This window comes from Paralichthys olivaceus, chromosome 14, assembly GCF_024713975.1.
Source record: "Paralichthys olivaceus isolate ysfri-2021 chromosome 14, ASM2471397v2, whole genome shotgun sequence".
In the NCBI taxonomy this organism is placed as follows: Eukaryota; Metazoa; Chordata; class Actinopteri; order Pleuronectiformes; family Paralichthyidae; genus Paralichthys; species Paralichthys olivaceus.
In genome coordinates, this window is record NC_091106.1 from 16,631,384 (window position 1) to 16,893,764 (window position 262,381).

General features: G+C 41.7%; 9 protein-coding genes and 1 long non-coding RNA gene across 25 annotated transcripts; 6 read left to right on the plus strand and 4 right to left on the minus strand.

Annotated features, from left to right (window-relative positions):
- Positions 1 to 11,320: 11,320 nt before the first annotated feature.
- Positions 11,321 to 87,104, plus strand: adam12b (ADAM metallopeptidase domain 12b). Of its 2 annotated transcripts, none has more exons than XM_069538972.1 (23): positions 11,321 to 11,720; positions 29,271 to 29,389; positions 32,414 to 32,487; positions 49,051 to 49,129; positions 52,171 to 52,247; positions 53,446 to 53,632; positions 54,512 to 54,577; positions 55,356 to 55,427; positions 56,591 to 56,760; positions 57,514 to 57,598; positions 60,400 to 60,548; positions 69,756 to 69,933; positions 72,204 to 72,293; positions 73,503 to 73,698; positions 73,791 to 73,899; positions 74,348 to 74,546; positions 75,828 to 75,905; positions 77,513 to 77,621; positions 78,145 to 78,331; positions 79,238 to 79,346; positions 81,257 to 81,508; positions 85,473 to 85,651; positions 86,921 to 87,104. In XM_069538972.1, exons 1-23 carry the CDS (start codon positions 11,618 to 11,620, stop codon positions 86,970 to 86,972), a joined length of 2,919 nt encoding a protein of 972 aa, XP_069395073.1. In that variant the 5' UTR covers positions 11,321 to 11,617; the 3' UTR covers positions 86,973 to 87,104. The 2 variants fall into 2 exon arrangements, with proteins under 2 accessions (XP_069395073.1, XP_069395074.1); XM_069538973.1 differs by having other exon boundaries at positions 78,193 to 78,331.
- A 4,118-nt stretch (positions 87,105 to 91,222) lies between these two features.
- dhx32b (DEAH (Asp-Glu-Ala-His) box polypeptide 32b) lies at positions 91,223 to 97,660 on the plus strand. The gene is made up of 11 exons (XM_020089884.2): positions 91,223 to 91,524; positions 91,627 to 91,820; positions 92,344 to 92,719; positions 92,805 to 93,041; positions 93,875 to 93,968; positions 94,049 to 94,198; positions 94,913 to 95,104; positions 95,192 to 95,332; positions 95,548 to 95,738; positions 96,064 to 96,254; positions 96,746 to 97,660. Exons 1-11 carry the CDS (start codon positions 91,249 to 91,251, stop codon positions 96,918 to 96,920), a joined length of 2,217 nt encoding a protein of 738 aa, XP_019945443.2. The 5' UTR covers positions 91,223 to 91,248; the 3' UTR covers positions 96,921 to 97,660.
- A 437-nt stretch (positions 97,661 to 98,097) lies between these two features.
- Positions 98,098 to 106,939, minus strand: edrf1 (erythroid differentiation regulatory factor 1). Of its 4 annotated transcripts, none has more exons than XM_020096874.2 (25): positions 106,807 to 106,939; positions 106,294 to 106,502; positions 105,714 to 105,780; positions 105,503 to 105,628; positions 105,245 to 105,369; positions 104,993 to 105,140; positions 104,683 to 104,784; positions 104,467 to 104,588; positions 104,154 to 104,265; positions 103,817 to 103,964; positions 103,617 to 103,728; positions 103,026 to 103,137; positions 102,630 to 102,908; positions 102,457 to 102,528; positions 102,211 to 102,358; positions 101,878 to 102,069; positions 101,412 to 101,612; positions 101,060 to 101,278; positions 100,635 to 100,861; positions 100,390 to 100,548; positions 100,110 to 100,259; positions 99,722 to 99,875; positions 99,364 to 99,479; positions 99,067 to 99,239; positions 98,098 to 98,971 (listed from the first exon to the last, which is right to left on the minus strand). In XM_020096874.2, exons 1-25 carry the CDS (start codon positions 106,888 to 106,890, stop codon positions 98,809 to 98,811), a joined length of 3,720 nt encoding a protein of 1,239 aa, XP_019952433.1. In that variant the 5' UTR covers positions 106,891 to 106,939; the 3' UTR covers positions 98,098 to 98,808. The 4 variants fall into 4 exon arrangements, with proteins under 4 accessions (XP_019952433.1, XP_019952424.1, XP_069395249.1 ...); XM_020096865.2 differs by having other exon boundaries at positions 101,051 to 101,278; XM_069539148.1 differs by having other exon boundaries at positions 101,878 to 102,072.
- On the plus strand, positions 106,842 to 110,707 carry LOC109635591 (autophagy-related protein 16-1). 4 transcript variants are annotated; one of them, XM_069539153.1, is made up of 7 exons: positions 106,842 to 106,996; positions 108,581 to 108,745; positions 108,824 to 108,887; positions 108,966 to 109,050; positions 109,299 to 109,372; positions 109,953 to 110,204; positions 110,315 to 110,707. In XM_069539153.1, exons 2-7 carry the CDS (start codon positions 108,646 to 108,648, stop codon positions 110,397 to 110,399), a joined length of 660 nt encoding a protein of 219 aa, XP_069395254.1. In that variant the 5' UTR covers positions 106,842 to 106,996; positions 108,581 to 108,645; the 3' UTR covers positions 110,400 to 110,707. The 4 variants fall into 4 exon arrangements, with proteins under 4 accessions (XP_069395254.1, XP_069395255.1, XP_019952454.2 ...); XM_069539154.1 differs by lacking the exon at positions 106,842 to 106,996 and having other exon boundaries at positions 108,099 to 108,745; positions 109,953 to 110,175; XM_020096895.2 differs by lacking the exon at positions 106,842 to 106,996 and having other exon boundaries at positions 108,110 to 108,745; positions 108,947 to 109,050.
- A 1,440-nt stretch (positions 110,708 to 112,147) lies between these two features.
- On the minus strand, positions 112,148 to 121,423 carry LOC109634683 (uncharacterized). The gene is made up of 4 exons (XR_011246130.1): positions 121,296 to 121,423; positions 119,392 to 119,480; positions 114,939 to 115,004; positions 112,148 to 114,199 (listed from the first exon to the last, which is right to left on the minus strand). It is a non-coding gene; the product is annotated as an uncharacterized lncRNA (long non-coding RNA).
- LOC109634656 (C-terminal-binding protein 2-like) lies at positions 121,342 to 182,439 on the plus strand. Of its 5 annotated transcripts, none has more exons than XM_020095342.2 (10): positions 121,342 to 121,689; positions 140,860 to 141,022; positions 171,798 to 171,952; positions 175,855 to 175,999; positions 176,726 to 176,932; positions 177,502 to 177,716; positions 178,705 to 178,835; positions 179,033 to 179,160; positions 179,257 to 179,380; positions 180,747 to 182,439. In XM_020095342.2, the coding sequence occupies exons 2-10, from the start codon at positions 140,965 to 140,967 to the stop codon at positions 180,928 to 180,930; spliced, it is 1,347 nt and encodes a 448-aa protein (XP_019950901.1). In that variant the 5' UTR covers positions 121,342 to 121,689; positions 140,860 to 140,964; the 3' UTR covers positions 180,931 to 182,439. The 5 variants fall into 5 exon arrangements, with proteins under 5 accessions (XP_019950901.1, XP_069395251.1, XP_069395250.1 ...); XM_069539150.1 differs by lacking the exon at positions 121,342 to 121,689 and adding an exon at positions 136,707 to 136,809; XM_069539149.1 differs by lacking the exons at positions 121,342 to 121,689; positions 140,860 to 141,022 and adding exons at positions 150,052 to 152,764; positions 179,649 to 179,726.
- A 1,159-nt stretch (positions 182,440 to 183,598) lies between these two features.
- On the minus strand, positions 183,599 to 201,448 carry LOC109635796 (ubiquitin thioesterase Zranb1-like). 4 transcript variants are annotated; one of them, XM_020097179.2, is made up of 10 exons: positions 200,890 to 201,448; positions 198,505 to 199,566; positions 193,281 to 193,468; positions 191,723 to 191,876; positions 190,837 to 190,908; positions 188,919 to 189,117; positions 188,107 to 188,227; positions 187,615 to 187,744; positions 185,802 to 186,031; positions 183,599 to 185,402 (listed from the first exon to the last, which is right to left on the minus strand). In XM_020097179.2, the coding sequence occupies exons 2-10, from the start codon at positions 199,475 to 199,477 to the stop codon at positions 185,184 to 185,186; spliced, it is 2,286 nt and encodes a 761-aa protein (XP_019952738.1). In that variant the 5' UTR covers positions 199,478 to 199,566; positions 200,890 to 201,448; the 3' UTR covers positions 183,599 to 185,183. The 4 variants fall into 4 exon arrangements, with proteins under 4 accessions (XP_019952738.1, XP_019952745.1, XP_019952755.1 ...); XM_020097186.2 differs by having other exon boundaries at positions 200,685 to 201,448; XM_020097196.2 differs by lacking the exon at positions 200,890 to 201,448 and adding an exon at positions 200,382 to 200,657.
- A 370-nt stretch (positions 201,449 to 201,818) lies between these two features.
- On the minus strand, positions 201,819 to 210,389 carry abraxas2 (abraxas 2, BRISC complex subunit). 2 transcript variants are annotated; one of them, XM_020094460.2, is made up of 9 exons: positions 210,252 to 210,389; positions 208,829 to 208,919; positions 207,958 to 207,994; positions 207,452 to 207,518; positions 207,068 to 207,258; positions 206,428 to 206,547; positions 205,633 to 205,717; positions 205,407 to 205,524; positions 201,819 to 205,102 (listed from the first exon to the last, which is right to left on the minus strand). In XM_020094460.2, the coding sequence occupies exons 1-9, from the start codon at positions 210,321 to 210,323 to the stop codon at positions 204,543 to 204,545; spliced, it is 1,341 nt and encodes a 446-aa protein (XP_019950019.2). In that variant the 5' UTR covers positions 210,324 to 210,389; the 3' UTR covers positions 201,819 to 204,542. The 2 variants fall into 2 exon arrangements, with proteins under 2 accessions (XP_019950019.2, XP_019950012.2); XM_020094453.2 differs by having other exon boundaries at positions 206,428 to 206,550.
- On the plus strand, positions 210,385 to 216,004 carry eef1akmt2 (EEF1A lysine methyltransferase 2). The gene is made up of 6 exons (XM_020094472.2): positions 210,385 to 210,520; positions 210,811 to 210,876; positions 211,642 to 211,756; positions 212,105 to 212,212; positions 213,682 to 213,898; positions 214,609 to 216,004. Exons 1-6 carry the CDS (start codon positions 210,426 to 210,428, stop codon positions 214,704 to 214,706), a joined length of 699 nt encoding a protein of 232 aa, XP_019950031.1. The 5' UTR covers positions 210,385 to 210,425; the 3' UTR covers positions 214,707 to 216,004.
- Positions 216,005 to 217,909: 1,905 nt separating this feature from the next.
- On the plus strand, positions 217,910 to 239,505 carry LOC109636260 (protein FAM53B-like). The gene is made up of 5 exons (XM_020097884.2): positions 217,910 to 218,332; positions 228,708 to 228,979; positions 230,721 to 230,775; positions 232,249 to 233,120; positions 238,294 to 239,505. The coding sequence occupies exons 2-5, from the start codon at positions 228,899 to 228,901 to the stop codon at positions 238,648 to 238,650; spliced, it is 1,365 nt and encodes a 454-aa protein (XP_019953443.1). The 5' UTR covers positions 217,910 to 218,332; positions 228,708 to 228,898; the 3' UTR covers positions 238,651 to 239,505.
- The last annotated feature ends 22,876 nt before the right edge of the window (positions 239,506 to 262,381 follow it).

Sequence of the window (262,381 nt, forward strand, 5' to 3'; positions counted from 1 at the left end):
AATTTTGAATAACTTTTTTTCTGAATGTCGTAGAGACTCTGGCATTTCACACATAATAAATGGGAGACAGCCACGCACCCACACCAAATTTCAGCACGTTTCGAAAAAGCAGTGCAGAGTTATTCACCCTAAGGTGAATAGGGTTAGGGCTGAAATTAGGGTTAGGGTTAGGGTTAGGGTTGCAATTAGGGTTAGGGTTGCAGCCAGGGTTAGGGTTAGGGTTGGGGATGGAAACCCATTGGAGATTGAAGATTTTCTTGAATAACTTTTGTTCCGAAGGTCATAGAGACTTGGAAGTTGGTTCCTTTTAAACTAATGTGGGGATGCCCGATCCATTGGTACCATCTACAAGCTTCTATGACCTCCGCAAGGGGTCAAACCACCAAATCTCAACAAAAAAGTACAAGCTAATTTTGAATAACTTTTTTTCTGAATGTCGTAGAGACTCTGTCATTTCACACATAATAAATGGGAGACAGCCACGCACCCACACCAAATTTCAGCACGTTTCGAAAAAGCAGTGCAGAGTTATTCACCCTAAGGTGAATAGGGTTAGGGCTGAAATTAGGGTTAGGGTTAGGGTTAGGGTTGCAATTAGGGTTAGGGTTGCAGCCAGGGTTAGGGTTAGGGTTGGGGATGGAAACCCATTGGAGATTGAAGATTTTCTTGAATAACTTTTGTTCCGAAGGTCATAGAGACTTGGAAGTTGGTTCCTTCTAAACTAATGTGGGGATGCCCGATCCATTGGTACCATCTACGAGCTTCTACGACCTCCACAAGGGGTCAAACCACCAAATCTCAACAAAAAAGTACAAGATATTTTTGAATAACTTTTTTTCTGAATGTCGTAGAGACTCTGGCATTTCACACATAATAAATGGGAGACAGCCACGCACCCACACCAAATTTCAGCACGTTTCGAAAAAGCAGTGCAGAGTTATTCACCCTAAGGTGAATAGGGTTAGGGCTGAAATTAGGGTTAGGGTTAGGGTTAGGGTTGCAATTAGGGTTAGGGTTGCAGCCAGGGTTAGGGTTAGGGTTGGGGATGGAAACCCATTGGAGATGGAAGATTTTCTTGAATAACTTTTGTTCTGAAGGTCATAGAGACTTGGAAGTTGATTCCATCTGAACTAATGTGGGGATGCCCGATCCATTGGTACCATCTACGAGCTTCTACGACCTCCACAAGGGGTCAAACCACCAAATCTCAACGAAAAAGTACAAGATATTTTTGAATAACTTTATTTCTGAATGTCGTAGAGACTCGGGCATTTCACACATAATAAATGGGAGACAGCCACGCACCCACGCCAAATTTCAGCACGTTTCGAAAAAGCAGTGCAGAGTTATTCACCCTAAGGTGAATAGGGTTAGGGCTGAAATTAGGGTTAGGGTTAGGGTTAGGGTTGCAATTAGGGTTAGGGTTGCAGCCAGGGTTAGGGTTAGGGTTGGGGATGGAAACCCATTGGAGATTGAAGATTTTCTTGAATAACTTTTGTTCCGAAGGTCATAGAGACTTGGAAGTTGGTTCCTTCTAAACTAATGTGGGGATGCCCGATCCATTGGTACCATCTACGAGCTTCTACGACCTCCACAAGGGGTCAAACCACCAAATCTCAACGAAAAAGTACAAGCTAATTTTGAATAACTTTTTTTCTGAATGTCGTAGAGACTCGGGCATTTCACACATAATAAATGGGAGACAGCCACGCACCCACACCAAATTTCAGCACGTTTCAAAAAAGCAGTGCAGAGTTATTCACCCTAAGGTGAATAGGGTTAGGGCTGAAATTAGGGTTAGGGTTAGGGTTGCAATTAGGGTTAGGGTTGCAGCCAGGGTTAGGGTTAGGGTTGGGGATGGAAACCCATTGGAGATTGAAGATTTTCTTGAATAACTTTTGTTCCGAAGGTCATAGAGACTTGGAAGTTGGTTCCTTCTAAACTAATGTGGGGATGCCCGATCCATTGGTACCATCTACGAGCTTCTATGACCTCCGCAAGGGGTCAAACCACCAAATCTCATCAAAAAAGTACAAGCTAATTTTGAATAACTTTTTTTCTGAATGTCGTAGAGACTCGGGCATTTCACACATAATAAATGGGAGACAGCCACGCACCCACACCAAATTTCAGCACGTTTCGAAAAAGCAGTGCAGAGTTATTCACCCTAAGGTGAATAGGGTTAGGGCTGAAATTAGGGTTAGGGTTAGGGTTAGGGTTGCAATTAGGGTTAGGGTTGCAGTCAGGGTTAGGGTTAGGGTTGGGGATGGAAACCCATTGGAGATGGAAGATTTTCTTGAATAACTTTTGTTCTGAAGGTCATAGAGACTTGGAAGTTGATTCCATCTGAACTAATGTGGGGATGCCCGATCCATTGGTACCATCTACGAGCTTCTACGACCTCCACAAGGGGTCAAACCACCAAATCTCAACGAAAAAGTACAAGATATTTTTGAATAACTTTATTTCTGAATGTCGTAGAGACTCGGGCATTTCACACATAATAAATGGGAGACAGCCACGCACCCACGCCAAATTTCAGCACGTTTCGAAAAAGCAGTGCAGAGTTATTCACCCTAAGGTGAATAGGGTTAGGGCTGAAATTAGGGTTAGGGTTAGGGTTAGGGTTGCAATTAGGGTTAGGGTTGCAGCCAGGGTTAGGGTTAGGGTTGGGGATGGAAACCCATTGGAGATTGAAGATTTTCTTGAATAACTTTTGTTCTGAAGGTCATAGAGACTTGGAAGTTGGTTCCTTCTAAACTAATGTGGGGATGCCCGATCCATTGGTACCATCTACGAGCTTCTACGACCTCCACAAGGGGTCAAACCACCAAATCTCAACGAAAAAGTACAAGCTAATTTTGAATAACTTTTTTTCTGAATGTCGTAGAGACTCGGGCATTTCACACATAATAAATGGGAGACAGCCACGCACCCACACCAAATTTCAGCACGTTTCAAAAAAGCAGTGCAGAGTTATTCACCCTAAGGTGAATAGGGTTAGGGCTGAAATTAGGGTTAGGGTTAGGGTTGCAATTAGGGTTAGGGTTGCAGCCAGGGTTAGGGTTAGGGTTGGGGATGGAAACCCATTGGAGATTGAAGATTTTCTTGAATAACTTTTGTTCCGAAGGTCATAGAGACTTGGAAGTTGGTTCCTTCTAAACTAATGTGGGGATGCCCGATCCATTGGTACCATCTACGAGCTTCTATGACCTCCGCAAGGGGTCAAACCACCAAATCTCAACAAAAAAGTACAAGCTAATTTTGAATAACTTTTTTTCTGAATGTCATAGAGACTCGGGCATTTCACACATAATAAATGGGAGACAGCCACGCACCCACACCAAATTTCAGCACGTTTCAAAAAAGCAGTGCAGAGTTATTCACCCTAAGGTGAATAGGGTTAGGGCTGAAATTAGGGTTAGGGTTAGGGTTAGGGTTACAATTAGGGTTAGGGTTAGGGTTGCAATTAGGGTTAGGGTTAGGGTTAGGGTTGCAATTAGGGTTAGGGTTGCAGCCAGGGTTAGGGTTAGGGTTGGGGATGGAAACCCATTGGAGATTGAAGATTTTCTTGAATAACTTTTGTTCCGAAGGTCATAGAGACTTGGAAGTTGGTTCCTTCTAAACTAATGTGGGGATGCCCGATCCATTGGTACCATCTACAAGCTTCTATGACCTCCGCAAGGGGTCAAACCACCAAATCTCAACAAAAAAGTACAAGCTAATTTTGAATAACTTTTTTTCTGAATGTCGTAGAGACTCTGGCATTTCACACATAATAAATGGGAGACAGCCACGCACCCACACCAAATTTCAGCACGTTTCGAAAAAGCAGTGCAGAGTTATTCACCCTAAGGTGAATAGGGTTAGGGCTGAAATTAGGGTTAGGGTTAGGGTTAGGGTTGCAATTAGGGTTAGGGTTGCAGCCAGGGTTAGGGTTAGGGTTGGGGATGGAAACCCATTGGAGATTGAAGATTTTCTTGAATAACTTTTGTTCCGAAGGTCATAGAGACTTGGAAGTTGGTTCCTTTTAAACTAATGTGGGGATGCCCGATCCATTGGTACCATCTACAAGCTTCTATGACCTCCGCAAGGGGTCAAACCACCAAATCTCAACAAAAAAGTACAAGCTAATTTTGAATAACTTTTTTTCTGAATGTCGTAGAGACTCTGTCATTTCACACATAATAAATGGGAGACAGCCACGCACCCACACCAAATTTCAGCACGTTTCGAAAAAGCAGTGCAGAGTTATTCACCCTAAGGTGAATAGGGTTAGGGCTGAAATTAGGGTTAGGGTTAGGGTTAGGGTTGCAATTAGGGTTAGGGTTGCAGCCAGGGTTAGGGTTAGGGTTGGGGATGGAAACCCATTGGAGATTGAAGATTTTCTTGAATAACTTTTGTTCCGAAGGTCATAGAGACTTGGAAGTTGGTTCCTTCTAAACTAATGTGGGGATGCCCGATCCATTGGTACCATCTACGAGCTTCTACGACCTCCACAAGGGGTCAAACCACCAAATCTCAACAAAAAAGTACAAGATATTTTTGAATAACTTTTTTTCTGAATGTCGTAGAGACTCTGGCATTTCACACATAATAAATGGGAGACAGCCACGCACCCACACCAAATTTCAGCACGTTTCGAAAAAGCAGTGCAGAGTTATTCACCCTAAGGTGAATAGGGTTAGGGCTGAAATTAGGGTTAGGGTTAGGGTTAGGGTTGCAATTAGGGTTAGGGTTGCAGCCAGGGTTAGGGTTAGGGTTGGGGATGGAAACCCATTGGAGATGGAAGATTTTCTTGAATAACTTTTGTTCTGAAGGTCATAGAGACTTGGAAGTTGATTCCATCTGAACTAATGTGGGGATGCCCGATCCATTGGTACCATCTACGAGCTTCTACGACCTCCACAAGGGGTCAAACCACCAAATCTCAACGAAAAAGTACAAGATATTTTTGAATAACTTTATTTCTGAATGTCGTAGAGACTCGGGCATTTCACACATAATAAATGGGAGACAGCCACGCACCCACGCCAAATTTCAGCACGTTTCGAAAAAGCAGTGCAGAGTTATTCACCCTAAGGTGAATAGGGTTAGGGCTGAAATTAGGGTTAGGGTTAGGGTTAGGGTTGCAATTAGGGTTAGGGTTGCAGCCAGGGTTAGGGTTAGGGTTGGGGATGGAAACCCATTGGAGATTGAAGATTTTCTTGAATAACTTTTGTTCCGAAGGTCATAGAGACTTGGAAGTTGGTTCCTTCTAAACTAATGTGGGGATGCCCGATCCATTGGTACCATCTACGAGCTTCTACGACCTCCACAAGGGGTCAAACCACCAAATCTCAACGAAAAAGTACAAGCTAATTTTGAATAACTTTTTTTCTGAATGTCGTAGAGACTCGGGCATTTCACACATAATAAATGGGAGACAGCCACGCACCCACACCAAATTTCAGCACGTTTCAAAAAAGCAGTGCAGAGTTATTCACCCTAAGGTGAATAGGGTTAGGGCTGAAATTAGGGTTAGGGTTAGGGTTAGGGTTGCAATTAGGGTTAGGGTTGCAGCCAGGGTTAGGGTTAGGGTTGGGGATGGAAACCCATTGGAGATTGAAGATTTTCTTGAATAACTTTTGTTCCGAAGGTCATAGAGACTTGGAAGTTGGTTCCTTCTAAACTAATGTGGGGATGCCCGATCCATTGGTACCATCTACGAGCTTCTACGACCTCCACAAGGGGTCAAACCACCAAATCTCAACGAAAAAGTACAAGCTAATTTTGAATAACTTTTTTTCTGAATGTCGTAGAGACTCGGGCATTTCACACATAATAAATGGGAGACAGCCACGCACCCACACCAAATTTCAGCACGTTTCAAAAAAGCAGTGCAGAGTTATTCACCCTAAGGTGAATAGGGTTAGGGCTGAAATTAGGGTTAGGGTTAGGGTTGCAATTAGGGTTAGGGTTGCAGCCAGGGTTAGGGTTAGGGTTGGGGATGGAAACCCATTGGAGATTGAAGATTTTCTTGAATAACTTTTGTTCCGAAGGTCATAGAGACTTGGAAGTTGGTTCCTTCTAAACTAATGTGGGGATGCCCGATCCATTGGTACCATCTACGAGCTTCTATGACCTCCGCAAGGGGTCAAACCACCAAATCTCAACAAAAAAGTACAAGCTAATTTTGAATAACTTTTTTTCTGAATGTCATAGAGACTCTGGCATTTCACACATAATAAATGGGAGACAGCCACGCACCCACACCAAATTTCAGCACGTTTCGAAAAAGCAGTGCAGAGTTATTCACCCTAAGGTGAATAGGGTTAGGGCTGAAATTAGGGTTAGGGTTAGGGTTGCAATTAGGGTTAGGGTTGCAGCCAGGGTTAGGGTTAGGGTTGGGGATGGAAACCCATTGGAGATTGAAGATTTTCTTGAATAACTTTTGTTCCGAAGGTCATAGAGACTTGGAAGTTGGTTCCTTCTGAACTAATGTGGGGATGCCCGATCCATTGGTATCATCTACGAGCTTCTATGACCTCCGCAAGGGGTCAAACCACCAAATCTCAACAAAAAAGTACAAGCTAATTTTGAATAACTTTTTTTCTGAATGTCATAGAGACTCGGGCATTTCACACATAATAAATGGGAGACAGCCACGCACCCACACCAAATTTCAGCACGTTTCAAAAAAGCAGTGCAGAGTTATTCACCCTAAGGTGAATAGGGTTAGGTCTGAAATTAGGGTTAGGGTTAGGGTTGCAATTAGGGTTAGGGTTGCAGCCAGGGTTAGGGTTAGGGTTGGGGATGGAAACCCATTGGAGATTGAAGATTTTCTTGAATAACTTTTGTTCCGAAGGTCATAGAGACTTGGAAGTTGGTTCCTTCTAAACTAATGTGGGGATGCCCGATCCATTGGTACCATCTACGAGCTTCTATGACCTCCGCAAGGGGTCAAACCACCAAATCTCAACAAAAAAGTACAAGCTAATTTTGAATAACTTTTTTTCTGAATGTCATAGAGACTCTGGCATTTCACACATAATAAATGGGAGACAGCCACGCACCCACACCAAATTTCAGCCCGTTTCGGAAAAGCAGTGCAGAGTTATTCACCCTAAGGTGAATAGGGTTAGGGTTGAAATTAGGGTTAGGGTTAGGGTTAGGGTTGCAATTAGGGTTAGGGTTGCAGCCAGGGTTAGGGTTAGGGTTGGGGATGGAAACCCATTGGAGATTGAAGATTTTCTTGAATAACTTTTGTTCCGAAGGTCATAGAGACTTGGAAGTTGATTCCATCTGAACTAATGTGGGGATGCCCGATCCATTGGTACCATCTACGAGCTCCTACGACCTCCGCAAGGGTTCAAACCACCAAATCTCAACAAAAAAGTACAAGATATTTTTTGAATAACTTTTTTTCTGAATGTCGTAGAGACTCGGGCATTTCACACATAATAAATGGGAGGCAGGCACACACCCACACCAAATTTCAGCACGTTTCCAAAAAGGAGTGCAGAGTTATTCACCCTAAGGTGAATAGGGTTAGGGCTGAAATTAGGGTTAGGGTTAGGGTTAGGGTTAGGGTTGCAATTAGGGTTAGGGTTGCAGCCAGGGTTAGGGTTAGGGTTAGGGTTGCAATTAGGGTTAGGGTTGCAGCCAGGGTTAGGGTTAGGGTTGGGGATGGAAACCCATTGGAGATTGAAGATTTTCTTGAATAACTTTTGTTCCGAAGGTCATAGAGACTTGAAAGTTGGTTCCTTCTAAACTAATGTGGGGATGCCCGATCCATTGGTACCATCTACGAGCTTCTATGACCTCCGCAAGGGGTCAAACCACCAAATCTCAACAAAAAAGTACAAGCTAATTTTGAATAACTTTTTTTCTGAATGTCGTAGAGACTCGGGCATTTCACACCTAATAAATGGGAGACAGCCACGCACCCACACCAAATTTCAGCACGTTTCGAAAAAGCAGTGCAGAGTTATTCACCCTAAGGTGAATAGGGTTAGGGCTGAAATTAGGGTTAGGGTTGCAATTAGGGTTAGGGTTGCAATTAGGGTTAGGGTTGCAGCCAGGGTTAGGGTTAGGGTTGGGGATGGAAACCCATTGGAGATTGAAGATTTTCTTGAATAACTTTTGTTCCGAAGGTCATAGAGACTTGGAAGTTGATTCCATCTGAACTAATGTGGGGATGCCCGATCCATTGGTACCATCTACAAGCTTCTACGACCTTCACAAGGGGTCAAACCACCAAATCTCAACGAAAAAGTACAAGATATTTTTGAATAACTTTTTTTCTGAATGTCGTAGAGACTCGGGCATTTCACACATAATAAATGGGAGACAGCCACGCACCCAAGCCAAATTTCAGCACGTTTCAAAAAAGCAGTGCAGAGTTATTCACCCTAAGGTGAATAGGGTTAGGGCTGAAATTAGGGTTAGGGTTGCAATTAGGGTTAGGGTTGCAGCCAGGGTTAGGATTAGGGTTGGGGATGGAAACCCATTGGAGATTGAAGATTTTCTTGAATAACTTTTGTTCTGAAGGTCATAGAGACTTGGAAGTTGATTCCATCTTCACTAATATGGGGATGCCCGATCCATTGGTACCATCTACGAGCTTCTATGACAGGGGTCACCAACCTTTTTGAAACTGAGAGCTACTTCATGGGTACTGAGTCATACAAAGGGCTACCAGTTTGATACACTCTTCTGAAATAACAAATTTGATCAGTTTGCCTTTAGTTATATATTATTATTAATGACAAATTATATTCATCTATGTGAAGACACTGATCCTTACATTAATGATTACTCACAATAATTATCAACAATGACATAACAAGGTGGGAAACAGATAATATCAATAGTCATACTTTATTTCTATTAATCTCAGCAATTGTTTAAATTTTCAGATGATCACTTCTACAACATTTCATAAGAAAAATGTCCCATTGACCAACCCTTTAATATGACTTCAATATGAGAATACAAATTTGACAATATAAAAAGTAAGTAATTACATTTAATTAGAAATGCATAATACATTTTAGACACAGCTCACTGGTGAGTTGTGTTACTTTTGGAACAGCTACTCATGTGGTCCTTGGGAGGCTACCTGGTGCCCGCTGGCACCGTGTTGGTGACCCCTGCTCCAGATGATCAGCGCAGTCTGACAGGCAGTTATACAAGGAGAGCGAGTCCTGTCAATCAGCCTCTCTCGCTCTCGCTCTGAGGCATCGTGTATGTCACATTGCTATCTCTGCATAATGTGGACTGTGCTGTGAGGCCCCTCGACCGCCTCCCCGATGGCCATGACTGACTCAGACCCCCCCGAAGGTGAGACTGATAGTTCTGCGTCAGAGAGGAGAGCAGTAGCTGAGCTTATTGTCTGATTGTACTGAGTCCAAGCAGAGCCACTGTTCTATCTGAACATCTCGTCTCATGGCCAACAGTGGCTCTGTGATTGTAGTCTTCCCAATGAATTAATGAATTTGGCATCATCAGTCAAGAAAAGCCAGGAAGGGGGGGGGCTTACAAGAGACAACCATAAAATAGTTTTGAGGGTGTAATATTTTAATAAAACTCCTCAGAAAGAAAATGGAAATACACGTGTGGGTGACATTATGACTGTCGGGTATTAAGGAAATTTCTCAATCACAGTCCTCTCAGGTAAAGTACAGCATTTCTTTTCCATCTTCTTGCAGTTTGTAGCCTCAGTGGAAATGTGGAGTGAACTGACACCTGCACAGACATCTGTGCCTCTGTAGCCTGCAGCATACACACACTGAGAAAGATTACGACTAAACCAGACCAGGTATCCTGGGTGAGAACAGTCGTGTGTGTGTGTTTGTCTGGGGACTTGAGTGAGAAAGTGGAAACGATGAGGGATGAAGCACAATTCTGATTTTTGGATATTGTTTTAAATATACAATATTGGTGTTGAAATGGGGTAATGAAGAGCTTTAACCTCAACATGAGTCACACCAAGGTTTTGTTGTACAGTTTGTTTTAAATTGTAGTTCAAAGTTTTCCCTTGGAACTGTTTGACAGGAGTTTAATGTTGACCAGATGAAAGTTTAATCATTTATTTTAATTCGACACACATAGTGTCTCACTCTATAATTTCCACAAAATGACCTCCCAAACAATATCATAGTCCAAAGTAAACACATTTAGGGCTTTGGCCTTTTCAGAGCTTTGTTTTCACCTTGTGTGGATGTTCATCCACCACAGTTTAGAAAGAGGGAGTTAGAGGAGGAGTCAATCGTCTTAATCCACTGATCAACCAGATCAGTTGAGACAACAGGGGCAGAAACAAGATGAGATATATCAATGAGATATCGATGAGATATAAATACATTCAACAGATTGTTATATCTACTATTGACATCATTCTAAGCCTCATTAATACACCATCATCCTCTGTGGTTGGAAAAGAGATGGGTTGTTATGGTTTCCCCTCTATTTAATTCAAATGCTAAAACTGAATTGTCTCAGGCACAAATGTACAAAGTAAAAAAAAGTACAAAATTATTAAAAGGTCAAACCAGACCTCACCCCTGTTGTTGAATATTTCGATAAGATATAATGGCTTTGGCTTGCTGTGATTTTATCTGCACACTTTCGTTCTGTTGTTTGTCATGTAACCTTGTTGTTTCAATAAAGTTTGGCTTTCAATTGAGGTCTGAGCTCAGCCCTCGGAATCCTTTACCTCATTTATCAGTAGCCAGACTTCAGCTGGTCCAGAAAGCTGCTGCGAGGCTATTAACCAAAACTAGTCACAGCCATTCTCTCCTCAGTTCACTGGCTTCCAGTGAAATCCAGAATTTAGTTTAAAATTGGATTAATCACACAAGGCCTTGCACGACCTGGACACCGCTTAAACTGTTGAGCCCCTTCTGGTGACCAAGCGTTTGTTACTGTTGCTCCCAAACTTTGGAACATTCTTCCATAATCCATCAGATCATCTGAATCTACTGTTTGCAGCTGTTGAAAACTAATTTCTATAGATTTCTTTTCTGGTAGGTATGCATGTTTGTATCTATACCTATGGATTTGTGTATAGCTTATTATGTGTGTTTTACCTGTTATGTGTAACTCTGTGTTTTACAAAGTGAAAAGCTTCCTGTCTTCGATTTAAAGTTTATTTATTAAAGATTTATTTGTAAGACAACAGATTTACATGAACGTGTCCAGCTCTAGGACCCAGCGCGGTGTGGTGCGCACATGGCACAGTGTGGCTGCTCTGCTACGATTCCTCTCCTCCTCCTCTCCTCCTCCTCTCTCTCTCTCTGCCTGCTCCACCGCTCCCTCACACTCACACCATCACATGAGCGACACCTCCACACACCGACACCCGTCTGACACATGCGTTTGTCCGCGGCTCCCCTTTGGCCGACCCCGGTCACGCGTCCTCCGGTGTGGTGGTGGAAAACTTTCTGACAGCTTCGTCCTCGGAGTGACAGCCCGTCGCATCCCACTGGAGTCCCGCTGTGGAGCCTGGTTCTCGGGTTGTTGAGTCCTCCCTCTCTGCGCGTTTACCACCGTGAAGTTGCCCGGTGTCCATCCCGTGAGAGGTGTCCGGTCCCGGTGCTTTAACAAAGCGGTCTCACCCCGATCCAGCAGCATCATGGGAGGCTGGAGGCGGCAGAGGAACTTTGCCTTTCTGGTCCTCGCCCTCCGCCTCTGGTGCCTGTCCACGGCCACGGGGAATGCTGACAACCCACAGGAAGGTGAGTGAAGCTGAACACAACTGTTCTAACATTTACTGTCATTGATTTGTTTCATGTGATGCTGCAGATGTGGAGCAACATTTGGTCAAGTAACCCTGGTGTTTGAAAGGGTTAGAGGTGACTTTCTATTTTATTTCTCCACAACCTGAGCAGCCCTTTGTTTTGGTTCAGTTGCTGGAAGACAAGGCCAGAAATTAAAGATCACTTGATATTGATAAATATCCCAATACATGTCACATTATTTCTTGTGGTTAATAAATTAATCTGAAGTCCATCAATCATCAACAACATATTTCTATATTTGGAATCTTTGTTGTATAGCTGTGAATGAAGATGATATTGTGATACGTTATTTACATTGCATTATCTCAGAATTACCTTGTATTTAGAAATATTTCAGTGAGTTTAAGCACTAATCTCCCTCATTTTCATACATTGACTCAGTGCAAAAGATTATGCACCATTTTAGACATTGCTTTGGGAGAAACATTCATGTGCACGAAGACTTTAAAAGCTCATCTATGCTCAAGGTTGGTTACTTATCAGAAACAAACAGGGCTTTCTGTCTGTACTCTGCGTTCATTTTATTCATATTTTTGCACATTCTGTGAAAACGTATGGCTTTTAACAAAACAGACAAAATGGAGTAGTACCACTGGAAACCTTGAGGGGGCAGTGTAGCCAATCGTTCAAGTGAGAAGATTGTTTTAACAATGGCACAACGTTTTGAGGAGAGACCTCGCTGTTTGTAGGAAACTACAGACATTTAAAGATGTTACTCCGCCCTGGCACAGGGACAAACAGCCACTCCTGCCTTCTTGTTAAGAGCTACATCATCGCAAGTTCCACCTGTTGTTGTCTGAAACTTTTAAATCTGTGCTGCCCCCTAGTGACACATTGTGTTTCAACCATGCTAACATAATAGACGAATGGAAGTATGTGGGCATTGTTTGAAATGGATGTTTCTCTCTTTGTATGTAAAAGCAGCAAAAAAGAGCTATAAGCCGGCTAAAATATATATATGCTGATGTTATCACTAATAATCACAGATAGGCTGTCAATATCTGCTTGGAAAAATCTGTGAAAATAAAATAGTTGTTATGTTGTTCATAGATTTTTGGACCTGATATATACTTTAATTAAAATATATAATGATTTGCTTTGGATCCCACATATCTAGACGGTATTCACTAATTGTGTCAATCAAAATGTCCAGTGTTTGTCCATTTATGTGGATCAAACAACAACAGTCCTTTTTTCTGAGCATCCATTTGAAAACATGAAAGTACAAACTGTTTCTGAGCTTTGAATGAGATTTTTTTGTCCGGGGCCTTCAATGGCTGCTTTTAGTACTGTTTAAACTGGTTGCTTTTGTATGGTGCACTCACATGATTGATTTAAAATTTGGATATTCGTCTGCAGAACAAGCAGTTTCAGAGACGTCGGTAGCTGCAGGCAATTTGAGTTTCACCAGGTTCAGTCTGGCCCTAACACAATCAAATATGAGTCACTATTGCTGAACAGCAATCTTCACTATAACATCCAAGCGGCTATTTATCTGCGGCTGTACTGTATTTCTACTAGTGGAGGCTGGGAACCCAACCCACAGATTTAACCGTAACAAAAGCCATCAGCCGTCATTGTTTGTGGTTAGAAATGGGAGAGGCTGCAGAGAAAGCTGCCAGGGCCGGAGGGAGCTGCTGCCTGCTACAGGGGCTGTGGTGGCTGCTGGGTGAATTCGGACTGTTAGCAACCCTGTGTCCTCTCACAGCTCCTGGCATCACACTGTGTCAAGGCTCGCTGTTTGTTTCTTATTATATGGGGACAAAATCAGTTTTTGCCTCTCAGTCTATCTTCCTGTCATCTTGTGAGGATGGTGGAGAGATGTTCATCACAGATGAGGAAGTACACTACGTCAGTCTTTCACCATGTGGTCAGGCAACTGCTGGTGAATAAACTTTGGACAGGAACAGCTCCTGCTGGTAGGATCTATAGGGACCTATGGGAGAATCATCTCTTGCTGCATTCACTTGCAATCAGACATCAGATTTCCCTACAAAATGCTGACCTTTTACATTTATAATTTTGAGTTAGTTTGTCCAAAACTGGGATGGCAAGGCAAATTCACCCCAAGCCACCTCAGAAGATCTTTCTGTGATTTCTCTTGTCTGACACATTGTCATTCTGTGCATTTCACACTTGTGGCAAACAGAGAGGAAGAAGAGTTTGTGTTTTTTTCACATCCATCTCTCCGCTCAAATAGAACAATAAAGGGAAGTCAGACTGTTGTTGGGATGGACAGATAAGTTTAACATGGAGGAGGATACAGCTTTATCTTTGGATTGTTAACATAAACCGGATGTTTTTTTTGTTCAGTTACTAAATTTAATCTGCAGAATAAGCCACTGATAACAGGGTATTGTGTGTTACAGGCAGAGCATGTTTGTATTTATTTGTGTAATTGTGTGTGTGTGTATAGTAGTAGCAAGAGAAAAAGGCAATGATGAAGACAGAAAACAAAAATCTGTCTTTACAGATCCACCAAAAGTTGAGATCCACCAAGCTCCAAATATCAAATAGATTAAAAACCATCTTTTAATCTCATAAACCCATCATCACAGTTAGAGGGCACCATGAGTCAACAAACGTTAAAGTTTTGAGAAGAGAAGATGTCATGTTAAGGTAAAAAAAAAGATGTTAAACTGTCAGATCATGACCCAAAATAAATCCAATCTTTTTCCTGCACTTACCGTTTATTGTTTCAGATTTTGTTCTAACAAACATGTAGAGCTGAGGGTGCATCGTAAATTGTTTTTACACAAATTATAGCAAAGCTTCCCTGAAAAACTCCATGACAGGTAGAAAGTGATGTTTACCACGCACATCATCTCAGTGCGGGGTCATTAAAGCTCTCACTCAGAGGCTTCGCTGATATATGAAGGCAGGGAGTAAAAATAGTTTTATGGGGTGTGAATATTGAAATAGGGCGGTATGTACCAGCTCTTTGATGTCAGCAGGATATTGACTTTAGCGTCTCTCTGAAATGTTTGTCACAGTCTCCATCCACCTTGGCGGAGACCACACTACAGCATCTCCTAAAATTTTCTTTGGTTCTTACTATGTATAAATATATATATAAATAAAAGTAATTATTTTTCTTCCCAAATTCGGTTCTTATTTTTTAATGAGCTAACAGGAGCTGTACATAAAAAAAAGTTGTCCCAGCAAGGCATATTGAGTTGTGCTTTTATAGTAGTCGAGCTTTTAATGTAAACTTAGTATGTTGGGTTTGTATAACATTTCTTTTTAAGAAACCAATTTTTTAACCAATGATTTGTTTTAAACCCAAATCATGTTCTTTCTGTAATCCTAACCAGGCTGTTTTTTGTCAGAACCTGTCCAAACCACAATCTAACAAGATAAGAAAACAATGATTTCATCCTGCAGACAAGGGGCATCATATCAGAAAACATTCCCTGCAAATATTCAAGGGATTGTTACCTAATTTTAAGTAATAAATCAAGTAGAAATATAACAGAAAGATAGATTTAAAGCTAAACATAACAGAAGAGAGTAACAGGCAGTCCAGGGTGTATGCTGGGTGCAAAGCCAAGTGTAGCTTGGCTGAATAGTGGCCTAAATCCGGCACAACTGGTCGCCTGACTTTAGCCAGATTTGTGGGGAAAGCAGTGCCAGAATCAGACTTACTTGGGCCAGTGCCTTGATCTGATGCATGCCCAAAGTTAGCATGAGTGCTGCTAACTGAAACACATTCTCAGTGCGAATCTGCCCAAGTTTGCACACTCAGAAACTCCCAATCTGGCAGCCGTCTATGGACAAGAGCCAACTGACATTCAGTCCTCCGATGCCACCAGACTTTTGAGTGTGCCAGCACTCAGTTGCAATTGGGTACCTGGATAAAATTCAAAAATTGTGCTGTGTTAGCAGTATCTAAAGTAAGTGATGAATCAGATTAAAGGAACTTCGTCTGGAAGGATTTTAAAAGTCTCACAATGAGTATATCCTGGTGCTGCAGCCAGTAATTCCACATTACTGATTATATCCTCAAGACAGTTAGGTTGGTTTCAGAGGCAAATGAAATTGTTCTCATAGACTAAACATCATTGTAACATCCATCTGTGCCTAATGATTTTTTTACTCCATTTCCTAATTGCCTTAACCTTGAAATGTCAAATGTTGCTTAGTCCCTGATATGTGTTATTTAAAAAAACATCCAGTTTTCTAAAGGTTGACTGAGAGTATCTTGAGTGATTCTTGGAAAAGTAACACAATTCTTGTTCTGTGTAAAAATGTTGATGCACTATCAGTTTGTAAAAACAGAATATGATATAATCATTCAAGGTAAAGAACAGTGATCAGTACTTAGATTGGCCATCTGCTTCTTAGGTCTCAATTTATGACTGGACTTCAGGGTTGTGGTGATCGTGTGTGATCTTGGTGATCATCGGTTTTCAGAGCGATTGCCAAAAGCTCAATGTGAAGATTATATATTCCTCGTTTTCCTATAAATTATTCTAATGAGGTCCTTTCATTTGCCCCAATATAGTTTCACGTCTGTATCTGTCAGTAGGTTTCTAAGCCTTCTTCCTTTTCATTTTTGTGGCCATGAATAAAACTTCCGACGTTAATTCCAAGTGAATGGACAGTCAACAAGAGATAGTGAGAGATCGCCGCAAGCCATAAACAGCTGTTTCCCTGCGCCACCCCAGAGAGAGTCAGACAGACGAGTTTGACTCAGCATGTAGTGTAACACCCCCCATCGCATCAGCTATTAACCATGGTGACATAGGATGATCCGACTATAGAGAACATCTGCCAAGACAAGACTGGACTATTGAGTGCATCTGACCAAACATCTGGGAATTCTCAAATGAAGTGTTATCACCCTTCAGATTGTATTCTAATCTTATAGAGTAAAAATTAAAGAAGTCCTATAAGAACAACAATCAACACAAATGAGTAAAGCATTACTGTGGCTCTCTCTGCCTGTCTCTCTTTGGCTACATCTGCGCTAATACGTCTGAGCTTTAAAATGCTGTTTTCTCGATCCATATAAGCATGTTAGCTTTGTATTAGATATAATCGCACCTCACATGACCATTAATGTGCACTGGGCATACATGTGTAAACAGGAAGTAGACTGTCTGCAGTTAGTAGCTTAGTTGCAGAAAATGCTGTGAAGGAGAAATAAACAAGGAATTGCTCAAAGAAAGAGCAAGAATTTATTTTGCTGTATTGACAATGGGGTGGAACTGTTGCTGAAGGTAAGTGTTCTAAGGCTTTGCACTCATCAACAGTAGCAGAGTCATGATTGATGAGACACTCAGGATGCGAGTGCCAGTGACTGCGTCTCTGCCCATTTCTGTCCATGTAGACTAAAATGCAAACAATCACAACACGGTCAGCAGTATTTCCAAAGTTCTCTGTTTTAGGAGCTCAAAAATGTAGCAGAGATGATGCATTTTGGTTTAAAATGCCTAAGTGCAAATGTGGCCTTTGTCTCTCTTCTGCATATCAACTGTTTCTGGATCTGAACTTTTTTTTCAGGGCAGAGGAAACTCAATAAATAATTACAGACAGAGGCAAATGACCTGGATTCGATTTGAGGATATGATCTGGTCAGACCGCAGTATCAGACAGAATTAATTAGAAAGATTAGAATGTCTGTGTTGTCTAAACAAACTGGCGGAGAGGAGAATAAAACCTGCCCTCACTGCCCTTAAACACAAAGAAATTCACACACATACACTTTCTTGGGTCTCTGAGGAGCATCACCCACCTCTCAGCATATTTTTCTGGGGTGTAACTCATACTCCAGTCTGATGTATGGCTGAGTAAAACAACTCCTCTCTAAAAAAGCCATTTAGGAAAGAACCTCACTCTGGTCTGTCTTTCAACCCCCCCAGGGTGACTGTCGCTTTGACATTTTGCGGACAGGCTTGGATTGTTTTGTTGGCAACAAGGGAACAACAGACACAGTTAGAAACGTCTCACCCTATTAAGCACCACTGGTCATTATAGCATCAGTTTGATTTAGCTTCCTCTTGCTCACAACGTGCCGCTCTGCCCGAGGATGTCAGGACTGCGGATATAATAGTTAAGCCGATGTTATGAGATGTGCACTAGAGGTCCATACTGCTGTGTGATAATCTGAGAAACTATCACATGGAATAATGCTGTAATTCCAGATAATCATGAGTGAGACAAGGTAGACTAGAAAGAGGACAAAGGAAAGACAGTATAGCTGCTTTCAGTCATGCACTGAAGCTCTGACATGTTCCTGAAGTTTATGTTTTGAACGCAATGAACGAAAAAAAAATAAAACAATATCTCTGGTTGTATAAGAGGAGCCATACATGTAAAAGAAACCAGTAACGATGTCAATCAGGAGAGACATGGAGAGTTTTTGTCAACAAAACAAAAATACATGATTTCTGCAGATGCCACCCGTCGTTTAAATGTTCTGGACATTTTCCTGTTGTGAACAAGTGTGACCCAAAAATCTCCTGCTGTGTTCCTCAAATGCAAAAGACAAACTCTGGAAAATGTCAGAAAATGGGTTATGTGAGAGATGTATTGTAAAACTGAGAAAAGAAATCTGGGTGTTGGACTTGCAGCCCAGTCAGACAGTAGTTGGTGTGATAGATGCGGGTGGTTGCCTTTCTCCCCCCAATCTGCATCATCCTTCATAGAACAAAGAGAAACGGAGACAGGTGCGAAGGCAGTCACCCACCTCCCATCCATTTACAGCCAGTGATTGAATGTGTCATACTTCCTGTGAAGCACAGATATTTTTGTGGGACAGACAATTTTCTGTGAGATGAAGGAAAAAATATTGCTTTTCTTGTGGCGCGAAGAGCCGAAGAAAGTAATAATGAATAGATGTAGAGTCTCTCTGCTCTCACAACTTATTTGTGAACAGCAAGCTGTTGATATATATGCTACAGCGCAGAATGCAGGCAGATATTTGATTTGCATTACATTTAAAATGAATGAGGGGTTTCAGGTGTAGCAGAATAAATTGGGCATATTTTGCAGGGGAGAGACAGGGATTCTAGGAGAAGGATTGCTTGCTTGTTTTTCTTTGACAGAGCCCCATTCTCAAGAAATGTTAGGATTCACTTCGATTAGAGCGAGGAGAGAACAAGAAAGTGGACTGATGCAACAACATGATTTGGGTTTCACACACACAGCTGCACAGCAGGCTGAAGCACCGGGTCGTCCTACATCACTGATTTCACAACAGAAAGGTCATCACACCTCTGTGTTGGAGTATTTACGGTGAGACATTGTTGACTGCAGTCCAGGCATGCTCTTAATCCGTCAGCCTTTATGGTTTATGGAAGCTTTTGATTGAGGGAATAGAAGCTGTTTTCAGAGAATATTATATCAAGTGAGCTGCTTTTGTAAAGAAGGACCTGTGAGGCAGAGGTTGCTTGTGCTGTGCCTGCAGCAATTTGGGACCTCTTGATCTTTAAGTGTGTTAGTGGGTGTGTGTAAAGCTCTTTCGGACATGGACTGGACTCTGCAGTTCCCCCATATTTTCTCCGGCAATGTCTGCAAATGTGAGAAGCTCTGCACTTTCTGCGGAGCTTCTCTGCCTGGCTTCCTGCCATAAAGCCCGTAGAATTCAGGAGAATTTGATGTGTGATGATGCAGGGGATCCCTCGCTGGATTCACCGAGAGCGAGTGTGGGAGTTTAAATCAACCATCCATTTAATCATTGTGTGAGACATGTCATCATCTAGTAACCCATCCAGTACTTGTTGGGTCAGGACTGACTGACATTGGCATCCACAGTTCTGTGCTATTAGCTTGGTTATAAATCCATATTCGTTGAACCCTGTGTCCCTCACCGACGGCGTTAGGTGGCCAAGCAAGTGTGATAAGTTCCTTTAAATCCCCAAATCCTACAAAACGCAGTCCCTGGAGCTCTGAAACATGATGCCCAAATCTGCACTGGACAAGATGGGAATTGGCTTTTCCACTGTTGCTCCCACAGGATAGAAATGGGACTCAAGCAAATCTCACCACCCCATCCAGAGAAGACTCCTATTACCATTATTCCACTTTGAGCCACTGACCTTAGAGCTTACACTTTAAGACCAATAACGGGCTCCTCTGTCAGGAATGGATTTGGGGGGTTCCCACATCAAGGATTAACACCTTCTCAATTTAAGCGCTAATTAGTCCAGTGTGTCATCACAGGGGAAAGTCAGCGATGAGGAAGTTGATAAAGGAGGGATTGTTGAAATGAGGCAATGAGGGCACTTAAATTCTGAACTCCTGCAAAGGGCTCTGGGACTCTTTGTTTCTTATTCTGATCTCATCCACTGTGAATAATAAGCTATCTCTAGATTTGGACAACTTTATACCAGATTGCAGGGCTGGAAAAATACTGTGCAGAGTAAAGATGCTGAATCTAGATGTTCGTTGTTGAAATGTTATGTTATACTTTGAGAAGAAGCAACACACAATCATAGTAAAATGCTTTGTTAAAGATGTGTTTGGAAAGAATTACATTTCCTACAGAAATAACAAATTTAGTCTATTTGATCAAGAGTGTAACTCTTTTTGGCCTCATGGGAGTTTGTTGTTCTGTTTGTGGGTCAACAACTCTAATATTTGGAATATTTGTAAAAAAAAAACAAACATTATCCTGGTCACAGTAGGATGAATTCTGACCTTTGTTCTAACCTCCACCAAGAGGGTTACACTTTAGCTTGTCTGTTGCTTTCTTTCTTTGGTCGGTTGGTTGGCATCAGGATTATGCAAAAACTACACAACAAATTTCCATGAAACTTTCTGATATCTGAGTGTGTGGCTCGATTAAATTTAAGTGGACCTTAGTGCTTTCTACTGATTGCCATTCTGGTTTTGTTTTATTTTGTTTTCATATGAAATGCCTTGACAGCTGTTTATTTAATTCCCATAAAGTTTGCTTCACATATCTGTGGTGCCCAGAAGATGAAGTATTCTAATTAAATTAGTGATCTTATGACTTTTCTTCTGGCGACACACCAGAAGGTGAAATAAGTTGTCATGAAATACAGTATAAACTGATAGCATGGTTGTAGACTTACAATCTTGATAACAATATGATTTATTGTAGGCACAGCTCTGCCAGATCTTCTATTTTCTATTACGATACGCAGATATTGCCACTTGAGTCTCACACTGTTTCACATCTTGCAGTGAAAGTTTTTATTGAAAAGTATCTTTTGAAAAAAAAAACAACACTTATTTTACAAAATACAAAAATAGGGCAAGAACTAAACACCGAAATAATCCATTCATTGAGTCAGGGTGAAGAAAAATTTCATAGTTTCCCCTCCGATTTTGTCTCTTAATCAATTTCCATAAAATGTAATATCATTAGTGAAGAGGCCTTTCACACCTTTGAACATTGAATATATAAATATATACATTTAATTCCATCTCATTGCCGCAGAACATGAACACGAACATGACACCATGTTGTTCAAGACAGTTCATTATACCACTCAAGATGAGACGCAGTGATGCATACATTTACTCTCTGCAGAGAAAAAACACTTGTACATTTTTCACTGGATGATTTATTTGAAATATGTTGTCAGTTGAAAGATTCTCTTCTTTGAAGTTGCTTTTAATATCTTCACTTTTGCAAGTTTATTTGTCTAAGAACACCATATTTGAGATGAACTACACTATGTCAGCAGGAGAATGAATCAATCAAAGGATTCACCAGGAGAACGTGAGTAATTGTAAACTAAAGGGTTTGATGTGCTGGAGGAAAGTGCTTGTTATGAAAGGGAACCCCAGGCTAAGGCCCAGTCTCACTGAAACACTGTATATACTCTTTTTTATTATTGTGATGTCTTTCTGTTTGTCTGGGTGACTTACACTTCTTGCTAATGAAATAAATGTCAGCACAGCCTCAACGGTCTTGCTGTTGATTTGATGTTGCAGGAGTAGTTCGATTCCATTCTGAATTCCAGGAACGGCTCTGTTGAGATAGTCATGACTGCCTCATTCACCATTCTCGATGCTACAGGCTCCTTCTAAGGGAACAATGTAGGTGAAGCATGAATGATGATTAATGATTAAAAGCCCATACTGCTGGAGTCATTATAAAGTTTAAGAATCACAGACATTACAAACAAAATAATGTCCAAGGGATTATAGTCTTAAAACACAGGATAAAGAACTGAACAATAAGAAGAGAGCAAGCCAAGACAATACCAGCAGCCTTTAAGTGGCTAATGAATAGCAGGTCTTGGGGTAGTGGTGTCAACATTCAGTCTTTTCTTGGTCCCAGTAGTACTTTTCTTTAAGGGCACTTAAAATATGCTCTGTGACACACTCAGTTTCCAATTTGTGGGCAGATTATTCCACTACTGCTGTACTGTATAGAGCCCAATAGGCTAGTGAATTAAAAAAGGGCATGAAATATCTCAAGCTATAAGTGGCTATTATTGTCTCCCAGCATTGAGGAATCTATTCCATATCTTTTAACTAGAATACTCAGTAGAGTGCATATCTCTGCCAAGGCCAACTAAAATTTCACACACCCATAGATATCAGTTCCCTGAATATGATTAAGTTTCTTCCATCGAGAGCCATGAATTATTCTTTGGGAAATCAGTGAAAATGGGTTTTACTACCTGATTCAGATCTGCAACAAAATCTAATGGATCCTTCCCACTAACTTTGGCGGAAATCCGTTCAGTAGTTTTTGCTTAATCTTGTTTACAAACAAAGACAAAGGGGCAGAGCTGAAAACATGTTCTAATGGAACAACATCTTAATGTATTGTCTTCTTTTTTCATCATCCACTGCTCCATGTTGGTCCCTGTTGTTTTCATACAGAATCAGTAATTGGATGAGTACAGAAAACTCTATAAGGTGATTGCTGAGGTCCTTTTTTCCACTTGGACCTACAAGATGAAAACCTTTGAACAACTTGAATCCTCAGATTTCTTAGGTAAGAGAATTTGGAACCTGGGGCATCTGAACTATGAAAACACCAAAGTCAGTAAGATCCTCACTGGATCAGAGCGCTTGTACGTCATTTTTCCTAATTCTTCTCTTTCCCAGATGGTTGTCTCATGTGCAACCCCAGGGATTAAATGTAAGGTGCAGAAAACCCTGCTTGTTTCATCATGACTATGTTCAATGTCTGAAATTTTCCAAAATGGAATATTAGATGTTGTTGTTGGTACGGATTAACAAAGACCCCTTTTCTCAGAGAGTAATAACTTTTAATTTCATCGAAAGCTGAAATCAGCCAAACATGTACTTTTGTTCTTACACATACAAAAGAACAAATACGAAAGCACAGAATTTACTTGGCTGGCATCCTTCAAGTGAAGATAATGCTAAAAGAGGTCATTGTGCACTGGCGAAGAAAGAGTCCCATACATTGTGTTGTTCAATGAATTCCTTAACATGTTGTTTAACAATCTGAGTCCACTAACAATTAGTTCATTTGTTGGTGGCTCAAGGCTAACACTTTATATTTTACAGACAGATATTGAGAGTGGTTTCAACCTTCTGTTCCAAGTTTAAGGACATTTATATTCCAACATGTTGAACTATTCCTTTCAGATTTTTGTAATTGAAAAGCCTTTCCATAAATATATGAACATCCTAGAATGTTAAACAATCGAACACTCGATAATAAGCAAGACATTTGAAAAGCTTTGTATCTGTAAGTTAAGATTTTAAGATGTTAATTAAAATATGTAATAGGTGACTCAAAACCTCTCTTCAAGCCTTTCTCAACATTTTACACATACAAGTAGAAAACAATGCAGAAGTTTCCCCTATTTTGTATTTCTTGTGTCTTTGATAAGTTCGGTAAATCTTAAAAGCATATACATGAAAGAGCAAACCTGTCCACAATGATAATAACACCTATCGCTCATCTATGCAGGGGTGTCATACACCTTGAGCTGGGATCGATACCTTGTCTTTTTGTGATCAATATGTACGATCAGTATAATAGGCACTCCCATAAATGGTTCTGGGATATATCCAGATTTCAAATCAAATCCCGCTGCAACAGATGGACTCACCTCCGCCGTGTGATGCTTGTCAGCATTTTTTGAAAGACATTCGTCCTTCATCTTGTGTTTCTTTGCTTTTTCACTAAATCACTTTTGGCAGAGATTCACCTTTCGAGGGCATTCGCAGATTCATCTTAGGGATTTGATTAGAGGCTGGGGGGGATATACGTATGCAGCTGCAGTGCAGGTTTTGAACATTAATCTCCACCATTACCGAATCCATAATCAGGATTTTATCGTCTGATCCGCTGTTATTAAAGGTCTGTTCTCTGTGTTGAGAAACTGAAAAGTCACGTCTCCAGGGCCCTGTTGTGTTTCCCTGTATTTATATTTGACCTTAGTTGAAAGCTGTTGAGACCAGGCCTGTGTGGTTAAGATCAAGTCTGGTCTTAGAGGTCATCTGGCTGTTTGCAGCATGAAACATCTGACTTTGACAATGTTAAATAGAGGCATTTGACAGTGTTATAATTTAATATTCAGAAAGCATCAACATCATAAAACTTCTTCAGCTATTTCACCAGTTGTCTTCTGCCCTTGGCTGCTTTTCAGAAATTGATTCTGCATCTATCATGATTATAGAATAGTCTTTTAGTCTGTTTTTTTTTTTTTTTTTTTTTGCCAAAGTGTTAAACATTCTGCTCTTCTTGCTTCTCAAATGTGAACATTTTCAGTTTTTTTACTCCTTGATGAATGAAAAGTCAAAACATTTCAAAATTAGCATTTTGAAAGCTTGGTCTTGATCAGCATTTTTCTTCTAATTTAATAGGTCAAATGATTAGTCACTGAAGTGAGAAAATGATCATCAACTTCAGTTAATAGCATTTTAAGTAGATCATTTCAAAGTGAAACTATTATTGACGAAGTAATCTGACCATTCGATCTATTAAGCAGCTTGTCTGGAGCTTTCCATTACAGCCTATAAATTCACAAGCAGATGGACTTTTCTCAGTTGTCATGGACCAATAGAGGTAAATATTTTGCGAGCAATTTCTGGACTTTTCTTTCGTATCGGTCTAAAAATTGAGTTTTAAAGTTCATCCTTGATCTGTGAAACAGCCTTTAAACAAAAATGTGACATTTAGAAGCTGTTTTGAAACATTTGATTGCATGTTGGGATTAGATTGTTTTTTCTTTCTTATGTCAAGAGCGAATATTTATATTAAATTTAAATAAATGTTTTTATTCTTCTCTCTGTGGTCAACCAAACAAAATCTGGACAACTGAAATTTTTCCTACTCTTCAACCATTTAAATGTTTGTGGGGAAAAACAGTGATGACTTCTTTGATATGAGGTCAATTAGTTTGGAGCCGAGGTTCCATAAACACTGAATCACTCCGACCCAGCTGTCGCCATTAACATATTGACATCAACAATCCTTTTTGGGTTCCATGAACTATACATTATGTTGTACAGCGTTTATATGCAAATGTTATTTAATTATATTCATATTGCAGCAGGTCTCATTACTGTAGGGTTAACTGTCTCTAAACAGCTTGCCTATAGAATAGCACGTCCTTCATCCGCCTGCTTTAACCTTGCTTACATTCTTTACTCTCTGGTGCATCTTAAGAGAGGGACTCAGTGGTTATGTTGCTGATTGAGCAGACACATTATTATGTGTGAAGGCAAGGCAGCATATTCTGTTTCTACTACAGGCTAAAAGAAATGCAGATGACGATGGAGTTTCCACGCTTTAATTACAACATGTTCACTGTATGTTCAACCTTCTCTAAATAATATGCAAATAAATGTGAAAGTCCTCAGGAAATCAGTGTGGTGCAGCAGGTAACATACTGTTCACATAATGAGGTCGATATTTGTCCTGAGTTCAACAGTGCCCTCCCTTTGACAGTAGTAATTGCAGCTCATTGTGTTTGTTTATAGTGTCGTGTCATTTCCCTGCTGAGCAAAGTGGACCTCAGGTCCGGTTTGAATTCACATTACCAACCGGTTAATTAGCAGTAGAGCTCATGCTCGGGATGGAATGCAAAAATGTCAGGAAGAAAAAAAAAAACTGCCGATGTCAGATCATCAAAATGGAGAAGGCTTTAAAAGAGAGCTGGTTTGTGAGGCTATTTTAAGAGAGAGAGAGTGTAGGGAAAGATGTCTTTGTCTGCCAAGTAGAACTTGTGTTTTTTTACGACCCGCAGCTGATGCTCCCCTGTGTCCAATATGAGGATACAACTGTGGTTGGCTTAGCAATCAAGATACTCTCCAGAAAACAAATGGCATTAACCCAGTTTTAATCTGAATTTCAAAGACTCCCAAAGAGGAGGAAGCCCATGAGAATGATCATGAACGTCTTTGCTGTTTGAAGGCAGTACTTGTTTGTAGGGTACAGCAATGACAGATTTTTAGGGACAGATGTTGCTCAAAAACTTTTATCTCTGTCCAAGTTAATTCTGAGGCACAAACACACATGATTTACACACTAAAGGGGTCAGTAGGCTTCAAACAAAATGCTTGTTGGGCTGTGGAATGATTGAGGCTGGGAGGGCGCTGCTCCAACAATATACAGTGGAATCTTTCAGACACGATCCCCATCCACACAATTGGGTCCAGACATTTGTTGGACTTTCACATATGAAGAATGCAGCAGGAGAGTGACCGAGTAAGACACAACAGGAAAATGTCCGGGAGGCAGGACATGATGCAACACATCCACACCAATCTGTTCTTAAAAAAAAAAAAAAGCTCTCGAATCTCGTTGTCTCTCTAAGTTGACATCTTCGTCTGCATCTTCTTTATGCATGAAACCTCTTTTCATCCTGAGATATTTGTATTATATCAGTTTTCTTCACTTAAGGATCCTTAACTTGTTCAAAACATCAACATGCCCACTCGCTCGGAGTGATAGGAAACATTTTGGAAAGTGTACGGCGTGACTCAGACCTTTGTGCTCTCACTTACAAGCCTCTACGGCACATTTTAAGTAAATATCCGAACTTATAACAAGCTTACCCACACATGCCGGAGATGAGAGATTATGCAGAAATTGAGCTTTGCTCTTGAATTTTTACCGTCACACTACTTGCATTGATTTCCATGTGAACAAACAACTGTGGCTTTTCAGAACAGCTATAAACAGCGTTTTCGTTCAGATGTGGTCGGAGGACATGTCTATTGAACTAGTTTGTTTTTCAGGCACAGTGTTCTCCCTGAATCGGTTTTGTTTAATTAGCTCAAGCTCATTCAGTATCTGAGAGATCTAAATGAAGTGCGAAGGACACCATTGGAAGTGCAGAAGTCTTTTATTAACAAGATGTCTGCCTCACTTTTCTTTTTACAGCTCCTTTTTAAAGGCACTTTAGCCTCAGCCTGTGGTCTCAGTCATGCTGCTCCGTCTGTCTAACGCGGTTTTCATGCACCACTAAAACCAACAAACCCCCGTCGGCACATGTTCAAATACCCCATTAAATGTAGGAGGTCCCTTTTATGCCCTTGTTAGCTTATTATGCACTGTGGATAAATGGAGAGTCTGGGCCATGCTGAGAGCACGGGGCAAACTGCCGTCACAGGCTGTTTGAAGTTGTAAGAAATGCAGTGGTGGTGGCGGCGCTGGAGTCGTGGCTGGATTTCATCTTCAAAGAAAGGAAACATCAGAGCGCTTAAAAAATGAAGACATCTCTCGCCAGAAAGAAGAGTAAACAAAATGTGTGGTATCGCTATGTTGCTGCTGCTCAGCGAACCGCTGAACTCTCATTGTACCCTTCATGATGACACACACACGCACATGCAGACACTGATGCTTTACGTGCAAGTCTCGGGGGATTAGGGGACAGGCCCGGCAGGACATGCACAGCAAACAGGCGCTCGACAACTCTGTATTTTCCTCTGGTGATAGCAAGGGTGCGGAAAACCTCAAACAACCTCTCCCCTTCCTCTGCGCTCCATCTCCGCTGCTCCTCTCTGGGTGTGTAGCATTTATTGGGCTTCACAGGATGCCTGCTGGGCCTGCTACAGTACAGACATGCTGAGTAGGACCGTGGGAGTAGGGACAGCCTCAGCTGTGTGTTGGGAGAAGCAGTGAGAGAGACTGAGGGCGCAGAGGGAGTTGTGGTTGTAATTCCCACATTCTGCTTGAAGCTAGAGACCCACCGATACAACTGTTTCCCAGTATATGTTGTTTGATATGAAATAATATGAACATTTAGTTTTACAGAATATAATGTAAAAACATATGCTTGGAGTGATTTCAAAATGGTACATACATTAATTTTAAAATGTTATTTACCCAATTTAGCTTTGAGATATTTTTCTTTTGGTATTGAAATTTGCAGTTATCACCTCTACAAAGGAGGTTATGTTTTCGCCCCTGTCTGCTGGTTGGTTGGTTTGTTCGTCAGCAGGGTTGCACAAACACTATTGAACAGATTTTCTCGAAACTTGGTGGAAGGATCACACACAGGCCAAGAAAGAACCCATAAAAGTTATGTGCTGATCCAGGAAATGTCGTATCACTTCATCACTATTTCCAACACATTTGTTTGACATTTTCTCAGATTTTGTGGGAAAAATCTTGATAAACTGATGTTTATGAGTCAGTGAAATTTGTTGCAGCTTGACAAAAAGTAGTTTTATTAAGAGACTGTTGGGTGTTGGCAGAGGTGTGAGCTCTACTGAGTTCCATTGATTATACATCAACACTAACTTCTATAAATTATTTTTAGTCGAGGACATTTAATCTTTGTGACATGACACACACGAGACTAACAGCTAACCCAAGTGCCAGATTTGCCAAATAAATGATCTCCAACGAGTTTGGCAAATGAAAATAAATCTGAGCCGTATTTCAACTGCTAGAATGTGCAGCTCTCTCTTCTGTGTTTGATGTTAGGGCAGCCTGCATGCTAATGGATTTTAATTTTACCTAAGTAGGAGTTTAAAAGAGCAGTAAAATGATCAATGTATAAAAGTGGAAAACAGAAGGAAATGGGAAAGCACCAGACTGCGATGGCCGCATCTGACCTACAATACACAGTAAACAAAAGAGGCAAAGATAGAAGCAGGACTGCAAAAGACATTTCCATCGTGCTGGTTGTTGTGTTTTTTTAAAACTCCATTCCTGTCTGGACATATCATAAAGTTCTTTATAAAGTTGGTGAGAGCATCTATTATTGATGCTCTGTCTGTGGCTGTGGTCCTATTGCAGAAGCCCTTTGGGGGACAGCATACTCGTCTTCCACAGGAACTAGAGTGAGCTTTTACCCGTCCTCAGCAGCACAGTGCACAATCTTTAACAGTGCTGTGTCGTGTTTCTGAAGCTCCCCTGTCTTTGTTGTGGGATTTTTTCTTTGTATGAAACATTATTGGAGTGTTTGAATTATTGAGGACATCACAGAACTGTTTTGACTCATGTCGCTGACGTCTTTGTTTTCAGGCTATTTAAACAAAATCCACTGAATCTGTAAATTGTGTCTGTGTTGTTTGATTTCATCATTCGTGTCATATTAATGTGTGCTGATGATCCTCTGACAGGAAGTCCAGAGAAGGCCAAACAGCGAGGGGAGGCAAACAAACAAGAGCGCCGTGGGACCACCGTACCACTGCTGCTGAAGGGGAAGGAGCGCAGACCTCTCCACCAGCTTATAGCCGGGGTAAATACTCGCAAGGTCACTCAGCAGCACTACTAGCTTATTGGCAGTTAAGCTGCCTCAGCCAAGTACAGATGTCTGACTCTTTGTTTGACATAACCGCAGTGTATGATTTCCTCCCATGTTGCCTGCTCCTCCCATTGCTTGATTTTCTTTTATTTCCATTCCTCAGCTCTTTTTCTCCTCTCTGTTGTGGTCCTGCTCCCTCTCCTTTGTTCTGAGCATGTCCACTGTTGTTTGTCGAATGAGATTCTGCCCCGTGGGTGATACATAGTATGAAATTATTCCTGAAAACTCCTCAGCCTTTCAACAAACACACAAGTCAGAACATTATACCAACGGGACACTGAAAGAGTGGTTTGGATTGTGTTGTTTCTTTCCTGTGCTATTAGACAGTGATTACCAAACTAGGGATTTGTGATCCGCAGGGGGAACCGTGATATACAGAGGGTGCAGGATGAAACACAGAACTCAATTAGAATTTAAAAACAATGCTCAGTATCATATTTTAGCCATAATTGTTTCAAATGCCAGTGGTGGATCTTGGATGATTCTAAATAGGGGGTCATAAAGGGGCCAAAATCTACACAGTCCAGTGTCCAACGTCCATGCACAAGTCCTGATTTAGTAAAGTGGTAGTAAGTAAGTAGTCATTCCTTATTTATGGTTAGCTCTATATTTTTGAGCAAGGCCACACATCATTAAATATATTTTGAAAATTATTTGAAAACGTAATTTTGATTTTTACAAAAATGTTTTATACTTTCTTTTTTTAAATTGTTAGTAAGTGACAATTTTTTTAAAGACTACTGATAGAAGAGGGGTACTTAAGTGACCAATCAGATTTGAGCTCCGGCCAGTGACCCCTCTGCCCTGGATCCACCCCTGCCAAAAGCCAAATCATAGTTAAATTTGAAATTAAATTATGCAAATGAAAGTGTATGTATTTTTCTCCATGTGACTCATGAGGTGTTTTTGCAGCAGTAAGTACATTTACAGCATCACAAGAAACAAATGAACAAAAAGCAAACAAAAAGTATTTTTGTGAACTTGTTCAAATCAATATTCTTTGGGAAAATGTGTTTTCACAGCAGAAAAGTTTGGGAACCATAAGATATATCTTTTACCACTATAATATATATGGTAAATTAAACATTATGCAGCATGTACAGTCAAACCAGCCCTTCCCAGGGAGTCCTACTTTGTGTTCTCAGACAGGGAAATCCAGTCTCTCCCACCGACCACAGCTGGAAAAGAGCATGTTTGAAATTTGGCATCCCTCACCACAACTTAAAGCAGCTTTTCCAGAGAAGGGAAATGTGTAGGTGTTGTAAAACCTCATGAGAAATCAACCGTTTTTTTTCCTCATGCAAGGAAAACACCATCTGAGAGGTTTTTTTTTTCTTTTCTTTTTTTATTCCAGCCGTAAGCTCATTTCTCAAAGTCATTGAGTCAGTAGGGGAAGGGCAGTGATGTTAATTACATTAAGTGTTTATCGCAAACATGTCACATAGGCATGAGGGACATTAAAGTTGTAGTTTAATTATAGAGTTAATTATGCAGCTTATTATTTCACGTGCATCGGACATGTTTATCCATCATACGCTGCTGACACAAGGCGTTTTATCTGACGGGATACAGAGGTTTTACGGGGGGCTATCTATAAAACGACCCCTCCAAAATTAAACTGACCGCCAGGGCAGCCGGTGATTGTCTTATCAGAGACTGCATTGACTTAGACCTCCCCTGGATAGCGGATTTATATAGCTGCTGCTCATGCCAATGGAAGGTTATCAAGGAGTCATAAAGCACTGCAGAGTCATTACTTACAGTCTTTGCTGGACCTGTGATTTGACATCAGCTCTCCACACACACATACTCACAGCCACAAACACAGACTCTCCGATGAGGCCGCAGGCCGTCTGCCATGAAGAAGTGTTGGCCTTAGGGCTTCGGTCAGCAGACATAAGAAATGTCACTGGGAAAAGAACACAGTATGTCTGAAATATCAAGTGATGATACATAAATTCCTCACTGTGCACCTCTGACAAATTCTTTCGGTCTGCTGGCTACGATACATGAATCTGCTGCAAAGGCGCCGCTTCACTCGGATGACTCTTTTGTGAAAAGTCGTCTTAAAGCAATTCCACGGGGGATGGCCATTTTGAGATTTGATTTAGGTTTAAATCTTGGAAATGTCTCAAAACTTGACAACAAAGTCTCTTGCATCACCTTCACAACCTTCTTGCAACCATGAATCACTGTTCCTGCATTCATATATGATTTTCCTATCAAACAATACCCAGTGAATTGTAACAATTCCTTAAACTAAAAATGTGTTGTTTAAAATAGTGATCTTTTGTCCCGGCTGTGTTGGCCACACTGATGTTTTTTGTGTTAACATCAAGAAGCATTTGAGGTTCGATACTACAATAAACACTAATGTAGCAGCTGATGAATCTGTTCACAATGCAGCAGAACACATCATTTGAATAAAGAAGTCAGTCAGCGGTTAGTATTTTGCATCATACATGACATTTCATCAATTACTGTTGTCTAGTTTCGGTAATATATCTCATGCAACAGCTATAGAGAGGGTTTGTGTAAAGGATGCACCAAACAACACAGAGCAAAGGAAGGTAATAAATAAATGTAAATTTGATGAATGACTGATGCAGAGTAAAAGGGATCAATCAGATTGTATGTAGGATAAGAAACTAAAAATCCTCTATATAATATTGAAAATTTTATTTCATGAAAATCTCTTGAGTGGTTGGTTGGTAAAGTTTTGAAACTAGTTCAATGTTCCTAATTTTGCCTCATACAGACTTGGGAAGTGTAGGATGTGGAAGCTTTCTTCCTGTTCCTCTAACACCATTGTGCCTGGCCGCATCCTGCCGTGTGCAAAGCCTGTGTTTGTGTGTGTGGGGGGGGGGGGGAAGCTTGACACACATGCTGATCCATACAGGCAGGATGGGTGAGATCCGGGCACCACCTCAACGCCCCTCTCATCTTTTTGTGTTTCAGAGTTTCCCTGCGTCACTACAGCTGCTGGTACGTGCGGAAGGTGAACAGCTGATCCTGTTGCTGGAGAAAAATGAGTGAGTTTTCCTTTGATCCATTTTCATTCTCTTCTCACACTCATCGTTGGCATGGAGGAAACTAGATATTTATTATGGTAATCATACACAGCCAACAGATAAACCCAAGCTCTCAGCTATGGCTGGCTGGAGTTCTATGTGAAAGAGGAGGAGATGTTGTATGGGCCTGGGCTATGATATAGTGTATTCAAGGAGGGAGAAAATAATATGTCCCCTAGTGATTGGACTCTTTTATGGTTCAGTCTCTCTGAAGGGCCAAGAGATGAAAGCTGATAAAGAATAAGGCAGAAGAGAGCTCTGAGGACATACTTGTCCTTCCCTCCTTTTGCTCTCTCTCCTCTCATCACTCCTCTCCCCTCCAGACTGCGGAAAATAACACAGTGAACTGTGAAACGAGGGGTGGGTGTCATGTGGAGTTCATAAACATTTAGACGCACACTCGAGCACAAACTATTTTTGTGAAGATTGCTGGAAAGCAGGTGTAAAGGCCGAGTTACATGTGAGGGGAAATTTACAATCACAAGAATGATGGTATCACTGACCAGGGTTGGCATGGTAGTAAAACCCTTTGTCACATATTAGCGTTGGTGCCCATGTTCATCAAATTATTCCAAATTTATAAAATTCTAGTCTGATGATGAATTGTAAACTACAAGTGTCTGCTTGGGAGGTGGAAGAGGGAGTTTGAAAATACAAAAAGTGTCTATGAAGACTCATAGATTCATCCTTGTTTGCCAGTGTCTGTCCAGCTGCCTCCCACAGTCCAAAGACATGCAGGCAAGGTTAGCTGGACACTCTCAAATGTCCTTAGGTGTGAATGGCTGTTTGTCTCTGTATGTTGACACTGGACACGGCCCGTCGAAGGTGGACCCTGCCTCTTGCTCAATGTTGGTTGGGATTGGCTCCAGCTCCCCATAGCCTTAAAGGACGACTGATATAGGGGACGGACTGATGGAGGGAGGGACGGATGGATGGATGGATTTGAAACCACTATCAGAAAGATTTAAAGAGGCTATTTCAACAAACTATCTTTATAAGCAGACGGACAAATAACTCACTAACACAGTCCACATGGACCCCTCCATTCCCCATTCTCCGTTTGACCTCTAGTGACCTCAGCATCAGCTGTGAGTCATCCGTCACCAGCTGGAGGTTCAGGAGCGTGCTGCCATTCCCACCCGGCCTGTTCCCTGTCAGGCCAGATGTGTCCTCTGATATTGCTCCACCAGTTGAGGCAGCTCGGAACAGGTGGTCTCTGACCTCTGTGTGTCTGTTCATCCATTCTGTTTGGAAAGACATAGAGATTTCTCTGAATAATTTACAGTAATACTTTATATCTGGAAACACTCAGGTGTGGGACGCAAATGTATTTTTTTATTTTTACCCATCTACACTCACTTCATTGAATATTCCTCATAGCGGCATCTTATTTTTTTGTCTTGTGCATTAGAAATGCCTCGGCTCTGTTAATGTACAGCTCCTTTTCAGCCTCACAAATATCTCAAGTCATTGTGATGTTTCAAGGAGTTAAGCAGTGTTCAGATCCTCAAAGTCCTTCAATGTAGTCCAGATCTTGAAGTTTCTTAACATTAAATTACATGGAAAATGAATATTATATCCAAAACACATGTCATTTTCAAAATAGCATCTAAAGTTTTTATATATTAGTCAACGTAAATAGACTGGAAGTTATTTAACTTTCTTAGAGAGAAAGGTGGTGAAAAAAATGCTGAATCAGTGTAAATAAGAACAAACAACCATTAAATGTTGTGGTTGTGAAAGTGAGTAGATTTGAACTCGAGCTCTCAGTAAGTGCTGCCTCTTTATGCTGAGTTACGGCAGGTTTTTATGAGAAAGCTCATCTTTTTTTTCCCGCTTAAATCCGCTGACCTGGTGTAGTTGGCTCATTTGGCACATTTGGCACTGCTGCAGAGCACACCTGCTCCAAGGCCGATGTGAAATTATCTTGGTCCTCACCAATAAATACGCTTCCAGATCCAATTAATAAGCTTCTGTTTGTTAGCTGCTTGGCCCAGTCCCAGGAAAAACTTGGCTCCAGCAAGACAAGTGCAGATCCGCCGGGGAGCGAAATCAGCAGGGGTCCACTGTCAGTGTGCGTGTATGTGTGAGGGGAAAGATCCTATAGGTAACATACAGTACACAAAAAGTGAATGTATTCCCAGTTTAAATAACGTGTACATGTAAGAGAGTCTGTTTGCTTGGACTGAATTTGATTCCCCCGGCTGGTAGAGGCCACTTCTTCTGTGTCATTTCCATCCAATGTGATGAAACTGTCTGAATGAAAATAATATAGTGTACACAGTGAGTGAAGTGCTTCTGTATTTCACGGACATTTTGTCCCAAGTTCAAGCTCAATGGAAAGTTACCTAGATCATGGTTGAAATGGAAAAAAATCTTTTTCAGGTCTATGCTTTGTTTTCTTTTTACCAATGTTATGGCCGTGTCACCTGCAATATTTAAGGCTTTACTGGTTGTACAGTGCAAACAGAGCTGGACAGACATGCAGACCTGTGCTAGCAGCGAACGCTTTGATGTATAGCATTGATCAATGGCACAGTAGGCCAGCTTCAAGTGATTAATGGGGGGCGTATGGGACATTCCACATTAGTCTTGATTAAAGACTTCAATAGCACTGTCTGGGGGACCAATGTGCACACGTGTACGTATAAGTGTGACTGTGTGTGTGTGTGTGTGAGTGAGAGGAAGAGGAGACTGTTTTCTGTATTTATTGTGCAATATCGGATTTCTAAGCCCAGTATCGTTTGAATTTGTACTCATTTATACTGTATATACCTTTTAATGAACACTGTGGTCACAATATGGGATATTTGTATGTGATTTGGTACAACATAGATAATTTATATAATAATACATAATATGCTAGAATATGTTAAACGTGTATACTTCAGTTTAAAAAATAGAGTCAGTTCTTTAAGCTATGCAAAAATGTTTGTTCCTAAATTTTGCTTCGATAGCTACAAGCCCCTATCCACTGGTACAGATGATAAGTTCACCTTGCCTCTTCAAGATGAATCTGTTATTCCTTCTTTCAAAAGTAATGGATTTCTGCCTGAAAAAATCAAGCCGAAGTACTTAAATGAAACATTCGGTGAAAAGCATCAGTTTTATGTAATGCAGCAAAATCAACATGATGCCTGTGTGGCCACTCTAACCTCTTAATATATCAGCTGAAATGAAAACCAAGACCCCATGTTCACCTGGAATTAAAATCATATTGTTATCCAGAATAGGATTTTAACCTCATAACATTTACACTGGTTGAAGATCTGATTGTTCTATCCAGCTTCACAGTAAATCCTCCTCTCGTTTGCATGTATCTATGAAAATAACAAAAACGGAAATAATAACAGAAAAGAAGAATAGGAGAAAGTGGAAGCTGAGTTACTGTGTTTGCTTGCTTTTCAATTGGTGTCGTTGTCACTCCATCCATGGGTGTCTTGAATGACATGAGGACAAATCCACTGTTGTATGTGTATTATCAGGGCAATAGCATTTACACTTGTTGACATTTGTTACACTTGTTGTGTGATGAATGCGGTCACAATGTGTGTCTGACCACCTCTGTAGGTGGTTTGCTTGATTGGATCACAATCAGTCCTCAACACCTCTTTGGTGGATATACACCTGTACTTTCCAGTAGTCAAGGGCTATTTGATTACAGTACAATCACAAAAAGGCCTTTAGTAGGTCTTAGTAAATGGTTTGTGATCACCACTTGCAGACAATGCAGGCAGCGTGTCCATGGTGACGTGGAGCAGAATATAGATTTCTTTAAGGCTTACAAGATGTATTGTCATCATTTGCCACTTCAGTCCTATTCAAGTGTTCTGCTTTGATTATAATACCATTATTGCAGATTTTCTCCTTGAAACACAAAGAGCTAGATGTGCTCATACAGTAACTAGCTCACTGAACAAGACCATGCATTTCCCTGTGAGAACATTTCCTTTCATTCTTCTGTGACAGGAAAGAAAAGAGGAAAGAGCCACTTTGAAACACATGGGCACATCTAAACAACATCATTTTGTTTTTTTTGATAAGAGAAATCCCCATAGAAACATCCTCAGTGTGTTTTCTATAGGGAAGAAGATTCACCCTTTGTCATTAACAAAGCTGACAATGCCAAGATCTCGCTCAGTGCGTTGTTCCACAGAGGAGGTGTATTATCACCAAGTCCGTTCAGTCAGCAGCGTCTCAGACCAGACAAAGAGAGATCCCAGGTTTCCTTTAGAATATAATCTGTCAAGTGTTTGAGATTAGTTGAACTGTATGTGGCTCTGTTTCTCAGCAGCATATTTATGTGGAAAAGAATTGGCTGCTACAGCTTGTTCGGCTGTCAACTGAAGATGCCTAATCCGGGTTGGGAAACAAACTTTTATGAGTAACTGGTCAGTAATGATGGGTTTTCATGCTGTTTAAATAAAGCTGTGCTGACCCAATGAACTGCAGGAGGTCGTGAACTTGATGAATGCTGCAGCAAACTCCACAGCTGGGCACTTTGGCAGTCTTACCCTCTTACAGCATCTCACACCAGCTCTACCACCAATCTCACTTCCTCTTCCCACGTCTCTATGATCAATTTGTTGTCATTCTCTCTTGCTGTCACTGCTTTTCTGTCTGCAAGTCTTTTTTCCCCCTCCTATCTCTTGCTGTTTCTTCCTTCCTTCTACAGTACATTTGTTGTCACAATAAATCCAGCTTTATTGCAAGTTTTAACCACAGTCATGTACAAGCAAAGGGTTTCAATTAGCTGTTTCACTGCACTTTGCTTTATCATGTAAGCCAATTATTCTCCTGGTTTGATGCAGTGTACCTGAAAAAAGTGATCCAGCACAAGAAGATTATGTACCTCAGGCTGTGTGCAGACAGAAGAAATTGGTTCAGGTAACTGTGGCTCAGGAAGTAGAGCGGGTCAACCACTAATCAGAAGGTCAGTCTGTAGCTCCTCCTGTCATCATGCTGAAGTGTCTTTGGGGAAGATAATGAATCCTAAATTGTGCTCTACCAGTGTGTGAATGGTGTGTATAGATGTGATGCATGGATGTGTGCAAATGGGTGAATGTGACTTGGAGTATTGCGCTTTGGTTGGTCAATAAGATAAGAAGAGCACTATATAAGTGGAATCCATTCATTTTTTTTCATTCCCCCCCATGCCTATGACAGTCAGTGGCCTAGGCATTATGTTTTCAGGTTGTGTGTCTGTACCATTCTTTTGAGCAGGAAAGCTCAAGAATTGTTTGAAATGTTGGACTCAAGCATGAACTGATTTGATTTTTGTAGGCCAAAGTTTAAGGTGGCTGTGACTCTACAAAACAGGTTTTTTTGTCTCACAGTAAATTCTCAGACTTGACTTGATTAAAGTTGGGTGGTCAAAGGGCAGAACACTTTAGCCTCACACAAAATGTGTTTGGCCGTTTGAACTTGATATTTCAAGTCTGCCTTTAGGGAATTTCTTCTTCACTAGGACTCAAACATTAACTGATTTGATTTCATCAGTCAAAGGCTAAGGTCACTGTGACCTCATGACCTCAGCACTAGTTTTGTGTGTAATAATTCCTGTGAATGTTGTTCTAGACAGTACCAGGATTGTGTTTCCCTGTTAACAGTCTTTGTGCGAAGCTCTGTCTTTACTGTGTTAAGAGTATTCTCATCTGTCTGCTACAAAAAAACAAACGATAAAATTCAAGGCCATCGAGCAAATGAATTCAACCTCACTCACCTTTTGCTACAATGCAATCCTTGGCACTGTATTGGCCAAAGTTCAGCACATGCCCCCATTTGTGGCAGATTCATTTGTAACCTGAGCAGTGTATTTTCACAGTTTTCTTGGTGATTGTCGCAGCCAAGAATAAAATGCTGTGACAATTTTCCAGAGTCGTAAAGTTCTTCATAGTTTACTAAACCATTGTGCAGGATTTTGATGTCTGATAATCCTTCCAACACATGGACCTATCGTTGAAATCGTCCATGGATCATATTTTATCGTCTCAGTGGTATCTGACATAAATCCTCCCGCCACCATAAACCAAGATTTGGAGGTTAACTGCAGCGGCTTCAAGTCCTTTACCTGCTGCTGTAGCTTTTGGCCATTTCAGGTTGAGAGAAAAAATACTTTAATACTACATCCAGATCTGCAAGTCTCCTTTTCATGCATGTGCAGTGTCAACTATCCCAAAACACACATTTTGTCTGATTGAGTATTGATCACACTGTGAATTGTACCTATTTTCACTAATGACATTGTAGTTGTAGTTTTCTTGTGTGTAGAGCACACCCTAATCACATTGTGCCTCCTGCCATCTTTAATTAGTTGGCTAAAGAGTTTGTGGATAATGCAGGGCGCCCTTGGGAAAGTTGGCCAGATCTCGAAGGACACTAAGAAAAAAAAAAAGAGAGGGCGGTCTTAGGTGTTGCTTAGTGGTAGTTTTTTGACTGGTGGGGACAGTGCCAAGCATCAGAGCCAAGCTTCCTCTTTAGTCTCTCTTATAGTCTTTGTTTTTTCCTCTTTAATTCTCCCCATATCTTAAATTGTTTTCCTCCATCATTATAATAAAAGTGTGATTGATTTTTCAGATTTAAAGATCTCTTGGAAAGATCAGTGCAAAGTAATTTTTTTACAACTACCACTAAAATCAACATCTTTGTCGTACAAATACACTGCTAATGACTAAATTCTGGTCTGTTGGTTTGATGGTAGAAATGATATATCTGTTATATCAGATGTTTGTGTGATTATGTGGCTGTAACCACCTTGTTTATTACAACACAGATAACTAAAGCGGAACACTCAGCAGATAAATTCAAGAATTTCCAGGAATAATTTGCCAGAATTAGATGCGTTCCAGTTAATGCTGTAATTACACTAAATGCATTAATGCACTAATGCTGAATGTCAGCATATGACATCATCTGTTTTGTACCTCACTACAGACCTATTTTTAGGGGCCTGCAGCGGTAGAGAGAATGGTGAGGGTGGGGTCGCAGCACTAAACCAATGTGGTCAGGTTGTGTTTTGTGTTTCTGTGCATGTCTCTCTCTCTCTCTCTCTCTCTCTCTCTCTCTCTCTCACTCTCTCTCTCTCTCTCTCTCTCTCTCTCTCTCTCTCAGTAGATGTTCATTTCTCATTCATGCAAAGGAACAAAGTGGAACATCTCCCATTTTCTTCTGCTTCTACCCTTGCATACAGTATATTGTACGTAGACTGAGTCACCTGTCATGGGCGAGAAGAACTATTAGGATCCTGTGAGCAGTTTTCTGTTTCGTTTTTCTAAGCACTTTGCAGAGAGTTAGAGCCTCCAGATGCACAGAGGGGAGGAGCGCAGAGGTGATGCATCTGCAGCCTCGTTCAAAAAACGCTATGTTCTTATAAATTACCATCTGTGAGTCAGTCAGTACGGTGTCAGTTGGAGTGAACTATTACCTTGGTGTAGGTGAAAGGGAAATGTATTATCTGCGTTGGAGTTTTTGACAGGGTGTAATGGGCCTACAGATGTTGATTAGCCATAATATCCATATTTATCCCAGGCATCATTTGTCTGCATCAGCAGGAAACACATCCTGTGTAGAGTGTCGTAAATGAGTGATGACATTACTTTGCTGCACGTAAATAGATTACTCAAGAAAATAAAATGCATGTGTGCAATATAATGCACTTTCATGCATTTGTCTATGACAGGAAATGGCCATTAGTGTACGATTTGTCACCAAATTACAGTTCCCTGGCCATGGAATCAGCTTGCAGTACACTGTATTATAATTACGTTTCAGACAGAACCTTTTTGCTGCTTTCAAAACCCTTGGCCATAAAAGCTTGATATAAAAGCTTTAATGAGAAATCCTTGTCAAAGTAGAAATTGCTTTGTGTGTGATTCACATTCTCATCAGTATCTCAGCATAGCACACAGAATGGCTCTTTTGTATGGGGCCCATGAGGAATAAGGGCGATTCTACCTGAGACAGTGCAGCTCAGCAGCTGTTTGGTTTATCTGATATGGTTGCTGCCGGCAATATCGCTCACCATGCCATCTGCCCGTTCAGGTGATAGAAGATACAGATTACAGGGATTATTGAAATTGCTGCTGATGCTCTTGAAGTAAAACCACTGGTCGGCAGAAATTTATATGGATGTGTATGTTGCAGATCCAGTCAGATGACAGCTTGTCTCACTGAAATCACATATGTGTTTCAACTTGACATATAAAAATATCAATTTGCTTGTATAACAGTGCATACACAGCTGCCATTCAGATTTCTGCAAGAAGGACATACACACACAAACACACCAGATAGATGTGTGCACACAAGAAGGAAGTGTTTGTTCACAATAAATCCAGATGTGCCGCAGAAAACAAGGTAGAGAGGAAGTGCGTTGCTTGACATCACTGATAGAGGGGAAGTTTTTGCTGGGTTGAACTTGATAACACAGGGTCAGCAGCACCATTCATCCACAATTTGTATAAACACAGAAGCCAGAGGGGACTATACAGAAAATACAGAAACATTTACTGTCTCAGATTTGTTTGAGAAAGAAATTTGCAGAGATGTAGATGAATGTATACTGAAAATGATAAATATGGAACAGAAACAGGAAATGTACAAGAATTCAGTAATCAAACATATTTTTAATCCACAACTGTGTCTTCATACAGTTAAACTGAGTGTTGGAGGTAGAGTCTCAAGGGTCATTTCAGTCGGCTCTGCTTAACGTAAAGGCACTTTAATGTTTTACCACCCGTAGCCGTTCAATAATTGACATGTCCCGCTCAATACCCACAAGTCATATTGATTCATGTTACACAGCCTCAGAACCAGTGACAAATTGCTCACCCTGATCCTTATGTTAAATATGATACATCAGTGCCAAGTGAAAGTTTCCATCTCCGCCATGTTCACAGGGTAATGGGGTGGAGAATGACAAATTATATGCTATTATCTCATTTGAAAATCAGCGCAGCATCCATGAAGGTGTTAAGAGTGGGTTTAATGATGTGAGACGTTTTTTAGGAGGAAAGAGGGATGCTTCACGGGTCCAGGGACTGGAGAGAGCTGATGGTCTGGGATGTGTGCAGTCAGTGGAGAGACAAAGTGTTTTATTAAAGCAGCTGTCTTATGCAGCACAAGTGTGCCTCGCTGCTTGAAGTTTTTCCAAGTTAAATTGTGTGTCTGTTGACTTTTAGGATTTCAGAAAAGGAACAAATGCGTTGATGGCACGCAAGTGCGGGGGAGCAGGGGATGATTCATATCGATACACACCAGTTGTTTCATATTTTTTGGGAATAAGAAAGTAGCAAGAAAGACAAGAGAATAAAAGGGAAGAAAAATGAAAGACAAAAAAAATCTTTAATATTTTTTCCTGCTCAGCTCTTAATTGCATATTTCCCCTCAAGACAAAAAAGTATAGCTGAACAATGAGGCTGCCCAGGGGAGCCACCATAGATTAATTGGACAGATAGGAACCCTCTGACATTAACATTTATGCATTTGTTTACTCTTTTTCAATGAATAATAATAGACCACCTCCCTTGAAGATCCCTAGTCACTCATTAGTTCCGGTGTGTAGCTTGTTATGGATGGGAATATAGGAGCAGCAAAAGAAGAAGAACAAACATGTCTCATCTCTGTACTGGGCAGGCATTCAGAAACTTTTTCCAGAGGTTGTTTTGAATACTTTTTTCTCACAAACTTTTAATGAAGATGTGATGGTCGTACACCCGCTTGTTTTTCATATATTATTATCAGTATTATATAAGGATATTTTTATTCTACGCTCGCAAATAATCAAGCTAGCTGAGAAAATACTGCCAAAGATACAATTAACTGTATGATATTGTCCATTCTGGCCAGAAGATTTACCAATTTTGTGATTATATTTTACTTGCTCGTGGCTTCACACCATTTATGTTACAGATTATGTTCAATGTTTGTTTGGATCCAGCAGGAAAATGAAAATAATCAGCTAATAGCCACAGTGATATGTTTGCAAACTTTTTACTTTTTATTCTATTTTACAGATAATCATTTTTTTCTTCCAAATGTAGTATTGATGTGATATAAAGGATTAAAATGATGTACCTTTATTCCCTCACATGAACATGTACAATTTTGCAATTTACTTATAGTTTGTGTTTCTGTATGTGAGTAATTCAGAAATGTACTACGTCAACCTCTGTGATCTTGGTTTTGTTGTGTTGTATGTTTTGCCCCAAAACCGAATGGTAATAAACCCAACAACATTAGCCGTTCTCCCATCGCTGCAGTGGCGTCTCTATCCATCTGTATAACGAATGCATTACTGTGCTTTGAACACTAATGGGTAGAGTTCTTACGAAACAGAATTACGGACATGAAACTACATTGTGTGGAATCGAGGAGCCAAGAGGAAGTTGATGGGTTTGGACTCTTCTTCAGTCATTGGTAAACAAAGATAATCGGCGCAAGATGTAAAACTGTGGACTAATGTTTAGTTGTAAGAGCTTGGAGCGTTAATTACAGCCTCTGTAGTGCAATATGTGTGAGGTTACTAACACCAGCAGCTAATCCTGCGTAAAATGGACTGGTTAAACTCTGCAGTGTAGCAGCTTACTGTGCCCAGAGAGAAGTCGGATGATTTGTCTGTATTCACACACACAGCTCCCTCTTTCTCCTATTCTGCCGTGTATGAGCACATTTTTCCCTCCCACGGATTTGACAAACTATTCCCTTTAAAGGGTGCACAGGGAATATGACATCACGCTCCTTGTACAGTTATGAGGAAAAATATGTTGAGTGTCAGAATCGTTTTTGGGAGTTGAATATTCCGGACGTTGAGGCCAGCAGCTATGAAGCAGTTCATTCTTTAGCTGCGCTGCGTTACTTCACTGCTGCTGGCTGCGTTAGTTCACAACTGAAAAGAAATCGCCGTGCAGGTTGCAATGTTTCACACCCAGACTGGCGTACACGTGCTCTCATTAAAGTCATAAAAAGGCTTTTGGGCATGACATTAACAGCATTTTTAATCTTTGTTTTGCACCTGCGGGCTGCATTTTACACAAACTCTCAAGACTTTGTAAGGCTTTATGCTTGTAAAAAGGCAGCGGCAATAAAAAAGCTCTGGAAGGGGCAAAAGAAGAAATATCTAAAAGCATAAAAGATACAGTTACTATTGCCATGCTATCAAAGAAAATAGAGCCCTTTGGAGATGGTTTGTGAAAAGATATGGCAGAAAGAGAAGACAAATCTAGAGGAGAGAAAGTGACAATCAATGCAGACTCCAAGGCTGTAGATACCTACACTTATCTGACAGCATTCATCATACACAGTAATACAGTCACCTTTCACTGGAGTGCTTCAAAGTGATCAGGAGAGTGCATCAATCCAATATAGGTACCTGCTGCGCTCCAGCATTTTCAAGATGTCTCCTGTAAGATATGTGCTTTCTATTTGACAACAGTAACTGATCATCACCAGTGTCCTACTCCCCAAGGAGAAGAATCACATGACCTCACTGTCACTTGCTATCATTACAACTTATTACTTTCTGTCACTTGTGCTTCACAGAGCTTATATTCTTCAATAAGTCAAGAATGCATGAAAAAAATCATATGGCCAGTGATGTAGATCAAACAGGAAAATGTCATTTGAATATATTATCAGGCATATGTATTTCACCATGAATGGAGAGTACTGTGTCACTACCCATGATTCATCATTCACCTTCACTTTCCAGTGTAGCGAGCCTTGTTTCCCTCTGCGTTTTATTTTTTTATTTTTTACTGATGTGATGACTTCACCCGCCTCCGGCACCACATCACATAGAAAATGTTGTTCGATTGAGTGTACTCCCTTGGTGATTGCACGGCAAAAGGTTTTTATCATTTGTATCTGAACTGAATATCTACAATGAAGTGGGTGCAAGTTGTAACACTACTTACTCATCACTGTAGTTAGTATGCTCTGGGTTTTGAATTCTCGTTGGTCTGAGTCATTGGTGCACAAGAACCTTCAGGGTCTTTCTGTGTCTTTAATCTGTAGAAACAACATGGCAGAAATCAGTTGTCTCTATTGGTTTTCCACACAGTTGACCAGAACTGTCTTTTAAGATCTGCTCCCTTTGTGATCCACTGCAGAATGATTTTAAACGTGAACAAGCTGCTGTCTCCGTGACTTGAAATAAGCAGAGAGGGATCTAAACTCATTAAAGTGCTATATCTTTGCTTTGGTCAGTCAATATTCAAATAGGCTTGGCCCATCTGCTGCCTGCTGGAGCGTTTATATCGGAAAATTCTACTCAGCTCCATAAATGTGACTTTTTAGACTCGGAAGCTTGGTCAGTGTCGAGCCACGAAAATAGTCCGAACTGAAGAATCTTTACATGTGGATTAGCACAAAACATTCCTGGCCCCAGAGGATTTGATGAGTTTGATGATCCAAGCAGGCTAAACTAAGAAGGGCTGCGGCTAAAGATTAGTTTCATCATGGTTTTATCTACTGATTTCTTTTTTCAATTAACAGGGTTGAAACTGTGTCTAAAAAGGAATCACAACTTTACATAGCTGAATGTAATGTGTTCAGATGATTATATTTAGTTAAAACACCTGTAAAAGAAAAGATTTAGTATGTTAGCATTGTAACTGAGCATGTTAACATCCTCACGTTAGCATTCAGTTCAAGGTAGTGCTTTGCAGAAATATGTAAATGGTACAAAGCTTTGGACGGATCCATCGGGAACAGCCTAGTCGCACCGTTGTGATGTTATTGGTCTAAAAATGTGTCTTATGAAGGATGCGGCCGCCAAATGAAGACACAGCTACAGTCTTTCAAAGCTGCAAGTTCCACTTCTAGCATGCTAGCATTTCAGTAAGTAAACATAGTTGAACATTCATTTTTGGACCAAACTGTAATACAAGCCTGCTACCAAACTGATAGATGTTTAGTGACGTTAAGTTGACACCTGTAAAGAACAAAGTCAGGTTGGGACTTTTTTGCAAGCTTCAGTATTGTGCTTGTTTTCCAGAGAAGTTTTAATGTACATGATTAATCTTGTATGAAGCCAGAGAAGTAAAGGAGAACACTCTTTTATTTCTGCAGTTCAGGGTATTTTTCAGTTCCCTCGTCTCCGTCTCTCCCTGGTTGTTGTACGCTCCAGTGCACTCGCCACAGCCAAGCCTAAGCTGAAGGGACACTGAGCTCTATGTAAATCAATTTGGGATGCAGCCATATGTGGAAATAGAATTAGACTTGTTAACCACACCTCTTTAGTTCCTCTTCTCTTCATCTCTTCCTCGTTCTGTAGTCGTCTGCTCTTTTTTGACTCAGGCGTACAGTATTATAAGCAGCAGCTATAGGAAGGCTTAGGGTTAGGCTTGTGGGGGAGAGGGGATTAAAAGAAATCACTGAAGTTAGCAGTCTTCAAAGGAAGCAGAGAGACTCAGAGAGGAGCCACATTTCTCTCAAACAGTTTCATGCTCAAGGGGCTTTGTATGATGGCAAATTATTACATGAGGCATGGAGTCGCGTATATGTAAATGAGGCTCGGTGCTTTAAATTTGCACAGAACGTTGCACTCTCTGGACGCCTGAGAAAAAGATGATATTAAAAACAGCTATTCATGTAAACAACGTGTGACACATCCAGCTTCGGCTACATTGATTATGTTGTTGAAGCGAGTGTGTGGCTGCTAGGTTTGATTTGTTCTTTTCAAACAAAACTCGTAAAAAACGTGAGTGTGGTGCAGCAGCAACAATCGTTCTATCTGCCATAATTTCCGATATGACAGAAAGTTGTACCTGAAAAAGAAAAAAAGGTTGTTTTTTGTGGGGGCCACTGTAACGAGTTTCCCTGCCGTGTCCTTGTCGTTATTGTCCCTGCGTTCCAGTCATATCCCTGGCTGACATTCATTTATTATTGTAGAGGATACGGTATATGTCAGTAATCCATTTATGAGATGAAAAAAAAAAAAGTTTATTGCAGTAACATGATGAATGTTCCTAGAAAACATACATGAGCGTCTTTGATTTAGAAGCACTTGAATGTCTTTTCCGACTTTTACCTCCCACTCATCAGGGGTATAAAGCATGGACAGCACACTTGCCTCCATAGTAAGAAAAATCAAATTAACTAAAAAGAAAATTGTATGATGGTGGATAAAAAATGAAGGTTAGATTGTTTTTTAAAACATATTGTACTGCTCAAGTAGGTGCTATTATAGAACTCCTCATTCATCACAATTAACCTGTGCGACCATTAGTGCAGTGAATCATTAATAAGATGTTAGACTGTGTCTAATGAATCGTAAACACACACTTAGGAGCACTCAATCAATCCGTACTCACTGGAGCAATTAAAGGAGATTGATAAGTTTGATAACGGAACATACAAAAAGAAAATCAGCTTATTGTATGGTTCAAGTAGTAGAGAAACGTCAGAAACTCTGCATTTCTGATTCCATTCATAAATTACGCCCACCTGCCTTTTATAAATGTAGCTGAAAAATTGAAAATTCAAAGCACCACTTGAAGAATTCACACTGGTGAGAACTGCAGCCATTTTCACATTAATTCTCATCTGCCAATTTCCATTTAAATTGCAGTTCATTTCATTTTGTTCCTCTTGACAGAAATGGGGATGGAGTTGGGTTTCCTTAACAAAAGAGGTTGTAATCACTTGAAAGAATTGGGGTATTCAGAGAGAAACCGCAGCGTCCCTCTCCTCCATCACTGTGGCTCAAAATGAACCTGACCGCCACATCATGGCTGCGAAAATACTCACATTTTTTGTGAGTACACATGCGCCGAGGAGATTGAAAAGGTTGTTGCGGCTCCGACAGCTTAGATTTATTTCTCTGTACTGTGCTTCTGATCATCATTGAGTTCGTTTTCAGATGCATGAGATAAACAACCCAGCACCACAGAGCTGAATGGAAACCGGCGAGGGCAGAACACACAGTTAACGTTCGTGGACTAAATAAACTCTGTGTGCTCTTGCCAAGGAGTTGATTACAGGCAGATTCCACCGTGTAAAAGCCTCGGCTTTACTACCGTGGTGTCGTAGCATCAGGGGCCACGCTCGCCGTAAGCTGGCTTTCCCAAACGTGCCACCAAAATGTAGCACAGGAGCTTTTGCAGGGAATTACCACTCACATGACATTAATCCCATCTTCACTGCAAATGCATCCTTTATTTGAGCATTTTGGTTTTTATTTTTCAACAAAAACATCTGTATCTGTTGTGGCTGGTTATCACTTTTTAAACGCTGCATCTGTTAAGTAGGAGCACATATATCTTGTGATTCTCTTTTTTATTAAGCGCACACTATCCTGTGATGTGTCATCCGTTTTAATGAGACACACCGGCCTCTTTAAAGTGATTACAGGCTGCTGGATTATCAGATTTGGTTTAGAGCGTGCTAATGGCATGATAAGGCACGTTAAAGAGATAATAAGTATTTAATGAAGTTAAACGTGCTCAGGCCTGGGCTACAGAGGATTGATCCTTTTTTTAACACATCATAAAAAATGAATGCCCGGATAAGACATGAAAGATAATATATATATAATGTATATAAAAAATACCATATAGGCTTAATCTTAAAGAGTCAAATTCTGTTTTATATGTGCATGCTGTGTGGGACCGTGCTGCATTGTGGGATATGAATGATTCCCTTTGTGATTTTGACAAACATCATGTTCCAGTTTTTTAAAATCCTGTCAATCTCCTCTTTGAACACAAAACACAGCACAGAAACCATAGCAGCTTGAGGTGGTAATTTTGCTCTAAATTTCGATTTTCAAACACACATGCACATTCATTGTCCACGGTGCCGTGAGTCGACGTATTTGGGACAAAAAATCTTGAGTCATGTCAAAGACAGAGTTGTTGATGTAAACTGTCACTTTTCTGCATCTTGCGCTCACTGTTAGCTTCTCGCTAAGCTTCCGCTCTCTCTCTTGCACTCTGTGTGGCCTCTCTTTCACACGCACACATGCATGCATTCACACACATTCGCACACATCCTGAGATCATCCCGCCTGATGTCAGTGTGATTATGCAGCTGCAAAAAGATGGGTGTTCCAACTGCTCATTTGCCAATGCTCGGGGTGGGACTCACTGTGTCCATCTGTTAGTGGCCCGAGGAGGAAAACACTCACACACACACACACACACACAAAGACACACAGAGACACACACTGACATGCAGTTTAAAATATGTCTACAAATACACACACAGATATGCGCTTGACACCAATGCACAAAATAATTACCTCAGCAGGGATTCTACTCAGTCGTGTTCAATGCCAGGGAATTCAAGGACACGTACAAATCACCTAATACATTCATGAATTAAATGAATCTCCTTGCCCCAAAACACTGATCATTTTCAATTTCAATGAAATCCTCACAAGCAACATGGAATGTATACGAAAAGTCAACTAAGGGTCAAGTTTTCATTGTCGTCAGTTTTCGTTTGAGTCACAGCTGTGATAAAACTACCTGAGTGTTTCATGTGTCTTCTTCCTCTTTTGTCTTTTTTTTGTTCTCTTCTCAGGGGTCTGTTTGCGAGCCATTACACTGAGACACATTACCGAGACGATGGAAGAGCAGTCACTGGTGCTCACAACTTCACGGTACGGTGGCACTGGAGTGCTTTTGATATTTATGGTGAGGTTGACGTGCGGTGATTGTCTGCAAGTGCTCTGCAAAACAGACGCTGACCTTTGTCTTTGTTTTATTTACTTATGGAGGTTCAGCATTTCAGATGATAGTCAACACTGTATCTAATGAATTCATTAAAAAGTGTAAGGATGTGAAATTAGCTTGTGTGCAATTGTTTAGATTTTAATTTGTTTTATCTCTGAAGTTATGTTTGTTTGTTAGTTAAATAAGATTAAGCACAAACTACTCTATTGATTGCCAGGGTTAGGGTTAGGGTTATTTTGTGTTGGGGTAGGGCATGACCCATGGTGCGGACCTGGATCAGGGGGATTTTTCTTTTTTCTTTTTCTTCATCCTCGGGTTATAGGGCGTTTTTAGAGATTTTGTTGATTTTTCAGAGAAAATGTTTTTGATATGTTAGGGGAAGTGATATTTATGACTTTTGTGCAGAACCTAATAAAATGTGCTCTTCGTGCTTTCATAGTTATTCTTTCTTTTGGTACGGTGTGTATTTGAAAGCCTCTGGCTGTTGCTGAGCAGAACAGCTATCCTTTGGCCTTTTTGATGATAAGCCTTGTTTTATGCCAGCTGTTTTTAAGCCAATAGTTCCATCAGGATTTTATTATGGAATCCCCTCCTAGAGGCTGATCTATTCTTTTTTTTTTTTTTTATTCTATTCTGTCAGCTTGCTATCAAAGAGCCTGCTCCTCTGAAAATCAGAATAAAGATTAATGATCATTTTGATTTTCTTTTACTTATCAAGGCTAGAATGGCAGAAGTCAGTTTACATGGCTCATAAACAAAAATAGATTTTTCATTTCACGAAGGTTTTTTTAGTTGAACTCAGGTAAACACAAGGTTTGGCATCAGGTAAATATTTCAGTAGCCCCAGGGATAACTATTCTGTGTGGTTGCACATACTGTACCTGTGATGTGTGACTTTGAAAAGCTTTCTCTCTGGTTTATATGGTAGCTCACCGTCTCCTGCCTCTTTGATTGAAACCACTGTTAAATTGAGCTGCAACAGTCTGTCAGGTCACTTACAGCTCGGAGGAGAAATGTTTGGTTCGTCAGTTTCCTGCAAAACGATATGGAAACAGTGTTTCCCTCTCTCACTCTTAAGTGGGAGGCTGTTACAAGCACTGCATCATGTTGTCATATAGATCTGTATTGTCTTAGATAAGCCTCACGCAGCTGCTCACTTTCAGTACATGTGAATTCAGCACAGAGTCATGTGTTAATCATTACTGTAAATAAACTCTATGAATTATCTGACAAACAAGTAAGCAAACAAACAAACAAAGAACCAAACAGGGCAGGGGTGGAGACATAACCTTGTTGGTGGAGGTAATACAATTTAAAATCTCTCATGTGCAAACATTGTTTAAATCCCCAAAAAATAGTTTCTCTAGATTTCAGTAGTACTCAAGTATAAAATCATATTTACTGAAGAGTTGGAACAGTTGATTAAGAAGCATACAATACTAAAAAATCAGATAATGATGAACATTATTGTATTTCTAACCTTAAAGATGCTTAAGGAAATAAAAAGGGAGTTCTACATGTTCATGGTTATAAACCAAGATGTATTCATATTTGTTCTGCTGATTGCAGCTTCAGGAAATCTTGAAATGTCTCTTTTTTTAAACCATTTGACTGCTGTAAAAGTGTCAGACACACTGAGAGTAGCTCAGTGAGCCAATCACTTTTACTGCCTGGTGTTTTCTTTTATGAAAGGTGAACTAATCTAGGTCAACCATAGCCTAAGAACAGAGCCTTCACAGCTGCTCTATTTTTACACTTAATGCTATGAGTCTTAATTCCATCACCACCTGGCTCAGTAACTCGTATTGTTCCCACCACAGAAGTAGCTTAAAATAGAGTAAGTATTTCCGCCCTCGATTTAATATCAGGAATGAGAAATATCCAGCGTATATTCAGACTAATGACATTTGATTTGAGAGAACTGGAGCGCTGCTGGACTTTAAATTTTGGTCTGTATTTCAGACAGGAGTGGTTTCTTCAGCACAGGGCTCCCGTCTGGAGCCTTTCATGTCCCTGTTTCCTTTAATAATGAAGAAAAAACAATTATCATATTACTGTCACCTCATATCCATTTCAGTTTCCCTGCTTCTCCCTTAAACTGTGTTAGCTGCATTCCTGTTTGTTCATTGGGGGAAGAGGAGGAAATTTAAATGAACGTCACTAAGGACGGCATCCACACACTCCTACTGTATCTCGTCCTGTTTTTTCTTTATTATCAGGTCCAGTATAAATAGATAAATAAATAAATGCCCTTTCATTTCCAACCCAAGACAAAGTTGCAGATCCGACAATCACACCGTTAAAACCAATTTGGCTTTAGGCTACATATACATAACGATCTCTGTCCACTCGAGCATGTTGGCTCCATTTCAGAAAACATACATCACATGACCACTCACGTACACCGGCCGTGCATGTACCTGTGTACACAGATTGCTTGAATAATAACATGTCTCTTTCACATGTCAGCAGTTGTATCATGGTAAAACGTAGAATTTAACTGCACAACAGCCGTTAGCAAAGTCAACAGGGTCAGCACTGTTTGTAATTGATTATCCACGCTGCGTTCTACACTGGTAGTCGCGGCTGAAGCTGGAAGTTTTCTTCCGGAAGGGGTCACGAGATAGAAGTCTGACGAATTGGTGAAGGCTATACGTTGTAACCTAAAACATCCCAATCTGTCCGTCAAGTCTTAAACGCTGGCCAGGGGTTTTCAAACGAAAACAGGGCCAGGATGAATTAAGCCTGCCTATTATCATAGGGACACAGAAATAACAAAATGTAGAAATTGATTAATAAAAGTAGAAATAAATAGCATAGAAACAGCATTTTCTTTGCAAACTGTGGTTTATGTATCTAATTATTTAAGCATAGATATAAGCTACATGAAAAGGGCTTTAAAAATAAGTTTTTAATAAAATTATGCAGTGGCTGAATCTTTCTTTGCATGAAACATTTTCATTTCCAGAATAACTGCTACTACCATGGGGAAGTGCAGGCACATCCGAACTCTGACGTCACCCTCAGCACCTGCTCAGGCCTTCGGTAAGAACCATCGCCTTCATTATGTATTCAAGCAGCATCTCATCACTGACCTTTAGGTGCTATTTGCCACAGCAATGTTTATATTTGCTTAAGTCGCTCGACACAGGAGCAAATTACTCTCCAGCCCCTTAAGTTTGCTGTCAGTAAGTTATTGTGTGAATAGAAAATGTCACACCTCATTGTCTTTTGTCCACAGAGGCATCCAGTAAATATCCGCTCTCGTTTTGACAGTAATAGGCGTCTCACTGGTGCTAATGACCAAGCACAGCTGAAAGATTTTAGAATTGGGCATCAGCCAAGATTCAATGTAAACAGAGTGGTCTTCTGCTTCATTAAACAGTGAGGAATTGTTTTCATAAAATGAAGATGTTTAGTTCTTCATGATGATCTCTTATCGATGCAGCAACTGTTAATGACAAAGAAGATTCAAGTCACTGACTCTGAGATTGGAGATGTGGTAATTTCACAAGTACACAGAAGGGAAGATGGTGTGTGTTATAATGCTATTTGTGAGTAGTTGTGTCGAGGCTGGTGTTTACACTGCAAAAAGTCAGATGAAAATATCTTGCATCGAGGCAGTTTGCTTATTTTGCCTCTGACAAGGCTGTGTTTATCTGTTTATCAATTTTTATCAACCATCGTTTCTCCCTGTAAGCCACAAAATCCTGGGACTTCTACATTATAAATTCACTCAGGTTTAACTCTCTGTGCAACGTGCCGCCCTGTTCACACTGTACAGATCCTGTTTACATTGTGTGTAATTTCTATAGTTGATCTTTTCCTGTGTCTATATTGCATGTTGACTTATTATTTTTTTACTATTTTATCCTTTTTTATCTTAGCTTAGCATAATTTAACTTAGCTTATCTTTGCTCAGCTTTTTGTCATAATTATAATTATGTTTTATTAACATTATACATTTTAAGGTTGCTGAAAAATAATACAATTTAAATATCTAATAAATAGATATTCTTTATTACTTGACAGAGAGTTGAGTTTTTGTAGCGTATAGAAGCTGTTTGCCAAGTTGAAGAAAAGAGTTTCACTCGGTAAAAGTGTGCCTCAGTAAAAGTGAGCTGAGGGCTCCATCAGCTGTCACATACTCCATTAAAGAGAGATGTATTCAATCAAATTCTGCATTTGAGAGATTGTTAATACTTGGAAGCTTGTTTCAAAACCTTCTCTGCTGTGTATGCAGAGGCTTCATCGCACTTGAAAACAAGACATTCATCATTGAGCCGGCGACTGGCCAAAGCGAAGGTTCCCACTTCATCTACCGAGTGGAAGAACTCAGAATCACCCCGGGAGACTGCGGCCACGGCTTCAACACGTCTGTTGCCCCTGAAAACCACATCAAAAGCCCCTTCCAGTCCTTCCACACGAGGGTGAGACAAGCTTCATGTTGTCTTTATGGCACGTCTTGTATCTCAGCCGTTGAAATATTTCAACATATCAACATGAGCATATTTTTGTGATATTTATTTGTCAAACGTTTCCGTGAGGTTCACTCAGTGAAAGGATGAATGGGCTGTTGACCAAAGATCAACAAACTGGCGAGCAGAGCAGTTTGGACACGTTCCCTGAGGGTGTTGCCTTGGGCTTGACACTCATTGTATCTGCGCTCAGAGCCTGACATTGAGGGGCCGCGCGGGAGGTTTGGCCGAAGGTTGCACGGAGCAGGTGCAGGATCCATCTGCCCCTATTTCCAAGCATTAAAAACTCAATTTGCATTAGGAACTGAAAGTTACTGTACTAAATGACCCCTGTCAGGGATTTTGGATTTTTCCACTTACACATCTACCTCAGCAGATCAGACACTGGGGCAAAAATGATCCCTGAGTACGTCTCTTGTGAGAAAAACTAGTTGAACAATTCTTATAGTGACATAGGATTCTCAGTAATTAACAAGTTATTTCAGTTTTTTCAATCCAAACAAAAAAAGAAGCGTGACAGCAAGTTATGTGACTCGTTAATTTTATCATTTCTTATATTTTAATTGCTTGATAATAACAATCTCATCATTATTACTTTATTTACTGTTCAGATATAACATTTCCAAATATAATTCTCAGCAATATGACCAATAAGTGTAATTCCAAAAAGGTAGATCTATTTCTTTGAGATTTTGAAGTTGAAGTTGTTTTTTGTATATCAGTTGTGCGTATGATACTTGTGTTGAAAATGTGAGGTAGTTAGATCTGTAGCGATATCAAGTGGATAAAAGCAGCACATTTCTAACCTGCAGCATCTGTGTTTTACTTCAGCACAAAAGACACGCTCAGAAGACAACAAAGTACGTGGAGCTGATCATTGTTGCAGACAACAGAGAGGTAATGGACCTGCCTTCCTTCCATTCACGAAAAACAGTTTGAATCACAGCAACAACAATCTGAAACCACAGCAACCCTTCATACAGCAGGAGAAAAAAGAGGAGGGTAAACTGTAGTAACAGTAGAGCAGGTCCCACCGGAGCTGCAGAATTAGGTCAGTGTGCATCGAGTAGTGTGGTCTGGTGGCAGCGGCTCCGTTTTGACAGGAAGAGCTGAATGATTCCCCAACGGAGCAGACAGGAAACAGGAAAAAGCCGCGTGGATGCAGAGGAGTCTCCCATAAGTGCTGACGAGCTCATGGTGGGGTTTCCTTTTGCCAGATAATGCCACCGACCTGTAAAGAAAGGAGAGGAAATGACAAAGAATTCGGGATCAAACATGATGTCAGGCTCAGACTTCAGGTCCAGAACCTTCGCAGGTAGATGCACAGTAGGGTGAAAATGGGAGGTTGGGACTTTGCTGCAGTTTGGATCCACAGCTTAGCAGCCGCTCAGAACTGCCAATATATACCTGCTCCCTGCGGCCGTGCCATTCGTCTTTCCAACACTAGGAGATTTTTCCAGATCCAGATGGTCACAGCTTGACAACCTGCCTCACACACACTAAAACATTTTGCCTGTGCACATTCTGACCCTGTCATTCATACAAGACACTGCAGTGTTGTTTAGTGGGTATTTTGTTCTTAAAATGGCTGTAATCATATCTGTCTTCGTGCAGAGCGACTGGAGGTGTGAATGTTCCACTTTCTCCCTCTGAATACATGTCATTTTGTTTGCAGTTTCAGAAACAGGGGAAGGACGTGGACAAGGTGAAGCAGAGACTGGCAGAGATTGCCAATTATGTGGACAAGGTAAAACATTCTCTCCCCAGTGCACGGGGAGAATAAATCACTTCTTTTAAAATAGAAAAATTGCTGGCAGCAGAGATTAATGGGATGACTGTGATATATTAACATCCTACTAAAACAGCTGCTTTGAGTCTGTCTAAAACCTCTGCCAGAGATCTAGAGCGAGGAGATCCAGTAGGAACAGATGGATTTACTTGAGGGAAGCATGGTCAGAGACACGGAAAAGACATGCTCCCATTATGTGAAACACATGAAAAGAGACGGATCTCACTGATGCACACGAGGGGATTGGAAGTTTCCATAATGAAATGTAATGTTATTCAGTGGATTGAGAAACCAAAGGTAAAAGGTTACGACAGTTTCTCACACACGTGTTCGAAAGTCTTTTGATCATTCATGTAATCTAAGCTCTATAAATCCCCCTACCTTTTTATTCACACTGAGGCTGTGGTCAAATTGTCGTTTTTACTTAGGAGGATTCCTAACTGAGTGAAATGACCTGGATGTGTCTCAGCAGCAATAAATGAGCTGTTTGAATTCTCTAAATGCTGAAGAAAGAAACTTCAGCGCTTCCTATCTCATCTCCTTGGATACACGGATCCGATTCACACGTCCAAAGGACGGCTTCTGCAGTTTGTCTCTGTCCCTATCTCCTGATGTAAATATTATTATGAATTTGGGTCATTACTTAAAAAGTAACCTGCTCTAATGTTCAGATGCATCACTCCCCTCATACTGTCCATTGCTGCAGCTCCTCTTTTCATCCTCCGTCTGAAACACTTGGTTTTGGCTCCTGTCTCTTTAATCCCCTCCCCCTCCTATTCAAAGTCCAGGCCGCTCTGATTGGCTTCCAGCACCTATAAGAACTGTCGACCTCCGTTCTCGCTTTAACTGGCTTTGTTTGTGGGCGTGCCAGACTGGCCACTAAGCATTCATGATTTAAATATGGGCCATCGTGATTTCATGAAGATGAGGACGTATCAGGAGCAGAGTTTTCTGTTGTAGCCCCCTTTACCACAGACTTTTTAAATTTTATTAACACACTATGGAAAAACTGAAAAGGCCAAATATGGATTTTCCTCTTGATGTTTAACAACGGGGTCAAGGAATAGTTGTTAGGAAAAGAGATTTTTCTAATATTTTTTTCCCCATATGCTCCCCTTCAGTTCTACAGAGCCCTGAACATCCGTGTGGCCCTGGTGGGCCTGGAGGTGTGGAGTGATTCTGATAAATGTCCCATCACCCAGGACCCCTTCACCACCCTGCACGAGTTCCTCGACTGGAGGAAAGTCAAACTGCTTCCCCAGAAACCACACGACAACGCTCAGCTCATAAGGTGGATATTTAATTTATCAAAGTAAATAAGAGCAGAAAGAAGCAGCTGTTTATATTGTTACATGAACAGAAACACTTCCTCACTCATGGTTGTACATGTCTCAGCACGTTAGCTGCAAAGTTTCTTATAATTTGTCTCAGTGCGAATCATTATTCCAGAGGATGACATGGATTTCTTATACATTGATTTCCAACCCACTCAGCCATTGTCTGCCATCAATTTTACTGCTGTGTGTAAATCATTGCACGGGCATTTGAACATCTTGTTTCTGTAAATAAATGTTTATTGAATGTGTATTCCAGTGTGCGCTCTGTACGATCAACTTATTGTTTATTTGGCTCCCATTTAATTGTCACCATGGCAACGGCTGCTCTTCCTTGGGTCCAGGTTAAAATGGAAATCACATGTTTACACCACACACAGTAAATAAAGCAGTTGCGATATCACCATAACTCTATTGTATTACAACACAAATTCAACTCTAAGAATATAAAATAAAAACAAATATACATTTTCAAAAATATTCAAAAATATTTTTAGTTTGTAATATAATTTTTTTCCCATGAGTTGATCTTTTTTGTGGCATTAAGGGATCTCACCTTGTCTGAAAGTAGTGGATGATTCCAGAAAATACTATTTTCAAATTGATAGTTTATTATTGTCTTTTTTTTATTTCATCTGTCAGACTAAAGAAATCCAGTTTGAAATTGTAGACACTTTCCTCCTGTAACGTCTGTCCTCTGTCTTTGGCAGCGGTGTTTACTTCCAGGGCACCACCATCGGCATGGCGCCCATTATGAGCATGTGCACGGCCGAGCAGTCTGGAGGCATTGTCATGGTGAGTATTAAAACGACTCGCTGCTCCCACCCTGCCTCCACCCTCCTCTTCCTCTGTGCAGCCTGATTGTATCAGCGTGCACATTGTTCAGATTCAGCGGGCTAACACAATCCAGACATGATTTACACAGAAAAGGTGTTTGTTGTTTGCTCGAAAGGCCGTTACAGACAGGTCTGGCAGGAAGTCGTGTTTTTAAGCGTAATGATGTTTGTACTGGAGCTCCCTCAACATTCGTGGCCTCATCAAACACCTGAGCGCTAAAAGGAATATGCAGAAATATACTCTCAGAAGGGTTTGTAGTGCAGATACACACACAGCCTTGTGAGGTCATTTGAAGTCTCACAATAAGATTTCCCTTCGACATCTCTCAAAGAGCTGGTGGGGCTTTAAATCAAAGGCCACAGCGTTTAAACAAAACCACATTTACATTTTTATTAGACGTCATGCATTTTATATATTGTACAGACCAAACACCCGAATCAAAATGCATTTTTTACACACAACTCTGCATCACCCCCTCGGTACATTGAATGATTCCCCATAGTGAATTAGCTGCCCGTCTGGCTCCTCTCCCTGCTGTGGCACTTGACATCTCTACCAAATCACAAAGCGGTTATCTGCCCTCTGCCATTGGGCCCTGACCCAGATGTGTATCCCCCCCACAGTAATTGATATGTTTTGCTGCTGGCCGTGGTGGAGGCATCTCCAGATGTTTGTTGTCCCCGTCACTTAACAGATGGCAGATGATTTGGCCCGAGATTAAAGGGCTGTGTAACCAGTTAGAGGGCGGCCAGATGAGATGAGCCATTTCTCAAACCGTACACAACCATGTGTTAATCAGCCGCAAGATCTTTATTTGATCCACATGTTCTTGGAGTTCATACGTCATAATTGTGTTTATTTTAAGTAAAATCACATGGGTGTTTATATGTGAATTCTTAGGTTTAAGCCGTGACTACAAACTGTTTATATTCTGGAAATTATATTTAAAAAAAAACACTATCAGAGCATTTCTTGGTTGTAACCAACACTATCAAATTCTTCCCATAACAACGGCTCATATCTGCTTCTAAGTAATGACTGTGGCTTCTATAAGAGCGACATCCATTTGTGATGACTCTCACAGTACGCTTCTTTTGTGAGGCAGCTCTTGAATGTGAATTAAACACACACACACACACATACGGGCACACGCAGAGACGCACGCTGATAAATATGACAGAGCCAGATGAAGGTTTTCTCATTCCCTCTGTTACGAGGCGGGTGCAGCGCCCCACGATGCCGCCCTGTAATCGGAGCGGAAAATAGCTCCGCTTGCCCTCAACTTTGACATATGACCTCGCCTTCAAAAGAAGCATGTGATTCTCTCATGTATGTGGCAGAGAGCATTGAAAGGTCACAGTGACATGTACAGTTGCCATGTAGGGGGCCTCTTTCACTGGAGATGTGAGCTTTATAATGCTGACATATGCACATTGTTAAGAGTTAATTTGAAAGCACAGTTGATTTTTTTATTTTGTTAATGAGGGTCATTTCATATCACTCAGCTTAATTCAAGAAGTTACTCTCATGCCACTAGTTTTTCTGCATCACTCTTTCTCGAACATGCTTTATAACACGACTGGTTTGTCCTGTGTGTTTATAGGCTCCTCTCCGTTCCTCTGCAACCTACAGCATAGTTACACGAGTCAGCTTCTTTGTGTGAAATGTTGAAATTCACTTTTATCTTCAGTGAATTATAATTACAGCAAAAGTAAAACATTCAGACAGAAGTTGTTGAGTCTGTTCTCAGATTCAGAGCTCGTCCTGTCTGATAACAGGAATAGTTTGACATTTTTAGATTTACACTGTAGGTGGATTTTATTACCTTCAGACTGTTGTTTCTGTTCTTTAGGCAGATGGAGTTTGTCACACGCTCCATTCACACACATGAGTTTGGTTTCTCTCACAAAGCAGATAAACACACTTCCCAAAAAAGCCCTTTAATGTCAGAATAAATTATAATAACCTATATGAAATGAAAAGTGCGATTGATATGGATATTTTTGGGCCAATGCCATTAACAATATAAGGGAGTACAATTTCTGTTACTGATATATGAATATTTTTTAAAAAACGTCATTATTAAACCCAAATGATGATAAACTTTATCATAAACATAAAGTATAAATAAAAGGGAACATACAATAAATGACCCTTACCAAACATTTTCTTATCAGCCTAATCTTGTCTGCAAACAGGAACAGATAAATCTGTGAAAGGCTAAATTGTCCAATGAAATTCCACAAAAAATTATATTGTGACGTCTGAAAAAATCCCCTATGATTCCTTTGAAAGTTGACGAACTAATTTTAGTCATTGTGTCATACATCTCGTCATCTCTTGTCCAGTGTCACTTGGTATTCATGTCTGAGATGTGTTTGCGTCCTTCTCAACATGTCTGTCTACAAAACAAGGTGACTCTGAAACTTCCACCTCTCGTAATTTTTTTTCGTCTCTGTCTCGTTGTGGGCAGTTGTCCTTCTAATCAAAGCTGTAGCGAGTCACACATTGGTGGTTTATGGAGCTTCCTGCAGTATCTGTTTTGTATGAATGGGTCTGCGGAGGAAATAGAAGGGCAGATGAATCCAGGTCTCCATGAGGAGAATGAGAAATGGAGGAAGGATGAGGAGGGGGGTCCGGACAGTTACAGGCCTGAATCTGCAGTTTCTAAATTGTTCTCTTTGAACTTTACAATATACAAGATTATACATAGCTGGTGTTCTCTCAAGTTCTGTGGTGCTCTCCCCCCCTACCTGCAGGATCACTCTGAGAACCCACTGGGTGCAGCCGTGACTTTGGCACACGAGCTGGGACATAATTTTGGCATGAACCACGACACCCCAGAGCGCGGCTGTGGCTGCAGGATGACTGTGGATCGAGGAGGCTGCATCATGACTCCCTCCACAGGGTGAGGATCTCATTTATTTCTTTTTTTCTTAAGCTGGTTTCCTATGATAAAAATACAAGAAAGAATGTGGTCTGCATTGCCCATGAGTCAAGTCACATTACGCAGCAAACGGCGATGAACTATCATGATCCATTACAAGCGAACACCACAAACTGTTGAACTAAAAAAACTTGCACAGAAAGTTACAGCAGGGACGGACACACTCGCAGATATGATGCAACTAAAATGAGACCAAAATGAAATATCCCATTTCCTTAAATATAATTGTGGATTTCTCTGGATTTTATCATTGTAGGAAACATTTTGGGTAATGGAAGTACAAAAGTCAACAACATATATATAATTTAGGCCCATTTAGACATTTTAAAGAAGAATTGTTACATATATCATCTTGTGTGCATGTTAATTTACAGCCATTAGACAATTGTCCTTTAAAAGCCTTTGTTCATGCAGCTACAGCATTCAAATGTTTAGGAACACATTTTGGACTTCATCTGCACCTGAACAGTCAAAACAAATATTAATCCTGTTGCACAGTTTTGATCAATTTCATCAGTACGCGTTGCTCCATTGTTTATGTGTTATTGTTTAAAAGAGGACACACACACACACATACACACAGACACACACACAGACACACACACAGACATTGGCCTGCGACTAAAGCAGCTGCTCTGGTATTCTGCTCGTGTTGCCTGGGTCGCTGAGATAACGGGGCTGCTGCGAGTGATGGACTCTGTGACTGTTAGTAAACAGCGAGCAGATAAGGCGAACCCAGAGCGCAATACCAGATTTCACCCTTGGTCCGGTGCCAGTCGGGTTTGTCTGATGGTGAGTCCCTCAAGCCACAGATGAATGTGCTCAGATTGAATTCCACAACGCTCTGAAGAAGAACAGAGAGGAAAAAGGTTGAAAGACACAGTCGTGGTTGTTGTTGAAATAATTTATTGAGTTTTCAAAATGCAAACAAACACAAAGGAAACAACTCACACAGACACACCCATCACACACACACACACACACACACACCACCGCAACACATCACCAGCCAATATGTTTCCCACACACATAATAACATCACCGAGGGTTAAACCATGCATGTTAATGGGGATTTGTCCAATTTTGAGAAAAGAAAAGGGTGCCAGAGCTCATAAAACTTGCACTATGCTCATATAGTGCATGTTTGAGTTTGAAATGTGTCATTACATCCTCTAACCAGGGTTTATGAGATGGTGGTGGAGGCTTTTTCCATTTGGAGAGAAACAGTCGTCGAGCAAACCCACAACTACGGTGAGGTTAGCTGTGATCATGGCCGTGAGGAGGTTGGAATCAGAAACTCTACCCACATGTGTATTAAAAACACCTGTTCAACAAAACCCTGCAGCCGCACACAGAGACAGAACATGTGACTGTGGGTGCCCACATCTGAAGCACTTCAAGTTTGTGGATGTTTACGTTAAACACTACGATCAATGGATATTCTGTATAGTTGTACGATCCAAACCCCCAAACATCAAGGCAAGGCAGTTTTATTTATCGAGCACCTTTCATACACAGAGGTAGATTCAAGGTGCTGCCACACAGAGACAAAATTATATATATATAATGATGGCATGTATCATATTGCATAATAAAGAGTCATGGTAACCCTGATACACGTGTGCGACCGATCACAAGTCAATCATGAGGTTTCATCACTATTTTTTTTTTGCATTAAATTCTTACAACTAAGAACTTTGACTTTTTAGTTTAGTCATTAACTGTGTTTGTTTGCTCAGCCATTGGCAACAGTGAGCTCATCTTGCTGTTCTCATTCCACAACATTTATTTATGAGGAATAAAAAAAGCCATAATGCACGTGGAGCAGAACACCACTGGATTTATTCGGTGTAGTCTTTAAATATGCAGCCAGTGAACAGACGTGATGTCGTGAGCGGCCAAAGATATATGTGCTGATGTCACGCAACGACTGATCTCATCACAACGGACCTGAATGAGTCGCAGCATTATTAGATTCCTCGCTCCAGCACTGTCTGCTGCATAATTTTGAGATTAGTCAGATTAACAGTTGTGTGAGGTCATTGTTGACCTTTCGTCCTGAAACTGGCTCCTGTGTTTGCTCAGTGAAGGTTGCAGGACAAATCCATACACTGCGATGCTGTGACATTTTGTCTTGCAATTTTTTTGTTGATACAAAGACTCCAAATATCAATATGTTTCTATTTAACTATTAATATTTTAATTGCGCATTGATCATTTTGCATGTTTGAAACCAGTGAAGACGAATGCAGTTAATTGAGTTAATTGATTAGTTGAACAGTCCCAGTTCCTGCAACAAACAATACAGAGAGACAGGAAGATAATATTTTAACAAATAATACACTGACTTTGTTAGATCTGCTTGTACAATCCAGTACAATCCAATACAACAGCGTTGCTATTAGGTCATTGGAGTTTATTTTTTATTGATGTTGCACCGGAGGCTGAAAATCTTTCATAACCACTATTCCTCGACCCCGGTGGAAAATGTCATGAGGTCGAGGAAAGCTGTAAAGGAAAATCCATAAGGAGTTAGGAAAAGACAAACTGTTGTGCAAGACTCCAACTGCACTCACCACTACAGCTTTTATTAACATACTTAATCTATAACAGAAGATATGTACGGTGACAAATTGAATGCTGTCTGCCTTAATTCAAGGATGGTTTCCAGGTCATTTCCCTCCAACTGCAGCCAGGATGTCAGTGGATTCACGTATGAGAAACATCTAAAGCTGCCTCTATCACTATGGTTTGTATTAAAGGATTAGTAAGACATTTTTATTCAGTGGTGTTATTTCCCTAAACACCACTACTAACCACAGGAAAAGCTTTATATAGTTATTTTTACAAGCTGAGTGCAAAATCCCCTAAAGGCCTTTTAACTAATGTTGGGTAGCAGGGCCTAGTGAAATAGTTTGGCTGCTTCTGTGGGTCAAATAACTGTTGCAAAAGTGAATTTATTTGTATTACAACTTTTAATAAAAAACATGAATCATGACGGTAAAAGTCAAACTTAATTCAAATTGTTTAACATTACTGAATTATCACCAGCATTGTGCTTTAGTGTCGTCCAGCTTATTGTTTTGGTTTTACGTCCAGCGGCTTTACAGCCTGGTTCTCATCCAGCCTGTTTTTCCAGATGCAACGAGCAGCTGTTTTCATCTCTGATAAACCCACTGTTCACTACCGACCGCTGGTGAACATTTAGCTGTTAAAGAGCCAGATATTTCCCTCAGGAGAAAAACAGAAACAATATTGGATAATGTTCAAAAGGTGGCCACAAAATTGACTCTAAATAAAAGCTGATTTTGCTGCTTGATGTGTAAATTAGCTTTTTTTTTTTGCTAAGGCATTTCCTTTCATGTGTTTACAGCTTATTCACAGCTGAGAGGCAAAAAATCAAAAACCTAATTTAAAGTTGTAATAATGTTCTTACATGCATTTCCTTTATGATGCTAGAGGTGAGTAGACAAGTTCTCAACCTTTTTTAGTCGCAGCTCATCAGTTCAATCAGGCTGGTGCTGACTCTGGAACCCTGATTCACAGATTAGATAACTAATACAACACAGTTCATCAGTAATACAACATGATGCCAATGCTACTGCACAGACTCTGGCTCCAAATGCAAAAGATGGCACCGTTCGAATCCAGGATATTTTTGGCTTAGTTTCTGAAAAGCGTTTGGAAGTGAAGACATGTTTATGGTCTAGACCGTGTTGTCTAGCTCGTAGCGTAAAGTCTGTCATGGAAAATATTCCACCAGAGTTTCTGATCTAGCATGAAAGATAAAAACTATGAACATACGCAAGGTTTCTTTCTTTTTTTTCATATTAGCAACCTCCTTTGACCCTCAGCCCAGATGCCTTCAGAATATTAAACACATCGTTGTAAGGCAGCGTGGCTCGTTTGACTCTGTGTTTTGGATCCTCTTAGCCTGACTTGCTAATGGAGGAGAGGACAGGCTGCATCTAAATGACGTGATTATCAGTGACGCTGCCAGCTGCAATCAGGGCCAGGGCACAAAGAGAAATCCGTAGAGAGGGAGCTTTATGCCTGGATAGACAGACAGTCGGAGTGAGGGAGCGTTTTATCCCCCTCGCTGGTAAAGCGGGAACAGTAACACAAAGAGAGGTAGAGGTGAGAGAGAGAGACAAACAAGAGGAAGATATAAATGACGGAATTATTCATGTACATTGGTGGCATGTCATGAACCATGAGATGGAGATTTGTGCCGTAACAATGAGTGGAAGGTGACAGACAGTGGACATTTTAAAGTGGAGTTGTCTTGTAGAAGTTGAGCTCAGAGTTGCGTCACATGAACATGGTCAGAGAGCTCAAAAGTGCTTTCCTGTGTCTGTACGTGAAACCGGGAAGAAAGGTGAAGCACAGCGGAGAGCTGTGGCTGGACATCGAGGCCAGGAGGTGAATGCTTTGTCAAGGCTGTGCGAGGCAGCCTGTGGCTCTTGTTATTTTCTCGTCTGTATGACAGTGCAAGTGAGGTGAGTCGCTGCAAAATATCATAAGTCGGGGAGGAAGACAGTCGGGTCGCTAGTGGGTAAATGTTTGTTGTAAATTTAGTGTTTTGCTTTTTCCTTCGTGATATTTAATCACCATAGGATCCTGCCAGCGTTGCAGCCTAACATTTACTGAAAGGTCAGAAGTGTCGCTCCAGCTCAGCTCAAACTAAATGCATGTCAGTCTGCGGTGCGGCTCGGAGAGCAACACAGACAGCCGGATGTCAGTCTGAGAACCCATGAAGAGAAAGAGCCCATCGTAACCCTCATGTGGCCAGTGCCTCCACTGTTTACAGACCCAGTTCACTCTCCATCCAGAGTGACGCTTCCTCCCCCTCCGAGCCCACCGGCCTCACATGCTGAGATGATTGAACTGACGGGAATCATCTGCGCTGCACATATGAGTTCAGATCCAGGAAAAGCTACCCGGTGCATAGGACACTGTATCTCTGCCTCTCAGTGAGAGCTGAGGGATCATTTTATGAGTGACTTAAAGCTGCCAAGACCTTGCTTTGCAACATTAGTCAAAATAATAAGGGCACCTCACTGATTGTACACATAAAACCCATTTTCTGGGTTTTCTTTTTTTGATCATAGAAAGTACAACCCTGCCGGCGAAAATACCAATTTAAAGCTTTATGATGTTGTCAGTGTTCGGATACACATTGTATAATGTGTAGTATCTACAGTCCACTTAGATGTCCATGTAAAACTGAGTCACAGATTATTAAAGAAGAAATAATTTGTTCTGAGTGGAATTTTGAGAAATGTAGAGTTCAGTGTTTCACTAGGGACAAACTCAAGGATATTTCAACCTTTTCCACTTTTCTTAACTCTTGTGTGTCCCTCAGCTTTGTGGAGAGGCAACACTAAAACCTTTAAATCATTAACGTAATGTGTTTTAGTTGATAGATCTGTCTTCCCCTCGAGTTGTACAAATCGCAGAACACGAGCTTGTTTAGTTTGAGTAATTGCATGATCAGATTTGTATCTGCTTGTGATCATCTGCATCAACAGGGGGACGCTCAGCCCTGACAAAACATTGCGAACTGTTGAATATTAAACAGTGTTAGGCATGTGTACTGTGTTTTTAGATGAGTAGCATCTGTTATAATAATAAAGCATCTTTTAATTTAATTAAATTAAAACGTCTCAACAACCCTCACTATCGAAGAAATGAGGATAAAATATCTTGGATACGAAGGCAGCCATCTTGTGCATTTGGCATTCAGAGTCTGTGCAGTGTCGATCGGGGGATTGAGCCACACTAACCAATACACGCTTCCATCGTTTTTTGTATAGCATCAAATAACTCCTTAAAAACCAAGCTTATCAGAAAGATGAGCACTCTGATAACAATGACTTAAAATGACAGAAACTATCTTTGAGAAAAACTTTGACTTTTTAGTTTGTCCCATGTCCCATCCACTTAGGCAGGGTTTTTGACCTTTACTGCAGCCAGCCATGAGGTGGTGATTGAGACAATTCGGCTTCATTTAATGGAAACTGTCATGTCATCCATCTTTATATACAGTCTTTGGTTCAAACAGAAAAGGTCAAATGCTGCAGAGGACATGGAAAATGCTTCCTGTGATGCCGTGAGTTGTTCTTTTCTTTTAAATTGTCTTTTGTTTTTACTTTTCACGGACTTCTGCTTTATTCAACACCCGCTGGAAAGTTTTGCTATTCCGAACTACATTTGCTGTCCATCGTATGAGAAAGCATGGCAACAGTCGGCTGAGAGAGCAGATGGTGAAACCTAGTGAAGCATGTACCACCTCTCTGAAAGTCTGTTTATCCTGCCCCGCAAATATTCAATGGATGAAAAATGTTCTTTTAGATTTTGTCTGATGTGGCCAATTATAAGAACATGTTATTTTTTCAGCTAACTGAGTCTACTCTCAGTGAGTCCCTGTCAGTGTCACAAATGAACGCGGCCGAGTGACGCTGATGAGATTTCGATCTTTTTCTCAGAATGTGACAGACACATTAGCCTTTAAATGGCAGCAACAGCCAAAAAACGGGGGCTGTCTAATTAGATTTTGTGTGACTGTTGCACACGGCCGAATCAGTCCCAGAGTACACCTGGAGAGGGTGCAGGGCTTTAAGCTAATATTATCCAGGGAACCCTGCACACTCCGCTCGGCTAATTTCCTGGACAGCAGAGGAGCCGCGTGGTCTCAGCTGTGATAATACCCACCTCAGACGTGGCTCTGTCGCTGACCAAGATCAGCAGTTTGGCGCTTTCCCTGCATTTTCCTTACTTTTCCTTCCTCCTGATGCCGGCCTGTGTTCTGATATCAGAAACAGTCCATGTTATTTACAAGGGGCTTGGTCTGCTCTGCTTCATAGTCTGATCTGGACTCACTGTCAATCCTTGATTTGGTGCAGGGGGGGGGGATTATAGGACAGATGAGGTCGGACAGATTGCCTTTTGGTTTGTGAGAGATGAAAGCAGCCAACACTCAAAGGTGGACAGTCGTGAGTGAAGTGGACGAGGCTGTTTCACCCGAGGGTGACAATTGGAAAGGGATGTTTTTCTCTGTTTTCTTGGGAAAGCTGTGTTCTTTTTATTTTTTGGACAAAGAATCAGATTTCTTTCCCATTGAATGCCTCCACCATTATTTATCTCCAGTCCCCTCAGGAGGAGCTTCACTATAGTCAACTAACAGCAGTGAAATATCCATGCAGATGCAGCAGCCAAATCCCCCTTAAGCAAACGACACACACTCACTCACACACACACACACACACACTCTCACACACACACACACACACACACACCTCTGTCCACAGCCAGGCTCCACAAACATATTCTGTGTCATGCTGAATTTTCACAGATCTGCTGTGTCAAGCCGCAGGCTCTGCAGACGGCTCTCCACGCCCCGTTGCGTTTGAAGACCCCAGTCGGTCTATCGCTGCATAAGTACGTGTGCGACATGTTTCTGTCTGAAGTCGAGCTCTTCAAGCATCCGACGCCAGCTGCCTGTCTCTGTGCCATGTCTGCCGCTGCTCTCTGCCAGCCGTTGCTCCCCGTTTACCCCACATATACCCGTCCTCTTTTTGAAGCTACATCATTACTCTTCATGTCTGTGTTAGAGACTCATTTTTCACCACGAAGCCTGGTTTTCTGTGTCAGTCATTCAGGGATTCTGTTCGTGTTTCTGAGTTGCCACAGATCACGAGGTCGAGGGTTGGTGTTGTTGCCACCCTGTGTAGTTAAGTACATGGTTTATGTGTTTGTGTCAGTGTGTTTAGAGAGGTTGAAGCAGACACAGCCTTTATACGAGGTTAAGCACAGAGGCAAGTGTAGAAACTTTTCAAATGGGAGCACAGACCAGCCCTCTGATACAGGAGCAAGATTGATCATATACTAATATGGCCGTGTCCCTCCCCTCTGGACCTACTCCTGGTCAAACAGCAAGGTTTCTACCATCTTTCTGTCTCACTTATGTTTTCATTCCTCCCTTTCCATCTCTTTGTATTTATTTTATGGCTCTTTTGTTCTGTTTGCATCTCATTGTGGTCATTTTTTTGGCTTTTTGTGGTCACTTTACTTCTCTTTGTGGTCATTCTGTGCCTCTTTTGTTCGGTTTGAGTCTCTCTTTGGTCATTTTTCACTTCCATGTGGTTATTTTGGCGTCGGTGCCCCCCCTCTGCCCTGCTCCTGTTAAAACAGAAAGATTCGTTCCATTTTCCTGAACATTCCATGATCATATTTCTTAGATGTTGCTCCATCCCTTTGTCTCATTGTCTGTTTCTGTCACTACAGTGTAGAATTCTCTCTCCTACACGTCCCCCTTTTATTTTTATTTTCCCTCTGCGTCTCTCTCTTCATATGTATTTCTGGTCGTTGGTTCTGCGACTCACAGAGACTCACTCTGGCAGGAGGACGTTCCCTCCGGCTTCACAGCTGTTATTGGCACATCGCACAGTTCCATCCTCAACATTTTCTCGTTTTCAATATGACATTCAATTTCCCTCCTCACTAAATTAGACATTAGTCAGCACTTCAGGTAAGTGATACCACACAGTTAAATTAATGCAGTATAAATTATGTGGTTTCGGGCTTGCTATTTTATCCTGTATTCATATACGCACAAAAATGCACACACACACTAACACACAAAAAAACACACAAGTCATCCGCATCCAACATAGCCCTCTTCACACACTCTTTCCTTCTATAACCTGTTTGAATTGTCCTGCTCTATAGGCAGAATATGCCTCTTGAAAAATGAGAGAAAATATTTTCATGTACATTCAATGGTTACTTTATGTTTTGAGTAGGATTGAAATCTCTTGAACTGGAGCTCATAAAATGTAAGAGGACTATCGGGTTTGTGTGAAAAGCCTCTTGTGTGAGTCTGTATTCTGGTGCAGCAGAATGGTTTAGGCCACTCGTCCTCACATCATGTCGGTTTATGAAAACTAAAACCGCACATCAGGATTTTTATGCCTCCTCACCAGCGACAGCAGTGACAGGAGGCATTATGTTTTTGGGGTTGTCTGTCTGTCTGTCTGTCTGTCTGTCTCATTCTCATTATCTGAAGAATGCTTCGATAGAATCCTTTGTTGGCGGAGGCCCACAACCCCAGGGCAGTATTTGTATTTTTTCCAGCAATTTAATGTAAACCTTGTTGTCCTTTCGCAGGTATCCCTTCCCAACTGTGTTCAGTACATGCAGTAAGAAGGACCTTGCTGCCAGTCTGGAGAAAGGCGTGGGAATGTGTCTGTACAACATGCCTGAGGTCAAGGTTCTCTACGGCGGACAGAAGTGCGGCAACGGCTACGTGGAGGAGGGAGAGCAGTGTGACTGCGGGGAGCCAGAGGTAAAGCCAGTGTAAAACAATGCTTAGAAAATCAAATCAAACAAAAAGTGAAAACACAAGAGCTGGTCAAAAAAAAATTCTAATAGAGTATAACAGGTGGTGAAAATGTGAAAAATGGCACCAAACCAATTTAGTAAAAATATAAAGCAAAGAAAAGCAGGAAATCCTCAAGGAATCTGCTATAAACTGATTAGACTTTGGTGGTCAAAGGTCAAATGTCAGTGTGACATCACAAAACATGCTTCTAGACATAACTGAAGAAAAGTGCAAACAAATCATTTGCAAACAAACTGGATTCAATGATAAAGTGACACTTTAGGTCTGACTGTGATTTTATTACATTCTGCAAAAAAACAATTTCCTGGCCTTCAACACCAGTCACTCAGGAACACAAGGAGAGATCCTGAGCATATTTCCTTCCTGCAACTAAATTATTTTTCTGAAAAACGATGTGATGTCTTCTCATAGTTGTCGATGTGTATTTCCTGACAAATAATCCTCGACAAGTAAATAAACTGGATGTGTAATGAGTACATAAATAAACGACAACAGAAAAGTTAAGCCTTAGTCAAATGAATTTGCCTCTGCTGTTGTGACCTGCCACGGATGATGTTTGTCATTTAAATATGTGACAACGAGGGTCAGCGTCGGACTTAATTATCCTCAAACAACTGAATGAACAAGTAGAGAGAAAAGGTTTGATCACAGTTTTGTTAGCGTTCTTCACCAGCAGGGAACCAGATCCTAATTGAAACCAGCGATCTGAGTCAGACTGATAACCTGGAGCATTCTTTCTGTTTTATTCTTATTATTTTTGTAATTTAGGTGAACGAACTCTTTAAACCTGACTGACTCAACAATAGGTTTGATTATTTAAAACTATCATGACCACCCACTCTATAATTAAGAGGCAAATCTAGGTGGTTTTTAGTGCAGTTATTGTGTTTTTGAACACAAACAAACCGGCTGCATAATTTACATCTGCCAGCTCCATCCCTGCCAGCTTGCCCCTCTATAACCTCCGTAACGTTACCACAGAGGGTTTGCTCGTTTGATCTGCAGGCCCACTTAGACAGAGAGATGAAAGCAACCTTTTCTCTCCTCTCCAAACAATACGCTTACGTCAGGGCCGAGAGGTAAACAGCCAGACTCATAAAACCACACATCAACTGAGAATTAGACAATCCAGCAATCTGGCGTCCTCCAGTTCCCGTATTTGAACACGTCCTGTCATCACCTAAGAGCCAAAGAGGCGAGAGCGGCCACGTTGAGAGAAGATAAATGATACTGGGAGTTATGTTTTTTCCATGATGCAATGTGTGACACTACCTGGAAAACAAAGCTGATGTGTTTTTGGCATCAAATAAAAACATCTCAACACCTCTCTGAAGTCTTTTAAAGCATCATTTCCTTTTGTCCTTTGTTTACGTGGGCTCTCGGCTCCTGTTGATTTTTGCCAGCAGCCAGATGATCTTATCATTGTGGTAAAGTGGCTACAATCTTCTCCTCTTAAGGCCTTTCAGACCTGCTCCTTTATTCTCTATTAGTCAAACTCTATTAGCCAAATCTTTCCACATTATATCAGTGAGAGATTTGAACACACTTCCACCTGTTACACCTGATTCTTATCGTTGGCTCAGGGCTGTCCTCACAGGGACGGCAAAGAAAGCAATTTGAGGTGAGAGTGGGGCCCCTGAGAACAGTTTGTAAGGAAAGCCCTTAAATTCTCTGATGGAGGACTGCCACGATACCACAGTCGGATTACCCATGTGTCCTTTTAATTTTTAGAGATTTGGCTAAAGTCTAAAATACCTAAATATTTGTGCATAATGTTCCTGGGATGGTGGTAAAACTTTACACTTTGCTACTTAACTATTATTTATATGAATGCACCTTGAATAGTTGAATAGTTGAATGATGTGGTTTGGTATCGTGTGGGCCATCAAATGTGTCTCGTCTGTTGGGGAAGTCCCTTGAAATGCTGCTGCATCCGCTCGTCTGCCTCACGGCTCCCACTTTGACCCAGCTCGGGTCATAAGTGCAGAGGTCTGGAGAACTCCTAAATCCAGAACACATGAGCTTCAGTTAATTTGTCTCCGCTCAGAGGTCAGAGGGTCAGAGGGAAGTGCGACGGGAATCCTCGGACAGGAAGTGTGCTCCCCCTTGGCCGGGAGGTCTTGATCTGACCGGGACAAACTGGCAGAGAGCCTTCTGAGCGCTGATCAGGTCCACATGTTGTTCACTGATTTGTTTTCTTTACCTCGTCCCAGGAATGCATGAACCCCTGCTGCAACGCCACCACATGCACCCTGAAGGGAGACGCCGTGTGCGCCCACGGACAGTGCTGTGACGACTGCAAGGTAAGACTTTTCATGCAGAACGGACGCAGACATTGTCCTTCCAGTTCTTTTTTGTCCTCTGCTTTTTCCCAATTTGAATGCACTTCCATCCTTTTGATAACTGGGAAACTTTTTAAATTGTATCTTTAAAGCTTACTCTTGTGCGATGGAGGTTTGTCTTTATTAAACTCAAGTACAAGGCCTGAAACTTTCTAAAACTGTGTTATTAAGAATTCATAATAGTGTGTCCTCGTGTCTAATTTACTTTTTCAGGTCCGTCCATTCAAACTTTGTACGTATTATCTCAGCAGGCAGGGAAAGTTGGATTGCCTAAAGTTGCCTTTCACCAAATTATCAGCAGTTTTAGCTTTGACATTGACATCAGATTTATGTTCTTACTGTTGGAGATGATTAAACGCATTGAGTTCTCTGCATCCTTAAAGTGTTTCAGCTCTAATCTTCAAGGCAAACAAGTCTCTTTACACAAAAGCTAGTTTGCTTTGCAGCGTGAGTCATCAGTAGTGGACAATATTCTACTGAAGCTAGAGCCTCAAGGTTTTTGATGTATGTGTATAATTACTAAAATTATTCTACATTTCATTCTCATATATGAATTAAACCACTATTTCATTAAAGGCAGAGTTGTAGATTTACTGAGTGGGATCTTATCACATTTCTGACAAACTTGCAGCACTACATAAGTCTATGATGCATTAAAGCTGCAGTTTGTAGGATTTCCAATGAGTCCAACTTCCTGCCCCCATCCTCCCCTTTGTTCTGAGCTCCAAAACTATCTCTAAAGCCCCTCCCCCTGGACTGCAGAGCAGGCTGCGCATTTCACCGCAACATTTACAGCAAATCCAATAAATGACATTAACCAGCAGTAAAGGTTATAATTGGAAACAAGGTTACATTAGTAATGATAATGTTGGATTCTTCCGAATTACATTACGAGCTGTAGGGGGAGCCAGAGGAGCCGGATTTTATCCAAGCTTATCTGCCTTGTGTTCTTCTGTCAGATTATTGTGACAGATTTAGCAAATATCTTCAACATTCATCTTTGCAAAGTGATGAAAGTAGAAACATCCAGCAAAACATTTAACATGGAGGATTTGAGTAAACACAAATTAAAAGCCAGTCAACCTAAATATATCTTCTCTAAAGTCTTTTAAAAATTACTTACACTGCTTTGTTGCCTAACTCCACTGAACTGTGTGTGTGTGTTTCCAGCTCAAGCCGGCTGGCACTCTGTGTCGAGATTCCAGCAACTCCTGTGACCTGCCTGAGTTCTGCACTGGAGCCAACCCTCACTGCCCCGCCAACGTTTATCTGCACGATGGACACTCCTGCTACAACGTTGAAGGCTACTGCTACAATGGCATCTGCCAGACTCATGAGCAGCAGTGCATCACCCTGTGGGGAGCAGGTACATCAACAGCTACGTTGGACTATGTTCACAGTTATTTTTTCTATCCTTGGCTTGATAGTAGTGTTTTCCTCATTTCTGTTTGTGTGCAGGTGCTAAGCCTGCTCCTGGGATCTGCTTCCAGCGAGTCAACTCTGCAGGAGATCCTTACGGGAACTGTGGGAAGGACTCCAAAGGCTCCTTCGCCAAATGTGATGCGAGGTGAGACACTGCAGCTGCACCGGTGCAGTTGGAGGTTCAGAGAAATGACTGAGCAAAACACAACTGATTAGCTGAAGTGGCGTCATTAGCAATCATCATTACATTGTGGAATCTGACATGTGGTCTTCAAACAAAGGTTTACACGGGTGAGAAATGTAATTTGAACAAGATAGTAGCAATTAGAGCCTAAGAAACTATTCATGGATCATTCTGTGCTATTCTTGTTGGCTAATTGTCGTAAAGATCTTCTCGCTATGGGTGAATTCTGTAATCAAGCTCTTTGTTGAGTGATGTAATTGCTTTAATGACCGGAGGACTGAAACGCTGCAGCTCTCTTCATCTTTCACTACAGTTACTTATCTTTGTCATTTAAAGGCCATTTTTAGGCATTTTTTATTAAAGTGTTCTTCTGTGTGTTTTCCAATGTTTTCTCGTGCCTTGTATGCAGCGATGCAAAGTGCGGTAAGATCCAGTGTCAGGGAGGAGCTAATCGGCCGGTGATCGGAACCAATGCAGTTTCCATCGAGACCAACATCCCGCTACAAGAAGGAGGACGGATTCTGTGTCGAGGGACTCATGTCTACCTGGGTGACGACATGCCCGACCCTGGACTGGTTCTTGCTGGGACAAAGTGTGGAGACGGCATGGTGAGCGATCTGCATATTATGTAAATGTAAAGAGACAGCACACATTTAGAACCCGACCAAGTTTTTCACAGACATACGCATATGTACGTACATAAGTTTATGTTTGCTGATGTATGTATTTATTATTTATCATATAAAATCATTCCCATTTTTACATATTGGCTGATAAATCGGTCAAGGAAATATTTTACTTCCTGATATTCTTATTGGCATCGGCCCCCACATCAGTTGGACTCTACTTGGTACTTAGTCAATACAATTTTAAATCACATTTTTAAATAAGTATCATATGATCCAGAAAAGTTCATCCTGAGGTCAACTTCACAATGTTTCTGTTCCCTCTGTAGATTTTAACAAAGCAATTAGTTTGTTGTTTCCTGCTCTGTAACCATTGGATGCAGATATTTCATTTGTTCTTTAAACTAAAACACTGACAACTGTGTGATACTTGAATAATCTTCCTTCGGACACTGAGCAGCAGAGTATTTAAGGACAGAGGCAGGACACAATCTGTTCCTAAAGAAAACCCTAATGAAATTACCTCCTGAGTGAATCCAGTGATCCATACGTGCACTGCAGATCTTTCTTAATGTCGGAAAGACCCTTATGGCAACTGGTTATTTCATTAGGTCCCTCTCAGCTTTTCTCCTTCCATATGCCACCCACCACACATCAGGACCATTCTGTTTAGCTCTGGGTGAGGTCACAAGGTCTGATCTCAGTTCTGCTGTAACAGAGAACTGACTGTGAGAGTACATGGTGTTAATGATCTTCACCTCCTGAACGTCTGTGACACTCTGGATTGTTTTTAATTAAAACTGTTATTAGATTATTGAGCCTGGCTGATGCCAGTATTGTGGAGATGACAATTGCAATATTAGGAAGAGATTTTTTTTCTTCTTTTATAAGCAGTGATTCCTAAGATGTTATTTTCAAACCATTATGATTAAGAAACCTTATGACAAATGTATAGAACTTGAATTAAGATATAGTTTATATATAAAATATAAACATGAATGCACATCTTTTCTCCTTATTCTGTAAAATAAAAGTTTTTTTTAATCGCCTGTTAAATGCTCATATCAATAAATGGAATATGCAGGCAAACTGCAACTTCATCCTCCACTTTGAGATAATGTGCAGCAGACAACAACTGTGCACATGTATTGCTGCAGTGGTACAGACACTGAAACCGTGCACATGCCAGACAGATGTCTTCCAGCTGTGCACGTTTCCTTTTTGTGTTCACCTGTTGATCGATGAGGTTCTTTCCTCTCACAGGTGTGCCTGAACCGGCAGTGTCAGAACGTCAGCGTCTTCGGCGTGCACGAGTGCTCCGGCAAGTGCAACGGACGTGGGGTGAGTGCAAAGCGCAGATCAGCTCTATGTTCAGTGTTGATTTATTCACCACAGCCTGTGAAACAGTGTTTTATCTATGAAGTCACTTTGACCAGCTGAGCAGAGTAAAGACTTTCTCTTGATTTTAGTGCCTTTTAATTGAGAACAGTCGCAGAGTAAGAGTGAAATTTACCACGCAGCCGTGTGAGCTGTGGCAGCTGCCCCTGTTCTGTATGATCACTCTTCATCGTCCAACTGAAGTTTAATCAATCAAGTTTAACATCATCATTCAGGGTCAACTGACAATACAGAGAGAGAAAGATACAGAGCAGCTCTGCAGGGTGGAAAACCACAATCCTATTTCTAGCACAGTAAAAAAATAACACTTCCTGCCAAGAAATGTTTTCTCTGTTATCAATAATTCAACATATGCTACTTTTATCTTTTATTTACTTTGTTGTTTAGTTCTAAGAATCAAACACTCACCAGCGGCTACTTCTGTTTTCGGCAACCTCCGATCTCCACTGTCAATTACAGATATTTAACATGTAGAGATTATCTACAGTAAGAAAACAAAGACATGGTCCTAAACATTGTAGATTCTCCTGAACAACAGATGAGGTGTAGCGGCTCACAGTAAAGAATAAAGTGTGCAAGAGGATTTTTTTAAGGAGAAAAGGTTTCCAGTGAGGCGTGTGGACTTGAGCTGCATCTTCCCTTCTGCAGAAATATCTGCCAAATCGATTAGTCTGACATTTTCTCAAACACCAAGAGCGCTACGAGACCGGACTGGAGAAGAGGAATTTACTGATTTTACTGTGGGAGTTTATCTTGCATGGCAGCTATTGACGGTGCTCAGGTACATCGGTATCTACATTCGTTGCTTATTAAGCAGGTGTTTACGACACTTTAGCTTTTCAATACGGATTTACACACATCAACTAAGACATCTGCGAGAAATAAGCAGAGCAGAATGTGAAGTGTGAGGGTGGAACCGGATCATTAATATAACATCTTTTCAAATATATGAGGAAGATATAAAGATAGATTAAATGTTCTGAATCTTGAGCATTAAATTTATACAAGATGACATTATGCAGAAATTAACTGATTCAGTTTGCACCAGTGAGAAACATTTCACTTCATACACACATCGAACTCCCTGAAAATCAAACCTCCCTCTGAGCCCCCGAGTGCCTCTTAACCCCGTCACCCGGTGAGAAGACGTGTCCGTGGCCTGGAAGCAGGGAAGGCACTTGACCGTACGTCTGTGCTAAATGTAAATTCCCCCCGCAGCCTCACAGCTCCCTCTGCACCTCGCCGCCTCCCCCGCCCTCACTTTGACTGACAGCTGGACTGCATTACCTCGCCAGGGAATCCTCCTGGATCCAAACATCTTCACTGGAAACCTGAGGCTCTATCGGGCTGGACGCTCCCAAACACATGTTTTAGCTATTATCACATCACATCTGATCCTAATGCTCCTCCATATAAACCCTTTCAGTCACGGGCAGTGCAGCATTTATATCAGATTTCTGTCTATTAGTAAAACAAATGCTTTCTGATACTATTGATGTATTTAATTATCTGTGCAGCATGTGATGAACTGTACCACAAACTTGTTGCAGGTGTGCAACAACAAGAAGAACTGCCACTGTGAAGCTCACTGGGCTCCTCCGTTCTGTGAGAAAGGTGGTTTCGGCGGCAGCATCGACAGCGGGCCAATGAGAGTAGCAGGTACGTAGAGTCAGAGAGTCAGCAGCTTTATCTCAACACAAAGACGCATCAGCTAAACTTTGTGCTTCTCTTTGTTTTGGACTAGTGTGTAACTTTCCTAGTGCAGCACAACTCCTCTTCTTCCTCTTCCTCCAAGTAAAACATGACACTGCAGAGACCGGAGTATTAAAATCTAGAGTGAAGAACTCAGTCAAGTGTATAGCTCCGCCAAGGCTCAATAGTCTGCTCTAATACAATCGAGCTGTACCAAATTTCACACACTCATAGATATCAGATATCATTCCCCTAAATCTGCCTGATTTTATTATTCATCAAGATCCAATAACTATTTCCTGGGAAATCTTGTTGCTCAAGTTCCATCCTGTCACCAAGTTTCATGGAAATCTGTGCCGTAGTTTTTGTGTTAGAGGCTTTAGAGTGAAGAAGAGAAATGTGTAAAATGAAATGTGGATTACAAACTGTCTCTCCAAGGTGTCGCTGTAACGGCCTCTGCATTGTTTCCTGTCATCGTTCTGTGCTGTAGATGTGCGTGTGTGTGTATTAATGTGCGTGTTGTCATATATGGCATCAGCCGACAGCGTGGTCGTTACCGTGGCAATCCTGGTCACCCTGGTCAGCCTCCTGGTCGCCACCGCAATCATCTTTGTGAAGAGGAAGACTCTGCTGCGACTCCTCTTCACCAACAAGAAGAGCACCTTGGAGAAACTAAGGTGAAACCAAACAGAGAAGCAGTGGGATTTGATTTTGGCATTTATGAGATTTCTGGCATCATTTTAAAGATGTAACTCATTAACTTCGATGACAACACTTCATGGTTTCCCTCCAGTTTATTATTTTTACAGACATGAGTCAGGCAGTAGATGTTTTTCGCAGCTTTCACCTTGGATGCACCTGGTGCACTGTTCGTAACGTTTGGCCTGTGAATCTGTGTAGAAAACACATTTTCATTTTCTCCAAAATGAGTGTAAATGCAACAATTTCTCATCGGCTAAACATGCAGCTTATCTTTGAAGTGAACTTTCTGAACCGGATGTAAATAAATCCTCATTTCAAACACTTTATTTTACAAATGTGTAGTTCCCTCATATTCTCCTAATTATTTTCATTAAGTTTCCCTGAAATAACTATGATTTGGCAGTAATGCTCTAGAAAATGGACTGTTCTACTTTCAGTTCATTAATATTAAATGAACTGTTCCTGTAACCAGTGAGATTTTTAATTAGTGCACAGAAGGTCACTGTGACACAGGAAAATAAAGTTTCCAGTGATAAATAATGATTTAAGATTTGCTCCTGTTGAAGATTTTTATTTTATTTCTTCATATTCATCCTAAATGACACTATTTATTCTTTAGAAATTAATTTGGACAAAAAAACTTTCTGGAACTCCCTCCCTCACCCAGATCAACTTAAGTACATGGTCAAAGTATGTCTGAAGTAAAGAATTACCTCTGACAGTAACTTTTTTCTTGCTATTTAAAATGAAGTGGGGAAAAAACTTGGATCTGTCACTTCTGTCTCGGTCCGATCAGGTTTCAGGTTTCGTGTGAATCCGTAAAGGCGTTTTCGGAATCTTTTTTTTTCCAGAGCCTTTATGTACTTTTGCTGTTCTCGCAGATCTGTGGAGTCCAACAGGCCGACCAGCCCCATCAGGACTCAGTCCATGTACAGACCCACACCTCAACGCAAACCTCCAGCCAAACCGTGTGGAGCCAGCATTTATAAAGTGAGTGGCTCTCCACAGCCCGTCTGTCACTGCACCCATCAAACAACCTGACGTATACGAGGGTGTGTGTGTGGCTTATACTGTACATAGTATATATACATAAACACCCACTGTAGATTTACGGCGTGGGTGTGTGTGTGTGTTTGTGTTTTTGTGTGTGTGTGTGTGTGTGTGTGTGTGTGTGTGTGTGTGTGTGTGTGTGTGTGTGTGTGTGAGTGAGTGTGTGTGTGCGTGCGCTCTTCTCTGTCACAGGCCGTTTGATTTGATTTCGTTTTTAATAATACATTCACTCACCTGCAGTCAAGCCTGGGTTTAGGGTTGACAAAGCCGGCGGGTGATTGATTCAGCCTGAATTTATCTCCAGAAGATGAAATATTAATTACTGTGCTATTGTCAACAGGAGCCGGAGAAATCGTAATTGAGAGATTGCTCCGTTGAATGAGAAGCGTGATGTTGTTATTTGAGCCAGTTTGATATTTGTTTGAGATAAAGCGATTTCTTTTTTTCACGAGGATGGAGCAGAGTTGATTGATTCAGTCAAGGGAGGAAAATGAGTTTTGATTTGTTTGAAGTTGTGTACTGTCACGTGTGTGTGCTGAAGTGTGTGTGTGTGTTTGGTAGTGTGTGTGCGTGTGTGTTAAACGGCAGCCAAACCATTTCTGACCATTTTGGGTGTTATTGGTTTGTTCTGGTGAGGAAAGCGAACAGCTGCTCGGGACATGTGGTCAGAGTCTGGCTCTTCACATTTTTATAACGTCATTTCTCATTATGTTGTTTTCCAGTTTATATGACTGAGTCCAATCAGCTGTCTCACACTTGGTGGAGCTTTTTGGCTGAAGTGGAATTTTAGTTTTTCATAAAATATCTCTGGTTTCAGGTTTTCAGGAATCCTTGCACAAGAGCCTCAAGTAATTCTTATTGTCAAGATCATGTTTATTGTTTCTTATTATTTATTGTTTCATCAAGTCTTGACGATGTCGTAGAAAATTAAAAATGCTGATCTGGACCTGAGCAGAACATCTGTAGATTTAAACTGGACCTCGGAGAGTTCATACCTCAGCCAAGGGTCACACCCTGACTTACAACATTGCATAGTCAGCCTATTTTTCCAGATCTGCTCCAGAATTTATCGGGTTCCTCCTTGGGTCATATCCCACCCATCCTACTAAATTCATACAGTAATCCTGCTGACAGACACAAGAAATAATTCACAACAACTAAGCATACTGGAAAAATTTGCACTTGCCACATGTGAATGATAACAACTACCTAAAACGACAGAAACCATCTTTGAGAAAAACCTAAACTTAATCATATCTCATCCACTAACATGGAGGAGATGGGGTTTGGGACCAGCAGGGGATTGAGATGAGCTTTAGGTTCAGTTTTGGGAGCTGATATGTCGTCCATCTTTATAAACCGTCCATGGAGTGGACTTGAATGCCTTGACTTTCCGTAGCTCTAATATCTGAACAAAGGTTAAAGTGAAAATCATCACATTTTAGAAACTAGAATTAGTGAATTAATATTGTTTGATACATTTTTGTTTCCATTCATGTTCTGTGACTCTACACTTAATTGTAGGGGATACAGGATTACCTTGTTGAGAGGAGGAGAGGGTTTGAAAAGTCACTGAGGACATTTCAACATGTCACAACAGGAAAAAGCTCGGGTGTAAATAATAAAATTCATGACGGCTGAATTTCATTTGGCTGCTACAGTTTGCCGCCTTTATTGTCTTACTGGAACTCTTCCATAGATCACAGCCATCATTAATGTCTTTCATGGTACCTGTGCTTCTCCTGCTGTGACAAGTCAAAACGTCCTCTGTTTAAAAAAACCCCACAGCACTGATGAACAGAAGACACACGCAGCTCACAGTTACTGAAAATCCTCTCATCCTTTTCCAGCCTTCTCTCCTGAGCTCGGAGCCGCTTCTCCCTCCGCACAACTTCCACTCCCACAGCCTGCGCAGGCTGCCCCTCTACCAGCCGCTGCACATCAGCCAGCCCATGCCGGTGTCCCTGAGCGTGGGACAGCCCACCCTGCCCCCTCTGCCGGCGCACCACCGGGTCCTGCCCGCCCACACGTCCCTCTCGCCGCCTCGAGTGCCACCGTTTCTCAGTCTGCCTCGCCAGCAGCCATCCTACAGAGCGGAACAGGTTTGTTTGGGAAATGTTGATCGATGCTTGGAAAAAAAATAATCCTGCAGCTACAAGATCTCCACCACATGTTGGCTCAGTAATAATTCATAAAGTTTGTTGCTTTTCCTTGGTCAGGAATTTATCTTGTAAGAGTGAGAGCTGCAGATTTAATGGACCATGTATTCAGTGTATCCCATAGATATTTTAACTTACATTATTGCTGAACATGTTGTAATGGATCATTGGTGATGCATTCAAGGACACTGTGAAAAAAACATTGCAATCCTGGTCTACTTTGTTTCCTTTGCATCCTTTAAACACTCGTCAGCAGATGAAGTTTTCTCTGTAATTAACGACTTTTCCACCATGTTGGTTTAAGAGTAAAACTTAATTCATGACCTTGGAAAAAGTCGCTGTCAACACAAGTTCTGATTTTATCAACTGCTGTTTCCAAGGTCGAGGAGAGAATCAGACAGATGAGATAAACAATACACAAAAAAGGATGTTGTAAGATAATAAAGTGGACTCGCTATTTTCCCAGATGTGGAAACACAGATGAAGAGCTTTAAAATAAGTCCCTGCTCCTTCCACATGACAGTAAAGAATCTTAAACAATAAAAAAAGAGCTCACTGTGATGGATCACCTCCGACAAACTCATTTTAAGTTAAGACTTTTGGACCGTAATGAAATTAACAAAAACCAATGAGATGGAATAGAAGGTGGGAAATCAATCAGAGAATCGAGGTACTTTTAAAAGGTTGTGCACTAATGTAGAATATATGCAAAATGTAGTTAATGGTCTAAAACCTGTGCAGGCACCTGTATGCTTGTCGCAAAGTGCTGGATACCAGAACTCGCTGCTCCTCTGCACTGCGGTCGGCTCGCTTGCCCACATATCGACAGTCAAATTTAATCCCCCACCCCGTCCCGTGACTTAACTCCTGAGTAAGGAGCTGCTTCGTGCTGAGCCAGCAGCGTTGGATGCAGTGTAGATAGTAAATCCATCTGTCTGCTCCGGCGGCCGGTCCAAATTCTGATCCGTTCACGTACCAGCACAGCAAGCGGACTCCTGATTGTTCTCTGTGCACAGGTAATTGGCAAATGTTTTCTGCTTTCGGGAATAAAGGAAGACATTAGCTTCAGGAAATGACACTTTGTTGGATACACGGCAGAAGAATAATCCCAGATGTGATGCCAGAGCATGAAGGAGAGGGAATCATGTTGAGATCCAGTTTTTATACGTTTGTCATTTAGGTGAACAGCAGCAGCAGTGGTGGTGGAAATTAAAGTTTTGAGGTATTCAGACTTTACTTGATTTTTCCCATTTGGTGCTACTTTATACTACTTTCTACCACATTTTGCAAGAAGTATTGTAGGCCACTTTTCAATGCACTACCTTTACATAAAAAAAAAAAAAAAATTGCATTGCTCTTAATAAACAATATGAAATCTTCTTCTGCAGAAACATCTCGTATCATGTCAGGTTTTGTGGCGTCCACCACATCACCGTGGGTTGTCAGACACATGTGCCGGCCTCCGATGCTCTTTAGCTGAAGGCCACTGTTTGCTTTGCATAAACACTGCTCTCTCACCTGTCACGACTATGAAACCTGCTAATATCCACCAGCTCGTTCTGCTGTAATGAAACAGATGGAGCGAGTAGAGACGCCTCATCTGGGTCAGAAATAGATGAGAGGATTCTGTTGAGGTTTAATAACAGGCCGGCAAGGACACGGAGGACATCAACCCTTACAGAGAAGGCGTATCACAGCCTTATTCTAATACTTGACGCAATCCCCTGCTGTCTCTGCCCATATATCCCATTATAAAAGCCAGGTTTCCACTGGCATGCGGACAGCACCCCATTAATGTCAAGGGGTTTACAGGAGAATAAAGCCTCTCCATGCATTTATTACAATGAGGCCGTGCATGAGAAGAAAACTGTGTGAGCTGTGAATTTTCACAAACACGATCTGCTTGTTATTATTTTTCGCTCGGCTGCAGGAACAATACTCATCAGATACCCATAGAGTCAAACGAATGTGATGCAAACAAGCTGTAACCCGGCTCAGGTGCGACACCAGAGCAGACTGCGCCGTCACTGCTGCTGCAGAGTGAAAATCATGCCTCTACAAAAAATTTCATCTTTTCAGGAACTCAGAAAAATAGCTTTGTTTTTATGGCCAGGCGACCACACATTTTTCAGCTCCCCCAGTGGGTCTTGAAGGTGCTCGTGCGCCCAAGGCTCATAGATCTCTCTCCAGCCGCCGAGGACACTGCAGTCCTTCATTTTTGAATTAAGACGCGAGCACCACCAAGACTCCAGTTACAGCGCGAGGTTTTCTGCCAAGAGCGGCATTAGAATGCACATGGGTCCCCGAATGTTCTTGCACTTGAGTGGATGCATCCGCCAGTTTGCATCTTCATTTTCCTCTCCCTTCCAATCAGCCCGATTTTGTAGGTTTTCTGGAGAAGGAGCAACTGGCTGAAACTGAAGCGGCCATGACTTCCACATGTAGGAGTTTATCAGGGCTGAATATCGCAGTGTCGCAAACTGTATGTGGAAGTGTGTAAAATAGTTTATTATTCAGGCACATTCCTCTAATGGGATCACAGGACTCTCCCACCGTGTACGTTTTATTACCCACAAATTCTCAACGTGTTGGAGAAGTTTCCTCGTGGGTCTGTGATGCAGATTTGAACTGAGACAAACCTGCTGCGCTCGCTCTGATTAAAGCGTCGCAGCATTTGAACCTCTGTGGGGCATCTAGTGTTTTTCACTGCGTCTGAAAAGCTTCAGGCTGTTGTATTCATGGAGCTCTGCAAATGTTGTGTCTCTAAAAACTGTTATTTTTCTCTGCAGACGAAAAATATTATGTGGCATTAATGAATCATTGTTTTTACCCTAGGCATGAACTATAGTGTAGTGTGATATGATGATGTAATATGTTATGTCTCAAGTTATATTCATTTATAACTTTTCTGGATGTATTTCACATTTGAGTGTGGATACCCAGGTCCCCGCTGGGTGTGGACAAAATGTTTGAGGAGATATTTGGGTTCAGGTCGGATTAGATCACGTAATCGAGGAAATGATCGGGCTGGGCTCAGATTTGAATCCAACAGAATGAGTTTTTTTCTGGGGATCAGAATGTGTGTACAGAACGAGGGGACCTGAATCATGAAGAACAGTGTCCAGATGTGGTTTTTACACGACTATTACTGAAAACATGTTTAAAGCACATTCATGCTGTGATATAATCAATCAATCATTCAATCAAATTTTATTCATATTATAGCCTGAATTCACAAACCAGGATTGAACTCTTAGGGTGGGACATCCTCTGTCCTTCAACCTCGACTAGAGTGAGGACAACCAAACTTTTGGAGGTGAAGTCGCCGCAAACAAACCTTCAAGTTTTACCCAACTATGATGTGGGAAACTTTCTTTTTCCTCTGTGTGAATATGACTTTCAGTTTGTCCATGTATTCCTCTGTGTGTGGTCAGGGTGGGCGTGGGTAGATAATTCACATGTGTGTGTGTGTGTGTGTGTGTGTGTGACAGTAGCCAGCCTTCTGGTAGCAGATGTTTATCACAGCCTCGCCTCCTCTCTGTAGATTAGTAACACATGATGGCACCACGTCCAGATAACCTCATGCACTCGCACAGCGGCGCCACAGACGTGGTGCAGACGAGGAGGAGGAGGAGGAGGTGGTGTTTGGGATTCGTCTAATCTTAGCTGAGGGACTTCAGAGAAGCTGCTGATAACACAGTGCCCTCTAGTGAAACGTGTCTGCTCTTGTCTCCTGATAGCGTCGGTACAGCTAATCCATATGTAGAGGGAGATGGGAGGTGACTCAGGTTTCTGTTCTTGTTTCTCCGGATAAGATGAAGGTGCTTTGTGCTGTTTGTTTAGATTAATGTCTTGAAGCAAACTGATCGGACTGAACCTGAGGTTTGTGTTTTTTCTTGCTCTGCAGGACTTTGAGAAGCCCAGCCCACCTCAGAAACCTCTACCTGCAGACCCGCTAGGGAGGAGCGCCCGGCTGGGTCACAGTGCCACAGCAGCAGCGGGGGGCCACAACCAGGGCACCGGACCCCGCCCCATACCCATCCCCACTGTGCCCAGACCCCCTCCGACCATCCCTTTACCCAGCAGGTCAGTGCCGCATGACAGTGGTGAAACACACAACACCAGCTTCACATCATTTCTCTTCCTCTGCTTGTTAAAGTGACGTTAATGTTTGCTGCAGCTTTATTTATGACATTTGAATCTTGCGTCCATTTTCACTAATTCAACCCCTCATAGATTTTCTCATCATTTTCATCATCAGCTTCTCGTGACTCAGTTAACTCCTGTTTGCTCACATGATTCGTGTCTTGTTTTTCGTGGTATTTATAATTTTATCCATCCACTTTGGAGCACTGTGCTGTTTGAACAAGAGTTTTCTTTTTTCTTCTGTGCCATCACACCAAGAACAAAAAAAGAAAAGCATGCCTCCGAGCATTGGGGTTGTCCATCTGTCCGTCCATCTGTTCTGGTCTCGTGAGTGATATCTCAGTAACACTCTGAGGGAGTCCCTTTAAATTTGGTACAAATGTTCACTTGGACTCAAAGGGAAACTTATTAGGGTTTGGTGGTCAAAGGTCAAAGGTCACTGTGACCTCAAAAGGTCTTTGACCACAAGAATTCACATAAGAGTCACGATATTCTGCAAAAAACAATTCTGTGGCCATGATTCAGCTTGACTGGTTGGTGTTGTGATAATTCAAGTTTAAACATTCTGAATAAAAACCTCGACATCATCTGTGCTTCGTTCTGTATTAATCCACTTGTGTTTTAGGGTGATAATAAAGTTGTATTTATTACACTGGTGTTAATAAGGAGAACAAGACATGCATTTAATATCTCTGTATTTAACCTTGTTCCGCTGCAGCCTCTTGTATTTAATCTGAGTTGTGTGTCGGTGTGTTACTAAAACATTTAAGCAAAAACAAAATGTTGAATCATTTTAGGAAAAATACATTTTGCATCAGTACAACCTTCATCATCTGATTTGTATTTCAGACCATGTGAAGTTTGAAGGTTTTCTTTATTGCCCCAAATTGATTTGCAGCAGGTTTTATATCCAAATTCACAATCAACATCGCTTTCGCAAACCCTAACTTATCCTAAACCCAACCAACCCTTAACCTAACTTACCCTAACTAACACTTAACCTAACTTAACTAATTTTAACTAACCCTCACAGTAACTACACACTGAAAACATAGATCTAGTAAAGATAATGAAAGTTAATGTCAAGTACAAAAGTGTAAATGTACAGTTATATAAAAAGGACCGGTGATGGAAAATTCAAACCCAATTAAAACTCAGGTGTAATTCCGTTGTTGATCGGTAACAGTTGTTCATGTGTTTCTGTTTCAGACCTGTGCCGGCGTTGCCCTACAGACCACCAAAGACTCAGAAGGACTGCTGAGCTCCTGACGTCACGGACGAGTAGATCAACTCTCTACACGTGGAGACTTTCTCGATTTGCACTAATCACTGAGACTCTGTTCGGACGTTTGGGACATTTGGACGTGTCACAGAGTTTCTAAGGAAAGGGGGCGAACATCACACCTCGGTGCTACGCCTCTAACAGGTGCTTTGTTGTCCTCGCTCAGGTACCAATGAACTATTTATCTATTTAACTATTTAACTTCAGTATCACCATTTAGTGCACAAAGAGCAATTCTCTTCCCCCCCCCCGAGGAAAACTTGAGAAAACATGGTGTCGTTTAGGATATTTCTTTTGCATTCTTTGGTGATTTTTATACTTTTAGTTTTTTCTCAAATGAAATGCTGAAATATATGATGTTTTTTATAACCAGTGAAATTGCTTGAATAATAGAAAGAAGTGTTGGATTTAAATGAGGATAAAGGGACATGGAGCACAACTCAGCAAGTTGTTAGTGTCGCTTGTGGCCCGTGGAGCGGTGTAATTTATTCAGTCTTTAAAACCATCTTTTATATCCATGCCACCATGGTGCTAAAGAATAGATTTAATCGTATCTTTTTTTTCTTCCTTGCATTAAATATAACAAACAGTTTTCTAGGAGCATCATCTAAAAGCTGGAGCTTTATCATCATCTAAAGCCTTGGACTTTATTTTTTATATCATATCAGCTCATTTTACAGCCTCATGCTCATTCTACTTTATTTCCTTATAAGTTCACTCTCACAGGAAAAGCTCTTTTCACACATCCGACGCGCTGCTGTCCGCACGTGTTGGGCGCTCGACATGTTCTCCTGATACTGGCAGACGCTGCACAGCCTCAACAGCTTCGACGGACTGATTGTGTGCCAGAGAATTACACCAACACCAAATCATTCGACGTTAGCTCCGGTGTTAGTGTTTTTTTTTATGTATGAGCCAAGTTGGATGACTCTCCCAGCATTTCCCTCGACCGTGTCCAACGAGGTGCTTTACGTCCGTCCCGTTCTTTCTTTTGCCTTCACAACATTCCGTTTGAATTCTGTACGGCTTCGTTAGTCATGACCTATGATGATTCATGCGTCCGCAGCATCGTTCTTAACATTCAGAGCTCGCCGTTGCACTTTTGAGTTTGGCACTTTCCTCAATTTCTTTTTTTGTCTGTAGTTGACTTGCTGTTTCTCATGGAGGGATGTCAGCTGTTAAAGATCTTTCCCCCTGTGTCAGTGTTCACGTTGGATAATGCATACCTGTGTTCCATTTGTCTTCAAAAGTGTAAATGCTTTTCTCTTACTTTGGACGTGTACATGTGTTGAACGGTCGGAGTAACTGCTCTCTGTTGGAAAATATTTGTGAGTGCTGTGTCAGTTAGTCGTTAAATGTTTATGCCATTTGTAAATCCTACCTGTACTGTGTTCATTTGCATAAGTGTAACATGTTTAAAAGCCATTGTAAAGTGTAAATACTGTAAGTCAGTCATCATTTCTCTTGTTTTTTATGTTCTTTTTACAAGCACAGTGATAGAAGAAGTACTTTGAGGCCGTTCCCTCATTTACAGGAGGTGGTGAAAACATGATTTATAAAATGTTTCTCCCTGGAACTTGTTGGCCAGAGACGAATGTTTGAGAAAAACATTTAAACTGAGAGATTTCATCGATGAAGTCAGATCCAAATAAAACTGCCTTTATGACTGTTCATAACAAGTGGTTTTCATTTCATTCTTTTAGAGAGACTTTTGAAAACTAAGCATGTTAAGACAAATAAGGGCCCATAAGGATAAAAGTTTCATTGTTTGATTAATAATAATGTGTTTGTTTGTTATGTTTGTATCCTGTCTGTTGGTTTGTTTGTTAGAAACATTACACAAAAACTACTGAATGGATTTCCACTAAAAACTATCGTCTGATGATGATTTAGCTTCTGGGGCAACGGCCAGTACTTTGGTGTAGTCGTTCGATATCCGGACCAAGTTCACCATACACACCGTTTACAGTCTGACTAGTTTTTTTATCACAAAACACACAGTGATACTCTGTCTGTGTGTCCAGTTGACATTTTTAATTTCTATTGCTCACCACATGTTTACCCAGGGGCAACCAAACAAGGCCTGCTCAAACCTGATTAGTCAAACTAGAAACGGAAACCAGAAGGCCCGAAAATCTGCACTTACAGATTCTGACTATTCACGTACAGAATCAGATATCAGTGAAAAAAATATCTGACATCATTTAGGGGACTGATGAGTGTGTGCAATTTTGGGGGCAGCTCAAGAGGATGGTATGCGATGTTGCCAGTCTAGCTTTTTTTTTAGCCCCTCGGAGCATGAATGTAAATTAAAAGTCACCACGACGAACAAGGATCCTGATCATCTGCAGTATTCTCATTGAAAAATATGAACATGCATCACAATCGAGCATAAGTGCAATGAACAACAACAAATAATGTATGAAGACAAATGAGAAAACAAACTGAGCTGCTTTGCTCAGCCTGATTTTAAATAAGCAGCAACTAATAAACAATGATTCTTAGTGTCTGAAAACTCAATAATTATGTCAAGATAAAGATCTTAATGACTTAGTGTGTGAGTTACTGAGGTGTGCTCTTACTTTATTCCTCAGGGCTCCTCTGCCAGAGCAGCCTGGTTGTTCAACACTGCCCCCTGTCGAACATCAGCAGACATTACAAAAGCTGAAGCCTCGCTCGCTCTGCTTTGATCTCGTTATGTTGTCTTGACCTGAATCAAACCACCAGGTCAAGTTGTCCTTCAGTCCTGATTAGGGATCAGCTCCACCAATTTAGACTGAGGAGGAATGAAGAAACAGGAAACACCTCTCAACTTAAACCGTCCGTCAAGAAGTGAACTCAACAACATTATAGCACCAAATTATTATTATTTATATCAGTGTCTGATTTAAAACATGCTGCTGACACACACGCACACACACACACACACACACACACACACAACAGAAAAGAAAACTCAGCTGAACTCGTAAATTAAGTTTAAGCAAAAAGGAAAACAATTCTTACAATAAAAAAATGTTGATGATAATTGAGAATTCTAAATACAAAGATCAATACACATATTTATTACAACTTTTATTTTTTTTTTTTGTTAGTTTTCTCATTGTTGATTTTTGCAGTTAATCATCCTGTCTCTGAAGTGTCAAAATATGTAAATTACAATTTCAGAGAATCCAACAGATTTCTTCAAAAGTCCGAAAACCAAAGACTCTGAGTTTATTACTGAGTTTGTTGGTACATGACTTGAGAAGCTGGGAACTGAGAATGTGAAGAATATTTCCCTTAGTTTATCTATTACTGTGGGGGAGCTGGAACCAGAGCACACAGGTCTATCACATCATGACTGACGCACTGAGACAAACAACCATTTACTCTAATGAGCAAATACAGGGCCTGAAATTATAACTGTATAAATGTCTTTGGCCTAGAGGAGGAAGGAACCACATGACCAAGAGGAGAAAGTTCAAACCCAGAAACTTAACTAAACGACTAAAACAACTAAACCATTGTCAGGATAGCCGCTGATTTCATCTCTGTTGATGGAATAATTGATTGTTCAGCTCAAGTTAAACTATTTCTTTACCATGTGTCACTTTATTCTCAGGTACGGAGCTAAATCACCGTCAACAGGCTGCAAATATCCCTTTAATACTGTTAGCGACGTACATATTAGTTTTGACAGAATGATTGAAAAATTGTTCGCTGAGTTTGTGCCAACGTTAATGGTCTTCATGTTCTGGCAGAGTCGTGTGGTTTTTGTAAAGCCCTCAGTCATTTCAGTTTGTCAACTACTGAGATAATTAATTTCTAAATGTCTGAATTAAACCACAGCTGATGAATAAATGCATTTCTGTGCAGCCTGTGGCCTTTGCGTGTGAGCCAGTTCCCGTTTTAAACACCAGACCCCTCTGAGTCTCTGCCCATCTATCTTTGTTCTCACACCACCCTTTCTGTGTGTGTGTGTGTGTGTGTGTGTGTGTGTGTGTGTGTGTGTGTGTGTGTGTGTGTGTGTGTGTGTGTGTGTGTGTTTGTGTGTGTGTGTGTCTCTTGGATTTCTATGGGATTAATGGCCACATGACAACACTGGGCCGGCCGCCTGGTGAGCCCTTTCATTTGGCTTCACTCGCAGAGTCGGTGTGTGTGTGTGTGTGTGTGAGCTGTCCAACAGTTTACCGAGGGCTGTAGGCGTCCAAAACTTCATTCCCGCAAGTCTGTAAATGAAGTCTAAGCCGGACAGACCAGGAGTTTGCTTGTGATGGAGCGGGACGTCACCAGTTTATCAGGAGAGGAATATTTTGAGGGGAAGCTGTGCTCAGATGCAGAATCCCTGAGTCAAGGGGACAAAGACTACGATGACATCTTGGAGCTGAATCAGTTTGACGGACTGCCGTACTCCTCCAGGTTTTACAAACTGCTGAAGGAAAGAAAAAAGCTGCCAGTGTGGAGGGCAAAGTCTGAATTCATGGACACTCTGGCCAAGGGACGGTTTGTCGTTGTCAGTGGATCTGCTAAAAGCGGGAGAAGCTCTCAAGTGAGTACTGTGGCAAGTGTATCACATTTCCTTCATGCGTCAGCAGCCTGAAATATCCAAACTCTCCTACTTTCAACTCATCTCACTCTTATTCTGAAACAGATTCCCCAGTGGTGTGCTGAGTTCTGCCTGTCAGCCCGGTTCCAGCACGGCATGGTGGTGTGCACCCAGGTTGACACGCAGCAGGCCGTAGATCTGGCCTTGAGGGTGGCGGATGAGATGGACGTCAACATTGGTCATGAAGTGGGCTACAGCATCCCTTTGGAAACATGCTGCACCCATGAATCCGTCCTCAGGTACATTTAAAGCAGCTCTTCCTACTTTCTCCCCTGCAGCAGTGCTTCGTCACATCACACCACAGCTAAATCCCCCCCGCCTTTTCTCATTCTCAATGGGCAGAGGGAACAAAGGGGGTGGGGGTGGGGGGGTCTCCTCTTTTCAGGGGCCCCTCCACAGCTGCCATGTTCCCTGTGTGCACATATGTCACTCTCCCTCATGTGGGTCCCTCCATAAGTCAGCTGGGGGGAAAAAGAAAGTCGGCACATCGAGGGGAGGGAGAAAAGATAAACAGACAGCAGCCAAGTGCGAAAGTATCCACTCCCCAGACTAATTATCAGAGTAAATTACACTGATGGGGGCAAAGCTGAAGTGTAGACAAAGTGTCTTTCATTAAGATGCCATTCTGAGGTGCGCTGAATGGATTTCCTGAATATATCACTGAGCTGTTTCAGCCCAGAGGCTTCCACTCAAACAAACCTGCTGATTTATTCCAGGCATTAATGAATTTGAACATAAGAATCGTTTTATCACCCACCTCAGGTACTGCACAGATGACATGCTGCTGAGGGAGATGATGTCGGACCCTTTGCTGGAACACTACGGCGTGGTGGTCGTGGATCAGGCCCACCAGAGGACCGTGGCCACGGACGTGCTGCAGGGTCTGCTGAAGGACGTCGCCCTGCAGAGGCCGGAGCTTCGCGTGGTCCTCCTCACCTCGGTCGAGCCCGGCCCCAAGCAGCTGGCCCACTTCACCGGGTCGGTGGTGCCTCTGATCCGCCTGGAGAGCCCCGGGGCCGGGGAGGTGGTGCACAGCAGCACAGGTGACGGATACTTCTGCTCCGCTCTGCGTCTGGTGCTGGAGATCCACAGGTGTGAGGAGGAGGGAGATGTGGTGGTGTTTCTGGTGACGGCACAGGTAAGAAGCAGCACCTCATGTTGGATGAAACAATCTGTGAATAAATGTCTTTTCCTGACTTTACTCTTTGCTTACTCTCCACCAGGAGATAGATCTGGCTCATGACATCTTGTGCCATGAGGGCCAAAGTTCACTCCCTGATCTGGGTGAGCTCCTGCCTGTTGCTGTGCACCCCGGTCAGCCTGGCAATCTGCCGCTCCTGGGGGAGGAGGAGACAGGTCGGACCCGCAGAGTCTTCCTCACATCCAGCCCGAACGAGGACTTCTTCTGGGCTGTTGGCTCCATTAGATTTGTCATTGATGCCGGGCTTGAGAAAAGATTTGTAAGTTAGTCCTTACTTGTTGTTTAAATAAATGTTAGAGTATTTACATAAAGAAACTTTTCAGGGTTAAGTTCCAGAGTCACAGTTTATATCACATTGCTGCTACTGTGAAAATGATTTAGGGGATTTCTAGCTACCAAGAAAAAACCACATTGTCAATTTGTCAATTTGTCAATATTGCCTCTTCTATAACATAAAGATCAGGAACTTTGCATTTTTACAGTTATGAAAATGTTTGTGTAGATTTGTTTGTATATTTGGTTAAATGTCTTTTAGTCTCTTAGATGAAGAAGTATTTAGATAATTTACTTGAGTAGAGCTGACAAGAGAAAATCTCACTTCCAAAGTTTTACAGTGCATTAAAAAAAGTATTCAGAGCATTAAGAGGATCTGTGGAGAAGAATGTCCCCAAATCCAGATGTTTCCATTAAGAGCTGAGTGAAGCTTATGTCGTCATGATTCTTCAGTTTTTCCTTTTTAATCAATTTGCAAAAAAAAACTTTAGCATCAGGCTGCAACTTAACAACATTTGAAAAAGTAGAGGGGTATGAAATGAATCAGCTGTACTTGAACATAAAAACTAAGGTATTATCAATCAAATCTAGTGAAAGTACCACCTCTGACTATCATATATTATGTATATTATCTGATGTATTTCATTTATTGCTGATGCGTAAATATGTACGTTGAAATTAAATTTTGCTAATGGAGACATGATGTAAAAATCAGCAAAAGCAATTGAAACATCTGATAAATGTGGTGGATTATTTAGTATTTCAGTGAATGTGCTCAGGTCTATTCGACCAGTGTAACACAGTGTGATGCTGTTGCAGGTTTATAACCCCAGGATCAGAACAAACTCAGCCATCACTCAGCCAATCAGCACAGGTCAGGCCGAGAGCCGCAAACAGCTAGCAGGTCCGACAGGTGAGAGGATAAACTCTTAAATCTGCTGCTGCCAATTCTCTGCTGACATCTTGTCTAAAAAAGAGCTCTCTGTCCTGCAGGCAAGTGTTTTTGTCTTTACCCAGAGGACAGACAGCTTCCTGCAGAGACACGACCACACATCATGGAGTCTGACATCACCTCCACTGTGCTCCTCCTCAAGAGGATGGAGATCGCCGGGCTGGGCCACTGCGACTTCATCGACAGGCCTGGTGAGATTTATACAAAGTGATGAGATATACAGAGGGTAATGTTTTAAGTCCCTGTCCTCGGAGACGATGATATGACTGGTTCAGTCAGTCAGTTCCCTGTTGATCCAACAGACAGCAACTTCTTCTTATTGAAGGGCAGCGAGCCGTGCCTCAGCTGAACTGACAGCTCCTGTTCTGCGAGCATCGTTTTAGAGCTGACCTGCTTCTTGTGCTTTTGTTTCTACGGATTTATTCATCCACACTAACACAAACACACATTGAGCCTCACATTAGTTGATTAGAGTGTAGTCACAGTGCTGGGGTGTGTGTGTGTGTGCGTGTGTGTGTGTGTGTGTGTGTGTGGGACATGGTGGACATGGTGGATTTCTTTCTTCGTGAGTTCATCGAAAAACATGTTTATTAAATAGAAAATCTCGTGAGTACCACGAAAGACTTCATTTGGCATCGTGATGCATTCCAGATATTGGTGAGGATTATAAAATCCTAATCTGCTGCTGCCTTTTCACTGTGAGTGTGCACACTAGGGTGCCAGTATACTTCGATTGTCCCAGTGGGTCACTACTTTGGATTATAGTTTAGACAGCATGGCAACACACAAATAATCCCTTACAGATTTAGTCAAAATGTATTTGCATGAATAAATAATCTCCTAGTTTTGATACAAATACATTTCATAAAGACATGGTTGTCTGCTGGATTTGGTTGCAAAAACAGATCCTGGAGGTCTGATGCAGGCTTTGGAGGAGCTGGACTACCTGGCCGCTCTGGATAATGATGGCAACCTGTCTGAGATGGGCATCATCATGTCCGAGTTGTCCTTGAAGCCCCAAATGGCCAAGACTCTGCTCGCCTCCTGTGAGTTTGACTGTGTCCGCGAGGTGGTCATCATAGCTGCTATGCTAACAGGTAACACATGCAATGACGCAAAGCCATGTTCTCCTTTTTATTTTATCAAACCATAGTGAATTCTAAACGTCGGGTTTGATTTTCCAGCACCTTCTTGCTTCGTGGTCCCCTCTGCGGACCTGAAACCAGAAGCGAGCCAGTGCCACCTGAAGTTCCAGCACCCAGAGGGAGACCACTTCACACTCATCAATATCTTCAAGGCCTTCAAAAAGTCCCAGCAGGAGCCACGTGAGTTTACAGTTTAGAGAGTATCTTCTGCATAGAAACACACAAACGATTTCACAAAGATCAGCAAAAATAGGAAAATCATCATAAATTATAGCTAAACAAGCTTGTTGGCCTTAGGCCTTAATTACAAGGTATTTTTGCGATAACCACAACAAATTATATTGAAAATAATAATGGACATATCTTTGGAACACAACATGTCCGTGTGGCTGTAGACTGTAACGTTGAGAGGTGGTGTCAGGATTCCTACCTGAACCTCACATCTCTGTTGATGGCTGACGCTCTTCGCGCGGAGCTCACCGAAACTCTGAAGAGGATCGAGCTGCCCGTCTCGCTGCCGGCATTCGGTTCCCGAAGAAACACCTTCAATGTGAAGAGAGCCCTGCTGGCAGGTTTCTTCATGCAGGTCAGATAACCAAACTTTATTGTACCGCTCTTCTAATGACATTTCTGCTTTAATTTCTTATGTGTCAACTGACACTTCCACAATGTTAGTCTCTGACCTCCACTAATTACAAGAAATATGAATTTAAATTATATTATGTATATAACTTCAGAGGATTAAGCCTTTTCGTGTTGTCTGTTATGTTGTGGCTTTTTTACATTTTCAAGGAAAAATAAAAAACGTATGACTTTACACCATTCTGGATGCTCCTGTCTGTTTTTGCTTTTTTAAGTATTCTTAGGTTGTTTGGATCCATCTGACTGTGTCTGGGTGTGTTTTCCCTCAGGTGGCGCGGGATGTCGATGGATCAGGGAACTACTTCATTATGACCCATAAGCACGTAGCACAGATTCATCCTCTGTCTGGATACGGAGCCAAGAGCCCCAAGCTGGGCCTGCCTGAGTGGGTGCTGTTCCATGAGCACTCCTTCTCCGAGGACAATTGCCTCCGCACCGTCACCCACATAACACCTGAGGAGTGAGTCCCAGCCTCGAGTTTTGCACTTGTTTGTGTTCATGTGTCTGATCGTACAGTTTTGTTATCTGGACTTCAGTGTCTAGCTGATCACACTCAGGCTGGTTGTGGAGGGAGGAATCATAATCCTGTTCTCTAGTATTCTCTGGGTTGGAGAGGGGATTATGGATTGCACAGATGCTTGGGAATGTGAAGTTGCGGCTTTACGAAGGAGGAGAAAGCCCCTCTATGGTTGTCATGCTCTCTTAGGCTCCACATCATAAAAATGTGTGTGAATCAGTTCATTGCAGCAGAATAGCCAAGGCCCAACAGTCCCCTTGTGCTCAATCAAGCTGCACCAAACTGCTCATAGATATCAGTCTCCTCAATGTGCGTGATTGAAATATTTGCTGCAAAATTGGGGAAAATGTGAAAAAGAAACATTCAATACTTTTTACGTAATCCAGCTGACAAACAACCCCTTTTTTTTAAAACTTCGTCTTCTCCCCTGCCAGGTTCATTCAAATGGCACCGCAGTATTTCTTCTACAACCTGCCGCCCAGCGAGAGCAAAGACATCCTGCAAAACATTTTGAACCACGGAGCTTCTAATTACAAAGACGAGACACCTTCTCCTTCCCAGGAGACACCGCAAGAGGACCAGACCAATGACCGCTGTGTTGTACAGTGACGGACCGAACCACTGCTCCCAGGGGTGGTGATGGAAGAACCTGTATTACCAGTAACCAGTTATTGCACTACACTGAATAGAATCACATTGTCTGGGTAGTTGTTTGGTCAGTCGTATACTTTCATTAGATCTTGTAGTTTTATCTTTGCACCACTGTTTTGTCACAATATTAATATTGTTATTTTTCTTTGTCAGTTACACAAAGTTCTGTTTATATGTTTGTCTTTAAATCATTTTCAACTGAACAATCTGGTAACTTAATTTCTAAGAATAATTTTCTCATAATGTTAAACTAATTATTTATTGTACTCCGATGGGGTTTCCACTTAATTATTCTGATGCTCCACATCCCGCTCCTCCTCTTCACATCTTCCCCTCAGTCACTGTCCATTGGTCAGTCACCCTCAGCAGTGGTCCAGCCTGATTAATGAGGTTCAGGGACAGTTTGCGTCCCCCTGCAGCTCCATCTGGTGTCGATACAGCTCAGTAACTGCAGGGTGACCCAGTTCACTGACACTGTATTAAAAACATCATGTCCTCTCCTCTGTGCAGCAGGAGCCGATGCCAGGACCCACTTAAAACCATCACTCTGAGTAGCTTTTTCAAGGCCGAGCAGCTGTGCACAGTACGTGTTGACATTGTATAAATATCTTGATAAATAAACTGAAATATCAGCCCAGCATGTTAGATTGCACTTTATGTTTGTTATCCAAAAATCTGAATAAAATACCTCCACTGAAGCTTGATGTGATGTGTCGTATTAGCCCGAGAGCACAGTAGCATTCTGTGATGCTTTTGAAGAAACGTTTAGAAACAATGGCCCCGTTCAGATCTGGTATTAACATCCATGTCTACAGATCCAATCACAAGTGGACAGCTCTAAGCCATTGTGTTATTTCAGTCAGGATAACTTAAGTTAAAGAAAACTTTCTTTGCTCTGTGTGACTTCTGGTGCCTCACTGCCCTTCCACGTACAGATGTGGAGGGCCTAAGACAGATGTGCCTACATACACGGCAGCAAGACCCCCGAAGGGAGCAGAGCGCGAAGCTAAAAAAACAATTATTAAAAGTAAAATTACAATGTGCCCTGAATGTGTCTCCTGTGACCACTCCCCTGCTCTATATAAAAATAAACACACTTAATTTCTGTTCGCAAAGACCAAAGGATGTCACATAATATTTTAAAAACCTTTTATTTCCATGTCACAGCAAACCATGCTGATATAAACACATTTATACATACAATCAAACAGCCATGTGGACAAACTCTTGAGTTTGCATTGGATGTTACCAAACTATTGCACAATTTGTTTTTGAAAAGCAAATAACTACTTTGAACTTGAATTTAAATTTGTCAACCTTCAACCACTCTTTTCACAGCATTACTAGCATCACTGGATCTCAAATATAACAATTATAGTAAGATTTATAATTTTTTCTGAGCCTTTGCCAAATGATTTATTTATTTTTAAGCCCCCTTGTGTAAGAGTTATGTGTAATTCTTATACCATCCTTGAAATTTTACTTATGGCGGGTCCACTCAACAAATCCAACACAGAGAAGGTTAAACGGTGAATCAGAACTGCGTAAGCAATAAGAAAATGAATTAACTCATTTGGAATTTACAACAAAAATGTACAATTCAAAACCTGTGATGCACAAGATGAACTTGTTTATAAGGCGCAGGAGGTGAAATTAGCTTTGAAACCATTATTCAGATTCGGACAGTTGCCTGAGGATGCGTCCTTTAATACTGATGTCTCCAAAGTTCGTTTTTTGTGAAGACAGTCATCAAGTGTTCCCCAGAATTCTGTCTGGATGTCCAGCAAGGTGCAGGAAGCAGGGTCAAAGTCTGTAAGGGTCTTCCTCATAATGACTTATATAGTCATCATGAAGGTGTACTTGTGTCGTCACTTCCTGTTTGCGGGGTTAGCTGCTGCAGCAGGTCTATGTAGACGCTGACCCGGCTGAGGAGAGGTGCATTTTTTTCAGCTCGCAGCAGCTTGGAGTAAACATTCTTATATGTTTTCAGCAGCTCCTCATCTTTATTGCTGTAAACACACAGGAGTGAGCACGGTGAAAGTATAAAGGGTATTCGATGTTTACTGAGCTGGATGTACAATAAGAGTTTTGGATTCTCGCTTACCTTGGCTTTCGTTTCATCGTCGTCATCAGTTTGATGAGCTGCAGCAGCAGGAATGAGAAGCTCGGCTCGAACACGCCGATTAACTTCATCACTTCCTGGAGGTTCAGCCCTGAGGTGGGACCAGTGGCCACATCGGGAGACTGAGCTGCGTCCGCAGCGTGTGGTTCACTCAGCTGCAGCATGAGGAGGGATGGAAAAGAAAAGGTCAATGTAGCAGTGTGTGTTGGAGAGGGGACAATAGGACAAAGCTTTGTGAAGAAGAATAAGCACGAGAAGGGATGTCCCAAGAAAACTGACCTCGACCTGCTCCTCCTCCAACTCGTTATGAATGAGCTGGAAAGCCTGACGAGTTTCTGTCATGATCTCCAGAGCTCCAGTCAGGCTCTTCAGCTTTGCCCCGCTGCTGCTCTGACCTGTGGAAACACCATGTGAAACATTACTGCAAATTTTATATTTGTTTTGGAAATAATTACCCAAGTGATTACATTATTTGTATATATGGAATATAATCAACAGTTTCTTTTTCTTATATCCTTTAATGTCTTTTTGCTATTTTAGTTTCTCGGGCTGGATCATAAACTGTGTTTGTGTTGCTATAAGACTGTGTCAGTTTGTTTCTTCGGTGTTGGTGAGAGAAAATAGACTGTTTTCTCACCTGCCATCGTGAACTCAGCAAAGGCCACCCTCTCCAGGAGCGTGCGGAGCAGCTCACAGGGTGCATCTTTGAGGCTGAGGAATAAACAAACAGCCTTGCTGTAGTGAAGCTCTGCCAGGCTCCGATGCTGCTTCCTCAAGTGTTCGTCTCCCACCTGTCACACAATCAGTGCCAGGAACACAGAAATCCGTCAGTGTGTATTATACCGCGAGAAGTACGAAATGAGGCATCACCAGCAATTCTATTCCAGTCAGTCTGTGGCTCCTTTTTCTTTAAGCATGATCAAAAAGTGTCTATGTTAAAAGAGTGAGCCAAGACACATGAATCTTTGGTACGAAAAGCGAACAGATATTCAGAATAAATTATATTTCTTTTCACGATGTGCCACCTGGTTGCGGAAGCAGCTGTGGTACATAGAGGCCAGGCGGTGGTGGATGGTGGCAGCTCTGTACTGGTAGAGCGGCTGACGAGCCGACTCGGTCTGGATGTCACAGTACTTCAGGGATTTCATCATTGCCTCTGTCACCTCTCGCTCAATCTGGGAAAAACATGTGATGCAAACAGAGAGATGGTAATCACTGATCTTGTGATTTGAAGAAAACATACTGATGATCAAAATGTTTAAATTTAAATTTCACTCCATGTAGAAAATCTGTTAAAACAGGCACCTGCTCCTGGGCCTTCCTGGACAGTGGGGCGTAGTCCTGCAGAAGTGTAGCCAGGGTGAAATAGGTAGTGGACAGCTCCCAGTTTACACTGTCCCACACAGCTGGGTGGTTGGCTCGGCTTGCCAGTGACCTCATAGCCCTCAAGTAGTAGTCTATGGCCTGGGTTCAAATGAGTTAAAAAATAAGGTAAGATAAAGTAGGCTGAAAAATAAAAATTAAGACTTATTAAGTGTTTGACGTGGCACCTTGTTGTAGTAGAGTGCCTCTTCAGGTGAGAACTCCCCTCGGCTCTGGTCGACAGAGATGGCGCAGTGAGCCTGAGCGCAGATTCTCATCAGTCTGCCGGTATTACACAACAGCAAGGCTGAGTTGGTGCTGTCCCTGATGGCTTCGAAGTCCTTCAAACCTTTCTCAAAGAAGGAAAAACTTTTTTTCCACATCTCCTGTTCTGCTACAGACACCGACTTCTTTACTGGAGGAGGGAGAAAGATAAAGCTGATTAGACACACAAACAAGGACAGAGACACAAGTAAGAGTGATCAGTGCAAAGTTGTGCTTTAGTCTGTATATATTTTTACTGATCTGAGTGCAGTGGGAAGCTAGCTGTCCCTATAATTCTGTGTTATCGATCACTGTAATTGTTACGAGTTTCAACTTTTACCCGACAAACCTTCTTTCTCAGTCTGCATGGCTGCAGCCTGGTTCATGTAGAACACTCCCATCTCATTGCGGATGTTTCCCAGACGTCTGAGCACCTGAGCCAGTTGATCTGACTCCTGATCTTTCAAAGCCTCGGAGACGAGCAGTTCATATGCTGCCTCGTAACATTTACTGCTGACAAACAGCTGGTACTCCGGGTCCATCGCCAAGTCTGTTGCCATGTTGAAGGCTGAGGGGTAGAGAAGGATAAGTAAAAGGAAGGACAAATAAAATGGCCTTCTATGTGTTCACCCCTAGTTTTAATACATCGGACAACAGAGCTGGACATTGTGTGTTGTGTATGATTGTCTTCAGTGAGTGACCTTGGCAGCTGCTCTCTCTGTGCAGGCTGTGCAGGATCTCCTGGTCCTCTTTGGTCTGGTAGCTGTACTCCTCAAGGTAAGCGGCTCTGTTGTTGGCATTCTGGGCCAACATCAGCTGGATGTCTCCACACAGAGACAGGCACTGGCTATGAAACTGCAGCACCTGTGAGTGCAGCGTACCGCTCACTGAGCAATAGGCATCTGGAGAAGTTGATGGAAAAAGACATGGATGTTTGAATGTTTTCGTTATCATTATCATTATGCGGCACAGAATTTTTGATGAATGTGAATGTTTGGAAGTTATGGAGCAGTTTCATGCACAAGCTAGTGGAAGGACATGATCTGTTTTATCATTCTGTTTTTATATTATTATTTGCTTTGTGAATAAATCAATCATTATTGAGGCAGCTAGAAGTAGTAAAAAGATAAAACAAAGACACCTTAAATTGAAGTTAAACAACCTTACCGTAGCACTGCAGAGACAGCTTGATGTAGCGCAAAGCTCGGCCATACTTCAGTAAGTTGGTGGCAGCATCAGACAGGACATAGTAGGCCTTGGAGGCTTTGAGGAAGAGCTGCAGCTTCATGTGGTGCTGCCACGAGCCAGGGATCATCCCCGAGCGCGTCGGGTGCTTCTGGTCGCCCTGCATGGGCCCCACTGCTGACACACACATGATCTTAGCCCGTTTGTAAGAAAGTAAGAAGACTGTGTATGCCATAACACTTCCATATTCACTGTTTTATTATGTGGTATCACATAATAATCCGCTACTCTTTAAAAAAAGGGCTGGAAACTGACCTCTCTCAAGAAGAAGAGAGATGCCTTTCTCAGAGGCGCAGGCTCCAATAGCATTTCTGTCTTCATATTTGAGAGGGATTGGTGTGTTAGGGTCTGCGGCTGGGAGGTCGCTCTCCTTCTTAATGCTTCCATCCACTGCCTTCAGGCCCTGTGTTGTGTATCACAGCGATTATTAACTGGTAGATGACATTTCCTAGGACACATCACATTATCAGTGTTGTATGTAAACATGATGTGGAGACTTGCCTTTAGTACGTAGCTCAGGACGTGTCTACATCTCTCCTCTTTGTCTTGAGAAACGGGGAAAGCACCACTTGGCTGCAGAGATTTAAAAAGATAAGATTAGCCTCTTTTTCCCCTCCACTCTCTCCCTGTAGGTCTGTGTGATGGAAAGGGCAAGAAAAACATTTGTAGCTCACTCTGATCTGGTGGGTAGATTTGTATTTCTCCGGCACAGACAGCTCCCCTACAGAGCGAATAACAGCCACAGCCTTGCTATCATCCTGCGGGTTGGAGCAGTTGCTGTAGGAGCCATTCTCATCACTGTCCTCCGTCAACTCTGCCTCCTCGTCTTCCTCCCTGTCTTCGTCGCTGTAGCTGTCCTCGGAGCCGCCAGCCCGGAGCGACTCTCCTCCGTCCTCAGGGGGCTCATCGAGCTGGAACAGCTCTGACAGCATGTAGTGGGCTGAGGCGATGATCTGAGCAGATAGAAGAGAGGGTATCAGGTTCAGTCAAGATTTTCAATTTCTACTTTCTCTGCTGTCTAAATATCAATTGCCACCTCTGTCATATTGTAACTAAGAATTTCTTCTTACTTGCGGATGCCTCTCCTGATCCAGAAGTTTGACGCAGTTTAAGAGCAGCGTTCGGACTGTACCGTAGTGCTTCCTGTTTTGTCTTGCCTTCAGCATTAAGTTGCTGGCCACTCTGCACCACAAAACACACAACAGACAAGAATCCATTACAGTTTACACACTTTTCTGAATTCTATACATGTCTGATTCAAACACATCTAACCTGCAAACAATGTTTTATTATACAAGGGTTGTACTAACAATGGCAAATTAATAGATTTACTATTTAAAATTATTTTGCATTTATTAAATATTGAAACAACAAATTACCATAAAAAAAACCCAATCTGACTTTCAACTTTTCTTGCTACTTAAACTGGCTCCAATTATGTTAACTTACGCAAAACCTTTGACTGAACCTGAAGTCCAACTATAAATAAATAGATTTCGCCTGAAGCTTTCTATGGCATGTCAAAATCTCTTTTTGGATATGAGGAAAATATTCAGCCCTGGAGTTTAACGCTTCAAAATGGAACTACTTTTCCAATAGAATTCACGACTGTAGAAATCCTGCAGAACAAAGATGCTCCGGAGTCTTTCTAAGATACTTACCTGTATAGTAACACAGCCACAGGGAGAGTGAAGGGATTCTGACATTTCCCTTCTTCAGCCTCCTCACACAGAGTAGTAAGATCATAAAGCTTCACGATGTCACTCCCACTGGCTGTGGGTTCAAAAATTACAATAAGAAAACATCAAGAAACACAAGCACATAGTGATCAGACTGAAGAATCCCTTTGTTTGTCTCCCACCTTTAAAAAGCCAGTAGGTGTGACCCTCTTTGGTGCAGTTGGACTTTAGGAAGGAAAGAATATTTTGGGCGATGTCTTTCACAACCCTCGTGGAGAAATTGGAGTTCTCCAGATGAGGGATGTCCTCTGTCTTGATCATCTCATATTTCTGTAGGGAAAACCACAAAACAAAGAAGGTTTTAAGGAAAAGGTTTTACCTACGTTACTTTTTTAATATGGAACTTTTAAAACATTTTCCCTGCCATCAGAACAATGTCACATTATACAATGAAACTTTATCTATTGCAATAATTAATTGGAAAATAACAACACTGGACAAAAGGCAGCAGCAATTTACCTGAACAATGCCATTAACGTGAAAACACATGACCAGTTCTGGGACATTGCACATCAGATTGTCGAGCCAGTAATCGATACCTGTCAGAATGTTGATTGGTTTATTGTTGTCCCTGAAAAACACAGAGAGAAAGAGCGGAAGAAGGAATGATGTTATTAAACCTGACCTACTAACAATTCCAAGCACCTATCATTACTTTGCAGAGACGTACTGTGTGTCACCACATCCATATTTTATGAAAATGTTTAATTATTATTTTCTTTCTAAGTGAGCATTCATTTCAGATCCTGGGTCAGAACAAACAAATTCCAACCTGAGTCTCAGACTGACAGCAGGATAACGACCACCTCCAAAAATAGGCATGTTGGATCCGACCAGCATGTGGATATCCTCGAACGTCCACATGATGTTTCGAACAAAGTCGTTTCTTAAACCCTGTCAAACAAATAACATCAAATTATATATCGACCATAAGCTACCACCTGTAGTCATAAAAACCATTAAAGAAGGTTGTAAAGGTTTTTGTTACCTGACTGTTTTCCCCCTCATTGAACAGAGTTGGGAGGTTCTGCTCTTTGAGTACAGATGTCACCTGGCCCAGAGCAAAGTTGCTGTCCAAAGAAACACTTTCCTACATGTTTTATAGAAACAACACTGTCAGTGTAACTAGTGCAAACCAACATCTCACCACTTATCAGCTTAGCACTCACCAAAGACGAACTAAGTTAAAAAAAAACGCTTGGTTATGTGCTTAAACCCTTCATCACATTTATACAGAAAAATGTTGTCTAATAAATTCACTTAATTCTTTTCAGTGATTAAATTTTATTTCTTTGGACCTGCTTGGCAGCATCTGACTCTTCTGCGTCAGAAGGCGTGCTGGTGAACGAGGTGGGCCATGAAGAACTGAACTCCTCTGCTTCGTTCTCCACCTCCCCTTCATTCAGGTTGTCTGGTACAGGCTCTGCAGCTCCATCACCATTTATACTGCAGGAAACACATAGTTAGAGCCATAGTGTTCACAGAGGAAGGCTAAGAGAGAGGCACAAGAAGAAGTGTAACCTAACACCCAATGTAAACAGATAACTCACCTGTAGTAGAGAAACTTTGACAGAATTGCTCTCTGATACCAGTGCTCTTTACTCTTCTTTTTCCTCTGCCACTTCTCATCTATTAGCCGCTGGTAAAACTCTTTCAGCCACGTCCAATCTCCGGTCTACAAAAACACATGTTGCAGGGAGAATACTATCCCTTAAACCTCATACTGTCGTGAAGGAAATGTTAAAACAAGGCACATCAATCCTAGTAAGGATGTTTCATTGATTTGTAAAAGAAAAACTCTGCGCTACCTGAGAAGACCTCATGAAGAGCTCTTGAATGTCGAGTTCATCCAAAAGCAGGGTCCTCCCGACGCGGTGAACAGCCATGCTGACATGGGACTTGCTGTAGGGAATTTTCAAAAGCTTCTTGATGTTCTGAATTTGACAGAAAACAATGTTAACGTCAGCTCCATGAACACGTGTCAGAAACAAATTTCAGCTCTGGAGCAGCTCCACAAACCTCAGAGTCTGACACCACGTCAACATCGTCCCCGATGCAATCAATGAATTCATAGGCCATCCCGAAACTACAAAAGAAGAAAAGGAACTTAATTAGAGTGTTTTTAATGATTTATCAGTATTCATGGTTTATCCACTGATAATCACAATTATTCTCTGCTATCAGATATGTAGTGAAAAGTTTTTCAGTCCTAGTTTAGTAAAGTTATTAAAAAAAGGTAGAATACATGGAGTCAATAGACCAGGGAGTAACAATCAGTCTTCATAAGTGTGTTCTGACCATCAACAGAGGCCATCTGCCCAGCAGGTTCCCACAATTAAGCAGAGCACAAAGCATGACGCGTTGAGCCTCTAATATAAACTGTGACTTTGACTGAATGACTAGAGGTGTTCAGAATACTTAGTGTTGCCTTATTGAAACAAATAGATTGGTCAAAACATTATATTGAGAAATACCTGTGCGTATAATGCAAAACTGTTCAGCAGCACACACTGCACTCTGTAACTTTCCAGATCACTACAGCCTCACATCACAGTAATACATACCAGTTGTAGTAACAGTATTATTAGGGGTGTTATACCTAGAAAAAGGCTTGCTCTTGCTGCTGGAGCCTAGTATGGTGGTGCCCGCGCTGCCCAGCTGAGGGTTTTCTCTCAGCCAGTTGGCGGGAGGCAGCTTCAGGTCAGTCTTCTCCTGCAGCAAGGCATAGCTGGTCGGAGGAGGGGCGGCTGAGTACTTGACCACGGCACAGCTCTTAATTTCAGTGTTGCCTGAGCATATGGCTGACTCCTACAAAATAAAACATCATGACTTACACAGACCACAGAACACTGACTCAGGGTTGTATTTAAGGTTTTACACATCATGCAAAACATTCCTCATGGTTTTAACGTGTAAAATGTTTATGCAAAGCTACATCTCTGACTGAGGAAAACTATTTATCTTAACGAGATTTTAATAATTGCAAAGTTGCTGGAAATTTGCACCCCTTGATGGACAATATCATCACTGAGAGAGTCCATGATCTTAGTAGTAGTCTGATTATCATTTTAGACCATTACAGCATGTGTCTGTTCTCAGTCTGGTTACTTACATGTTTGCTGTTTTCACCTGAGCCGGTGGGTTCCTCCTTCACACTGTCCCAGGGGGTCCCAGGCTCACTGTCCCCAGAGCTCATACCGGACACAGCACCGAAGATCCAGCCGATTCCTCAACAACCCGACAGCCTGCACATGTTGTCATGGACGAGACGGACATACGATGAAAGACGGACGAGGACAAATGTAACGATCAAGTTAGTGGTGGTGGCTTTAGTTTGCTATGCTAGCTTCGGCAGGCTAGCTAATCCAAATAGCTCCGCTGAACCGTAGCGCTGTGGAAAAAAACAAGATGTAGTTTTACAAGACTGGAATTAAATCACACTCACATGAGAATCTGCGGTGTCTCGGTTAACCTCCGGAACATGGATCACTTATTTAACAGGTTGAATTAGCCTGTAGCTTCTCTCTCCATCTGTTGTTGTCAGAACACACGTTGCTCCGAGGGAACAACAACTTCCTGTTTCTGCTTCAAAACTCTTCTTCTGTTCTCTGTCAACCTCCGGAACTCATCCCGATTCTACGGAGAAACACACAGAGTCCATTTGAATAGTTAGGGATGTAAAATAAAGCTCATGTCGCTGAATGTGTTCCAGTCAGAGCGATGTGTTAGTAAAGGGACTGAACCGGAAGTACTAAGAGCTGGCAGCTCCTGCTCCTTCTAGAAAAGTTGAGTACATTCTGTTCTGGTGGCTTTTATTTTGAAATGTACTGACAGGGCTGCTGCTTGTTGTCTCTTCTCAAATTATATAAGTGAACAATAATAAAGTTTGTTTAAAGTGGAGATAAATACATTATATTGAGCGTATAAAGAGCTTTGTTTATTTCAAAAGTGGCAAAAAAAGTATATTATATTGTATTATATTATATTAATCCAGCAATGCCTTAATTAAAAGCTTGGGATTCATCATTTCACTGAAGTAGAGGTACAGAAATATCAGCAGACAGAAAACTTTGCAAATCAAAAGAAATGTAAAGTTTATACTGTGTACTTTACAAAAGTCATTGTTTGTGTCCATATCAATGCATTAAATTTATCGCAAAGTGTGTTTATAAAATGTTGCTTTTCAGAATTAGTAGGCTCCCTGTAGAAATGTAAGATCGAAAAGTTTATTTTAATCTGAGAAAGTATTTGAGTAGAAGCACCAAGTAGCAAGTTGTGTACTGCTGTGTTGTGTTGTGTACTGCTGTGTTGTGTTGTGTACTGCTGTGTTGTGTTGTGTTGTGTTAAGACAGTGGAGTCATGGTCAGTGGTTGCATGCAGCAGGGGAATGTCAGGCAGCTCTCTGTCTAAACTGAACTGGGAGGAGCTGTGAAAACTGTGGTGCAGACATTTCACTTCCATTCTAATGAATTTGTGTTGTCTGTGTTAACACACAGTTCAAGTTGGACTGCGGACAGTCAGGCGCACTTTGAAAAGTGATGCGTGTCTATTCGTTGTCTTAGGGTAAAGGTGGAGAGGAAAAAGGCAAGTGAGCAAGTTATGAATGACAGAAAGAAAAAGTAGTCAACTTTTAAAATCTTCTGAAACTTGACACACAGACAGTGGGGGTCACCATAAAAAGAGAGAGGGGAAATATCTGTCACCTCAAGTATTACAAAAATATTATATTTGATATGAGCAAGTTATATATATAAAACACTCTATTTCACTATGTTTGTCATAATTGTGTGGAAATCAATTAAACCTCCACAACAATTATCATTTTCACCTTCAACGTTTTGTCTTCGGCCTTTTTTCCGCTCCAATAACATTTACCGGGAGACTAGAATAGACGCGCACCAACATTCAAAGTGCTGCTGGGTTGACCAGGTTTTCGCAGACGACGGATCACATGACCGCAGAGATGGACAGCTGGAAGAATCACGTGCGTGCTCGACTGCAGCAGAGAGACCAAACTGAGAAACTGCCTCATGTCGGTGTTTTCACGACACGTAAGTTCAACATTATTCTTCTCTCAACCTTTTCTCTCTGTCTCAGGCCGTGAGAACACGTGTTTGTCTTTATTCTAGTGTCTCAGCTGGAGGAACGTTTTGAAATCCGCAAACAAATCCTGGATGATGTTCAGTCTAACAGGTTAGAAATGAAAAAATCCTCTTTATCCAACATTTGTTCATCTTGATTTATAAAAGTAGATTTCTCCATTTTTTTCAGTTCTGAGCGAGATGGGGTAGAAGCTGGGAAAAACACTAAACTCCTTCATCTGCAGCTGAGAGAGACTGAGCACCTGTCAGAAAAGGTGGATAAAATAATATGAGTCAAATTTATTTAGCTGTGTAAACAAGAGCAGTTCCCTGTAATTAAATGCATGCATCAGTAAATAGCTTTTGTGGTTTTAAACTTGTAAAATGACCTAAAAGTCGGGAAGTTACAGCAGGGAAAGAAATTGAACCACATTATCATCTGTGTGTTCAGGCACTGAACTTTGAACTCATCGCTCCTTCTATAATCCACAGTTTAATCACCTTGTTTCTTTTGTCTCCCCAGTTGTCTCAAACCGTCTCTGATCTGACCACTGTGCTGTATCTGAAAGAGGCTGAGCTGCAGTACTGGCAGTCACGGTAATTTTCAGTGCACCATTGTTAATGGACAACTGGAGTCATCATAAAATATGATCTTCAGAAACAAAAAATACTTCCTTATTGTTTGTTGGGTCATTTTAAAGGCATTAATGCACTGTATGAAAATGATTTTCACAAAGTCAGAGAGTGGAAAGAATGAAAATACACCAAATATAAGATGAAAATGTTTTGTGTACATTTGGTTCACCTTATATACAAGCATTAGACAGTTACATGTAAAAAAAAAAAACATATCTTCTTTTTTTTACTGGAGAGAGCACAAGGAGAAGGCCTGCAGACATTGTTTAATCTTAAAAATAATTTATTTGCTGACTTAAACTTTTCTGAACGTATGTCAAACGTGTCAAGAATAATGACAATTAAGGAGATGCTAACAATTAGAGAAGATTTTATACTATGACAGAACTACATGAGTCGATACAGTATGAAACAATTGTCAAGCCAAATTGTGCTCTACAGTATATGAAGTTGAACTTATGACCTAAAGTGTAACATCAAAGATTCTAAAGAAAAGGTTGGAGGTTGAATAAATCATTATTGAATTACTTTGCTATTTCAGTGTGTCCCAATACCGTCAAGAGGCACTTAACCTGGCTAAAGGGAACAACACCGTGAAGGCGACCCTTTCAGAATATGAATTCACCGTAGAGTGTCAGTCCAAAGAGTTGGCCGCCCTGCGAGCAGAGCACAAAGGTCTAAAGGAAACGTTGACGCAGGCTGGGAGAGAGAAAGAGCAACTGTTGCAACGATGGATGGAGGAGAAGAGGGAGGAGGCTGACAGGGTGAATAAGTACAACGATGCACAGGAACGGTAAGAGAGGTTGATGATCTCAAAATAAGAGTTAGCTCACTTGCAAATGACGACATGAGCTCATTTTTGGAGATTTTATTAAGTGACCTATGATTCCTGCTTTTCATCAGGTGGCATCGTTTGGCTAAAAAGCTGAAGAAGCACCTCCAACAACGGGAAAAGGAAAAATCATTACTTGTCGACACATCTCATTGAAGAATTTTAAAAAAGCATCTGAAGTGATTCATGAATTAGACCATTTTACAATCAGTGCTTGGTATAAGTGACCATGTAGCAGTTCCAAAAATATTAGCCAATGTTTATTTGCAAAATCTTAACCCAGGATCTTTAACAGTTACATTTTAACACATTTTAGCATAGCTAATTGTATTAAAAATGAAAAAAACAAGTTTGTTAAGTTCAATATAAGTTGTATAATTGTATTATATAGTTCATAAGTTGTCAATAAGTTGAATATGTCATTGTAATATATTGTTGTGTAAAATAAAATTATCCCTCCTTGACTTTGTAATCATCAAAGAAACATTTTCTTGTAACTCTCAAACACTTGATTTTATTTAATCAACTAAATTCATAGTAGTATTCAGCCAATCCTTAAAAAGCCTGGGCTCGATCACATGATTTTAGAAAATAATAGACTCATCTGAAAACTACCTTTTATCACAAAATATCTAAAGATGGTGGCTAAGCAACTCCTTGCTGCTGTGGAAGGAAGTGACAAATGTTAAGTTTTAAAGATGATGAAATTATTTTACATACTTTTATCTCAACACGCCTGGATTACTGCATCAGACGTTTTACATGCTTAAATAGTAAAACTATAGACCGGTCACAAACTGTACAGATACTGTACTTTCAGATCTCTTATCTTTGTATAACCCTGTTTGTATTTCAAGATCCCCAGGCAGGGGTCTACTAGCTGGGCCAAACTCAGCTGAGGACTAAGGGGGACAGAGCCTCTGAGATAACTGCCCCAAGGCTTTGGAACACCCTTCCTGAGGAATATGACATTTCAGACAAAACCTGAAGACTTTCACTTGCTCATTTATTTGTCCATACAACTTATCAACACCTCTCTTTCTAGTGAACACTATCGCTTTAGTTTTTTCCACTAAGAACTTGACTCCCCATGAATGTGACCATTTTTCTATGACATTAATTTTCCCCTGGTATCTTTCACATAATATGTTTAATATTGCCTCCACTTTTCCACAAGGCTCCATCATCAGCATAGAGTGACCCATGCTGAACTTGTAAGAAAACATGAATTGATCATGATGGAAAACAACATTGGATCAATGACACTGCCTGAGGAATATCATATTCAACCATATACCTGATGAAGCTGTCCCAATTCTTAATTTAATACACTTATCAAATAAAAAGTCTTTGATCTATTGTATGTCCTACCTGTGATCCCATCATGTTTACTTTATTCATGTCTTTCTTTACATCAAAAAACACTTGGCCATTGGTTATTCATTCGGTCTAGTTTCCTACTTTTTTATTGTGTTTTTGTGTTTTATCTGATTGCTTTGATTTGTAAATCCAAATAAATTATTTATCCTTTTATTTGATTAGTAGAAGCAGTTTTTTGTCAGAATTCCAGTTCCACATCTCTGTGACAAATTGAGCTCAGTTTCCAGGTTGTTTGTTTGGAGACTGTTTCCATAGTGACGAGTGTTGTGCATTGTTAAGTTAAGTTGAACTGTGCGTGTTGGTGAAATCACTCAGTCGATTAAAATGGTAAAAGGTGGAAAACAATATTCTTCAATGAGCAATGACGGAAAATGGGTAAGAAATTCTTTATTTTAATCACAACATACAAGTTAAAACGTGAACAAATAATCAGCTTTTCTTTTACATTCTTCTTAGTTTGCTCACTCAGTTTTACCAGAAACTGAGAGGAGAGACCATGAGACTTGTACAAGCAGTGGGATCATGCTTAGTCAGGTTAAATCCTCGTTGCCTCAGGTTTCAAGCTTTAAACACTATCCTAAATGGAAAAGTCAACATCAGGTGTGTATGTGCAGCAGTGTTTTGCATGACCGGTTCTTTTATATACACTACTGTCATGGCCCTTGCACTTCATATCAAAGAACCTTTGAAAAAGTGCCTTCTCACTTTTCTCAGTTGTTTTACTGTCTGAGTTTTTTCTTCATATGTTTCTTCACAGGGATCCAGAGAGTATCCACTCTCAGACCATGACAACAAGCATTCTTTGAAAGATGACATCGCTGTCTTCACTTGTGTGAGTATGAGGAGACATAAAGTGCATAACAAAATGCTTGGACCTATCACTATATTACAGCTTGAAAGAAAAACATTTGTTCACTGCATCCATGTCATGTTGGTGTACTTCAGGGTGTGGGACGGAGAAAGGGTCCCAATGATCGCAGGGAGCACAACTCTCACTTCTGCCTCTTCCCCGATGGACCTGCCATTGGCACATCAGAGACCGGAGGGAACCTCTCAGCCTACCAGACTGACTTCAATGTGAAGCAGACTGCTGATGTTCCAGCCGGCTACAGACGGTTCCCCCGAAACCACAAGCAGAAGGCTGCAGAGGCAGCTTCAGCACAGGCAGGGGAGAACTTCATGTGGTTTGGACGACACGACCTGGTAGAAACACCATTAAAGCAAGCAGCCACCAACTCCTCAGCATCTTCTTTGTCCGGAGCCACTGGTGCCATCTGAGGCACTAGATGGCATCACTGAGGACATCAGGTGAACTTTGTTGGATGGTCCAGCTGTTAAATAAAAACTCAGTTATTTGCATAATAACAAATATGTAGAGCTTATTGTAAAAGTATAACAGGTTTATAAGTGGTGACATAAGCAACTCTGCAACTTGTGCACCTAAATTTTAGACAACTTTCAGAGTAGTTTTCCTCCAGTTAATAATTATTAACACCACAGGAGTACACCATCAGTCTCTTAATTAATCATGGATGTGTTTTCTGGTGTTACGTGCAATGAACCAATCAGAGTGCCATTTCCCAACCTCTTTGAAAGCCAGTTGTGCTTGCACCTTGACAGATTGCTTTTGTAAAGGCTAAATTGTAATAAGGAATATATCTATGCAAAGGAAACAGTTTTACCTGAAGTGAAACCTTGTTATTGTTTGCCTATGTAGAGGCACATGGCCATTTTGATAATGTGCCTCTGAAATAACAGTGAAATATTGTAGTGGGTTTATCGCAGGACCCATTGTAGATGCTGAACTTGTGGGATATCACAGTTCAACCAGCAGAGGGCAGCAGGCCTACATGAGTTACTGTTGAATCTGATCAGAATCCACTGTCTTGTTCTGCAGCAGAGTTGTGTGAGAAATGTAACAACCAAAACCCCTGAGTAATGTGCATGATCAGCGAGGGGAACCGTGAGGGTAAATAATTATTAAAAAGAATCCGGCTATTTTTAATCATTGCATATGAACATGGAGACATTAAATTAGACCATGTGAAATAAATTAAGACTGAATTGAGTCATGATGCATGGGTTTATTTCACCCCTGGGGATGAAAGGGATGGATATGTGTGTGTGAGTATATGTGTGCCACCCTGCGAAAGGAGGAGGAGGAAGCGTGGGAGCGAACGACAGTGAACACTGCTCAGAGAAAAGCACTTAAGTGAAAAGTATCCCCAACCGCTCCAATAGCTGATGTTTCTCTAGAGTATGTTCTGGCCAGCTGCTTTCTTTCTTTAAGTACTCATCTGGGAGATTTTTTTTTTTTCTTTTCTCAAAAGCTTTCTTTACACTGTAGTAATTAGCTGATACACATACAGGACCTTGTGGGCGTTGTTTCACTTTTGAAAAGGTGAAGCACAGGTTTTATAAGGTGAGACAAGAGCGCTGTGATACATCCCTGTAGAGGAGCCGTCCTTTGAGATGAGAGGATCTCGCTTTTGCATTAGCCAAAAATAACTGGTCCTGGGATGCAGGTGCATGTCTGACTCCAAGCTGCAAGGCCAAGGGGTTAGTAGTGACCATGCCTTTGATGAAACAAGTGCACAAAAGAAAATAGAAGGTTACCAGCTCTATTTAAACCCTTTCACTGCCATATGACAACAAAACACAAGCCTGCACAAATGTTAAATAATTAATTTTGTGTTCCGATCATACTTGAATTCATCTAAAACAGTTCTTTAAAGAGGTGCAGAGGTGTTGACAAGAAGGAGAGAAGTGTTTATTGCTGAGACACACCAGTGCTTGTGTTTGATTTGGTTCTGTCTATAGCGTCGACTGAATGTCTGCCACCTCTGTCCCTGTGGGTGCAGATTTCAGACGACACTGCTTCACTCTGGACTTGCCACAACTTGAACAACTCCTCCGCACATGAAACCACCGACACTTCATAATCACAAGCTCTCATTAGCTCTGCTGGAAGAGTAGTATGCAGCTTTTAATACTTCAGAAGGGGAGTGAGAACCTCTTAGGAAAAAACCGGTGTGTCAGTCTAAGTCAGTACATGTGGGGGGGTGTAGTGTACGTACTGTATACACACCATGTTAGGCGAGGATGTATGTGTTTTATCATGTCGAGGCAAAACCACAAGCACGCTGTATGTAAATAACAGTTTCTTGGTGGAATATCAAACCTTCTCCCAAGGACAAAAGACACATCTCCGTAAACAAGCATTCAGCCGCCAAAGCCCTGCACTTCATGAATATTAAATCAGACACTTTGAATCCTACCTCTTTGGTGTTGGGAGGCCCGAGTCTGGATTCTTACCATTTGCTGTGATTTATTCGCAGGTGCATGTGTCTCTTTGATGTGTTGAGTTGAGAGGTTTTGCACCTGTTAGAGAGAGAAAAAAATGCTTTGAAAACAAGAGGTGGATTTGCCAGACAGTCAAAATAACAGCGACAGAGGGAAGATTTGTGTTGCTATGGTACATTGTGTGATTGTGTGTGTGTGGTCCAGGTATTACTCATGCTATCGGGACCTAAATCTGTTTACAGTCACATTATGGGGACTTGTCTTCAATAAAATTAGGATTAGGTTAATCAAAAAGGGTCAGGGTGTGTGTGTGTTGGTGTGTATACTTCTACTTGGAACTGGAGGACCATTTTGAGCATGGTGAGGACATTTTGGTCGGTCCTCAAAGGGCTGTTTGAATGTTAAGACTTCAAATCAGGTTTATTCTAGGTTGGGATTAAAACGCAGCACACGAGGGGCACAGGCACACAGAACCCTTAGTTTTAAGTTAGGGTGATTAGAGATGGCTAAGGTTAGGTTAAGGGGCTAGGGAATGCACTATGCAAATGACTGTCCTCACTTTTGTCAAACAAGAATCTACCTTTATTTTCCTCATGTCAGTTTTTGGGCATCAATTCTGACATTATGAAGTTGTGCTTGGCCATTACCTATTCATTAAAGACTTGAAAGGAGAGTTGCCATGGAGATGCTGCCGTTAAATCACATATCACAAAAATCCTTTTGCCAATAATAACTAACATGCGGCTTCCCTGATTTCTTTAGATTTTCCTTTCCCTGTTCTTCTATCCTTTTTAATAATGTCATGGTTCACGTATGACTTTATGAGTAACATGTCAAATGTTTAGCTTTCAGCATCCTGTCTAAATAGTTACTCTTAACTCCCTTGGCTGGGTTTAACTAGCCAACAGCAAGTCTCCTTCCAATCTCCTGTCACTCACTCAACTTCCAATCCGTCCAATTCTCAGGCAGACAGGTTTTTTTTTCAGGCAGCCAGTTGGTTAGAGTCCCCTGGCAGCCTATTGGTCCTTGTTCCTGTAATGGTCATGGGCCCTTCAGAGTCTGAGGGTGGTGATAAAGGTGGTTGGCTATCTCATTTCCACAGAGGACATGATAACATCCTGAGAACATTCCCATCCCTCCAGTTTGTTCAGTGGAGATAAGCGCTCCCCATGCTGAAGCGTCTCTGCGCTGTACATAGGTGTTCAATTCTGGAGCTTGTTAGCTGTGGTCCTGCTCCAGCCTCCCATCGGTGCCGTCTCCCTGCCTAGAGTCCTGGTGTCGAGGCACTGAGACGTTGCCTCAGACGATCAGACCTATCCTTGCACTAAAATCACATTCCTCCATGTATTTTTCAAACCTCCGACACAGTTTGCATGCTAATTTGTGTGTAGGTGGTGAGTATAATTACATTAGGTTGGTTGTAAACAAAGACCTTCAAGCGGCAGTCTGTTCAACTTACCTTCCCCGAGAGAGAACAAGAAAATAGTTTATACAGGGATGAATTCATTTTTCACTCAGTTTGTGAGCCGTGCTGTGATTGATTAGCAAAAATGTGCTTAAATGAGTTAAAAAAACAAATGGACTGGTTTCAGTAATTCTATGTTTATTTAATATTTTCCCAGAGGCAACAAAACGGACACTTCTATCCTCCCCCCAGAAACACACATCTTAGCTCCAGCAGTGTTTCACTTTGGCTTTCCATATTTGTGGAAATATTACCAAGTATTTCATCACTACTTTACAAGCTCCACAAGCTAATTTGCTCTGCTCCTTCACAACCTCCACATCAGAGCAGTTTGATCTCATTAGGTAAAATGATGGATCTGTCCCAATTCACAGATCAGGAGCTCGGCCCACCCCACACACACACACACACACACACTCCGCACAGAATCTGATTCTTTATACAGTCTCTAGTATAAGTGAAATGGAGGCTGTTATTTCAGAAACCTGATAAAAAAAAATATGTTCCACGAGTTCCACATTTGAGACAGTCCTCTAATTGTGAGAGACAAGTGCAAAGGAAACAAAGTGATGCATCAGACAATTTAGCTTGAAGTTTGCTCTGTTACACACCATCTCTAAAGTTTATGTACTCAGCTTTGGAAACTGCTTTGTCTCACATAAACATTCACGGTGCTGTGTTTCTGTAGGAGGAATAAAAAAAAAAAACATCCAGACACTTCACAACAAGTCTAATGAACTGTTTTCACACTTATTCTCCAGTCAAAGGTGTAAATCTGTCTCATTTGCATCTATTGGAGGCTGTAAAAGTGCGCCAGTGTCTTTTACAGGCTGCTGTGACTGTCAGAGGCTTTATAATATACTGGTGTATAATTAGATGCGAGCTCGGTGAGAGTGGTATTGTTTGAATCATATTGTTCCATCTCAAAAGCTGTGTTAAAATACATGCTGATGAACTGTGTGCACACTTGGTGGATGAGGTACTTACAGTGCGATGGCACACTCTTCACAATCTGACATTATTACTGAATGTAAATTACACTCCCATGAGCCACTCATTACAATATCCCGTATGTGTGTTGTAAGATATTAAAGTCTCGGTTAACATGATCTTCTTCTTCTTTTTAGCTGCTGATAATGATAAGTGTTCTGGTGGTGATGTTAATGATAAATTAACTGCACTTCTCCTCCTTAAAGAAAAAGGATGAAATATGTGAATTGATTTTAAATATTTATATAAAATCGTAGATATTGTGGCTACAGGGGTATCTACCATGGTGAGTTATTCGGAGTGGTAGCATTATTTGACTAAATAAAAGATGTATGTATGAATAGACTGTCTGAATGAAGATCTTCACAGTTTTATTTTGCTATAAGAGACTGTAAGGCAAGTGATCCATGTGTTGTGGTAAGCACACAGACCGAGTAAAAAGAAATGATATGCAATAAAGTGATTTAAGGGAGAGAGTGATTCAAGGTTGCAGTGAAATATTCATTCCAATGAAGCAAAGAGTGGGGCAGCATAAGAATAACCCGTCTTTAAAGATTAACATAACCCTTGGAGGTGTTATTGTATCCCCGTAACCAAGTCAAGACTTCGGCAGGTGCAGAACAGCTCTCCTCTCTCTGTGAGTTACAGCATTAAGTCGCTCAAATTTAGTAGCACAATCATGAGCCTCCCGTTCACTCTCTGGAGTAGGAGAATCGCTTTGCATTTTAAAAAGGTCAAACACTCAGATCTCTGCCAGAAGGAATTGAGGGAAGAAATAATGTCTCTCTGCAGAAATATGCAGTTGCACACTACTGATCCTCTCAAATATCCACTGTACAGTGAAAAGATTAGAGGGTGTGTGTGTATTGACTGTCATCCTCTAAAAAATACTGTATAAACAAAAAGCAAATCATACTATCAAACCCTTATACATTTTAATAATCCACAGCACTGTATTGGTTTAGTAGAACTAGATTATTATGCCAGTGGGACACAGTGTAAATCATACTGCATGTTTTTCATTCTGGATTATAATATACAGTAAATAATATAGTATTTCGGGAGAAATAATCTAAATCAACAGTGGTTTTCAAATAGGGGTATGTGGACACAGCCAGGTTGTCCAGATTCAACCATTAAAATAATCATGAAGTATGGTTATTTAGTGTTGAAATGGTGAAAATGATTTTAATACATGTCTTGTATATTTCCAAGACATTTCTCTGGTGTTGTTCTATCACATAATTAAGTAGAAGTGTAAAAAATAGGCTATTTCAAATATTCAAAGGGACAAATATGAGGGGTCCCTAGAAAATGTTCCATCCTGCATGGGGAAGAAATGGAAAACCTCTGAACTACAATAAATGCAGGAAAATATAAACTAAAGACAGCCTTTTATTGGATTAAATCTAAAGCAACTAAGCAGATTTTAAATAATTCTTATTCTAATAGTGACATAAAGAAGAAAATAAAAAGTAACTCATACGATGAATTAGGACACCAACATGTCATTTTGTATATTGAATAATGTTCTAAACCTTTAAATTGTCCTGCTACTGTAGTTTTTGGTTGTATTTACAGAGCCTATGTCCTTGCTTATTTTTATTCAGTGGCCTGTCATCCATCCCGTTTTGCCATAGTCAACATATGCTTCTGTTGGTGTTCCCTGGTGGCCGATGTTGGACTGGAGTGTCCTGGGTTCGTGCCCAGTAGCTACATTGTGCTGGAAACAAAATGGCCACAGGGAAAAATGCTCTCTGGACAGGGCCAAGAGCCCCCAGGCCCGGGACCACACACTAGATGGTACAGAGTTCACAGCAACAGAAGCTATGTAAATGATTAATCTATTGCTTTATTTGTCTTTGAGGAATGCTCTATTCTTACACTGGCACACTGGAGGTGTTGGGAAATTATACAGAGAGTGAAATGATGGAAAATCCAAAGACGCTCCCTGCCATCTGCACCGTGTTATGTGTGAATGAATGGAGGGTCCACAATCAGTTTACTTACTGAGACTGGAACTAAACATAACGGAGAGCAGTAGATTGCATGTTTTAAGCATGACATCAAGGCACAGCTGCAGTCGCTGCTATCTGCACCTGTAGCATGAAGAGAAAAAAAATGAACTGAGTCAACATGCAGTTGAGTGTTGAATCTAAAGTCCCTTAAACACAAACATACTCCCTTTAAACCAAAAAGAAGTAGTCTGTGTGACTAAATCCATAATTAGTTAAAAAATGTATTAAAGGAGGTCCTTGCATATACCAGCTGTCAGTCAGCTCAAGTAGAGCCAAAGTGAAAATGTAACTTCCACGTTCTGTGCCAGAAGTAAGAACATCTCATTAAATATCCCATTGACATTTTAAATTGTGCTTGTGACTAAAATCCAGCAACAGAACTGAGCCACCCAGTACATCGTATAGCTCATTGGAGTGTCGTCTTTTGAAAAATCTAATATTAATGTTGTTGATTCAATATTTTAGTTTTTTTAATGGCCTTTAATAAATCTCTAGACCCTCAGGGGGATAAAAGGTCGTCAAAAGAGACGAGTCCTCGAATGAAGGAAAATGGGTTGTGGTTAAAACAGGGAAGCAGAGGACATTTTTCAGATTACAGTTTAAGAGGTGCTAAAAAAATTAAGATGAGACCTTTCTATGGACAAAACTAGGAAAGGCTACATTGGTGCCATGTTTCTGCAGTTTCTTTCTGTACTAACAAGAGGGCTAATACTCTGTGTAGTAAAACATTACCTTGATATAAATATGTTTTAGTTGAATGACAGATATTGAACTGTTAGCGTTGCAGTTGGAAAAGAGGCTAGCCCACATGAGAAATCATGACCTAAGCTTTCTGTTTCCTTTCTGGTTTAAACACAAGTTTTTAAGTAAATGTACATATGAAGTTAAAACGACTGGCACAACAGTCACTAGTTCTTGGTTCTTACAGAGATTAGCTGCTAAATGCACACTGTAACTACCCCGTAATGGAACCAAATGATAAAATACACATTAGCTCGCTAAAGTCAGACTATTATGTTGAAGATAATTTTTATATGGTCATATAACAATCAAGTTTCAGGATGTTCGAACTGACACTAGATCAAATGACACGCACAGAATGCTAATAACACTAGCAACCAAATAACACAGCTACATGTTAGGTAGCTAACTGTAATGTTAGCTAGCAACAATGCCTCCTAACTCTTAACTTTTGAGGCACTAATAACTCGCAATTTAACTGAAATGAGAAAACCCTAAAAGTAGCTTAAAGTGTATTGGTAAACACATTTAGTCATTTAACTTTTATTTTTGTTATTTCTTAATTCATCGGCTGGATTACGAAAAGGATAAAATTGCAGCGTCTTACTCGCTAAAGTAGCTGTTTATCACGTTTTAATGCAGTAAATCACTTGTTTGAAACCTGCTCATAAAGCTTCTATTCTAGAATACGTCTCTTCGGCCCTGATAGCAGTAAGCTAACTTATAAGTATCAATGTGCACACCGTATTGTGTTAAGCTAATCTTTCTTCATCATTATTTTTGATAACAGCAAGCTAAGTAAGTGCGTGCAGGTGTTTCGTGTTGAGCTAAAGTTTTGCATTCACAGCTAAAGTCTTCAAGTTACAGGGGACGAAAGAAAAAGAAATGGCTAAAGGGAAACATGTCACATTAACAGACTATTCTAGAAACAGCTTTCTAGAATAGTCTCACTGTCCCATCTGCACCAACATCAAGAGGTGTCTCATCCGTGTGTGTGTATGTGTGTGTTGTGTGTTTGTGTGTTGTATGTGTGTGTTGTGTGCGTGTGTGTTGTGTGTGTGTGTGTGTGTGTGTGAGAGGGAGAAGTGGGCAAAGGCTCCGCCTCACTCCAAAAACGAGAGGGAGGAAAAAAGGGAAAAGCAAACTGATACACACCTCTCTCTCTCTCTCTCTCTCCCTCCCTTTCTCTCTCTATCACTCAGTGTGTCTCTCTCTCAGTTGTGGCAGGAGGAAAAGAAGAGGAGTGTTTCTGAAGTAAACAGCAGGATAACCACCACCACCTCCTCCTCCACCTCCTCCTCCACCAGCAGCACCACCACCGACCTCCGAGGCTACTTCCCCCCGCGCTGAACAACACACGACACCGGGCAGCGCTTTCCCCTGCGCCCGGATATTGTCCCGCTTGCGTTCAGGATTAAGTTTTTCCTTCTCTTCACATCACCTAGAGGTGGATCACCATCTACAGGCGACAGCGGTTTGAAAATGCGTAGCCTGCGATGCTATGTGTGGAGCCTCCAAAGCCTGAAGTCCCAGTGAACATCCAACCGAGGTAGGACTGAAGATTATCGTGAAGGTGGTGGAAATATGTGGAGTGTGTCTGTGTGTGTGTGTGTGTGTGTGCGTGTGTGTGTGTGTGTGTGTGTGTGTAGTTTAGTCCATGTGTCCCTGCGCCATCAGCGAGCAGGGACACATGCAGGGAGGGAGCAGACATTAGCTGATACTCTTCATGGTGATGTGGGAATAAGGTTTATTAAGTTCCCTAATGAGCCTCTAAGATAATGGTGAACATATTAAAGATCCAGTAATGAGTGATTTATTTTTTAATTAGTAATGGCCTCTCATTAAAATCTATATTTACATGATTAATACTTTAAAAAACATTTGATATACACTTGAAGAGGTAAAACAAAAGTTCCCTAATGAGCTGGGCACTTGTAAGATAATGGTGAACATATTAAAGATCCAATAATGAGTGATTTATTTTTTAATTAGTGATAGCCTCTCTTTATAATCTATATTTATATGATCACTACCTAAAAGGATATTTGATATACACTTGAAGAGTTTAAACAAAAGTTCCTAATGAGTTGGGCACTTGTAAGATAATGGTGAACACATTAAGATCAAACACAAGTGTTTTTTTAAATCAATATTTGTATGATTGATAAAGAATATCTGACATACACACGAGGAGTTTAAGCAAAAGTTTTTTTTAATGAGCTGGGCATGTCTAAGGTAAATGGTGAACATATTCAAAAAACAATCAGGGTCAATGATAAGTGCTCATTAGCAATGGCCTTTTAATCAAATGTGTTTTTATATGATTGATACCTTAAAGAATATTTGATTAACGATTGAAGATTTTAAGCTTCCCTAATGAGCCGGGCACTTATAGGGTAATGGTCGACAAATTAAAAATCCAATAATGAGGGATTTATTTTGTAATTACTTTTAATAAAAGGTGTATTTATATGTCTGATACCTTTTTAAAGAAGATTAACATTTGAAGCAAAAGTTAAGCTCAAGCGCAGCATTTCTGGGTAGCATGTGTATAACCAAACATTCCAGTTTGAACATGCCACAATTACCCCACTTATTAATGAGTGTTTAATTAGTGACCCAATCAGGCGTCCACATGAGCAACCTGCACATTTTCCAACAGCAGGAGAATTCTTCCATTTCACAGAATGTCACTGCGTCTCAAAAAGCTAACTCTCCCTCTTCAGTTTTTTACTGCATTTGGAGGCTCCTGTGGAAGAAAGCTTCAAGAGGAGGAGGAGGAGGGTGGCTCCATTGTCTGGCCACTGAAGGGGTGGGGATTGAGGCTGTATGCAGATGTGCTGCTGGCAACGGACATCTGCTCACCCCCCCCCCCCCCCCCCCCCCCCCTCCTCTTGGGCATTGTCACAACAGACCAGGGGGAACTTAAAGAGAGGAGCCTGCCCGCAGAGAAAAAGCCTTTTGTCAATGACGTGCACGCCGCGGCCCGCACCCTTCAAGATGTTTTCGTCTTAAACAGAACATTTATTGGAACATCTGATTATCTCATGCCTTTTGCTTTAAATCAGAGATTATGGAAAGGGTCTTAACCTCCCCCAAAATATCAGTTACTGTTTATGTACTTTTCTGGGATTTCCCACTCCTACTTACAAAACCCTCCCTGTTCGCCTCTCCACATCCCTCCCCTCATCTGCCGCCTTCAACTCTGCTGGGGGTTGAACTTCCTCTCACGTCTTTGTGGGCTGCATGTGTTCAGATATGAAAGCCTGGCCTCCCAAGGCAAATGCATCACAGGCAGCGTCAACAATGCACATGGCAGCTCCTATCAGGCCTTTTGATTTATCACTTTGGAGGAAAACTCCAAGCAAAAAACAACCAACGCTGTTAATATTTATGATGTTACGCATTCGGTTTGTGCTTGATGGTGGCTATCAGTGCTGTTGCATGTGTGCATGTGTTTGTATTGGAAATCAGGAGTCTCATTTGCCTCAACACATATTCCCTGGTGGCTTGTGGAGTCGGTGTACTGTGATTACGAACATGATTTGTGCTTGTAGAGAGCACTGATGTACATGGCTGATCTTGCTGTACAACATGCTTGTGTAGGGACTCATTTGTGTGTTTCTGCTGTATTATGACACGCTGGATGTTGCGGAGAGGCAAAGCCGGGGAGCAAGTGCACCGGAGCAGGAAGAGAAGATGGTTTTTGAAAGCACGGGTTGCTGGCCGTGTCTCACATCTCTCGCCACCCGCTCGTTTGGCATGTGGTTATCTCTGGACATTCATGTTTGTGTTTGTTCCTCTTTCGTGCATCACTGCCACGTCCCTCTGTTTTTTTGTCTTGTAGTTGACATGATTACTTGGTAACGAGGACGAGCTAGAAGCACAGCAACAGGGGAAAAAATGCATTGACTGCCTGTTTTGAAGTCACAGAAGCAAAGCAATTACAATTGGTTAATCATATTCTCAGAGCCTAATACTCCATTTAACACAGTAATTTGGACGCTGCTGAAATAGCTCTTGTGAATTCTTCTGAGAATTTCCATAATGGCCCGGCCACTAACGGCTTCTAAAAGTTCCCATAGGAGTTGGTGTGAGAGGATTTTATTGTCATGTGATTGTGCTGTGCATTGTGGAGAGGAGGTAATGAGTGTGAAATCACTGAGTGCCTTCTGCAGGAGGCCAGAAACCCGCAGCCATATGTCAGTCACCCATGATGCAATGGAGTAAACTGCAGGTGTTTCGTCTCAGTGACACTTGTCTTATATGTTGAGAATGAGAATTTCACGTTTGGCTTTTTTTTAATTGAGGGATTTAAAGACCTTCCTTCAACAATGGGCAATCAGCCACTTTAGCTAACAGTCCTATGAAAGCATTTTCCAACGTGAACCATTGTTCTTTGTTTCAAAAAGTCCTACAGAGTTTCTGTCACTCAGATCTTTAGACATCTTAAAACTTAATTATCAGATTGCATTAAAGCTTTGATGCTGTTATCAAAGACTTTTGTGAAGTGGCTCACTTTGCAAAATGAGAACCGTGGGCTAGTTGTATTTCAATCGTTCCTCGAGCAACTGTTGTATCTCACTCTGGCTACTGGTGGATTTGTCTCACAGTGGTGAACGAGCGTTTTTTAAATCTACTGTGTGTGTGTGTGTGTGTGTGTGTGTGTGTAGTGTAATTGGTGCGCTCTCCAATTTTCCGCACCTGTTTCTCATTTGTTAGAACATGCTCTGCTGTGTCTCAGTCGTTTTTTGTTTGGGATAGTCTAAGGAGTCTTTCATTGTTTGTATGTGCACTCATGTCTGCCACTGATATGATTATATACAGGACAGAGACATATATACATCCAGTTGTTTGCACCTCAGTGCAGCCAAAGACATTCTTCATACTCTCACAGCTGTTTTTGCTGTAACTCGCCACATTGGCATCCTGCAAGCTTGTTTGTAAGCTTTGCCAGTTCAAAATAATCAATTTAATAGTCACTCCCAGTTCATCTGGCACAGTAGCCAGAAAACAAAGCAGATTGTATTGCACTGCTGTATTCAAAACATTAAGGCTTTTAATTGAGACAATCACATGTTAGAGTGGAGAATCACATTCTCTCACTGATGCCAAATCTTTAATCTTAAATCCAATGTGATTAACTGAACAAGTTACACTGTCGCTTGTGTCGGATTCTTTATTATTTGTGTGTTGTTCATGACAACATGTGCTCAACATGTCTCTGAGTGTTTATGGCTGGAAGTCTCACAAATCCAGTTCTGCAACTTGTGTATACAACTAAGACCAAGCTTTGATATTTTATTTTCTGAGGTTTTTTGCTCTTTCATTAAAACTCAGTTTTTTTTAAGGATGTAGATTTGGATCAGGGGGCATATCATTAACATTGAGAGATGGGGTCTTTTTCAACATTTTGTTGATTTCTCATAATAATTAATTTAAAAAATGTAGGCATTTTGAGTGGACTGATATTTTGAGTGTGTGCAATTTGGGGCGGATCCAAATAAAAATCCAGTTGTAGTGAATTTAAATGAGGACTATGGGCATTGGTGGAAGTCCCAGTAAGTATTATTCAATGGTATTTTTTATTCATCATTGCAGAATACAGTGATGTCCCAAAAGCCTAAAATGACATCTCCAATTTTCTTGTTTTATGCAAAAGTAGATATTTGACTGATTGTTTCAGTTATGCAATGTAAAAAAAAAACCTTGAGTATAGAGGAAGTTGTGTCATTTCACTGAAGACATTTTATCACGTCACAGAAGGATGATGTGGTGTGAACAATAAAATAAATGCTGGCTGAATTCCATTAAGCTGCTTCAGTTTGAGGGTCCTCACACTGACATGTACTGGGACAGTAAAGCAGAGCCATTATCAATGCTATTAGTAACATGTGCTAATATGCCAATCATCTCAATGACTGTAGCCGCCAGTATCGCGAGGATGCATGCAGTATGTTGGCGAACTATAATAGTACACAATTCTCTAAACTATTAAGTCATTATATGATTGGATGAGAGCTCTTAGTGGCAGTGGGGGGCAGTGGAGGATGTTTACTGTTCCCTGTATTTATGGCCATGGGGGTTTGCTCACGCCACTTGGCTGTCTAACAGCCTCCCACCTGGTGTAAACCATCACACTGTGAATTCCCTGCTCCTCCTTAATGGCTGGCCATTTTCCTCCAAAGAAGTCCTAATTGCTCTTGACTGTGTGTGTGTTGGACATTATGCCAGGGATAGATGGGAGTGAGGGGGGATGGATGAAGGGGGTGTAGTTTTGGAGATCTAATTGGGATGTAATATGCCGTCTTTCCAACATGGGAAAGTGTGTGTGTGTGTATTTGCCAGCAGGAAATGAAAAAAAAGAGTTGATCTTCTCCCCCCCTTTCTTTTGCCTGTCATAGCCAGAACTTTAAACACTTGCCATTAACTTTTATGCAAAACCGGAGAGGATTAGGAATGAATAGTGGCAGCGTCTTCCAGCCATGTGTGTGTGTACATGTGTGTGCTTGCGTTTGTGTTCTTGTGTCACTTTTGCAGGAACTAGCAGAAACAAAGCACCATCTGCACGCAGCAGGCTGTCCTGACTGCCTGTTCTTCTTGGTGGGGCAGAGACGAGGCTTTCTGTGAGCATTGTTACGAAACTGACTGCCGCCGTTGCTGCCGCTGCTGCTGCAACAGTGGTTGTTAATGCTGACAGCTAATAATGTCCTCCTGGATGACTGTGCCTTGCTGGAGCCAGAGAGAAGAGACAGAGACTAATGAAGAGAGGCAGGAAGTGAAGCAGCGAGAAAGACAGAAACAGATAGAGAGGACGATAGCAGTGAGGCGTGCAGTTCTCTCTGTCCGAGCTGGGGAAGTTTCCTGAAAAGGATTTTATGCACACACACTCAGAAAGTACAGGCACCATGTATTGTGTTTTATTTCCTCTTTTTTCAAATTCCTTCCTTCCTACTCGGTCTCTCCGGTCTCAGTGTCTCAGGAGGGAGGTGGCATGAGGAGGAAGAGTTTCATTGTGTCTTGGCAGAGCGGCTGTTCCAGTCCAGCTGACATAGACTTGTGTCAGGAGGATCCGTCTTGCTGATGTTAGGCAAGTTGTAAACTGAAAGAGATGTCTGAAGTGCTGAAGTGAGCCCTTGCCAGCGGAGAGACTGCTCTGTGTGTTTGCCATTCTGCTGAGCACCACTTCACAGAGAAAACTTTTCCTGCTCAAATCTGCTGACAGAGAGAAGGAGGAGGAAGAGGGGAGCACAAAACTGTTGGAGTTGGGGTTTTGGGAATCATTGTGGGCACAGAGAGCTTTGGCCAATGTGGGTCTGTGACACTGACATTTGGACATGGGGAGGGAGAGAAAGGAGTTAAAAGCGCACTTTTTGTTTTCAGTTGTCTCTTACCACCCAATTTTTTTTCTTGCCACTGCTCACAATTCTGGGAGACAGCAGTCATTGAACCTTCCAACCACATGAATATGCATGATAAGTCCGCTTTTCTTCTCTGCCCCCTGAGCTGTATTTTTTCTTCCACCCAGAGACCTGTCGTGTTGTGTTTGATTGGCCCTGACATTTGAAAAGGTCCTTGAGGAAAAAAAAAAAAAGAAGAAAAAAACTTGTTTATGACAACTGGAGAACCTTCCTTGCAGCAGAGTAAAAATGGCATTTTGAAAGGAGCACAGCTCCTGCATATTTAAATGCTAATGGCTCTTTGAATGTGCGGACTAATAGAATGAAGTGCAGAATGTACTCTCAGGATGCAGGCACACTATCTGAGTGCTACTTCTAATAGTTGTAGAAGGTACATCAGCTCATTTTATCAACTGATAATGTGGAGTCAGAAGTTTATTTTATATAAATCATCACATTCTTTCTTTACGGCAGCAGGCGGATTATCTCAACACATTAACTTGAAGAATAGGCTTATATCCAGAAAAAAACCCTCTGGGAAATCTGTTTTTCAAATTCTGGCATCTGTGGTGTATTATCACAACAGTTATGATGCAGATAAAGTTTAACAGCTTGTTTTACAAGCTCGCTGATGCTGTGTGGCAGCGTAGGACTGCTGGTCTAAGACAGGGCCCCTGTGGTTCTGGCTGGGCAGCCCTGTAGTGAGGCGTCAGGTCTTTGGTTTGTTACGAGCTGTTTTGTTAGCAGCATGCAGCCTTGGATCTGCCTGGACTTTGACCTGCTGGTGGAGTATTTGGTCTCATAGTCCTGATTGCTCTCTAGGTTTTAAACTGTGTGGACACTGGAAAACTCAAAATGTGATTGGATAAGAATTTGCATTGAATTGTTGCCTGTTTTTTCACATAGTTATTATTATTGTTACTGTTTGCCATGTTAGCCCTTAACTTATAGTTAAATAAATTATAGAGGTTTGTGTGAAAGGTTCTCACTGATTTGTAATTCTTATAATGCCACAATTACATGTTGTGAAAACCTAAGGCCTGGTCACAGACAGGGAATATCCAGTTAATCCAGGTGTTTGGCTGCGACACAGCAACAAAAACAAGGTTCCGTTTTTGGCAAGAACCAGGGTTTGTGCAACAGGGCAGGAAATGCAGGCAGGCAAGAATAACTGATTTAATTTGTCAACATCGATAACAATTTTGTGGGAACCCCTTGAATTTCAATGATCAGCTATGTGCTACGACACCATAGTCAAAACCCCTAACCCACCCTGTGTGTGTATGATGTGCCTGGGATGGTGGTGGAGGTTTGCTCTTTAACCTTACTGCCTAAAATTTTACATTACATTTTTGTGAATGCATAGTATGTACTTTTTTTTTAATCACATTTATAATAAAATAATCATTTGAAGATTGGAATGACGCTCCTGCCGGGAACATTTGAATAGTCAGACATTTACACCAACTTGGTGTTTTGCTCTTAGTAGTATACATAATTTATTAAGAGTTCTTCATGGAGATAAAGGGCTCACTGAACTGTTTAGACCAGTTGATAGCAGGACAATAAGTTCATGCAGTTAATCCAGAAAACTATCGTCGACTCTCGTCTCATCAGCGCCTGTAATACTCCAGGCTGGATAGAAGTGGATGGTGCAGCGTAGAGTTTTTTGTTTCCCCCTCAAGATGTCTTTGCTAGTGTAAATTTTTAATGACGTTTATCAAAGTTAAACTTGATATAAAAACAAACAAATGCAGTGATTATATTTGCAAGAACTGATTTCGCTGTTTAATGTTGCTGTTTTAGTTTGGGTGTCACCAGGCTGCTAGACCAATAGGATCACCCAAGCTTTATGTGGGAATCTCTCTCAAGTGCCAATTTCTTGTTTGAAACCATAACATCACCATTTAATGCTGTAAGTTTATCCTTGCAGTTCAGGTTATAGCAGTCTACATACCACGCCGTCATGCATCTACCGCGCCTCTTTGCTCCCATAAATACTGGCACGAGTCCAAACAGGGAAAGCTGGCAGATTTCCATGAAACCATTTGACTCCTCAACCGCTCTGTTAAGTGAGAGGCTGCAGTGCTCTTTGGTTAAATGAGCAGTGGACATCAGCACGGTCGCTGTTACCAGGCATCAGAGCACACACACACACACACACACACACACGCCCACGCAATGTCACACAAAAGCAGTTATCTACTTGTTGCCGTGTAGAGACCTGAACAGGATGAGCTGTCGCCCTGCTTCACATCATCTCATCTGTGGTGAAAAGTGGCGTATTATCTACGTGTTGCTAGCAGTGAGGGAAGTGTTGAAAAAGTGAGTGGGGGAGCTGAGCGCTGGAGTCTTATCACCTTAGCAATCTCCATTATGAATATGTATATTACCGATGTGTGGCGAGCCCGGGGCTAATTCTTTGATTCTGTGCTGCTGAGAAGCTCAGTGTGATGGTTGGCTTTTTAAGTCTTCAGCTTGTTCACACAAAGATGTGTTTGATTTTCAGCCGTATGGAGATGTTTGATTCCTGATCCTGAACAAAAAGGATTTACTGTGGGTTAATGTTTCACTGAGCTTGAGAGGAGCCACAGACTCTGTCCCTCCTACTCTTCTGTGAACACTCCCCTCGGGACTCTGTGTGAGGTTAGAAGTAATGTAGGTATCCCTGGGGTTTTCAGACATGCTGTTTTAAGGCACAATACATGTGCATGCTGCATGATTTTACTCTTTATACCACACATCTGACACATAAAGCAGAGACATAAAGTAAATCCCTATCACGTATAATAACATTTACTGAGGAGGAATTAGTTATCTGTCTTTTGACCCGAGGTGAACATTTTTCAGCATTGAATTGTTTGTTATCTAGGGAAAGAGATACCATCAGATCCAAAACTATTTCTCCCTCCCAAAATCCGATATGTGGATTTTGCAATTCAGCTGTTACAAGTCTGAACAATCCAATATCAGTGCATTGAAAAAAAATATTGCTACCATTTTTGTATGGCCTCTTGCTAGTGATTGTTTTGGCAACACAAGTTCCACCCAGGCTTGCATACGGTAGAGGTCACCACTTTACTGGAATTAAATTTTGCCAAATTGACAGTGGCTGCTGATTCGGAGTGGCTAAGAAGGAGTGATATCTGGGAAAAGAAAATTGGTAACGAGTCAGTACATAGATTCATATACTCGCCGATGCCCGATGCAGCATTTCCGGCAGTATCAGAACATCTACAACAGTGCTACACTTGATTGGTATTGCTATGTCAGATTTGTTTTTAAATGTACGAGGCCTGTTAATTACCTACAGCTATATTGAACTTGCTAAATTTGAACGTGCTGCTCTGCTGCTTCTTTTTCACAAAATTGATAGAGTGAAGAAAATATAATTTCTACTCCCATGTACCAGTCACTCGATGCTGGTATTATAAATATTGCACATTGTATTAGTTTTAAAACCATTTATTATTTTCCTGTGGCTCTTGTTTTTTGCTTTAGTCTCCTTCCACTGTGTACGATGACAAAATTTTCATTTCACAACACTTAATAAGCAGAAATTATGAAAAGAAGTCTTATCACCCTCATGGGAAGGTTGGGCATAACATAGCTTTTTGTTTCACTGTTTCACTGTTTCACTGTTTCACTTGCTCATGCATTGTCTCTCTTGGATAAACCTCATCCCCGACCTTTCCCTTTTCTCCTGGATAGCAATCCACTGTTAGACACCAGTCTAACACACACACACACACACACACACACACACACACACACACATGTATGTGGTGGTTTGCTGTCTGCCATCATGACTGCAGCCACTCGCCATCCTCAAGAACATTTATGCTCGACAGTTTCTCAGCACACGATGATGCAGCCAGACGCGACCTTGGCCCTACTTCCCAGCCAACATATAGATATACAACAAACATGCTGTGTGTGCGTGTGTGTGTGTGCGCACGCCCTCTCCCAACCCAGCTGAGACTGACAGATGGAATCATTTCACACTCAGACAGAAAGGCAGGGTACAGGAAACCATGGCGTTTTTAATAGTGTTTGCGCTGCTGTGGTTGTTATTAATCTAGGTCAGTGGCGTTCAGCTCACAGTGAGTCAGCCTCAGGGGCAAGCTTGGCCTTTACTTAACCCCATTTACTCGGTTACCTTACATTCTACTCACCTACATGAGTAGGTTTGCTGTTTAAGAACCTAACAAGATGTTTACGCTCTGTGGTTTTTTGAATTCATTACTTCTGTACCTGCTTCAGCTGACCTTTGGTTATCAGACTACATGTGGCTCCTCCTCGCAGCTTCTGTGGCTCAGAGCATTGAAACCCCCTGAACCCTTTGACTCTTAAGATGTGCAGCTCTCTAACCCGATTAGCAAACTTTAAGCTAGCAAACTGCCAGTAGGGCTGGAAATTGAACCTCATAACCTTAAGTCAAATTTGCTTGAAATTATTTGCAAGAAGACTCTTTGTGTTGTCTGTGATCAAACATTCCCCGAAACTTTGCTGAGTTTAGCCTTCGGTCAGGCGACTTGTTCAGCTGCTCATCCACGGGATTAAAAGGTCAATGAGATTTTATTCTTGTAAATAATCTTGTGATGTTCACAATAGATTTCCATCAATATTTTTTCTCCACATTGACATTATTTTATATATAGAAAAAATGGCAATCACTCCAAAGATGATCAAACCCTTATGAATATTTAATTAAAGCTTGATATTTTACAAGTTAACCACAAACTGTAAATAAAAAGATAAACCAACTATGTACAACTTGAATCAAGACAGTAACCAAACTGTCTTTAACATAAGATGTTAATATGAATTTCTGCATTCATTATTCTTAAAAATAAGTTTATTTATATCAGCGAAAAAATTAACAGACAATAAATGCAGATCCCGATGGGTCTTTAATTTACATGGTTCTTAAAAAAAATCAATCTCGCTTTAATTTATGTAAATTATGAAATAAGTTTCAGTACCCTGATTGATCAGCTATATTTTTACGTGGACAAGGATTCAGGAAGCTCTCTCATAGTGATCACATTTCTCGATCATGATCTACCTCCTCTACAAGTTTGAAAATCTGAACCAAAGCTTGTTCAAAAATAGGAGCATTTGCACTCACATCATGAACTCATCTCTCCAGTTAATTTGCAGTCTAATTGCTTTTACAGTTGTTGCATATGCATCAGGTGCTCAGAAGTTAAGTGGTAGGAAAAGACAGATCATCAAGTTCAACAATTAAAACGGGCACTCAACACACAAAAATGCGCAAGTGCATCTAATTAGAATAAAACTATTCTGAGGGAATTTATTTACTTTATTATGCGGAGAGTATATTTTCCAGACATGAAAAATAAAGTATTTGTGGTGTGTTTGCTTCCACAAATCCTCACTTTGCCCCTTAAGACCCAGAAGCAGTTGTTTTTATACAGTCACTCCTCATTAGTAATGCTCCGCTTTCTCAGAAAAATCTTAAATTTACTCCTGAAGTGAGACTCAGGCATCTTCCCTCTTCTATCAGCCACTTTCTGTCAGCTTTTAAAGAGAGTGCCACTTTTCCAACCTGTTTATTTATTTTTTTGTTAAGAATTTGAACGGCCATCCCACTGATGCAAAATTATTCCATAGCCCTAAATTATAATTGCTTTTTCGTCACTCATTTTTTCTCAGTGGGCTTGAGGTTAGTTTCTTTTTGAGTAAATAGCTCTAAATTGTTTAGACTTGTGCTAAATTGTAAGAGACGACACCTTGTCTGTTTTGTCTCCGGCCTTGTTTTAATGAGCTGTTAGCCGAGGAATGGAAAGGTACTAAAGAGCTGAGAAAGACGAGGTGAGATGTTGGCAGCACCAACTGATTACAGTTTCACACAGTCTGTCGTGAACAGTGTATCACTGGCAGCATTTGTTTTTGCTTATCAACAAAAGTCAGGACGCACATGGTCTTCTGTTTGTGGCTGAGATGTTGTTTGCTCTTTAGATGAAGTCATTGCACCAACCTCAGAGGCTTTTCTACCTGTTTCCAGGTATTTCCACTCAGTTGTTGGGACACAATTGATTATAAAAGTATTATGGATCGATGAATCTGGTAATAATAGTGTTTTTGCTTTTGAATTCTCAATTAAATTGCATAACTTCTACCATAAGAAATTTAAACATCATGATTTAGAGCTTTCACATCAGTGTAAACAAACCAACAAAGCAAACACACTGCAGCTTAGTTTAAACTGAAGCAAGCAGGTTACATGTCGAAGCACATTTAAACTCTAGTCTAGAAAATGCCTGTTTCCTACCACTCATCACCAGAGAGACTGGTCTCATCCTCTACTTCCTGAGGGACCTTGTAAAGAAGTTGGTCCAGTTCTCATATGTGTATTCTTCATATGTGGGTGTATAGTGTGTCTGTGTAGTTCAGCTGTTAGTGAAGGTCCTTGTCCCTCAGAGGGAAAAAAAAGCCTGAGGTCGATGTTTTTTCATGTTGAATGACAACAGGAAAGTGGAAAAGACAGATTTATTACCACAATAAAAGCATCTTCGACGCAGCCTCTCTGCTTAAGTGCCACTGGTTTTTGGTGTAATTGCTCGTGTTGACTCTGTGAGTTGAGATGAGTAAATGCTGTGTGTGTTCGGCATGTAATCTGTCAGTGTAAATGAAAAATACCAGTGTAATATTTAGAGACATGTTTACAGTGCTTTTAAATTCAATTGAAACACGGACTGTGTATTGTTCCAAGTCCTCAGTGGCCTGTGTTGTTTAGTGATGTTGCGAAAAAATAAATAAATTGCCAATTATCCCAGTGGAGATTTTTTATGCCAGACTTTGTTTTAGTTCATTAGATGTAAGGAGCTGGGGAGAGGAGGAATGTAGGCCACGCAAGAGCCTCAGTGGGTTAGGCTAACAGGCTGCCGTGCACAATAATGTCACCATTATGCTTTTCCTGGGTGACTTAAACGAATAGGCATTATTACAAAATTGTGCATTTGTCCAAGTCAGCAGTTAGTGCCGCTGCAGTCTCATTCCGTTCAGAGTTTAGAGGAGAGGAAGATGAAGGGAATGTGAGAGGAGGAGGAGGAAAGGAAGGGGTGGAGGATGGGGGGAAATGGTTGAGAGAAAAGGCGATGCAAAGGAGAAATGGGCAGTGAAAAGGACGCTATCTGCCAGAGGCTGACAGGATGTGCAGAGGGAGGTAAAAAGGAGACACGGAAAGGCACAGATGCTCCAACAGACTTTGAGATCATGATGATGATGATGAAGATGATGGCGAGGAAGAAAGAGGAGAGCTGTAATTGTCAGTAACTGTGTATTTAGACGAGGGAGGCTGGAGGAAGAGAGAGGCTGGCAGGGAGGAGAAGGGAGGTGTAAATCAGCCGCCTGAGCGACAGCTTTATGTGCCCCTCGGAGCCCCAACTATCAGATTAATGAGAGAAGAGAAACCTTAACCACCTTCTCTTCTCCGCTGCTTCTCTTTCTGCTATCTGGCACTTTCAGCGACATAAATCACACACTCTTAAGCCGTCACTTTAGGGAGCGGCTACACAATTCTTCCTCAAAATGTTGACGGTAAAATACCCCTGTCCAATGACGTCCTGCACTAATGAGATTTTCATGCAGCGAATGTCCCGTCCAAATGGCATCTCTCATGTGTTGTCCTGGTTTCTAACCCCACATTCATCAGTTGTTAAAGGAATAAGTCAACATTATGAGTAATATGCCCTTTCATTTTCTTGTCAAGCATTAGATGAGGGATCAATACAACTGTCATGTCTGTATGGAGGATACAATGCTGTAGAGCCAGCAGCTGGTTGGTTAGCTCGGTGTTAAAACCTACAAGTGTGAAAATGAATGGTATGGCTCTGTTTTAAGCAATTCTAAACACCTACCAATTAACATCTTATTGGTTTGTTTTGTATAAATTAATTAATTAATTTAACGAACAAGGCGTTTATTAGCTTTGTCCCAATTCAGGATCCTTAGGAGACTGCTTTTGAAGACCAATCGTGTCACAGCGCCTCCATTAGGCTCCCAAAGAGTCCTTCCTCTCCCAGGATTCATTGCACTCCGGCGACAAAGCTAACAGTAAGTGTTGCAGCTCAAAGTAGCAAATATCCTAATGGCTATGCCTCCAAAGGACGTGGTCCCTGAATAAGGACACAGCGACACACATTTCAGGTTAGCTGTTTGCAGTATGTATGCTAAGCAGCTGCTGAATGTAGTAGATTAATACCATAGACAGTATATAAAAGTGTGTTTTTTTGTGACATCAAAGCCCCCAAAAGTGAAGCCTAAGTGTCTTGATTGCCCCCTGGTGGCTGGCTGTAGTATAGGTCAGATATGTAAGTAAGGTTTAGATTCGTATAATCGTAATCAAGACCGCAAACATTTTTTAACAATAAAAAAAGGAAGGAAACTAAATGGACAGATTTTTAGATCTGAAGTAACAAAAAATGAATTTTGTGTGAAGTGCAGCAGTTCAATTCTTTGACTGTAAGCTCATACATGTGTAGCTCAGCCTCCTGTGGGTGTGTTGTTTGGTGCTCAAACTAGACCAGTTCACTGATGTGAAAGACTGGAAGCTCGGTTCATGATACAAGAAAAAGAAAGAGATGTTCGTTATTTAAGATGAAACCTTCACCTTTTAGTAAACTCCTCCACAGCTATTTCAGTCAAATGTGTTCTGACAAAATCAAAACTGTAGCTTTACTTCACTGTGGGCTTTTTCACCTTTTAGCCAAACCCACAGCTCCTCAGTCTGATACAAGGACTCCTCTAACACAAAGACCTCTCCCTTTCTCTCGGTCGTCTCCCTCTCTCTGTGTCCTCTTCGTCTATCCAACCCCAAACAAGATCTCCTGGGCTGCTCGGCTTTTCATGTGCTTATCTCCACAAAAGGAATAGATAATAATGTGTGCATGTGAAAGAGATGTAACATAAAGAGCTGAAATAGAGATATGTGTCTGAAGTGTGAAACTGGCTCTTTCTGCTTGTGAAATTTCTTGATGTACAGGGTGTCGGATGGAGAGGCACTGTGTGAATACATAAGTCATGGAGTGATGCAATAGCTGCAACAATGCAGTGTAATGGTGTGGCATTCAGGTTTTTTTTTTTACACATTTTGTTGAAATTTTTACTTCCCTATGCGTCTGTGAGACAGAGTAGGGAAGCTGTGGTAGTATGTCTGTGGTGCACATCTGCCACAATTCACAGGCGTTACAGAGCTCTTATCTTTGGACACCACTCCAATCTGTGGCCCTCAGGACTAACACGTGAGTGGCATTTAGAGATATAATATGTAACTCTTGTAATTCTAATGTGAAAAGAAACAAGACTAGAGGAGATGTTTCACACTTTCCAAAATGTTTCCAACAATATTACAACCGAGAGTAATCGAAGGTAACCTATGGCTTTGCCTGTCTCTGCTCTAACTTTCAGGGGAAACGAGGTATAATTAAGGAAACACACATGTTACATGCTAGCCAGTTAGCTAGTCGGCAGTTTGTATTGGTGACTCATAATGGATCACGCTTATTCACCAAGGCTCATGCCCCATCTTGCCATGTTAAAGAGAGTTTAAAAAATATCCTGGATCCTTCTGTTTATTTAAATGTGCACCAGATATGTATTGAGTTCTTCCTGTGGTCATGCCCCACCCCTTCTACAAAATGTTCATGAGAAGTGATTTATTCGTTTTTTAATAAGCCTGCTGACAATCATGTACACCAAGTAGTGCAGGAGCAACAGGTTGTTGCTTTCATTGGATTTGATACTGCAGCAGGAACTGATCAACTTGCTGTAGTATATGAATATAGATGCAGAAGATAAAGAGTATATACCTTGACAATGGTGGCATTCAGGCCTTGTGGCATAATGCAGCTCACTCACAGTGGAGCTACCAACAGTGTATGAAATGCGTCCTTAATAAAAGGCAAGATGTGATTATACAAAATAACATTTGCAGATTGTCTATATGCTGCAGAAACGGAGCATGCAGATGTCTTTGCAAAAAATCTGACTATAGCTCATTAATTCTTTAAACGTGTTTCTTCTCAGCTCACAAAGTGAAACCCCTGCTACAGCAAAGACAAAAAATCTTGTATTATCTAGAGTATAGTGAGGTTTGCATCTCCTTGGTCATGATTTGACTCGATAACATTCACAGACTTGTCAGAGAACCTGTGAACACAAGCACACAGCCGCAAGTATCGCACTGCTCTGTGTGTGTGTGTGTGTGTGTGTGTGTGTTTGTGTGTGTGTGTGTGTGTGTGTGTGTGACTTCCTCCTCTGTTTCTCTTCCTCTCCTCCAGCGCTGAGCACACACTGTATTTTCTCTCAGGTCAGTCCCCTTATTGTTAACTTACATAACAGCACTTATTCAAGTAACAATCCAGCAGCGATGGTGCTAAGGGCTGCGGGATAAGTGTACTTCCTCTCTGGCACTCCTCTGGTGGAGAGAGCTCAAAGTTGTAGTTGACTTTTCAACTCACTAAGCGGAGTCGGCTTTCTGTTTTTTTCTCCCTGCTTTGGAAATGGAGTGGATCTCCTTCTTACAAGAGTCAAATCTCTGGAATTAATTTATGGAAATGAAGTGGTGTATACAACCGCAGTTTGGGTTTCTGATAAAATGTAGCTCCCAAACTGCTGAGGAGGCCGATCCTCCGCTGCGCTGCCGTCCCACGAGATGAGACATTGAGAAGAGATGTTGTGTTAGAAATGATTCCAGGTGAAGATAATAGTTATTATTATTCTGAGTGAATTTAGAATAAATCTTAAGTGTTAAATCCCACAACTGAGCTGTTAGTTGTTAGTTGAGGCTGTTTTTATCAAAATGTATGATGGAAATTTTTGTTTAAATAATTCATTGAGGGATATTTTTGCTTGTTACATTCAGTACGCCTATTCAGTGAATTGATAAACATGTAGTCCTAATTCATATGCAGTGGACAACGTAATGTCAACACCTCATTTAAGTGCTCAATGGTAAAGTCAAAATCATCATTTTATAATTTACACATTATATCATAATTACATAAAATATAAAATTGCAATTAATGGAATAATCATGTTTATCCATATAATGAATAATTGACATTTTAAAATATCCTAGATGTAGTTTATATTTTATGAGCTAAGCAGCTGATATTGTGATAATATAATTTTATTCTCATCTTTGACATGTTATTGTACATCACACTTTTAGACAAATTATCTATCAGGCACCTGTGAGCTTGTGCAGTCTGTTTTGTTGTTTGTCCACTGACTCAAATGTCAATGCAGTGAGGTCTTTATCAGAAGAGTTTATAATGACTCAATGGCCAGATGCACTCATGACCTGTAGTGTTGCCGCTCTGCAGCACAGAGTCACAGCACGTCTCATCCGGTCTATTCATAGCCAAGGCGGCCTGACTACCCCCCCCACCCCGCCACCCGCCTGCCCGACTGTTTCCTGGTCTCCCTCTTGCTCAATTACTTCTCCTCTGACTCCCACATGTGGGTCTCCAGCTCTTTGGCAGGAAGGCGTACCTTGTGGAGGAGGGAAACGAAGTGGTGAAGCAATCTGCAATGTTTTCTTTTTCCGAAAAAACACTGAATGTGTGTGTGTGTGTGTGTGTGTGTGTGCATGTGTCATATCATGTCAGAGAAAGGGAGGAGTTGAATGCAGGAGGAATGTAGCACAATGTAGTACCCCCCCCCCCCCCCTTCTCTTGTGCACCTGGGAAAATGCCCCAGCAGCTGTCCAAATAAATACACAACGCATCAATTCATCATTCAGCCGTTATTCAACCCTATCGCTCAGCCTTTCCTCCCCCACAAACTGAGCATAATGGCTATAATTGCTGTTACACTGCAAATATCAATACATCATCATTTAAATAGTCAAGTGAGATCCATTCTCAAAGTGCAGCAAGGAGCCCAGAGGCCGACATGGACAGAGGAGGCAGGGTTATAAATGTGAGAGAGATGCAGAGGATGGTGTCACACTGTACTCATCCTGTTAGATGATGTTTTTCTAGTACTTTCCTCTCCCCCTCTTTATTCTGCTGATACATCCTCCTCATGTCTGCTGACTAACTGACCCACATTCCTCCGTGTGACTCGCTGCCCTTAGACCATGTGCACTCTGCAACCTTCATTTCTGCTTGTCAACCTGTGTGTGTGTGTGTGTGTGTGTGTGTGTGTGTGTGTGTGTGTGTGTGTGTGTGTCGGTGCCTCAGTGTGTGTGTGGACACACTGCTGCACCTTTCTCTGTCTATCTGTCAGTCCATTTGTCAGTCTGCCACCCCCCCGTCATAAGAGATCTTTGCCATATCCCTCAGGCTCCAGCAGGAACCAGTAAGACGACCGGTCTTTAGCGAACCATCACTCACCGACCATAAATGATTGTTAAGACGCTTCATTGACTGCGTTTGTCTGCTTTGGGCTGTGGGTGACATTTCCTCATTACTGTAAATAAATGGTGCTCTCTGACATGAGGGTCCCTCTAGTGGAGAGCGGACTGATTCTGACAAGGTTATTGAGACATTGTTGCGTGTTTGCTTGAAATTCTTGAAATTTCCGTGATGCTTCTTTTGAAGGAGATCAAGACTGAATCCTTATTTATTTATCATGAGTGAGAAATATGTTAAAACCACAACACAGTGCCCAACTCCACCACGTGACAAAACCAGTTGCAGCTCTATCAGAAGCTTTCAACCTAAATGTATCAGTATGTCGCTCACTCGTAACCACTGTCTTAGTCTTGGTTTTTGTATTCTTCACACTTTACCTGGTAGCTCTGTACATGTAATGTCCATGTTGTAATTGGAAGTGCCACCATACTCAGTTTATAAAAAATGGATGAAATGACAGCTCCCCAAAAGTGCAAATTTTTCCAGTAGGTTAAAATGTATTAGTTGTTTAATGCTATAAAAACTGATGCGTCATGATTGACAGCTGAGATTGACTCGCAACTGGTCGAGCACATGTGTCGTTCGATACCTCAGCTCCACGCCACAATCAATGCAGTGATTGACTCTGTCTCCGGATGACGTCAAAAGCGATAGATGGCGGCATAACATGTATGCAGGATAATTTGGCGCAGGGAGGAAGTGGAGATGCGTCGTTCATCTCGTACAAATTATGTAAAATATTTTTGAATCAATCAACCAATTAGTCAGTAAAAAACGGTGGTTATAAATGGTTATAACCATTTAGCTCAACCTTGAAAAATATATTATTGAGTTTTCACCTGTCTTAAATCACAGCTAACGTTTTAAACGCTGAATGTGAATATGCTTTATAACCAGACTGATCTTTCCTCCTGTTTTCTTGAATTTCAGGTATAAGATATCTGCTAGAAAACGTTCCAGAGGATTGGAAACTTTGAGGAGGAGGGGTGGATAGAAAATCAAGAGAGGAGAGAGCGTTATTCACACTGTGACAGGATGGCTCTGGTCGACAAACAAAAAGTGAAACGCCAGCGGCTGGACAGGATCTGTGAGGGTGAGACACACTAGTTTTTCTTCTTTCCGTCTCCTCTTTCTGCTTTTTATGTCCATGTGGATGTTAGATGCTGGCTATGTCTGTGGACGTTGATTATTTTGTTTGAGGGATGTTTGAGTCTTTGTGTGATGTGTGAGTGTGTTTATTAGTTCTACAGGTTTATGAGCCGCAAAAACAGATTCTCCCTCCGCAGTTAAATGGAAATTAAGTTTCCACTTTCACCCAGTATTTAAGCTTCTCAGCCTTCTGCTACAAATTCAGTAAAGAAGTGAGTAGGATGGTTTTATTAATTGTGTTTCTGTGTGTCAAAATGGATCCTTGGGATAAGTCGAGGCTGCAAACTTCTGTTCTGAAGGCTGTCGAGAAGTGTGTGTTTGTGAGAGAGAATGTGTGTATGTTTGCTGGAGGTTGAATGAGACTTGAGCTCCACGTTTCCAGATTGCTAGAAAGATTAAGTTGGAAGTAATAAATTGAAGCACTCCTCAGAGCCCTGGGTGGGGGGGTAGTGGGACTGATTTGCATGCAGATGTGAATTTGTGTGTGTGTGTGTGCGCTGAAGAAAGAGAGTAAGACCAAGTATGACTTTTACATCTTTATTTAACCATCAACTGGAGCCACTGGGTCTCTGCATGTTTATTTAGCGTATGCCTGTACTTATACTCACTTGATACCAATAATCCTACACTATGATAATAATAATAATCACTTTATTTATATGGGCTCAAAAGTATCTTTATTGTTCATATTTCAAAACAAATTAAAACACTCCTAAAGTTTTTGTTATTACAATTCAAGCCCTTTGTAGTTTTACTTGTCAAACAATGATTCATTTGTGAGCATTCAAACTTGCAGCTCGCACAGTATTTCATCTTTAATAAACACACATCATAGTAACGGAGTCGTTATGCTTCAAACAAAGTACTTGTCAAGATGGTTGAACAGCGTCCAAAAACTTCTCTCTTGACTACTTTCAGGCGTTGTAATTCCTGAAACCACTCAGTGCTCACTCCCTGCAGCACGTGGTCATTTCAGCTTTCTACGTCTGAACTTCTTGGAAAATTATTAACAACTTCCTATGTGACTGTTCAAACAAAACCACGACATGGCTATCATTAATCTGCTTTGAAACACCTCACCCCTCCCACCTCTGCCGTCCTTTCTTTTGAATCTGTCCGTTTAGAACAACCATAAACACTTCGGTTGTGTAAACTGGTTCAATTCGAGCATATACCCTGAAGCGTCCCCCTTGTCTTTAACATGACAACAGACTCTTTCTCTAATGTGAACTTTCCAACCGCTGGTTCTGTGTTTACACAGTTTGGCCGTCGTTCTCAAAACCTGTCACTTTGATGGCCTCAGTCTGGTGACGACTTGGCGTGCGTCACTCTTGTGCTCATGGGAAATGGTGTTTTTCATTTAAATAAACAATGATATTCTCAAAAAAAAGTCAACTTCACATTACAAGTGGAGTGAATGTCATGAGAGGGGTTACGTTACAGGGCTGTATTTTTTTAGTCATTTGAATTATGTTGAATGTCAATTTGATTTTTGAATGATATTTTCTTACTTATGTAAAAGAGCGTAGACTGTTTCGCTTCAGCTCAAGCAGGAGTGAAACCATTGGATTTTCTCTGCAATATCGAATGACTTCATGCACATTCCTGTTGGTTCCTTTCTAAATAAAATCCCATTGAGACTGAGAAAAAAACATGTAATAGATTTTTAAATGAAGCAGTGACGCTGTCTAATTCCACCCTCAGAATTAGAGCCACATGTGGCATCTTAAATCTCTCCAAACCACCAACCCGACATGGTTGGAAACACTTTTTTTTCTCTTTTGAAGAATGTGTACTTTTTGAAGAGGCAACATCATAAAACAATATTTTCTGATCAGCACCATTTTGTCCCACAGACGTCTTCCATGTCTCCTCCTGCGATTATTAACAATGAATTCATCCCACCAAGGAAGAGCGGGGATTTTTTTTTTTACTGTTCAGTTAGTCACCACAGCTGCTCTTAAAAAATGTGTAGAGGAGGGTGATTCACATCGAAGTAAAAAGATCAGAGGTTGGTGAATGACGTTGTTTGCACGGTAGTGTTAAATCTGCTCAACCATATAAAAAGGGTATTTCTAATCCAGAGGCATGGGGCGTTCTGAACCATTATGTCAAAGCCACCCACTATTGTCTATAAACAGAGCGTTGGGACGGAGGCGTGAAATAGAAATCAAAGTTCATATTATGTGTATTGACAAAAACAAGAACGTTATTGAGTAATTATGATTGCGTTGCAGTCGTAGGCTGCACTTGGCGAGACAGCGAGCGAAGCCTCCCTAATCTCCATTTATCTTCTGAGGCTAACTGTATCAATCAAATACTTGTTCCACAGAGGAGTGCATTGATTACATCTTTACTCATTGTGATGAGTGGCTAACTGAGCCGTGCCTGTGGCCTAAATCGACTTTGAAATGGCTGATAAAGTGCGGCTGTTTACTGCCATCAGAAGTAGTCACAGCGCCGGCGTGTAGAATTTACCGGAACGAACAATGTTTCACCACTGAGGAAATCTGATGTGACTCAGTGTCCTCTGCTTTCATCTTTGATTTTTGTGGTTTTCAAATTAGACACACAAGTGAAAGCAAGGTCTGCGATCTCGTCCATCAGGTTTCCTTTTTTTGCTTCTCTACTAATTGTAAAACATGCTGATTCCAAGGTGACATCAAGATGTTTAACAATCAATATGTATATATTGATATACAGATGTTTTAAATGAGAGGCGTAAACAGGAAACGGTAAATCATCAACCTGAAGAAGCTGGAAACTGCGAATCTTTCACAGTTAATCAATAATCAAATCAGGGTTTTCCTCAGGAAACGGTTTTAGCCGAGCTCGTAAACCACCAATTTGTTTGTAGGAAAACATAAACCATAAGTACTCAGATTAAATCTATACGAACTCTGTAAAGATGCAAACATGCAACTGGTTCAATAGCAGATTGAGATTTTTTTTAAAGGAAAAATTACAAACACTGGTTCCAGCTTCACAGAGGTGACGATTTGATGTTTTGGACTGTTGGGTGAATACATTTTAAATATCTGGGACAAACATTTTAACAATTACCTACATTTCATAGCAAAACAATTGAGCACTGAATCTAGAAAGTTGCTGGCAGTACACATTTTTCATAATGTTAGCAGAAGTGGTTCACTCCTAAAGATTACAAAGGAAAACCACACAAATGAATAATTTCTTCTGTATCAATAATTTAATTGATTTTTGGAAGGATGGACTCTTTTTGGGTCTTGATGGAAAAAAACAGGCATATTTATGTGGCTGAAATCTATGAGTGTGTGAAATTTGGTGCAGCTTAATTAAATTTAAGGGGACTGTTGGGAATTGGCAGAGGTATGTTGTTTTACAGCTAATAAAAGTACAGAAGGATTTTATTTGATATTTTTTTTATGATCTTAATTGATCATACAAGTAACTTAAATTTATTTCCCTATTAATCCCACAGCATTGTTTAGATATCAACTTACACAATGTATTTGGTGCAACTGTTCCTTCTGTTGTGTGGTTGATAAAGTGCCAAGTGGAGTGTAACTGCAACAAGGGAGCTGTGGAAAACATCTGTTGTGAGCATCAGTTCCCATACTCCTCCCTGCATTCCCCCTTTTCCTCTCTCTCACTCTGATTCTCTCTCTCTCCATCTCCTTCTGTCCGCTCCATCTGTGTACCCAGCATGCATTGGCTCGGGCAGCAGCGCGAGTCGTTGCCGTTTAGTCGGAGCTGGCGGACTGATCCGGGCAGAGAGGGGACGTGATGAGCGGCGCTGCTGCGACGTGAACTAGGTCGCAGTGACAGCATCATGTCACTGAATGTGGATTTACAAGTTGTGAGTGTGTGCTTGGACGCAAACACCACAAGGTGGGGTAGTGGAATTTGTCATGGCGACTGGAAGTGTTTCAGCTGGCTCTGGAATAAACACATTAATGCCTGATAATGCGACTTGTTTTGTCATGTGAACAACAGGAGGAAACGTTTAAACAGTGCAGTGTAAATAATGTGGCCAGTCAGGCTAAAATACCATAAAATTCAGCCTGTGAATTATTCATGCGAGCTTTTTTTAAATAAGAAAACACGTCATATTAAACAGAGAGGACAGACTGCCGAGGGAAAGGAAGGGGGGGGTCCTGATGTCATTCTCCCCCTGAAGGGTGGGGGGTTGGGGCACCCACCTCTCTGCTTTCAAACCACACCACCACCACCACCACCACCACCACTGGCATCCAGCTTAAGTATGAGGTCATCAGAGCAGTGTCTGGATCCGACTCCCCCGCTGCCCACCCCCAGGCTTGTTCCAGGCTCCTCACCAAAACCCACTACCCCTTTTATAGGTTTTGTGGACAGGCAGGGAGGGGCACAGAGGACCGGAGGGAGGAGAGGGAAAAGAAAACATAGAAAAATGGTAGAAATTCTCATAACCACATTGAATGGGCGTGTGTTTGCGTTATTAATTACAGAGAGTCACTGCCTGTTGGATAATAATTTCTTTACTGTTTCCTTTTCTTATGTCTAGCGTCTGCCTTCGCTCGATTGTTTGAGCTGGCATGTTTCTCTGCGGTCGCCGAGAGTTGGAAATGAGCTCCTGGAAAATATCTCATTTCAAAATGAACTCTCCAGCTACAACACTAAGTATTTTAATGACCTGTGGCTTTGCTGGATTGGCCTGGAGATTGGATAAAAGATTGGTCTGGGAGGTGGGGTGGAGGAATGCACCCTAAGGAGATGGATTATGGGTAAAGGGAGCGCTCCATAACACAGCAAACATATAGGGAATTTTGCTGAAATCTGGGCTTTTCCTGTGTGTGTGTGTGTAGTATATGTATATTAGTATAATGTGTTACACCAGCACATACAAGTAAGTATATGCATGATTGTCATTAAGATAAGTACCAGATGCCTCTGGGTCGACCTCCATTTAACATTATATTCTGTTGCTATGGAGAAGCTTTTAGACAGAAATAATTCCAGTGGAATCACATACAAGGCAGTCATGTAAATAATGTCTGTCAATTTTGCATTACAATTCATCCAGCGGCATTATTCTTTGCAGTGGTCTTGGCAGTGTAATCCCATTTCCAGTTAGTGCCGCCTGCCCCACGCTCATGCATAAGTCAATGTGTGTTTAACATTCAAATCATGCCATGAGTACGTGACATGTCACACTATACGAGACAGTTGTTTTTATTTCTGCTGCAGTGTAGCATTCACTTTGAGTTAGCGTGTGAGTTTTTATTCATGTATGCACGGCAGACCAAGGCCAAGACTTTAGCACCAGCGGTTCTCGTGTGTGAATGAAAAGGGACATTAACAAAGCAGCGTGGCCGCCTCTGCTGCCTCTGCTGCCTCTGCTGCGTGTCAGAAGTCTGATGAAGCAGACGAGCAGACCTGGGTTTCAGAAGAGTGGGGATCCAGGAATGTGCAAGACGAATGTGTGTGTGTGCGAGCAGGTGTGTGTGTATGGACAGTGCTGTGAGTGTGAGTGACAGCAAATTACCAGAAGGTCTTGTTGCATGTGAAGTCTCTGTTTCTAAAATGCAAACATGGCTGGAACATGTAACAAGAACGCGCACACACAACTGCAATATTAATGAAGCGGCAGCGACTGAATGACAGGGAGATGTTGAGGGTTTGTTAAACATCTTGTGTGACACTGTTACACATCATGTCCGTCTGTTGATGCATGGTGGTATAAATACATTATACCAGGCTCTGGTAAAGCATCTACTGAAATCTATTAGCTAGTAAAAGAACTCTGAACCACATAATTGCATCGTTCCACGAGGTTTCTGTATGTTTTTAGTTCTATAAAAGTGCTTTCCTCAGTCAAGTCTTATTCAATGTAAGGTCTAAGCTTCTGCTGGGGTGGTATTATATTTGCTCTGAAATCCCCCCTAGCTTAATTCCTAAATCCCTCTGTTACAGTGAATCTGGCAGTGTGTGCACAGTCTGGCAAGTATGACAAATGGAGAAACATTAGAATTTGAAAGTCAAACATTGTTTAGTTTGAGACAAACAGAACTCTGCAACGTACTTTCCTGTTGGGATTAGATCTGCAAACGCTAAGTGTACACACCTCTGCCCCCCGTCTCTCTGTCTGAGGTTTGACTTTATGAGGTTGTGTGATCTGCTCTGCTCTGCTGAGAGCCAGAGTCTCTGGAGAGACAGGCTAGAAGAAGTAATGAGACGAGTGGATAAGGTTGGTGAAAGAAGCCAAGGGATCACGTACACTGTACAGACTGCTGCCCTTGACATGGATGTGTGTGTGTGTGTGTGTGTGTGTGTGTGTGTGTGTGTTTGAATATCTTTGCAGGAAGCCAGAAACATTTTCTCCTAAATCTAATCAGCTATTTTAAGAGGAAAAGAGGAATAATACACATGAGGTCTGACGTCTACAATTGGGTCACATTTTATAACATTAGATGTGTTGAAGGTAGAGTCTATTAGAGATGGTTTGATAACATTTCTTTCTTTCCCAATATCAATTCCAATAATGTGGACTCAAAGTGCGTTTGACAAATAACAACATATATAATGTATTTTAACGGCTGTATGTTTCTAACACTGGATGGCAGTAATATTGCTATCATTGGTGTATTTGGCAACGCTAGTGCCGCCCCTCCAAACTGAAGTCTTGCCTACGGTACATGTTATATTTTTATTTGTGGGACCTTGGCTAAGGTTACACTACAGGAAATTACTTCCTCCCCTTTAAAGTACTTGCCAGTGTCAGAACAGCACAACTGCTGTTATGGTGTGTAGTAGAAGAAGAGTTTTTCTGGAAGAAAATTTTTCAATTTTATCTGGTTGAAACTAAAACACTTTAAAGAGGTAATATTGCATCCGTACATAGATTTGCATACTGGTGCAATAACTCTGTACAAATATTCAAGATAGTACAGGGTAAAAGAAAATTGTACTACTGTCTTCAGAGTTGTGGGAACTTGTATCTGTACACACATGTTCACAAAAGTACACTGTCTCTGTGAAACTTCACCACACACATCATTTGTTGACAGATGTTATTCACACAAATACAAGTCCTGTCAACACATGAGCTCACACTTAAATACACAAGCTCAAGAATAAAAACACAAAGGACTCTGTGCCTCAAGGTGATGACACTTGAAAGCTTGACTTTATGTAAAAAATGAAAAACATTGGGCTTTAAAAGTGTTGTTTTTCCAGCTTGGAATAATTCATCTTTACTGTCTGGTTTGGATCTCTGTGATGGCTCGCTCCTGCCTCTTCTCCTTCCCATTTTAATTTCCTTTTTACATCAGGCTGACTGATGTTCCTCTGACCTTAGCAACAAAAGTCTTCAATCGTCCGCACAATTGGTTTTGGAGCCACTATCTTCCAAACATCTCAAGCAAACAGCAGACTTCTGTGCTCCCTCTCTGATCTCTTTCTTCTCTAATTACACAACTGTGATTAAACAAGAAATTAGTTTTGACGACAGAAGTGCCGGCCTGCTTTCCACAGGAACAGGATACTGATGTTACCAGACACTTTTCTCACAGTCTAAAATATGTATTACTGCCCCTGTACAGATCTGAGGTTAGATTTTGGATGAAGATGGACACAACCTCACCATCTGTTTTCATGCATTAATAAACAGGGATCCTCAGAAGAAGGGATCGATATTCAGTAACAATGTCATGTGAGTGCAGGAAGTTATATGTACTCCGTCATAATCTGACACTGACTTCACTGAACATTTCCTTGGTTAAACAAAATGATGAATGTATACTATATATAACTAAGTCTTCATATAGCTCACAGCCAAGGCCTTATATATAATTCTGCAGCATTACTGATGTTGTATTTCCACTATGGCATATTTGAATGAAGTGGAATGAGCTCCTGTTGTGTTGCAGCTCAAGCACAGTGTTTTTGCAAGGCAAAGGTTGTAGGTGCTTTGGATTAACTGCTGTTACAAAAAGAACCCTCCCCCCTCTCACACATGCACGTACACACACACACACATACACACCCACACAGACGCACAAATCACACTCCCCCCAGTGTTTTACTTTTCTCTGCAAACTGGCAAATCCAGATTACAGTCTCTCTTAGTGGAGGAGATCAGAGGAGCTTTGGGGACGAGGGGGAAGGTGCTGTATTTTGCTAACAGGAAGATGCATATGGTTTGAATTTGTGTCTGAATAGAAATGGCCATATTTAACAATGTTGAAATGTATTTTTATACTTAGCAAGAGAGGCAGAAATTTTGATAATTGAGTGGATCTTTGCATGAAATCACAATCAGCGGGGGGCAAATTGGACTCACATTGCAGACTGATTTGGTTAGGCATTCTGTAATCTCCATGCAATCCAGTTTTTTGCAATTGTCTGTGTCAGTTAACACACTGACTTCAGGTCTCAAATCAAGGAGAGTGAGAGGCAGTGACAGTGAGCACCACAGAGGCATCAAGGACATTTCAGAGTGAGTTGGGCAGCAGTTGTGTTGGTGGCTCTGCTGCAAGCATGGGGCCTGGAGGATTAGTTTCCAATCAGAGTGGATTTGATGTTTACTGACAGGACATGGGATTTTGCAGGGAGAACTGTATTTCATTACTATTCAATGAAGCTGTACGCCTTGCCTGGCCTCCCCTGCCTTCCCTGAGAATGTGGCAAACTAAAGTCTGAGACCTGTTGTGGACAGCTCATCATCAACATCCTCAGGTAGGTGACTCTGCAGGAGACGGTTAGGGGTCAGGGGGGTGGACCCTGAACTTTTACCATAATCATCACTATCACCGAATACCCTTGTATTTGGTCCACATGACGTCACAGTGGGAAGTGGAATTAAAACAGGCTTTATTTAGATGTAATCCCTCAGAGCAATCGGCAGAGCGAGTAAAATGTCCAAGAGAAAAGAGAGATAAATCCTATTGGATTAGTACAAGCCCCTGCCCATCCCAACCTATAACCCAACCTATCCCCTCTTTTCCAGTTTTTTCCTTTTTTATAAACATTTGGTGGCCATCTCAAACATGCATCCTGTTACTGTGCCGTCCATGGAGTAGCTGTTCTACCTCTGCAGTGTTTGGTGTGATGTGTTTGTGTGTGGTGTCCTCTTTCCTCGTGCACAACAAGACAGCATGACCGGAGATTAATTATTCAAGGACTGCCCGCCAAAGGGAGAGTCACCTGATAGCACGGACTTACAATATTACAACCAGATATCAGGTGAAGCGGTAGACCCTGCTTCATCTTCTTTTCTGCTTGTTCGTCTTCTACATCTCTTGGCTCTATTTTGTGATGCTACATTACCTGAAGATTTGAAAGAGAACTTTTGCTACAGGTGGAACATCTTTTTCTTTTTTCTTGTTTTGTGTTTCCTCCGTTAAAGCTTCCTCAGCTGTCGACTTTTTTTTGCCAATGCTTGTCCCTAACAAACAGTTGAGTCTTGGTCGCTCCCACAGTTGGGACACTTTAGGGGGGAATGAGGGTCAGTGGGACAGGGCTGAGAGTGTCTATGAGCAGCAGGCAAGAGTAGCGGGCCGGCGGAACTCTCTGTCCTACGGAGAGGGAGGAGGGTGGTACGAGCCTTCACCAGGGGTGCGTCCTCCTGATCTGGATTTGAAACGCGATTTGTATTCCTATCCAGACTCTCATTACGGGCAAGTTTACGCAGAGCGACACGACCCACGAGGGATGAGGAAGGGCTCTGTGCCGGATCTAAACCACTACGAACGAGCGACCATGGCTCACCGAGGATCCATCCCACATCAGGATTACTATTCCCATGACCCAAGCATGACTCCTCGAACAGCTGAGGGCTTTTACAGGCCAGAACACCAGCCTCCGCAGCCTCAGTCTCATCCACTCAGTAGGTCAAGCTCTCATTTTGGGATGACTCCTGGGGCTCGTGCTGCATGGGATCAAGGTCAGGGAGGGAGAGCGGGACCTCAAGCCCCTTCATCCCCTCTACCGCCCCCTCCCCCTCCTCCAACTGCTCATGAGTTGAATCGAGCTTATAGAGAACCTGGTGCTGTAACTGCTGCCAAGATGATGCCAGATGGCCAACAGCGTCTACCCTCTCGAGACCCATCTCCTGCTCACTATGGTATGGAACACATGTCCCCTCGGTATGCTAGTGAGCCTTCACCTCTGACTGGTCAGTCAGTTTATACTGATGTGAATGGTCGCCCATTGGATGCACAGCAGCAGGCTGCTACCTGCCTTGTAGTAGATCCTGCCAGTCAAGGTATGATTATGAGGCAAGAGACAGCCTCACCCTACACCATTCAGCAACAGCAGCAATTACAACAGCAACAGCAACAACAAATACAGCAGCAGCAATTACAGCAGCAGCAACAACAACAAATACAACAGCAACAGCTTCAACAGCAACAAATACAACAACAGCAATTACAGCAACAGCAACTTCAGCAACAACAGTTACAGCAGCAGCAGCTTCAGCAACAGCAGTTACAGCAAGAACAGCTGCAGCAGCATTTGCAACAACAGGCCCTGCCATCTCAACCTACCATGCCTGTTACTGACCCTACACTTTCTATGGTGGCCCCACTTCCCACTGCACCTGCCCCAGTGCAGACTGCATTAGTTGCCACAGCTGCACCTGCTCCTATTGAGACAGTCCCAGCTTTAGCTCCTCATCATCCTGCCACTCCACAACCTGCTCCTCTTCCTGCTCCTCCTCCCACTGCTCCACAGACGTTTTTGCCTGTGGAACCCAAGAAAACAGTTGATCCTGAATTCCTCGCCCTGCTGCGAAATGAGGGTCTCTCTGAGAGCACCATCTCCTCTCTTATTCATCAGGGATTTGACTCCACTAGCATGCTGGCTGTCATGGAGGAGAATGATGTCCGCACCGTCGCCCCCAACCTGGGCCAGGCTCGGGTACTGTCTCGCGTGGTCCAGAACTGCAAGCGGCCCGCTGAAGCTCCTCCAGCCCCCTCCCAACCTCAGACACCTATGCGAGGCCGCTCTAATAGCTTTAGCCATCGCTCAGACATCTACCACCATCAACAGCAGCACCATCATCCACCGCACCCTCCACAGGCTTTGAATGTGGACCCACACCTAATGGGCCCACAAACCCCTGGTGCCATGCATACAATCTCCCCAAGAATGGGAGAAGTAATTGGTAGGAGGCCCAGCAGTGCCCCATCTCAGCACCTCCTGGAAGCGTCTGGCAGCTACCCGGGCCAACCACCTCGCTCGCCAGGGCCATATAGTGGAGCCATGATGCCTGTTCAGTCGAGACCCATGTCAGCCTACTCCTCTGGGGGGTCAATGCCTGGGATGCCTGTGCAGAGTATACAGATAATGCCACAGCATATGACTGGGTCTATGCCTACCATACCCGGGTCTATTCACTCAATGCACGGTATGCCACAACACATGCCTGTGTCCATGCCAGCTTTACCACAGCCAGCACAACAGGTACCTAAAGCCTACTCTACCAACTACACAGTGCCCATGGAGCTGATGAAGAGGGACAGGAACATACTGCCACTGTCACCCATGCATAGTCCTCATCCTAGTCCTCAAATGATGCGTAAAGGTGGGGGACCTGCATCAGACAATATCCTTATGCCTATGGGAGCACCCATTCAAGGCCAGGGAGCCCTGGTTGCTAACCAGAAGCTAAGTCGACGCACAGGTCCACCAGTCATCGTGTCCACTATGCAGTCTCCAGATACAAGTAAATCCTTTTAAATCCTTCGCTGTTCCATCCGTGTCTTCTGCTGTTTGTGTGATCTGTTGATCTGATAAGAAAATGCATGTTAGAGCTCTTTTTGGATTGATAGAGATTGATAGATTGAAAGCTCCACAAATCAGTGTTGTTTATTAATCATATCATGTTTTAATACCTATCTTATATATATATATATATATATGTATATATTAATATATCTAAGAGACATTCAGTACATTGAAAGCAACGACTTAAAAATATCAGGGATGATTCTTCACAATCTTTCATTGATATGTGAGAATAAGTGGAATTTATTTTTTGTACTCTTGTCTGTGCAGCCATCTTTGAGCTGTGGGGTTTGAGAGATCTGTTGACCTGAGTGTGTTTAGTGGTGTGTGATGCATGGTGCTTGACCTTAAAAAAGTCCAAACGCCATGAGAATGCTCATAGAACGTTTTTATCTTCCTGGCCAGTGCTGTCATTTGTTTTCTGTCCTCTGTTTGTTCACATTACTTCAACAATAGATAAATACTGGGCCTTTTCCTCTTATCTAGGCCAGCAGAGCAAAATCTAAATGTCGCTGCCTATCTGTTTCTCAAAAATGTTGTCAGGATTATGAATTAATACCGTAAAAGGATAAATTTGGCCATTTTGGCAACACATCCCCTGTCCTATTTTCCATGCCGGCATTTGCTATGATCCTAAAGTGATACTTACATCTCGTTTTCCTGTCTGCTTATCTTTGTAAGTGCCAGATTTGTCAGAATTCCTTAGACTTTGTGTGAAGTCCTTTTTATTATTTTAGTAATCTCATGCTGCTCTTTTGCCAGAATCACATATCACCCCATTAAATACAACAGAAAATGGCATTAACTTGGCACAGTACAGAGGATTTGGGTAAAACAGCTGTCAGCAGCACCCTTTATGATGCTTTTTTAATTCTAAAAAATGTGCACAGTCTTCATGTTACAGTCTGTCAGTTACTGTAGTTATTTACAAACAGTTCACATTAAGACTTCCCTGATCAGTCATATCACATTGTGTGGAATGTGAGTCACACAGGGGTGTATAGTTTGCAGTGCTGTACATTTTTGTACAATATGGATTATTGCATTTGGCACTGTCTCTTACCAAATATATTTTCTCCTCATCAGCCCTATTTAAGGCCCTTGCTTAGTAATGGGCAGCTTTGGCTCAGGAGGTAGGTCATTCACTAACTAGAAGGGGGGTGGTTTGATCACCGGCTTCTCCAGTTCGAATGCAGAAGTGAGATACTGAACCCCAAATTGCCCCTGACAGCTTAATGGTGTGCGATATAAAAAGTGCTGTGTACAGAATAGTGTTTGTGAATGGGTGAATGTGACTTGTGCTGTACTTGAGTCCATTTAATAAAGAAAAGATGCTAGCTTGCTCAAAATGTTGCATAATGTTGAATGCAGCTCCTCACCTTCTATCATTGCAGCTGCTCCTGCTTTTTGATGAAGTCTTTTCTGCTATGCTACGCATCATCTCCCCACAGTCCCCGAGCCCCCGGTGTTGTAAATACGGATGTCTTAGTGCATTATGATAATGAGGGTGCATCAGTGTAGCCGGGGAAGGCTTTATAGCCACTTGGACAACACAGCCTTCCTTCAGTTCTGCTGGTGTCAACGTGGACCACTGACCTGCGTGGAATAGCAATAAGCTTTGTTTGGTTCTTCTGGGACAGATTTGCTCACAGGAATCAATCTCACATGTGAGGAGTTAAAGGTAGAGTTTAAGTGCCAAGATTTTTATTTATGGTTTATTGTTTACGCTGAATTTATTGAATGTTGATTTGTGTCCCAAATCTATGCCTCGTTTTTTGTTCTGAAATTAAATGTATTCAGTCAGTGCGTCATTATTATGTAATCAACTGAATCATTCATTTGGATGCACATATCACTATTAAATCTTTAAATCAGATGTAAAATAAAATTATCTTAACTATCTTCCACCCCCATGATCTGATAGAGGTAAAATTTTAGACATTTTGGTAAGACACCGGCTGATTTCACCATGAGCACATGCTCAGGCTGAGGCTGACTAGCAGCATCATTGAACAGATAAAATCGAATTACAGCGCTGATGGCCGATGTGTGATTGTGTCATTTTCTCTCTGCAGGTTGTAATGAGAAGAGAGAGGGGGGAGTTTAATCCTTCAGATCCTCCATTTCCACTGCTGCACTAATCCACAGATACTCTCATTGTGTTCAGACCAGCCTCCTGGCTTCCTGTGAGACCCTGTGCACTACTGTACATAGCCAGTAGGTTGAAATGGACTTTAATGGGGGTGTAATGCAGACTGGGAAGAAATTATTTAACTGATTTTGAGGCCCATGGGAACAGATATTAATCAAATCCCACTGCTTGGCTGTTAAAACAGGCTGACATTCAGAGCACAGGACACATTGGTTTCTTCAACTCTGCCACAAACTGAACAAATACTCTGTGAAATGTGAAAGTGGAGTCAGACTGTACGTTGGGTTGTTAGCCAGACACACAGTCGGCAGGAGTAGACCTCATTTGCATGATGCTGACATTTGCTGCTTTGGTAATTTCATCTGTTAATGGACACAGCTGCAAAGCTGCTCTTACAACCTACAACTTATTTGTATGTTGGTCGGCAACATTGGTTTTCAGTTGTAATCGCCTGCCCATTGCAAGAAGACACTGCAGATTTTTTTGTTCCTTTCACAAAATGGTCGGCTGAGCTAATACATCAAGAGGAAGGTATTAATAAATCATGTTAATTCACTTCTTTTCATGTGGGGTAAATTAGGAGGCTATGCTTGGGAGATATTAAACCAACAAAATGTGATTTAGCAGCACAATTAAAATTTCATATTTATATTTTGTCAGGTCAGCACATTGTGGTGTTGCACCAGCAGCACATTTTGTATTCCTTAAAAATTCAATTGTCAGTAAGTGATACCTCCTTCTCTCAGATAATTCATGAAATACCGTGAGTTGCAGCGACAATCGGGAAAAAAATTCCTGTGGAATAATTACCCTTGTGTAAATACAGCTGGACACAGCCTGCGTCCATATAGAGCTAATAAGGATGTAGTCAGGGTCAGACGCGTTTGTTAACACAAGAAGATGTCTGGAACCTTTAGGTGAGGGGTGCTGCTGAGTTTAACAGGCAGGAGGCAGGATATCTGTTTGTTTTCCATTGACAGCACAACTACAAGCATTTCGATGAAGCCACCGTCTTTTTCATTGAGATATTTGTATTATAACAGGGTGTATCTATTGCATGTTAGAAATGTCACCGACACACGAAATTTACTAGCTTCCAGGAAAAGTTTCACAAAATTCCCAGAACAACTGACTGTCACATTTTCGTTCTTACATACAGCACCCTCAGAACATTTCAGGGAAGTGTGCATATCTGAAGGCTGGAAATTCTTCTACTTGGAAAACCCTTAAGCAAGACCCCACTGTTATATGACTAACTGGTTCCCACTCTACCCCCCCCCCAACTTGCGTTGTTGGTGAATCTGTGGGACTTCCACTCTGCAGAGTGCATTGACTGGTCAGTTCTGTTCTGCGTGACACGCTAGCCGTAATTTTCCTCCTTTGCTCGGGGCCTAGCGTGATGATGATGGGGGGGATGGTTGTGGCATGTTAGTTCTGAAGATGGCAGATTATGTATTAGCGTGGGTGCGGGTCAGAGATACAGGCAGTTGTTACGTTGAGTGAGGGATTAAGGGAGAGGTGGAGGGAGGGAGAGAGACATAGTCCTACTACTGTTGATGATGATTTCCGGATGCAGGGTGGGGGAGGGGGTTCGTTGACAGCTGTCGGTCAACTTTGTACTGACTTTGTGAGGGTTGAATTTTGTCCTTAATCTGCGCTGGTGGACAAAAGTTGTTTTTTATGCTGCTTGTCACTGTCAAACATGAGCTGAAGTGTTGAAACCACTGGATACAATTAAAATATTTTAGGATTTACATGTAGATGTTATCTGAACTTAGACATTAAAACCTCTGATTCAATTCTTCCTGGTTGTAGTACCTTTAAATGTTTTAATGGATAAAGCAAACTCCTTAACTTTCTAAGAACCTTGCTGTTTTTTCTATTGAATAAAAGTCTTAGGTGCAAGCTTTCATACACAAAAAATTAAAGAAGGCATTACCCACAATGCCCAAGGAGTATTTTGTGATCATCCAATCGCTACGTTAAAGACTTGTGGTTTACAATCCATCCATTTTCAAATTCTGGGTCATTTCTGGATGAATTCCGCAGGACTTTGTTCGCAATCGCAACAATGAAGCATTTTTAATTTATATTGTTTGGATTTGAGCCTGATCTAAACGTGGCCAGCTGAGTTTCATGGGCTTCACAGTATTTGGAGCCATAAACCATTTTAGTGGATTCCTCAAAATTGAAATAATTGATGCTGATGTCCATAACATGGTGTCGTTAAATTATCTGGACTCCTGCGACATCTCCCCGCTCTCTGCGCAGCTTGTATGTTGGATGATGCATGTGTCTTTCTATGTGAGCGTGTGGAAACCAGCAGGTGACAGCGGTGACGTCTGTTACAGCACAGTGCAGAGCTGCTCTCCCCCGCCAGATGTTACTCTTAATATCACAGTGTTTCCTTTTCCCTCATGTGGGAGTCTCTGGTCTCCGGCTTTCTCTCACACCGCCACACATCTCTCTTTCTTTCTTTATTTCTTTCTCTGTTTAAATTGATCCTAGTTTCTCTTTGTCGTTGGCTCTTTTTTCCTTTCCTGGTCCGTCTCTGTCCTCCCTCTCTTTGTAGAAAATTGCCTTTAGGAAATGAGAGCGTGTTTGGGGGGGTCGGGGGATATTTGGGGGAATGGGAGAAGTATGTTTTTGAAACAAAACGTCATACCCAGCTCAGCAGTTTCATTCATGACTGTGGTTGTGGGTAACTGAGCCCGTCTGCAGGAAAATGAGGGAGATGAGGAAAGCGAAGATGGGAGGGCTGATCCCAACCACAGACAGTAGAACAGAGGAGATTAAGTAAGAAAGCTCAAGAAGGTGAAGTTAAGTAAGAGGACTGCTTTAGATTAGATAGCAAAAGACGGACTGCTTTTAAAGCAGCGAGTCTCAGAAATGGGTGGAGGAGTGCAAATGGGAGATTATCTTAATTGAAAGTAATGCCATCTTAGAGCAAGTGAAGGAGGAGAGGAAAGCAGGGGGAGGACATCTTCAGTCCAGAGTTTATTTCTCACAAGCATCAGATTAAATAACTAAAATTATCTTGTATTCTGGCTCAAAGGGAGGGAAAATATTATTTTTAGAGAATTCAGTTGTAATATTATGTTAATAAAGTCAGAATATTATGATATGTGTCACTTTTGAAGTGGAATGTTTCACAAATAACGAAATACTTATTTTGGTACATCAGCACCACATTATTATAAATACAGGACTTTGTGTTTATTCTGAAGAAAGAACCACACAGGAAGTTGCTTCTTTTGTGGAAGAGGATATGTTTGGTGGTTGAACTAAATATCATTCATATGCAACAAATGAAGTGGGTTAGTTTCACAAGAAACAATATGATTGGTTTAAGATTTTTTTGGGATCCAGAAGAAATAAACTCTGGTGAGCATGGGGGTTCTCCTCATTGAAATATTTTTGTAATATCATGGCTTTTCTTCTCAAGAAATTACAACTTTATCAACTTTTTTTCTCAATTATGATTTTTTTCCACTTCCACATAATATTACAACATAATTCTCTAAATTATTTTTTCATTAAAACATTAAATTTACATTTAAAAAAACAGTCAAAATGTTAGAATCTGACACAGTACATTTCTACCACTATAAATTAATTGGCAATCAATAAATCAATTATTGTGCATGTTTTTAAGTCAAACTGCAACTCTCCATGCATTTGTTTTGAGACACAGACATCCACACTGCATTACACCTGTTGGGCATGTACTTTTATTTGAATGCATGCGTGTTTGTTTTCAGATGCAGTCATGTTCAGAGCCTGTACAGATAATATAGTGCACACGTGCCATGAAAAGAAACTGGAGCTTGAAAGGCAAAGTTTGAGCAGTGAGGCAAAAAGCTCTTTGTGGCAAGTTTGCGGCATCTTGTCAGAGACTTGAAGTGATTAACTGCTGGTTGTTGGAGCAGAGGCTGAAGGAAGGACAGAGGAGGTCACACGCTCAAGAATTTTGCAGCTCAAAAGAAGAAAAAAAGACGAGGAAAAAGAGTGCAATGAAGTGAGAAGCTGAAAAACTCCTTTCCTCATCAAAAGTCTCGTTACCTTCTCTCCTCTCCTCTCCTCTCGGTGCCAACCAGCAGAGTCGCCCTGAATTATTCATTTTGAGAATACGAAATCTTCACGGGTGTTAAAGAAGAGGCAGAGGCTGTCTATGTTCTCTGTATACAATATGTGTGTGTGTGTGTGTGTGTGTGTTTGTGTTTGTGTGTGTGTGTGTGTGTGGTGCTTAAAAATGTACTGATGTTGTAGGGACCTTAATGTGTCTACACCAGTCACATTTTGGGGACAAAAAGCAAGTCCCCATAATGTAAATAGTTCAATGTAAAGGTGAAGACATGGTTAGGTGTAGGTTAAAGTCGGGGTGTGGATTTGGCAAGTAGTAGTTATGGTTAATGTTGCAGTAGCTGGAGACGTGTGTGTCTGTGTGTGTCTGTGTGTGTGTGCATGCAGGGCCAGGCGCTGGTGTGGATATGTTTAGAGGTGTGGCTGAATTTCATTTGCACCCCGGGAAATATTATACATTTCTCAGCAGGCATGTCAGTCATGTTCACGGATGCCTGTTCCAACTCTGTTTGTCTAAAACTGCAGCACACATGAGGGATGTAATGAGCAATGCCTCCCTCCGTTTATACATCAACCCGTCGAACACACTCGCATCCTCTTTACATCTTCTTCTGTCTCTAACCAGGGCAGTTGGCCACAAGTCACAGGGAAAGAAAAAGGTGGAGGAGGAGAGTGATGGCGGGGGAGTGATGCACAGACGGGGTATGAATGGGATGAAAAGAATTTATGTGTCGAGATCGCCTACCTAAAAGAATAAAGAAAAGAATCCCTCAACATCTGTTGTCCACCTGCAGCTGTGCCATCTCTCTTTTTCAAATTTTTTCACTGCCCTTCTTTTCCTCTCACCCTTTTCCCTCAAGAATCTCATTTTCTCATGCTTCAATCATTTGGCACCGGCACGCCGTGCAGATCACAGGAGGCAGATGGGATGGTGAATTTTAGAGGTCAAATTATACAGTAGGCCCTTCTCCCTGCCGCGCCTTCTTTTCATGAATGAGGCTTTTTCACTCCGGGCCTGGTTTGTGGGCTCTGGTTACAAGTCGTAACCGAACCTGCTCAATGGGAGTGCGTTAAACTCACCACTCTCCTGTTGAGTTTACACCAAGTACATCCAATCTGCTACACACAATTACAGCATACTACAATATATATGCATTGTTTATGTTCAGAGCTTCAGCCTTTGGTGTTTGCTCATAAATGTTGTCATTTTTCAGATTCTGTAGACATTTCTGTACCCGGCCTGTCCACTGTCACTGTTAACGTGTTACAAGCTTAAAATCAGCCATTTTATGAAAGTAACTCTAATGTCCAAAGACAGAACTAGGTTTGAATGAATGCCAAATTCAAAATTAGATTATATATCATACATTGCATTTCTGTAAAGAGTAAATAAATAAAAAGAAAACATACAAGTGATATTTCCACCAATATACATTTTTACATATTTAAACCTTTTAGTGAAAGTCCTTGAAATTGTCCAAAAGTTGCACAGTGGATTTTTTTTGGATGAGAAGTTGAAGATCTAAAGCCCCTTTTCAACACTAACACCCTCTAACATCTGGCTTTTGTCTGCAATGGGAAAGGATACAATCTGCAATCACCCCTGCGTCAAATGACTCTGCTGTAGACTCAGGTTGTTATCGGCTCCGGAGATCGGCAGTTAAGGAAACATGACGCCTGGGTGAAGGCACTAATTTCTTCTTTTTCTAAGTTGACGCTGCACCTTTTCCTGCACGACATGAAGTGCATTGAACTTTGGGGCTTTGGCGCATAAACAGCCATGGATGTTTGTGAACCTATCGTTTTTAGGGAACGTGAACTTGATTTTTCGTCTTCATATTCTACAAGATGCAACCCTGGGCTTCCGATGCATTTTTTATGTAGGCGTTTCTTTCTGGGGCACTCAAACATCTCTCACCTGGGGAAAAAAACAGAAAGGCAAAGTCCTTAACAAGCAATGGGAAACTATTCAATCACCTTTTATTACCAGGCTTTACCCACATTTTAAAAACTTATGTATACCTGATCATTTTGTTAGTCTTACTGTAAACAACTAATTTAATGACATTATTGAAATTGTTCATGAAAAAAAATATAATTAATTATTATTACAAATTTTCTTAAAAGTCTCGAAACATGACGTGGGTTTTTTTAAACAGGATTTAAAAGATATCTGAACTTGTAACATCTAAAACATTTATGCATCATAATGTTTGAGGAATCGTGTGGTCTATACAATCTGAAACTTGTGTAAAATGTCTGAGGTGTGTGTGTGTCTGTGAAGGCAAAATCACACATAATACAACAGAGAGACAGGGATGGAGGAAAGGAGGGAGGGGAGGAAAAAAAAAGGGGAGCGAAGGCAAAAATGTTGAGCGAAGGGGAAGGTCGAAGAGAATGGAAAAGGGAGTCGAATGTGTGCCAGGAGCGCTGCACCTCTCGCTGTGACTGGTGCTCTTCAAGGATTTTTTTCCTCACTCTCTCTCTCTCGTCTCTTTTATTTACCTCTCTCTTTTATTTTCTCTTGCATAGCTGTGGCACCAGCTTGTTTTCTCTATTTTTTTTTTTTCTTCGTCTTTTCCATTTTGTCCCCCCACCACCCCTTTCACACATTCTCTCTCCCTCTCTCTCCCTCTCTCCCTCTCTCTCTCTCTCTCTCTCTCTCTCTCTCTCTCTCTGTCTTTCTGTGACTTGCAACAAAAGGCTAACGGAGTGAGCCTGACGTCTGGATGAATAGCCCAAACCTGCCGTGAAGGGAGAGAGGAGGGAGACAGAGGAGGCTGAGGATTGATTCGGCTGAAGAGGAGAGCGCAGAGGAGTGCAGATTGCCGGCTGAAGACAAATAGAGATTCAACATTTTTTTCCCCTCCTCCTTCTTTGGAGATTAAAGGAGTTGAAGGCACAGCTTTAACCGCACGGGCGGTTGACGATTGTATAGTTCTTGCCTCAGCCTCTGCCCCCCTCTGCCACCTTCCCGTTTTTTTTCACCCCCTCCTCTCAAGAGTCGACCAGTCGTTGGAGAAGGAGGAATGGAGCTTCTGGAGGTGAGGTGACGAAGGAGGACAGATTTGGAAACAAGCAGTGGGAGAGCGAGTGAAGACAGTGGAGGACGGAAGACAAACAGAGAGAGAGAGTGAGAGAGAGAGAGAGGGAGGGTGGGAGGCTGGAGGAGGAGGTAGAGAGGAAACAAGAGGATAACCCCAGGGCAGTGTGTGAGAATCCCCCAACGCCCACCTCTTCTTTTTTGTGTCCCTCTCCTCCACATTTCCTCCTCTGCCATGTGCAGTCCTTGATTTGAAGAATGTGGAGACAGCATTTCCCAGGCAAGGAGCATGTATATCACGTTATCTTGTGCATACAGTGTGTGTGTGTGCGTGTCTGTGTGCATGTACTCTTTAAGGGTTGTAATAAAAATCTGTGCTGTGTGTGAGAAATGGCGAGATGTGAGGGGGTGGGAGGAGTTGGATTTGGCTTTAAGGGTAATGAGCCTCTTATGTTTTTGCAATGAAGTGTGTGTGTGTGTGTGTGTGTGTGTGTGTGTGTGTGTGTGTGTGTGTGTGTGTGTGTGTGTGTGTGTGTGTGTGTGTGTGTGTGTGAGAGAGAAACCACATTAATCCGCACAGCAGCAAGAGGATGGTGACATTCGATGGGCTGTCAATTGGAGGGTCAAAGGTCGCAGGAGAAGTGTCTTTATGTGAGCGTGTTAACGGTTGTTCGGGTGTGTGAATGCTCTCGGCCTCGCTGTGTGTATTCAGGCAGTGTGTATTTAAAGACTGTGGATATAGAGCAGGACTCATTAGTTTTGGTTTTTGAAATAATTCTCTCTTATTTAGATGCTAATGATAATAACACAGTCAGAGTTATTGGATTGAAAATTGAGTAAAAATATAATTTGGAGAACTAAACAAATAGTGGAACTGTAATGACTCATGATCATAATCAGCAGCCAATATGAGACTTTTTCCCGTTTTTCTCTCACTGTCAATGACCAGAGTCCGAGCAGTGACATCAGCGTTCCCTCCTCCAAACACAACTTTCCCTGCTCGACCTGCACACACTCATTTGTGTGTGTGCATGCCAAGAAAGGCTGGAGTGCACTGTCTGCTGTTCATTTGCTCTGACAGCTGCTTTTGTCTCTGGACCCTGCAGTTGTTTTTTAGGCCTCGCCATAGCAAAGCACAAAAGACAACTTTAAAAGAAGAGACAGATGGACTCCCGGCTCCTCCCACTCCACATTGTCAATATCACACTGATGTCACCTGTGATGTCGTCATGTAGGCTTAAGTTTTACGCTTTCCACCTCACCTCCGCCTCACGTTTTTTTACGTGTAGCTTCACCCTGCTTTCCTCTATCATCCCCTCTATTTCCTCCCCCCACCACCCTCACCCACTCTTGGCTGGGCGTTTTGGGTGGTGATAAGTTTGGATGTGGGCAGGCAGAGGGAGGACAAACAAGGTCTTTGTGTGTCCACATCGGGGGAACAAGAGACAGGCTGGGGTGGCGGCGGTGCAGCCGGGCGCTGATAGGGTCCGGTGCGGGGGACTGGAGGAGGCAAGTCTGTCGGAAAAAAGGAGGGAAAAAAAAAAGCATTACACCTCCCCTATTTCTACAGATGCCAGGATCGTAAACACACTCGAGGGAGCGGGCGATCCTCAGAATACAGGCGCTGGATTCTAGTTAACATGTATGTTTAGTTGTTGCATGAGATGTTGATGTTTATGTCACATAGCGTGCAGGTGGACACACACCACCAGCGTTAAGAAAACACAGCATTGTGAGCTTTGATACCCTCAAACATTTCATTTAACAAATTCTGTGACATCTGATAATCACAGATTCATGTGTGTGATTGTTTTTGTTCTCCGCATAAACACCCAGCTCAGCAGGAGCAGTAGACCTCATGGGGACCAGGTCCTAAAGAGACAAAACATAATTTCTGAGGTCCTTGTGAAGGTGTAAGATAAGTTAGGTTAACGTTGGGGTTAGGTATGAATTGGTCATGGTTAAGGTTAGGCTGTTCCCAATGAAAGGAAGTCCATGTAAAGTCCTAATAAGGATAGCTGTGTATGTGTTGGCAGTACTGAGCCGTGTTGGCTTCCCTGGAAAATGCCGCAGAGAGGCACTGCTTGTTCCGCTTGTGTTCGGACACTGCTCATTAGACCTCACGCTCCATGTTTGGGTTGCCAGGTCGGGTGGCCTGTGGCACGTCGCCTTCTGGTGGCACGATTTGATATCATGGAATCAAGCTTTTCCCTTTTTTCCACTGCTGCACTTGCCACAATGAAAACCTGCTGGGTTATCACCTCGTCCATCCCCTCCCCTCTCTCTGCTTGGACTATACCATCGCCGGAGCCCCCCAGCTTGGGAGTTGCTAGGTAACCAGAACCAGCTGTTGGTCCTAAGTCGGCATTGAGCCCGTTTTGGCTCTGTGTCAACCACGGAGTAGTTTTCTCTAAAAGCTCGCTGTGAACCCAGTGACCGCCGCCGTTGTGGCCCTGAAATCATCGTGCCATGGAAAATCTTCCCTCACTTCCTTTTGTTTTTCCAGGTTTATTGTTCCATTGATGCTGTGGCTGATGTGGGAGCAACCATGGCATGTATCACACCAGTCTGAGTTATTTAGGAGCGCTTCATCGGCTTTCACACACGACGAGGGGGAAAGGAGATGGGAGAGGATTGAAAACAATGAGCTGATGCTTGATGAAGCTTTACTAGAAGAGGCCACATGTCATTCAGAGTGAGTTGAAGATGACATCAGGAATTAAAAGAGAATCTCCAAAGTGTCTCTCTGTTGTAGGTGAGGACACTTAACTGTCTCTGAGTGCTTTTAAAAGAGATTTGAGATGGAAACAGCGTAATTATTCAGGAAATCACAATAGTGGGGGTAAGTTAATACCACTCAGCGCCCCCAAATAGCTCCATTTACCTTTCAAAGTGTGTGTGACTGCCTCGCAAACAGGTAAATCTGAGGGGAGCGCATTAACTTGCAAATGAAATCATCTTTGCAAACCAACCGACGAGGGGGAAAAAACAGCACTGTCAGAAAATAGAGCTGCAGAAGTAAAGATAACCGATGTTGTGCGATGTTATTAAATACCAATTTGAAGACTTTCCAAACCCAAGGGGAGAAGAACAGGTTTGAGCGAGGGTTTATTTTCTTTCATTGATTGTTTGCGCTCTACTTAGGGAATGATCCCTCTCTCTCTGAAAACTCTGACTCACAGCATCTGGCATCGGAGCTTTTCTGAGCTGCTTTTCCAAGATCAGCCCCTCCAAATGAGAGAATTAGACAGCAGATCGTATTCACCGAGGAGAGACATATTTATACAAGTTCTGTCTCTTTTTTTTCTTCTTCTTCTTCTAACATTTAAAAAGATTACTTCTATTTCTGTTGTCAGAATCCAAAAAGACTTTCTAGTGTGGAACATCTGCAATCCATTTGCGGTGGAGAGAGTGCGCTCTTGACGGCTCTGCCAAAAGTTTTCATACTGCCTGGAGAATCATCCAGTTTGTGATTAACATTGGCTAAAGGATGATATCAACCTCAGTGCGTTTGAGCTTCCCCTTGTGGGTTGTAACAATGCACGACCTCCACTGAATAAGCCTGCTGTCACATTGAACACGGGCGAGCTGTAGTTAGTCGAGCTGCTTGCTTTGTTTCTGTTTTACTTGCTTGGCCTTCACACAATGCTGGCTGTTGTGCTGGGATAAATACTTTGAGTACAATAACAGGAAATTGGCACAAGCCATTTGCATTTTTATCTGGCCAAGATATCGTACCGCTTAATGTAAACCATCTTTAGTTGTGTGTTGCCTGAGCTGCTCACAGAAGTTTTTACGTTGCAGTGAATCTAGGGCCTTGAGAAACGCCTCTGCGGTGCGTTTTTGTCCTCGATTGAAAGCGAGTCTGGTGTTTTGTCTGCTGTGGGGTGGGGCTCTGTGTTTGGACAGGGAGGAGAGTCCAGGCTCTGCTTTAGTTTCCTGGACTGCAGGTTCTGTCTCTAGCTGCCGGGCGGGGAAGTTGGCACGCTACTGCCCAACCCGCTGGGCTGGTGATCAACCCAGGGGAGAAAGAAGGATGGAGAGAGAGCAAGATGGATATAAACAGAAAGGAAGTGGAAGTACCCAAGTTAAAGATATATTGTTGAATATTATTTCTTTAAAATGGATAAAAATGACTGGACTTATTTTACCAATTTGTGTGCTTGCATTATCCAAAATGTTTCCAACTATGTTCAAACTCCAACTATGATAACGACATTATTTTTTTGGTCGCCTTTTAATTAAAAATAAATAATTCACAACTGCTTTATAATAACAGAGTCCCCATTATAACTTACAATGGCAGCAAAATCAAACAGATGATTTCAAATTAGGTCTTTTGTTATTGTTTTGCCTGAGAGACCCCTAGTGGTAAAGAAAAACAATTCCATGCAACTTTTTCTACTCTTTATTAAAAAGTTATCTGACCACGAGTGACACAACAAATATAAGTTATTGGAAAAAGTCTCACTCCATTTTGGGCTGCCAGTGTTAAAGGTCCAGAACTCGCTCTCTGGATGCTGAGAACACATTAGGCTGTAATATATAGATGTGTTTTGACTTTTGATTTCAAAACAACTAATTTAATAGATGTGCTCGATTCTCATTCAAACCACATTAATCATCTACAATCTACACACATACGGTAACCATTGCCAGTTATGTTACTGCTCACATCTAACATCAACAGATGAATGTTATTACAGCCGTCTGCAGCTGCGAGCTAATTCTTAGTCTCTGTGATATCCCACAAGGCCCAATCAGGCCCCTATGGTAATGAACGTTTAGTTTACAGAAGCCAGTAGTGACATAGTGGGTCATAGAGTGAAGCAGTGTAATGTTGCTGTAATATTACTACCAGTGTTACTGTGGTGCCTTTACAACACATATATATATATTTAACATACTCTCCAGCAGAGGGGTTTTAGCCTGAGAATCTGGTTTCCTCAGGTTTTATAAGTTCTTATTTACTTTTATAAATGTTTTGTTTTACTCATTTGTGGCAAAGTTTTATTAAATGGAGAGAAACACAGTGCAACATGGTACACTACATTTACTACAGTGTGACATATCTGACATTTTTAAAATGATTAATATCAATTATCAACAATGAAATACAAATAAAACACATGACAAAGATAGAAAAGCAAATCACACTTTTATAACCTTTCCATATAACCTTTCCTATCAGATCCATGCACAGTTTAGTAAATTTAAGTGCGCTCTTCAAGTGAGGACGTTATGGTCTCAAGCCTGAAAGTGTGATGTTGGTGTTGCTTCCTTTCAGCACTTGATTTAGTAAAGTGGCAAATAACATTCTGTTATGTTTAGTTGCGGTCAAATGTGAATCTCGAAGCCAGTGCGTGTTTTTAGCTGAGGCACGCAGCCAGAACCTGCTTACATTTCTATCAGCTGTTTTTCATTTCTGGATTCATTTTAGAATTTTTTTACTTTAGCAACACAAGCTCTTGAGGCCATTTTGAACTGAGTCAGGGAGCGAGTGTCATCATATGTTGTCGGTGTATTTCTGAGTCATGTTTCCCTGCTGACACTTTAATCGCAGTTGAAACTCATCGCTGGTGATTTTGACAAGTTTACAAAATGATGATGGATTCTGCTCGACCTGCGCTATGGAGGAAAATGTAGTGTAGATTAACGTCTGACTGTGAGACACTAGAGACTAAAGCTCCACAACTCATTAACTCTGATGTGACAGGCGATCCCTAGAGCGACGGTCGGCTGATCCAGAGTCAACAACAGCAACAGTGTTTACTACTTAGTGAAATACACAGTGATTGATTACGAAAGGAGTTTTTATTCTCTGAATGAATTCCTTTTAAATGAAGAATCCAGAACTGAAAACTGCTCCGGTGTAATTCTGTGAATTTTCAGTTTTTTTTCTTCAGCTGAGGGACTGAGGGAAGATTTCTGTCCAAAACCACTGAACTCCTTCAAATCACTGGCCAGGTAACTGAGTCATTAAGACCCTCATTAACGGCCTTGCTGGGCGTTAATTATCCGCAGATTTATCATGTGTTGGATGCAGTGCCATGTTCTGCCTTATTAGGCAGGAGAAAGGCTATTAGCCACCAGGAAATAATTAATCAACAGCATTTTGACCCACTTTCTACAAGTGACACTGCTGTTTCCAGCTGCTTCTCATTTACTTGTATATACAGTAAGAGGAGCTGATGCCATGAGTATCAGTGTGTTTCATGTGTGTGTGTCGGTTGGATGATGGAGACGCTTTATTCCTCAGTCGGTCTGAGCTGTGATAATGATGAACTCTGCAGGAGTGTGATGAAGTGGTGCAGGGAGAGATGTGGAGCCACAGGTGTGTTGGCAAATGGTTTCCCTCTCCCCAGAGCTGCTTCGCTAACACACACACACACACACAAACACACACACACATATACACAAAATGGGTTCCTCCAGTGAGAATAATACCTGCTTTCTTACCCTCTCGGAAAAAAGGGAACAGAAAGCTTGAGGTCACCTCCTCCACATTACTCCTTTTTAACCTTTTCTGTCCTCTTTTCTCATCATTCTTCTCTTTTGATATGACACTTGGGCTTTTATGAATCACTCGCTTTTATAGCGCGCACTGCAGAATTATGAGAATGGCACTCAATAGAGCGCATACCTTCGCCAAGGCCCAGCAGTCCCTTTAAATTCAATCAGGCTGCATCAAATTGAACACACTTATAGTTATCAGTCCTCCGAATATGCCTGGGTTTTATCATCAAGATCCATTAATTATTCCCAGGGAAATTTGAAAAATAAAAAAAGTAAGTGGGGAAAAAAATCCTGGACTCGCCTAGATCCCTGATCCAGATCCTCATCAAAATGTAATGTCTTCTTTCCTGACCCATAATGCATCCTTCCACAAAGTTTTGCGGAAATCCATTCAGTAGTTTTTGCCTAATCTTGCTAACAAACAACGGACAGGGGTGAAAACATAACCTCGTTTGGCGGAGGTAATAATAATGATAATGGTTGTAATGTAATGAGTATAATAAAAAGTAATGTCTTCATCTGCTATAAGTGGCTCACGTAGCAGTTATAAAAATCTTCAGCTCGTTAAACCAACACAAAACAGTCAAGAGTAGAGTAAGCAAGATACAAAACATGAAAACAAAGCAATTTTATAAAATAAACCACAGGACAAGGTTAATAATAATCAACAGTTCATCATTTTAGTCAAATAAAAGTCGATAAAAGTGAGGAAATCTTTCCCTAAATCACAGCGAGCTGTTCACTGTGAATGGGTTGAAGGAAAAACTCCATTAATTCTTATTGCACATTTTCAGGAACTCGTAAGGAATATATTTAGGCTCGACATAAAAGAGTGAATCCATTTCCCATAAAGTAACTCGACCCTCTGCTTCCTCGATGCTCTGTCAAACCCCTTCAGGCTTTCTGTGGAGGAAACATCATATGCAGAATTATAATGATAATCATAATAATTATAGAATTCATTTATACAGCACCTTTCTTATTAATGTTAGCGAGGATTTGTGATGGGGGGGTGCCCCTTTAATTGTCCATCCTCATTTTTAGATGCGAGTGGTCGTCCAATAGAGATTTTAGAGCTTCAGAAATAACAGTCCTTCATCAGCAGTCACCAGACTGTGCTCCTCACCCGCTGCTCCTTCCCTCCTCACCCAGTTTATCAACACTCTCTTGCTCTCCCAGTTACATCTGCTAAGGAGGTTGTGTTTTCACCCGTTTTCTGTTTGTTTGGTTATTTGTCAGCAGGATTACGCAAAAACAACTTTTTAATTCTTCATCTTCATTTTCCTGGACTGGTGAAGGACTCTTCTTCTTCACGACTCTTTCTCTGCTTGTCGGGATTTTGAGGCACACGCATCACTATCTCTGATTTGAATCTGGTTCAATACTTTCCCCTGTGGTTTGATAAAGACATAGAGACAGAAATACCACCACCGGTAATTGGATCAATTAACATTTTATCAAAACCAGTGAGGGCACTGAACAAAAAAAACTGCAACTATCAAGTTAAATGAAAAAAATCAGGGTATCTAAATAGCAAATACAAGAAAACACCCTCTGGGAAGCTTGTTCAATAATCAATGCAACTTTTTCAATCATCGGTGCCGAACAGAATAAGAGTGTACACGTACACAGATAACTGAAACACTGCTGCATTTACAAGGACCTCTTGTTGTCATTATGTGCATCTATTGTGTTTGAAGCTCATATGTTGTCATGCTGCAGATGTGTAGGTCACAAACACCATCTTTTCCTCCCAAAACTGGAGGAGTGAGAGTGAGAGGCACAGAGCGAGCAGGCTTGGATTTCCTCTCCAGCAGCGCAGATGCCACTAAATAAAATATTTCATAATCCTGCCCAAATCCTCTAATCACCATGACAACAGGCAGCAGGGAGCCGGAGAGTGGTGGTGCATGGACCCCACCCCTCTTTTTTCTTGTCCCTCTTTTTAGTGGAATTTAGGTTCGCAATGTCAGATTCCTTCCTCTGTGTTGCTCTGTTTTCTAATCACATAAGAACACGTTGCATTGATTTTTTTTTTCTTTCGGAGGGAATATTAGTGAATTGGTTCAGTCTGTCAGGGTCAGCTGAATGCTTTGGTTTATTAGTCAGACAAGATACTGACGTTCATAGAATCTTTTAGTTTTGCCACTTTTCTCTCTGAAAGACGACACACAACTTCACCACAAACTCACTGTAAATGTGCGATGTTGTTGTTGACTTGTCAAACCTGATGGTCACAAGTTTAGATTTGATCATTGGTAACCGGCTGGTGATCTTTAGAGTGATTCTGTTAAGTGAGTGAAGGTTGTAAACTGTACAGAAGGTGCAGAAACACACACGCACTCACACACGAGCACATTTAAGGCCTGCCGGCTTCTGTATGGTGATAGGATAATGGAGGTGATGACCTCATGGGGTGAAAGGACCTGTTGCCTGGTAACAGTGTGGATAGCTGTGAAGGAGACGGGTAGTCACATCACTTTGTGTCATATCCAGGAGGTGATTTGTTCATTCTCACCAGGGGAGGTGGTTGTGCCCCCCCAGCCTGATTTTTAACTGGTTTGTTGTTTCTAAACAGTTCTCATCCGTGTCTAATTATCGTGTGTGTGTGTGTGTGTGTGTGTGTTCATCTCATCAAAGCAGAGACAGATTTTCACCTACTTTAGTGTTAGTATTCCTTGAGGTACAGATACCTGGACTTTGCACATTGGCTGATACTAACATTAACTTATATAACACTTGAACAGCTGAGGGGATGGCACCCCCCCATCCCCCTATACATCGGTCATATCATATTTGTGTATGTGCATGTGTGTGTGTGCGCGTGTGTGAGTGAAAGACATCGACCAGTGTTGCCAGGGCTGGGAGATGATGATTGTGGTTTAAAGTAGACAGTGGCTCAGACCAGTTTAAAAGCATCGATCCCACTCAGGGGTGTGTGTGTATTGTGCGTGTGTGTGTGTGCGTGTGTGTGTGTGTGTGTGTGTGTGTGTGTGTGTGTGTGTGTGTGTGTGTCTCTCTCATCACACAGTCCTATCCTGTGTAAACACTCCCTGCTCTGGGATGCAATTTCATTTTTTACTGATCCTTCTGCAGCTCACTCCACAGTGTTTGTGTGTGCACTCGTGTGCAACATAAATAATTAACTCCCTCTCTCCTCTTTTCCTCTCTCTGCAGGTATTCGGCCCCAGATTATGAATGGGCCTATGCACCCACGCCCCCTGGTGGCGCTGCTGGATGGGCGCGACTGCACCGTGGAGATGCCTATTCTCAAAGACTTGGCCACTGTGGCTTTCTGTGACGCCCAGTCCACACAGGAGATTCACGAAAAGGTAGAAAAATCCTCTGTTAGGTTTAGAAAAATCTAGCAGCCCCACTGGTCTCACTGGCAGAAAATGACAGGATTACATTTTCTCCATTTTATTTTATATTTTCACATTAGTTGAATTGTGAGCTGAGCTACTAAAAGCCTGTAGCACTGAAATGTAAAATGGTTGCTGTCCTGAGAAGCTCGTCACAGCCAAAATGTTCATTTATACACACTTTTTAGCTGCTTCTGTTTATCTGCCTAACTTAAAATACTGCTTCCTGATTTGTTGTCAGTTTTATATTTCCTGTTGTGTCGACATTATCAGTCTCGAGTGGATAACAAAACTGTCAACCCAGTTAAAATCAGGTGGAAACAAGTGATGACAAGCAATTCCACATACTGGACAATATATTTAATATTATTTTTATTATTAATATATATATTTTTTTTATTATTATTATTCTGGACCAAAGATTATTTACAAGCTTGTTGCTGGAGCTTTAAACCCACATGAGGATCTGTGGTTTCTCTGTTTATATTAAATCAAAAAAATGTAAAGAACATTGTCTAGTGTAGATGAAAATAATTAGAGGTCCAGTCTGTAAGATTTAGGTGAAAGGGGTTTTATTGGCAGAAATTAAATATAAAATAATCCTACTGATGTTTTCACTCGTGTGTTTCACCTACATTTTACGAAATATTGTTTTCTTTACCCTAGAATGGGCTCTTTTTATTTATATACTTTATATTTACATCAGGAGTCGGTCCCCTTTAAGGAGGCAGCCATGTTTTTTACAGTAGCCCAGACTGGACAAACTAAACACCTTTTAAGGGGGCAGGGTGAGGTGAGGGCTAATCAGCTGCAACATAAAACTTAACCACTAGATGTCACTAAATTCTACACACTGAACCTTTAAAGACACCAGTACATTTTTAAGTGTAACTTACTTAGAACTAAAAAATAATGTTATTAAAAGTCTGATGAGTTCCCTTTCCCAGACGGTAGTCTCAGACTGTTGTATGGTAAATATATATACTTTTATATGCTTTATGTTGTGGCTGATACTGTGTCGTTTTCTTTGACACTAACGGTAGTGGCAGTATCTGCAGGAGCTCTTGATCAGAAGCAGACACACAAACTTTGACTGCGTCTCTTGAATAATTTACCCTCAGTCGAGTCCAGAACAATCATCCCTCTCCTCTGTGTCCCCTCCTCTGTAATGTTTTAATAATATTCCAGCCCACTTTTCTGGTCCATTCTCCCAGTTCAACCATTATGGTTTCATCACTGACTCTAATCCCTCCGGGTGCTGAAGTGCTGCCTTGTTAAATAAGGAGGAGGCTGGTAATAGAAACACAGTGTAATTGTTCTGAGCCAGAGCGAGTGTCATCAAATTACTGTCTAAACACTGGAGCAAGTTTACAACTTAAGCTGGAGGAAGAGTTTTGGCTGATGTTTTACCAATATGCATAATTCTGTAAATCTTCAGTATTCCACATTTACAATTAAAATGGTTTTACATGACAAACTTACATTAAGTTTAGAGGTTAAATGGGAGAAATGTTTTTCTACATATAACTCTAGTATTTTTCTCGCTACACACACACACACACACACACACACACACACGATCAATCTCTGTCCAGTAAGATGATCTCGTAGTGAATCCATTATAGACACACAGAGGACCCTTCTGGGAGTGTAGTTGTTGGCAGCGTTCCCGTAACTGCACAGCAAAGGGTACAGATGGGGCACGCTACACACACACACACACAGACACAATGACTAATAACCTCACTGCAAGTCTCTGTAGAGAAGTACTGTTCTGACACTAGTATATAAACATCCTCACACACCAAGCATGCAAACAACAGCACACTGCTGTCTTTCCGTGCGCTGTCTGAAAGTAAGCAGATGCATCGATTTAAGAAATCTATCACTTAAGGAATCAATGGAAACTGTAGCTGCTGGTGACCTACCAGAATTCCGCTGCCTTCGTTGAGCACACATTACAGAAACGAATAAGACTGGAAAGCACTCATTGTGTGTTCACTACTGTAATACAGTACTGTCCTTGGAAAGATAAAAAAGACCTTTTGAATTGCTGGATGATACAAAGCCATGTGTTTTTCAAGTGTCTGTTCTGTAACCGCAGCTGAAGTGATGAAGTGCTGGTGTTTTTGTTCAAAGTACAACTGGTTAAAACCACAGTCGAGAATGTAACTGAGAAAATGACATGTATCTCTCTAAAAGAACGTGTGAATAGAGATAGGGCTTGTCATAACTGTCAGTTTAAATTCATTCACTTTTCTATTTGTGCAGCTTTATTCCATAGCTGACAGTGCAGTAATTGTGATTATTTGCGATGTGGCTTAACCATACTGAGATGCGTTGTGATAGTGGAATGGGCACATACCACATGGACAAAACATGGCCTGAGCCACAGGACCTGGTTCGATTTCCAGCTGGCTGGATCATTTTCCGCATGTCATTCCCCGTCTCTTTCCTCCAGCATTTCCTGTCTCTATGTAATAAAGGCACGAAGGCCAAAATATATACGCGAAGATATTTATGTATAAAATGATTTTTCTGGACAAACCACAACTCCAAACCTCAGGCATTTCCTCTGAAGCTCAGCGGCTTATGATCGTATAAGAGATGCAGAAAACACAGATGAAGTCAAATTACTAACAAATGTTGAAAATAATCTAATAATCTCCTTCGTCTTTTTTTAAAAATTATGTAAGTAAGTTCGATTAGAAGATTGACACCATTTTAGAGTCATGCTAACAATGAAGCTCAAGCTAGGGGGTGATGAGCTTAGCTTAGCATTAAAGAACACAGGGAGGAAAGAAAGACCTGGCTCGTGTTAAAGCTAAATAAATCTAAATAAAAACCCTTCAAGCACGTCGGAAACTCAGTAATCAACATCTTGTGCGGCTAGGACCAGGTGGAGATTAGCCTAGCTTAGCATAAAGGAATATAGCGTGAATGCAAAGCTAGCTTGGCTCACTCTTAAGTAAAGTAAATAGCCTACCAGCACCTCTACAACTCATTAAACAACACATAACTCATAGCTGGAGTCAGGAGGTTATTAGCTTAGCTTCACATAGAGGAAAATGGGACTAGATCGAGCCAGAAGGTGTTTTTGTTTCAATTTTAATTCATTAGCACTTTACAAAATCCATTTGCTAATTTTTTTCTACCTGATATTAAAAAAATCCTGTTGCTGTGAATCTGTGTTTTTCGAGCATTTGTCTCCAGCCACGAGCTAAGGGCCCGCTCCACTCAAGTAATGAGATTAATGCACGAGGAGAGCTTTAACCTTGAATTTAGCACCCGGCTCCCACTACAGCTAGCGCCAATAAAAATATTGCATGTAAATTCATGGCTATGCTAATCTGGCTCAGTTGGGTTAATTCAGTTAGCAGGACTGAGAATTTAAACCTGTTATTTTTTAACGGCCGTGTCTCACAGAAGCTACTTGCGTATGCTTTCTGGGTTTCTCAGCAGCTGTCAGTTTACTTTATGGCACTGCCTGCATCCACTCTAAGCTTGTTTGCATACACTCTGAATGAATGCTTTGTGACAAAAACAAGCTTTGGCGGGCACTCATAATAAACACACGGACAAGCACTCATATTTTAGAGCGCACATAAACAAGCCATTTGCATTTAGATGAAGAATCACAGACAAACTTTGGTCCAGGAAAATGAGAGGTGGTGAAAGCACTCGGTCGCCACAAGTTGGTCATACATACATTTAGAGAAAAATAATCTGAATATGAGTGTCTGGATGATAATGGTTAAGTACAAGAATGACAGTGTGAGAGTAATAAAAAAACGTGTAAGATTGTTTACTGAATATGATTGACAAGGAAATACTGAAGCAATAAGTGATGATAATCTCTAATGTCCCTCCAGGTGCTGAACGAGGCAGTAGGAGCCATGATGTACCACACCATCACCCTCACCAGAGAGGACCTGGAGAAGTTCAAGGCGCTGCGCATCATCATCCGCATCGGCAGCGGCTACGACAACATCGACATCAAGGCGGCCGGGGAGCTCGGTGAGGCTGAGGGACAGATGGAGACAAAAGAGGAGGAGGACAGATGTAAAAATATGAGATCGTTCAGAAGAAGACATTCGTCATGTGCTGAGATTAATGATCAAGGAGGGTCGCGTGTGTGCATACGGCTCATTCATCCACAACCACATGAGAGGAAATAAAGAATTAGATAATGCATTATGGATAAGAACAGTGCACCTTTGGATGGAGGCCAAACCAAACTCTTAACACAAACAACATATGTAACAAGAGGGATGACATACTGTAAACAGAATATGTAATGTGATGGATTTCATATGCAGAGCAGATGCTCCAACTGATATGAAAACTCCCCCTCGCGTTCCCATTTGGCCCCTTCGGCATATGTTTGGTTTGAGAGCAGGATTTAGTGCAATATCCCAATTGTTGTCATTTGAGCTGATACAATTCATTACGCATTATGTGGATTTTTTTTTGAGAATTGTTATTTTTATTGTCATAATTAGAAGTTTTAATTATCCTCTGACCCTTCACAGTTTAGTTTCATAGACAGTGCATTTTTATTTTGTACAAGGCCTCAAAGAAAATAAATATCCTGCTAATAAAACATGAAAACTCCTCTAAATTGATCTCCTCAAAAGATCCACATTACGCATAATCAACTTTTATAACTATTAAATCTGAAAGGATTTTTATGATTCTAATTAATTCAAGTACTTATGGCTGTCATTGTCCTACCTTCTCCAGGCATCGCAGTGTGTAACATTCCCTCAGCGGCTGTAGAAGAAACAGCAGACTCAACACTTTGTCACATCCTCAACCTGTATCGGCGAAACACCTGGCTGTACCAGGCTCTCCGGGAGGGCACGCGGGTCCAGAGTGTGGAGCAGATCCGGGAGGTGGCGTCGGGGGCTGCGAGGATCCGAGGAGAGACGCTTGGCCTCATCGGCTTTGGTGAGTCTGCTTATTTTGGTTTTTACTGCGAGAGGTTAAGCCACATTGAAGTGAGTGAAAGTCCAGCAGGTTAAATCAGTGATGTTCAGAGTTTATGAGAAGAAGTTCAGAATCTCTGAACCTGATCAGCGAATGTTAGTAACTGTGCGACTGTGAGCATTGTACTCAGGCACTAGAAAAACAAACTCTTCTTTTAGATTATTTTGTTTGATTCAATTAAGAGGGATGGTTTACTGTTTGAAAATAAATGTCACCGCAGCAGATTACAAAAAAATAAATAAGAAGTGTACAAAACTATTATTCTCATAAATCATCTGGAAAACATGAATGTTTCTCCAAGGTTTTGTGCCAATTCATCAAGTGGAGGCCTCACAGGCAGAGTGAAAACTTTGACCTGCCATTTCCTCCAGTTTCCTCTGGAGACCATGAATATCTAGCAAAAGAACATGTTTGGTCCCTAAATGAAAAATAACTAATCTGTAACTATATTTATCTCAAGTTTAGTTATGTGGTAAAAACCAAGTGACTGGAATCGTCTCTTACCTTCTTTGCATCTCTTGCCCCCTCAGGTCGCTCAGGCCAGGCGGTGGCGATAAGGGCCAAGGCGTTTGGCTTCAACATTCTCTTCTACGACCCCTACCTCCAGGACGGCTTGGAGCGCTCGCTGGGTGTTCAACGAGTCTACACGCTCCAGGACCTGCTGTACCAGAGCGACTGCGTCTCCCTGCACTGCAACCTGAACGAACACAACCACCACCTCATCAACGACTTCACCATCAAACAGGTCGGGGACCTCGAGTGCTGAGGAAGCTCCAGAAATTAATTGCATGTCTTTCGAAATATGAGCCTCAGGTGATGGAAGATAAGGGAAACTGATTTCACTGCTTCACATTAAACACACTGCGTGGTCGGAGAAGCTGATGGAGCTGGCAATTTATCAGAAACTGATAAGCCTCGATTTGGCAGAAGCTCTTTCTCATTACCCTCAAAAGCAGGCTGCACATTCTCTTTACTAAGCTAATGTTTCTCCGAGGTCGCTAGAACAGCTTTATGCCAGCGAACCGGCAGCTGACTTGGCCGGCCACTGGCTTTCCCTGGCTGCCAGCGCTCCTTTAGTTGGCAACTTGCAGTTATTGTCTGTGTAATGTGAGTGGTGAGATACTTAGAACTAACACGTGCACAGAAACGCAGGGGTTTGGAAGATCTCTGTGGATTCAGAATAAGAGGGACAAATGTATCAGCTTTAATTATTGGTGGTGGGACATATTTTAAATTATTTATAATCATATTATTATTTGTAATCGCTCATGATTTGGACGTCAGCTTTTTGTCTCTTAATGTGAACCCTGAATGAGTCTGTTTGAAAATCTTTCTGCAGCTCAAACATGTTAGTGTTGAGTTACTGCACCTCTGCTTCTCTTTGGCACTGCTGCCACCTGGAGGATATAAACTGAAGGGCGGTTTGTGTTCCATTCAATGGTTTTATAACTTGCAACCAAACGTGTACTAACCTTGCTCCTACATTTCTACACATATAGTAGAAACTACGATACGGTTTTTCTTTCGTCATGGAGTATTATATTAAACATGGCGAGCTCCACTGAAGATGACACGCTCTTATTGTAGATGTGTCTGCCTCATTTTACAATTAAACCATAATTTTTATTTTCAGGTGATTGTAAACTAATGAAAACATAATTATTAAATATTAATATTGAATGTGTGTGTGTGTGTGTGTGTGTGTGTGTGTGTGTGTGTGTATGTGTATATAGATGCGTCAAGGTGCTTTCCTGGTCAACTCGGCGCGGGGAGGACTTGTGGATGAGAAAGCTCTGGCTCAGGCCCTGAAGGAGGGCAGGATACGGGGAGCCGCCTTGGACGTCCACGAGTCGGAGCCTTTCAGGTGTTTGATCTCAACATTAACCTTTAAATGACATCACCTTTAACCTTTAATATTCTCATGAACATTATCGAAGGTGAAACCCCATAATAAGTTATGACAGTGGAATAATCAGGGAGGAGAAAGTTGTGTCCGTTTTCTTCTTCGTGCTTCTCATAATCACTTTGCTTCTCGTTTCTTTCCTTCACCTGCTGATGCAGTTTTTCCCAGGGTGCCCTGAAAGACGCCCCCAACTTGATCTGCACCCCCCATACTGCCTGGTACAGCGAGCAGGCGTCACTGGAGATGAGAGAGGCCGCTGCCACAGAAATACGCAGAGCCATCACCGGTAACGCAGACGTCTTTGAACTCGCTCATCGTCGCACGCTGCGATTTTCTTTGTCTTCTTCAGCTCACCATTATTCAATCTTGCCTTTCGACACAGGCCGCATTCCCGACAGCCTCCGAAACTGCGTCAACAAAGAATTCTTCATCACCTCGGCGCCCTGGGGAATGATGGAGCAGCAGCTGCCTCAAGTTCACCCTGAGATCAATGGCGCCGCCTACAGGTAGGAGGTGGATTTAAACCAAACCCTGCAGGCAACTCGCATCGCACAGAGATCCTCTGAACACTGCAGTGGATGAGGCAGAACACGTGGGGGAGGGGTAGACTAGATGTTCATTTGTATGTTTGTCACAGTTTTGACTTTCTGTTCCTGAATATTCCGCCAGTTTTTGTGGCGTATTTATACGCAGAACTTGGCCCACATGAATTTGTCCATTGGTTTCTCAGTCTCTACATTGTCTCAACCAGACTGAACTGCTTCTCTCACACAGCCGAGTGAACCAAACCATGGTACAGGCCATAGCAACGGGGGGAATGCAGGACAAATTATATACGTAATTCTCAACCAGGTAAATGAAACCTACCTCTGCTGGCCCACAGGCCAGTGGAAATGAAAAGTATCATGAAATAAAACCAAATCCCATTGAAACCTGTAGAGTTTTTGTTGCTTCACACTCCTCACATACCCACAATGCCCTGCATCTCATCAATGCTCCCCCACCACAACCAACACCCCCCCACCCTGAAACAGAATCCATAACTCTGATGTTGGACATTTTTAAAGAAGCATTCACACATTTAACTTGGTGACACATTGGAAATCGGGAAGTGAAATATGTTTTCAACAAGCAGCACATTTGTAGACAGAACTGTTTTTAGAGCGGGTGATGGGTAAAGATGGGACGAGGCCTCACATCATTGTTTAACAGCAAACCTGGGATTTTGTCACTTTCCACACTTTCCCCTTTCAGCTCCCTGTAGTCAAGGATCAGTTCACCCAGATTATAAATGTGTGTCTCACTGACTCAGACACGTTGGACGGAAGGGCCATTTAAAATATGAGATTTTGAGAAGTAAGTTGTTATATTGTGAGAAAAACTGAAATAATTCATTTACGTTGTGAATTTACAAGAATAAATTCATAATATTACATGAACAAAGTTGTAATATCACCAGGAGAAAGGTCAGAAATGTATAAAGTCACAGTTTTAGGCAAGGTTCTGCAACATGGCCCTAAACTACTTCATCTTTATCTGTGTGGTTAAACAGCAGAGGGGAATTAAAGTGAGAATTAGTTCTTTGTAATCTGGGTGAATGAACCTTTAACGTCGTCCTCTGCACCAGATACAAACACTAACATCCTCATTTACTGACTTCATGCTGCAGTGCTCCTCGTCATGTTTAACCTTCCTCTTCACAGAGGTGAACAAAAAGACATCTTTAGATCTGCGGTGTTAATTTGTTTCTTCAAAAGTGTAAATGATTTAAAGATTTGTTGTGACGATCGTCCACTGAGCAGCAGCCGAATACTCCATGAGTTTTCCTTTGCTCTTTGTCGCGTCTGTTGATCGTCTCCTGTCCGTCTCCAGATTCCCTCCTGGCGTGGTGGGCGTCGCCCCCGGTGGGATTCCTGGACCTATGGAGGGGTTGATGCCCGGGGGTGTCCCCATCACCCACTCCCTGCCCCCTGGTACCCATCCGTCACAAACCACCTCCCCCAACCAACCCTCCAAACATGGCGACCCCATGAGAGAGCACATGACTGAGCCGTAGGACTGCTGCTGCTGCAAACGAGCGAGGGGGCAAATCTAAATAAAAGAAAAAAAAACAAGGTACATTTAAAACCAACTCAACCATCCGACCGTTACGCTTGACTCCACCTGAACCTACCAGCAGACCGACCGCCTGCCGGGCAACGTTTCACACTTTCTTCTTTTTGTATGAAACCACTAAGCCCATGTGAGGACAGCTGGACGTTCAAACACACACGAGCTGCCGCACTGAGACGGGACTGACCGTCAAGACTCATGCGGTGAACCCCTCCCTCCCTATGCTATCCGTCCTTCATCCATTTAAGTGATGCTTTTGTTTTTTATCTTTATTTTTTAGTTTATTTTAGGGAGGTTCCAACTGAACCTCTCGAACACTTTGACAAGAACCATGTGCAGGAAGGAAATCCGAGCCGCCCTCCCTCGTGAGGAAGAACTCGAAAGGGCAGACGGACACTTGGTCCTTTTGTTCCTCCTTCCTTCCTTCCTTCCTTCCTTCCTTCCTTCCACAATTTCCCATTTTCAGTCTTGTGTTATTCAGTTTTTCTTTTTCTTTTTTTTTTACTTTCATCTGTTTATCCTATATTCTGTGTTTCTGTTGCAAGTGAATATCTTTCTGTTCTCCAGTGTGTGAAAATGAATGGATTTACAGTTACATGTGTGTTATGAGGAAGACAGGCTGCAGCATCTGCCGTCTCCGTCACAATCCTGGACTCTGTCTCCGCTGCTCTCTCATCGAAGTGGCCGGCGGCCCCTGAATGTAGAGAGATGAGTTGTGGGGCAGCGGAGTTGGTTTCCAGCTCCAGTAAGAATATTTCACCTTTTAGGGTAAAAATGATCCGAAGCAAAAAAGAATCAATTTGGAATTATACATTGATGAACTGGCACTGCTGAGCTGAGGTACCGACAACATCTGGTTCAGTTTCCCAAATGTGATGTTTGCATCCAAAGCCCCGGCTGTAAGTTTCAGTGCTGGTTAGCGAGGTGAGGAAAAAAAAACATGAAATTTCTTTCTGACTCAGGAAAAAAAACAAAAACTTCACATTCGTCCAAATCTGACCAGAAAAGTAAAGAAAAGAAAAATAAATTATGGCTTTTCACGTCTCCACCTCTTTCGCCACTGTGTTTTTTCTTTTTTATATATATCAAATATATGTTTTTTGATGTTTGAGGTTTTCAGTCCTGTTAGATTTGTATTGCCTTGTTAAATGTTCTTATAATCATAGTCTTATGTGAGCGACCCCACTCTCTCCTCCGTATAGTTTCTTCTTCTACTTTCTTTTTTTTGTTTGTTTTCCTGCTCTGAAGAAAGCCAGCTGTGGCTCTCGGAGGCTCCGTGCGGAACAACAGCAGCCACATCCGTCCCTTTAGCTCTGCCATCATAGAGACAGATGGCTGCTAGCAGATTGTTTGGTTTTTAGTGTGAGTATTTGTATTTGTTTCTTGTACAAGGTGAACATATAGTAAACGGTGCAGCTGGAAACAATAAATAAAACTCGCTGTTCTGATTGATGATCGGCTCCGTGGAACGTTTGTGGGGTTTTTCTCTCCCTGGACGCTTCGTAGTCTTAGAAGATGATAATGTTGTGACTTTAACAAATGCAATGCCCATGATGCTTGAGTGATAGATTTCTCTTTCAGCCAACGTCTGTTTACATTTTGGGATCATTAAAAGTCTGAAGTTGTGGTTCCTGTTTGCAGAGTCCCCAGGTTCCAGAAGAAAACTAGAAAAATGTTTGGAGGTGACAAGCAGCATTTTTTTTCTAGAAGTAATTGAATGCTCATTAATTAGTGGTGGACATCATAATTCCTGGAGAGGTGACAGGGAATCTAGAAATGTGTGTGTCATGTTTTAGCATGGAGTGAACTTTTTAAAGGAAATGGCTGAAATCTTCTCTCTAACCTCCAGCTCTGATCATTTATAAACTATGATCTACAGTTTTCATGGGTAATTGTAATATCACATATCAATTTATAGATGATCAGTTGATTACTTATTTGTAAGTTATCCCTGAACTAAATCCAACTGAGCACCTATGGGACATTGTGTATCGGTGCAACCAAGTACCGCCACAGACTGCAGGAGCTCACTGATGCCCCTGATCCAGGTCTGGGAGGAGATCCCCCAGAACACAATCCACCAACTCATCAGGAGCATGTCCAGACGTTGGCGTGCATACAGGCACGTGGGGGCCATGCGCAGCACTGACTCACATTATGAGTCGCTGTGATAAATGTCACACGAGTTGGATCACCCTGTGATTTCAGTTTTTCGGTATAATTTTGAATCCAGCCCTCAATGGGTCAATGATTATGGTTTCCATTGACTGTCGCTATGTTCTCAACAAATGAAAGAATGTACGTCAGTAAAGATTCTGAATAATTCGTTCATCAAGATCTGACATGTGATTAAAGTGTTCCCTTCATTTTTCTGAGCAGTAACCTGGGATCTAGAGATGTTCACTCTAGACTATAACTCCAGACCCGGTTTTTATTTTACATCTTGGACCCTTCAAAAAAAAAGTTGTATAAAAGCTGATAAATACACTTTAATTGTCCTTCAACTAAAAACTTATTGAGCTTCTATTGACCTGTTTGTACTGAGAATCCTGATGAACTCAGAATCGTTGTTCGGAGGAGCGCATGTTGAAAGAACCTCAGACAGGAAACAGTTTAGTTGGACATTCAAAAAGGTTTTCCTTTATTTTTTTTTCCTTATTTTACCTGTTCTTTGCGTTACACTCCGTATAGTGAAGTCAGGCCTAAATCCACAAACCATCATAGTCACAACTGCAACTATTGCATAAATATAAAGCAACATACAGGTGATGCTCAAAACATGTATGACTCAGAAGAAACACAGAAGAGGTTACAGTACGCAATGAAAAAAAAAATGCAAACATTCACAGCAAAAAAAAAAAAAGTAACGAAAACATGTTTTTTTTTTGTTTGTTTTTCTTCTGTCAGCTTTGGTTTTATACGTTGCGGTCTCACAACAACCGTCATCAAAAACTAAAGATGCTTTTACATAATGACGACGTCAGGCGTTGAACAGGGAGGTGAACTGACGTGTACCGTGAGGGTGACGACAAATGGTGATAAGGAAAGAACGGACAAAATAGGAAGTGGGAGACGACAGTGACACAAGTGTGACTCTGCCCCCACGCCCGCCTGTAACCCCCCACCCCCACCCTTCCCCAAGATAACAAAAAACAAGAGCACCAGATTTTAGGCATAACAAATGAGGTACTGAATCGCAACAGAAGTAAACGTTCCACTGATGGTCACGGTTGGTTCTTTCCTCACAGCAACAGTGTGTGCAACATGTCTTCATCAAGATTGAGAGAATAATTAATAAAAACCACAAAGGAGAAAAAAAAATATACAGAAAAGCTCAAATAAGTTTCCAAACAATAAATATGTAGAGTAAGTTCAGAGAAAAACACACACACACTCACTCTCACTCTCTCTCTCTCGCACGCTCACACACACACATCTCAGTTCAGTCAGTCTGAAAAACGGTAAACCAAAGATCCAACATGAATGTTTTGTGTTTTAAACCATAGTGAGATCTGACTTGTCAAGGGGGGAAAAAAATCTCCCTTTTCAAGAGCTTCATACGATGACCTTAATTCAAGCAACGATACTGTATTTATATATAATGTCTTAATAAATGTGCAGTGCTTAGTAATAAGGATTAAAGTCATTTATTATTACACAATCTCTGCTCCTCTAAAGAAAATGATATTGGCTTCGTCCCTGCCCGTTCAGAAAAAAACACAAAACCTTAAACCAGCCGACTCATCTTCAACTGGAAAAAAAAAGAAACCTCATAAAATTAATTTGGAAGTGTGCTTTTTGTCAGTGCCCATACTAGACGGATATAAAGTGTTGATTTGAATCAATGCTGGTATATTTCCTTATACTCTTTTTATTTTAAACAACCACATGCATTTACATCTATGGATAAAGTTTCCTTTTTTCCTTTACAAACTCAAAACAAATCAAAAGGTAATTTGCAAGTGTAAACCTTTATTCTCTCCACAGAGTCGTGTGTTTCTCAGCGGTGGAGTTTGTCTGAGTTGAATGTTCGATGTCTGAATGCCTGCGAGTGCCAGAAGAGTAGCAGAGTCTCTTGTGAAAGGTGGATCTCTCCTGAAGGCTTTCACAGTTTGTCCGTGTCAGAAAAGAAAAAACAGAGTGAGAGAGAGGAGGGAGATGAGTCCTGCACCCCCCCCTCCCCCTGCTTCAGCTCAATCACTCGTCCTCATCCTCCTCCTCCTCTTCGCCGTCGGACAAAGATGCGCAGGGTCGGATCTGCCGGTAGCCGTCCAGCCACTTCTCTACCATCTGGGTGACGAGTGGGTGGTTGCGGCGGCGCGAGCTCTTCTGAAGAGCCACCAGGACGCCTCCGTCGGTCACGCAGCAGTCCAGCCACTCCCGCAGCAGCTTCTCCTGCTGCTCCTCATTCCCCATCTAACGGACAGGAGACAAGCGTGACCGTGAGAGGGCGCCATACATCACCCGTCTCAATTCAGGATATTATTAACTTCCACTGAATCTCTTGGATAGAAATGTTCTGCCAGTGTCGTTCTTAGAGCAAATTCAAATACTTAATATCTCTACACTTTGTACGAGGCAGACGACAGAGGCCTCGGCTTCCTGCAGCAAAACAAACATGATTTCTATTTTAGATCTTTGTGAAAAACAATCAGTAACTCCCGTGGGCAGTTTTGAGTCGACTTCACTTTTCCGAGGGTTAAACTGGTGCAGTTGCAGAGAACTTATAAATTAAACAGGTTTTATGCTCATGACAAAAAACATCAATTATCACCATCAGGCTAAATTTAAATTTGAAGTGGACCAGGTGCTTACTTCCTGCGCCGAGAGGAAGTGAATGTGAAGCAGCTTCCTCTCGCTGTCGACCAGCGGCAAGAACGTGACGGTGACGTCATCGTCCGTGTTGAGGTTGGCGCCCGCGCCGCGATTGTCAAAGCCGTCGTTCTCCATGGCCACCAGAGCTGAGAAGTGGCCTCGAGTGTAGCCCAGAGCGATGGGGCTCTTCCAGCAGAAACTCTGCTCCCACAGAAGAGGCAAGTACACACCTGCAGGGACAAAGTGTTTCAGTTCAATGTGATGTAGTCTGCTGGTTGTGTAGATTTATCAATGTGTCTTTGTCGTGCAACATGTGGCAGGGATACTATTATTATTATTTTAAACAGAAGCAATGACCTGCTCTCCTCAACCTCTCAGCATGTTTAAATTGACTCATAGCGCCACCTGCTGCTGTGGAGGGTGAGCTACTTGGGATATTTGTGAGAACACGATGCAGGATTTAATTTTTAATGCTGCATGTTTCTGATGGTTTTCTTTACAAACATTCATTTCTTTGATAGGTAAGATTTTATTTGCATTCATTTGTTCATGTTTGGTTAATGCAAATCAAAAAAGGTCTTAAAATCAGTTCTGTACTTTATTGCAAGAGAAAATACGCTTTCTCTTCTTGGCACCAGTGATGAGTCACACTGTTGTGTTTTGAACCAGCTGCAGGCGAAATAAGACGACTTATTGATTCCCACACAGAGAGAAGTGCTTCAGTCCAGAGAACTAAAGTCTCATAATCTTCGAGTGCGATCAAAGATTTTTACTTGTTAGACTTGTGCATCAGAGATTCTCGGACGACATCCTCTGCACATCCTCCTTTAGATGAAAGACATCAGGAAAACATGTTGACGCACAGACATGAGTCATACGTATTGGACGAATCTCATACTTCTCATATAATGGCTTGATTTTACTAGCGGTGATCACCATGAATGTGTCATGATTGATATCAGATATTTTGTTTTACTAATTAGAATAGATGTAAAAGTGCCACAGATTTAAGTATAGTACTTAAATTATGTATTATATTACTTTCTACCACTCAGCACTGAATACATGATACGATTCTGGTTAAACAATAGACAGTGTTTGTCTCGTACTTCTCTGTAATAAACAGAGCAGCTCTCACCTCATGAACAACTCTGTAACTGACACCATGACAGGAGCGCCTCTGAGAAGCTACTCTCCTCTCCCAGTAACCGTTGTGTTTTTACTGGGTTCACTTGGTCACCACTCTGAGTCCCCTCCCTCTCTATAGGCGCCCATATGCACTGTGTGTTTTACATTGGCTCCTGGCAACAGTAATCACAGATCCATCACTCGGGGCTTTACCACAAGCAGTTGGCCCTTGCACAGCACTTTCATCATCCTCTGTACGACTTCACTCGGAAGGCTAATTGAATCCAGACTGTTTTTACTGCTGGCAATAAAGGTGGACCATAGGATTGTTTGACTCTGGGTTCTGATGGTTTACATATGTTCCAGTGTGTCTGGAACGTTTTCCTGCATCAACACACGTATAAATGTGCTGCCGTGACAAAGGAGGATGATTTGTTTTTAAATGGTATTTTCAGTCCCGCGGTACTAAAATATCTGTTATGGACACTGAACTGATGCATGTTGTAAACAGCAATTACTGACAGATCACAGGGACAGTTATGTCAGCTATGTCAGATATGCAGACACATGTAGGCTGCAGCTATTTCACAAAGGAAGTCTCATCCTTCTACACCCACTGGAACAGAGCTGCACTCGATGTTTATCGACATTTAACCAAAACATTGAAAGTCAGCGAACTGCTCACCTTGAAATCGGGTGTACCCCAGTGTTTCGCCACGGAAACTTTTGTAATACTTCACTCCGTAGACGATAATTGGTCTACGAAGAATGTGTGCAAGAACAAAAATGTGGGTCTGCTCCAAGCTGGATCCTGGCTGTAAAGAAATTAAAAAGGTAGAAACAGTTAGAAAGCTGAGGCCTTACATTCCCTCAGATAAGATACCTCAGTATACTCCCAAGTGTTAAAGCTCAAAAAACACACAATTACTGCGCTTTCACGCCCTCATATAATAACAACCCTCCCAAATACTTAGTCTCTGAAGTCACACGGAGCAGTGAGAGGCAGAGAAGTGCTGATGACAACCAGGATGCACTTTCAGACGGCATTACAGATTAAATATAGTGTGGTAAACTCAGTGAAGCTTCTTGCATAATTCATCATTAGTGTGTCACATTTTAAAGCACATCAAGCTCATCTCCTCCTTATCAATCTGTGTTTTCTTTCATGTGCAGATACCTGACTGGCCAAGGAGAGGATGAAAGCCCAGTCTTCCTGCCACTGTTCCTCCCGCAGTGAGAAGTGCAGGCCGAAGCTCTGAGAATACCACGACTCCCACTCCTTCCAGCGTGTGTAAAACCTGCAGACACACACACACACACACACACACACCATTTTGTTTATGACATTTTTTTACCTCTCCGTGCAGAAATGTGGGTGTGACTGTTATTCACTGAATTCCTTCATCTCCTTTTAAGATAACTGACTGGGTGACTGGTAATTACTCATTTTATCAAAATAGTAATATCCTCACTGAACAATCCACTGTTTCTTAGAGACAGACACTAGAAACACTGGGCTGTTTTGTTCAGGCAGAATCAGTGTTTTAACTTTAAAAACCAAGAGTTTCCAGATCAAAGTGTGATGTCTCTGCGTGAGCCGACAATCCACACTGGATTCTCGATCTATATTCAAAACTCTATTAATGAATAATTAATAACTTAACTGCATATGTATCTCGAGACAGTAATCACGTTTCAGCTCATTTGGTGTTATTGAATGCTCACTTCTCGCAAACATTTCTAAGTGCAGGGGGAAGGTGTTTTCTTGTTGGATCCTAATGCTGCATTCATCAAGGATTTATTTAAAAAACTCAACTGTTATTTAGTCACCAGCAACTCAGCAGCACCGGTTACAAACTCTTATTTTGTAATTCAGTCTGCTAAACACAGTTTGTATAGAGAAGATAAAAATCAGCATGCCGTACTGTTACAGATTGTATACTATATAATATAATCTCTACTCCTGGCCCCTGACTCTGAAGGCCTCACCAGTGAGAACAGTCGTGCAGGCTGTCATGGAGGGTCTTGCGAAGCACCGAGTCTTTGTCGTAGATGCCCCATGTGGCCTGCAGCACGGAGTCAAGCAGACAGTCCCCGGCCGTGCGGTTCCACAGGGCATATAGCCGACTGTCTAACCTAGTCCCGAGCTCCAGGGACCAGTTGATGATGGGAGACTCCTCTTCAAGTTCTAAACAAGAGGGAGAGGAAATGTTGAGTTTTGTATCTCTCCTTAAAAACATAAAACCTCTCAAAGTCAACACCTTGTGCCAAAAAATACAAGTGAGGGTGGTCTGGGGTTGCATAGAGGCCATAGTGGGATATTTTTCAGGTTGCAAGACAGGTGATATCATGTGAAAGGACTGCTGGGAGAGTGTGAATTACCCCTCACACCTGTAAAAATAGATCTGACATAGCAGCTAAATAGATCTGCATGTACAGCACAACAACAGATGACTCAGAAAATACACAGATACGTCTTAATGCTTATGATAATATTTACAGCAGAAATGTGTCGCTACGTGCACATGAAAACATCAGCTGTTGCCCAGCAGAGACAAGTATCTCTAAGCTGCACGAAAAAACAAAACAGCACATTGTTTTTAAAGTGCACGCAGGAGTCAGTGATGGTTGAAGACTTTGAAAGTGAAGTTGACTGGTAATTAGTGTTTGTTGTCAGAATCTTGTTTTCTATCCAGCCCTCGATGTTATCTTGAGACAGGCAGAGGTCCGTTTCAATGTCTTTACAGTCATTTGTAGATAGAAACTCGTAAAATATGATGTAACCACTTTATCAGATTGTTTGGGTGCTTTGGGAGGGGCAGGGCACTGGGACAAATGAGCTCTGTCGTGGAAGAACACACAGTATTTTCCTTCTGTGACCATGAGATGAGAATTTACAAATGACCCTTTGTTCAGCTAGAGCAATTTATTTAGCAGCTTCTTAGTTCGTATAAACAACAAAACAAGAGCAATAAGTTCATGCTAAATTTAAATCGCACAAGTATTTAACCTTAATATGCAACGCAGCTAGCATTGTCGCTACATGTGTGACTCTGCACGACTTATGTGATTTTATTCTGTAAGTTGCATTCACAATGGCCAGGTAATCAGGTTTAAAGCAGCGTTATCTGGTCTCATCTTAATCCTTTAACAAGGTTTTCTATTCGCTTGTGCATTTCATGTTTCTGCCAAAACTCTGCACTTAAGTCCAAGCAAACACACACATTGGGGACCTCGAAGGTGAAATAGGGATTTCGGTCTCTCTTTAACCTGAGCTGCTGATGTCCCTAGTGTCCCTGGGATGACTAAATAGGGCCAATGAGTAAGCAGCACTTTAGAATGAATGTGTTGCAGCAAAGTGATGCCTTTCAAAAGTGTGTTTTCATTTTGTTTATGCATGCCTGTGAGTGTGTGTGTGTGTGTGTGAGTGTGTGTGTGTGTGTGTGTGTGTGTGTGTGTGTGTGTGTGTGTGTGTGTGTGTGTGTGTGTGTGTGTGTGTGTGTGTGTGTGTGTGTGTGTGTGTGTGTGTGTGTGTGTGTGCTGAGAGGAAGTACAATCAGGCAGTGGGGATCAGAGAAATCCCTAAAACTCAATTAGGCTGATTAGGGGAGGCGCAACTGGTACACACGATAATGAAGATACCTTCTGGCAGAGTGACAAGCCAGCAGGCAAAACACAGCATTGCCAAGAGGGAAAATACAAGTAATATAACATTGCCAATACTTGGCTGCCTTCCTGTTATAGTATACAGTTTGAGAGGGGGGCTCCTTGTGTTTGCCAAGCTGCCAGACATCCTGGATCCAGTTTCTATCTCTCTCACAAAGTAGTTGCATAAATATGTAAACACAACATTTGAGAGGTGTTACTGCAACATTAAGTCCTGAAGTTTACAGAGAAGAGATTTCACCTTTTTGTACGTCTCGGTCCAGCACCTCATCAAACAGTTTTTCCTGAACTGCTGGGGGCAAATCTTCAATGTCTGAGAGAAAAACAACACAAGAGAAATGAATGAAGGAGTTATCTGAGGAGGCAGGTGAAGGGAAAGTCGTTTTTTTATTAGATGAATTCATTCATGTAATGTTTTTTTGTTTTTTTTATCTGAACTACCTCATTTCAACTCAAGCCACCATGTTTGTGTTCCTTCCACAATAGTCACTGGCTTTCACTGCATGTTCAGAGCTCTTGTCAACACAGTGGCTCATTCTTTGGCTTAACTAAATGAATGCATTGACTTTGTGGAACTGAACAGAATGGCTTTCTAAAGTGGCCAGGAGCCAAGGTCTGTATTGTTCTGAACACTCTGCATGACTGAAAAATCCTTAGCTTAGCTACTGGCAAAAGACTGAACCATAATGACCATTCCCCACAATGAAATTCAACAGAAATAGCACTGAATGGATGTAATTTCAAAGAATGAAATTGGCATAAAAAGCTTAATATAGCATTGTTATGAACAAGAGACATGCACCGTTGGTGGGCTAGTACACTCTGCATTCAAAAACAATACTCGAACAGTGAGCCAGAAGTGGCCACATTCATCTGGCAGTTGAAGACAACCATAGCGTTATGTCCCCTCAGCAACCCAACAACAAGTAATCTCATACACCACAAGCAAACAAAACAAGTGTTCAATCACACACTTGGCAACACAAAGGGGGTGGGTAGACTGGGTTTCTTCAGCTACAGAGCTTAATGTTCCCCTTATACAAAATTCTGGGTTTCGAGCTCTGACATCCAGATGCAGCCTGTTGTTGTTTTGGCCATATTTGTTTATTTGCTGGGGAGGTGCTGACCTGCAGGCAGGGTGAAGGTCACCAAGTCTGTGAGAAAATAGCAGGTAAAGTCTCCCTTGCGCTGGTGAAGGGAGGCCGCAACCTCACGACGGATCTGCTCTGTTAGCTCCGGACAAACCATGGCTGGAATACACTTGACTGCCTGTTGTGACACCTGTAGAATGGAGAGGAGAAGCAATATTATCTCTCTAAATATGAGGAGTATATGAGACAGTGGCTGAGTATTGCGCAGAAGCATGTCTAACAATAGCTGAAAGACATGTGCAAAATAAGTCTAAAACATTTTAATAACTACAATTAAAGCCCTGTGGTTGTATGCCTCTGTGAACCAGTGTAGTTTCCGTCTACACACATTTCTTTCCACTCATGAGGCCACCATGACCTTGACCTTTGACCACACACGTGTTTTGAGATATTGCGTTCACAAGAATGGAACAGATGAAAACCTCAAAAACGTAATGCTTTTGGCTGCTGAACGTCACTGGGGCAGAGTCACCAAAACGAAGCCGTAATTAGATTACTGAATGTTTGAAATATAAGAAGACAAATAAATACCAGTCACAGGACTGTACAGTGGAACAAGTGAACTTCGTGAAGGATTATGCACATTGTGCAATTGTGAACTTCATTCAAAGCCGAAGAGAAGTTTTCTTCAAGAAAAGATATAATTGAAATACATTAGAAAACCCTTTATATTTGTGTGTGCTTTGGTAGGCGACTCTGTGATCTGAGCTAATTTTACTAATCTTGTCACTGATCTAATCTAAATTGCCCTGAGCACAAGAGGATGAAAAGAAGTTTTTTAGTGTTTGGTATTAAAGCAGTTGTCGGCCTTGCATTTTTTCGGGGAAATGCTGCGGAGGCTGCTTACTGACCCCCTCAGAACTGAAACTGGGACAGTGACTGAGTGTGGGAGGCGAGGTGTATATTAAGATAATCTGTGATCACAGTGATGACGGCAAGCGAGCTGCCATCAAACTCAGCACCCAGACATTAGCTGAGTAATCCCCCTTGAGTCGAACACACATCGATTAACCAGTATTTAAAACAAAAACAGAAAAACAGCAAGAAAAAAATAACAAACAACATGAAATCAATACTAACCTAGTGTATATATATAATATATATATAATATATATATGTATTTGAATCTGTCTTTCTCTAAGTCTGACCGAAAATGAGGCAGAGAGATGAGTGTGTGGGAGAGTTCCAGCCTCTTCCCTCTCTACAAACCCTTGTGCTTCCTCTCGGCTGATCTCATTGGATGTTGCGATCAGACTTCTTAGCATAGTCATACAAGCATTGCAGTAATCGTACCATAACTGGATTTTTTGACATAATTTTTTTCAAATATTTAACACATGAATCACATATGGCCATGCTGACATAATGTCTATTAAATAAAATTAAATAAAAACTTAATGACAAAATTGATATGGACAAATTTGACTGATCTGTCAGGGCTAACAAGTGAGTAAAAGGCTTCATATGTGCATCTGTTGTACAGAATGAGACACAAGTGATTCCTCCAATCTAGTGCCTGGTTGTCTCTACTGACCTCTGTGAGTAACACAGCCAGCATGTCCTGCCTCTGGAAGCGGATGGCCAGGTGAACCAGCGTGAAGCCATCATCAAATGCAGAGGGCCGATTTAATAAGCGCACCTCGTCTGATGTTAGCTGTCGCGCAATGTCACCTCCTGATGACTTGTAGGCCTCCACAGCCGCCAGGTCTCCTTCCACCACACCTGTAAGACACAGAGTGAGGAGGAAAAAGGTCACATTGATAAATTACATTAAAGTGAAGGTTTATTCTTTTGATGCTTTTAAATAGAAGACATTTAACGTAGTAGAACCAATTAAACAGTGCACAGACTAATACTTTGGTTTTAATCAGGAGTAGAGCCTGACCAGACTGGAGTTTTGGGGTCTGATGGTGATTCCAATATTAGGAAGAATTTCAGAAAATAAGATTTTGACTGATAAATATATTTTAAGACATTGGCAAGGATTCTTAATATGTAATTTTACCCTTATCTCAAACAAATGTAAATGTGGTTTTGATATTTTACAGTCCAACCATAAACCCTAACATTACAAACTATAAATAGTAAGATAACACAAATATCACCAAATGAAAAGGTTTTTTATCTGATAAAGAATTTACAGGCATTTTAGTTTCCTTATGATTGCCTCTTGTAGCTTAACTGACTGTGCTGGGAGAACAAATCAAATAAGAAATGACGCTGATGAATGGGGTTAACTCAAATCATGACTCGACAAATACAAAAACTTCTCTTCAGAGCTTGAGCAGGGGACACTCTGCACGACCAACAAGTATAAAATGGGAGAGATCAAAATGTGCTACATCTCATGTCACGGCAGGAACAGCTTTGAGACTTATACGTCAAGGGGGAAAAGACAAAAGGGGACCACTTTGTAATCTGTCAGTTATTTTCTGCCTTTTTTATCTTCAGGCTTAGATCTTAGCGTGAGGGTTGAAGGTTGCATTGGATCAGATAGATGCAGGTATTTCCTTTTCTTTGCCTTTTAAAAAAATAACCACTCGTGCTGCTAACTGACAGATGCAAAATAAATAATCTGTTTGACCAAGAAGTAGTCAAAAAGTAGAAATATATTTGACTGATTGCAGCAGAAAACATAAAATCCGACAGTCTTATAAGCTAATATGCTAAGTTACTATTGCAGAGATCCGGCACTTACATGATACCTTTAAAATCTGATGCTCAGAAAAGGCAACTCATTTCACATCAACTCTGTGTTTTAATGTAATATAGAGAGAGAAAACCACGAGGTGAAGTGAATGTGGTGTGTGAGTGCAGCAGTAAACCTTCGTGAGAGGCTCCAGGATGGAGGTATTTTTAGTTTAACTCCTAATCCAAAGCAATAGCACACACATATAAAATGTCAGCTAACAATTAATGTGGATGGTTGTATAATCAACTCAAAACAACAAATGTGGTGATAGGGTGGAACCACCAACACAGCGAGATATAGCCAGAGTTATTAAGGAAAATAAACCATTTGGATGAGTATGTTTTTTTAACTTCTCAAAGTATACATGAATTTTAATATGACACAGTTGCACAAAATTCCTCTTTTCATTTCTAGCAAATACAGTGTAAAGGCCATGTAGTATTCTCTCGTACATTTGACAGCATTAAACACTGTTGAGCTTTTGTTCTCGTGTCAAAGGACCACACACAATGCTCAGCTGCATAATCTGTGGGAGAGTGAGACCGAGAGCGAGGGAGACATGGAGTGGGTGGAAGGACTCGCTGTGCCATGTGGAGCTGGCTAGCAGAGTAAAGGGATGGAGGGAGAAACTGTACAATGGCAGTGCAGTGCGATAGAGAGGGATCACAACCACTCTCCACAAAGCACTCCATTAGTGTGGGTGTGTCTGTGGCCGTGCACTCAGTACTGTACTCACGGAACCTTTAGGCAACACAAAGTGTGCAAATATGCAAACAGGCGTACACTTGAAGACCGACTGAGGAAAGAGATCAGGATAAATGGTGCTGGTCTTTTTCTGCCTCCACACTGTACATGTATCTTTAAATCATGTGGAGTGGTCACTTCTCATCAACGTAAAAAAAACTGCCAAAAATGCTGTCTGCATTATGTGATAGTGCATTTTGACTTTAACCTTCACCACCATCTCCAAAACACATTCAATGATAAAAATGATCAATGTATCAAAGTTGTGTTAATCTAAAGCAGCAAATAGCAATGCATCATAATGAGCCATTATGAGCAGAAGATGACTAGCTAGATGGCTAATTTGCGTGTTTTTTCCTTATTCACGCATCATTATCGCAGAGACAGAGCAAACCGTGTTATTTTGTAACACATGGGTTACCATGAAATAGGTCAGGGATTTCTCAGAGTTTGAATATTGTTGGAGAACTTTTGGATTCAGTAGTGAAACAGTTAATATGCATCTTTAATAGTTTTATGAGAATGTCCATATGAACATGACAGGATTGGTGCAAAGATTAAGGGGACTGTTGGACCTTGGTATGAGCTCTACTGAGTTCCATTTGAGTTTGTGTGTTTATTTTATCTGTATTTATAACTTTTGTTAAACAATGGCTCAAATTATTCACTAAGTGTGTTTGCATATTTTATTGTTCTCCTATGTATAATCTGATATTTCGCAGGGGGTGCATAGCTACCAGTCTATACAGAAAAGAATAACAATACAGAGATATGATATGTATAGTTAGTCTAGTTACCTTACAGAAAGTAGGACACAGGATTGTTTAGTGTTTGCACATTCTCCCTGAGTTTCTGTTCACATGGGCTTCCTTTGACCGGGCTCCTGTTTCCTTTCACATTCTTGAGTCAGGAGCACTGGAGGCTTTGAATTGCATTGCATGAAGGTATTCGCGAGTTTGAGGGGTTGTGAGTCTATCCATGTATGTTATCACTTAAATGGATTGATAACCTATCCAGAACATTTTCTTAATCTACAGCCCTCATGCGATAAGTAAGGCTCCTGACCCATCTGAACAAAAGAATATATACTGATCAAAAGTGCAGAAGAAAATGGTAACATTTCCTTATAATATATTCATGGTGGCAGGAGAGTGTAGAATGGCGAAGAATACTGTTATTTGCCTGTAATATTCGTTCAGTACTACAAATGATAGTGTTTCTTTAAAACTGGCTGCATCTCTTTGAAAAAGCCATTTTCAACACACAGTGCCCTCTGGGAAGTCCAGCCCTAAGTGAAGTGGGGATTCTCTTTAATCATAGAAATCTGACCAAATACAGACAAGAGGGCACTTAAAGACCGACCCGCATGACAAGTCTTAATGAAACTTGTGGCTCATCGCATTACTCAAAAAGTCCATAGTGTCAGGCTCCATGAATCACAAGGGCAAAGCATGAAACTACCCTCTCTTTAAGCATTTTACAGTTCCTGAAAGAAACCTCTGCAGAACTGCTGAGGCGGTCGACATGAAACATCATGAAAGTCCCTCCTCTGTAAACAATTACAGATCTGTTTATAACCTCATAAACAGGATAAGAAGGTGATGCATTGTCAGTGGGCTGAAAACAGAAATGCCAACATGAACGCACCACATGTAAGCAACAGTTGAGCTTATGGGAGTCGGTCTAGGGTCGTCCACAATGCAGGGACGAAGGTTATTGCTGTTGCCAAAGAGCTGATTATATTTGACTTGTGTTGCATGGGTCGGGCTATTTTTAGTGCAGAAGGTCCCTTAGGAAACTGAAGCGTCAAGCCCCTGTTTACAAACACTGATGTCTGTGTGTCAACGAGAGGGAAACCCACCGAGCAGCACCACTGAGCCCTGCACTCTGACTCTATCTGAAACTGCAGTTGGGTCACACCACGTTCACTCACTTATTATTCCCTGCATAATTAAACTTAATTAAATTGAAGCTACATCCTCACTAGTTGACTTAAATTCTTTAAGTGTTTAAAACTAAAACCATGCAAGTGCTATAGTTCTGTATCAGTAATAATCTTCAAACATACTAATACACCTGACAAAGCAAATAGCGTCACTATTCACATTGTTCTCCATTTTTTACTGTTCCTGCTAGAACACAGCCCTAAAATGGAGTCAGAATGGAGTAGTGCCGACTGCAGATGTAAACATTACGAGACTAATGTAATTTTAAACTAACACGTAGTGTAGCCTGAGATACTTTTTCATCTTGACTTGCAGCTGACAGATGTGGTGAGTTATTAGTTTAAATTGAGGTTGTCTGTCATCTATGGCATTGCGGTGTGGGTTTATTGGCAAAAAGTAATGTGGGTGTTTTTGTACCAAAACATACAGACTGGCGCTGAGACAATTTGCCAGTTAATCTGTTATTGAATAATCATTCAAGGAATTAATCAAGCAGAAATTGTCCGTCATCCTGTCATCACAAGGCTGTAAGGCAATAAGCTGAATCTAAAGTAGATGTAATGAACATAGTGGTAAATAGGCAAAGATTTCATCTGTGGCTTGGATATTAATTCCATAAAGAAACAATGGAATGGAAATACGAAGAGTGACTTGCATTTGCTAAAAAAAATTACACCCGCCCAGCATCAGACATTCAAACCAGATGAGACTTGGCCCCAAGGGGGAAAGCAGCACAGACAGAAGGGAATTCACCCTGTCACATGTAGGAAGAGATCCTGTGTCAGACCAGAAGCAAAACTAAGTACAGTGATATTTATATGAAATTCAGACCCAATGATAAAAACATAATTATTTATCACTGCGATATCAAATACAGTCGGTGTAACACTGAAAAATGATTTGCCACAGAGACAGAAAGGCTGAGTGGGTGTGCAGAACAAACTCAGTAGTCATGGTAAAAGAGAAAGAGTGGGACAGCTATGTGAGAGAGGAGCCTGGAAAAAAAGCTAGTTTTTCTTAAAATGTTCATCCTCCCACTCCACATTCAGCAGTCGACAGTGTGGGAGGCCGGACACTTGCAGCTTGTAGGGAAGTTTTACACGAGCTGAATGCAATGGATTTCCTATCATATAGTATATCAGTAGTATGATGTGATTCTAAATCATCTGGACCTGGTAATAAAAACAGAGAGCAAAAGTACCCTGTAGATGGTAAAACTATAGTAGTCATTTTTGCAGATTCTGTAAAAACCTATTTCATGGTGTTGGCCTGCCTTACATCACTGACTTCACTCGTCCCCAAAATCATAATACAACAAAATACATTGAAGACCAGTAAAATATGCTTCAATGAAATCAGATATTCTTGAGACTCACCAACACAGGCATTGAGGAAGAGCCAGTCAGTCCTTCTCATCCTGTTCTTTATCTGCTTCAGTTTTTTGAAATCCACCTCCAGCTCCTCTTTGCTCCCAATCCCAGCCCCCGATGCCAATTCAATCCTCTGAAAGTCCATGTTCATCTCCGACTCCTGTTTCGAAGTAGGGGGTGATCTTCTTTGGCTGCTGCTACACCCGCCCACCCCACCTAGCACGTTGCCTACTCCTTGCCCAACCATGTGCCCAGCAACACCCCTCCTGTTGTCCCTGCCCTGTTCATTAAGTTTTGAGGAAGGTTGTTGGCTCTCGGGCTCTGACGCCCGTTCGATGGGTTCAGTTAGCAGACTATTTGGTCTGGGGTGGTCGCACATCACACACTTTTGTGCCTTGGCCCAGTTCTCGCAACTGCAGGCAGTGCAGCTCCAGTGCTGTACGTGAGTGTTAAGCCTGTTACGGTCATTATATTCCTCACAGGGGTCTGTTGTGGTGGCTAAGGTAGCAGGACGGCATCCAGAGCCTGAGGTCTGGGGTGACTCTGTGGGGCTGCGTGGGTGCTGGGTATGATGTCCTTGGTGGGTTGCATGTTGCCTATGTTGTTGTTTTAGAGCGTGAAGCCTCTGGCACAGGCACTGGGTGCAACGGATGGCCCGAGGCCAGTTCAGGTAGGTACACATGTGGCATGACCACTTGCTACTTGTCTCAGGTACATCAGCAATGCGAACACGGGGTCGAGCACTTGAGTCTGGACAAATAAGTAGGCTGGAACCCCCCTGGGGTGGGCTGTTGCTGAGGCCTGCAGGGTCCCATTGGTGCAGACTGGCATCCAGAGCTGGGCTGCTCTTGAACGGCTCCTCAGTGATGATAGCACCCCCGCTGGGTCTCTGAGCGCGGCACATGGTGCACTTGATGGCTGACGGCCAGTTCTCGTATGTGCAGTATTCACAGGCCCACTTGGCAAGCAGCTCGGTCATCGTCGCACCGACGCTGAAGGGGACTTCCTGCCGTTCAGAGGGTCTCTCAGCTCGGCAGATCCACTCTCAACGAGATCACACAGCAAGCACTAGTTTACAAAGAAAAAAAATACAGGGCAGTTTAGCAAAATTCATGTTCATTATGTCAAATTAAAATTACGCAGACTACAGTAAATTATCGGGGGGGGGGGGGGGGGGGGGGGGGGCATAAATATATCATGTAGCTCAAAGACACATCTGAAAAGAGCTTAACTTTCCAAGTTTTTAGTGATAAATCTGTAACAGAGCATCATTACACAAACCTCAGACAAAGCACCCTTTATTGGAGCCATCTGTGCAACACAGCCATTGGGCCATTCACTGTCACACACTTGCGATAATCTACAGTGCTGTGTACTGTCGGTCTGGCACTTATCTGCAGCTAGAACTCGCAGGCAGCGAGACGAGCAGACACCCAGATAGTTACCGAGAAGAAGACAGCAACAATGGCCAACACCTGACACTGGCTTTAAAAACACACACAGTGGCCAAACGTGTCCTACAGCCCGAGCAGGGGAACAAGAAACAAGGGCAGATGAAACCAGACACCAGGCAGGGAGGCGCGTGACTGGTTAAGACACTGACTGATGCACTGAAATTGAATTAAAGCCTGTTACCTACATGTGAAAGTGAATGATACACAACACATGCGCTGAATTCTGGTCAATATCAGTGAGAACACATGGAGACTAAAAGAGATAAAACGATCGCGGAGGAGTGCTGTGTTTACACTACGCCTCCAAGTTTACCAACACACCGTGAGAAATTCAACACTACCGAGAGAGAGGAGCAGGGTTTGAGGGCAAAGCTAACAAAACCATAAATCAACATGAGGACATGAGCATTACCCAGACAAGATACTCACATTACACTCGGGACAAAGTGTTTTAAAACACCCATACATTCAGCTGGGATAGAGAAGAAATTAGCTTTCGGAGTTTCACAAGCAGCATTACTTTACTACTACTTTACTACTAACGAGCTAGCAACAACAAATGCTATTTCGTTTGTAAACAGAGCTAAACAACCGTTAGCCTGGCTGTTCGCTAACAGTGACCGGATCATGTTCGGACTCTCTCTCTCCCCCCCACCGCTCGTAACCGCTCTTAACCGCTCGACGGGCCCGTATCAACTGAAGCCGGAGACGGGTGGTGGAAAGCAGCCTCACCTTCGCTCGCCTCGCCGTGTTTACTTCCAAAAGACAAACGGTGCTTCCCCCCCGGATCTGTCTTCCCCTCTGCCCGCCCCCCCCCGTCCGACCGCCACAGAGACCCCGGGACTCGGGCTCCTCTCGCTCTCTACACCCGCCGCATATTGACTTCTTCTCCTCCGGGGGGGCGCCGCTCAGTTGCCAGTCGAAGGTCCATACATACCGCGGAGTCAGAAGAACCCCCCACCCCTGGTCCCGTCCGCTTTCCACGCTTTAAATCATCTTTGTATCCTTTTTTTTTTTTCTTTCTCCAAACACCGAGTTGACGGAGCTTCAATGGCGGCGAGAGAAGCAGCGGAGGGAGGCTGGAAAACACTCGGAGCGAGAGAGCGGAGATCCGAGGCTGGACCAGGATTTACCACCTGGATCTGCCGAGCGCGCCGATTGGCTGGCTCGGAGTGTATCCCCCGACGCGGACCAATCACAGTCCACGTCTCTCGTCGCCTGCTGTTAAAAGGCTCAGTGAAATCAGAACAGCCTCGAAAGTCACAATAATAAACCTGCAGGGGATTTTTTCCACGTTCGTCTCGACAGGATCACTTATCTACAATTAAATTCGTTTTTTTAACTCGAGCATCGTTATTTGTTGCATCTCCCACCAGTAAGCACGTGGTGTCCCCTCACTCAAAGGGGGCTAAGAAGATGATGTCATCGTAGAAAAATACTGCAGCAAGCAGTCTGCAGTAATGCATGACAGCTGGAGCGACTCCTTCCCAGCGCTGGATTATCATTATTGTTATTGATGAGCATCTCCACGCCCTCTCACCGACAAGTAATCTGCACCAAATTAAAGATTTAGTAAATCATCGGTTCATAAGCGACATGTTATGCATTCGTGCAACTCTTGTTTACCGAGAAGGACGTCCCACTCCGATGTGACGTCACCGACACAAGCACCAGTAGGTTTGGCGCATAGAGCGATGCCCAATAAGTAAATACGAGTTCTGCACAAGTGAGAAAGAAGCTAAAATCTTACACGAATTATCTTGCAAAATACATTTCAGCTGTATGAATGTAAGCAAATGTGTATATTTGAGTGCATGCAAAAAATAACTTTTTCTAATGTTTGGTGATAAGAAAACCAAGGCACTCTTTGTCACATATGCAACGCATGTCTCATTTATTATCCCCCAATTTCAGAAACCATATTCTCTGTGCTCGTCCAACCAAGTCCTTTGTCTGCTTTCGTCAAGTACACAAATCCAGAGAAAAGCTGAGAAGATCTAAGCTGTGCACTGGACTTTGTGCTTCAGGGAGGTGTTGGTGTTGCAATAGTCCACACGAGGGGAAGTAAAGGAAGAGGAAGAGTCATCTCCCATATAGTAAGAGTACATGAGTGTATATTTGTATGATGGTTGGAACTTGATAGGTATTGGATTCTAACAATTACAGTCCTTTCATACCAATGGTCCTCAAGCACCAGAGCCCTGCAGGGTTTTCAATTCCGGCCCTCGGGTCAGGGTTGCACCTGAGGATGCCAGAGAGTAAGACATAAAATGCAATCATCTAGGGCCTGAGAAGCAGGATTAAGAGTGAGGACCGACACTGAGAAATGCTGCTCTATACCACAACAATCGACTGAGACTAGCTTTTATATCAAGTGCTGTTTAAATGCTACCCCTTCCCTTGTCTACTATACATTCATTATTCATTTCCTTACTTTTTTCCATTACTTGAAGGAAACCAAAGTCCTAGACATGGATTTCTTTTAACATTGTGTGATTGTGTTACCCTGGGTGATTATTAAGTAACATTTGGAGTGCCAGTTCCTGATCAGTGATGCATCGACATTACACATTAGGGCAAATAAAATTATCCTAAGGCAAAAAAAAAAAAAAAAGACATGACGTACAAACAGGCTGTGTAAATAAAGCGGCGCTTGTTCACAAGGCAAAGCTTCTCCCACTGCAGAATGTCTAAATTTCCAAACCAAGTGCAACCTGCTGATCACATGGTTAGATGCCTTCCGTGTGCAGTACAAACATCTTTCCATGATGAAAACAAGTGTTTAGAACTGAGCAGGTCGTGTGAGGAAGGTATCAACCCACACCTCAGCTGTCTTCAAATGGCTCAAGTGATAAAAATAAAAAAAAGTCAATTATGCTCATTATAAAAACTTTGCCTTGCAGGGTGTTTGCTCACTAAACAGATTCCCACTTTACAGTTGTAATTCCAGTTACAAATACTTAAGCGAGCACAAGTCACAGATGCACCCATTAGATGCAGGTCCAATTTGAAGCTGTCTATAACATTAAAAAAGGAGAACAGGTTAGGGAAGCAGTACACAAAACACAACATGGTCGACAGGAACAGGAGGGAGGCGTGGTAGTCAATTATTGCCAACACAACACAGTTTGTTATTATTTTACCCCTCAAGAGAGATCTGTAAGTGTGATCTGTGAGCAGATAGAAATTGCCCTGAGTGGAAGGCACTGTATACTGAAGCAAGGTCATAATAGTTTCGTCACATTATCCAGGTCCACACACAGAACATTGACCCAACCAGGTCAGAATACACAAGGTCTGCTGACAACTATGCAGAGACAGGAAGGTGATGGCCTCCTCTTTGTTCCTAAGGTTACAATGCACACACTACAGGGGGTATCAGCCTTCCGTTTAGACTTTAATAGAGAACAAGACAGTGAGAAGTGTGCTTGAAGTGGTTATATGATCACGCTCAGTAGTATTAGAGACAACCAGCACTGTGAAGTGAAAGTAGCAGCCAGGTTTTTATAAGAACAGACAGATGCAGTTTTTTAAGTGGTAGTTCTCAGTGTTGCAGCAGCAGCAGCAGAAGAAGGGAACCTTAAGCGTCTGGTTAATAAAGCTATAGTACATCTTGTTTGCCCTGTGAACCCTGTACAACGCACAAAAGATGAGCTTGGCTCAGGGTGGTCAAGGAGGAGGACTAACTCAAGTGGCACAACATGACAGCATTGGTATAGCACATTAATAAAGAAATCTTAAATTTTGTTAAGTGCAGCAAAGCGCATACAATTTCAGTGTTATCCAAGAAGAACTAGACATTGATATTCTAGTCAATCAAATTAGATTAACTGCTAATGTGACAAAATATATTTATATTTATGTATATATAAAGCACCCATAATAGAAGTGGCAAGTAAATTTAGTTTGAAATCTATTTAAATAGGCAAAATGTATGATTAAAGATGGAAAAAAAACATGAAAAGTAATACATCCAAAATCAAACAAGAGTTACACATATATTTCTGTCTTCAAATTAAAAAATAAAAAGTTAAACATTTGCCTACTTGTTAAAAAAACTCACTTGAAGGCCGCAGAATATTTTTCCATTGCTTTTCTTGGATGGTTTGTTTAAAAGATGGCAAAAAAGTGCAAGAGGTAATGCAAGAGAGGGTGCTCAAGAGTTGGTGATGCAAATGTGAAACAAAAAGAACAAACAAAGAGGAGTAGGATCTGTCTTTTAGGGAGCTGGATTGCCAACCAGTTGGCATACATTGTGTTGTAATATCCACTTCTAACCATGAAACCAGACACACTGAAACAAGGACCCAGACTAACCCCATTCAAAAAAGAACAAATGAAAACAGATGATTTTTCCCCCCAGTGAGACACACCTGGTGAGCCTGCAAAGCCTGGCAAGGTTTCCCCATAGAATGGAGATCAGACTAAGACAAGAAGAAATACACACAGTGGGACACCACCTGCGCATGCCTTTCACTTTCAGGACTGGCACTTCTTTTGTCTATATTTGTCTATCTTTGATTGCTTGAGATGCCCACCTCTCAAGGTGCGTCACTTATGTGTGTCCCTCACACGCCCCGTGGCATGTTTCTATGTGGTCTGTGAGCCACGAGCGTCCCCATCAGGACTGAGGGCAGCTGGTCTGCCTTGAGCTAAAACGCTGGCAGCGACCATTGGCAGGTGAGCTGCTTCACTCACTAAGTTCTCGTATTCGCTACTGTCTTCATCTTCATCATCGTCATCATCATCATCTTCCTGCCCTGCAGCTTGTCTGTCCAATGAGTCAGAGCTTGATCCGTCGCCATTGCCAAGGTATGGGGTGCTCGGAGTGTTGGCGGGATTGGAGCTGGCACCGAGACCCAGCCCGAGGCCCAGGCCCATCCCGAGTGGACCAGGGGTGGGGTGTCCTGGAGAGCCCACAGCTTGGGGCCGGGGCAGTAGAGCAGCACTGGTAGGCGGGGAAGAGGAGGAGGGCAGAGACTCATCCTGGGTCAAGAGGTCAGTATACGATGGTGGGTTAGGTGAGGTACTGGGCCGCTCCGGGGCAGAGGGTGTGTGGAAGGTCATTCTAGACAGAAGGGAAGCTTCAGAAGGTTCTGTGTTCTCCTCTGGAGTGGAATGAGAATCTGCATTTTGGGCTTCCCGGAGCTCTGTGGAAACACACAGATGTAACTGGTAAAAAAAAACTGTTGTACTAGGTGAAAGCATGTGAAGGCTTTTGTTAACTGCTGTCACATAAATTCACAGGAAACACAAGTTTGACTGGGTGTTAATAAAATATTTAAAAAGACCTGAAGGAAATGGAGTAACTCACAAGAACAAATGCATGTGCTGCTAATTTTTCTTATTTGCTATTGAGATTAATTTGTGTTTCAAATGTTTAAGTCAACAGTGACATGAACTTCATGTTTAATGCCATATTTCCAGTTTACAGAATCCAAAACAGGTACGTACTTCTCTCCTCTTCTGCTGTCTTGCGTTTCCTGAGAGCAATTTGTTCTTTGAGTTTATTTACATCCTCTTGAATTTTCTCCTTCACACGTTCACTTTGTTCTACTTCTCCACACACAGCCTAAAAAGAAGACGCAAAGGTGAAAAAGTCACATATTAGAGAAAAATCTAAAGACTATTCTCTTATCAGTCATCTTGTGATCAAACTTTTTCATGACATTTCCCTCACCTGCACTTTATCTTGTAGTGCACTGTAGACTTGGAATATTGTTCGGATATCCTTCATCACACCATCTTTGTCAAAGAATTCAGCCCTGGAGAAATATTTCACAACACATGTACGCAGTGAATCGTAACACAAGCTCACCAGATATGTTACAAAAACAATATCCGCTGGGTATCACTGGAGGAAAAATATCAGCTGACTGAGCTGAGGTGAAAATAAAGTTTCATCAGAGGGTAGACAGACCTTTAGTCTAAATGATAATAATGTAAAGTATTCAAAGTAGACAGAAACAGTGGGCCTATGTTTAGACACAGAAACACACACATGCACATACTTGAACTATCTTTGTGAGAACACTCATTGACTTAATCCATTCCCTAGCCCCTTACCCTTAATCTAACCATCATGACTAAACCCTTACCCCTAACCTAAACCTTAAAACCAAGTCTTTAAACAGTGCACTGAAGGTCAGAAAGTGAGCAACACACACCACCAGAGACCCAAGTTAAATCCCTGCCAACAGTGCGCCCCATCAAACAGAAAAGTGTTTGTGGCAGGGAATCAACCTATTAGTGGAGGCAACAGCATGGGTAGTGAGAGGGAATTGCATGTGTCATGTCCTCAAGGAGAAGCTGTAGTATGCCGTCAAATGAAAACAGGTGGCTGCCGCAAATCCAAACAAATGAGAGGAGACATGTGACTGTCTAAACCCTTGCTGAGCCAAAAATGGAGGCAGATTCTCTCTCACTCTCTCTCACACACTCACACACACACACAAGGTGGGAGTCCAAACCTTACCCATGCTCTTTGATGACCTTGGCATAGTTTATTGAGGTGTTGGGAACAGAGGAGACTTTGTATTCCTGCTGGCTTGTGTTGCCAAGGTTTGGGATTGTGAGGGTGATCCTCTGGTTGTACCTGCTAAGGGGACGTAACCAGTTAGCACAACTACTTTATTATACATACAATTCTTTGAAAAACTAAAACGTACGTATTTGCTTTCACTGATTCAATTTATCATGCATTTCTTTTCTTAGTGAGACAGTTTGATGATTTATGAAGCTGAAATTACAATAAACGATAAATCTCAACAAATTGTTTCCATTTGAGCCTTTTAATGTTTGTGTAAATCTGTACAAATATGACTGCATGTTATTCACTGGGATATTTGTAATCAAGTAAACATGAGGCCATGGACTGAATGAATGTTACTGATGACAGAAACAAAGAACATTTAAAAGACATTGACAAAGACACTGCTTTTAATTGTGGATTGGTCACATAATAAATTTCACCAGATTTATTTAGTATTGGCCGAGATACCTATCAAATTGTAGAATTTCTGTGCAAAAGGAAGTTATATATGGAAAATAAAGTTTGAGAAGTATCTCTGAGTAATCTGTAGAGTGTGGGTGTGTAAATGTTCTATCATTCTCACCTGCGGTTAGGTCTAAAGAGCACATACTCCAGTGCATGCGTGGAGCTGTTGGCAGTGGAGATGAAGCTGAAAAGAAGGAAGACGAGGTCGGGCACACCGAGCAGCTGAGTCAGCTGTTTGTGGATGATCTGTTCCCTGAACGACATCTGTTGCTGCGTGTTCCTCCGGAACCGGTACCAACCAATGACGTTCTACAAGAGCAGTGATACAGATCTTTGAAAATAGGCCTTAAATTAAGAATGAAATCAAATGAATGTGGGATTTTTTAGGATTTATTTCAGGGAAGCATTGGTTTAAAAGCATCAGGAAGGCATAATTAACATTTCACAGGACATCAATCACAATTTATGTAAAAATGACCACAAAGCAAAAAAGTTGACTCACTTTCCGCCTATCTTTAAGGATGTTGTTGAGATTTTCTTCACTGACTTTGCCTGCGTAGTCATAAAAGCTGATGAGGAGAAAAAAAACAAACACCAGTCATTTCAAACGGATTCATCATGTTCCAACTCATGCTCATCATGTGAGACTCTACTCAGTCTTGTCAGGTGGAGCCATCTACTGTCCAATGTCTATTTAATTTAGTCTGTGCTCAATTTGACATCATGTAACTGAGGTATGCATTTAAATCGCTTCTCTGTACACTGGCACTTTTTACTGTGTTATAATAAGTGCACAAAGATCCCAATAACTAAATAAGTGCCACTTTGACATACCACCATGGTTTTTTATGTCAGGGGATTTCTCAAATTAAACTATAATGGCAAATTTTGTTGGAAAGCCATTTTTGTTTCCCTAAACCATTATTTGTTTGAGTGGTACAAACAATATGCATTGATGATGACTGACAGTAATAGAACCTGTTTGAGAAGAAAAGGCTCATATCTTACCTAAACAATTGTGCACAAGGATCATGGTTATGGATTTCTGTTGGGAACAAATATTGACAGAGGTTTCAGTAATATAGAATTATAAATGAAAATATTTAAAGGTATAGTCAAAATGTAATTCAAAGTTTCTCCCAACAACCAAAATTCACAACACAGGCCTGCAACTTGCTTACTGGCATCATCTCTTTCCCAATTATGTTTCACCTTCAGATACATTAAAGCACATTTCTAACAGGACTATAATCTATTATTTTTTTTAATTTAACTGCTACATAAGGACAGATTCAAATTTAATATTGATTCCTGTGGCCATCTCACCCAATTTAGAGCTTCAACAAGGAATGTTAAACATCTCCTCAGGATAAAGTTTGGTACTGCTATGAGGGGAAGTACCAGACATCAGCAAAAGGTATGTACTTATGAAAATGATAAAAGCTGTCTCTAATAGATGTGACTGAATTAACAGAGGAGGGTATGTCAGTCAGCCCTGCACACACCTACACTGTCTCAGGAGGAGCTGTTAAGCAAAATAAGTGAGAACACTTTGTGGGTGGATCATGAGTGTACAGGAGCTTCAACAGACCTTGTATCACATGTTGCTGTAAAAATGGTGCAAAAGACTAAAAGGCTTTTATCACTGCACTTGTCGTGACAACTAACATTACTAATTCAAAATGTCAGCTAAATGGAATTCAGTCATAAATCTTACTATTGGAGTCAAAACATCTTCAGTGACAGACACCTATGAACCTGAGCTCCTGTGAACTTCTGATCCGTCTGTCAGGGCTGCTGTCACAGACTGACATTAACCAGTTGCTACTTCATGTTTTGGATGCCACAGAGTTTATGTCTTAAATATTTCAGGGCTTACCTACTACCTGGAGCAGCTCTGCAGTGCTGATCTGTGCGTCACTGATGCTGACAGTCTCTTCTTGCCTTACATCTCCTAATAGGAAGCCCTCCTATGCAAAGACATTTTAAGTGGTTAGGACATTATTGTCGAGCTGAAACAATGAGTGCATTAAACAATAAGTTGATTAACAGAACAGTACTTAACACCAATTTTGCTAATCAATGACTTGGTTCAGACGAAAATTACAAAGTATTCTTGTAAAAGATTTAAAATGTGAAAATGTACTTCTCTCTGTTTTATAACAACTGAAATGTTTGGATTTTGAACTGTTGTCGGTCAAAATGACACTTTTAAAACATGGGTCTGTTGGTTTCAACTAAATTAATTCAAGATTATCTAAGATCATAATGAATGAAATTGAATACGTATGTCAAATACAACATATATGAAAGAATATCAGGGACGGAATTAGTACAATTTCCTTATTTGATGGATGCTTCATACAAATGTCAGACACTGAATTAACACATTCCTTCATTAATATATAACATAAAGAAACACACCCGCTTCTGTTCAGGGTGTAAAGTAAGTCGTTTACAGCACAGACAGCTGACACTGGCTTGTGACAGATATGGCTTCTGTCAGGAATGCAGGCAAACTTGAAAGCAGCAACTCCCCACAGATGTAAACACTGCTAACGTTAGCTAGGTTAGCTAAGTTATTTCTTTCTATATCGCAACATATTGGTTGTATTGTTGCATTGCATTTCTCCTCCACGATCCATCTGCAACTGGCAAACCAGAGCAAAACCCCAATTGTAATAGAGTAATAACGCACGTATGTCACTTTGGTGAACTGTGTTGACTTTCATGCTACTCAAATTAGCCGTGTTAGCGAAGCTGAAACAGGAAAAACAAATGTGGTTTCTGATTCCTTGTTTGAAAATGTGCTGTGTTGACGTCTTGCACTCGTTGAGACAGTGAACTGATATCAGATGTCAGGTGGAGGGGACAGTAGGTGTTGGCAGCACCGACACACGGAAGTCACTTGACTTGGTGACTTAGCTAGCATGCTAGGTAGCTAACTGAGTATTTCCTGGAGCTCAAACTTTCCAGGCAGCGTTCCCGTGTTGATATATCAGCTGTTCCTGTTCAAAGCATGCTATTGCTAATGCTATGAGTTGATAATTAACGCCCGTGTGATGAGGTCATCTATAAACGACCATCACTGTCTCCTAGTTGCTGAAGCGACACAGTGTGATTAGACCCAGCCCGCCGGTAAATAGACGGGACCGATGCTAGCTAGCCAGCAACAGGATGATGACACTGGAAAACAACACAAACTAATGGCGCCGGTGGACGGTCACACACGTCCCCGAGCCCCGCGTCCTCTTCAGCAGCCGCTGCCGTGTTAGCTTGTCATCATGGATGCGGATACTCACATGATCTGAGTTGCTGTTGGCGCTGTGATAACACACAGAACTAAAAGTATAACCTGAAATGGATGCCGCCATGATGGAAACATCCCTATCAACCCCGATGCCCCCCCGCGGTTGCAGGCACGCTCCTCAAGCGCAAGGTTTCACGGGAAGTGTAGGCGAAGGATTTTCACCAGCATGGAGGACACGCGTGGCTGTGGAGACGCCACAGACCCGGAAAACAAAGACTTGGATAATGATTTTCCGCCGTCAAAGCTGGGGACCAAGGAGTAGTGAGTGTTGTGACTGAGATCCGCTGCTAATGTTAGCTTCTGGTGTTTTGGTTCTTACTGTCAGAGCGCCACAGCTACGAGAGACAACAACAAAGCTAACTCGTAACTTCAAAAATGTGTTGTAGGACTGTTTCCCTCAAACATCGCTGGAAAAGCATCCGCAATAAATGCACATTTTCTAAGCTGACGTATTCGCGTATTTGTTTGTCTGCTGCACTACGATATGTCATGTTTCCATTGGAGATATTTCATATGTGCCTGATCTGTCAGTGACTTGTCTTTTCCTGCAGTTGGGAGGATGCATACCAAAAAGAGCTGGAGACGTTTAAAGACATGGGGGATGTTGGAGACATATGGTAATCATGCAGATAACAACATTGGCCCTGAAGTGCAAATAACAAAACACAATGACATTAGCTTGTGACAGAAAAGGTGGGTCCCTGCTGTCCACTCATCACTGATTGGACAGAAGCACTCTGGATAATCCCCTGAAATGATCCAGAAGGGATTGCATGTGAGATCGCGAATGTCCAAGTCAGTTGCTGCGGACATTCTCCAGAGTTTATTCTGCCAGCCCCCTAGTAAAAACTCCCATGTGTGAACAAGTGAGCTTGCGTAAGAAGATGTAAACTTGGAAAGCCGATAAGAGCCTACAGCTTTTTGGCGATAAGGACTGACAAAAAACATGTGATTGCTGCATTGGAATTTGTACTTTAATGTTCTGCATCGTGGATGCTGCTTCATCCCTTCGCCTGAATGTCACGTGCATTTCATCTGTGTTGTTGTGATCGCAGCTGACCGGAGAATCTCCTCCTGCACTTTTCACATGTGAAAGACAACCTCAACAGGAAGCCTGGGCCGGATTTAGCTTGACATTCTCTAGAGTTATTGTCTTTTTATCAGGAAGGAAATGATGAAGAAACATGTTTTCTTATTTGCTGGTTTGTTTACTTATTTGTTATTGTGTTTTCTGAGTTGCACTTCAGGGCCACCATAAAGACACCAATTATTCCAAAATACGAAGATCCCTAAAAGTAGATATGTTTAATGCAGTATTTTTTAAGTTTCTGATAATATCCCATTGTGTCACTAACATGTGTGTGTTTCGGTCTTGTTGTCAGGTTTGGTGAAGCAAGCATGAACCGTGTGCTGCGATGGATGGACAAAGCTGAGATCCCAGAAAACGCTGCCATTCTGGACATTGGCACCGGAAATGGAGCCTTTTTAGTTGAACTGGTGTGAAACTACCTAAAATCTACATATTCACATGTTTTGTTCATTAATGAAAAGTTCAACACAATCACAGCAAATCACAAAATCATAGCAACATCTTGACAACAGGGAAATGAATAATGGAGGTACATGTTGTTTTTTCAAAGATAATCTGAATGCTTTGGCTGCCATAGTATTCAGATAAAAGCAGAAATCTTCAAACCAAATGCTATCTGCATTAAGAAACATCACAAGGGTTAAGTAGAAATATGCTTGCTGTGATGACCTACTTCAAAAAGCACTTTTCTCACACATTTCTACAACAGTTGATGAACTGCATTTTTCATTTGCTGTGTTTTCTTTTCTTGCAAGGCAAAACACGGCTACAGGAACCTGTCAGGTATAGATTATTCTCCAGCGTCAGTGGAACTGGCCAGAAATGTTCTGCAGGCGGAGGACTTGACAGATGTCACCTTAAAGGTGGGTTCAGACGTGTTTGTCATTAAAACTGTAGTATCATTTAGTAGCCCCAGGGGCTGCAAGTTCACATTCTTATTATGTAAGAAGTGACTGACAAAATCTACCAGACCTACTTTCAAACCGGGATTTGAAGGTTTGTGGGTTTTGTAGCAAACATGACAACACAGACATGGTGTGCCACTGAAATGTTTGTCTTCATGTGAAAGTGCCCAGCAGCACGCCAATGATTGAGAAGATGGCAGTTTCACTTTTAACTGACAAATTGTAATATCTGCAAAAAGCAAATCCACTCTTCATAAATGCTTCAACGTGATATTTTAGTGCATGTGGATGTACTAATATCCCATTGATATAGAATTAATCCCTTCATTCTGGAGGGCCTGTGATACAATACAGCTTTCAGCATGCTGTGTGCCTCTCTGGTTCCTGGATGGTGAGAGGAAACTCTTCTGGGTTTACCATGCAGGAGACTAAGATGGCCCTGAAAGTGTTGGAAGTCTGCCCACCATTCAGATTAACCAGCCTCAAACCCCCAGGTGAAGTGGCAGGAGTTAATGCATCTACTCACATATAAATTCAAGAAAAACACTTTATAAACGCTGGCCAGTCTATAAGGGCTGTGATGAGTGAGTTTTCCTGCCTGGATCGCATGTTGCGGTTGCATACATGTTATATGCATGACACATCGATGACAGTGTGTGTTTTGCCTGGGCATAAAGCCTGCCATTGAAGTCAATATTGACCTTAGTTGGACAGGGAAGCACAGTGTGTGTGTGTGTGTGTGTGTGTGTGTGTGTGTGTGTGAAATAAATTTTATGTTGCTATCTTTTTCCACAACTGCAGAGTTTCAAAATAATTGTGTGCATGTGTTTGTGTGCACATGCAGCCACATTATAAAAAAGCTTTCTCATCAGGTCTTTACCTCAGAGGTCATTCCCACTCTTAAACCTATGCCAAGCCCCGTCTCTGTTTCCATTCATCACGCTCTACTCCAGCTTTGACACTTTCCCTTTATACGTTCCTTCCACTTCCTAGTTTTTCTGTTTTTAGGGTCAAACTCAGATTGAACTCGGGTCAGCTGCATCAATATATCAACATATCTGTCTCCCCTGAATAACTGTTAATCCCCCCCCCGTAAATTTTGTGAACCATGATTTGTGACTATGTGGCTCTCGAGCTCACCCCAGAGATCTGGTGCTCTGCCCTCTGTCCAGATAAAGAGCTCCTTTCACTGGCAATATAGCAGCAAACTTTCTCAGAATTAACTGCTGTCATGTCGACAGCTGGAATTTAGTTTTAAAGGAAAGCAGTGAGGTATAACAAATTTAATCTTGGTTAATGTTGAAAGATTTTTTTTTTTGTCCAGGTAACGCCATAGTTCACCCTTCGGATAAAGAGTCAAACTAAACTTTAGTCACTGTATTTGTACTCATTGTTAACTTTTCCGTAACTTCTATCTTTTATTTTAGGAGATGGATTTCTTAAACCATCAAGGCCAGCTGAAGGACTTTGACGTCTGCATCGACAAGGGAACATTTGATGCGATAAGTCTAAACCCACACAACACAGAGGAGGGGAAACAACTCTACGTCCAGGCTTTAAAAGATGCTCTGAAGGACCAAGGATTCTTTTCCATCACTTCCTGTAATTGGACCAAAGAGCAGCTGTTACACAGATTCACTGAAGGTGAAGGGAAACTCTGACATTAAGAGCATTAATCTGATCATTTATCTTGATTGGTGTTATTAAAAATTGCGGAGTGAGAGAAATGCTGAGTGTTCTCCAAGCTGTCCCAAACAACCACAAAGTACTTAGTTTTAGACATATTTATTTGGTCCTGTAAATTGTTATATTTTTAATGCATATTGGGTTCTGATTTAATTATACACATAACCTGAACGGCATACTTTAAAATCAAGTGCATGTTTTCAATGTTATAATTAGGTGAAGACACTTGTCAATCCTTTAGGTGTGCGTCAATGTGATATATTGTTTGTGTTTGACCTTTGCAACTCTGGGTGTTTTTGTTGTCTAACCCTCATTTGACGCATGCACACGGCTCCACAACCATGACAGGTACCTGGCAGGTTGTTTAGCTGCAGGCAACAACACCCTTGTAAAGTCAGAATCTCGGTCTAGCTTCCATTTGTGGTCAGTCATCTCGGTGTAGTCGCTCCAGAGAGCCTGCAGGGGGCCAAAGGGCTGCAAGGTCTCATCTGTCACACTGACAGCCTGTCCCCAAGAAACAGTTCTGCTCTTTAACACTTTGTAGTTAAAAGTCTGCATGATGAGATTGTAGGAATCTGTGTTTAAGAGAAGCATGTTGATGTTCCGGTAATTTGCATAATGCACATGTCTTAACCTGCACCTTTTTTTTTCTCTGTGTTGCCTCCCAGGATTTGAGTTTCTACAGGAGTTGCCAACACCCAGTTTCCACTTTGGAGGCAAAAAGGGAAACAGTGTGTCAGCACTCATCTTCAAGCGAGTACATTGATTAACAATTCTCCAGAGAGTATTTTTTTCCTTTTTTGGATATTTTCTCAGTGGTTTTTATTTTCTATTTATCGCAGGAATTGATAATGTTATATCTATTTTTAAACAAGATTTGATAACATTGGATTCTAAAAACATGGAGTAATGAAGCAGATGTGTTTTGCGATTAAGTTGGACAGTTTGGGTTCTGATCTATTAATCTTATACCGATCCACAGTCCCTAAAACCATCTGGGATGTTTAGGCACTTATCAAGATGAGTTGTTAAATCTTATTTCAGTTTCAAGAATGTTTGTATACAATACAAAAAAAACTGCTGGTGGTTGTGAAATGTAACGAGCAGTTTCTCATAAACACACAAGTAATAGTCACCGAAGACTTTTTAACTCACATTGAAGGTGTTCTAAAAAAACATGATGTAAACCAGTTTTCAAAAGTTGAACACAAAGAGCTGATACTGAGATAAACTGATTTTGTGTAACAAGAAATGCTTCCACATGAAACCTTTTACGTCTCATTAACAGAAGTTCTCTGAGTCCTTTGATGTCGTCCAGGTTCCCATGTCTGTGGCATTAGGAGCCTTTCATATGTGGACTCTTAGTCCCTGTGCACCCACTGACACTTGTTTGACTTTGACACAGCTTTCCTGAGGATATTTGTGGTAACAAGTCACCCAGACGGTTATCCTGGCTTTGTTTGTTTGATTTGAGTGATTATCACTGACCTAGAGGCTATAAGTAGGGGAGGGGGCTAAAAGAAAGTACATGTTTCCCTATTTTAATAAATCATTGTGAAACCCCTTAAATGACTTTACATGATCCTGTTGGGTGTCCTGACCCACTGATTTGACAACCACTGTTCTGTCTAACCAGGTACCTAATTGCATCCATCTTTCATGTCATATGAAAAATAGCCTCCTACCTAATTGGCTAAACTGGAACCCAGCAGAGCTTGGGGTCTCAGGGACCATGATTAAGAACTTCTGACATAATGAATAAACAAGAGGCCGTGGCATCTGTGAGCAGAGGAGCTTGTCTGCCATTTCCTCTCTCAATGGCATCATTAATAACTGCCAAGCTCTGGATCCTAATTGCAGGCTGGGATGGTGGCCCAATGGGAGCCATCGATGTTGAGTAAACACATGCAAGCTTTACAAGAATTACTGCCTGGAATTTTACAAGGCGCTGGATATCCTGCCTGGATGTGCATAATATGCCCGAGTTTACAGCTCTCACACAAATTTTCCCATGAAGTGAAATCTCCTCTGTTGAGCTCCAGCTCAATAAAACATTTCAACAAACCTTGTCTTTGCGTGTGTTAACTTTGACTCTCACTGTCTTTCAAACATCAGGCTTTTTGAGTGGCATGAGTTGTTAATATGTATTAAAGTTGAATATACTTTGGTCCATTTATTCACTTACACAGGTGCTGTTGTTAAGAGAAGGAGTACACCACAGTTTATTTGTTTATTTCCTAATAATGGATCCTGCAATATTTAAAACAAATTATTCTATTTCAAAGAACTTGCCGAATACATGCTATTTATGAAGAGCTTACAAAGTCATCATGGAGCCCGGAGGGTGTTGATGTGCAAAATCTGAGTAATGTTTTAGTGACACTGTGTTGTGACACTGTGTTACGTGCATGTCTGTTAATGTGAATATGTGGATTTACAGGATCTGTAGACTCATTCAGGAAGTCAAACTGGCTTCCCTTCAACAAAGAGGGAGGTTGGATCCACTTCTTAATGTCATCTTTAAGAGTTTTATTACCGTCCACCGCAAAGAAAAATAAAACTTTTACTCTGGATCTTCCTGAGTTGAACTGAGCTTGTACAGAACATTTACTATGTCAGCACTTTGGCTTTCAGGGCTTGGCACATGTCTTTGAAGCTGCTCTTTTATTCACTCATAATTTTAACCTATGGTTTTAGACTCGATGCCATAGCCCACTGGCTGCCCTACCAGCATGACTACCTCACTTTCATTTGAACCTCTCAAGTGTGATACTGCAAATATTTATGTGTTTTTCTTTCACTCCATCTCCCTGGAAACTTGTTTGAAGGTCTCCTAATAGGATTTCGGTGGATTGGTTGGATTACTCCACTGTGTAGCAGTGGAGTTTTCCATGGCAGCAGAGCCAATGTGGGTTTGGGAAAGACTGTTACTCTTTTCAAGCATTTCCTATCTTTTCAGTAACATTTCTACATATACAACAATAAATTTGACCATTAAGACTTTGAACTGTACTTTTCTAAACTGGGTTACTGATTAAAGTAAACAGAGAAGGAAGTGAAGAAAGTATATTGAGTTGTGGCAACTTGCTAGTTTAAATCCAGCTTTTCCTCTGACATGAGAGCAATTGAATAAAAAAGAGGCACTGAAGTACAATGACTTGAGGTATGTCCTTATTATGTACGGTCATAATACAATTCAGCAATGATTTGGAGTCAGTGGGTCACATGAAATGGAAACTATTGAAAAAATAAAAGAAGATTTAGATTCATATAGAATAGAAATACTAAAATCTACTACAAAATAGGTAAGTCCTGTTTGTCTAGGGCAATAGTATAATTCAGATTAGCTTGGAGTCAGTTGGTCACATGACATGGAAGCTGAGAAATATAATTTACCCACTGAATAAACTCACAAAATAGATGATAGAATACAAAAAAAAAATGGCATGTCTTATTTACCTAGGATCTTAATAGCTTATATGATTTGGAGTCAGAAGTTTTGGGGAAAATATGAATATTCATATAAATACCAGAAGCACTGCAGTCTGGTAAAGAGAGGTGTGCCCTGTTTATCCAGTGCAATAATAACATCTGATTTGATTTGGAGTCACGTGACATCAAAGCTATTGAGGAAGAAATGACTTTTTTATTTTCATGAACAATAGAGAACACACTAAAATCAAATATAAGGGATATGTCCTATTTGTCTAGGGTGGCAATAATATATGATATGATTTGGAGTCAGTGGGTCACGTGATGTGGAAACTATTAAAAACTAAGTTATATTTTAATCAAACTCGAATTTAATGAGGATGAATGTGGGATATTCAACTTTATAAAAATAACTTCACCACAGTCTCTGTAGCTATTTGCACCATTGACATCAACGAAAAGCATAATAATAGAATTTAAAATAATAAATTAAAAAGGAGCACGAGCATCGTAAACGCCTGGAGGGAGGACCACGGCGGAACATACCAACTCAGAAGGGGTGTTAACGTCGGAACACAAAACTTCATGCTGGGTGTAAATCACACACCGAGCGTTTGTGTGTTGTTTTAAATCGATAGCTTAATCAGTGAGGTTCAAGTAGTTTTTAAAATGGTGTTGTAGTTGGTGAGTAAATCTGTCTCTGGGTCAGTTTCCTCCCTGTGCGGAACCCTCGGCCCCGGCTGACGTGGTTAGTCCGGACGCGGATATGGTTACAATCGATGCAGGAGCAGAAAGTCAGTGAGCTCTCAGCTGCTCTCAGCTGCTCACAGACCGGAGCTGGAGCAACTGACACAAACCTCCCAGACTTCTTTACTTTTTTAAAATTTCTTAAACAAGTGACCTCAGCTGCTTCCTCCGTGTTGAAGATGACATAACTTCGAGGGAGCCTCTGCTGGCCAGGTAATAGCTCAGATACTACTTCAGAGCTGAGTTCATCTTTCTTCTTCCTCCTGAACTCATGTGGAGTTTACTTTGTCTGCTCGTGCTGCCCCCCGTCCTCCCATCACTCCAGTGATCGCATTGTACATGTCAATCTGTGCCTCCTTTACTCCAGATTAGACTCAGCTTCATGTTGCACACTCTTTGCAGAGGGAACTGTTAAATATATTCTGCAGATTTGTGGTTTGCAACCTTACTTTGGACGCGATCAGCTGTTCATGTGAAGTTTAAATGTCTGAGTGTGAGAAGTGAAAAGTGGTGGACAGTCTGGACAACCACTTGCTGCAGTAGAACTTGGTGCACAATAACCTGCTTTTAGAGGGGTGGGTGATGGGGGGGTGCACACAAGCCTCAGTGTGGGCCAGCAAAACTCCCCTCCATCTATCAGCCGTGCTAATAAAAGCTCACTCCACACTACCTGTAGGTGGAGGAGGCAGAGGGGACACAGCTCCACACCACAGTCAATGAGAGGAGATTAAAAGACTCTTGCAATGAAGCTTTATCAATAATAATCAATGAGAAAAGTTCAATATAAGTTGATGTAATGCTCGTCAATTGTGCAAAGAGGTATAACACATGATTGTTTGAGAGTGTGGCAAGTGTTTGTCATTCAACCCTCACAGAGAAAAACCACAACCTTCACCCAGCAGCAAAAATAAAATACTGAACAGTGTGACATCTGTTGTGATAATTATTGATGTCGACTGATGCAGCCATATTGTCATAGCCAGTGCTTTTGAGGCTTGGTTGTGTGGATCAAATCTCCACCTCTGATTTATGGCTTTGTTTCTTCTTTAGAGGGCAATTTGCAATAAACGTGTGTTTATGAGCATTTTTTTCTATCATGAAAAAGTTAAAGACATGAGCCACTTTCATTCTTCCTTAATTTCATTTCTGTTGCCTGAGCAATACAGTGAAATAAGTCAGCACTCCTAAGAGTCCACTCAAAGTAACCTGCAGTGTTATTGGTCACTGTCATGACAACGCCAGAGAGAATAATATACACTATGTTATGACACAATAATGAAACTAAGCTTACCCCCATTAATACGAGCTGAGAATAGCTTCATTAAAGGGAACTCATCACATCCAGGCGTAAAGAGAAGAGTCTGCGCATTTAAAGTCTAAAAATGTTTTATTATCAAGTGAAAAAAAGTCAGTTCTCTTTTTATATATAGAAATGTATTTGTGTGTGGGTGTATCAGTGGCTATGTGTCTTAATCAAAGGGGCAGGGTTCATTCTCATTCCGCAACTACTTTATGGCCCACCTGATTTAAAATGAAAGCCAATTACACTGAACATAGAGCACTGAGGCCTCTATCAAGTCTTTTGGGGTTATGGTTAGGACGTAACTGTTGGTGCTTATGTTTTGCCCTTTCCAATATTGCACGATAGTCGGTTGATCTTTGTGGACACCATAAACACACTACCACGGAGAACTGGTTTGGCACCAGGGCACCCTAATTGAAAATACCTGCCAATGTCTCTTGCTGCCACCATAGCAGTGGCCGCCCTTGGCTCACGGGGGGGGGGGGTGCGGTAGGCTGGTTTGGTTAACTAAACAGGAAATGTCAGTAGTCGTCTGAAAATCCTGCTGAGAAACCCCATCTCACAAATGCAAAGTGTAGCTGAAGTCTGGAGGGGAAGCAGAGATATTTCACTACATGTCAGCTCTAGTGTCTAATTACTAAGCAGATGTTGATGAGGGGGGGACTCACAAATACTGGTTAGGCTCAGAGGAAACCTGCTCTGAGCATGTTCAATCTGCCTCCCCAGTTTTGGGGAAGATTATGATGATGACTATATACCTTGTTTTGATTTCCATCCAGTGCTGGAATGTCACAGCTTGGTGTGAACAGGCATGTATAACTATCAGATTCTATCATGCAATGTGCTGTTGAGTGTATGTGTTGATTTTATCACAAGGACTGGGTTAAACTTGTAAACCAGTACCAAGTTTCTGTAGCTGCACCAAAACAAATTGTTTTTGAAACTTTACTTTTGCAAACATTAACCTTCTTTATTTAATAAAATGAGCTAAGCTTTCCTAATGCATAGTGTCTAATACTATCATAAAGAGCTGTGAATAAAAGGGATTTAAATCAGGAAATGTCTGATTACTTCACAGAAAAAGGAAAAATATTCACATCAATCATTGAATAGTGTATAGTGCTTTAATACTCTGTGCTATGGAAATGTTTGGCCTTTAAAAGAGGTTTGACACCCAGCCCAAGATCTGACTCTATAGGAGGAAGTGATTAACAGTTGCTGAAAATCCCTTTCATTTGTTTCATAGTTTTTAGTGAAACACAACTTGATGCACTTGCACTGCAGTCGTACTCGACAACAGCCTTGGCATTGTTAGCCTGCTCCCACTTGTTTGGGACGTACTATAGACATAATTTACGGACGCTATCAAGGCGGGTGGGTTTTTAAAGGGGGATCACTCTGCGCTCCAGTGTGTGTGCTTAAGACGCACACATTTGCAGCGTCTTTGTGTTGCAGGCGAAAGGCCCTATTAGAGCTCTATTCTGTCCGTGGGCAGCTGTGTGCCCGTGTGCGCTGAGCTGCTGGGCCATTCTCCATCTGTGTGTATAACTCACGCTCAGACTGTGCACTGACGCACACGCTGCCACTTTTCCTCCCTCTGTCAGCATCTGTGTGTTTCAGTCTAATTTTTTCCCCTGTTGTTTGTCTTTCTCTTCCTCTAATGCTGTGGCTCCTGTTCTGTCTCTGCTCCTCTGGCCTGAGGCGTTATGCAAAGCTATCAGAAAGGGATTGTTAGCCATGCCTGTCTGTGCCTTCATGCTACTCTCTTCTCACTTCAGAAGCTTCCCTTTCTGCTGTGTGAACTGCAGTAACAACTGCTGCTGCCTCAAACACACTCATTCCACTCTGCTTCAGGGAGTTAATAACCAATACCTTGGTTATTTCACAGTATATTTGCTGCAGTGGTCATAGTCCTCATTTTGTATATTCCTTCCCCATTAACATGATAGATTTGTAAGTCTGGCGTCTTGACTCCCACAGAGCCAAAGACCTGAAGCTGAAAAGAAAAGAGGCTTTCTCACATACACCAGAGAAGCACTCCCCCAACCCCCCCAAACACAGGCACCAGACTCTACTTAGAGATGAAAGGCATTCTGGGATGCAATGGGAATGCTCCCATCAACACGTCCCACTGTGTTTCTGTTGGTTGAGAGTTCGGAATCATCTTGAGTTTCTTGTTTGTTGGTTTTCCAGGCTTCTCGGTGTGTGTCTTTTGCTGCCTTGTGTCAACTTAACACCTAAGTTATGAATGACAGTGGTTGGCACTTTTCCATTTATTTCTTTTAGCAGCTGCTGAATAGGTTCTACTTAAGATGTCAGCCATTGCATAGCTCCTGTCTGAACAATGTGGTGGGGACCACTTGGCTGGTGAACTAGCAACACCCCCTACCCCCAGTCGTGTCCTGTAAAAAAAGAAAAATGAAAGCTTTTGGCACGGACAGCATAATTTCATGTATTTTTAGAAGTGGTTTTCCACAGCTGTCCCTCCAAGATAAAAGGACTTTTACTGTTAAATATGTACCTCATACAAACCTGACACTTAATGTACTAGATCCTACAAAACTTGTTCTTTGTGCAAGCCCAGGCTTAGAACCAGTGTGTCCTGACCATCCTGCCTGCACAAAGTACTGAAATACGTTACAACTCCTCGCTGTAATGTTCTATGCTAATTGCTATTGTAATCATGTTTTTTAAACACCTGCAGGTTATTTCAAACATCAGACAAAACACCAGCAGGCAACACTATTTGCAACTAATTAGCTTCCTGGCTTAGTGTCAGGAGGCACATTTAGGATGGCACAGATAGAGATCTAATACAAGTGTAGCAAAAGAAATGTTTTTGCTAATATTTAGTCTGTGTGTGTTCTATCTAAAAATCTAAACCCCCAGTCAAACTTAGACTGTGGAAAAAATATTAAGATGGCTCCTGTGTTCGCTCTCCTTTTGCCCAGCATATGGTCCATATCATCACACAGCGGTGGTGTAACAGTTGAATCCCACAGCAGTTTTGTTTTCATGAGTTACTGTATATCGAGCAAGTCACATATTCAGCCCACAATTTGATTATTTTATTAAGTTAAATTATTCCCACAAGTAAAACAGCTGTCAATGTGACATGTGGGGGGGGGAAAGCAAATAGTCACTCTTCCTGTTCAGCTCTGCAAATGGAGAACTCAAGAACGTGTCATTCTGCACTAATTTTTGCCGTGTTTCAGTGCTAACACCGGCAATGACACACCTTCAGTGGACTTGCATATCTTGATACGATACATGGCGCCGCTCTGCACCCTGCTACACACCACGCAGCAGTCAGAATCTATATGGTAAGCGGAGCATGAATGAATGAATGGACCAAAGGAATGCTGCTCATTCTTCCACCCGTAAACGCACTCTCCTTCAACTTGCCCATATGCACCTCCACAACTTGAGCTTGGTATCATGTAAGGGCATTAATGTCACTTCATTGGTCGATCGGTAGTGATAACTGTATAACATCACCTGCTTACACAGCATAGGAGCGGCGCAGTCTCCCTCATTGAGCTGAGCAATCGCAGGGGATTGCTAGCAGCGCTGGGGACTCCCATGTAATGTATCCCTGATGGATTAGGGCTCTGGTTAGTGTGCACAGAACAGGCCCTCATGGATAATGGAAGAAACCACTGGCGGAAAGGCAAGGATTGGTGGAGGGAGGGGGGTTAGTGTAATTAGAGGGGTACCTGATGTATGGAGAGCCTTGGCATGCGAGGGTCACTCCTGGGGGCAAGAGGCCCCATAGGTTCTTTTACTCAAACTGAAACACCTGATGCTATGCCTGTCAAGCTTCTCAAGACTTTGGCTAACAACTGCAAGTCTGAGATGCAGGGGTGGTCACGTCGCTGCAGCTGCGTTGTCTGGCCACGTTCAACAGCCCAGTTTCCTGTAAATATAATTTTATCAACAGTTGTCACTGTTATCCCATGTTTTGTGCTTGGTTGCTATGGCTACCTTTATTATTAGATTCTTGAAACAGTGAACTTCTTAGCAACTGTTTTATGTCAGAGAGAAACTGGAGTCCAGAGATATCTGTGAAAAATCCTGCAGCACTGATGCTTTAATGGTGGAGTGACTAGATGATAAGTTACATGTTCTACCTAAATTACTCATGCTCTCTGGTAGTAAATATATAAATGCAGATATGTTAATTTAACCATACTGTAAAGCTATCACATAAGTAAACACAGTGAGGGTGAGCCAGTGACCCATTTACTTTACGATGCAGCTTTCTTACTGTAAATGTCAATGTGAAATTATGGTGTGATGTTTGTTCCACTAGTGTATAGGGTGTTCCCCTCTTTTTTATTTAAGCTGGAACGTTCGATGAGGAGGTATATGGGAAGTTGACTCTGTGCCACAATGCTTGGGTTTTACTTTCTGCATGTATTTGGTAATAAAATCTGTATGTTCCACACCCAGTTCAGCAGCAACATGTGACCACAAGGGAAGCGGCACCCGTACACTGCAAAGGGAAGTGTGTTCTCATATGGGTGTTATGCTTGTGTGTCTTCATACAAGCTAAGCAATGAGAGGAACTCCAGTGTCAACTGGACTGTCAGGCTGCCTCTTGAGAAAAGGCTCAAGAAGTTCTCTGAGTAATGATTCCTGCTTCTTTATTCATTGCAGAGGTGTTGTTAAGGGTGACAGTTTGAAATAAACTAAATGATCTTTTTAAGTTGCTCGCTTTAAGTGCAGCCTGTGTTTATGTAAAGGTTGATGGTCACTGTCGTTGGAGAAACGTTCCGGGGAATCTGCAGGAGGAGGCCAGAACCTGACGACTGACAAAGACAATGACTGAATGAGCCCTTCATTGTTCATGCACTTCTGAAGATCTAGTGGTGGGATGGTGTGTTGTTTTTGGCCAGTGTTCCCCTGCCAGTGGGTACTAGGGTGATGGCCAGAGGATTCAGTGGTATGTCATGACCTCCCTAGGACCATTTTTACGACCTCGGTCGCATTATATGAAAGAGGGGTGGCTGTCTGTTCACCCTGAATTAACAGTCCACACCGCCGACGTTCACAAAAGAGTGGCTCTTACTTCTATTCACCACCTCCTACAAAAAACCTGCGTGCGCAAAACTTTTCTTTTTGATGTTTTAACGTTTGTTTCCCATGGCTGTTTTAACTACTGATCTCAATGTCCAGCTTCGTGCACCACAATAAACTGGTATTGCAATGGCAGTCTGACCAGAAAAAACTGTAACAACACAAATGTAACCATTTTCCAAACAAGTATCTGAAGTTTTCACCTGTCACCCATGCAGTATTTTGTTTGTTTGCTCCTCTATCGTGTCATTAGTATGAAATGAGTTGCTTTCTTTCAGCTGCAGCCACCGATCAAAGTCTTGACACCAGACGCGCTCTGCACAAGTATGCGGCAACCAGAGCCAATTGGTGATGGACACCAAACACCCCGTCACAGAGCTTTAGGGGGCCCCAAATAGGCTTCTATTCATCTGCCTGTACAAATCGCAGTCTGGGCAAAGAGCCATATTATCTTAGCTGCCCTTTCTAGTGCCCTCCTGAGTCATTGGCTATTGTGAACCAAGAGCTGCTGTCTGCGCCCCAGCGTACACAAATCTGACCAGAATTACCATTAGATTTTTAGTCCACTATGGAGGTCAGGTCTAGTTACACAATCCTACAATGATGTGTTAGCCCAAACAATAGCTCGCTTTTCTTCCATTTAGTTCTAATCAAGAGTTGTTTGACTTGCCCCACAATTACATCGAACAGATTTGACATAACATTGCAAAAGTTATCGCTCCATCTTGTTTGGAAAGGCTCGCTAAACATTTTCTTGGGATGAGCATTGTTACTATCGCCAATGAGGTTACGTTTTCATTGACGTTTGTCTGTTAGTTAGAAGCATTACACAAAAACTACTGGACATGTTTCCATGACAGTTGGCGGAAGTCTGTTGCATGGATCAGGAATGAACCCATGAAATTTTGGGTTGGATCCAGATCAGGGGGCAGATGCAGGAATTCATTATCACCCTCTTTAATATTTAGAGATGAGTTGAGTTGATGAATGTAGATGAAAGAAAGCAGCCATATTTAAGGGAGTGATACATATCAGCGTGCAATTTGGTGTGCACTCTGCTGGGCCTTGGATGGGGGTATGCACTCTACTGAGTGCTCCCCAAGTTGTAAGAAGAATGACGACTGTTTACTACTGCTCTCTACTTGTTCTGCTTTCATTGATGTGTACTGCTGATTTTCAAACTGGAAAAACCACAGCAGCTCTCCTGGAAATGTCAAAGTTCATCTAACTGAATTAAGCTGTAGGCAGAAGCAGCACATTCAGTCGCACTCAGACAATAAAGGTTTTTCATACGGAGAGATGTAGTCAAAGGCAAGATTCACTTTAAGCAGTGCAAATCTTATCTGATCAGAGGAGGCTCTGCACAAGTGCTCCACAGTTCTCTCTCCATTAAGCTCTGGTTTCCCCATCATGAGGAGTCAGTTCATTAAGTAAGCATGGACCCAAGGCTGAATTCACACTCGCTCTGCCCTCTCCCATGACCCCACTTGCCAGTCACTTCGCACGCACACGCAGGGACGCATAAACAGACATGCATGTACATAGACGCACCACATACACACTCTTGTTATCACTGTTGAGGTGCAGCTTAAGCCCTGGCGGAACACGTCACACTTCCTAACAGCATCAGTCAAACGGCAAAAACTGTAACAACCTTTACACATGCAGTAACCGTCATGCTCCTCAAGTCTCTCTCTCACACACACACACACACACACACACACACACAGACCCTGTTACATCGCCACACCTATTACTCAGTGTCAACCCTAATCAGAGAAGTAATCTGCCAAACTGATCAAGAAGAACATTCCCTTCTCCTCTGACTCCCACCACCAACACCAGCCCCTCTTGCCTGCAGAGGCCCAGTTGTGCTCCAATGACTCTCCCGGATAAATGGAGATAATGGGAGTCATATGCTAGCAGTTGGTTTGAGGCAGACCTACATGAAATATTTATAGTCCTCATGTAGTCATGGGGCTGGAGAAGAAGAGGAGAAGGCATACAGTTGACATAGTGAAGTAACAAGACATGACTAGACTGGTTATAAAACTGCTTTATCAAATCTGTGAAACAACTCCCCTCCCCTTCCATCTTTTTATTTGTCCCCCCTTCACTTTCGAAGATACCCATTTAAAACCCAGCGCACACTTGCATCCTTCTCTCTGAAGCGTGTTATATAAGTGCAACAACCCTTACTTAACAGGAAACCACATGTTAAACGAGCAGAATAGCATAGTAGGCCTGGAAGATCCATTAGCCTCATGTGTTGCCCCACAGTGAAAAGCTGTCATTAGCCACCAGGCGACCGGGGGATCTGAGCTATGCTTATACTCTTTAATTCAATGTGTCAGTGTGTTTGGTGGTTCGCTAATGAAGGAGAGAGGCTCCGGCCCAAGGTCACTGCAGTTATTCCTACGTTACCCCTTGCACTTAGGGTAAAGACAGCATAACTGAACCTGCCCATCATTTACTCATTTCCCATGCATTAAGTAGAGTATCAGGACGGCTGCAGATGCAGGCAGTGGATGAGGCAACCACAGCGCCATACAGTATACATTGTGTTCCCTTTCTATTCATGTTTCCTCACCACATCTGTAGTCATGTGATGTGAGTCGTGTCTTCTCCGGGATTAGCTATACTTGGCTTTCTGTTACAGCATGTCCATGTTCCCATTTGCACTGCGAATCATGTTGACATGCAGAATGTTCCATTATTTACAGGGATACGGAAACAATTTTCCCGTTTGTTTACACAGACAGTAACTTTGTAGGCATGCATATGGGCAGTTAAGTTGTCAGGGTGTTAAACGTCGAATGGAAAAACATCAATCAGCACTTCTCAACCGAAGTGTTGCTTTAGGTCAGACCAGAGACGTTTCTGAAACTGCCGTTAGTTTATTCTTTAAATTAATTTAAGATTAAAATAAATATATTTTGATTAAGAATTGTGCCAGAGGGCAGATACAAAATTTCCAATGACAAAAAGTGGGCTAAAAGAGTATAGTAGCTTACTACTCGGACACAATGTGTCACCACAGTATGTAGATAATTAGAATTAGAAAGCTTTATTGTCAAAAAACAAAACAAATGTAATACGATAATAATAACCTACCTTGTTTATTTTTGAAAGGCTTGGCTCCGTTCAGTCTGGACATGTTGCAAAACGTCATCTTAAATGTAACCGGTCTGTGTTTGATACCATGTAAAACTACGGTAGCTTAGAAGGCCTTTCTTCATGTTCTTGGGGAAGAAAGTTTTGACATAGATTACATGTGCTTATTGTATTAAATAACTTCATTATAAAATACTTGTATGTCAATTGATTGGAACAACAAGCATCAGCAAACTTCAGAAACCATTGTGTGCACTCCCTTTTTAATACGACAAAGTTTATATACTCGTTTCTGCTGATTGGGCAACAGCTCTGAGCAAATTTTTCGTTCAACCAGGAAACCATAGAAAAACATTGCAAAACATTTGATTGAATGTGCCCTTAGAAAAAAAAGAAAACTGTCTTCTATTTGAGAAACATACTTTTGTTGAGCAGCTATGAAATTAAAACTGTATTTAAATTCACAGACTTCTTGGGTGGTTTAAAGATCCCCCCCAGACATGTTTTAAAAAATGTCTGCTTGGAATAATTATCTTTGCCTGATGTGTTTTTCTCCATGAAGTAGTTCAGTTACCTTGTTATAAATTCCTCTTCATTAAGAAATGTGAGTATGCAAATGAGGTTAATTTGAACAGTATTACTCATAGACAGGGGTTGATACTCCACATCATACTTGAGTAAGTTACACAATGAAACCTTGTTGCAATGTTACAAATATCCTGCTTGATGAGCACGCCTTACACTCTGATGTGAAGTGGCCACAGAGACAATTAATGTAAAAATGTCTCCTATTGTCAAACTGTGAAACTCAAAAATTCAACTAAAGTGGTTAGAACAGTCTGGCACAGAAGAGGACACAGTAACTATGGTTTGCATGCATCTCTTCTCATTGGACGAGTACTGGATGATAGAGAGTCAAAGGGATTTGGATGATCTTTGCACTAGCTTTTGTCATCAGCAGATTCATTAAATATCATGTTAAAGAATATGAAAGCTGTATCTGGGTGTAAAATGTCCTGCAAATGTACCATATTTGTTATTGTCAGTATTTAAATTATTTTTCTTTAACCCAGTCTCCTTCCTTTAACACAGAGATCTGCTGAAGTGTGAGTGAAACCCTGTTACTTCTGCCACTACATCTTCAGCACTTGAGGATTGCTCTGCAGATGGGAGGTCCCCAACCGGTCACCTGTTTCGCCCAAATGTCCTCCATCTGCGTCTAAGATGGCTGCCCGCGGCCCTCTTCTGCACCCACACGGAACTGAGCAGAGCTGCGTGCTACCATGGTGATCATTTTATCCAAAACACTGGAAAAGAAGAAGGGTGTCAATGATGTAAGGTCCAAGAGCATCGAGAGACGGCTGGTGAGAGAAACGTAACCTTTAGCGTCAAAACAAACCGCTTTTATGTTGACTATTGTTATACTGATCAAGGATCTGCACAATGTCTCATATGATAGGCCAGTGATTATATTACATCAGTGTATAACCACATGCTGCAGATGCCACTGTTCGTCACGTACGCTTACTTGCAGAATGCGATGTGGTAAGTCATTATGTGGCAGTTAAACAATGATTAGGATTGAAAAATAAGAAAAACTATTTGATTAGATGAGTGGAAAAACATGCAACAAAGGTAGATGAAGGGTAAAAGGGGTCACTGAATGGTTAGTGTAAAATACTGTGAATCATAAAGGGTGGTATGGCCCCCACAGTTTCCATTACTCAACCTAATTTTCCAGGCCAGCTGAATAGATTTGCACTTGCACTGACAGCACAAGAGAATATCTTATAAAAGAATGTTGTTCATCCCTCCGGTAAACTTTAGAGACTTGTATCTCTGCACTGCACCAACATGAAACAGATACACCCTCTAATATTTCCAAAACTGTCAATGCTCCTCTAACATTAAATTTCACCCCTAAGTTTTACAACACGTAACTTTAAATGACCTGACAAGTCCCTGTTAATCAACCTAGACGTAAAATTATTTACAGTTTATAATTCAACAGTCTACTCAGATAGCACAACACAAGAGCTACAAAAATTATTTTCAAGTTTTATTTTCACTCATGCTTAAGGCCTATATCTGTCTTAAAAAATCTCATTTTCCTGTTGTGGTAACCATTGAGGTGAGTCAGAACACTGTATTGTGGCATTTTCCTTTTGTATGTTGTGCAGACACCACCCTGTTGTAAGAATGAAACCAAGAAGAGGATAGGTGTCTGATTTGAAGAAAGGCGTGTGAGGACAAAACGGTTTTATAGTCTATGAATCACCTTTGTTCTTTTTTAAAACCTCCAGTATAAAACCTGTGTGATGTGACATTTATTAATAAGGCTCTCCACCGCCAACAATTATCATCATGTGAAATCTTGCTCTAAGTTTTGAGCCAATTGGTTTTGGGAGTCTGTCACAATCTTAAAAGAACGTGACAATAGTGATGTGGCATTAGTGAAGAAATATGTTTAAAGGGATAGTTCACCTTAAAAATAATTCACTTGTCTACTCACCAATATGCTGAAGGAGGGGTGGGTGAAGTCCAACAAAACACTTGTGGAGTTTCAGGGGTAAACAGCGTTGCAGTAAATGGCTGCTACTTCTTCAAACTAGTGTCCGTATGCCCCGACATTCATATTCGACTTTATTTAAACTATGTCTTCAGCCTCTGACCTCTAACCAGATGGAGCAAAATCAGAATCAAAAGTCCAACATCCTTTACTCAGTTTTCTTCTCCCCAACCCTACGGAAAATATTTATTGCTCTTTAGCTGCTTAATGCTTCCCTATGGTTACCAGCTCGCATACAGCTAGCACACACACTCCTAAACATACACACAAACAACTGTTGGGAGCTACTTATCTGTGGGGTCATTGCTTTAAGTTACACCCATGTCATTTGATTCCCACTGAGAAGTTGTGAAGAGGAATTTCCTAGGAGAATGAAAAGTAACACATTTTTTTAAACTACAAGAATTTAACTCCACCTCTGGTCAAGTATTTTTCAGCTGGGTAATAATAAACATGCAGAATTTGGTATTGCTCTTCTCATTTATTATTGGTTTACTTCGTACCTCCCTGACTGTCGACCCCTGTGTTTTCCACAGAGCGAGCTCCGCACCATGAGCAAAGGGACCACCCTCTTCTCCTGTGGATCTGTGGGTGAGTTATCTCCATTCGTCTGTTTGCCCTTCCTGTCGTCTGGTGTCTTATAATAAAAGTTTCCACCTGTCTGTCCCTTGCACTCACTTAAGGTCTGGACAGTGAACTGGCTGAGTTTTTGTTATATTTTCACAAATGTAATATGGTAAGAAATTGCCCCCCCCTCACCCTTTTGATAGATTGGACCCCCAAGGTCAGGGATCCTCACTCTAACAGTCTCATTGTTTATCCCCTCTGTCACACTTGGCTTCAGTCACTTCTCCATTTCTCCGTCTGTCACTCATCCCCCTCTCATGATCAGGGTGCACCTGCCTCCACACAACATTGCACATCGTTCTCATGGGAGTGAACAGTAATTGAATATGCTGTTGCCAATGTCAACAATTTCCCTTTGGCTCTGTTAGTGTTGCAGTAATTACCCCCTGTGTTAAAAGACACGCTACTGTAGATACAAGTCACTATCGTCTCTCTTTATTTTCGGGGGAGACGTGGTAACGTCAGGGGGAGGAGCGTGGATTTCTTTTTCCACTCTCGATGTTGACATTAACATCGTCTTGCATGTCTTGTTGGTTCAACCAGCACTTTGTCTCTTGCTTTCAAAGGGTGGCCTTTTGAAGTTCATCCCTTTCTCCCTTTTGTCGAGTTGTTTTCCTAACATTCCAGTCAGGTCGTCACTGTAGCCCCCGTGCATTGTTTGTCCGCCCAAAACAATGATTTCCGTCCACCAGTCTGAGCGAGAGCGTGCCAGATTTAGAGACAAGCATCCCGAAAGGATGGGATTTGGATCGGCAAGGTTCCCTTTTTGCCAAAAAACCTCAATAGATTCACAACTACACCTCTTGGCTTAGTAGCTCAGGCAACTATGGCACTTTACTGTAGGTGTATTATGTCCCAAGAGTGCGTGATAGACTCTAGTGTGGATGATGGGACAGCTGCACTAAGCGCGGTGCTTTCCAAAGCTCATCAGAATGTTCTGTGACTTTTATTTTCATCTTGTCGTCAATTTTGTTTGAGTTTTTCAACTTTCTGCACAGTAACAAATGAGGTAAACTGATTTGAACCATGTAGCTTAAACCTGTCATTCATCTTACAACAAATGACTGATGATAATCTTTTTAAAATGCTCCAAAGCTCATTTGTTGATTTTTGTGCATAGCAGAGTGTAAGCAGCCTAAATGACCTTAAGTGTATGTTTAGTTCCTCTGTAGTTAAATACCTCCTCAGTGCAGTTAGCAGAAAATAATCTCCCTCTTTTTCAAAACAGCGTGTCCTTACAGCAACTGTTCCCTCTTTAAGCTTGTTTCCTGTTTGTTTGTTCCTTTGTATCAGTTAAGACCTTTACGTTCCTCCCACTACCTTCCTTTAAGCTACACCACATTATGCTGTAATTACCGTAATGCAAGTGATTATATAGAGAGAAGGGACTGCTATTGAGGCCAATGAGAGTGAGAATGTATGTTTTGAATATTTCAGAGGCAGATAGGTGGCTGGACCTGGGGCGAAGCTGTGCCATCCAGCAGAGAGCTCCCTGCCAGGCTGGTGCCAGTCTGGAAAGCCTGTGGGATGTGATGCCGGAGCCAGGGAGCCTGCACTGGGCCAAGGAGCCCGGCAGCGCCACGGCAATCACCAGTCTGATAAGGGATCTCAGCTTAGCCAACGGCAGCCTGGTCAGCCCCCACGCCCATACTACGTCCACCACTGCACACTACACCACTACAGCCACCAGCCAAGCTCCTGTGGCACCCCCGAGCAAACGCCAGTGTCGCTCCCTGTCGTTCTCTGATGAGTACAGTGGGTTCCGCTCATCCTGGAGGCCCCAGGGCTCCCGAGTGTGGACAGCAGTGGAAAAACGAAGGTGCCACAGTGGGGGAAGTGTTCGAGGAGGAGGGGGTTTCTCTGGTGGTCATTTCCCCACCATTCAGCGTAGCTCCAGCTTCAGTTTGCCCTCGTGCTCCAGCATCCCTTCAGATGGAGGCCTGGACTTGCCATTCTTTAACCAGCGACTGCCTCTGCACCCTCAGTTCACTGCCTCTCCGGTCTCCCCCATCTCCCCCTCATATCATCACCAGTCCCACCATCACCACTTCCTCAGGCCCCTCTCCCTGTCCCACGAACAAATCAGCCTGCCAGAGCTGCAGAGGGAAGAGGCGTCGGAGGCCAGCTCTCCAGACTCCACCCCAGAACTGGGGAGGCGAGCCGGCCAGAGAGCTGGTGGCACGGGGTGTCTGTCTCGGAGCCGGTCCCAGCCGTGTGTGCTCAACGACAAAAAAATCGGTATGAAGCGCAGGAGACCGGAAGATGCCCAGGAGCAGCGGCCCTCTCTGGACTTGGCAAAGATGACTCAGGTTAGCTGGAAATTTTGAACACTGACAAGCTCACACACCCAAATTCATGTAAATGTGTCTTATTATAATTTGACTCATTTTACAGAGTTTAAGATCACTTGTGTTCACTGATTAAACATAAATCAGCATCAGCTTATTTCTAATTTGGCTTTCCTGCTGCCAAATGGGCTCTATTACATTTGGTTAAATCCTGGACCAAATACATTTACCACACAGACAAATACCTTTTTGTTCTCGGACCAAGTTCAAGAGCTCCTCAAACGCAACTGAGCCTCTCTCTCTCTGAGTCTGATCAGGGGCTGGATTGAATCAAGCTGATTTAAGGTTTCTGGGTTGTTGGTCCGAGGCTTCAGGGCTGAGTGATCTCAGGCCTCCTTCCTTCCAGCTCAGGGAGTGGCGCTTACTAAACAAGCATTCCTCATGTTCGGTCACGCTGCTTAGTGCCACACTCTAGCAAGCCTGGCTACACTTGGTCATCTCATTTTCTCCGCTGGGTAAACAGCCTATCCAAAGGTTTGACCCCCTCACCCTCACTTGTGACTCCTACGCTGTATTTCCGTCTTTCACTCACTGCGCCACTTCATCTCTCTCTCGTGCCTCCTGTCTTCTGCAGTCAGAGCAACCAAAGGTGATTAATCCCGTGGATATTTGGATGCACAGATTGCTTTCCCCACAACAAGAGTTTGTTTGTTCCTATGTGAGGTCAGAGGAAACAGAGAAACAGCCAGAGAGTATAAATGACCACCGGACAAACCCAACCCAAGAATAGAACCGTAAAAGTATTTTAATGACATGTACCGTTTGGCACTGCTCTGATGTGTTTGTGGAGCCCAGAAAAATCTTGATTTGATTCTTGTATCACATCCTGTTTCATTATTTATTTGAATGCTATTGAAATTCACAGAGAGCAGCCACGAATACCAAAGCCTCCCTGCTTCCCTGCACTTCTATCTTCATATCATTCATATGATGTGCTAAAATATTCCTTCAACATATCCCCCTGCTCAGGAAATACTCTTATTAGACAGAACTATCGACGCATCCCTCGTCCCTCCCTTCCTTTTCACAAAGATTTGTGATCCCAGCCTTTCACCCTCAGGACCCAGCCAGGGTTGGATCAACAAGGCTTTGGTAATGGAGCCTAGCGAGCATGTTTCCTCTAGTCATGCCAGCTGCTAAGAGGGGAAAATCAAGCATGATGATCACACACATACACACACACACACACACACACACACACACACACACACACACACACACACACACACAGAGTCAGTTTTATGTTACCTCTGGTTGCACCAGAGCTTTAAGGCAGGAGCACACGTCAGCAGATGATTGTGAAATTAGTGTCAGTTCTCAGGGATTAATCAGCAGAACCATTGTTTCACATGTCAGTTATTTCCGGGGGGTTTTCCTGAATTAACTTACATGATTGCTTGCACTCTCTTGATGACACACATGACATATAAGTATATTTATGGTATCACTTTGTATCTCTTCCCTCATTACTCAGACTTAACTTGTGTCTGCAACCAGTGCAGGTAAAATACTGCATCACATGCACCCAGGATCCTACGCAAGCAGGGTCGTACTATGTCACAATTAATATAATGACCCCAAACTCCCATTGCAGGGTCACATACTTGTCATAGGTTAACGAGGTGGTTTGTCTCAGTGAGAGCCAAGGGAAAGCAAATACTCGTAGCTGGCAAACAATCTGGAAAAGGAAGTGATGATGTGGAAACAAGGGTCTGGTTATAACTGGTGTCGGTTCTAGTGAGGACTGAACATGAGCATTAGGGGATGCAACAGATACGATGATATCCTCTTATGGGAAGTTGATTTTTTTTGTGGAAGGATTGTCATGATTCTGGCATTTGACGCTGAAGCTGTTTTAGGGCAGCATTAAAGAAGATAAACAGTCACTCCCTCCCAAGAAGTGGGTGAGTCTCATCCCAATTCTCTAAAATGGCGTTCAACTTGGCCCAGCCTTGGAGTGTCAATTAGGAGTTATTACACCCTCTCACACCTATAATGCGTCCTCCTGTTTTACGTGTGTGGATGAGTAACACAGTCTAAAGACCAGGTAAAGAGAAATGAGAGTAGTTGGTGAATATGCATCAGGGCAAACGTTATAATAACAATAATTGCAGTTGTGTCCAGTGTGCTGGAGGCTCAGATGGTGAAGGACTATGAGGGTTCACTCGTAACAAGACCTCTGTGTGCGTGTCAGTGGAACATGGTGTAATTTGGCCCCTGGATTCCTTGACCACCCCAATGAAGGAGGGTGTGAATTCTGTGCATGCATGTCATGCTAATCGTCTATAACTCGACCACCACAGGGATTGACATGCAGTACCCCACAAAATACCTTGAATATGCTCCCTGTCAGCCATGTATGTCAATTCACTGCACACTACACTGCTTCCCCTCCTTCATTTTCTTTTCCCTCTACAAAAACAATGAAGGGAGTCGGTGGCGAGCTGTCAGACTGGGGACGTTATCTCTTGATTCTCGCGGATTGATTGTTGACACAGCTCACACTGAGAAAACGGCCCGTGTGCGGCCCACTTGGTCAGTTTCATTCGATTGTGAGTTGTGTTCGTGACAACTTCACTTGGATCAATTTATATTTTGAAGAAGAAATGACAGGCTTTGGTGTGTTAGCAGTAGGTGGTAAAAGGCAGCGTGTTGATCGAGTGCTTAAAATCGTGATTGTGTGTGAAAAATGGCGGGGCAAAAGAAAGGGGCTGTTATTTCTGCAGGAACGCTGGCAGACAAACTCCTCTCTATTAATATCGTCTTGCTGCCCCAAATTCGCGCTGCGCCACTCTTCCCCTCCTTCCCTCCATCTCACTCCATTCCTGGGATGGCAGACATGGTGATCATAGCTGAGCGTCGAGCCCCGCGGGCTTGTGGGAACACCTAGGTCAGCGTCTCGAGGTGTGGCGCTCGCCATGTATATAAAGACATGTTGTGACTTGTCCCAAATGTCGCTCACACATACTACCTGTGATCTGTTCTACGTTATCATGCTGCATTTTTCTCTTGTAAAAAAAATCTTGCATCAAGGCATTTTTGCTCGTATCAGCCATGAATTATCTCTGTGGTTTCCAGAGAATTTCAGAGAAATAGCACAAAACTGAGGCGTTTACACACAGAAACCAACACAGATAACTGATGTGGAGGTGTGCAACTATGTCGTCTGGCTGTCAAGAATGAGTTAGGTTCTCAAGTCTTTGCCTGCACCTCTGGCCTCTCTTCTGTTTTAAAGTTGTTTGCTGTCTGTTGAAGTGGTTTATCAGGCCTCATTTCATCAGACTGGACTATTTTGACATTTTACACATTGAAAGTATAGAAAAGAACCTGCCTGCCTCTTCTTGTGGTTTCTTATTTGTTACACTCTTTATACTGAGCGTGTTTCTGGTCCTGTGCACTGTGGGACTTTTGCCGTAACACTGAGCAGGGTGTTGTTTATCGGTTGCCCTAATTATCAGGAGGATATTTGCCTAACCTCTCCCAGAGCAGCTGCTTTTTTGATCCCATCTTGTAGATAACGTAATCACAGGGTGAGTTCTGGTTGTGTTGCTTGTGGTTGGTAATAATGGATGATGTCTGCCACAATCAGTCATGTGTAAAAGTGTTTTTCTAAGATTTTAATGAATAATTCTTAAAAAGTAGAAATCAAAGTCTTGCCGTTAGAGAGTAATCCATGTGACCTCATTATATCATACCCCTGTTTTGGGTCTGCATGTTATCAGAAATATTTCATTATTTCTTTGCTTCTATTTGTTTCATTGACACTAGCTGACCTCTCAAGTTTCAAACTAATATATGCAGTATCCCAGAAACGATGCATACACTGTGTGATGTGATGAAAAAAACCCAACTCTTGGTTATGACTGTGGGTTAAGTGTGTGCGTGTGTGGTATATTTGGATGTATTCCATCTGGTTGGGGGTATGCTCAAGTGAAAGAAAGAAAACACACACAGGCCGAGCTGGGTACACAGCAGAAATCCAGAAATCTTACTCTGCTCCCCCCAACCTACCACCACACCCATCCAAATCCAAGTCAGCCCGAGTCGATTTTATAGAAAGCATATTGTGGAGTAACCACCTCTCCCCCCTCCCCTCCTCTTTTCCTCTCGTCTGCTGTGCTTTGATAATTAGTAGTGGGGTAATACAGGGGTAGAACAGAGAAAGCAAGGCCTCAGAAATTCCCTTTTTCTAGTTTTTCCTGTGGGGTAACTACGGCTGAGGCCTCCCGCTATTCACACGATCACCTCGAGCGTTGTGCGGATGCTGTACCTGTGTTTGAGGAGCTAACATGAAAAGTAAATCTAGCGGCAAGTGAGCGAACCTCTTCACTCAGACTGAAAAAAAAATACTGAGACTCGAGAACCGGGAGACTCCCACTTCATTGTAACAGGAAAAGCAATGTCCTCACACATGCTAGGGAACATTAGAGTTGTCCGTCATGTAAGCAGAAGCTCTATAGTGGAAACCTCATCTCTATTCACCTCCATGCCTCCAACATCTGCTGCTGGGGCACTCCAGAGATCATTAACCCCTTCACTGCGCTGCATGGCTGCCCGTCTTTGTTGCAGAGAGGAATTCAGGGCATGAATGTGAAACAGGAGACAACTTATTAGTGAATTAAATCTCTTTTAAGGTCAAACTGTGAGTGCGAACACCCAGCCACGTGTGCAGAATAACAATATATCTTAAAAACTGTGAATAACAATGACTAACAAGAATTATCCTGCTTGGCTACACAGGATTGTGTTTCCAGGCCTGGTGTGTTTGTGTCACAGTGGCTTCCTTCGTGATAAATAGGCCTCAGGCTCAGTTGGAAACAAGATACCGTTGTGGTTTGCAGCTCATCGCAGCGTTTTGTGTGTTTTTCTCAAACAACCTAGACGGTTTTATTTTCTGTGTTTGTTCTTCGATGGCTTCTGTCTGTTTACTTGTTCATGTGCCATATATAGTAGGCCAGTTTTGGCAGCCCAAGCTGAAACCCAATCTTAAACTGACATTCTGGGAAAACCTGAGCTTGGGTCCCCCCCCACCACCCACCTCTCAGACAAACCCTCCTGCTTTTATAGCCAGAAAGTGAACACGAGCTAAATCCAGCATTTGTCTTTTTTTTCTCTCCGTGTCTCCTCTGTTCAGAAACTCCAGACTTTTCAGAGCTTGAGTTGCTCAGGGTTCTCAGCTGCCGACGGCCGCCAGTCCAACCTCCAGCTGCCCTCCACTGTGACCTCCAGCCAGCCAGATTCAGACTTCATCACTGTGTCCGAACCAGGGCTGGAGTCCCCGCAGGAAGTGGCAGGAGATGACGAAGAGGAGGAGGATTCATCCTACGAGGAGCTGGACAGCGATTCGGCCTGCAGCGTGGACTCGCGGCCTGGCTCTCCTGACGGTGTTGTGGCCGACAAACGCACCCTCTGGAAGGGTGATCGCATGACGCAGAGGGACATTTTCCAGCTGGGGGGAGAGCTGGATCTTGACCAGATTGAAAGAAACTGAACACTTTACAGGAGGTTTTAAAAGACTGTGTATGGACTGTTGCAGGACATAGACGATGTACCAAAAGATGGCTCTTAAGACGGGTTGTGAGAAACAAGCGGAGGAGGGTTTTTTTGAAAGGGAAGGATGAGAGAAAGTCTAGAAAAGTGATAAAGATGATAAAAGATTAAGTAAGTGGCTTCTTAATGACACATTTGCCTTGAACATTCTTACTGTTTGAATCAAAACACAGTGACTGTTAGATTTTATTTTTGAGGGGATATTCAGCTTAACTCAGGAGTGGGGAAAGTGAGGGTTAGTCTTAAGAAAATTTCCTAGTGCCTCCTGCCTTTCGACCTGATGACCTTTCCAAAGTCAGCTAACCGTAGCTTTGTAGTACTGTAGCAATAGCTGGGCTCCTCTGTATTAAGCTCGAGTTTGTTTTTTGGAGAAAGTGTCAAGGATTGAAAAGCAGCAGAAAGAAGTGTCTTCTCACAGACTTGCCCTTGACCTTCCTCTTCGTCTTTTGTGCACACATGAAAATCTGTTTTCCTTCGCTGAATGTAGCCTCAGTAAGCTTTATGAGGAGTTGACAGACAGAAATTGACAGTGCCTTCTTTTGGATGCTCGCTCTCCCAGTTGTGTCTTCAAGAAACTGGCCTCAATCGAAGCCAGCATTTCTGACCTTTTTTTTTTTTGTGTAGTTCTTAATATGCAAATTGTATATTTGAATTAAACACTGAATCTCAAGTTTTCAGTCCTAATATCAGTGTATATTTTTCTAAGTAACTGTTTTTTATGAGCTGTTTGTGAAGGAGCAAGAATACAATGACTTTCTTCTGACAGAATGGACATGAAATAAATGTACAACCCGCACTCGTATGTCTTGTTTGATTTGTGATCATTAATGAGGCTCGTGCTTTGCGCTCAGAGTTTCTGCAGATCAAAAGTCTGAATGAGCTGCAAAGTTTCCAGAGAGCGTTTAGAAGTCGTGCTCGCTCCTCCACACTCACTTCCTGCCTCACCTTTCAGAACCAAGCTCACACACTTAGACGTCATTGTTTTGAACTTGCATATAGAGTTTTTGGAGCAAATCAGTGTGTAATTTTTTCGCAGTGTCTTCCAACAGCTTGATGAATATGAAAAGTCGTCTGTGTAATGCCCTGATGTTGCCCAGCAGCTCCAAACAGAACAGCAGGAAGTCTAGTCGTGGAATATCCCTGGCTTCTAACCCAGACAGAGGAGACCTGCGAGGCAGACGGACACATCAGCCGGGCAAGTTAGTTCCTCCCTGGGATTTCCTATCACATCTCTCTTATGTATGTGTTTGTTTCACACAAAGCACCTGCCGCCTATTTTATTTTTGTAATGTGTGACTTAATGTCTATAGCGGTCTCTCTATTTAAACTGCACCAAATGCTTCTGTCGTCATTATCATTGGTCTTAGTGGGGGGATGGGAGCGGAAAGCTCCGGCTGCATAATAGTGTTTATGTTCAAAACAGGATGTTCCAGCCTTGTGCTGCTTTTCCTTCGGTCATAGCCTTGAAGGTAGGTGAACTCCGACATCTCAACCCTGAGGTGTTGGCTCAAACAAATACACAACCACAAACGTACAACACACATTCAAAGGTCCTGAAATGCGGAGACCCACCTGTCACCTGGCCTGGAAAGCTGCACTAGCAATTACTTTACCTTCTTTTTCATTTCGAGTTAATCTGTAGATTTTTAAAGAATAGGGTAGAGGGGACCAAAAAGACAGCGGAGGTTTCAAATTCCGAGGATAGAAAACAAAAACAGGCGCAATCTGGTGAAAGGTTCGGACATCTGTTCACATCTCACTTCTTTAAACCGACACAAAAGGCTGGAAACACACAATCCTGTTGCTATCAGCAGCAGTCTGGCTCCCAAAGGTCAGTAAACCACACACAGAAACACACACACATGTTTCCTCTTCAGCAGGAAGTAGCAGGCTAAGCAGTGGAGAGAGTTAATATCTGAGGTAAAAGCGCTATAAATAGGGAGAATTGTAGTTGTGGCTGGTAAATGTAGACATTGGGGAGAGGGAGGGAGGAAAAAGCCACGTTACAGACATTCACAGCCTCCTGGACGGCTCGGCCTCGATTACATGTGAGAAAACATTGGCTGTGTTTTCAAAGAAAGCTGTGTGTGTTTCACACTATCGGCAAAATCACTTCAAGCGTCCGCTGAGAGAACTTCAGAGGAGGTCAGAATAACGATGAAGGTTTTTTTGGCAGAGAAATCTAGTGTTTGTGTCCAACTGAGTGGGAATCGTCGCTTGCATCATCGATTTGAAAGAATGTAAGGTTAGGTACGTGTGCAGTACTGATATGTTTGATGCCTCCTCTCCTCAGGTCGAACTTGTGTGTGCATTTGTGTTTGGGGTCAAGATTGTTTTTTAAGTACATAGTGCAGATGAGTTGTCAAAAATAGAAAAGTAACAGAACAGTGGGGGAGACAGGACATTGTATATATTGTATGTGATTCCAAGAAGAGCAGGAAGAGAGCAAATAAAGAAACTATAACCTAAAGTAATGGAACTTACCTCTGCCCCTAAGTCCCTTTAAATTCAATCAAGCTGCATCAAATGATGCTCACTCATAGATGAAAGTCATTAGTTAGTATTTTTTCCCAACAAATAGACGAAAGGACAAGGGAGGATACTTAACATCCTTGGTGGAGGTATAAAAACACACAAAACACTAAACTGTTCTGATATGAGTATCACATATAGATGTACGGGTTGAGGTGAGTAGATTGAAACTTTGCAGAGAAAATTTAATGAATAGTCAAATAAACAAAAGTAAAAGATTGTTTGCTCTGAAGAAGTCGTTGCTCCTTTGTTCAGGCGTCATGAGACAAAAATGCTGAGAAGCGCTGCTCCCGTCACTGAAGGACACGTTGTGCTTTAGGTCGGACACATTCATCTTCCTGTCCAGGACAGCTGCGTTTATCTGGGTCTACATGTATGCTTGGAAGAGCATACGTGTGTTAGCAGACACCTATCGGAGTCAGACAGGTGGCCTGCAGTGTCACATGTCACTGATTGACTAGTTCTGCACTCAAAGGTGACAGAGTGCAACCCAACACTTTGTCACCATGGTTCCCATGAATGCTGTGCCCTCCCCTCCACCTCTGCATCTCTGTGTGATTTACATCTCGCTGTAATGACGGGGTTTGTGCCAGCCACCCAGGAGTACCCAGAAATCCCTGGATTATAGGCCTGACCCTTTTAAAAAACATGATTCCATAACAAAATCACATACAGTGTGTTTAGGCTCATATTCTTTCTATATGCTCACATCACTAAAAGAGATATTCCTGCAGGAATTACACATGAAAATGAGTTGAAAATTTTGAGTTTTCAAATGACTTACAAAAAAACAACCATAGCACATAGTAGAGCACACACCTCTGAGCCCCTGAGCTGAACTAAATTGCAAACACTTATAGAAATCAGTTCCCTCAATGTGCCTGATGTTTTTCATTAAGATCCATGAAAAATGCCCTGGGGAAATTTAAATCTTAATATATTTTTTTCCATCTCGGTCCATGAATCTGGCAAAGTGGTGAAAATGTCATATAAAAAAAAGCCCTGTGTCGCAATGTTAATGAAAGATTCCTGGATCGGCTCATTTCTCTCGATCCATGGCAGAATTTAATAGGTTCTTCTTTGACCCACGTCACATCCTCCCTCCCAAGTTTTATGGAAAAGCATCGTGGTTTTTGCAAAATCATGCTGACAAACAAACAATAGGGGTGAAAACATAACCTCCTTGGTAACAAAGTGAATAATGTAGTGTTAGCCATTCATCACTAACCCTTTTAACTCATCTGCCACAAACACTTGAACACATTTGTCTGAGCGGTTGTTTCTTTTAAATATCTAGATCAACATTTTATCACTGTACTAAAATCAGCCTTTTCCTTGCAGCTGTCAGTTTGAGGGAGACAGCTATAGGCAGCTGATAGGCCTCACCTGAGCGCTGCACGTTGTTGACTTGACCGAGATAAACTCTGGAAAACACCAGACCCTGTGTTGTAACACAGCTCGTAAATCTTGCCCAGTTTATGGGGAGCAGATGGAGACATTGTTTGGCGTTGCTGTGCTTCGCCGCAGCAGCTCATTCAAATCAAGTGCTTCTCAAAGGGCCGAAGCTGCCAGCTCTCTTGTTGCGAGAGAGAGGAGTGCCGTGCAGTGCCACAAACTATTTGACAACACATATGCTGCCAAGCATTTATTATTCCACTTTGTGCTGCCAATGCTGCCCAAACATTTCCCACTCTGTCCATGCTGCAGGAGAGTGTATGGTAGATTATGAGGGAGAGGAAAGTGGGAGACGGGCAGTGGAAGGACACGTGCTGAGAGAGGAAACACATGCCCCCTTTTTTCTCCGTAAATCTTTTTTTCTTTTGTGAGCAAACGGGTAGTACGCACAGGAGACGACTGTTGGCCCGCTACACACACAGTGATGACTGAGCTCCAAACAATGGCCGACAGAAATAGACATGTTGTTGCAGCAGCGGACGGTCCACATTCATCCATCAATCCAGCAGTCACATCTGGGTCGACTAGTGCTGCCTGGAGCGCCTTTCTCCTGGTGAGAGTCCAGGAGTCAAGACAAAACATCAGTGCTGGAAAATCAATCTGGTGAAATATCTGCAGAAAGTCATCGAGAGCTCCTCCGGGAGGAACATTAAACAAATTAACAAATTGTTCTGTCACAAATTTGACTTTGATCTGTCTGGAATCAAATAATAAATACTGAATTCGTCTTACACAACAGCTTCATCTGTATGTAGCAACAAAAAAAACACACTTTCAATAAAATTTGAGAAGTCATGGTACAGAGACTCGAAATAAACAGATCTGTATCACTTCTTCTGTGTAAAAGCCTTGATTTATAATGTGGCTCCAAGTCCTCAGAGGTCGCTGCCCAGTTAAATCCATGATTGTTTGTTTTCCAGCTTGTGATGTGAGTGACCAAAGCAGACGGGGGTTGAGTCAGGAACCTGAGCTGTAATGAAACTGAGATCAGTGATTACACCGGGGCAACGACCAGGGGCAGCTTCAGGAGCGAGGACACAGGCGGCACATCCGCAACGCGCCTGCTTACCTTTGACCTTGGGTGTAAAGGTAGTCGTGGGTGACAGGGAGGTTTCTATTTCAGGAGTCTTGCCTATGTCATGGCTAATGGAGGCTGACTACCACCTGGAGGGGTTATGAATGTGAAATGAACCCTGGTTCGACCACATCATTAGGGTTAATAAGACTTGTTCACATGCCTCTGAAAGGTAATACTTTAATTTATTATAATGGGGTAAAGCTTCAGTTGCTGTTGTATAAATACATTTTAATGGATACAAGGAAAGTCTCAGAGTGAGCGTTCCAGGCCGAACTGACATCTGACTATTATCACATGTTCAAACCTGACTCACCTTTCTACTCCACCTTTGACCTTTAGAACCTGCACCTGCTCTCTGATGAACTTTGATGAATGTCATTTCGCTCACAAAGATCAACCAGAACAAAATATAATCTTACACTTGCACATGTGCAGTTATATAATATAATTTTAATAATGTTAATAATTGTATATTGTGTGTTTACATGCGTCTGCTGATGCATGATCCCCACAGTTTGTGTTACCACGTGTCTCTGAAACCCAGTATGGACAAATGTTTATGAGTCTCTGCTCTTATTCCCAGATACCGTTTCACTGTCCGTCTCCGTCAGCAAGAGCTCGGAGAGAGCAGATGACCTCACCTGCAGCCATCGATCATTCAGAAGGTAATGGTACAGTGTGAGTATGATATATATTGATTTGGCTTCACTTTTAGGGAGCTGTCATGCCGTCCATTTTTATTTACAGTCAGACCGGTTATACAAGTGCAATCATGTCAAAAATCTTTGCAGGAAAGTTTCATTGGAGACATCAAATTGAAGTAGTTTTGTAATAAACAACATAATAACAACAATACAAAGACAGAATATACAGGAGAGTTGGATAAAATAGGAAAGGCGCCTGCCACGGTCACACATCCGTAAACATGGGCAGACGAGGAGGCAGCAGTCGCCAATGTTATCTCTGCAGACATTAGCTGCCGGGCAGACAAGAAATGGACATGAAAATGCTAATTAGGTTGAAATTAGGTCCCCAGATAAACTGCTGGGTGAATTTCTGGCTGATCAACAAACAGCTACAAGACATTTGACTGCACTTTACGTAACTGCAAACAACGGCACAAGTCATTGCTTTTAAATTGAGTCTTTATATCGAAGATTATTCATTGGGCGTATCCTTGAAGACACATGATTTAAATGTTCTTGGATTTTCCCTCAAATGCAAATGGTAATCCTTTCAAAGGATTTTAAGATGTTTTAGCTTTTTAGTTTTTTTTCCAGAACATAATTTCTGTATATTTGTTGTGCAGATAACAATGTATTGTCTTTTTCTTCTCACAACTTCTTTTTAAAATACTCTGTAATTAAACTAAACTTGGGACATAAAAGAGATCATAACAACAGAAGGAATACACAGTGAATATAGCAGATCTGAGATTTACTGTTAGCCACAGACTAAGTATGGAATATAATCATGTAAATTAGCTAAAGATGAAATTCTTGCTTTTTTAAACAGAAAGGAAGAACTTTTTGAAACTATTCGATCTGGTGCAGCCTTCATCATGCAACTTATTCGTCTTTTATTCCAGATTTCATGCACTGTATTTATTTTCCTGTGGGACAAAAAACATCTCCCATATTTCACCGAGCAATGTGTTCACAGAGTAGCTGCCTCCGCGTGACAAGTGGATTCACTTTGAGAGATGTTTTTTTACTTTGTTTTTGAAAATGTGAAGGGAGGAGGAACAAACAGGATCTTGGAATGCCATCAGATCCTGTGGGAGCAGATATTCTTGATGCAGCTGCTTTCAGTGTTTCAGGCTCCCACTGCTGCTTTGGTGTGGGTCTCTGTCAAGGATGGGCACAGATAGTCCTGTTTGATCTCCCCGGAGGGAGAGAAAATAAGAGTGTTCAGAAAAACAGCTTTTTTTCTGTAGAAGTAATAAACTGTGTGTTACAGTCAAAGCTGTCAAGGTTAAAATGAACATGGTTTCTTTTAATGATTCCTCCAGAGAGAAGGAAAGGTTACAGTGGTGGGAAGTACATTTACTTTGTTACTGTACTTCAATGTATATTTATTCTACTTTTCACTTTTACTCCACTACATTTATTTCATGTGCTTTCTACTCCTTAACATTTTTGCAATGCATTACATTTCACCTATAACTGGATTCAAGGGAGCCTTTCAGACAATAACTAATATGACAAGTGTTTTCAGTAACATCATCTAAAGTATTCTTTATCGATATCACAGACTCTTTATTGTTTTATTTAACAAAACTTACAGTCATATAGTTACTGATGATGATGTTGATGTAGTTAACTGTAGGGAATAGGCTACACTTATACATATATATATATATGGCATTTTTAATAACAAGAAGTAATTTCATCATAATACTAAACTTTATTCGTATAGCAGCAACTTTATAACATAGTTACAGGATACTTAACAAGCGAAAAATTCAAAATTGAAGGTAAAAAAAAGATAATTGAAGATAATACAAGAGAATATTATTGCCTTTTTATTTGTACTTTTACTTTTAATACCTCAAGTCTATTTTAATGCAAGTATTTACTTTTACTCTTGTAGTAAATGTAATGTTGTACTTTTACTTTAAAATATATTTTTGTTTATTTATTTGCACTTTTACTTGAGTAAAATATATTTCCTTTACTTCTGGAAGGTTATACCTGTAACTGACAAAGAGAGGAAGCTATAGGGAGGATTACTGTATTTCAACACTTGTAAAGACTGGACTGCTGTGTTCATATTTCACTTCTCATTCCGTCCTCAGTGACCTGAACAGTCACACAAGCTATAAGTCGGTCATTATATAAAAGCTCTGCAGGGAGATTATGGGCAAACGATGGGTGTCTCTATGAGCTGCAGAGATATGAGTGAATGAGGAACACAGAGGGGATAATGGGATTCTATGTGCGAGCACAGACGAGGCTGGTCTCTGTTGTTTCTGCCTCCCTGTAGGTTTGCATGTGTGACAACAGAGAAAGGCCTCTTCCTATGTTTGCATAGTGTGTGCTTTCCAAGTGTGCACCCTGCTTCTGTGCTGTTTGTGTGCCGTGTGTGTCCGCCTCGCAGTGATCAAACACTGTGGTCTGTGTAGGAGCCACTGTGTGTTTGAGTCAGTGATGCACTTCAGGCCCCGTCTGTGATTTGGATGTTTCCTTCTGTTCTGGCTCTTTTTTCCATCACTCCTCCCTTCCTTTGACACACACTCATAATCAGTGAGATGAAGGGATGGGAGTAGTGCCGGAGGAGGAAGGAGAGAGCAGGGGGGTCTCTTTTCTCTGTACTCCCATCACTGAGTTGTCTGATCCCTCATCTCTGGAGCACGTGGCGGTTCTCTCCAAGGGTTAGGGAGCAAAGTCCGTTCTGAGGGGAGGAAGTGGAACTATCACTGATGTTCCAATTTATCGGCTTCCCTTGCAGGTTCACAGTGTTATGGTGCGGCTGCCCCTCCACCACAATCCACAGGCTGCACACACACATAGGGACATATGTGCACACATGCATAGCCAGTCACATCCCCTACCATGGGCCCTCAGTCAAATTGGTGCATACATGTTATCAGCAAACTTCTGTTTCTGAGTAAAGAGGAAGCTGACGGAGGATATGATGAGTTGTGAAATGCAAAGGAGGGTTAATTTGAGGATTGAACACTGCAACGTGACAGAAATGACCAGAACTTAAACAAATTCTCTTCTGCAAATGTTGCTGGTGTTACAAGCCAGACTGCAGTGCTTTTTCTCCACACAGGCCACAAAGCATTCTTCAACTTTTGTCCGTCATCGCCGGCCAAACAGTTTGTCAGCTGGAGTAAATCTGGGTAAATTCAGCACAATGTAGTTTACAATGGCCTTGTAAGGAGTTTGGGTTTGGAAAGCCCCACAGCATGCTATTCATTTTCCCTCCCTGTGCGCTCGCCAGCCCACTCCACCCGGCTATTATGGCGGGGTTGCTCTCCAGGGACCCCCAACACAGACGCTAGTTTGGAAACCCCAAGCATGTCCGACTGCCTGCATTTCAGCAAGGAGGTAAAAAAGGAAGGAAAGGACGTAGAAAAAGGAGAAAACAGCCTGGTCCCCGGCTGCATCTTCCCGAGTCTGTGATTTCCCTCCAGCCTGAACGTAAATAAACAAGGACATGAAAGAGGAAAACACCAGCAGTGTGGAGAAATATGAAAGAGGAGGAGGAGAAAAGAACCAGTCAGTGGGCAAAACATATTTTGGCATGACGCGTGAGACACAAGTCAACTCCTTCACTGGTTCTGCAGCCAGAGACAAAAAAAACACTTGTGGCAACAAAAGCTGGTTTCCAGACATGCTGGCACACAGAGCGTTGTCTATGAAGCTCATGACACACATCAGTTCAAACTCAGTGTACAGCAGCTGCAGGACAAAGAATCTTCATCTGGTGATTTAGGAGACTAAAATTATACTTTGTTATCTGCAAAACACAATAAATGATGAACAAGTGGTTTAAACAGATTTTTTTTTTGCCACAAAATGTTCTTCTGCTGCAAGACCACTTATTTAAAAACATTTTCTAAATAAAAGCTCCCAGGACACATTTCTGATCACTATTCATAAATCAAAAGTTAGATTGATTTTGAAGCTTTGTCGATCATGTCCCAGGGTAGCTCAATTCTAAACAAAGGAGGGAGTTGCTGCAAAACACAAGTTTATTTAAATCATATTAGGAAATCTAATAAAGACAAAAGGTCAAAATACAAACAAAATCAAGCACTGGTGGGGGGGGGTAAGAGAGAGAGAGAGAGAGAGACTAAATAAGGTGACACCCAAATGCCTCCGGGGTTTATCATAATTCATAATCAAACACAATCATAACTCTGCTGTTCAGAGAGGGTCGACGCAGTCACTAATATTCCCAAATTTGTAAAACATGTATGAACTTAAAAATGATTGAGATCATCAGAATGAGTTATTTTACATTAAGTTACAATATTGTTGCATGGACAGAGCTTACATCCCATACATTTTTTTTTATACATGCTGAAGTCCACCAACTTAAATTGACACATATACAGTATATAATCATTGATCACCCTCTTGGCCAATTTTCAGCCTATAGTCATGGTGGAGGGATAAATGTGATCATAAAAACACTCATTTTGGGGAATATCCCCACACTGATTGAGTTAGCATGCATACGTCTATTATACGACATACTCTGTGTGATTCAGACGGCAGCTGTAGAATAACTCGAACTGTAACTCTGTCATGAGGCAATAATGGATGGATGTGGATTTTGTCCTCCATTATTTTGAAGTTAAAAAACGGTGGCCATTGTGGAATAGAGGAACTAACATAGAGACTGATAAACTCTTTTCGTATCAGGTATGTAAGTTATATGTTGAGATGTACATACAAATGTGATCAAGCTCTTGTCTGGACCAATGGAGAGATTTTAAAGAATTTAAGAAATTTAGTTACTGTTTTTATACTTTTTAAAATGCTTTCAATGTTTTCTGATGCTTCTGTCTTAAAGTGGTCACTGCTTGTACTTCCTTTGCCAGATAATGAAAACATGACAGGAGACATTAAAAGTCCAATTTTTTTTTTATCATGGTTCACCAACCTCGACTAAGGTTAAATGTCTGAGATGATTTACATCCAGTGCTGACATGAGATTATCTCTAATAATAACATTTGCATGGACAGAAGGAATCAACAAACTTGGTGGTTTGCTGTTGAAAATCCTTGTTGGTAAAGTAAGGACTGCACACTGCTGTTGTCCATGTGGTCTGAAGCTCTCTGTTTTTAATCTCATGACCGTTATCTGTAACTTCAGCTTGTTACAGATAACGTTAATGTTAACATTACATTTCTGAATCATAATAAATCTTGAGGGACAATCATCATATCAGCTGCTTCACTTATAATTAAGAAGCTTCTCGTGAGTGTTTGGATTTAGTTTTTACCAGTTGATCACACTGGCGTAAAATCACACTGACGTCAGCCTATGTGTATACACTGTTAACAATGAAAGTTCTTATCAGCTCATGACAGCTCATGACATCCAGGCCTGGTGCAATAAAAAACTGTTGCATAACCTGTGCAGAACAAAATGGTACCATGTGAAAAAGGCCCGTGTTTAATGGGTGGACCTGTGCGGGGAACTGGGTGTCAGAGACAGATTGATTGGGTGTCAGGAGAGTAGAAGGAAGGAGCTTTATGAGCTTTGAGCTGCAGTTTTCTGTTTTTAGAGTTAGTCACTGTTACCTCTTTCTCGCTTTCTGTTTCCCACTGACTTCTGTTCCTCCTCTCATCATAATTCCAGTGATAAAAAAAATGAGGAAGGCCTCGGTGTTGATTGAGTAAAACCTCATGTGGGAGCTGAAATGTCTTTTTCAGCATCAGAGAAAGGAAAATCCGTTCATTTCACACATAAAATGTTCCAGCTCGACCTCTGTCAGTACGATGATCAGTTTCGCTTCCCTGTTCTCTTACATAAACTCAAAACATATAGTCAATATCTACTTCCACATGGAGCCATCTATCACTTTAGCCTGTAGTAAAATTAAAAAAGGGTTTCCTTCGAGGTTATATCCGTCTTTTCATTCCTCTTAATCTTACCCTGTTTAATACCATGGAAGCTATAGTAGTGTGTTCAGCTGCCAACACTGGCCACAAAGTGCTTTCAAATCTGTGTCATATGACCCCGTCTCCGCTTCGCTTCCCCTGCGGCCTCACCACTTTAAAAAAGTGCGGCCGCTGTAACATGAAGGTGGAATGTACTGGATGTTCCACAACATTATATATGTACACTTTGTTTAGGGAGATTAATCTCTGAACACCGTCTGATCCTTTCATTCCTGTAATGTAGCTGAATCTAAATATTTGCTAAAAGCTTCCTGCTATTCAGATGATTTCATAGTCAGGACGTCGCACGACAATCCCTCGCATGCATCATATTTTGGAGGGGGGCCAATCATTGAAACTGTTCCTGCGGCAAGTGATCCTGTAATGAAGTGAGCCAACAGAGCTGCGTATAGGTTGATGTTCAGATAATAGCAGTCTCAGCTCAGCTCGTTTAGCATTTAATTAAAGATGGAACACAGATAATTTTATTCGTTCTGTGTTTGGTCAACTGCCTCCAGCTTGTGTAGGAAATGTCAGATGTCGCTCTTGCTTTACCTTGTTTTGTCAGACTAGTAGCTAGGCCTGCATTGGGAATTGTGATCTCATCATTATGATGCGGAAATATTGGCCAAACGAGGCATTTCAGGGGCCGCAGTGTTTTCTTTTTCTTTTCTTTACCACAGACTTTGGGATTTTTAAGTTTTACATTGAGAAAAACCCATAGAACACTCGAGGGGAGAATAAAAAGTGAAAAAACACAATATTTCTCCTTAAAGTCATAATGGAGAATGTGTTGTAATGCTGCCGTCTGTTTAAACATCCAGGAGACACAGAACAAACATCATCATTCGTTCAGTCATGAGGAATACAAGTCCAATATTCATTCCCCTGGTAGAGTTGAGGTGAGGTTATCTGATAAATGATGAGTGCAGCTTTAAAGCTGTTGAATCCACAGATAAACGACAGGCGATGACAGATTTCAGTTTCTGTCTGTGATTCATCGACTGGCCAGAATCCAGACTTGTGACACTGCAGCTTGTTTTTGCAGATGACTGTTGTACTATCCTCGAACGTCTGCCGCTAACACTGTACTCCTCTGTGTGTTTTGCTTGGAATCACTTGAACCTCATCCAGTCATACTGACATGAAGCCCTTTGGATTAGCGAAGGTGTTTGTCCAGCAGAGGCTGTCAGACGAGTGGGGGGAGAGCGCTCGATGTTGACATGGAAATTGTGGGTTTATGAGAGACAGAGTGATCCGGGATGCAAAACAAACATGGCTCTTCCTTCTTTTGTGTCCTGAAGTGAGGTTTCACTGCACGCTGCTAACTCTGAATTAGTCATAGATCAAATCAAGGTAATCCTGAATGAGTTTTTCTGATAAATACTCCACTGAATGAAGTCAATCATAGTCGTCCTCCTACTCTGGACATTACACACAGGTCCCAGGCTTCCTCATCCACAGTGTGGTGTGAGGTTTCTCTCTCCCATCTGTCTCCTCCGCTCACTTGCTTCCTTTTTTACTCCTCTAATGGTCGTGTTTCATAGAAATCTACATGTACAGAGAAATCTTTCCAACTAATGTGCCACCTGGTTTATCACACTCCAGTGTCATAACTGCTATTGTGTATATTCGGCCACGGGGTTATCGGTAATGAAGGAAGCCTCACAAAAAGATAAACACACCACACCTCATACTGTCTTGTCCTGTCAGATCCTGTCTCACTCTGCCTGACTGTTACTGCCGCCACTGCCGCTGCTGCCACCGCCTCCAGGTCAACAGGAGTGGCAGCTGGGTATATATACCTGACTTTTTAAAAAATTGCTACGAAGCTGCAGCGCTCTTCTCTGGAAGAAATGGTTTAGATTCACGCGCAAACTGCTTAGAAACAATGTGAAACTAGGTGTGTTCAGTGCACACTATTATCTAAGTTTCAGTGGAACAGCTTGTGCTCACAGGAGAAGGATGCACTGACACTCCTTAAGTGTTCTCACACCTGTAAACAGATGTTATCATGATTTTTTAGCAGGGCTTTAACCTGATGCCATTATCAGACAGGACCTGTGGGTGAAATCCAGAGCATTGGCCACGGAGTTTACCCACAGTTTGCCTTTGACACATGCACAACACAGCTGCACAGACACGTTCACAGTATCAACAAATCCTCTGCATTACTCAGGTGAGAGGTGCAGCAAGGAGGAATGGACACATTAATTCCGCTGCACAGCTCGAGTAATTTTCACACAGACGCCGGTGTCGGCTCTTATCGCCACAAAGTCTGTTGACATCTTCGTCTGTGTCATTGCTATTGAATCTGTTGTGTGTTAGAAGCTTCATCAACACCCCTATTGGCTTGCTGTGAATCCAGCGGGGGATCCCCTGCTGTGCTCTCACATCAACATCTCCCAACATCAGCAGACTTTATATTAGGAGGCCAGGCGGAGAACGTCCGCAGATAATCCGCAGGCTCTCACTCAGACTTTTATGTTCACGCTTGCACATCCTACGGAGAAAATACGGAGGATCTGCGGAGTTCAGTGCAGGTCGGAAGCAGCTTTATTTATTAGGTCAGCTTCACCTTTTAGTCCAATAAGTTAAAAACAGGCCATTGAAACAAGAAAGAAAGTGAGAAAGAGTGTGTTTACTTTATCAGCACATCGTGGCATGGACACGAACAAAAGGCCCCGTTTTTGTGCCACACAATACTTCTACAGGTTATTTCTGGTGGAGAAGGATGAAAGACTGGTCACAAAGGAAAGAATGTGGTTCCTGTTGTGGTCTTAGGGGGTCATGGGCGAGTAGATGTGGGGGTGGGGTGTCTGACTTTTCACATTGGGTGGCCCCTGGGGTGCATGAGTCAAGTCTGTCGTGGGAGATGGGGGTGCGGGGAGGTGGAGGGGTGGAAGTGGTTGTTTAAAAGAGCAGAGCTGGAGGGGTCAGAGGAGTAAGTTAGGTTATGAGAACGAGACCAAACAAAGGATGCCACCTTGGTGTAACCCTGCCAAAGATAAATGGGTTTTAAGGAATGTAGTCCAACCTGACGCTGACGTAATGTTTAAAACAGACGATGAAAGAGAGATTTGGTAAAAGTCTCCCTCTCCTTTGACAATTTCCCTGCAGCGATGTCCTGACCTCGGCTCGTACAACAAAACAAACACTCACAGAGGAGGCACATGACATGTAAATCCCTGTGGTAACACAATGTACACTACATGTACAGCAGATGAGTATGTGTGCGTATGTGCATGGGAGAGATTATTCCGTCGCTTCTGGGAACATTTGCTTTGCGGATGTCATGTGCTGTGACAGCAGAAGTAACATGGTCTACGATCTAACATCCATCTGAACGTGTTTTTCCACAGGTTTGTGTGCACATGCTCCACTTTCTGGCAAACTCCCATAACTGCCATCAAGTAACGTTTCCACAGAATCTAGTTCTACCACTGTCTGTCTCTCGGTCTCTCTGTTCTCCCTACAGCTACAAGCCTGTTATTATCACAGAGACATAGACAACCCTGTCACTGCTGACAGCTGATGACAGCTCTTACAGGTAGGCAACTTTTTCTTTTCACTGACATTTAGATGTTGATTTCACGGTTGCACAAGCAGTGACGTCAATCAAAACAACAGACATGAAAACAATTATAATATAAACTATCCCACTCAATTTAAACATATGAACCTGTTCAGCCCGATGTTTTGATTGTGTGCCGATTGGAGCCAAGTGATTAGTGATTGCACATATTCACATACGTCAGGGCAGCGTGTAGAAGCAGAAATATCTTTTGCCAGGAGCCAGGAGCAAAATATGTTGTTGCTTGTGAGCAGTCTCATTGGCGGAAAGGTCCGGGATCCTGTGGCTGCTTGTCTGAGGGGTTGGCACAACAATATAGGAAGAAAGCACTTATAGTACGTGGAGGAGGACACAGCAGAAATGTCAAGAAATATAGAAGATCTCTCATAAAACATATTTGAAATACAGACATCTGCTTTCTGTTCTAAATCAAATGAACTCTGCTGGTGTTAATGTACACTGCATAATTTTTTTTAATCAGTTGCCTGACAACTTTACATTGTTTATGATTTTCAATGACATTTTATTTGGTCAGAAATGTTGCTCACGCTCAAAGAGAATGAACAAGTCATTTCTGGAAATTACTCATTCTGCAAGAACATCACACTCACACCCCCCTTTAATTGTTTGAATAACTTATTTAGCACGTAGCCCGAACTTCTGCGTTCAAACCTTCGTGACAGGTTTTGTGATGCTGCTGTTTGTGTGCATGTGTGTGAATGCTGAGCCGTAGTTTTACCTTCACCACCGTGCCAGCTCCTCTGAGATAAGAAAACCTGCTGAATTGCTTTTTCTCGTGCAACTTTTTCCTTTTTTTTCGATGAGCCTGGGAAACATCAACACACAGATGGATTCTCTTGATGTCACTCTAAACAATGAAATGTAGAGTTGTTGATGGGAAAAACAGGCTTCTGCACACGATCCACACGACAGATTGTGAGCATTACAGTCTGGTTCAGTATTTGGATCTCAGTATATATACTGTATACATGGTATATCCATCCAAGCTTTACAATCTGCACAGCATATTACATCATCTGTAGACCCTTGATATGAGGAAGGAAAAATGCTTCCCTCCGCCAAGGCCCAACTGTCCTCTTATGAAATTACATTAAAATTCTCTAGATCCAGATTTTTATTTCGATCTTTTAAGAAACTGCACATAATCATATTAGTCCCCTAAATATTATTCTTATCCTAGATGAAAGTAATAAAATAAATCCTGGATTCGCATCCGCACCAAAATGCAGTAGGTTCATTCTTGGGTCATGCCCCAACCCTCCACTAAATTTCACCCAAAAACTTCAGTAATTTTTTTTTATCCTGCTGAAAGACAAACAGCATTAACAATTTGGTGGAGTAAAAAACAAAACATTTTAAACAGAAGAAACGTCAAGAGCATAGTGAGAAGATCACAAACTGACGATCTGAGCAACACAACCTAATTTCCACCACATGTACACTCACACAGAAAGGAGAACAAACAAGGAAACCATACAAGAGATGAGATACACACAAGTGCTGAGGCCAAATCCCTTGGAGGACAAAGCTCTAGATCCAAAAGGTCTGTAAATGTGGCACTGAGAGGACTGAGCGTGTCTCTGCCTGTTTACATCATGTGCACAAACAATACAGAAGCAAAAGGATTCCCCTCAAATTTCAGATAATGGCTTTAATTCAGAGTAACAAAGACACGGAGGTCAGTTCATCCCAGGGCCGTGAGCGCCTGGTAATCTGATACAGAGATGGAACAGCAGATTTCTCGACTTTAACAATAATCCCCCAAGATCCACTTTCACTAAACAAAGTGGTTACAACATTAACTTGAAACGCTGTGTGATGTCGCTATCGTCTCTGCATGTAGGGAGAATGAAACCAAATAAGCGAGTTGCTGACTCGGTAAAATAATCTCAGTTAATCAGGCGGTCCTCCCGTCCCGGGTTGGTAGACTCACTGTAGACAGTGCTGGGAAACACAGAGAGGCATAAACAGGTTTGGGTTCGGCTGCACATAACTATTTATTTACTGATCAACAACATTTGCATCTGGCCTTGAACACAATAAAACACATTACAAACAGTGTTAAAGTGCAATGTTAATGTAAAACACAATCAATCCGCAGTTAATGTAATACCTCTGCCTGGAATGTCTTTATTTCACACTGTGCTCTTGTTTAAAAAAAATAAAAAGGACGTTTCGATGCCTATCTGGCAGAAGGACATGAAATCTGAGAGGCCATAACCAAACCAATAAGCTGAGCGACGATTATTCAACAGCCTGGCTGAGAGACAGCTGTCAGGGAAACACAGTCACACACTCCCACAGGCTTTGAACCTGAGCTGAGGCATCATGGGAGCAGAGAAATGAAACGAGGTGGAGAGCCACACGGCTTTGACTGTATATGGCAGCTGTGTGTGTGTGGGTGGGTGTGTGTGCGTGTGTGCGTGTGTGCGTGTGTGTGTGTGCATGTGTGTGTGTGTGCATGTGCATGTGTGTACAGCTTGGGAAACAATAGCTAACCTATCTCCACCTTCCAGCTGAAATGATACAGAATATCACTGCTAATGTTTAACACAGCGGACGAGACGTGTGTCTGCCTGCATTTGTGTGTGTGTGTGTGTGTGTGTGTGTCTGTGTCTGTGTGTGTGTGCGTGTGTGTGCGTGTGCGTGTGTATGTGTGCGTCAGTGCCCTTTAGATAACCCCCGTCCTGACCTTTCTCTCAGGGGCTCATCCTCACTAGTCTTGGTCAGGGCCACTTGTCATCATTCACACACTGTTGCACCTCTGGTGGAACAAGCTGTGCTGCCAGTGACGCTCACACTTAATAAAGACATCCAGTAAAGAATCCAGTGACCAAAATGAAAATGGCCCCATTATAAAAATCAATCATTTGTGGAAAAGCACTCCAGCCTGAAGCAGCTGCTTACAGAGCAGAGCCAGCAGATGGCACCATATTACCTTTATACAAGCAGAGGCCATGGATTCACAAACGGCTTCTAGTTTTATTAAAGCAGATTTTTCTCTGTTTTATTTAGCAGTTCTGGATTTTAATTTTAAATTGTTATTACAAATATTATTTATACTTTTTAATGTCTTACTTTTGCAAGTATTCAAATGAAACTGATTGTACCTCATATTTATCACACTGAAGTAAAAAGCTGTGGAAATAAGAGTTTCCTTTAAGTCTCTGATATATCACATTTATGAGCCTGATTGTTTTACTGCTCATTAATTTTCATTGTTTTTGGAATTAATGTGTTTTTAAACCAGAGCAATTAAGCAAAAGTCAAACTAAAAGAAACTTCAAACTCCTTGGTTGAAAGGTTCAGGTTTAGATCTCTGAGGTCACAGCTCCCTCTTCTGACACAGAAATTCACAAACAGCAGCTCATTCAACGTGACCTAAGAATGTGATGTGATTTTTAAGAAATATTCCATTAATGGTAAATCTTTTTTTTTTTTAATGAGATGAGGAAAAACTCTGAAAGGTCTGAAAATCAACAGTCTCATGTTAAAATGACCAATCTTTGTCTCGAACATCTTAAAATTGGAAATTGCTTATCTGACATCAAACAACACAAACACAATCTAGAGCAAGAACCCGAACAAAGGTTCAGTTCACAGTTAAATCAGACGATATTCAATCTTAAATATAAACACCACAGCAAACAGCTGATGGAACCTCCATCTAATGTCTTCACATGTTAAAATTCATTCATATATCTGCTTCCTTACAGCAGCTTATACATAATTTAACAGTAATACTCATTGATTTAGAAAGGATGCTTTGTTCCTGATGATACCTTTCTAATTATTTCATTCACCCACTGATTTGTGCAGGGGAGGAGACTATTAAAGACCCTTGAGGGACCGAATTGTGAAGTGAAGCCAAATCATCTTCATCGTCCCCTGGTGGCTGGCTACAGTATAGGCCCTAAACCCTGCCTCCTCCATGTTAGTGGACCAAGATAAAATAGTACATGTTTTCTCAAAGATGGTTTCTGCAGTTCAGTATTTTTTATCACACTGATGAAGTATGTTCAAATTATCTTTTTATCCTGGTAAGTGTAGATTACTTATTTCTGAACCTTCATACAGAGGAAAAGTGATTCAGTATTCTGTCATTCTGTGAAAATCCATCCCCAGAAAAATACCAGTGAAAACCATCCCCACTCATCCTCTTTAATTAAGTCATGGTCTGTAATTGCTCAATAACTTAATGTTTGCCATAAATTGATTCATGGCGGCATGGGGATGGGAGGAAAATGGAGTTACCGCCCCCTGAGAGTTCTCTGTGAGTCCCTGAGGTCTTATCATCTGCCCTCCCTGTCCCTCTTACTGCCCTATTTGCTGCTGACTGTCACCCAGCCAGATAGGTGGAGGTCTAATAGAGAGGCCTGCTCTGTTAAGTGATTGAGCTGTAAATACACACTGACCTGAGCTAAGACTCCCATCATCTGTAAACTCATTCAACACTCTACGTCCTCTCCCCTGACGTCTGAATCATTTCCATCACGGAGCAGGGAGGCATCTCTGCTCGCAGGACAGCTCACAGTGTATATAGATATCAGTGCGCGTGTGTGTGTGATGTGTGTGTAAATGAGGATGCGAGAGGGCGCTGAAGCGTCAAACGACAACCCCGAGATGATCTTTCCATCAGCCCCACTGAGAGCGGAGATTGTCCCAGACAGAATTTATGGAAATGGTCATAAAACGTGAAGACCTCAGTAATGGGATATGTCGATAAAACCCACGGCGGCACAATCTACGGCAGTTTACTGAGGAGATGAGTGGCCCGACTGTTAGACAACTCAAATCTAATTTTCTCAATAAAGCCCTGTAAGTCAACAACCCTAAAGGTTCCATAACTCATAATATAGGACAGATTCATCAAGGCCGTATTTATTGTTTTGGCGGAGAGCCCCTGCAGCCTCCGTCCAGAACCCTGTGTTTGCTCTGATGAAGAAATTAACTGTTTTCCTACAACGACTCAACACTTCAGAGTTAACTCAAGCTTTAATTTCAAAAGAAAAGAAAAGTGTTGGACCAACTTAAAAAAATATTTCCCTCGGCAACACAATAATTAATTAACTTTGTTCAAACTAAAGCTAACAAGTTATACTAACACAATTGATAACCTTAATTTGAAAAAACTTAATTCATTTGTGTGTGATCAATTGAAGTCGGTAAACAATTTTCATTTTTCAGTGTTAATGTATCACAATTAAGAGAGTTAAAAAAACTCAAAAGCACATATTTTTTGTAGTTACTTTTTTGCAATAATAAAGATAAAAAACATTTATCAACTAGAGTTATTGGCATGTGAGAAAACGCACACGGGACAATCTAAACTGATTCTCACACTGACCTCAAAAAGTGTTTTACAGTCTCTATTTCTCTGCACTTAATTCTCCGTCCTGTACTGCAGGCGTGAAATCTATAAACTTAAAGTGTTTGTGTGCTGTTTTAATGTCAGGGAATTTCCAGTTATATCTTAATAAGAGCAGTTAATGACCCACAGCGCCTCCTGCAGAAGATCTGAACAAAATGTGATTTTGAGCATTTAGTGAAGAACTGTCAAAATGCATTGACTTCTGGAAAAGTCTTTGAATCGCTCACCTGCATTTATTATTATTTTATGATTTCAGACTTGATGAATTTGATTTGATTTTAATCAGAACTGCAGAGACTCATTTAATCAAAACAAATTAAAGTTACATATGACAGAGAGAAAAACTATAAAAGGGTATGTTAGCTATAAGGATGTGGAATTTGTTGTCACTGCAATGAAAAGTATTTACCTGAAAGACACACAATTGGTATTTAATCTTTATTGTCAACCCCCCATCCCCCTGATGCTCCACATGAGCAGTGAAGCCTGCGGAGCCAGACAGCCACAGGGAAGACGTCGTATGAAAGCAGCCGACTCCTCCCCCTTGGGGAAGCAGAGGACCCTCACCGTTTTACTAGCACAGAAGGGCTATAAGCGCTAAAGGAAAACAATTATACCCCAATCATTTCCGATTCTGTGGCAGTCACGGGCCAAAGCAGTCTGAGGATGAAGGTTACAGGGGAGCAGAGGGCAACTATGAACACTGACTGACGCTTTAAGTTGGAAAACTGAATTTACCAACAGAAATAAATTAATTAAGCCGTCTGTTCTCTTTCTATGTTGTTGTTAGGTGCTAAAACTGCTTCCTTAAAAGATAAGTTCATTCAAATGACAAAAATGGAAACACATTTTCATTCATTAATAAAATGTCTCAGTAGAAAATATCTCTGGACAATCTACACAACTTCTGTGGAACGGCTATAAACCAAAGAAAAAGTCCCTAAGAAAATGTAATGACTTCAAGAGATTTTTAAAAAATATAACACCACAAGTAAATGTGTGAACATTGTGTTTGGGCCGACAGTACAGAAATGTTTACAGTTTGATATTGAAGGTTTTCTGTATTTTTAGGGTATTGACTCTTGACGGCCAATAAAAATCAGGTGGATGAATATTTACAAAGCACTTTTCAAGGCTGAGCAAAAAGATTTTTTGAGGTGAAAATAAGTAGAAGTTGAAATTAAAATCAGAAACCCAGCAAATGTATCAACAGCACATTACATATACATTGATAATTTGATGTACAACTACAATAAAACATCACAAATAAAACAAGATACTTTTGCAGTTAACAAGATAAACAGAAGATGAAGCTAAAAGGAAAACACGGGCAAGTGAAACTTGAATAAAAGAATTAGCAAGGTACAGTGCAATTAGACAAAATATGAGTGTTAAATTAGATAAATTTCATATAGATACAGTCAATGGCTGCAGTTTATTTCTACATGTTCAGGCTTTATTGTTGCAACTCATTCCTCTTGAATCAAGGCTGAAATTACGCGTTCCTGTTTCCTGCACAGGATCAAAGTGGAACACAGGCGATCGGTCTCAGGAACATGTTCAGGTCTTTATTTGAGTTGGTGGTGGCGCTCGGTGTCAGGAGAGAAGCTGCTTGAGCCTGGATCAACAGTAATCCTCATCTCATTGAGGTCACCCTCGAGTTATAGGAGGCAAAGGTTCCCTCCGCTGTTCACAGCCCAAACTTCCATTAGCAATCTGTTAGCTGCAGTCCATTGAGAGGGAAGGACTGAGGCACACAAACACAACACACACACAGACACAAACACAACACAGGCACACACACACACACACACATGCTCACGGCACAGACCTTGTTTGATGAAAAAGAACAATTAAGGGAGAAATGAGGGAGAATCATCAGGGGAAATGGCTGATGAAGACTTTATTGATTAGACTAGCTCCACTGATCCAGCTCTCACTGTAGCAATTATCAACCGCCGCCTGCCGCCGGTGAGGGGGCCTCACGGTGCAGGGGCCTCAAAATAAGACCATGACGGGGAAGACAAGAACTGAGGAAGCACTTTTAGACAATATCAGACAAAACTGCAAGCAAAGCATTACTCTGCATCTTTTTATAATTGTTCTAAAGCAGAATTATTATCCTTTAATTAAATAGTTGCCACAGAAACAGCCACAAAACTAATTTTACAGAATTGAGATAAAATATAAAAGACAAGATATGAGAGTAAATAATAGTAAAAAAAAGCATTTACTGACAAATGTATCTGCTTTTTATTATAATATATCATTCAATATCATATACATTACGTCTTCCTGTCACTTTTTCACCATTGTCCAAAACCCTAACCATTTTATATAATGGGATTTAACACACACACACACACACACACACACCCACACACACACCAAACACCAATGATTAATTCAAATCCCTGGTGAATAAAGCAATAAAGCCTAATGGGGGCACATCTGAGTCAACATGCCTACGTACCTACAGCAGAGTCTGATCATTTCCATTTGTTTGTTTGCTCAGCTAAGACAGCTTGCTCTTCATATTTAAATCAGACCGTTGTGTCTTTGAAGACCAGAGACGCTTTTTTCATGTGCATGTTGACTTATCGCCGAGGTTGTTTGGATTGCACACACTCTCGTGTATGGGTTAGGGTTAGTGCTGTCGGAATATGAAAGGGAATAGGTTACATCTCATTAGGCCTCATGATATTGTCATCATGCACCGCGAGGCGAGAGACTTGCGCTAGATTAGAAGAAGCATCTTCAGCCACGTGGCTCAGACGCCAAGTTCAAAGGTCAGATGAGATGACCTTCGAACTTTCATCTAATTGGAGGTGAGGGGCCGAGATTTAATCTGAAATGTGACCAGGAGCTCTGAGGGCAGCACAAAGCATCCTCTGCTGCTCTGCTGGTCATTATCACTGGACTGAGCCCGAGACAAAACTAAACTGAAACAAGACATCAAATAGAATTTAAACTACAGATCATTTGTTTTTTTAGTAGAAAATAATAACAAGTCATGAT

Bases quoted from the DNA above. Each gene is read 5' to 3' on its own strand.
- abraxas2 (XM_020094453.2), bottom strand. From the start codon at position 210,323: ATGGCGGCATCCATTTCAGGTTATACTTTTAGTTCTGTGTGTTATCAC. The intron at 207,519-207,957 runs GTAAGATATGAG...TCTCCTCATCAG, and splicing joins CCTTGTGCACAATTGTTTAG to CTTTTATGACTACGCAGGCA. The intron at 205,525-205,632 runs GTGAGGGAAATG...TCTTCTTTTTAG, and splicing joins CACTACAAGATAAAGTGCAG to GCTGTGTGTGGAGAAGTAGA.
- LOC109635796 (XM_020097179.2), bottom strand. From the start codon at position 199,477: ATGACCGAGCTGCTTGCCAAGTGGGCCTGTGAATACTGCACATACGAG. The intron at 191,877-193,280 runs GTCAGTAGAGAC...TCCATTCTACAG, and splicing joins TGGCTGTGTTACTCACAGAG to GTGTCACAACAGGCAGTCAA. The intron at 185,403-185,801 runs GTAAGCACCTGG...CCTGTCCGTTAG, and splicing joins ACTTCCTCTCGGCGCAGGAA to ATGGGGAATGAGGAGCAGCA.
- LOC109634656 (XM_020095334.2), top strand. From the start codon at position 150,472: ATGCTTGTCCCTAACAAACAGTTGAGTCTTGGTCGCTCCCACAGTTGG. The intron at 171,953-175,854 runs GTAGAAAAATCC...ATGTCCCTCCAG, and splicing joins CACAGGAGATTCACGAAAAG to GTGCTGAACGAGGCAGTAGG. The intron at 178,836-179,032 runs GTGTTTGATCTC...CTGCTGATGCAG, and splicing joins CACGAGTCGGAGCCTTTCAG to TTTTTCCCAGGGTGCCCTGA.
- adam12b (XM_069538972.1), top strand. From the start codon at position 11,618: ATGGGAGGCTGGAGGCGGCAGAGGAACTTTGCCTTTCTGGTCCTCGCC. The intron at 52,248-53,445 runs GTAAGAACCATC...CTGTGTATGCAG, and splicing joins AGCACCTGCTCAGGCCTTCG to AGGCTTCATCGCACTTGAAA. The intron at 55,428-56,590 runs GTAAAACATTCT...GCTCCCCTTCAG, and splicing joins TTGCCAATTATGTGGACAAG to TTCTACAGAGCCCTGAACAT.
- edrf1 (XM_069539147.1), bottom strand. From the start codon at position 106,890: ATGAGCTCTGGGGACAGTGAGCCTGGGACCCCCTGGGACAGTGTGAAG. The intron at 103,965-104,153 runs GTAAATTGCTGC...TTTTCCCTACAG, and splicing joins ACGTTAATGGCATTGTTCAG to AAATATGAGATGATCAAGAC. The intron at 101,279-101,411 runs GTCACTCACTGA...TCTACCCCTCAG, and splicing joins CAGAGAGAGCAGCTGCCAAG to CCTTCAACATGGCAACAGAC.
- LOC109635591 (XM_069539153.1), top strand. From the start codon at position 108,646: ATGACCGCAGAGATGGACAGCTGGAAGAATCACGTGCGTGCTCGACTG. The intron at 108,746-108,823 runs GTAAGTTCAACA...TCTTTATTCTAG, and splicing joins TGTCGGTGTTTTCACGACAC to TGTCTCAGCTGGAGGAACGT. The intron at 108,888-108,965 runs GTTAGAAATGAA...CATTTTTTTCAG, and splicing joins GATGATGTTCAGTCTAACAG to TTCTGAGCGAGATGGGGTAG.
- LOC109636260 (XM_020097884.2), top strand. From the start codon at position 228,899: ATGGTGATCATTTTATCCAAAACACTGGAAAAGAAGAAGGGTGTCAAT. The intron at 230,776-232,248 runs GTGAGTTATCTC...TGAATATTTCAG, and splicing joins CTTCTCCTGTGGATCTGTGG to AGGCAGATAGGTGGCTGGAC. The intron at 233,121-238,293 runs GTTAGCTGGAAA...TCCTCTGTTCAG, and splicing joins ACTTGGCAAAGATGACTCAG to AAACTCCAGACTTTTCAGAG.
- eef1akmt2 (XM_020094472.2), top strand. From the start codon at position 210,426: ATGGAGGACACGCGTGGCTGTGGAGACGCCACAGACCCGGAAAACAAA. The intron at 211,757-212,104 runs GTGTGAAACTAC...TTTTCTTGCAAG, and splicing joins GAGCCTTTTTAGTTGAACTG to GCAAAACACGGCTACAGGAA. The intron at 213,899-214,608 runs GTGAAGGGAAAC...GTTGCCTCCCAG, and splicing joins GTTACACAGATTCACTGAAG to GATTTGAGTTTCTACAGGAG.
- dhx32b (XM_020089884.2), top strand. From the start codon at position 91,249: ATGGAGCGGGACGTCACCAGTTTATCAGGAGAGGAATATTTTGAGGGG. The intron at 93,042-93,874 runs GTAAGTTAGTCC...ATGCTGTTGCAG, and splicing joins CCGGGCTTGAGAAAAGATTT to GTTTATAACCCCAGGATCAG. The intron at 94,199-94,912 runs GTGAGATTTATA...TTGCAAAAACAG, and splicing joins CGACTTCATCGACAGGCCTG to ATCCTGGAGGTCTGATGCAG.